General features: G+C 45.9%; 13 protein-coding genes across 22 annotated transcripts; 8 read left to right on the top strand and 5 right to left on the bottom strand.

Annotated features, from left to right (window-relative positions):
• The first annotated feature begins 24121 nt into the window (after positions 1–24121).
• LOC133352604 (thyroxine 5-deiodinase-like) lies at positions 24122–25195 on the top strand. The gene has a single exon (XM_061568351.1). It carries the CDS (start codon positions 24122–24124, stop codon positions 24986–24988), a length of 867 nt encoding a protein of 288 aa, XP_061424335.1. The 3' UTR covers positions 24989–25195.
• A 38021-nt stretch (positions 25196–63216) lies between these two features.
• LOC133352652 (serine/threonine-protein phosphatase 2A 56 kDa regulatory subunit gamma isoform-like) lies at positions 63217–98036 on the top strand. 5 transcript variants are annotated; one of them, XM_061568420.1, is made up of 16 exons: positions 63217–63368; positions 67879–67944; positions 73405–73609; positions 83320–83519; positions 84413–84523; positions 86206–86298; positions 87146–87276; positions 88028–88087; positions 88204–88312; positions 88427–88480; positions 89428–89598; positions 90114–90241; positions 92072–92173; positions 92742–92814; positions 94686–94781; positions 95231–98036. In XM_061568420.1, the coding sequence occupies exons 1-16, from the start codon at positions 63342–63344 to the stop codon at positions 95363–95365; spliced, it is 1761 nt and encodes a 586-aa protein (XP_061424404.1). In that variant the 5' UTR covers positions 63217–63341; the 3' UTR covers positions 95366–98036. The 5 variants fall into 5 exon arrangements, with proteins under 5 accessions (XP_061424404.1, XP_061424403.1, XP_061424406.1 ...); XM_061568419.1 differs by having other exon boundaries at positions 94686–94787; XM_061568422.1 differs by lacking the exon at positions 63217–63368 and adding an exon at positions 65162–65301 and having other exon boundaries at positions 94686–94787.
• Positions 98037–98200: 164 nt separating this feature from the next.
• On the bottom strand, positions 98201–102299 carry LOC133352542 (uncharacterized). The gene is made up of 2 exons (XM_061568252.1): positions 101307–102299; positions 98201–99355 (listed from the first exon to the last, which is right to left on the bottom strand). The coding sequence occupies exons 1-2, from the start codon at positions 102297–102299 to the stop codon at positions 99239–99241; spliced, it is 1110 nt and encodes a 369-aa protein (XP_061424236.1). The 3' UTR covers positions 98201–99238.
• Positions 102300–106947: 4648 nt separating this feature from the next.
• Positions 106948–113240, top strand: LOC133352704 (ubiquitin carboxyl-terminal hydrolase 36-like). The gene is made up of 9 exons (XM_061568527.1): positions 106948–107052; positions 107487–107589; positions 108912–108979; positions 110444–110514; positions 111059–111132; positions 111251–111359; positions 111755–111898; positions 112389–112489; positions 112748–113240. Exons 1-9 carry the CDS (start codon positions 106962–106964, stop codon positions 112971–112973), a joined length of 987 nt encoding a protein of 328 aa, XP_061424511.1. The 5' UTR covers positions 106948–106961; the 3' UTR covers positions 112974–113240.
• Positions 113241–120115: 6875 nt separating this feature from the next.
• On the top strand, positions 120116–132598 carry LOC133352648 (Fanconi anemia group M protein-like). Its single transcript, XM_061568415.1, has 7 exons — positions 120116–120181; positions 121097–121269; positions 121798–121875; positions 122937–123095; positions 129643–129717; positions 131051–131118; positions 132583–132598. Exons 1-6 carry the CDS (start codon positions 120124–120126, stop codon positions 131060–131062), a joined length of 555 nt encoding a protein of 184 aa, XP_061424399.1. The 5' UTR covers positions 120116–120123; the 3' UTR covers positions 131063–131118; positions 132583–132598.
• Positions 131064–135486, top strand: LOC133352541 (ubiquitin carboxyl-terminal hydrolase 17-like protein 6). Its single transcript, XM_061568251.1, has 7 exons — positions 131064–131118; positions 132583–132653; positions 133205–133278; positions 133397–133505; positions 133901–134044; positions 134535–134635; positions 134894–135486. Exons 1-7 carry the CDS (start codon positions 131064–131066, stop codon positions 135117–135119), a joined length of 780 nt encoding a protein of 259 aa, XP_061424235.1. The 3' UTR covers positions 135120–135486.
• Positions 135487–142234: 6748 nt separating this feature from the next.
• Positions 142235–152735, top strand: LOC133352642 (Fanconi anemia group M protein-like). Its single transcript, XM_061568411.1, has 6 exons — positions 142235–142323; positions 143236–143408; positions 143938–144015; positions 144864–145022; positions 151614–151688; positions 152668–152735. Exons 1-6 carry the CDS (start codon positions 142266–142268, stop codon positions 152677–152679), a joined length of 555 nt encoding a protein of 184 aa, XP_061424395.1. The 5' UTR covers positions 142235–142265; the 3' UTR covers positions 152680–152735.
• Positions 152736–154193: 1458 nt separating this feature from the next.
• On the top strand, positions 154194–157111 carry LOC133352641 (ubiquitin carboxyl-terminal hydrolase 17-like protein 6). Its single transcript, XM_061568410.1, has 6 exons — positions 154194–154260; positions 154812–154885; positions 155004–155112; positions 155508–155651; positions 156142–156242; positions 156501–157111. The coding sequence occupies exons 1-6, from the start codon at positions 154198–154200 to the stop codon at positions 156706–156708; spliced, it is 699 nt and encodes a 232-aa protein (XP_061424394.1). The 5' UTR covers positions 154194–154197; the 3' UTR covers positions 156709–157111.
• A 15156-nt stretch (positions 157112–172267) lies between these two features.
• Positions 172268–227728, top strand: FANCM (FA complementation group M). Of its 2 annotated transcripts, none has more exons than XM_061568735.1 (24): positions 172268–172376; positions 172705–173579; positions 174238–174410; positions 174940–175017; positions 175867–176025; positions 203572–203703; positions 207419–207551; positions 208635–208772; positions 208931–209065; positions 209952–210154; positions 210905–211111; positions 212174–212390; positions 213176–213333; positions 214566–214733; positions 215647–217660; positions 217978–218126; positions 218681–218785; positions 220376–220528; positions 220830–220989; positions 221497–221600; positions 222106–223044; positions 223368–223623; positions 224333–224645; positions 226076–227728. In XM_061568735.1, exons 1-24 carry the CDS (start codon positions 172306–172308, stop codon positions 226191–226193), a joined length of 7158 nt encoding a protein of 2385 aa, XP_061424719.1. In that variant the 5' UTR covers positions 172268–172305; the 3' UTR covers positions 226194–227728. The 2 variants fall into 2 exon arrangements, with proteins under 2 accessions (XP_061424719.1, XP_061424718.1); XM_061568734.1 differs by having other exon boundaries at positions 172274–172376; positions 172702–173579.
• Positions 179054–193827, bottom strand: LOC133352636 (heme-binding protein 1-like). 3 transcript variants are annotated; one of them, XM_061568398.1, is made up of 7 exons: positions 193539–193827; positions 187371–187498; positions 186092–186378; positions 182850–182941; positions 180799–180943; positions 179645–179828; positions 179054–179353 (listed from the first exon to the last, which is right to left on the bottom strand). In XM_061568398.1, exons 3-7 carry the CDS (start codon positions 186369–186371, stop codon positions 179182–179184), a joined length of 873 nt encoding a protein of 290 aa, XP_061424382.1. In that variant the 5' UTR covers positions 186372–186378; positions 187371–187498; positions 193539–193827; the 3' UTR covers positions 179054–179181. The 3 variants fall into 3 exon arrangements, with proteins under 3 accessions (XP_061424382.1, XP_061424383.1, XP_061424384.1); XM_061568399.1 differs by having other exon boundaries at positions 187371–187494; XM_061568400.1 differs by lacking the exon at positions 187371–187498.
• A 29-nt stretch (positions 227729–227757) lies between the features above and the next one.
• On the bottom strand, positions 227758–234075 carry LRR1 (leucine rich repeat protein 1). Of its 3 annotated transcripts, none has more exons than XM_061568738.1 (7): positions 234010–234075; positions 233558–233610; positions 232685–232917; positions 231758–231856; positions 230801–231001; positions 229017–229558; positions 227758–228693 (listed from the first exon to the last, which is right to left on the bottom strand). In XM_061568738.1, exons 3-7 carry the CDS (start codon positions 232889–232891, stop codon positions 228450–228452), a joined length of 1293 nt encoding a protein of 430 aa, XP_061424722.1. In that variant the 5' UTR covers positions 232892–232917; positions 233558–233610; positions 234010–234075; the 3' UTR covers positions 227758–228449. The 3 variants fall into 3 exon arrangements, with proteins under 3 accessions (XP_061424722.1, XP_061424720.1, XP_061424721.1); XM_061568736.1 differs by lacking the exon at positions 234010–234075 and adding an exon at positions 233756–234000; XM_061568737.1 differs by lacking the exon at positions 234010–234075 and adding an exon at positions 233756–234000 and having other exon boundaries at positions 232741–232917.
• A 5950-nt stretch (positions 234076–240025) lies between these two features.
• LOC133352617 (histamine H2 receptor-like) lies at positions 240026–249926 on the bottom strand. The gene is made up of 3 exons (XM_061568371.1): positions 249155–249926; positions 244040–244193; positions 240026–243175 (listed from the first exon to the last, which is right to left on the bottom strand). The coding sequence occupies exons 1-3, from the start codon at positions 249924–249926 to the stop codon at positions 242971–242973; spliced, it is 1131 nt and encodes a 376-aa protein (XP_061424355.1). The 3' UTR covers positions 240026–242970.
• Positions 249927–252562: 2636 nt separating this feature from the next.
• TRMT112 (tRNA methyltransferase activator subunit 11-2) lies at positions 252563–259272 on the bottom strand. Its single transcript, XM_061568528.1, has 4 exons — positions 259071–259272; positions 256398–256499; positions 254713–254805; positions 252563–253932 (listed from the first exon to the last, which is right to left on the bottom strand). Exons 1-4 carry the CDS (start codon positions 259143–259145, stop codon positions 253831–253833), a joined length of 372 nt encoding a protein of 123 aa, XP_061424512.1. The 5' UTR covers positions 259146–259272; the 3' UTR covers positions 252563–253830.
• Between the last annotated feature and the right edge of the window lie 14858 nt (positions 259273–274130).

Below are 274130 nucleotides of genomic sequence, written 5' to 3'. Positions count from 1 at the left end.
AATCACGACATTTCGGAGGCAACACAAGCTTCCGTCTTCAGGTGGAACCGTCACAGCACCTGAAGACGGAAGCTTGTGTTGCCTCCGAAACGTCGTGATTTTTTATTTATTTTACTTTTATTAATTTAAATTTTTTACCTACGTGACTTTACCGAAAAAAACTAAGAAAATGGATTTCTGCTCAGCTGCCCTCTGCTGTTGCTGCTGTTGGTCTGTGGTTGCTTCGTCCCCGGGCTGTGGCACAGGAGCACTGCTCTCTCATTTCTCTCCCCGCTCTCTCCTCTCTGCCCCCTCTCTCTCTCTCCAGTGTTTCCCTGCCATGACTGACCTCCCTTCCCCTCCACGTCCCTTTGTACCCTAGTGTCGGTGTTTTTTGTTTGTTTAAAGCATCTGGAGATGACATTGGATTTCATTGAGACGCGTCAGAAATTAGAATTATTCTTGTTGGTGGTGTGTGGAGCTTGACATCTTGCATCGGCGTGGGGCTAACACGTCACCATCATCCCCATCATCATCAAAAGTGCGTAGATCACGAAGGTGCACGTTGCTTCAACCCAAGCGGCCGAGATCCAACTCCTTTGCCTGGATGGATGCCGCCGAGTATGGCAACGCAGCGCAGCCAGAGCCGGCCCTAGACCTTTGGGGGCCCTAAGCAAAATTTGGTTGGAGGCCCCTTTGATGTATGATTTTTTTTAAATCTTTTATATTAAGTTCGCTTGCTTGCTTACAACCGTGCAAATCTTTCGGTCGTTTTTTTTAACCCACTTCCCGTGATCCAATCGAGCTGACATTTTCCACACAGACTCGTTGTGCGTGACAATTAATGTTCGTGAAATTTTTTTCCCAAAATTTTACACTTTATAGGACAAAAATATTATATTTAATTACCAATTGCTTAATGGTGCAATGCAATCATCTGACCCATAGGTGGCAGCCATCTCAAGCCAGAGGACGAGAAGACTCTAGCCGCCACGCATATAAAGGATTTAGAGTGAAAAACTTTTTTTTACGGGTTATACTTGTCACCCACTAGCTAGCAGTGACTCTAGGGGGCCCTCTGCTGGCCACGGGGCCCTTTGCAATTGCAAGGGTCGCTTAGTGGCTGGGCCGGCTCTGAGCGCAGCAAAACGCTTCCGGATGCGATTCAGCCCAGGTTCCCCGTGCCTTGAGTGCGAGGCATCAACGTTGGGTTGACTTGATCTTCTCCCGGCGCCAGTGGCCCCTTGAGTGGGGATGTCAAGCGTGGAGCGAGATGGAAGCATTTGGGTTACACTGATAAATTGAAGACCCTTAAATCAAGTTGTCATCATCATCATCATGAGTTAGCCATCACTCATTAAATCTGGATGAAGGCCTCTCTCAATTCATCGTGTACCTGCACACGAGCTTATTTTCATCGCTCCATCTCATGCTTTCTCTGATACTCCGTCGCTCGTCTCGAGCATCGATCACCATCCCATCCAAGCCCCCCCCCTACCCCCCCACGTACTGTTCGTTACACGTGTATGCCTCCTAATCCATGGAACTTGCTGATATTATCAAGCAGCATAAACCATTATGCGACCTCCGGTCATCCTTTTGGCTGGCCATCGGAAAAAAGCCGTCACCCAATCGCGCGCTTTCAGACGCGCTTCCGATTTTATGAAGCCACTGGAGCTATGTACTTCTAAATCTAGATTGAAAACTAGTTTCTTTAGAACTGGTTTTTGTGTTTATTTTGTTGTTTTTCCCCCGCACTTCCAATAAGCACGGTTGGCTACGTAGGGTGCGAAAGAAGTTTAACATACATATAAATGCAAATCACTACTGACCCATGACCACGTAAAATTGGCATATGCAGAGTTACATTTTCTCTGAATATTTTCCATATCGCTGGTAGACTGGAGTCTGACTTGTAGATTCATACTGAATGTGGTGTACCGGGTACGAATATTTTCCGGGTCGCCAACCCGTAAAGTTGTTAAGCATTAAGCCCCTGGCTTTATGCATAGACATAATAATAAGTGTTTGACGCAGGGACTTTAATTTATTGAAGTTACATGTAATCCACGAACTACACACAGTTTGCACACAATCCAACGTCTGAATGTTGTCATTCATTCGTCCGGCTGTCTGAGCAAGCACTGCCATTGGCTAAGCAATTGGCCCGCCACAGCCAATCAGAACGCGCAGTGGCTCCACAATAGAAAGATGGCGGCTCTAAACATGTGAAGCACGTGGCTCGCCCTTCGAAGACAAAGGTAATGATCCCCCGTCCGTACAGGCGTCACTGCGCACGACGGGTTGATGTGGGCCAACGCACATGCCTGGCCGTCTTTCTCTCCCCAGTGCTTAGTGTGTGAACCCCGGACCAGGCCCAGTACTTCAGGCCGAGTCAATGTAGGAGAGGCCCAAGGCCGTGATGGTTGAGACTGTGTAGTCTGCACGTGGTATACAGTACGTGTGTATTTCTCCGCCACGGATAGATGGGCTAGAATGTTAGAGCTGCTTAATAGATTGTTGAGGGAGGGGGAGTGTGTGTGAGAATTCTCAACGTTGAAATGCATTGGACAGTTTGCTACTCACAACACTTTACTTGATCCACTGCTGGATGATGGCCTCCCCCCATACCATGTCGTGCAAGGTCGGTTTATTTGTCCGCAACTGAAGTTGTAGGGTTGAGGAACGCTTCAGATGTCACTCGCCACTGATGTTCGCCGTGCGTGGCCTAGAATCAACCCTCGGGCCCGCCCAGGGTTTGCAGTGCGGTGAGCCTAACCACTGCGCCACCACTCCTCTTCCCACTTCCACTCTTTGGCTTCCCCCTTGCGGCTCTTTGGTTGCTCTCCCCCCCCTCTCCTTCCCTTGCGGGCAGCAGTTTAAAAACAAATCTTGAACGTAATTAAACGGAGAGATAATTGATTAATTATGGCAGTGAATGGGTCACTATGGAATGTACTCTTGCCAACAAAAAAACATAGGCGGAGTTTGCCGGGGGGTGGGGGGGCAATGCCCCTCCCAAACTGGACACCTTTTATTTATTTTCATTAGTTTACTATTAAGATTAAATTCATACATTAAATGCAACACGCGATTCCTCATGTGATGGACAAAGCGAAACCCTTGCCCCCCCCCCCCCATACTCCGTCTCTGAACAAAATGTAAAAATAACGTATTAATCTTGATTTTAAGCTTTCGTGACTGCAGGAATCCGGTAAAGTCACGTAGGTATAAAATCAAATAAAACACGACGTTTCGGGCGCAACACAAGCGTCCGTCATCAGGTGGGAAAGCATGGTCTGCTGCTGAGAACGTATTATTGAAGAATAACAAAGGGGGGCTAATAAACCAAAGAGACGCCGTTTATTCCATCACCTATTTTATTTCACTCAGAATGTGTGGTGTCATCTGTATATCTGCTGCTGTGTCTGTGTACAAGTAGCTCTGCGTGTGATGTCGCTCTCGAACTATTATGGTCAAGGACAAACAAAAACCGGCCCTTCTTCTTTGCCAAGGTTGCCCAACACCAGAGGTCGCAACCGGGTACCCGATACCCGTACCCTACCCGATACCCGGCTACCCGTTTGCGACCCTGGTGCGGCCGGGTACAGGTACGGGTAGACCGTGAGTCACTGGTGAGTAACTGTTTGTCACTCATTTCCCAACGTCTTGTCTCTTCTCACAATTCAAGTTCCTAGAATCAACCCACCCGCGCCTGCAACATGGCTTCATCCCAGAGGTCACAATCAGGTACCCGATACCTGTACCCTACCCGTACCCGGCCGGGTAGGGTACGGGTACGGCCGGGTACGGGTACCCGTTTGTGACCCTGGTGCGGCCGGGTACGGGTAAGGAATCAAAACCCGTTTGTGACCTCTGCCCAACACTAATCACCCCGCTACGATTCGGACGCATTCCGCTGTGACCCCCCCGTGTCGTGCGTGGTGATTCCAATCGGCGCATCCTCTCGACTTCACACACACACAAACAGAAACGTCGGGTTGTGAACGCGTGGTATTGTTCTCTGTCTCTCTCAAATGTCTCCAGCCACTCGCACTTAATTAACTCGCGTGGCCTTTACACAGGAATCAATGAGCAGCCCAGGGAGAATGTGACGCGTACTTAATGAACACAGTCGGGGTATATACAGTTTATTTTTTTTTATAAACTGAAGATATTTTTAATCGAGGCAAAAGAGTCCACTGTGCGACCGGGACTCAAACACGGGTCATTTGATTCATAATGATCATAATGTTGTATATATAGCGTCATTCATGCAGATGCATGCTGTCATAGAACAGCGTGCTAACCACTATGCCACCACACCACTATAGAAATGAAATCATTATCAGTGACACATATTTTGTTATTATCACTACTGCCAGGGATGTTTTGTTATCATTGACAGTAATGGTGTACGGATTCACTGAACAAATTCCTGCGGAGGGAGCTGGTATGAACGTTGGGATGCTCGGTCAATGGCCAGTGTCAACGGCGGCGTGGTGTATTCCGCAAATATGCCCGACTGTGAGGGCGGGCACAAGCCGGCGTGAGTAGGTTAAACGTTGAGTTTTATAAGGGCACCACGGGGTGACCAGCCCCTCCCCACCCAGCCCCTCCCCACCCAGCCCCGACCCAGCCCACTCTCCCCACCCAGCCCCTCCCCACCCTCCCCTCCCCATCCAACCCCACCCTCCCCACTCAGCCCCTCCCCACCCTCCGCTCCACACCCAGCCCCTCCCTCCCCACCCAGCCCCTTCCTGCAGGATGGACGGACGGACACAATAATCCCCTGTGGGCTGGTGTAACCAGGAGGTTCCAACCAGTATCAATGTACATTCGTAATATCACAACAGTGCATACAAATGTATTTGTAAAACACAATCTAAAGCCAATTTCATATATGTTGTATGTAATGGGTTCACGTCGTCCCTGGCACCACTGTTGGCCGATACAACCACCACGATTGACTTTTCGAATCAAATCGTGACGACGAATTCCCGACGAATTGGGGGGCCTGTTAGGAGAGCGAGAGGAGGGGGTAGGGGGCAGTGTGCCCCAGGCCTCAGATCTGTGTTGGGGGGAGGTCCCACAAAAGGGGCAGAATGCACAATAGACATGGCAGTGGGGGGGGGGCTCAGAGGGGGTTCGATCTTGAATTTTGCCCCGGGCCTCCCAAAATCCTTCTGGACGACCCATGGCCAATTCCTGGAATCGCTTGAGTGGGAAGGGGAGGTTGTAACAGTGGCTAAACTCTCTCACCCCTACTTCTCTCCCCCCCCCCCCCCCGCATTTTGCCTTGCTCGTCTCCAATCCCTCTAGCAACGCTCCACTCCCCCTACCCCACACCCCCCTCTCTATCTCTCTTCCCTGGCTCCTCCCCCCCTCTCTTACCTATATAGCCTCTTGTCACGGCAGCCCTTTTGCCCACTTCAGTAATTGTTTCTTGCTGTGGTTGTCCCACCTGATGACGGAAGCTTGTGTAGCGCCCGAGACGTCGTGGTTTAAATTATTTTATTTTCTACCGACGTGACTTTACCGAAATAACCAAAGAGTATGGATCCCTGCAGTCACGAAAATTTCAAATCTAGATTATTCTTTCACCCCTGTTCAATATGCAAGTGTACCTACAGGATGGTCCAGATGTCGTGTGACCCCAAATATATTGACCCCTAACACATTTTTGTTTCTCCCGTACATATTCATTTCTGTTTTAAATAAACCTGACTTAATAAGTTTTAGAGAATTATATAGAGGTCACAAGACATCTGGATCACCCAGTAGACATGGAACGTGTCCACCTTTATGAGTGCAGTCTTATTCAGGGACAAATACACAGCTGTTAAGGCAGCTGTTGATTGCCACTTCACGTCTTTCAAATGAAACCACCACAAGCACATGACAATGCGAGCTAAATTCTGTATTTTCTTCCCACACGTGTCAGCAATTTCTCTATGAACGAGGGCCTCCCTACGCCGTGCCGGTTATTGGCCTTACTTGACCACGCCGGTCAGTGCAGGTTTGCGAAATGGGGACGGCCCAACGATTGATTCGAATATCACTCCCCGCCGATGTTATCCGTGGCTGGGTAACCAAACTCAAGTCGACAGCTTTGCAGCGCAGCAGCGCGTTAACCACTGCGCCTCCGCACCTCCTATTCTGCTGTCGTTCAACGGGGAATGATGATTGTTTTATAACAACCCTGTTTTATCACGAACCAAAGCGGTTGTCCACAATTTTGACGCCTTTTTTTTTCTCCTCCTCCTCGGGGTTTTATATTTTTTCTCTGTTCTGCTCGCCTGGCCAACGCTCAATAACAATCGCGAGTTATTTTCTGTGTTGAGAGCAACGATGTTTACTCCGGATTCTGTCAGCCCCCCCCCCCCCGGTCAGACGAGTGGGCGGGCATGGGAAACAGCTCGTTACGTCAACGGCTTTTGTTCCCGTCACCAGGAGAGGGACGCGTTGAGAAGAGAGAGGGCATTGGGAGTTTAAAACCACGCTGACAAGAGATGGCCACTTCAGAATCGAAAAAGAACTGGAGTTTTTATATTTAGGCCGGGCGCCGGATGGTGGACGGGAGTCAAATTATCAATTTATTTTGGAGGCCGATGGAGAGGGGGGGAGAAAGGCAAACATAAAATGAGACAGCGGGATACGAATAGAATATCTGGAGGAGCCCAAAGGATGGAAGTGGCTTTATTTGTGCGCATGATGGCAGCAGAAATACATTCAGGAGCCAAATGCCAATGTCGAGGCCTGCTGCTGGTCACGACGAGAGGGCTTAAGGAGATAATTTGTGGAGTTTTGCTGTTCCTCCTCCACTGTTGAAGGAGCACAGACTACATTGGGTTTCGATTTAAAGCTTTCGTGACTGCTGGGATTCATCTTCTTGGCCGAAACGTCGTGAGAATAATTTTATTATGTTGAATTTTTTATTATTTTATTATTTCCCTTCTACGTGACTTTACCGAAAGAACCAAGAAGATACATTGGGTTTATTGTGCGGTCCGTAGCTGTTGGTGGTAAGAGATCACGAAGGCTGGGAGACATTGCCCAGCAGTGGGATGTGAATGGTGAAGAGAGAAGAGAATGTCTGGACCCATTGGGGCCTGTGACGGTGCGACCGGCTGGAGCAAAGCATGCACACTGTTAGGTTTTTTCGGTAAATAATAATAAATCACGACGTTTCGGAGGTAACACAAGTCTCCGTCATCAGGTGGGACCGTCACAGCTAAAATTATTGCAGTAATTTTAGCTGTGATTTATTATTTTATTTTATTTCCATTATTACTTTTATTAACTTTTAATTTTATTTTTTACCTACGTGACTTTACCGACAAAACCTAAGAGTATGAATTCTTGCAGTCACGAAAGCTTCAAATCTAGAATCAAAGCATGCACAGCATAATTTTCATGTCAAGAGGACATATCAATTATCCGCGGTTTTAAACATCGCAGTGGATATGGCGGCCTCTAGTGGTTGCAGGGATCGCGGGAACCCATTTCCTGCATGCAATTTGACGTTTGCGTCGCGATCTTTTAAAACAAATCCATATATGCCCGTGAAGCGGTGTATCGTCATCAATAATGCCCCCCCTCCCGCCTAGGGACCTGCCCCACAGCTAGAGATGAGGCGGCTAACAGCTCAGGAAGTGGGCGCTCACTGGGAGCTGTTGCTCGCTGCCTGGGGTTGTCAAGCTCAAATGCGCAGCCTGACCTTGTGGAGCCAGGGCAAGTTTTAGTTTTTGCGTGACAGTGAGTGGTTGAGACTCAACGACGTTACTTTAATTGGTTAACAAACCAATTAATAGCAAGCACGGACAAGTCACCATCATCTCGGTTATCGTGGAAACGAATGACGAAACGTGCAGTCGACACCTACGGGCTACCTGCCCACGGATTGTGACGATAGTGATGATGACAGTCATCGTCAGCCACGATCAATCAACCGCTGAACGAGGGCTCTCCCCCAAAAAGCCATCACCATCCAGCACAGTCCTGCCACGGGCTCGTTCTACGCGAGTCCTTGCCGAAGGCTGACTGGCTGAGCCAAGAGTGGAGGGACTTGCCTTTCGCATCTTTCTTATTATTTATTTTCGCGGTGCTGCGACGTGTAATCTGCCCCGGGCCCGCCTTCAATAATTTCTCAGTTCGCTGCCAGCTCCTGGGCGTGATCGCTCTCTGAACTATGGTCTGGCACGTGGAATGATATTCCGTTACTCTTTTTGCTTTCATCAGCTCGCCGGGGAAGAGCACTCGCCAAGAGCGTGGCGGGAAATGCGGGGAAGGAGGCAGGTGCATCATCCTCTTGATTGCATCGCCGCTCTGCCCGCGTTCTGGCATTCTTTTGCTGTTGCTGATGTCATTTGTTAATGCGAGCGGGGAGCGGTGGCGCATCGATTGGTGCGCTGTGCTGCACACCCGACTCAGCCTCAAATGAGTACCCGGTGCAATATGTGCAAACTTCGCCACATGGGAGACAAAGGCGGCCGGGCGTGGTGCTGGTTTCCCAAACCTGCTCGCTAACAGCACTTTCTCCAGCGATCCGTTAAGGCTACACGGGGGATCTTTGTCTTTGATCCTGTTGAATGCTTTAAAGGATGCAAGATTTACTGAAACGCCCCCACCCCCCCCCAACTTCCCTCCCCGCTTCATGCGACTGATTGGCCGTCACGGCGTTCTCTCTTAAATTGCTCTCAATCGTTCACGTCGTCCGCTCACCGGTGCACGCTCCGGCATCGTAAGCGAATTCACCGATCACGTCGCCGCACCTGTTGCCGCCGGAGCGACGACGCCGCGCGGGCGAAGGAACCTCGGCCTCCTTTGAAATTCCTCCGGTCGGCTGAATTTCGCTGCCAGTCGGCGTGTACGTGTCATCTTTCTGTGCATTTTTGGCTTTGGTAACCTGGGTGGGGGGGGCCGGGGGGCAGAGTGGGGGTGGGGGGGGGTCCCCGCTGGGGAGGTGGGGAGGCACGGGAGCCCAGTAGTCTTAAATGAGTTTGGGTCTGCCATTACCAAACAGGTTGAGAAGCCGCTGCCTTTAGCGCCTTGCGCAGGGAGATGTCCCCGCGGGTGCCGTGAGCGGCGCTATCAAGAGGCACGGTGTCGCTCCGTGTTGGTGAAGCATTGCGCCGGGTCCCTCGAGCGGAGAACGGTGGCTGGGAGAGAGGACGTTTATTTATTCGGCTCATCGAGGCAGCTGTCTGACGATGGGAGCACGGTCACTTCCCACCAGCTCCATCCCTCCTCCCGACCGTCTGTGCACGACCCTTGGGACCACAGACACCTGTGCAGGCGGTGAAAGCTCTCCGGAGATGAGAGCCAATGGAACGCACCGTGCATGTGTGAGTGCCTGTGTGAGTGTTTGCGTGTATGTATGGCGACACGATTTCGTTTCCCGCTCACGGCCAACACCAGTGACGATTATCTGAACCGGTCCCGGGCCTCCCCTAGGTCGACTCAGCCTCAAATGAGTACCTGGTGCGGTGTGTAAACGTTGCCACTAGGGAGACAAAGGCGGACGGGCGTGGTGTCGGCCACTCACCCCCTCGTGTGCCGTGCCGGCCTTCATAGGTGCTCGCTAACAGCACTTGCCTCTTACAGTCTGTTAAGGCTATACCGGGGATCTTTGTCTTTGTATGTATGTTCATCGGTGCTCACTAACAGCACTTGCCCCTACAGTCTGTTAAGGCTGTACAGGGGATCTTTGTGTTTGTATGTATGTTGAACTTTTTTCGCACCGCGCAGAGCCAAACGTGGTTATCGAGTTCGATTCCCGCTCATGGCCACCACCGGTGACAATTATCTGAACCGGTCCTGGGCCTCCCCTAGGTCGACTCAAGCTCAAATGAGTACCTGGTGTAAACATCGCCACCAGGGAGACAAAGGCGGTCGGGCGTGGTGCTGGCCACCCCACCCCCTCGTGTACCGTTCCGGCCTTCACAGGTGCTCGCTAACAGTACTTGCCCCTACAGTCTGTTAAGGCTATACGGGGGATCTTTGTCTTTGTATGTATGTTCACAGTACCCCCTCGTGTGCAGTGCCGGCCTTCATAGGTGCTCGCTGGCAGAACTTTCCCCACCACTTTGTCAAAGCTATACAGTCAGAGATACCTCCGGAGCCGTTGTGAGAGCGTAGGAACACAATGAACCAAGTTGTTCCCCAGAAACTTTTTTATGTAATTTCAAGTCCTCGTGGGGCATTAGTAATTTCACAAAGACGCATATCCTCCAAATAGCCTTCACAGACTGTTGGGGCCAGTGCTGTGAGCGAGCACCTATGAAGGCCAGTACAGGACACGAGGCGGTGGGTGGCCAGCACCACGCCCAACCGCCTTTGTTTCGCCCAGTGGCGATGTTTACACACCACACCAGGTACTCACTTTCGGCTGAGTTGAACTAGGGGAGGCCCAACACCGATTCAGATAATCGTCACTGGTGGTAGCCTTGAGTATGAATCGAATTCGGTTCGCTGGGTTTTGTAGCACAGCGCGTTAACCTCTGCACGTACACATATGTAGACACGTGTGTACGCATTCATACACGTGTGTATGTGTACACAAAATGTCAATACGGGGCCACAAGCGATGGAAGGAACACGAGTCGTGGACGTGCCCATGGACAGAGAACTCGAGGCACCAAGATGAGTGTGTGCTAAGGATGTGATTCCTGTATTTTATTATGATGCCTGTTTATCTTATTTTCATGTATATTGTGCCTTAACTACGGCGCTGGACAAAGAATTAACTATTTGTCTATCGCGATAGCGTGACGGGATGAGATGGGTTGACGAATATGACGATGCGTGAAATTAACGATGATGAAAGTGACAGCGAGTGGTTGATGAGGAGTGAATGTGATGGATGGGTCGGGAAATTGGGAAGAGCGATGGAGTTAGGGATGGGGAAGGGGAGTTTCGGTAAGCGAGGGAATATCCGTGAATTTTAAGGAAAGAACGAAAAATGAAGAGGGTAGTGGATTTTTTAATTTCACGTATTTACTAAGGAAGGCCTTACTGCTGACACTTTTCCAGGTGGGCCCTGCTAAGTTTTTACAGTAGGGGGCGATAATTGCTCTGCTTTTTTCCCCAATTAAGTAATTTCCAAGCCATTTTTCATATTTCAAAATAAAAATGATTGACCTGTCCCGAAATCGATTCCCACTCACCGAAACGTCGTGAGAATTATTTTATTTTATTATGTTTTATTTTTATTATTTTATTACTTCCCTTCTACGTGACTTTACCGAAAGAACCAAGAAGATGAATCACTGCAGTCACGAAAGCTTTAAATCGAAATATCCCAAAAAAATTAAAGATACGTCAAATAATAAAAAATGTAATACAGCAAAGAAAATCCGAAAATCCTTCAAATGATAAAACAAAAAATCCCGAGCGCGTACAGACACACGACAGGTTCCGGCTCGTGATTTCCACACCAAGACCCTCCGCTGCCTCGCTCGCTGCCCGTCAATTTAACATCGCTTGCGAGCGATTTATATACGTGAAGCACGGGCAGTGGCATTTTGTTAGGAGAGGCCTCAACCTTTCGGGGAGAGCCGTTTTTCCCCTGGGAGAGGTTGCACGGGAGGTTCAACGTCTGCGAATATCTCATTTGGGGGGGGAGGGGGGCCTTAGCCAGGGGGGGGGGAGGGGGGCCTTAGCCAAAGCCCATTAAGACACCATCGGTATTGCAGCGAGCATCCCGCCGCGGCTTTAGCGCAAAGCGGGGATTTGCACGCGGAAGGGTGCATCGTTAATTATTGTTTTTTAGCGGCAACACCAATATCCAATATCTAGATCTGACGGCCGCGTGGTGTGGAATGTCTCGATTTGCAGCGGGAAGTTACGTGAGATCTATTGGCAGTAAAACGAGTAACACTTTGTGTTAAGTGAGTGCGCAAGGGTCATCGGATCAATCGTAGGAATTGGGGATGTGTTCCAGATTTTTTAAAAGTCACAGTGATATTTTGCTCAAGTGAGCATTGAGGTGATGCTTACTTATATTTAGAGCCCTGAATCAGTGGAGGAAACTCCACATTCCCATGGCAGGGGTGAGACAACCACTGTTGACTTCCCCACAAAGTGGTACTCATTGTATCAACCCCAGTGGGATTATGAGCCGAGTGAACTCCCAACCAGGATATGAACTTGCAACCTTTCAACTGCGAGCCACTCGTTTTTGCCTGGCAGGATGACTTCGGATTAATCCCCCCCCAAAAAAAATCTGAAAATATTCAGCGGGAAATCACGCCTTGGCTCTGCTCATTTATATTCTTAGTTTTTTCGGTAAAGTCACGTAGGTAAAAAATGAAATTAAAATTAATAAAAATAAATAATAAAAATCACGACGTTTATTTGAGTCACTGCCCCTTGATTGTGATCAGGAGGGCAGAGGTGGAGAGGGAGCAGCTGGGGTGAGTAAGACAGGGTGAGCAAGGGAGTGCCTGATTCTTACTGCTTGCACTGGTAGAAGAATAATCGAGCCCTCTGTGTCTGCACTTGGCTCGCCACGACCACGCAGCTCACACGAGTCAAGAGTTTCAAAAACATTTCGAAACTGCGGCACTGACTGCTTTTGGGATTCTTTCGAAAACGTTAACTTTTCTTCAATTGCATATCTTTTCGTGTAACGAGAGGGCCCTTTTGCGACCGTGGCTGCATCAGCAGTTGTAGCTGCGATGGGATGTTGGCCTTGCCAGTGTGCCATTGTTCCCTAGATCATACGAACATTTTTTCGCAATCCCTCAAACTGTGGCCCCGGTCACATGGGATGAATAGCGCCGGCACGAGCAGCGACCGCCCGCTAAAATCGATTGTTTTGACAACCTCCCCCCACCACCCACCAGCAGGCTCCCCGCCACCCCCGAACCACGGTCAACCCCACCTCCCCAATCCCGTGACCTTTGCCTCGCTCATGAGCACACACACACACACGCGCGTGCCCATGCGCATCCGCCGATAAAGATCCCAAACACCAGGACGCAACCTCTGCTCCCCCACGTTTGCGTGGAATAAAAAAAAAGAAATGTGTTGTCCGACAACCTTGAATTACCCATCAAAGAGAGTCCTGCAAGGATGGCTTTTTTCGTTGTTGTTATTTTCCTCACGTGTAGTGTTTGTGTTTCTGTCCCGCGTGGCCGGTGCGCTTGGTTGGCCCCTGGCAAGGCTCGCCGCGCTTAGTTAGGAGCCGCATCCGTTGGGGGAGGGTTTTGCGGAGTCAAATCTGTGCACATTCGCCGCCCCGTTGCACGTACGCGCGTGCGTGTGCGTGCGTTGGACCTCTACCGTGCCGTACGTAGTCAAACCGTGCTTAATCGGAGGTGCGCGCGTTATTTTGACAAGACGCGTCGGCCGCTGCGAACGGGATTTCGAAACACGACCGTGGCTTTGTCTTTTTTTGTTACGTGAAATCGACCAATTTTGTGACGACGTCTTGGCCAAAGTTTGCCCTGCTTGAAAATAAATAGATACATAAATAAACTATGACGCTTAAATACATTCTAGGAATCGCAGGGCTAGACATGTCCACTTTTAAGGCCATAATTATGTACGTTTGACATGCAAGACGAAAACGGAGGCTGGAATAATTATGCATAGGTGGAGATTGGACTGGAGTGGCGGCACAAGTAGTTAGTGCACTTCGTTGTGAACCTGGCAATATAAGTTTGACTTGCGGCCGTGGCTGACAGCAGTGGTGAGCGATCTCTGAAGCAGTTCTTGGCTGCCCGCCCCTCATCAACCCGCACCGGACCAGCGTAGGCGGACAACAGTCAAACAGCCGTCGAAAACTCACTCGATGTGGTGAAGCCTTCATCCAGTGGCCGATTCACAAACAGATGCGCATCATTATTATACAGATGGCGTCTAAGTACCTCGAACGTCTGAAGGATACATTGCAGCACGAGTGTGAGATGTTAACTACCTCGCCTGGTATACAGGAGGTCGTGGGTTCGATCCCAACCCTGATGCCTGTACAGTATATTTGGAGTTTGCATGTTTTCTCTCCATCTCCGTGGTTACGTGGATGTTTCTCTGCGTTCTGTTTTTCCCCTCTACATTTAGAATCAACATGCTTTGAGAGTATTGGCTGCTTTCAATTTCCACGTGATAAGCCACTTTGTTGAGCTATCATTTGTGGCCAGGTCGCTTCAGTGGGCCTTACCTGGTAAAATAGAAACAAAGTTAATAGTAACAGGGACATTCAGGTAAAAATCGATTAAATTTTAACAAAACGTTGGTGGAGCCGCTCGTGCATTGACAGGGGAAACACAAGCCTCTGTCAACCACCGTGAATCGGTGGCGATCGTGTACTGTGATGGGTATTGAGTGAGGCTGCGACATCTCTTATGTGGGCAGTATGCGTGTATGCTTAACTTCTTTCGCACCGTACGTAGCCAACCGTGCTAATCAGATGGAGAGTGTGATTGAGGTGTTGCTACTCAACAGTGGAGGAGAGAAAGGCGGGGGGGGTCTTACATCTGACACTTGAGGATGGCGAGCAAAATCCATACGTGTAGATCGGCAACCCACTTGCTGTACTGCTGTATGAAAGTCACGCTGTAGCCAATGCAGCTTATGCACAATCCACCAACCCCCCACCCCTTCTGCTGTGCCAGAGGCATCTGGTGAGAATCAATGTTTGTGTGGAGGCTGAAAGATGCCTTTAATATTTAAAATAATCATAAGTGAAACGTGTATTTTTAAACGTTCCACACCTCTGATGAGCACGGTTTGGCTACGTACGGTGCGAAAGGAGTTCAACGTTCACACATATTTTTAGGCGATGAAACGTACGAGAATGAGACAAGAGAGACGAGAGAGCATGAAAAGGTCTCTCCGCTGCCGGAGCCGCGTGGTGGAACTTGCGGGGCCAAGGGCCGCCGACCTCTCCTCCGACAGCGACGGTCGGCCACGCGCCGCTCTGCCAGCGTCGCGATCTTTGCAGCTGCAGCAACAGCAGCTCACTCGGTTTGGACGTCAACAAATCAAGCAAACCCGACTCCGCCGGTGAGACTCTTCGAGTGTCAAAACCGGTCCACAGTTTGGCTCGCGCTGGACCAAAGCTGCTGAAATTACGCGCTCCCGGACGGCCCTTGATGCTGGCCGACAAGGCACGTGCAATGCAATGCAGGGACAGATGTAGGAAAGGGAGGCGTATTGCTCGCCCGTTTGTTTACGTCACACGGACGGGCTCACCGATTGCGTCGGTTTACCGCATGCTCGACCTTGCAACTCTTCCGCTCGGTCCGGCGTCGCGAGCTGTCGCGTTTGAACGAACGCCGGCGCTCTTGGCAAAGGTGTGCGAGGGCGGCTAAAGCATCGTCGTCTTCACGGCCAGCGCTAAATTATCGATTTGCGACGCCTCCACCGCTACGTACGGGGCAGGGGGAGAGCGGTGGGGGGGGGGGGGGCATGAGGAATGGTGCCACATGAAGATGGAGGGGAATTGAAAATTGGATTCTAGCGGCTTGCAGGCGGAGGTTTAATTTGGAAAAGTTCAGTCTCAGTCGACATTTCCAGCCCGATTGCCATGCATAATACATGAATTACGGCCAGCTACATTTTGAATTGGGTTAGCGATTTTCTTTTCTTAGCCTTTTGTACGTGTAAATGTCGTTTGTTAATAGTCGGGCCACAATGGGTTTGGTGATCACAACTTCTGGACACTTTAATTGAACGTGTAATTCTGCGAGAAATAGGAAGGCCATCTCGAAAAATGTCAGAATTTGTTTTACATTCCGGCCGTTTCAAGTTGGGAGTCGAGGCTAAATGGTCTACTTATTCATAATTTTTCCAGATTTTAGCCCCTTAGTATTAGTTATACTTTGTAACGTTAGTAGAGTGTATACCTTTTATATAAGTTTTTAAGATTCCTATATGTAAATGTATGCACCGTCCTGCCATAGTGAGTTCCTTGTCTGTGCAAACTTACATGGCGATTAAAACCGTTTCTGATTCTGATGTGGGAGTGGTCGCACAGCGGTGAGCGTGACACGCTACGAACCACCCGATGATCCGAGTTTGATTCCTTTCCGCAGCAAACACGAGCGGCGAGTCATTTCCGAACCATTTATAGCACTCTTTACCAACCCGCACTGACCTGACCGGCGTGGTGAAGTATGGTCAAACAGCCCTACCGAACTGGTAGCGCCGCCAGACACGCCTTCATCCAGCAATGGATTCACGAGGCCCAAAATTGTTATCATTCTACTTTAAAATATTATCCACGCCTTGAGTTTCCTGGCTGGCTGCTGACTGGGCTCCTCTTCAACCCAACAATATTTCTACCGTTAGTGGCTGCTGTGGGCCTTTGCTATCGACATCGCGAAAGAACTCTTTGGTTTTTTCGGTAAAGTCACGTATAAAGATAAAATAAAAAATTAAATAATAGCATACGACGTTTCGATTGCAACATAAGCAATCATCATCAGGTATAAATGAAATAGCAACACAAATCTAAACAGAAAACTATAGACAGACATATAAGCAGACATATATCACCAAGATGCATAGAGAGAGAGAGTAACACATAGGCACAGCTATTATTTAATGTATTATTTTATCTTTATACGTGACTTTACCGAAAGAACCAAAGAGTAATTCCTGCAGTCACGAAAGCTCCAAATTAAGATCGCGAAAGAAGTTCGGAAGACTCTTAATAATATAAATAATAGACAGCGACGTCGAAGAGGTGGGAGTAACGGATACTTTAGATAAACTAGAAACTATTTTTATTTTACCAGGTAAAGCTCACTGAAAGTTATAGCTATTTTTTTGAAGTGACCTGGCCGTTACAAATGATAGCCAAAAGAAGTGGCTTATCATGTGGAAATTAATAGCAGCCAAATACTTAAAACGCACGTGGATTCTTAATGTGGCGGGAAAAACAGGAGGACCTCGGAGTAAAATCCACTCGACCCCGGGGAGAGAGACATGCAAACTCCAAATATATAGCAGCAGGCGTCAGGAATCGAACCCACGACCTCCTGCATACCAGGCGAGGTAGTTAGCATCTCGCTACGATTAGTTTAAAATCGCTCTAACTTTTAAATATTGTACTTCTATAGATGTCATCTTTTGCCAGAATATCCTTTACATCTTGCAGAATATAGCAACAACAAGAAAACAACTCACAATACATATTATTGTTGCATATTATGACAGATAATAGCAGATCACTTGGAGTGTTTCGAGTACAGGAGGATTATGAGAAGAGCAGGAAAATGACAGCTCACTTATTTTTAATTGCAGAACAATGAGTCATCTACGCGCGATGATGATACTTATTATTATTGAACACAATATGTTGAACTTCTTTCGCACCGCACGTAGCCAGCCGTGCTAATTGGATGTACGGGGGGGGGGGGGAGACAACAAATTGAACACAAAGAGTTTCATTTTTTTTTACAGTGGCTACCGATTATTACCGGTAAAGGTCTGCTCACGATGGGGCTCCTCTGCCAAACTCGGTAGGATTTGAACACGTGGGGGGAAACGGGAGGGAGGGGGGAGAGACGGAGTGCGCGAGTTCATCTTTGGACAAAAGCACTTGACGAGGACTCGTGGACAATTAAGAGAGGCATTGAAACTCGGTGATAAAGGGCATTTTAAAGAAATCATATTACAATTATGGAAAGCCGAGTGGCCTACATAAAGCTAATGTACACTGCAATGCAATCACGTCAAATTCACTCGTGCATGTTTCTCACGTGTAAATAATAGCGGTAAGCTGTTGGACGACGCAGGATGGCAATGGTGATTTACGAACGCAAACTTTTGTACACGAACAGCATGCACAGACAGCATACACACACAGCATGCACACACAGCATACACACACATCATGCACAAACTGCATGCACAGGCAGCATGCACACAGCATACACACAGCATGCACAGGCAGCGTGCACCCACAGCATACACACACACATAATGTGCAAACACACTCACATTGCACACACGGGCAGCGTACACGCACGTGCAGCAGACACGTCGTCGCGTCACCACCGGCCTGCGCGCTCGGAGAAGCAGTTTGAGGGGTCCGCGGGCGGCGCTGGCGTGACGCCAGAGGTCGCAATCGGGTACCCGATACCCGTACCCTACCCGATACCCGGCTACCCGTACCCGGCCAGGTACGGGTACCCGTTTCCCACCCTGGTGCGGCCGGGTACGGGTAGGCCGTGAGTCACTGGTGAGTAACCGTTTGCCACTCATTTCCCAACGTCTTGTCTCTTCTCACAATTCAAGTTCCTAGAATCAACCTACCCGCGCCTGCAACATGGCTTCATCCCAGAGGTCGAAATCGGGTACCCGATACCGTACCCTACCCATACCCGGCTGGGTACGGGTAGGGTACGGGTACGGCCGGGTACGGGTACCCGTTTGCGACCCTGGTGCAGCCGGGTACAGGTAAGGAATCAAAACCCGTTTGCAACCTCTGCGTGACGCAGACGCGACTAAGAGGGGGTGAAGTCTTTCTCGTCGGGAATAATGACGCGCCGCTGTGTCGCGTTAACGAGTCCGCACGATCGAGCCGAGCGATGCGACGGTGCACGGGTTGCGCAACCGCCGCCATTCCCCGAGAGTGGAGAGCACAGAGAGCCCAGTTGAGATTCTGTCTCTCCCGCCGCCCGGCAGCGTTAGGGCAACGTCTAGACGGGGCAGGTGGCCCGGTTGTTCGGGGGTCAGAGCGGTGGCGTGGCCGTTGAGTGAGCAGGCGGTGCAACTGCATCGGGGCCCCGTAGGTCTGAGGGGGGGGTGGAATTGGACAGGAGTGGGCCCAATTTCACTGCTTGCACCAGGGCCCATGCCAAGCATGCTGTTTGCTGGTTCGAGCACTAAGCTTTTACCACTGAGAGAGAGCATAGGTGCAGCTCCCGGTCAAGTGAGGTTCTCAAATCGAAGAAATAAAGTGTCTCTGCCTGAATGCCAGTGACCGCACGGACAATCCCAATTCCTAAAAATTTGTTTTTTCATTTCATTTGGCTAAATTCCAGCTCCAATTTTTAATTAAAAAAAATAAAAACTCGTATTGTACACCCTTTGAAGGAGAAGTGCATCGCTCTTGGGGTGGACTAAAGGTTCCAGGAAGAATTATCAGATGTGGTTCTGTGACATCACCTTCCACAGTTCATTCCGTGGAACGCAGGGCGACGTACGGCTCTATGAGAATTTGCGATCAGCATTTTGCCGGAGGAACAAGGTGGGAGAAACATAAATAAATAAATAACGACATCAAGTGAGCACGCAGCGCCGAGCGGCAGTGACTAATGAAGCTTGGACGTGAACGACAGTGGCGCTTTGCCCTGGATTCAATTAACTGGCAGGATGTATTAATAAATAAATCCCGGAAAGTACATCTTGTTCTTTCGCACAGTTGTTCTCTCATCGTATGGGGAACATTCACGCTGAGAGTGACAGCTGACGCCTGCCATCATTCAACCGTTCCCTGGTTTAACAATTACTAGCTCTGGCCCACTTGCCACCACGTCCGTTCGTTATCTCTCTTGGCTGGGCGATTTTTTTTATCGGCCGAATGTTTTTCTTCTTCTTTTCTCTGCACGCTATCCAGTTTTATTGTGGCCGATGGTTGAGACTAATGATGGAATCGCAACCAAAGGAGGGAACCTGCCTAAGTGTCTGACCACCGCCTAGATGGAGCAGGGAAATCAGCTCACGTGCCGTGGCACGAGATGGATTTTTACTACATGGCAGGACCGTGAGAGATGGTATATATGTATCTATGTTGAACTTATTTCGCACTGTCCGTAGCCAACCGTGCTAAGTGGAGGTGCGGGGGAAGGACAACAAACTAAACACAACAACAGGCAGTCCTTAAGAAATACATTTTCAATGGGAGCAGTGGCTTGTGAAGGCCTTCATCCAGCAGTGGATCGATCAAGGCTGATGATGACAGTGATGATGAATTAGTCATGCGTAATATTAATTACTTGGTTAACCTAGAGTAGCCTCATTGAGTATGACTTCTCAACGTCAGTTCCTGCTCAACTGAGCATTGAGGGGGGTGCTCATAACCTCTTTACAACCCTAAGTCAAGCAGTGCAAATTCCACATTATTATGGTGGGGCCGAATCTATCCATTAGACAACCACTATTGACCTCCCCACATAGCGGTAATCATTTTTATCGAACTCCGGAGGAATGATCGGCTTCTTCAACCCACGAACCAGGAATTGAACTCGCAACCTAATGGTTGCAAGCCGCTTTTCTCTGCCGCTGAGCCACCATTGTCACAGGAGAGCCCTTGCTCTAGCGATAATTTTCCATCTCCTTCGGTGGAGTAATCGTGGGAAGGGGAATCGCCAATAGAAATCCACGTGGATGCGTTCTAATGATCTGCGTTGTGCTTCGCTGCCTTGGATCCGTGAGCCTTAGGCCTGTTCACTGAGCAAATCCTCGCCTTTTTCTTTGCTTGCAATCATTGCTACTGCGTCGTCGTCAATTAATTGTGCTCTCGGGGCGATCGTGAGAAGGCGATGAAATTCACATTCAAAACTTTTCCGCAAAGCGGAGCGGATAACCGCGTGTCGAAGACGATATTACTGGGACATGTCTGAGTTCTCGAATTGCTTCTGATCCCCCATCCAATGCCCTGCTGTAAAAGTGTTGATTCATTTATTTATCCAGGAGAGCTACACTGAGTCCAAGGACTCTTTTCAAGAGGATCCTGCTGCATTGGCTTTTTTTTATTTCAACCGGTTAAAGATGAGTTGTGTTTATTATTATACGTGTGGGAGGAAACCGGAGTACCTGGAGAAAACCGACGCCTTTCGCAAGGGACGCAACACTCAATCCCCATACGAATGGAAACAGATGGCAATGAGTCCACTTGCTCTACGGCCTACTACTGGCGAGCCAGCGGTATGGCACCTCTGCACTCGCGGGAAAGGAGTTTCACAACCCTCGCTGCGTCCACAGCGCAGAATCACAGGCCACGTGCATAGTCTCGACTGGCAGTCGAAGCAAATTCGTTTTTATTTCTCAGAGCAGACACATGTCAGGTTGACTGAAAATCTAGTTTCATATGATGGTGACCGAGCTGAGACCATCAGCTCACTACGCTTGAGAACCCGGTTTAATCATGAGTGACCAAAAAACCTGGATTCAAACCCAGGTCCTCGGTGGTGCCGGCTCAACGCCCCGACACAGCATCGTGCACCCGAGTAACCTCATCACGGCTGCGCTGAATCAACGATGGGGCATTGCGCTGGCGAGATGTTAACTCCCTCGCCTGGTATGAAGGAGGTTGTGGGTTCGACACCGACCCCGGCGTCTGTATATGTGGATTTTGCATGTTCTCCCCATAGTCGCGTGGATTTTTCTCCACATTAAGAAACATACGTTTAGAGGATTTGGATGCTATAAATTTGCGCGTAATAAGCTACTTCGTTGACTATAATTTGGGGCCAGGTCGCTTCTGAAAAAGAGCTGTATAGTTCAGTGGGCCTTATCTGGTCAAATAAAAATAGACGGGAACAATCGCCCCGTTGTTGTACACGTGAATGTGGGCTGGTGCTCTCTCGTTTCTGGGGGTGGATTGTCCAAACTTTGTTCCCTCAATATTCACCAGACTTGTGCAATGGCACCACCTGGTGGCCTGCGCTTTCAAGCCGTCCCCCTCCGCCACCCCGTGGCGGTATGCGAGCCTCTCCTTAAAACAAAACTTTATTTTTACAGGTAAGGCTCACTGAGCTATGTAGCTCTTTTTCACGAGCGACTTGGCGAAAATTGATAGCTCAACGAAAGCGGCTTGTCGTGTAGAAATTTATAGCAGCCAAATACTCTGAACGCACATTGATTCCAAACATGGAGTGAAAAATCTGCATTGACTTTATCTGTGTGAATAGAGCCAATTCAAATTAAGATGGAGATCTCGGTGTCTGTTTGTGTGTACACATGTGACGTGTGTGTACGTGTGTTCCACATGACACGGCGTTAATTGCTTAGTGCGTCATGTGGGACACGTTTAACAATCATTGGGCATGTGCAGGGTGGAAAGAGTCAATTTTATTAGAATGGGGAGGAGTAAATTGGTAAGCGCGGAGAGAATTAGCTTGGTGGTGGCGGGTCGCAAGGAGTGGAGTTTGGCAAACCCTGCCGTAGTTTCCACCGCAGTGGTTTCGGTGACCCCCTCCCTCCCGCTGAGCGAATATGAACCTCCTCCTCTGCTGAGATTTACGAGCGCCGCTCTCTCGCGTTAAAACCGCGACACACTCTCTGTCGGCGACGCGGGGTCACTGCAGCGATTTGAGCCGAGCTGACCTCACGGTGGGCGGTTCGTCTCGTGCGCGAAAATGAACGTCCTGAGATTTACGGCCACTCGCCGCCGGCACTGGATGGAACATCCCCACCCCTGAGACACCGCCCGCTCAGGGATTCATTTCAGGCGGGTCTGTCTGTGCCTGGTGACCCGGGAAATATTTACACAGTCGGTACACCACGTCGGGTAATTTCTCTCACTACGGCCGTGGCCGCCTCTCGTCTTGTGCCGCTTAGGCTAGCCTACCAGCGACACGGGAAATATTGTCGGTGATAAATCGCGCCCTGGGGTGCGCTCGTTCGTAAATTGCTGCCGTCTCCGATTGTGATCAGGAGGGCGGAGATGGAGAGGGAGTGGCTGCGTTGAGTGAGACGGAGCTCGCGATGATGGAGTGCCCGGGCCCTCTGTGACTTCACTCAGCTCAGCACAACCACGTAGCTCACGTAAGTCAGGGTTTTCAAACCATAATGAACTGGTGGCCACCTGTCAGAGGCATTAACTGGTATGGTAAGCCACCTAAAATATGATTTTCCTTTTATTGCAATGCTTTAGTGTAGATGCCCTTGTGTGATGCCACCGAGTGTCCCAGGAGCATCACGACTCATTCATTGAAAGTACGCGCGTCTTACAAGGCACCGCTGAATTGCACATTTCTCAAGTTAATTGCACTGTATTCATTTCCTGGCTCAAGGAAACACAAGGTGGGTTAAGTATTGTGCCCACAGAATTAGCAAGGCAGTTTTACTTTCAAAAAGCCACGCCACAAACATATGTAGAAATATTTTTTGTTCAAACATTTACATCTACACGATGATCTAAACCCAAACAAACTAATTAAGAGTCATAATATTAGTCGTGAAAGCCGACAAATATATTTGTATATGTCATATTCTTAGGTTTTTTCGGTAAAATCACGTAGGTAAAATATTAAAATTAATAAAAATAAAATAAAAGTTAAATTATTTTATTTTATTTTTTACCTACGTGGCTTTACCGAAAAAACCTAGGCATATGAATCCTTGCAGTCACGAAAGCTTCAAATCTTGAATTGTATATGTCAGTTGCTAATGCAGTGGCAGATAAAGGTCTCTGACACCATGTCAGTTGTGGCGGTTGTATGACCATACTGGTCTCAGAGTGGGTTTATGAGTTGGGGGCCTGGACCGGTTTAGATATCACTCGCCACTGATTTTAGCCGTGGCTGGGAATCTTAACACGGATTCCTGGGTTCATGAAGCAGTGCACGAACCTCCATGCCACCGCTCCCCCCACCAAAGTGACCACGAAATAAAAATTATCTCCAATCCTGATCGCAACTGCATGGTATCCTCTCCAACCCCCTCAGTGATTGCAACTGCATGGATCGCAACTGCATGGTATCTCATCACAAACACAAGGCATTGGGAATTTGCACCGTGTGGAATTTGGGGAGAGTGTCAGTTGCCCCTAATCACAGGGTAAATTAAAATTGGACCATACTCAAATAATTCTGTCTCCCTTTGCAGTAAATCCTCTCCACCCCCCTCAGTAAAAAATAAAAAAATATTTTCTATTTCTCATGCTCACAGTTCAGGAATTCGCGGGCAAAATCACGCCACCGCAGCGGCACGTTATGTAACGATCGTGCATCGGCATGCGCACCCCGCCAAAAATGAAATCAAAGAAACGACTCCCGATCAAAACAAGGATGAGAATTTTTTTTTGCAACCGTAGAGCGGGGGGCGGGGGGGGGGGAGCGATTTCAGATGGGGATGCAGGAGTGGCTGGCCGGGTGCCAGAGCCGACTGCCACTGCCGTATAAAACCTGGCGCGCGATGGTGGGTGCGAGAAAGCGCGGCACACGCGTGTGGCACTGGCGCGATGGAACCTCCGCTGCTCAAGCGGCTGGCGCGCTGGCTGTTGGTGGTGCCGCGCTTCCTCGCGTCGGCCCTGGCGCTCTGCCTGCTCGACCTGCCGTGCGTGCGGCGGCGAGCGATGCGCTCGCTGGCCGAGGAGGCGCGCCGCTCCGGCACGGCCGACACCGACCCGCCGTGGCGTATCTCCGACTCGGAGCGCACGTTCACGCGGGCCTCGCTCGCCGCCGTGTGGCGCGGCCACGTCCTCGACGCGTTCAAGGAGGCGTGGGCAGGCGGGCTCGCGCCCAACACGCCCGTCGAGCGATTGGACGGCGGCGGCCCGAGCGACGGCGCAAGTGGCGGCGGCGGGGATGGCGGCGGCGACGCCGGCAGCACCAGCGCGCGCGTTCTGGACTTTGCGCACGGCTCACGGCCGCTCGTGCTGAGCTTTGGCAGCGGCAGCTGACCGCCGTTCATGGCGCGGCTGGGCGCGTTCGGGCGGCTGGCGCGGGAGTTCAGGCCCGCCGCCGACTTCCTGCTGGTGTACGTGGAGGAGGCCCACCCGCTCGACGGGTGGAGCACCGGCGACGCCCCGTTCCAGCTGCCGCGCCACCGCAGCCTGCCCGAGCGTCTGGAGGCCGCGCACCGCCTGGCGGGCCTGCTGGGCCCCGCGTGCCCCGTGGTGGCCGACACGATGCGTAACGAGACGATGGCGGCGTACGGCACCGCCTTCCTGCGCCTCTACATCCTGCAGGCCGGCGTCGTCGTTTACAAGGGCCCCAGCGGGCCCGAGGGGTACCGGCTGAGCGAGGTGCAAGCTTGGCTCAGAGACTTTACCGCGCGGCAGCAGCAGCAGCGGCAGCAGCAGCTGTGCTCGTTACTCAGCGTTTAAAAGCGCCGTCAGAGTGCAGGCACCTGCCTTGGGGGTCGGTGTCGAGGTCACAGTTTTGTAAATCTTGCTCAGCGGTGAATATTTTTTCTTCTTTTTTACTAAGAGAATAAGTGCAGTAAATACTGTTGTTGCCTTAAGGGGATCTGTAACAGTTTACATCGACGTCCACTGCTCTTGGAAAGAGGAAAAACGAAATTTGCAATTGGAATATCGGAGGGCGATAACACATAGGCAATTGTACCAAGAGATGATGTAGAAAATCTGTATAGTGTTGAAGTTATTTCTTTTTACAATTAACACTGCCTAAGAACAGAATTTAAAAAATGTATGCAGCCTCACGCTATACATTGTTTCTGTTATAAGACATTGTTAATGATAAGCTGGTCCGCACCTCCGATTAGCACGGTTGGCTACGTATGGTGCAAAAGAAGTTCAACATACACAATATTATTGTTTGCGCACAAATTAACGTTCACAGTTAGTGGAACACGAGACAAATTATATCTCACGTTTCCTCAATTTCACCGTGATAAATTAGTGTAAATGATGGACTGTGAGATTTGCCGAGCATACTTATATTTACACAGTCGCATAACCTAACGAACACATAGCATAGGCCCCGTTCATTTATCTATTTTGTATCTCTGCACATTAACGGTGCCTTACTACAGAAATTAACATCAAATGACTTAAACGCCTTCACTGTGATGGTTTTTTTGAAGACGCAAAGCCCCAGTTTACGTGCGATTAAAGTAAACACGATGTTATCTCTCAACCGTGTTCATAAAAACAGTTGGGTAAAAAAAAAAGATTTGTCTCCCAATGCATTCAGTTTATTTCTCAGAAACGGATTATTTATTGGCAACAATTTATTTGCAGTGCAAATACGATAGTTGTTTGTGCCAAACTTCGGGATTTTTTTTTTTACTTTTTGTTTTGCGCACATTCAACGCTGCCTTATAAATGGAACATGACGACGAACGCTCTCATTTGTATTTAGTCCTTGCTGTTTGTTAGTCTGCACACATTTTTTTAGATGACGCGCAATTACGATGGAGAGTCGACGCAAAAACCTTAGCTGCGCGTAAAACAAAAACTGAAGACAATCGTCAGTAACATTGCCCTAAAGAGGGGGAAAAATGTAACGTGACATTTCGGACAATGGGCCTACTTTCGCATCCATCGCTACATTTGGTCTCCGCGTCCTTCTTAGCGGGCAAGGTTGTCGTGAGGGCGCCGTGTTTCACAGGCGATTGTAATGGAAGACAGGCCATTGCCTGAAACGTCAACCTGTTAATCACGATTCAAATTTATACGGCGCCCTTGAACAATCGGATCTCGGAGTGCTGCAGGTGTAAAGGATGAAAATCGGTAACCAGGGAGAGAAATACTGAAGAGACTAGATAGAGTACGAGAGAGAGGAGGCCTGGAACTTTAAACATCATTAGCGACTGCGAGTTCCGATCCTCCCGAGGGTGGGGGCATTCCAGAGGCTGGGCGCTGTACAGACAAAAAGCCCGGCGGTCATCCCAGGTTCCAATCCCGGAGAGCGCGGTCATCACGCCGAGTCGGGGCACGATGTTATTATCCTTAGAGGGGCAGTGTTGTTCACGTGTTTAGTTTTTACGTTTTTTGTGCTCGTGCACTACTGACCACGTAGTATGTATGTACGTTGAACTTCTTTTCGCGCCGTACGTTTGCTGACCGCGCTAATTGCGTCTCGTGACAAAATAATTATTTTTTATTGTGAGCTGCCACCCACGTTCTGCGGCCACGGGGCTTTGCGCGTGTTGGGTATTTTTTCATGAGGAAGCGTCTGTAAAGGGACCCCGCTCCACAGAGACGCGTTCTGAACGCTGCGCACAAATACAGGCACAACCCTTTCCCTCAGCGCCGGCAGAACGTGTGTGCCCCAGTAGAGCGAGCGAGCGACTCTCGCTCCCAACGCTTCTTGTACAAGTAATTTTTTTCGTGACGTGTATGTCGGTGTGTGTGTGTAGGGGTAGCGGTAGTGTAGCAGGTAGCGCACTGTGCTCCAAACCCAACGACCCAAGTTCGATTCACGCTCACGGCCAACACCAGTGACGGTTATCTGAACCGGTCTTGGGCCTGCCCTAGCTCGACTCAGCCTCAAATGAGTACCTGTTGCTGTGTGTAAAAACATCGCCACTGGAGAGACAAAGGCGGTTGGGCGTGGTGCTGGCCACCCACCCCCTCGTGTGTCATGCCGGCCTTTATAGGTGCTCGCTAACAGCACTTGCCCCATCAGTCTGTTCAGGCTATACATGATATTTTTGTCTTGTGTGCAATGTTAATATCGGTTATTAAAGTCTAAAGCCTCCAGTGCAGAGCTTTACTCGTTAGAAATTGAACAATACATTGATAGCGTTTTAACTACAGGTTTCCCTCGCTCTGTGTGGGTTCGGCTTGTGTGATTTCACGCATATTCGGCTAACTTATTTCGACCCAAAATTCACAACGTGAAGCGGTTTGAATTCACTCCACATGCAGCTTTGCGGTCGGACGCGGGACAACTTTGTGTGTGTACTATGCTCGCTACTCGACAGGCTGCTGTCACGTGCGGTGCATTGTGAGTTCGGGTGACTGTGGGCTCCATTCTGCGCGAATTTGTTTCGTGCTCCCTATTTTTGGAACGCACCTACTCACGCATTAAGGGAGGGAAACCTGTAATATGTCTGTAAACTTGACGTTGTTGGATGGTGCATGAGATAATGGCAAGAATTTTGGAATAAGCCTAGCACATGGCCTAACCCAACAACAAATATGTGTGTGTATATGTGTATATATGTTTGTGTGTATGTGCGCACTGTAGAGGTGATGTAGTGGTTAGCGCACAGTGCTTCAAACCAGGCGACACCAGTTCGAATTCCAGCCACGGATGAAATCCGTGTTGAGTGATATCTGAAACATCCTGGACCTCCTCTAGGTTGACTCAGCCTTAAATGAGTACTGTACCTGCTGCTCTGTGTAAACATCAACACTGGGAAGACAACGGCAGCTGAGCATGGTGCTGGCCACACCACCCCCTCGTGCACTATACTGGCATTGATCGGTGCTTGCTAACAGCACTTGCCCCAACAGTCCATTAACGCCTGATGGGGGATCTTTGTCTTTGTATTACAGTTTGCTGGGATTCCTTTAGTTTAAGTGTAATCTATAATTATGCACGCAAACTTGTGTTCACGCGATGTTTCCAAAATAATGTTTTGTAACTTTGAACAAAAGAAATGAATTCCAAAAATAGTTTTCCTGCTTGAACGAAAAAGCCAAGAAATGGACGTTGTAGGAGGATGGCCAATTTCAGGAAGGTCGCGTTTTATGGCGCGTCACTCATCTAACAACGTCGGCTCCTTCCTTTTCCGTCCAGACGAAGACAAAAACAGGGTCTTAGAAGTATTGATCGTCGTTATTGTTCTCATTGTAGGCACTGAAAATGCAACACTTTCAGTTTCCAATAAAATATTGTAAATTACCATGACTTAAATGTTCACTCAATTGCACAGTGGCAGTCGGCGAGTGGTGCCACATGCACGAGCAAGACGGACGGACGCACGCACGACCCGGGTCACTCTCGTGAACGAGACTCTGTCCTGGTATCTCGAGTTCTCACCTGGTCAAACACTTGGTTAACGACCTGGTCAAACACTTGGTTAAAGACCTGATCAAACACTTGGTTAAAGATCTGGCCAAACACTTGATTAAAGACCTGATCAAACACTTGGTTTAAGACCTGGTCAAACACCTGGTTAAACACCTGGTCTCAATTACACCCAGGCACGTTTGCAGCAATTTAAACAGTTATACCGAAGCACAATTATATGAATTATACCTAAGCACAGTTACACCAATTATACCAAAGCACAATTATACCAATTGTAACAAAGCACAGTTATACCAGTTATACCGAAACCATGGTTGGAATGGTTGGCAGGCTGGACTAGAATGAAGAGGTTCACCGGTTCAATCTCCCAGCGCAGAAGGCGATAGGATGGACAAGTATCTTAAATCCTCCCCACTGTCCACCCAGCACAGTGACTGGGTACAACCACAGTTATTCAATCTGGAGTTCCGTTTGCAGTGGGGTAAAGTGTGAACACTCTCCCCTCTCCTAAGACATTTGGCCAGCGTGGAAGAGTAAGATGAATACCCTCCATTGGGGTCCTCTAGAGCTGCTTCTAACGTAGACCATTCCACCTGCAGCGCGTCACTGGCGCAAGGGCACCACGGTGTTGAGATGTTATCTCCCTCGCCTGGTTTGCAGGAGGTTGTGGGTTCGATCCCGACCCTGACGCCTGGGTCTCTCCCCGTGGTCGCATGCATTTTTCTCCGGGTCCTCCGGTTTTTCCCTCCACATTTAGAAACATACGTTTCGAGTATCTTGCTGCTATTAATTTCCACGTGATAAGCCACTTTGTTTAGCTTTAATTTCTGGCCAGGTCGCATGTGGAAAAGAGCTATATAACTGAGTGGGCCTTACTTGGTAAAATAAAAATAGTTTAGTTTCAGTTTAGTGAGACGAGCAAGCGACTGCAGGGCTGCACCTTTACATTTGTATATATTTGCGGTTACACCTACGCAGAACGATGCCTGCGCATGAATGGATGTGACGGCTTTTTGTACGGCGCGGATGCCGACCAGACACCAGGACGAGTGGTTCTGCTTGTGAGGTGTCAACGCGGCAGAGAAGAACTCCTGTGGAACGGCCGCACGGGGAGCTTTGCGCCCAGTCATAAAAAACGGGCGAGCGGGGCCGCTGACGGGAGTCGGCTTCCGTCGACCGCTCCTGTGCAATAGGCATGTCTCTCCACATGTCCTGCGCCGTGAATTCGGCACTATTTTTCCTTTTTTAAATCCTTTATATTAAGTTCACTTGCTTGCTTGCTTGCGCGCTTACGACCGTGCAAATCTTTCGGTCGTTCTTTAACCCACTTCCCGTGATCCAATCGAGCTGACATTTTGCACACAGACTCGTTGTGCGTGACAATTCATTTTCGTGAAATTTTTTTTCAAAAAGTTTACACTTTTTAGGAAAAAAATTTTTATATTTAATTACCAATTGCTTAATGGTGGCAGGCAATCATCTGACCCATACGTGACAGCCATCTCAAGCCAGAGGACGAGAGAACTCTAGCCGCCACGCATATAAAGGATTTATAGTGAAAAACTTTGTTTTTACGGGTTAATTTTTCTACTTTACCGTACGGCAGCAGCGGCAGCAGCCAGTGGCACCAGCAGCAGTGGCAGCTATGTTGGTGGTGAGGTTTTGTGAAAATCCATTCATGTATTCACGATGTTTATTTTGATGCTTTGGCGACTGTTTAATGGCAATTAATTTTTTTTCTCGCTTGATCTGTCTCAGCTCTGCACATGGGGGGCTGTGATCCCCTCTTGGGTTGCCGTCGCCCTTGCAACAGACACTTGCGTTCTTAGCTGGTAAAATGAAGGGTATTGTTCTAAATGTATTCAAAGATGGTTTGTTACGTTGTAATCGAATTGAATGACAATCGGGCGAGAGAGCCCCTTGACGCTACGAGCCTCTTTGGTCAACGGAGAATTCAGGCCACGAACAAATCTCAAATGTCATCGGGTCACAGAGGCTACATTTCAACACCAAGCTGCATCCCTAATAAAAAAATGTTTTGATAACTGCGTTGGCAGTGGTTCACAAGCATGAATAATAAAAACTCTACACGTTCGTCAATGGCACCACCCTAAAGAGGGATAACTATATGTACTCCAAGGACGGGTGTATTGCAGTAAATCTGAAACTTGCAAGCTAAAAGCAGACCGCGACGTGATATTCATTGCATCAATGCGTGTGCGATTTGTAAGGGCGCGGTGACGCAGACCTATTTTATTTTAAGGTTATAATCTCTTGTTCATCATGACGTCATTTTTACTTTGATGTCTCAACAGCGCTACGGAGATCACGTGACGTGAGGGTTCTGCCTTTGTAGCGAGGGTTGTGAGTTGACGCTGAGGAGGGGGGAGGAGGCGCCTCAGCCCCCCATGTGGAGTGACGTCAGCCGCTAATTATTATGAATGGGGAGGGGGTGTCCATTTGGGGACGTCACCTGTTAATGATTATTAATGAGGGGGGCTGTACGATGTGGAGTGACGTCACTTGCTCATGATTTTTAGTGAGGGGGTGGGAGTACTTCCCTATTGAGTGACGTCACCCGCTCATGATTATTAATGAGGAGGGGTGGGGGATGTCCATTTGGAGGACGTCACCTGCTCATGAATATTAATTAGGGGGGCTGGTCGATGTGGAGTGACGTCACGAGCGTTAATGACAGACATTCCTGGGTGATTATAGTAGGTATAATGGGGGACGATTCAGGACAATGGCCCATTGTCTCTCATGAGCGCCTGTGATAGCCTTGCGCTACAAGATTAGCACGGATGGCGAATGTGGCCAAAGATTTGCCTTCCAGATTTGATCCGAAGAAACCCCACAAAAACGTCGTCCTATTACATTTGCGCTTCGATGCAGCGTTATTAACAAACGTCATGAGTGTTAAATTTCGATTTAAAGCTTTCGTGACTGCAGGGATTCATCTTCTTGATTCTTTCGGTAAAGTCACGTAGAAGGGAAATAATAAAATAATACAAATAAACCTATCAAATAATTCTCACGACGTTTCGGCCACAACGCAAGCAGCTGTCCTCGGGTGAAGAACAGGTCTGTCAGACGCTGTCTTCTCGACAGACCTGTCCTTCACCTGAGGACGGCTGCTTGCGTTGTGGCGAAACGTCGTGATAATTATTTTTTTTATGTTTTATTTTTATTATTTTATTATTTCCCTTTTACGTGACTTTACCGAAAGAACCAAGAAGAGTCATGAGTGTTTTGTTGCATCTCTGTGCGATGACTTGGGAAAAGATGAGCACAGGAAAAAAGAGGGTGATTGGGCCGGGGGTGGGGGGATGGGGAGTGGGGGGTAGGAGAGTGGGGGGTGGGGGGCCGTGGTCAGGAGGGAGTGGGTGGCGAACTGCAGAGAACGACCAGAATTGGAGAAATCACGGCCGCGAGAAAGAGAGCATTGCTAGGCCACAGCTCAGACACTGGCAGACGAGCCTGGAAGTTCCTTCTGCTTTTCCCTTCGGTAAGTGCACGAGCGATGATAGGGCTGAACTAACTCCCGCCAAGTTGAATTTATAATTGTTCGTAAGCAAATTACTCCAAACAGACTCTGCGTTCCACAGCGCTTGAAAATTTTTAATCAAACGTCAGCTTAGGACCCCAAGCAAATCATGGGGTTCCGAAATAATGAAAAAAAAAACAGGCGTTGCACCAAATATCAGCCCAAATGGAAATCCTAGTTCAGTAAACAAAAATAGAATAATTATCCTGTCCCAAACTCTTATTTTGTCTGAATCTGTCTACTTTCAAGACTTGTCTATTTTCATCCACATTTCTCTCACCTCACTACATCTCTGCTTCAGTCGATATTTGCCTCACCTCACGACAGCTCTACCTCTTTCCTCTGTCTCGTCGTCGGCCATCAGGAAGTTTATAAACATTTTGGGGTCAGCCCCCAAAATGTTTTTATGATTAGCACCCCCACCCCACGCACCCCCCCACCCCATCCCCATGGACCACCAGCATAGCCGCTGGAACAACGCTTGCCCGTACCCCCGCTCGCGGTCTCCCGGAGCGCGCGTGGAAGGCATCGGGCCCCTGTTTACCTGGTGCCGATGGCGCCGTGATGAATGTGCCGCGCCGGACCGCGGAGTTTCGTGGAATCGGCCGCGTTTACTTTGGCTGCGGTCCGCTAGAGTACGTCCCTTTCCGTACGCTTAGGGCATTCCGCGTGCCCCCGTCGTGCCGTCGCAAATCCATGCCGCCAAAGTTTGAGCGGGCGGGCGGGTATGCGGGGGGTGGGGGTATTGGTGTTGCGACGCATCTGCCGTGGACTTGAAATCGCTTGATGTTTTTGTTTGGCGAGGAAGCGTTTCAAATAACGTTTCTTTAAATCTGCTGGAAGTGGTCACGCACGATTTCATGGTGCGTGCTTTCATTTGTCGGTGGGAGCGAGCTCGTATGCGTTGCCTTTTGCTGCGTCTACTCGTGGCGACGTGCGGCACGACGTTGTCAGCACTCTCCACCTTGCGCTTATTTTTCGTGTCGATTTTAGTTTTTGCTTCCGTGCCAATTTGCCGTGATTTGATTTCATTGTGATGGCTTATTCCTGGTATCTGAATCTTAAATTGTCTTGATGTGCAATTACGTTTTATGCTTGCGCTTGCTCTCATGTCCCAGGTCTCTCTGTGTACAAGAGAGATGTGTAGTCTTAATGGGCTCCCACCTGGTTGTCAGGAAATAGTTAGCAGTCAACCAACCAAAGCATGTGTGTAATTAAACATTAATGCTATCCTTATGTGAAGTGTTAAGGCTTTTTAAATCTATAAAAATTGTCTCACTTTAAGGTTGAACTCGCCACTCCCAATGTAGCAGGACCCCCCCTCCCCCCGAGCCCAATACAACTCGCCAAAAGGTTCCAATGGGAGGGGGTTAACCAAACATCCGCAACAAGCTGTGCCGGCGCAAGGGGACCACACGGAAGGGGGGGGGGAGAAGGGGAATGGGGCCTGCTGCCTCCAACCAAGTGGGGACCTAGCGTTATGGAGGGGGAAGATGAAGATTTCAACTACTACAGTTGTTGTTGTAGTATCATTTATTTAGCCGGGCGATTAAATTAAACCCACGCAATGACCCGGAATTGCCTCCATCGGCAGGAGGGGAAACCTGCAGTCACATATTCACTTTAAGATGTTTTTTTGTTCACAGGGCTCTACCTAATAAATGAACTTGAAATGAACTTGAACTTGGAGTGCTGGTTACTTGGCGTGGTGCTCCTCACCCACGGGCGGCGCGGAAACTCCCTCCTTCCATCATCGCCTCTCGTGGAACGGCTGTCACGTCCAATGACAGAAATACTCAAGGCAAAGAAATAAGTAAAGAATAAAAGACCGGAGTTCATTCATTAAACGATTGTGCTGGCCAAAAAATACGAAAAGAGCTGACGGTGTCACCTCGAGTTCTCCGACCGCCGCGTGGCGATTCTCGTGAGGTCACAGTGACACGGAACGTATGCGCGGCGCTCGGAGATCACTACCGGGGCCTGGCAGCCGCTGGCGCGACGGCGGTTAGCTACATATGGTGCAAAATAAGTTCAACAGACGTACATATGCCAAAACACCGAGGGCTCCTCTCTCTGGTGTCCCAACTCCCGACGGTGAAGTTGGTGATGCCGGTGGACGATCGCCGTTGTCGCTCGATGTCGTCATCATCAGGGGGATGATTTCCTCGCAGAATATTTTTCTTTTCCGCTGGTCGGCTGAAATCGGGGGCTATGATGGATGTGGTGTGATGGATGTGGAAATATTGTCAGGGTTAGCGGCCCAGACAGATCCAGCTGAAATTAAGCCCAGTTCTTCATCATCTTTGTCATTTCATTAAGTTATTGATTCGTGACGGATCCGTCCAGATCATTTTGACACTCTGCCTTCCTGCCGTGTAGGATAAGTGTTCCTATGAAGGAATTGGCGAAACATAGCCAATGTAGCAGCGCCCACCTGAAAGAGGATTCTTAAGACTTGTTGAGGCAGTCCTGGGTAAACAAGCGTAACAATGATAACAATAACATTGCCATCGGTCGTTTTCAGGTTCATCCGCGTTAGGGTAAGATTCACGGTGTTGCAGACTTTCAATGGATCGACTGCAATATGTATGTTGCACTTCTTTTGCACCATACGTAGCCAACCGTGATAATCGCAGGTGGGGGTGAAGTAGATAGGTGCGGGGGGGGAAGTGTCTTTCAGTGGCGTAACGTGGCACGGCTGGGAGTCCCAATTCAGATTCCCCCCTCTTTCTATTTAAAAAAAAAAATGTTCCAGCTAAGGCCCACTGAGCTTTGTAAGCTCTTTTTCAGAAGCGACCTGGCCATCACAAATGATTGCCCAATGAAGTGGCTTATTACTTGGAAATAAATAGCAGCCAAATACTTTCAGCGCATGTTTCTAAATGTGGTGGGAAAAACTGGAGGACCCAGAGAAAAATCCACGCAACCACGGGGAGAGAGACATGCAAAATCCAAATATACTGCAGGCGTCAGAGTCAGGATCGAACCCACGACCTCCTGTATACCGGGCGAGGTAGTTAACATCTAGCCACTGTGATGATAATGAGAGAGAGACACGCAAAATCCAAAAATACAGCAGGCGTCAGGGTCGGGATCGAACCCACGACCTCCTGTATACCGGGCGAGGTAGTTAACATCTCGCCACTGTGGCACTTTTTGTAGCACGGCCTGTGGACCTCGGCGTAGTTTAACCACCTGCACACCCTGGAGCTACGCCGCTGGTGACTTTCCAATGTCACGCTGATAACTTTTGGCACAGCTTGGAAGAGCAATGTGGCAGGGGCGGCTGCCAGACTTGCCAGACGTTTGTCCTCACCGGCTGGGTGAAGGTGCGAAAGATTTCAGCGCTGCGTTCTGGTCAGCAGCCAACGCCGAGTTATCGCCCCGTGTTCATGTCAGAGTTGTGGTCGTTGTAGATACACAGAAATATGTGTCATAAGCCAGGTTTTTCTTTTTTCTTTCTGGCAACGGTCCTTCTTCATTCTGGGGAGAAAATAACTGTTTAACCTGGGCAGGTGTCCTTCGTTTTGTCTTGGTTGTGTCTGTGCGTTCTTTGTCTTTGTGTACGCGTGCCAATTGTATGAGCCGTAAGTGTAAATACACTTCGTTTACATTTTTTTCGATAGACAGACACCAGGATATTAGCACGGCTGATATCCTGGTGTCTGTCAGGACACCAATGGTGGCGCAGTGGTTAATGCATTGCGTTATGATCCCAGCGACCTGAGTTCAATTCTCGGCCATAGCTATCATCTGGAGGAAGTGGTGTCGTGAACCTGTCCTGCGCCACCCCTGGTGTGTAAACATCAGCACTGGGAGACGAAAGTGGTCAGGCTTAGTACGTCTAAAGGCCACAACGAATGCTTGTACGACGTGCCAGCCATAATAGGTGCTCGCTAACAGCAGTCACTTCACCAACTGAATAGGGATGAGCAGGGTATCTTCATGCTTTGCTTATTGAGTGTGAACGGCTGTGGATATTTTTACAGAGGTATTCACCTCGACAGTCGAAGGGTGTTCATTTACTAATGATTTAAAAATTTACCCGTAAAAACAAAGTTTTTCACTATAAATCCTTTATATGCGTGGCATCGGTTTTATTTTATTATTCATTTCTGTTTTTCTTGAGTAAGAGTTTCATTTTATCACATTGGTATTTTAAATTAAATATAAGGAAAGTCGTATATAAGGATTATAAGGTTTTCAGTTTTTGTATGATTGTTTATATTGTACATTTTTGTTGTTTTCTTGAATAATTATCTGTGTTTAGGAAAAATATATGATTGTGTTAGTGAAACATTTTTTTCCCTAAAAAGTGGAAAATGTTGGAAAAAAAATTTCACGAAAATAAATTGTCACGCACAACGAGCCTGTGTGCAAAATGTCAGCTCGATTGGATCACGGGAAGTGGGTTAAAAAACGACCCAAAGATGTGCACGGTCGTAAGCGCGCAAGCAAGCAAGCAAGTGAACTTAATATAAAGGATTTAAAAAGTGGATACAAATGTTCAAATCTGAATTGGGACAGTGGCGTATAGTTGCAAATGATGCCACATGCTCTGTAATGTTTCCCCTTAGATCGTGAATGAAGCAACAGTGATACCCAAGCCCTTAATGCCTCGCAAGTTGGCTCAGTAGCACGTGTGTCCAAAACTGTGCCAATTGGCATCAACACAGCACAGGTCGACATTAACAGCATGTCATCAATGGTCAGTTCATTTACTTAGATTCCAAGAACACAGGATGAGATGTTACTATCTTTTGTGCAAGCACTTCCAAGAGTTCATGAACAGTGAGCCTGGTGAAATTTGGGGAGCGCATCGTCAGTAGTGTACCATTGGTTCCTAGGGTGTTTCGGCCTTTCACACTATACACCCTCCCCAAAGGCGGCCAGCGACAGGGTGATCAATCCTACGCTTGCGTCCCATTCCCAATTAGTCATAGGAGTTGCCTTGTTGTTGATAGCCAACATCCCATTAGCCTGGACCAGCCGAGTATTGGAACCACAGCCAGGAGGGGCTGGGTCCGATTCCTCCATTTGGATTTTTTTTATTTGTTTCTATCAGAACGTTCTCCTCTGTTCTGCATGGGTTTCCTCTGAGTGCTCTGATTTCTTGCCATAGCTAATACAAAATACAACGTAACCGGTATTGGCCAAACATCCCAATGCTGACAAATGACCTGCAAATTACTTAGTTGGGATCAAAGACAAAGATCCTCCGTACAGCCTTAACAGACTGTTAGAGCAAGTTCTGTTAGCGAGCACCTATCAAGGCCGGCATGGCACACGAAGGGTTGGGTGGCCAGCACAACGCCCCTTCGCCTTTGTCTCCCTAGCCGCGATATTTACACACTGCACCAGGTACTCATTTGATGCTGAGTCGGCCTAGGGGAGGCCCAGGACCGGTTTAGATAATCGTCACTGGTGTTGGCCGTGAGCGGGAATCTAACTCGGGTCGTCGGGTTCATAGTGCAACACACTACCTGTGTAATGCGGGCGTAAATGGGCGGGGCGGATATGACGATCCGAGAGGGAGGAGTCAGGGTGACGTGGGGGAGAAGTTATAGCGGGGAGACAGGAAGCTATCTGGGTCAGTTGGGGGAGTCGGGGGAGTGAAGGGTGGTGAACACGTTGGGTGGTCGCCGTGCCTCAGCCTGGTGGCTGAGGGGCTCATGACGGCGCCAGCCAGCGGGGTGGAAGAGAGAGTGGAGGATTGAGGTAGGAAGTGGCGAGATAGCCACAGAGGCCACGAAGGGCTGAGGTAGGAAATGGCGAGATAGCCACAGAGGCCACGAAGGGCTGAGGTAGGAAATGGCGAGATAGCCATAGAGGCCACGAAGGGCTGACATGGGGAGGTGGCGAGATCGCCACGCACGGAGGAACAGGGAGCAGCGATGGAGCTGCTGGGGGAGCAGCCAGAGGGCTGTACCAAGAGCCTGCAGCGGAGCTGCAGGAGCGTGGAAGGCTACGGGAGCGAAGGCAGATGTGGGGCTGCCAGGGAGAGAGTCTCAGGAGGAGTGCCGTGTGGGAAGGAGAACGCGAACCCCAAATTAAGGACACGGAGTCAGCGAGAAGTGTCTGAGTCCTTTTATTACACTGGAGTCAGAAGTGAAACGGCATCTCAAAACAACTGAGAGAAAGAAGAAAAAAAAGAATATTCCTGCTACATCATCCGACGACGACGACCTTCCTCAGACGGTGGACCTGCCTGCGATGGAAGAGGAGATCCGTTCTGGAACGAGTACGGGTCCGGGTGAGCAAGGTGTCGCCGCGTCGGTGGACCTGTCTGTGCCGGAGGACGCCAACTTACGATGGAGACAGATGGCGATGCAGATGGGGACCTTGAAAATCGTGCTGGCGCAACTGTGTGAGTTCACCACGCCGAGGACGACGTCGGGGAGGCCCGGTGGTGATCCGCAGGCCTCTGCCTTTCCTGCGCTGCCAGCGCCATTGCCACGTGGCACGAAGACGCCATCTTGGGCGTGGCAGGGGAGAAACGGCGGGAAGCCGCCATCTTGTCTTCACCGCGGCGGGAGGACGCCGCCATCTTCAACATCGCGGCGGAGAGGCAGCCTTGCGCTGCCATCTGGAGGTGCCGCGGGGTGAGCAGCCTGCTGTGAGCTGCTGTTTTTCGAGGGGGTGCTGCGAGGAGAAGACGCCGATGCTGCAGCTGCTGGGGCGGGAGCTTCCCGTCCTGGCTCGGGTGCGTGACAACGGAGCCGTCAAGTCGCCGAACGAGTTCTGCGAGGCGTCTCAAGTTGCCACCCTGCCGTCCTCTTCTTGCTGCAGCCCCGGGCGAGTCATAACGATACGCACCCGGCCTTAACACACACCTCACTCATCTTTCGAGGGCCGGGGGGCTATTTTGGTTTTCTCTTATGACTCGATTGTGCGGAGCGCGGTTCGGACTGTGTGTATGTGTGTGTAATAACGATGAACGCGCTATCTGCTTGTTGCTTGGTGTCAATATAAGTGTGTGCGTGTGTTGAGAATGGACGGAGAGTCTGCTGTATTTGCTGAGTGTCAAATTGTGTGTGTGCGCTGCTGCGTGGAGTTGTTATCTTGATGGTGAAGTTAATTATTAACTTGGGAGCGTCGGGTATCTTGCGCTGTATTATTTGTGGGCTACCTTGTGCGATGGGCTTAATTGGAAAAAAATATATATATATTTTTTGGTGTATTGTGCTGCGAGGTGCTGTGTGCGATGCGATTGTTGCAAGAGAGAGAATAATTGTGTTGTTGCTGCAAAGTTACGACAGGATTAATGGTGTGTTGGTTGCCTGCAGATCTGCTTGCTATTGTGCTTAAATGTACGCGTGTGATCGCGATATGCTGATTGCATGTGCTGTTATACCGTTCTGTATGGTTATGGGGTGCGATGCAGTGGTTGACTATTGGAATTGAGATTGTTATTATATTGTGCGTACCTGTTGGAAATTGGTAATAAATTCGAGGGGGACCCAAAAATTTGGTTGTATGGGTGTTGTGCACACGAGATTGCGTGTATATTATAGGGGTAATTGAGCTTTTTGAAAATGAGGGTGCGCGATGACGCCGTTGTGGGTGGCTTAGATGTTAATGCTAATGGGATCGTAAATTGGCGCCAAGTGGCGTCGCGTATTCGGTTGATCGCATGCAACCACGAGTTGCTTGGCGAGTTGGGTTGTGTAACCAATGTGGTTGGTAAAATATTGGTTAAAAATTCCACGATATGACAGCTGTGCACAGCAAGCTGGGGCTGTGCGTCTATCGTTGGTGGGGTTGTTATAACGTGACGGGGGATGCGTCTTGTGACCCCCAGCATAGGGAAGCTGGGGTGCACGAATGGAGAAAACTGGCCACGTGTTCGCACGTTGGGCCGCCATTTTGCGCGCACGCGGGGTATGGCGACGATGCGCTTTGCGGAAAGGGCCGCCATTTTGAGTGCGCGCGAGAGATTGCGCGAACGCGCTGGGCGAAGGGGGACGCCATTTTGAGCGCGCGGGATAAACCGAGGTGGGGCAAATATTCCATCTGTTATGCCTGCCGTTGTTGATTGGGTGATGCACGAGTTGTGGTCACATCGGCCTATGGCTGATGGCTGACGTGACAGCCCGGAGGCGAAACCTCCGTGGTATGTCTTAACCTAATGGGCCATGTGCTCATATGGCTCGGGGAGTCATGGTTCAGTTGTGCGGTGGCAGACTGAACCTGGTGTGCCGGGGGCTCACGGGATCTGGGTTAGGGTGTTATTGTCTCTATAAGAGAACATTGCCCCGTGGGGGGAGTACAGGGGGTCTGGCATTGCTGGGGGATGAACCTTCCCTGGGCTATAAAGCATCGGACTATACGAGGCTGGTGTGTGTCCATCTCTGATGGGATAGTAAGGGAGGAGCATGGCCGAGTTGCTGCTCATCCCCGAAATTGCACTAGCTGAGAGTATGGTCAGTGGATGTTGCTGTGGGTTGACGACCACGGTGGGGGTTAGGGCGAGTTAAACGTTACCGCTGGGGAGCGTGGCTCTCTCCACGCGAGGGTGTGTGATTAGGTGTTTTGTTGGGTTGCTGAGAGTGACCGTGGGTACATGCTGTGTACGTGCGATGTCTGTGCTGGTCCTCAAGGGAGGACTGCTGGTGGGTAAGAGCAGGACATTTTGTTGTTGTTGTTGTCACGTGTAAATAATATTGTTGTTAAAATGTAAATACTGGGGCATCCATTGCGTTATTTTGGGTATTTATGGGGAGTTTTTTTTTAAGCGGGCTGGATTTACATCATCTCCACTACCCTGAGGCCGGGTGGCTGTCGTGTACGACATGCGGATGTGCGTTGTTGTGCTGTGCCTCAGGGGATTGGATTCTCCTTCTCGTCACAGATTCTTCAGCTCCCGTCGCACTGGGTGTTACCTGGTGTGCTAGCTGGATGAGGACTTGAAGGAGCAATTGAGCGCCGTTCGTCGTTCTGCTCTACCACTTGCTCTTTGACGTTGGACTTGAGCCGAGCGGATGGAACTGCAACATGGACACGCACTAAAACATCACATTTCTGGGTTGTGCGCGTTGGCCGTTCTTGCGTGTCAGTTGCCGTTTTTGTTCATTGTGCCATTCTTATTCTTGTTGATGTTGCGCGGAGGACAGGCCGGTGTTCTGTTCCAGTTCCTGATACCTCCCCTTTCGTTGCTTGTGTTGTTGTTGTTATAATCTCCGTTGTGTCTGGGGGACTCCTGATTGTGATGCCTTCGCCCGCATTATTTTGTTCTGTTTCAGCCGAGGACGGCTGGAATTTTCTCTACGGGGGAGGGTAGTGTAATGCGGGCGTAAATGGGCGGGGCGGATATGACGATCCGAGAGGGAGGAGTCAGGGTGACGTGGGGGAGAAGTTATAGCGGGGAGACAGGAAGCTATCTGGGTCAGTTGGGGGAGTCGGGGGAGTGAAGGGTGGTGAACACGTTGGGTGGTCGCCGTGCCTCAGCCTGGTGGCTGAGGGGCTCATGACGGCGCCAGCCAGCGGGGTGGAAGAGAGAGTGGAGGATTGAGGTAGGAAGTGGCGAGATAGCCACAGAGGCCACGAAGGGCTGAGGTAGGAAATGGCGAGATAGCCACAGAGGCCACGAAGGGCTGAGGTAGGAAATGGCGAGATAGCCATAGAGGCCACGAAGGGCTGACATGGGGAGGTGGCGAGATCGCCACGCACGGAGGAACAGGGAGCAGCGATGGAGCTGCTGGGGGAGCAGCCAGAGGGCTGTACCAAGAGCCTGCAGCGGAGCTGCAGGAGCGTGGAAGGCTACGGGAGCGAAGGCAGATGTGGGGCTGCCAGGGAGAGAGTCTCAGGAGGAGTGCCGTGTGGGAAGGAGAACGCGAACCCCAAATAAAGGACACGGAGTCAGCGAGAAGTGTCTGAGTCCTTTTATTACACCTGCTACACCACGGCTCCCCATAGTTGTGATCACACAGCAACATCGCTGCCTCTACTGCAAAACACTTTGTCGGACTATCCTAAAAAAAAACGAGTCTTGAGACTCGAGGAGGCTCTCCTAGGTATCCAGACGTAGTAAGAAATATAATGTAGTGCGCTGACAGAATATACATTTGCGTGGGGCTCTGTGGTCTGTGTTACTGCAAATGCACCTCTTGTCACCATTTCCTGCAACGGCCCCCCTCCCGTTCCCCCAGAGCGACCGCAGCCGAAACGCTCGGACCTCTGTAAGCGGAGACGCGTTGCCGTTGCGCCACCCTCCGCGAGGAGTGACTCTTAGCGGAGGTCACCTCGGGTCAGGACTCTGGCTCGCTCGCGCGCTTGGGTGCGTGGACGCGTTTTTTTTTCAAAAACGATTTTTCGCTTATACTCAAAACATCCGCTCGATCGGTGCTGTGGGGACACGGGGAGAAAGAAAGAAAAAAATATATTTTCCGCTGGGGGCTCACACCCGCCGCTTTCATTGAATAGTGTCGCGGTTTCCAGAGAAAGGGGGACATTTTTCGGAATTGGTAATGCCAGGACACGCGGCGTTTCCGTCACGTGACGTCTGGCGTAGTAGTAATAATAGTCATATTATTGTGCGGCCCCTTTGGCAGTCCACTGCTGGATGGATGAAGACTACCCCACGTGTATCATGCGTGGGCGTTGTTTGGCCATACTTCACCACGATGGCGGGGGTTTGGGTTGGTGAAGGAAAAGAGCGCAGGACCGGTTCACATATCGATCGCCACCGATGTTTTCTGTGGGCGAGAATCAAACTCGGGTAGCCGTGTGAATAGCGCGGTGTGCTAACCGTTGTGTCACCGCTGCACCCCCAGGTGGACTAAAGTGTTTACGTTCGGTGGTGATAAATGTATTTACAGTATTGTGCAAATAATTGCTTCAATGCACGTATTTGCACATATCTATATAATACAGCCACTTCGATGTGCACAGAATGACTCGATGAATAAAAATTTGAATTATTTCCCCGTGCTGGCAAATAATAATCAATGGCTCATTATGTTGGTTGGTTGATCTTGAATGCCAAAGAAGGGCATTCTAACTAAAACGCCACGGTCAAGCCTCTCAAGAAAAGTCGATCCTGATTTACATTCTATTTAATCGGATTGTGTAGAGCTGCTGAATCATCAGGCATTCATATATATGTGCGTACGTGCGTACGTGTGTGTGCAAGTATTGGGAGCGCTGTGGCACAGTGATGAGTGCACTGCGCTGGGAACCCGGCCACCTGAGTTCGATTACCGGCCATGGCTACGGACATCGGTTGCTAAGAGTGATGTCTGAAGCGGTGCTGGGATTCTTCCCCCTTCACTGATCCGCACTGGCCAAAGTGGTGAAGTATGGTAAAACCCCCAATTTCGATAAGCATTGGATTGCCAAAGGGGATAGCACTCAAAAATCCACACGGATGGATTTAGAGCTTATTTTGGTACCGAATATTGTCCGGGTCACTTGTAGATTGGAGTTGTGAGCACGTGACTAGTAGGCACAGCCAAGAAGAGACATATACTGGATGTCGTTTATCAAAAAATATTTTTTGGTCACCGACCCAGAAATGAGGCTCCGAACATAACCGTTGTCGTTGTCATCATCGTCATCATCATAATTCCACGACGCGCTTGCTGGAGCATGCAGCCATCTGAATGCTTCTGTGGGGACCCTTGCTCTCCGTTTTCCTCCCACGTGGATACGAGTCCTTCACGAAGGAACTCGCCAAACATCGCAATGCTGCGGGCATCCTCGCCAATGCTTTCCTCACAGATTCTCCATCGGTGCTGGGTGCGGAAATATTTTTTTGGGTCGCTGACCCGGACAAACCCCCGGCTGATAAACTGCCCCTACACAGGCCATCTAACCCCCTCCCCCATCCCCCCCAACCACTCCAACCCCACCCCAAAAATGGGTGGAATTCCAAATAAAGCAAAGCGCGTGTGAGAAATGCGATGAAGTCACCGCCATGAACGGCGTGATCCCCAAGCACCCAGCGTTGCCGACCCCAGCGATTTTGTCGCTCAAATTTTAGCGACGTTTTGGGTCTCGCTCGTGCAAAAAATGAAGGCACGTTGGTACGTTTTTTTGTTTGCAATTGACTGCAAGTATTGTGGTTAATGTAAGAATGATTCCTTGCAAAGGGTGTCAGTTTTGTTGCCAGAAAAAAGGGGAAACCCCCTATTAGTACGTTGGTACGTTGTCAAGTAAAAATTTGAATGAAAAAAACTAGTAAAATGTGCAGGCCTTTGTCCGGCCACTGATCAGATCACAGTGTGCTTACTACTGCTCCACCCCGACATTTGAAATTCAATGAGAAATATATATTTTTTTACTTGTTAGGTACGTTAGAAGATAAAACTGTACAAATAAGACAAAAACAACTATAGAAGACGGTTGAGGATGCAGCAATATCTACTTCACTCAGATTCATTTATCCACAGTCTCTTATTTAGCCACAGAAAAAGCATTTCACATTGCTAGTTTTTGACAAGAGGAGTGATGGATCTTCATTATGCTGTAGTTTTCTTTACATATCAGTTGAGAGTCATTGGTTCATATGAACTTCTAACTGAGGCACAAATATGATTGTTGTCACTAGATCCCAAACATACGAATTAATAGGTGGCTGTGTGGCCCAGGGATCAGAGTACTGAGCTGGCATAGCTGGAACCCAGACTCCATCCGGCTGCGATTCAACCGGTTCATTAAGAGTAGCGGTTTATTGGTCTCGGCCTAGTTCTGAAGGATTGCGCAAAAGAAATGATTGGTGTAACAATTTAGTTATTCACTTAATTTAGCCAAATTGGTTGATATGCGGCGAACAGTCTTTTGCAGGGCATGTAAAAAGGGTGCCTCAAATGTGGACAACTTGCCGGGACGGTGAGTTTCAAGGCAGCTGCTACTTTTTTCTATTCCCAGAAATATGTCTGCGTGTCCATCTGTTTGTATCAGATTAAATTTCACATGTTTTCACAAGAAAACTGCAATGCCCCTTAACCGATCGCTACAAAGGTTACCGCAGAGCTCACCAATGGCAATGCCCAGTTTTTGGATAGTTTTTGGACATTGATACGATAACAAAAACACTTTCATAACAGCATTTTTATTTTAAACATCACATTATATGGTGTGCCGGTGCGATTAGGGTGTGAGCATTAACACACGGATGGGAGCGCACGCACGCACGTCTAATGTATGTATTTAGAACTTCTTTCACACCGTACATAGCCAACCTCGCTAATCGGAAGTGTGGGGGAAGGACAACAAAGTAAACACTAAAATATATGTACATGCGGGTCTTCGTGTCTCTACGCGCACCATCGCCATCTGTGCAGTCAAATCCCTAAACACGATGAAGGCTCCCTTATTAATAGACTAGCTTGCCAGCTTGTGATTACGATACATATTTTGAAGTGAGCGCAAAGGCACACGTGTGTATGCTGTCTCGATTGCTCGTTTACTCACGACGCCGCTGCTACCTTGAATTAAATGTATGGGCGTGCGGTGGGTGACGATGAGAAACGTGAGAAACGCGTGACAACGTTTCCCAATTAGCACGGTGGTTCTACGTACGGTATGAAATAAATTCCGCATACATACGTACGTACAACCGAAGTTTCACTCGCAAAATGTTTGCGGAGCAGATAAATTAAGCGGAATTCTGACAGGCCAATTCGGCTCACCCAAGTTAACCCTGGCCAGCAGAACACACAGCCTTACCGCTCAATCTGAGCTCCAAGTTAAAAACACGCAACAATGCCGCTTCTTGTGCAACGTGGCCCCCCCATAAAGCTGCCCCGTGTCGACAGAAGATCGTAAAACCCCATTTCATATTTGATTGCATCGTGACAGAACTTGTGGTTCGGAGGAGATGGTCGTGGTCAATTATTAGCCATATTTTGCAATCAAATTCCTGTTTGGAAGCACTCCAAGAATGTTTTGTTACATTTTATGGCATCGATTCCTAGATTTACCGTGCCTTGATGATTCCAAGAACATTTGACACAAACTGCGGGGTGTTTATTCAAGGTAACGTGTAATAACTGACGAAATATGACTGATCAATACGTGCATGGGGCAATAATCATAAAAGTTACCTATTTTGAAATCCAATATCACAAGTCCATTGGCTAACACGTTCTGGGCCCTTTGCTGGTAGCCCATGTGAACATGCACAACTGATACGGTGAGTTAGCATGTCTGAAATACAATGCAGGTGTGTAATTGGCGCGTATGTAACACTCATGCAATGATTATTGAGATCGCGATCTAAACCCCAAAACGTTGATTATGAATTATTGAGTTTGTTAAAATGACAAAAACTGGGTGCTTTTTAACTATCGCTGTGTGATCATGTTGCTATCCACACTGACCAGGCCAGCAAACCTCTCAACAACAACCGCTGTTCATCACTAAGTTGCGGTGACGTCACCACAGCACCTGTGCCATGCTCGGTGCACTTTGAGGCCAAGTGAAATGTTGAAGGCTTGCTTGCAAGAGGTCACGAAACAGACCCAGGTCTGTTCAGTCCATCTCTTCTGTATCCCATGCCGCACCCGTTAAGCCCCATCTATCCAGCCGAACAAGAGCTGCTTGGGCATGCGGTGGCTGGGGCTGGGCATGCAGGGACTCTATGACCCAGCCAGCACAGGAGTTGCCAGAGGAGCCTCCCATCCACATTGAGACACACATACAAATTTCAACACGCTAACTGTTCTCCCAAACCCACCGCGCATTTGCAAAGCCTGGTGTGTATGGTGCTGCGTTTTAGGTGTTTTGTATTGATCCGCTTGGGTCACGTTTTGAAATTTTGCGGTACGTCGTGATGAGATCGCAGCGACGGTTTCTTTTTGATGACTTGTCCACTTTGCTTAAAAGAGCAAAGATTCAATACTTGCCATTACTCAAGCCAACACAACGGTGGAGAAAGATCCAAAAGAAGAGGAAGAAAAATAAGTCGTAAAAACGTAAACGGGGTCCTCCCCCACTCGTGTCTGTGACAAAGGCCAGGGGCAATGCTCTCCGGGTCGTGTGTTTGGATATGATGAGTTGCTTTGTGTAATGGGTTCGTTTGAGGCGCACACTCAACTTGGGAGGCAAACAATATTTATTGACAATGTAACAAACAACTTGAACACTATTTAAGGTGGTGACCACCGTTACTAATTTAACTAACGCTAGGGGGAATACTATATAACGTGACCAGGGCAGGTTGACAGGGGAGGAAGACATGAAGACGGTCAACGCATCCCCCGAAGATGCCCTGGACCGAGCCAAATGAAGAAGACAATGCCCAAAAGCGGACCCTGTGCCACAGCGGGAACAACGCTAGGAAGAAGAAGAAGAAGGGCAGGTTAACAGGCTGCCTGGTCACGGACGAAGATCGGAGACTCGAGGACCCGCTGATGGCATCTTCATGCCAGGGTCGAACAGCCACTCTCTCTGTTCACACCCCGCTTATAACCGCTGCCGCGTGGCCGGCCCAGCCCTTGGCCACGCCCCCCTTCCCGATCCTTCGGGAAGGTCCCAGGCCCCTTACCACGTGACCACCAAGCTCCCCCCTGGAGCCCCTAGCCCCCCCCTTCGTCCAGTCACGTGTCCTATCGGGTTCACGTAGAGTGTCATGGCCTGACGCGACCTCAGTGACATCCCGCCTACAGTACTCGTGCAGACCCAACACAGTAGTGACGTCATATGTCACTACGCTCGTAAAGTCCAGACACAGTGACGTCATATGTCACTACACTCGTGCAGACCCAACACAGTAGTGACGTCATATGTCACTACACTCGTACAGACCCAACACAGTAGTGACGTCATATGTCACTACACTCGTGCAGACCCAACACAGTAGTGACGTCATATGTCACTACACTCGTACAGACCCAACACAGTAGTGACGTCATATGTCACTAACAGTAGTGACGTCATATGTCACTACACTCGTGCAGACCCAACACAGTAGTGACGTCATATGTCACTACACTCGTACAGACCCAACACAGTAGTGACGTCATATGTCACTACATTTGTAAAACGCTTCTTCGTCTTTTGGCCTATCGTTAGTGCAGGATTTAGGAATTTTTCCCCCCATCACTAGGACACCAGAACACAGAGGAGCCCCACTTACCACCCCACTGCCCCTGCCCCCCGCCCCCTCCTTCCACTTCCTCCCCCATCCTTTTCTTACATGTACATACAGACACACAAAGACAGACACACAAAAAATCCTCAACCCTCACTGCCAGGATGCACTCCAGTCAAGGTAGTATTTGTTAATGTTGTTTGGATTAAAATAACAATATTAATAACCCTTTATTCAATAAATGTTGGTGATTTTCGTGGGCCCCTCTGAAATGTATTGCCCAACACTCAAATTTTGGCCTGAGTGGGTAAAGGCGCATCCCTACAAGTGCTTGCTCAGACCACTTGTGGCAGATGGGCCTCTGCTAAAGCGAGCTCTAGAGAGCCCCTCTAGAAGGTATTCGGCCTATTCTTACATCTTGAAAGAAGTGAGAGTACCTACACTTTACCCCACCACACATAGCCTACCAATCAACTGTTATGGGCCCTGGACAAATGTTTGATTTGCCTCCCCTTAACCTAGCCGTGCCGACCGTCTGTGGACTCCACAGACATTCGATCAGCTGATCGATGGGGATCACAGAGTGCGGTCCACCTTCGTAATGGTAAAATTAGCCGTGGTTTGTGGCCCGAGTTGGATTCCTGGTCACAGTTCCCGACAATCGTGAGCGATACCTACATCTGTTCCGCCAACCCCCCCCCCCCCCCACAAAATCACCACCATTTCACCAATTAACCCACGCAGAGCAACGTCGGTGAAATATGGCCAAACAACCCCCACCAAAATACGCTCGGCGTGAGGGTCGAGGTCCTCATCCAACAGTGGATCGACAAAAGGGGACTGGCTGCACTTGTATATAACAGGGAGCGCGGATGGTCTTATTGGCGATTTATTTATATCAATGCGCTGAGGTCATTTTTCAAGTGTGCACAGAGGAGCAATCAGTTGTGGGAACAGTTGGTGGTTGGCAGTCGCTTATGGGGATGGTGGGGGGGGGGCAGTACTTTTTTTCACTGCTAGAATAAAAGATGTTCATCACAAGTTCGCTCTTTATTTAATTCTCTTTTTTTTACTTTATGAGATCTGACTTTGCCGCTTTGTCCTTATCCAACTTCGAAATGCAGCCGCAGCACTTTGCGCTTTTTACCATAGCGGTAAAGATTAAGATAGCAGCGGCCGCGCACTGCCACATTTCATAACCGCGCACGACAGCCGCACGTGGTAACCTCCCAATCTCTTCACCCATTTAACGACCCTCATTCCGCGAAATTTGAGTGTGCTTAAAAACACACACTTTATGACCGATAAAATGCACCTAGCGTGGCACATTCAGCATCTCTCTGATGTTTTTGTTGTCTTTTTTGTAACGATTCACTCTGCCTTTGCGACGGATTTTTTCTCATCGTTTACAGAAATGAATGATTTCACAATGCCTTATGCAAAGAGAAGGCAGGAAAGTAACTATCCTCTTGGCGCTTGGAAAACTTTCCCAACTCCTGATCGTCTATTTCTTCTTTCGTACGGCTGATGTGGATGCAGGGCAACAACTACATTTTCACATTTGAGGCGGTCAAGCCAGACAACTGCGTCAGGAGCAGCGGAGTGTACCGCTGTAATGTCTCATTCATATTTGTAACAAAAATGAACTGGTAAGTCGTACAATCACTCAACTTGCGTGTTTAGGTTCCAAGATTGAAAACTCAATTCTTTAAAACTGATTTTTGTGTTTAGTTTGTTGTCCTTCCCCCACACCTCCGATTAGAACGCGGTTGGCTACGGTGCGAAAGAAGTTCAACATACATCTGTTTGGCTTCTGGGATTTGTGAAGTGACACGGTCGGTGGATGAAAACAAAGGCACTTCCAACGCACACCACCATCCGCATCCCTGACGGATGCACAGACGGGTCGAGTCCCAGGTAAGAAACTACTCACGTTGTGTAGAAATACAAGTGTGACCTTTGTGAATGTCACAGTTGCTGAGCACATTACGCCCAAAGTCCCAAAACGCCAAGCGGCCAGCATAGAACCACAACGTTAAACCTTCTTGGTTCTTTCGGTAAAGTCACGTAGAAGGGAAATAATAAAATAATAGCAAACCATAATAAAAATTTCATTTTATTATGTTTTATTATTATAGGGAAATAATAAAATAATAAAAAGACACCATAATAAAATACTTCTTTTATTATGTTTCCTTTTTATTATTTTATTATTTCCCTTCTACGTGACTTTACCGAAAGAACCAAGAAGATGAATCCCTGCAGTCACGAAAGCTTTAAATCGAAACACAACGTTAAAGTTACGGTAAATAAGAGTTGCGTACATTTTCTTGAACTGAGGAAATGTATAAGAACTTGGGGAAAAGAGATGATGCTGATGGCAGAGGGAATTCCAAGTGGAGCAGTGCGAGTGATGAAGCAGGGAGAGAAATGTTGTGACCTGCAGTGTGTTGAGTTTGAGGGTCAGCGAATGAGTGAGTTGGTTAGTGAGTGAGTGGGTAAGATCTTGAGTACGTGTGTTGTGACCTGCTGTGTGGTAGTGGTTCAACAGTGTGGAATAGTAGATTCAGTCCTCAACATGGGAATAGGAATTGGTGAAGTTCAATGAAACGGTAACCATGATAGTAGTGATGAAAGAGTGATAGGGAGACGACTGATCACCATTGAGTGAATGGAGTGAAAAATTGAGTGATGGGTTATTGTTCAATCCAACGTGACTTTATCTTTGCATGAGACAGCAAAACAGAGAGAGAGACGCACGGACAAGATCCAACATCCAACCATTTGCCTCCTGCACAGACTTAAATCGTGCGGTGTTTACTTTAAGGCCAACACAAATTCATAACAGTGGATATGGCACACCAGACACACTGGGGATTGCGCACTTGATAAATATAGCAAAATGAGGGGATGGGCTGAAACGATTAATAATATGGGCCTGTCTATGAGCAGAGCTGTCGAGCGCTGTAGCCCAAATTGACCCTGGCTAGCTGCGTAGCGTGGGTAGCAGCTCTTTATGAATGGGCAAGCAGCCAAAATATTGGAACGATTGTCTAAATCCACACAGTGTTGAGCTGGGCTCAAAACACCACAAGGCATGAGGCCAGCACAATTATCCCCTCCCTAACACACACACAAGGCAAGGACAAGGACCCCCCCCCCCCCATAGCCTTAATATTCTTTTGGGACAAGTGTTGTGAGTAATCACCTCTGAAGGTCGGCGCGGCACCCCACAACAGGTACTCGGTTGAGGCTGAGTTGACCGAAGGGGAGGCCCAGGACCACTTCAGATAATCGTCACTGGGTCGTAGCACAGCCCATCAACCGCTGTACTACCATTCCCCCCCACCACACGCACAAAGGCAAAGCACCTATGAAGGCCGACATGGCACACGAGGGGATGGATGGCCAGCACAACGCCCGACCGCCCTTGTCTCCCCAGTGGCGATGTTTACACACCACCCAAGGTACTCATTTGGGGCTGAGTCGACCTAGGGGAGGCCCAGGACCGGTTCAGATAAGCGTCACTGGTGTTGGCCGTGAGCGGGAATGGAACTTGGGTTACCGGGTTCGTAGTGCAGTGAGCTCACAGCGATACTATCGAGGGGGAGGTGTCACAAGCACCATGCTTTTGTCCCTCCAGTGGTTCGAGCTGATGAGCCCACAGCTACCTCTGGAGTGGGAGCTGTGTCAGTATTTTTGGTGTTAAATTAAAGTCGTTCACTGTGGGTGTTGGACTCCAACAAGGGTGCTTATTGTCTCCAATCCTGTTTGTGATTTTCATGGACAAGATATCAAGGCGCAGCCGAGGTATGGAGAGTATCCAATATGGGGCATGGAGGTGGCGTCACTGCTTTATTGGAGATGACTTTGTCCCCTTCGCCTCGTCAGTCGGTGATCTCCAGCATGCACTTGAACGGTGTGAAGCATCTGGGATGAAGATCAGCATCTCCAAATCTGAGGTCATGGTTCACTCCCACAAGACGGTGGATTGTGCTCTCCAGGTGAGGGGGGAACAGCTGCCCTTAGTGGAGGAATTAAAGTACCTCGGGGTCTCTTTCGCAAGTGATGCTAAGTGGGAGCGGGAGATTGGCCAGCGGATCAGTGCTGTGTCCACAGTATTGCAGACGCTTTACCGTTCCATGGTAGTGAATCGGGAGCTGAGTTCTCGAACAAAGCTCTCGGTTTACAGGTCGATCTACGTTCCCACCCTCACCTCTGGTCTTGAGCTTTGGGTAATGACCGAGAGGATGAGATCGTGGGTACAACGGGCCGAAATGAGGTTTCTCCGCAGGGTTGCCAAGCTCACTCTCCGTGATCGGGAGAGTAAGCCTAAGAGTCGATCCGCTGATCTTCCAGATCGAGAGGAGCCAGTTAAGGTGGTTCGGGCACCTGGTAAGGATGCCCCCCAGTAGACTGCCCCTGGAACTCTACCGGGCACGTCCCACTGGGCACACACCCCGGGGTCAGCCCAGGACATGCTGGTGGGATGATGTCGCTCAGCTGGCCCGGGAACGCCTGGGAATTCCCCAGGAAGAGCTAGAGTCTGTCGTCAGGGAAAGGGATGCCTGGACTACCCTACTCAACATGCTGCTGCCGCGACCCTCACCATGACAAGCAGATTGAGAAGCGAACGAACCACTGGTGTTGGCCACGGCTGGGGATTTAACTCGGGTAGCCTGATTCTTATTGCAGTGTTCTAACCACTACACTGCCTCTCCCTCTCTGGAAGCACAAACGGGGCACATGCAAGGACACATGGCCACACACACACAGAATTCAACTGCAATTCCCCAGTGCTTCCGTTTTGTAAATGTGTACCAGCAGCAGGCTCGTGGTGTCCTCGGCTCGAGTGAATGTGGCTATTTATTTATAATTGTAACTTTTTTCAGTCCCAAGTTACTTATCAAATCGTATAAACATTCATGCCACCCCAGAATAAACCGCAAGACAAAAAAAACACTAGGCCTCGGAGTAAGGTATATCCATACGGAACAACTCGTGCATTTTGAAAACACCGCATACACTGTGTGTGTTAATTATTTTTTTATTCACCCAGGAGAGGGCTCTGGTTGTTGCCCTATCTCCTGATCGGGCGGGATATTACTCCGCGAAAGCAGCAGCCGGAGCGAAGAGTAATGTGCGCACACGTGTAAACATACGCGTGGACACACGCGCATGCACGCAACGACAATGGGCAGAATTCCTGAAGCTGCGGCTCTGTTAGTTATTGGGGGAGCCACGTCTGGAAGGTCGCCAACTGTGAAACTTAAACGTGCGGTTTTCTAGGAAAAAGCCCGAGGCGTGTGTGTGTTTTTTTCCAGAGAAAGGGCTCATCAGCTGGGCTAAGCTGACCCAGTGGAGCTGTCCCCAATCCAACCCACGAACGGGCCGACCGCGATTGCGGGAGGGTAATTCCCGCGAGGACAACCCGGTAAACAACAAGACTGTTGGACGGACAGACAAATGAACCGACAGACAGATGTATTGGTGGATGGACAATCGGACAAAACGGATGGACGAACGAATGGATGTCTAGATGGACAGACGAAATGATGGATGGACGAACGGACTGACGGACGGACGAATAGGCTGACCGATGGAAAGAGAGGGAAGCCCCCTCAAATGTCCAGAGGAGTGTGGATCAGACGGTGGCCCATGTACGCTGTGGATTTCCCTCGGGTGAGGCAGCCTCTGAGGGGGGTCTTGAGGAGGCCCCCAGCTGGAACCACTGATGCTCAGGCCGTTCTCTTTACATCAGCAAATCCTACATCAGCCACACGGGACCCGTGGCTATGGGATGATTCCAAGTCTTGTGGAGGAGGCATGGGATAGCTTAGGGGCAATTTATTTACTAATATTTAATTTATGGGAGATGCTGAAGCAGCGAAATGTATGGCTATATACACAAACACAATGTGTGTATATATATATTTATAAGCTGTGGTCAAAATGTTATGGAGAATAGGATATTTATGTTGGAAAAAACTGAAATTTATGGCAAAACATTTTTTTATAACCATCCCGACAGAAAAAGACTTGGCGGTCTAAATTAAGCACGTAGCATATAGTGTTTATTGTCGTGTTGTCCAGATACAAAACGACTCGCCAACATTCATCGTAAACACTGTGGCAGAACAAAGACATATGTAATGGGCAAACATTTCAGGCAATGGCCTATTTTTGGAGTTGCATACCATTTCAGACAATGTTGAGTCAGATTTCACCAATAATTGAAACAGTCACCTTTCTACAGAGTTCGCTAAAGTTCCATCCGATGACCCTTGTTCAGAATTAACAAAATACTCGACACACTCTTCGACACCAATGTAGGCTCAAACGAAATGTGTCGGGTAATTGGCAACATTTTGGGCTACGACTCTTCTTAATAGCACATAAACATCGTGACTGGAGAGATGAGAGTTCATAACGCATGGTAACTGCACTTAACACCATGAGAAAGGATGGCAATTAAATTATGGTATTGTTTTCAGATGAACAGTTTTTAAATGGGAATATGAATACTTACCTAATACTTTTGGTTCTTTCGGTAAAGGCACGTAGGTAGAAAAATAAAAAATATATATCACGACGTTTCGATCGCAACACAAGCGGTCGTCCTCAGGCGGAAAAAACTAATCCAGCAGTGGAACTGCTGAACCTGGAAGAACACAGCGAGAGGTTATATATGTATAGGTATATGTACAAAAAAAACTCTTGTTGTAACAGCTATCTTGCTGTGTTCTTCCTGGTTCAGCAGTTCCACTGCTGGATTATTTTTTCCGCCTGAGGACGACTGCTTGTGTTGCGATCGAAACGTCGTGATATATTATTATTTTATTTTTCTACCTACGTGACTTTACCGAAAGAACCAAAAAGTGTGGATTCCTGCAGTCACGAAAGCTTCAAATCATTTACCTAATAGTTGATTTGGTTTTGGCATTCAATGCCCTGTTGATTTGTGCATCATTGTAACCGTTCATTTTCAGCGCTTCTTTAACATGTTGAATTTCACTTCTCAGACTGTCACCTTTCTAAGCTCGATGAATGAGCGTTTTGATAAGATCAGATTTCTGTGCGGGGTGATGATGTGACTGCATTCAGATAGGCGTCAATATGCGTTTTCTTTCGGTAAACACTGTGTTATTTTACCATTTCGACCCCGTCCGAGCAGAATATCCATAAATGGTAGAGTTCTGTCAGCTTCCACTTCCATGGTGAACTGGATGGATACGTTTTGCGAGTTGAGATGATTTAGAAAGTGGTTCAGTGTATCTTTGCCATGTGGCCACATATCTAAACCAAGCAGATGGTTTTAGTGTGCTTGAAGCTATTGCTTTTGTTTCAAAATCTTCCATGTACAAATTCGCTATCACAGGAGACAAATGAGAGCCCATTGCTGCACCTTCCTTTTGTTTATAGAAGTCACCTTGCCACAAGAAGTAAGTGTTCTTTAGACAGTGTTCGGCTCTTCTTGGGATATCTTTGGCTAAACCTTTGTTCGTTACCAGAGTGTCGAGTAATTTAATTGACTCGTTGACCGGAACCCTCGTGAACAGAGAAGTCACATAAAAACTTACTAGAATATAATTCGGGTTAAGCTTAATATCTTTAATTATATTTACGAGATGTTCAGAGTTTTTGATGAACGGAGGTCCTACCAATGTAGGGCTGTATTTGGTTCGTTACGTATTGTGCTCATTTGTACGTGGCAGAGCCTATTGTACTAACTATGGGTCTTAATGGGACATCAGGTTTGTGAATTATTGTTAGCCCATAAAGTATTGGTTGTTTTGATGCTATTGCTTTGATCAGATATTGCTCTTCCTTGGGAATTGATGACTTGGCAATGGTTGCCGTTGTTTTACGTTCCAAGTTGCTGGTTGGGTCTCGTTTAATTTTAAGGTAGGTACCTTCTTCGAGTAAATCTTTAATTTTATTATCACAGTCCTCACGGGGCATCACAACAGTTTATTTGCCCTTATCAGCAGCAAGAATTTGGATATCTTTATTTGCTCTCAATTATCTTAAGGCTTTTGCTTCGCTGAAGTTAATATTTGTTTTTGGAAATTTGCTGTTCTGAATAATTTTGGCAACCTCATGCTGAGTCATCTCAGCTTGATTATGGGGGTGATGTCGAACTGCTGATTCCACTTCAGCAATTATCTCATCGACAGGGATTGTACGTGGGGCAACAGCAAAGTTAAGACCTTTAGACAGGACTGAAACCATATCGCCGGATAATTCAACATTAGTCATGTTTAACACGTAGGCTTTCGCGACCAATGTTATTCATAATCAATGTTTTTGGGTTTAGATTGCGTTATTTATAAATGTGTCGTAACCCTCCACCACCCGACACGGCCAATCAGTAAAAATGTGTCACGTTGACAAAGACAAATAGTTCACTGCTTTAGCCCACCGGTGTGTTGAAGCCACAACATTTACAATTTGAGTACGACGTTTCGCTGGTAATTGCAACCAGCATCATCGGGCAATTCGCCAGAATGGTGCGAATTGCCCGATGATGCTGGTTGCAATTACCAGCGAAACGTCGTACTCAAATTGTAAATGTTGTGGTTTCACGCTTCAACACACCGGTGGGCTAAAGCAGTGAACTATTTGTCTTTGTCAACGTGACACATTTTTACTGATTGGCCGTGTCGGGTGGTGGAGGGTTACGACACATTTATAAATAACGCGATCTAAACCCAAAAACATTGATTATGAATTAGTCATGTTGATTACCGTTTTGTTTCTAAAATGTTCATTTTTAGTTGATAGTTGTTAGTTGTTAGTCTAGCAAATTTGTTAATTTGGGTAGTGTTAGTGTTGTTAAATACATTATCAGCTTATTGCTGTGTAATTATGTCGATTATATTCCAGTGATCTGTAGAGACACTGTTACTCATTTTTACGTGTTTTAACGACACATTTATATATTTACGCGATCTAACCCAAAAAAACCCTATATTATGGATATTGGTCGCGAAAGCCTTCGTGTTAAACTGAGTTCACATTGCAGTATTTGCTAATACGGCAATGTACCGTGGCCTGTGTCTTTCTAAAGCGCTAAAAAATAGACTGTACAGGCACAATAATTCTCCTTTATTACAATATTACCGTATTGCTCCGACTAAGAAGACGCTCCGGAAAGTAAGACGCACCCAAAACGTGTGCCCGGTGTTAATCCAGCAGACACACACACCTGCCGGATTATACCACGCACTCCCAGCTTTTTGATAGAAATTAGCTCGCTGCTGCCCTCTGGTAGACGCGTGCTGCAATGCCGTTTGTTTGTGTGGAGTCCTTTCCACGCGTTTGTTAGCCCCCGTTGGTCGTTGAGCTTGGTTTGACCATACTGGTTAGTGACGTGGTTATGGCCTGGACCGGTTCGAATATCACTCGCCGCTGATGTAACCCGTGGAATTAAAAGACCCGCCAGTTGCACGGTCGAGCCTGCTTCTGTTTGGTTACTACGGCTCGTGGTCGCCCTCTCGTGGTAACAACATGGATTTCTTAAAAAGACAATCTCATCTTGGTTCTTTCGGTAAAGTCACGTAGAAGGGAAGTAATAAAATAATAAAAATAAAACATAATAAAATAATTCTCACGACGTTTCGGCCACAACGCAAGCAGCCGTCTTCAGGTGGAGAACAGGTCCGTCACGTAGACAAAGTCTGAATGGCACGCTCCAGGCTTGGAGCGACTATTTATGCTGGGATGGAGGGGCGTAGAGCGTCTTGACAAAATAATTAGCATATCAAGAGGAATTTAGCACATTTATGGGAAATGCAGATATGCGATTAATACTACTTGTGAAATGCGTAGGAGGTTTGGCGAGGGGTTTAAAGTCATTATGCCCATAATGCATGGGCATAATGCTAAATTCCTCTTGATATGCAAATTATTTTGTCAAGACGCTCTTCCCCCCTCCATCCCAGCATAAATAGTCGCTCCAAGCCTGGAGCGTGCCATTCAAACTCTGTCTACTTGACAGAACTGTTCTCCACCTGGAGACGGCTGCTTGCGTTGTGGCCGACACGTCGTGAGAATTATTTTATTATGTTTAAATTTTTATTATTTTATTACTTCCCTTCTACGTGACTTTACCGAAAGAACCAAGAAGATGAATCCCTGCAGTCACGAAAGCTTTAAATCGAAAGACAATCTCGTCTCCTTCCCAATATTGGTCTCCACGTAAAAAATTTTAATAACTTAGTTTCACATCCCATCGACCACACGGCCTTCTTTGAAGTCAAATTCCTAAGCAGCATTAGTTTAACGCGAATACTTTTTTTGTCTGCTTATTTATAGCGTTACTATTATTTGAATCGTCATTGCAAATTTGTAACGCACCGCCGTACAGTGTGCGGCGAGAAACACTCAGAGGCGCCAGGAACCACAGCCACGTGATGATTGCCCCATGCTCTGTGGTCCTCTATATAACACATTGTCCTGCGGAGGGAGCTGGTAGGAACGTTGGGTTGCTCGGTCAATACGCCCGACTGTGAGGGCGGGCACAAGCCGGCGTGAGTAGGTTAAACGTTGAGTTTTATAAGGGCACCACGGGGTGACCAGCCCCTCCCCACACAGCCCCACCCCTCCCACCCCCCACCCAGCCCCACCCTCCCCACCCAGCCCCTCCCCACCCAGCCCCTCCCCACCCTCCTCACCCAGCCCCTCCCCACCCTCCCCTCCCCACCCAGCCCCTCCCTGCACGACGGACGCAATAATCCCCCGTGGGCTGGTGTAACCAGGAGGTTCCTAGCAGTATTAAGGCCAATTAATGAGTGAATAAATGTTAAGGCCAATTAATAAGTGAATAAATGTGGGAGGAAACCGGAGCACCCGGAGAAAATCCCCGCGTGCGAGGGGGAAACACTCTATCCCGTACAGACTGAACAGACGGAGTGCATATTTGCTGTTGCGTCTTCTGGTGGGTTAGGATACGGCACCTCCTCGACGCCTACGGGAAGGTAGTTCTGTAACGTTCATCCAATCCACCAACCCTCGCTGCCTCCACAGTGCTGGATTACAGGCTCTGTGCATATCCACCACTGAAGAAGTAGACTGCCCAGTTAATCGCCACAATGGCACTCGTAATTATGTTGCATTATGTGCATGTCTTTGCATCGATGTACAAGGGTGGCGAGATGTTAACTTCCTCGCCTGGTACGCAGGAGGTCGTGAGTTTGATCCTGACCTTGACGCCTGTATCGCTAGAGTTTTCATGTTCTCCCCGTGGATGCGTGGCTTTTTGTCCGGGTCCTCCGGTTTTTCCTTACACATTTAGAAACATGCGTTTAAGAGTATTTGGCTGCTATAAATTTCCACGTGATAAGCCACTTTATTGAGCTATCATTTGTGACCAGGTCGCTTTTGATTTTTTTTAGCTCAGTGGACCCTACCTGGAAAAATTTAATTAACTAAATAAAGTTGTGTGACCTCCATTTTATTCTCTAAAACTTTTTATTTTTTAAGTAAGCTTTATTTAAAAACAAATGAATATGCAAAGGAACAAATGTTAGGGGTCAATTAATTTCAGGTCACATGCCATCTGGACCACCCTGTACATTACAGAACAGACAGGGTAATTGTCTGTAAATAGTGGAATCCAGAGGTCGCTGATTCGATATGCAGGCGAGGGAGCTGAAACCTCGGTATAAATGGGTACACCGTGCCAGCCTTAGAATTAAACTCAGGTGGCCAGGTTCATAGCACAGTGCACGAGCCAGAACCCCATTTCTCAACCCTAACTACAGTTACGTAATCTGTATTAAACGACTCCAGCGATTGTGTTGGTCATCCTCCGTGCATCACTTATAACTTCAGGGGGTTAGTTTTAAGTACGCCCTCAATAAGGCGTAAGCCGAATGGAGCGGAGGTGCAGTGGTTAGCACACTTCATCACCTCCGATTATCACGGTTGGCTACGTACGTTGCGAAAGAAGTTCAACACACGTACATGACCGCTATGACCGGACTTCTGTTCTCAACCACGGATAACGTCAGCGGCAAGTGATATCTGAACCTCGTCACCAAGACCAGTGTGGTGAAGTATGGTCAAACAACCCCTATAATTACATTAACAAAGATCTGTACATTATTCTTATTCTTCTTGGTTCTTTCGGTAAAGTCACGTAGAAGGGAAGTAATAAAATAATAAAAATAAAACATAAACAGGACCTTGCGGGGTGGGCTGGTAGGAATAATACTTAGTACCGGTACAGAGATATCGACCGGGTATAGAGGAGTTAAAGAAAAAAGTACTGTATTCTAGTGTAACGTTAATTAAAAGTGTTTGTTTTGACAAGAAACGCTGTGAGATTTAAAGACTCGTAGTCTTTCATTTCCAACACCACCCTCAACACCACCCCTCCCAAGGACGGACCGACGGACGGACGGACGGACGGACACATTAATCTATTGGTGGTCTGGTCCACTTCGTTCCTACCAGTATAAAATAATTCTCACGACGTTTCGGCCACAACGCAAGCAGCCGTCCTCAGGTGAAGACCAGGTCTGTCGGGGAGACAGCGTCTGAATGAAAATATCGAAAATTATTATTATTTTAAGGTGTAAGAGTGCATACCAACAGTCACAGACCTTCGACAACCACGACAGCATGGATGGGAATTACAGACTATAAAAAACATTGCATAAGAATTAGTAAGCGCTTAGAGGCTTTGGATTTAGAACAGTTGTATTTGTTTATTTAGGCACGTGGTATGCACCAATTCAAGCCATGCCTTTCGTTTGCACAACTGTTCTTAATTTTGAATGATTTCACGGTCTCCAGAGGTATTCTTCAGTGCAGCATAGTCTTACTAATACATGTATAATGGGTTACTTTAACAACCTGCACTGACCAGCGTGACGTATGGTCAAATAACCCCCAAGACCAGCAGATTGAGATGTTATTCACCTAACGCCAGCTGACTGCTGCAGATGCAAAGCAGCGTGGAGGAGTGATGCTCACAACAATGAGCAGAGCACCGGGCAGCAAAACTACAGCGAGGTGGCACAGGTGGTGCATCTCACAGTCGTCTGAGTCAACCCATAACACCTTGGTCTGTCCCATGAACCTGCCAGCTAGCCTTCCACACTTCATGTTATGGGCTCAAGGTGCACCAAGCCTGGCACACCCGCCATGGTGATGTCACTGCTAATTAGTTACACCACTCCAGGGGTGTGTCTGGTCGTTACAGACGTAAATAACAGCATTACTAAGGAGACATGTTCCCTTCATAGATCCGTTTCTCCACACAAATAAAAAAACATTTTGCACAGGATTTGCTTGTCCTTAATCGATGCTGCTGAAATGATGCACTCCGTGAAGGCCGTTGGGGACGATGGGCTGTGTGGGCAATGCCTTTGTTTTTGTGTGGAGAGACAGATATATGAAGGAGACATTATCTGCTTATCTATTTGGTCCTGGATCGTGACCTGGATTATGTGATAAGAAGAACCATTGCCCACGCTTCGCCTGTTATATTTATTCCCTTTTAAGGCCACACTGTATTCGACGAATGTGTTCAGTTTATTTGTGCTTGTGCACCACTGCCAAGGCAGCATCTCCCACAACATTTTGAAATTCTGAAGGTGGACATATTATTAGGTGATGCTGAGTTGGCAGTGGTGCAAAAGCACAAATAACAAAACATCGTTAATAACACTGTGTGGCCTCAAAAGGCTACAAAAAAATACAGCAGGCGACATGGCGAGATGTTAGCTACCTCGCCTGGTATACAGGAAGTCTTGGATTCGATCCCGACCCTGACGCCCGTATATTTGGATTTTACGGTGGCTCTCTCGCCGCGGTCGCGTGGATTTTTTCCTTCGGGTTCTCCGGTTGTTGCCTTCCACATTTGGAGTATTTGGCTGCTATAAATTTCCACATGACGATCATCCAAATTCGTTGAGTTATCATTTGTGATATCTAAGTCGCTTCTGGAAAAAAACCCAGCTACATAGCTCGGTGGGCCATACCTGGTAAAAATGTATATATAGGGCATAAATAGTACTCGTTGGTTATTATTTGGTTCTTTCGGTTAAGTCACGTCTAAAGATAAAATAATAAATTAAATTAAATAATAGCATACGACGTTTCGATTGCAACACAAGCAATCATCATCAGGTATAATGAAATAGCGACATAAAATCTAACCAGAAAACTATAGACAGACATATTAGCAGACAGATATCACCAAGATACATAGAGGGAGCAACACAGGTAACAGAGAGGGGTGATCATCTCTGTGGGGTGGCCTTAAATATGTATCTATGTATCTTGGTGATATCTGTCTGCTAATATGTCTGTCTATAGTTTTCTGGTTAAATTTTATGTCGCTATTTCATTATACCTGATGATGATTGCTTGTGTTGCAATCGAAACGTCGTATGCTATTATTTAATTTAATTTATTATTTTATCTTTAGACGTGACTTAACCGAAAGAACCAAATAATAATTCCTGCAGTCACGAAAGTTCTAAAATTAAGATTGAACTACTCGTTGGTTCTTTCGGTAAAGTCACGTAGTTAGAAATAAAATAAAACAAATCACGACGTTTCGATCGCAACACAAGCGGTCGTCATCAGTCGACGTAAATAGTCGTTTCACTCAGCACTTGAGTTTTACAAGCCAAGGTGGGCGAGGTCTGTATTGCAGGAGGTGGGGCGAGGGGTGGGGGTGGAGAGGGTTGGATGGTGAGGGGTGGGGGGTGTGGAGAGGGGTGGAGAGTGGGTGGGGGTGGAGAGGGGTGGGGGGGTGTGGAGAGGGGTGGGCGTGGAGAGGGTTGGATGGTGAGGGGTGGGGGGGGAGAGGGGTGGTGGGGGGTGAGGGGTGGGGGGTGTGGACGAGGGGTGGGGGTGGAGAGGGTTGGATGGTGAGGGGTGGGGGGTGGAGAGTGGGTGGGGGGTGTAGAGTGGGTGGGGGGTGTAGAGGAGTCGGGGTGGGGGGGATGTGGGGGGAGGAAAGAAGCGGACTCAGTCTCAGTTTCGCCCGCGCTACTTTCGTCTCCCGCGGCATCGTCATCGTCGTCGGCGGCAGCAGCGTGCCACCCCCCCCGCCCCCTCCCCAGTCACACTCCGCCGTCATTAGCCATCGTCTTTCTCGTCGTCGTCGCACGTCGGAATCGAAGCGGCGGAGATGCCAAACAAGAACAAGAAAGACAAGGTGAGCCGTCGTCGCCTGCTGGCGCCTGGCACCGTCATGGCCGACTCCTCGCCCCTTTCCTTTGGCGCCTAAAACGCGCCGAGGCCTCGCCTGGGAGGCCTCAACCCCGTCGCTAATTAAGCGGTAATTGCCCTAATTGCTGCCCCCCCCCCCACACCGTAATTGAGTCGGTCGTGTGTGCGTCAAGGTGGCTCGCTGGACACCTGAGGGCCGACGTTTCGGGTTCGAGCCTCCATCCCAGGCAGCAGTCGCCGCGGTTGTTGTTACAAGGAGAGGTTCATAATGGACGTGTCGGAGGTGCTTAAGTTGTCTCGTGTTGCACGCAACTTTCGTTTTGCCGCATATTTGTCGCTGCGTTCCATTGACCCCGTTGTTTTAATTGGTTACGTCACTTCAGCTGGTGTGTGTGTAGCGGGAGCGGTGGCGCAGTGGTTAGCGCGCTGCGCTATTAATCCGGTGACCCTAGTTCGATTCTCAACCACGGACAACAACGATGTCAGTGGCGAGTTAATATCTAAACTGGTGTCTGGACCTCCCCATCATCAGTCCGAACTGACCAGAGTGGTGAAGTATGGTCAAACAACCCCCTGTTGGGATGGCTTCCAGCAGCTGGTTAACAAAGGGCTGTAAATGCAAACATGTTAAGTGGGCTATAAGAGTTACACCGATGTCAATTTTTACATTCATAATGGGTCGTGTCCAGGACACAGACTTCTATCATGTTGAGTACAACTTCTTAAGCTCTTCTGTTGTACGTACGCTTTGCACTTAAATTGACAAGTGTGCCCTTACTGCTGTGTGTGGCCTCTGGTTTTCGAACCTTTGGCACTGGGCGTTAGGCGGGGTTCTCAATGGCTTTGTTGGGGACTCTTTGAGCCGTGTCCAGTGCAAGGTAAATTATTAGTCTCCGTAGACCCTAAAGCCGCTATAGATTACAAAGTGGTTAAAGTAATTTACGGGTATGTGTTGTGATTCGCCACCGGTTTCCAGGTCTGGAGTTGAACCTTTGTGTTGTATATCCGGGTGGTTATAATGGCCGTGGTTAACAAATTGCAGTTCTATGTTGTTCCTGTTACATGCTTTAATCTGCCATCTTTCTTGGTTAGCACTGGACTAGATTACAAAACTCTGTTAGATTGGAAGTTGTGCATTTCATTGGCGATAGGGTGAGAGTCCTGTGGCCGGTTACGTAAAATTACTTAAAAGTGCTCTTGATTCACTCTGATTTCATTGCAAAACTTAAGCGAAAACGTCACTCAATGTAACCGACCACTGAAGCTGGTTGTTTAGGTGGGTTCAGTATGGCCATGTCGGAGACTGACCAGTTCCTGCCGAAATTCTTTGTGTTGTTGTATCAATTACATCGTTGGTGGTTATTCTTAATAGCCAGTAACCATTTTATATGGCGGTATAACAGGACCCTGCGGGGTGGGCTGGTAGGAATAATACTAATACCGGTACAGGGATATCGACCGCACACACGCGCGCACACACGCACACACACCGCACGCAACACACACACGTACACGCACACATGCACGCACACGCACGCACACACACGCACGCACACACGTAATGAAGTTGTGTTGCTACGCTTCCAGTTCGCCGTGTATAACGATCCGAAGCCCAATAGCGCCCATTCATCACGCCGCTCGAGTGGGCCGGACACGCACACGCACACAGTCACACATATACACACACGCACGCACACACACGCGCATACACACACGCACGCAAACACACACGCACGCACACACAGACACGCACACACACGCGCATACACACACGCACACACACGCGCATACACACACACACGCACGCAAACACACACGCACATACTCACACATACGCACACACAAACGCACCTCTCACCTGCAAGGCAGCAGTCGCCGCTTCTCCTCCCACATCTCTCGTCGCGGCAGCTGTAGCGATGGTGAAAGTTTGTTGCTACACCAAATCGGACGATACGAAGGGAGAGATTGAGGCCTAGTTCTAGGCTTTAGGCCTAGCTGTAGGCCTTAGGGCGCTGTGAGTTAATTTTTAATTTAAATGTTTTAATGATTTATGTAAAAGCTTTAAATTTATATGTTTCTATTTAAAAACATGAGGGAATGTAACATTGTTAAACATAACTCCCTTTCACACACGCGGGGGTACGATACGAAGGGAGAGTTTCAGGCCTAGTTCTAGGCTTTAGGCCTAGCTGTAGGCTTAAGGGCACTGTGAGTTTTTTTTATTTAATTTCAACGTTTTAATTAAAAGCTATCTCAGGGAATAAGGGAATGTTACACGTGTCATGCCAAGTGTTTGCAGTAGGGGGCGATGTTGCTACCAGGATAGCGTCACTGAGTCTAAAGGTTTTTGTAGGGTCATGCCAAGTGTTTGCAGTAGGGGGCGATGTTGATACACGGACGGACGGACACATTAATCTATTGGTGGTCTGGTCCACTTCGTTCCTACCAGTATAACTTTATTTTAGAGTATTTGCACGCAATTAGCCGCTGGAGTCGAGCCGTGGTGCTATGTCGCTGCTGTGTATTCTACAGCTCTTTGTCAATCCACTGCTGACTGAAAGCCTCCCCCATCCTGTGCTGGTCATGGAGGTTGTTTGCGCATACGTTACCACTCTGGTCAGTGCGGATTGGTGAAGGGTGATCCATTTAGTTTTTCCCAAAAGTAAAATAATGAGGAATTATACAATTACAGATAGTTATTGAGGAACGTTAAGCATGGTATCCTGTGCGATGTAACACATTCTCCCTTATTATTTCAGTGTTTTCTCCGTTAACATTTTAATTGTATCTGTGTAACAGAATTTATAATACGATTTGTAAACCAATTTCCTTTGCATGCCTGCATTTCTCCCGGAATAGACATTGTGTGAACACAGATCCGTCAGTCTCAATTCGTGCTCCAACCTTGCTTTGTGTCTGTGTAAGATACGCAGCCATCGCTTTCACAATGTTCAGTCGTCTGCTGGTAAGAAAGTAAATCAGTGATGTATTTATGTATGTACTTTACATTGCATTCGAAGTGACATTTATCATTGGATTCATGCACTTGGCCACTGTGTTTATGTCTCGTTGCCGGCTTCATAAAATACTCAAGTTATTTTGTTTCCTTTAATTTGCACTGCTTTCACTGAAACTTAAGACACTTCATTTAACGTGTTCTATTCAACTGGCCACTGATTGCTTTTACTCAGAAGGCCAAAATGGCCATGACATTATGCATTTGATTGGTGCAAACAGGAAGTGTGAAGCAATATCACATTCATATATTAGTGTAAGGGAGGAGAGAGGGTGTAGCGGTTTGCACATTGAACTTGAGGACCTGTGTTTGATTCCCAAATATGGCTAACGTTAATGGTGAAAGATAATCGGAATGGTCCTGGACAACCCTCTCCCTGCACCATCTGCACTGACAAGTGTGAATATGAATGGTCAAACAATATTCATGACCGACAAGCAATATGCGATTTGATAAAGGACTGTACATTGTAATATTTTCAAGATGTATAATGCTGTCATCCAGTTATTTACTTTTAAAGCTTAACTGTTGTAATTTTGGACATTTTACAGACAATATGCATTTTGGATTGCAAACACTCGAAACGTCGATTTAAAGCTTTCGTGACTGCAGGGATTCATCTTCTTGGTTCTTTCGGTAAAGTCACGTAGAAGGGAAGTAATAAAATAATAAAAATCAAACATAATAAAATAATTCTCACGATGTTTCGGCCACAACGCAAGTAGCCATCCTCAGGTGAAAACCAGGTCTGTCGAGGCGACAGCGTCTGAATTCCCTTCTACGTGACTTTACCAAAAGAACCAAGAAGACTCGAAACGTCCTTTGAAATGGGAATCTTAAGGGAGAAAAAACAGCTGTGAATAGCCTGGCATGATGGCACTTGCCTGTAATTCAGCACTTGGGAGTCAAGGATTTTGGATCATGTAGTTTTGTGCAACTCACAAACCTGTTTGGCTTTGAGGTGTACAGGGGATGGCAAAAAGGCAAGTTTATTTGTGAACATCTTTCTGTGACTTATGAGTGTTGCCCTCTCATACCACGTGGGCTTTCTTCAGACACTCTGATTGCATCCTACATGTAAAATGCTCATTAAAAGGATTTTGGTCAAAAATCACAATATTTTAACCCTCCTGAAAAAATCAAGAGACTCAGTGAGGCTTGATAGATAAATTACATGATTAACAATGTATGTTTTTGATTACGCCCTTCTTATGTCATGTTTTCATGTGGGTTATTTCACTATATTGTACAACTTGGGGCAATGCAGGTTGGTGAAGGAGGTCGCGAGAGATCCCTTGAGATATCACTCGGCACTGATGCAGGCCATGTTTGGGAATCAAATTCAAGTTGCCGGGTTCATAGTGTGGTGCAGCAACCATTGCGCCACCACTTAACCTCAAATGAATTGCATTATAATGCTGTAACCCAGTTTTTGAAAAACATTGCTTTTTGTATTTCCATGTTGAAATGCCTGTTGCAGGAACCTGCCAAAGCCGCGAAGAGCGCAAAAAACTCACCTAAGGATGCCGCCGACACGGACGAAAGTGTGAGTGCAAGGGGTGGAAACAAGTCAGTCACTCAAAGTAGAACTCAACCCATCAAACCACTCTAATCATGTAGGTACACACCTAGTCGTTACATCCCAGGCTGGCTTGACAGAAGTTTGAAGCGTCATTCACGAGAAAAAGGACTTAAAATCATTGCGCAGAAGTTCATTGTATTGCTCTGGTGATGCCACTGCATTGGCATATTAAAATTAACGTTGCTGGTATCAAAGTGATTATGTCAGAAAAGTGCTGTAATGGATCACATAACCACAATTTGAAAGTCATTTAAAAAAAAAGTCTTATTTACAAAGGGTAAAACTCATGTCAGAACAAGGACATGTTGACAGGTTGGCAGTAACTTTCACCTTGGGTTTTCTGGCTGAGAAATAATTTCAACCTCCCGGGCAGAACAGGTCTGGCACAGCCCGGCAGCATCAACTGGAGCATTAAGCATTAGCGTCATTTTCCATATTTTTTTTTTATGAATTAGCTGCCTAATTCAAATGAAATTACAAATACCCAAGGTGGTGCTTGCTGTGTCCCTGAACTACAGCCACCACTATAATCTGTGTAGGACAGCCTGGGACATAAGCCAGGTTATGTATCTATTGGTTGTGTCTATAATTAATCACAACTGATTGTTTTGGAGACTAATTATAAGAAAGATGTTAGTGTATATTTTAAAATCGCATAGTTAAGTAACAAATTTAGAGGCGCAGGATCCTCATCAATAGCCGATGTCCATCAATCTACTGCTGTATGAATGGCCTGCCCCCATTTTTGCCATCCCTCATGGTCTCACGATGCCTTAATCCATCTAGCTGCTGCACATGAACTAATCTCTTCGTGTCATCTCTCGAGTGGTATCCTTTCAAACATATAACATATTTTGGCTGCCATTCCTACACCAACCTCATTTATAACCCATCATCTCTTTCAAGTGATTGGTTCTGCCCAAGTTCACTTTTCTTAACAGTAAATATGACATCTCTCACTTGTGCTCTCTAATCAATGCGTAATTCCTCCCATGTGCCTTTTCATGCTTTTTTGTTCCTTTTTCAGTTATTTCATTTTCTTTATCAGTGTTATTGTTTCCAAAAGGATGTTGAAAAGGGTTTGAGTGAATCCTTACTAGGATTCAAACTTACAATACTTCGATTGCAAAGACCTTCAGCTTGATCATTTCAGCCGTATACTTTACATAATTTGGCAGAGGTTGTTACACAATACACAACATCATAACCTTGAATTCCACATGCCATTGCATGTACCATTACATTATTTTAGACTTGTTTAGTCGAAAAACAAAGTTAATATGTGAATATGCACATTCTCATGCTGGTGATAAATATCTGTATTTAGTGTCACTTGAGTTTTTCATTATATGTTTCCGGCAAAATAGGTCAAAGCGGTTTTTAAATCGTACTTGCTTCAGATGGGTGCCAAATGAAGGCTCTGGAGTAGGGGTGGCCTGCGAATTGTGTCATTGCTGTTGGAAGTGTCTAGGGTTGCCTTTGGACCCTTGTTTACATAGAGATACAAATTCAATCTCCCCCTTAATCGACAGCCATGGTCGTAAGAAACCAGCTGGAGCTGCTTGCTTCGTTGCTGTCAAGCACACGGCCAATGCCCAATGTAAACGCTGGCACAGCAGAGCAGTGTGTCTATCTGCTGGGGGATGTGTGAACCTCCAGCCGCTGTGGACAACTTGTGTTACATTTAAGCACAAGCGTGCTAGCGTGTTTGTCACGCATTGCTCTCAGGGAATTGCATAAACCGCGCTCCTGAAGAGTTGGTCTGTGCACAACAAATTGTAACAGATGTCGTCACGTGAGGCTCCAATCGGCTTTTTATTCGATGAGAAGAGAGTTCAAGACGTAAACCCAAAAGACAAATACCTGTTTTGTAGATACAGTGAGGGAAAAAAGTATTTGATCCCCTGTTGATTTTGTACGTTTGCCCACTGACAAAGAAATGATCAGTCTATAATTTTAATGGTAGGTGTATTTGAACAGTGAGAGACAGAATAACAACAAAATCCAGAAAAACGCATGTCAAAAATGTTATAAATTGATTTGCATTTTAATGAGGGAAATAAGTATTTAACCCCCTCTCAATCAGAAAGATTTATGGCTCCCAGGTGTCTTTTATACAGGTAACGAGCTGAGATTAGCACACTCTTAAAGGGAGTGCTCCTAATCTCAGCTTGTTACCTGTATAAAAGACACCTGTTCACAGAAGCAATAAATCGGATTCCAAACTCCACCATGGCCAAGACCAAAGAGCTCTCCAAGGATGTCAGGGACAAGATTGTAGACCTACACAAGGCTGGAATGGGCTACAAGACCATCGCCAAGCAGCTTGGTGAGAAGGTGACAACAGTTGGTGCGATTATTCGCAAATGGAAGAAACACAAAAAAACTGTCAGTCTCCCTCGGCCTGAGGCTCCATGCAAGATCTCACCTCGTGGAGTTGCAATGATCATGAGAACGGTGAGGAATCAGCCCAGAACTACACGGGGGGATCTTGTCAATGATCTCAAGGCAGCTGGGAACATAGTCACCAAGAAAACCGTTGGTAACACACTACGCCGTGAAGGACTGAAATCCTGCAGCGCCCGCAAGGTCCCCCTGCTCAAGAAAGCACATATACATGCCCGTCTGAAGTTTTGCCAGTGAACATCTGAATGATTCAGAGGACAACTGCGTGAAAGTGTTGTGGTCAGATGAGACCAAAATGGAGCTCTTTGGCATCAACTCAACTCGCCGTGTTTGGAGGAGGAGGAATGCTGCCTATGACCCCAAGAACACCATCCCCACCGTCAAACATGGAGGTGGAAACATTATGCTTTGGGGGTGTTTTTCTGCTAAAGGGATAGGACAACTTCACCGCATCAAAGGGACGATGGACGGGGCCATGTACCGTCAAATCTTGGGTGAGAACCTCCTTCCCTCAGCCAGGGCATTGAAAATGGGTCGTGGATGGGTATTCCAGCATGACAATGACCCAAAACACGGCCAAGGCAACAAAGGAGTGGCTCAAGAAGAAGCACATTAAGGTCCTGGAGTGGCCTAGCCAGTTTCCAGACCTTAATCCCATAGAAAAGCTGTGGAGGGAGCTGAAGGTTCAAGTTGTCAAACGTCAGCCTCGAAACCTTAATGACTTGGAGAAGATCTGCAAAGAGGAGTGGGACAAAATCCTTCCTGAGATGTGTGCAAACCTGGTGGCCAACTACAAGAAACGTCTGACCTCTGTGATTGCCAACAAGGGTTTTGCCACCAAGTACTAAGTCATGTTTTGCAGAGGGGTCAAATACTTATTTCCCTCATTAAAATGCAAATCAATTTATAACATTTTTGACATGCGTTTTTCTGGATTTTTTAGTTATTCTGTCTCTCACTGTTCAAATAAACCTACCATTAAAATTATAGACTGATCATTTCTTTGTCAGTGGGCAAACTTACAAAATCAGCAGGGGATCAAATACTTTTTTCCCTCATTGTACGTTACGTAGGTTATGTGTTATAGGTTTGACATGAGTCGTAATGATGGTTACTGAGACACAATACAATTTAAATTCATGTAGTGTCTAAATGCAACTGCATCTCCAGACGTTGTACAGAACTGTGGGTACATTTTATTACATAGAGAATAGGCAGTCAGTCATAGGCAGCAGAATAAAGGAAGGTCTTGTGACTGTGGCATTAGGTAGTTAAATTCCCATTAAAGAACATGCTTTAGTAATTCCATTGCTATGACGTACTTATAAAAAAACACAAAGAAAATCACTAAAAAAACTTTAAAATATATTTTCTCTATAACACAGCTTCAAATTTGTCGCTGGACTGCACAGGAGAGAGGAGGTAACTTATTATTTAGGTTTTGTGGTAAATTATGAATTGTAAAAGTTATTTTTTTTGGTCACTTGTGAATCACTATGTAGGCACATTCCATTAAAATAAGAGATTTGTCTGTGGTTCCCTTATTGCTTTAAGCTGCTTAATTTTGCCAGTAAAGTTGTATATTCAAAATGGTTGTATACGTGCAAAGTTGACACCTTGCAAATGACATGTTGTAGGTGATATCTTTTCATAAATAAGTCAAATCAGGTGATGGTTACACCTGTAATACACCTTTGTGTTCGCTCTGACCTAACGACATCCCAGTGCAACCACAGTGAATTTCGCAGTTTGGTATTTGCACCTAGGAATCTGGGGGTGAATACCAAGCCCCCTACCCCTTGAGGTAATTGTGTATATTTATTCTAAACCAATTAAATTAACTATTTCTCTCACCTTAGAAACTTCGCTTTGGAAGGCTTTTCTTTGAACGACTGATTTGTCTGTTCCAGTGTATAGTTTAGTTTATCCTAGAATTGCAGACGCATCCGAACAATGTTTACATGCAATTTAACACGTATGCTTTCGCGACCAATATCCATGAGAGTTTTTTTGGGTTACATCGCGTAAATGTAAATGTCGTTAAACCCGCCACTACCCGACACAGCTAATTAGTAAGGTTTGTCACATAAGCAGAACACAGCACACTGTGTTTTGGAGAGCAAATCCACCACGTTTCACCAGGAATTAGCATCATCAGTCTCGTGATAATACATTGCCTGAGGCCAGGGGTCAGCAACCTCTGGTTCAGGAGCCGCATGCGGCTCTTTAAAGACTGCTTTATGACGTTATTTATTAAGGGCTGTCCCGTATTCACATGCAATTATGGCTCTTCAAATGTTGAGTTTTTTTCCCGAATTCGAAAAAAATTGCTCTTATTTTGGTTGTCGACCCCTGCCTTTAGACCCTCAAGGTGCATGCCATTTGACTGGAACTCAATGTGGAAAGAGGTCGAACCTATTTATAGACACATCAAAATACACGTCACCCTGCAGTCCTTAACAGCTGTTAGAAATTAATGCTGGCTTGCTGGCAGATGCACTGTTAACTAGAACCCGTTTGACATCATTGGAAAAATAATGCTCAAACTGAGAAAATGACTTTCTTTTCAATTTGGTTAGATATTTTTAAAAAGTTTAATACAATTAAATACAATTGGGATTTATATCGTGTCTAAATGTGACCGCATCTCAACACACTGTACGGAAACAGTGGGCATATTTATTTTCTATAGAGAGGCGGTCAGTAGTAATCGGCAGAGGTAATAAAGAAAGGTATTACATTTGAACTTGGAACAGGGGCAGAGTCGACAGCACTCATGGCTCGGCATAGAGCAGTTCCTGACTACAGGGACAGCAGAGGAGAATGAACGACCTCACACTGAGGGAAGGTTGAATGGGAGTTTTGGTTGTTGGGAGTGGAGAGTGCATGGAGGGGAGTAGAGTGAGGTGAGAGGTAAGGTAGGCAGGGCAAGTCCATGGAGGCTGCTTGTCGTTAATGACGTTACGAAGCTAAAGGCGTCGCTCACAGATGTCGTGATTCTCCTCTGTGTGACCGCAGGCTGCCGCCACCATGACCGCGGCCACCGGAGCCAAGAAGCAAAACAGCGCCGTGACGCCACCGCCTCCACCACCGCCACAGACACAGCTCAACAAGGTGAAATATGGATCTCCTGCCAACATCATGAAGAAGGAGAAGAGGCAGAGCTCGTCACGCTTCAACGTTACCAAGAACCGCGAGCTCCAGAAACTACCCGCGCTGAAAGGTACTCAGTCTTGATCTATGTATGTACGTTGAACTTTTTTCGCTCCGTACATAGCCAACCATGCTAATCAGAGGTGTGGGATGCTAGGTCTTGAGGCACATTGTCTGTGTTCTCGCTTGCAACTGTTGAAGTTGCAATCCGAATAGCAAATAGCTATGGTTGATGAGAGATAATACACACAACAGGTGTTATCTACATACAGCAAAATGTGCAATTATGATAATTGGATTGCATGTCACGTGATATCATCATATTGCATGTAAATTGTCACATTACCAAGGCTCTTCAATTCAGAGCTGTTCATATGAGCTTGAAGCTTCTTTCATGAGAATTTTCCAGAGCACTCTAGGAACGTCACTGGTGTCGCTCCCGTACTTTCTAATTATATCAGTGATGTCATGAGAAATCCTAACTTTCAATTATAATTTTTTTCACTTTAACTTTCAAAGCTATGATGGGCAGTACGTATCACGTGACCTATGTACGTATCAACAACTTCATTGGGGTTGAATTTGCCTTTATGATGTTTTATAAAATAATGGAAGTTGAATCTATATTGTTATAATTAATATATTTTCTTTCGCACCGAATATGGCTTATGTGAGGTGAGCAGCTGTTGCAATTTTGAAGACAATAATACTTCCACACACTGAAGGTTTTTTTTTACAATTTGTTTAAATAAAAAAAGTATGAACCAAGAGTGTATTTTAGCAAATCAAGATCAGGCACATTTCCTTAACCACCCCAGCCCCCTAACAACCATACTCCGGTTCACGCTGCTTATCACTGCAATCGGACTCTGCATTTCCTCATGAAACATTTTGGGAAGGAAAAACAACCCCCGCCCCGGGATGCAACATTTTTTGATGGTGAATAAGCATAGTACGTGGCACGTCACCAGCTCTTCATGCTGATCTGTGCACGATGCCAACTTCGTTGGTTGTAGTAGGCGTGGGTGTGAAAGCGGGTTAAAAAAAAAAAATTCAAGGTGGCAGCAAACATGCTCGTTAATCAGAAAATTATCATCACTTTTGTTTATTCGCCCAGTTTTGACATTTAAAATTTGACTCATCTTAACGCTTCGGGCTTAATTTATCTTATTTTACCTGTCATACTCCCGGCAGTCATGCTGCCGCCTACCAACCCAGTCTCGTCACGAGCTTGAGGTTTTTTTGTAGACACCCTGCTCGCTCGGCCTCCCCACCCCTCCCCGCACACCCCCCCCCCCCGATCGCTGTTTCGTGCGCAAGCACCACTTCCTCATGTGTTTGTCGCCAGTGAGCAATTCCGGCCAAATTCATGAGACGGAGAAACGGCCATTCCACTTTGCAACTCGCATATTTAGAACTGGCGGTGCATTGCCTTGTGAAGCCACAAGCAATATGATACCACCAGCAACCCCCTCATTGCCTCCTAACTCAGTGCGCCATGCTGGCGAGATGTTATCTCCTTCGCCTGGTATGCAAGAGGTCGTGGGTTTGATCCAAATAGTGACACCTGGAGTTGGCATGATCTCTGGCCGTGGTGGTGTGGATTCTTCTCCAGGTACTCCGAGTTTGCCCTCCAAAATTAGAAAAATGTTTTGAGCTTATTTGGCTGCTTATATTCCCACATATGATAAGCTACTTTGATCTATCATGTGTGGCCAGGTCGTCTCTGAAAAATAATAGTTCAGCAGGCTTACTTGGTAAATAAAACAGTTTCAACTGCTTTTATAAAGTACTAGCTTTACTACCCGGGTTTGCCCGGGACTTGGATTCACCACGCCCGGCCGCCTTTGTCTCCCCTAGTGGCGATGTTCACACACCACAGCAGTTACTCGTTTGAGGCTGAGTCGACCTAGGGGAGGCCCAGGACCGGTTCAAATAATCGTCACCGGTGTTGGCCGTGAGCGGGAATCGAACTCGGGTCGCCGGGTTCGTAGCGCAGCGCGCTAACCACGACACTACGGCTCCCCCAACACACAGACGCGCGCGCGTCCATAGGTGCACATACACACGCTTGCTGCAGGCACACACAACTTCCAGGGTGCGTACGGCAGTAAACGACTCGAATAATAAACCAATGCGCGAAGAACGCCTTAGACCTGCAACACATTTGTATTTCACTTTACCCGTGATCAGCAGGCACACTCCGTTACGCTCCGCACACGGGTCACATGACAGATGTGACGTCACAGCTCACTTGCCGTGCAAAATATATGCATTATTGCGCCCCCCCACCCCCCAAAATACAAAAGTCTATTTTTATCATTTTTGCATGGTGTACAGTCTGGAAAGTACCCACATGGCAAATTCCAAGTTTGTTGCATGTCGGGAAGTATGCTAAACATTTTCAACAGACACACATTCACAAATTTCCCTTTTATAGAGATATATATACCAACCTATTGACTATCCATTTTAAAAAAACTTTACACCTTACATTTGTAGTATGTGCTTTATGCATTTAGTGATGATCATGTAATGACCATATTTTTTTTTATTGCTGGCTGTACTTGACCTGGTTGGTCTGTTTTCCTCCATTGTTAATAATGATGGTCTTTATGTCTAAGCACCTTGCTGAATGTCATCATCATTGATTGTCTATCCACTCCTGGATGAAGGCCCTCCCTCACTTTGGTCAGGAGTAAAATGGACTGAGGCATCGTAAAACAATGAGAAATGGCAATGGCATGTGCAAACCTTCATCTTGCCTTCTAGATTTGAAGCTTTCGTGACTGCAAGGATTCATACTCTTAGTTCTTTCGGTAAAGTCACGTAAGGTAAAAAATTTAATTCAAATTAATAAAAAAATAAAATCACGACGTTTCGGAGGCAACACAAGTCTCCGTCATCAGGTGGGACCGTCATAGCCAGATTTGCTGCATCAGCAATTAATTTTAATTTCATTTTTTACCTACGTGACTTTACCGAACGAACTAAGAGTACTTCATCTTGAAGTTGATATATAATGGCTGATGGTCCTAATGTAATTTTCTTCTGCACATTGTTTTTTTTACGTAGCGCAACATACGAGAGAAAATGTACTGGTTTTATTCCTGATCGAGTAAGCTTGTAAATATTTGAGTTTGCAAGCCCTGTTCAGTGTTTGTTTTTTTTCTTCAGTTTCAGCGATTGTTGTCAAACAAATTTATGCAAAATTAATTCCATGGATTTGTTCCACCTATAATTGACAGCGTATGTAATTATTGCGAACCCCTCAAGTTAATTTAGCCTCGTGAATCGTTCCTTTAGTAATTGGCTTGCAGCAAGTGTGTATGTGCTTGACAATGGTGATTTCTTGGTAGATGCTGGTCATGTTTAAAGATATACAGTGCTGGTACACTGACGCGAGACCTTAGAAGTGAACGCATGACGTGCTTTCCATAATGCTGCGAATGTTCCCTGGATGTTGCAGCACCACAGGCCATCTGGCGCGCACCACAGCCAGGCTGCTGAGTGCCTCCCGGTGTCAGGTTTAATGTGAGTAGGTTGTTATTGTGTGCTTAATGATGAGTGCACTTAAAAAAAACATGTTGCCTTTTGTAATGAATGCCTGCCCTCGTACACGTACACAGTAGGGTCAAATGGAGCATTGGTTACGTAGGTGTTCCACAGCGATGGGAAAGTTAATTTATATGTACCCATCGTATCTTAAATGCCCGTTGTTTCGCCCAGGCCTCTGGGTTCAAGCAGCTGCATTAGATACAAATGTCTTAAAGGAAAGTGCTGTATTGGTTACTTTAGCATTTAGAATATTCTTAATCAATGTGCGGGGTCATCTTGTAGCCAAGTTTCAGCAACGTGATCCGGTGCGGGGAGCACAAGGCTTCGGCTTAGATTTTGTGACGCTTGTAATCATAATTAATTTTTTCACTGACATTTCTGCAAGCGTGAAGTATTGCCGAGTCCATCCTGTGGTGTTAAACAAAGTGCTTTCTTGTCACTTTTCAATCCATATGCCGTGCATGTATGCCTGGAACAGTGTGTTTCATTCAAATTGTGCTGTCATGATAAAAGTCGCTTTAATGGGTTTAATCTTTTTTGTTTAGCATGGGTTCTTGAAGCTTTGCACGCTACTTGTCCTGGATTTGACCGGCACAGCATGTCTAGTAGGATATACATGTATAGCCCTTTTGTTAATCCGCAGCTGGATGAGGGCCTCCTTGCCGCACGGATTGCAGAGGTTGTTTGACCATATAATCAATGCGCTGGTCAGTTTGGATTCATGAAGGTGGGAAGCATAGATGTAAGGGCATAGAAATATATTACAACAATAGATGTTGCTGCATTGCCTTCTGCTGTCTTTGGACAATAGACATAAAAAATAAATAAACAAAGAACTCAACAAAACCAAATATCTCTTCTCCAGTAGCTACAACACCGAGATTGTGCATCCCGGGCTGTCCAACACAAGTTTGAATCTCCGTTAACGATGAAACATGTTAATGATGAAATATGTTAATGAAGGCACATGTATCTCTGGTGGTTAGAACATGGCTGGAACTCCATTCTTCCACCTTAGAAATATTGCCCGGTTGCGTTGATTCCTGTCACCTAATAACTTGGAGAGACTGGTCCATGCTTTTGAGTTCTCCCGACTTTATTACTGCAACGCATTATGCTTCGGGATTCTGAGCAAGATGCTAGTTAGACTCCAGCTTGGTCAGAATGCAGCTGCTACGTGCGCACATTTTCGCGAGCACATCACACCTGTTCTCATGTCTCTGCATTGGCTTTCAGTCAAGTATTGAGTGGATAATAAGATCCTGCTGCTGACCTACAAGGCTCTCAATGGCTTAGCTCCACAATATTTGCAGGAACTGATCCATTTTTATGTCCCTGAGATTTTCGGATCACCGTAAAGTACTCTGTGATCAAGGCTCTGTTCCTTGGGTGAGACGGGGCTTTTTGCCAGTGCAGCTCCCAGACGACGGAACACTTTGCCATTGGTAATAAGGCAATCAGAGTCGTTCGAGTTATGTACACATACTCTTAGTTTTTTCGGTAAAGTCACGTAGGTAAAAAATTAAATTAAAATTGATAAAAATAAAATAATATAAACCACAGCGTTTCAATGATACAGCAAATCTGGCTGTGACGGTCCCACCTGATGACGGAGACTTGTGTTGCCTCCGAAACGTCGTGATTTTTCATTTTATTATTTTATTTTTATTAATTAAAATTTCATTTTTTACCTACGTGACTTTACCTAAAAAACTAAGAGTATGAATCCTTGCAGTCACGAAAGCTTCAAATCTCGAGTTATTTAAGTTTATTCTGAAAACTCTCCTCTTTAAACTGGCCTTTACCCCTCTGGTTCTTGCCATTTACCCTGGTTTTTATTTCCTGCTTGCCATACACGGCGCATTGGGATCATCGGATGAAATGCATCTCGCACATGTTTATAATTATGAAAGTACTATTCAAGCTGTCATGCATTATAATACGTCACGACACTACTTCACTTTTATCTTAAAGTCTTGTTTTTAGTTTTAAAAAGTTGCAGACTAGTGTTGGACAACCCAGAGCACATCTTAGTTGTGTGTCTCCAAGATAAGGAGCTGTTTTGGTTTTTTAGTGTACGTTTTTAAGGTCATTAACATTCCCGCATCTAGTATGTATGCGTAACTTAGAAACTGAATATATAAGGCACTAATTGTCATCTTTCACTTCAGATGGTCTTTAGTATTTTGGCAAAGTCTGCATGTCAGTTCCTCGTCAAGATAGTCTTTTTTGAGCCAGGTCACCTCTCGGTAGGTGTCAGCTCTTGTTTTTTCAATTGCCCTTGCAGTATTGTGTTGGCTAGACCTGTTGTTCTAGCCACACCGACGAACCATGTTGACTTCCGTCTCGTTTCCACTGCTAAAAAAGGCTCATGGAATCCAATTTAAGCTGTGCGAGAGAGTCTTGTTCGCTAAATTCAAAGGCTTTAATTTTTCATCCTGATGCTTCTCTTAAAACCTAGGTTTCACATACAGATGGTGAGGTAGTTTCTACACTCTTGAAGTTCCTTGAGGGGTACTGGGATTACAATAGACTGAGTTCATAACATTGGCTGGCTTCCTGACTTCAAAATAATGTACACTTCTTGTGAAGGGGGTTTTTGATGCCGACGTTTCCTAATTTTGTTCAGCAGTTGGGCATGTACAATGTAGATGAATGCCCATTTGTCAATTAAGACTCTTGACTGCTTCTGTTTCTCTCTCACGTACACTTGCTCCTCTGCTAATATCTTGTGAATCAATGGCTTTCGCAATATGTTTTTGAACCACAGGAGAATTTTATTGCATTTCAGCGATTCAAAATTATGCATTTTTCTTGCATAAACTGCTCACAGGTAAGCAAGATTTTATCTTGCAAAAATTTGGTGTTTGTGAGATCATCTGCTTTTATGTTTGTAATATTGCAAGAGGCCCACAATTAACTACGTTGTCAAGTGTCAGACAAAACCAAAAACATAGAAATGTTTTAACATGAAAGCTGCAGGACGTGTGGATGTTGTCATTGGTATTGGCAGAGCAAGTCCCGCACGGTTATCAATACTAATTAGGAAATTGTCGAAACGATTGTCATGTGATCAAGGAGCTTTTTCACACAATGGGGACATGTATTGACATCCCTGCACCGTGTGTCACCCCGGCTGATGGATGGCTATGTGGATGACTGTCGCCTTGGCAGGCAGGAGATCATAAGTCCTAATCCCGCCACAAGTCCTAGGTGTCTCGGACAAGGGTGATGTAGTTTCCCAATTGGCCCAGGCCCCCATTGTCAACAATTACTTTTTCAATACAGCAATAAATGTTTTTTTTCCCCAGTGACATGGGTTGTACGTATATATTCATTTCAACATGGCATGTAGTAGTTATCGAAGTAACCTTTTAAGTGACGACAGATATTTTACTTGCGATGTTTTTGCAATCGGCCATGGCTGAGTGCGCAAAGAGGTCGTCACACTCTGCGGTCTCCATTTTGCTTTTAAAGCCTGTCGTCACAGTTTGGGTTTGTGTGCTTTGCCTGTAGACTGGATATTCTCCTCAGTATACCTTGCACCACAGGTTTTCTGAATACTTTTGTAAAAAGGAATTTGTATGTTGATGCCTTGAACACTCATGTGTGGCCCAGGTTCTCAGTTGTTGGGACATGTGCAAGTCCAGCGAAACTTGCTGTTGGAGTTCGGCAGTAACGTGGGATCGAGAAGAAGTTTGGTAAACCGACAGATTTCCCATGAAAGAGTTGCACAACGTAGCCAGAGGCTGGAAACACCTTGTTAATTAATCATGACCATTTATAGGTAAGTGTCTTTTCAGTTTTTAAAATACACAAATTAATAGGAACCCATTGGTGGCATTACTTGTTTAGACCTGTAAAGAACACATTGCCCCTGACAGTGGTAGTCCTAGCATGGTAGTCCTACTAGAGACTTGTTATTAATATACATAGCCGTTGGCTTATGGGCCACATGTAATACACTTTGTACCTTTTGTGATTTGTAGGACAGAACAAAAATTTGAGTTAATTGATGCAAGAAGTCTGCTAATTTAAAAAAAAAATGTATTATGCATCGTGCTCCATTTCTTACCAGTCGCGCCTCCCTGCGAAGCGGGCAAGTTCTTCAGGGTTGGTCTATTTTCCCACCGAGAGCGAATAGGCTCGCTCGCTTGGCATGTGGGAACCGCACTGCCGTCATGAAATATCCCATTGACACTGCGTTGGGGATCATGCGGCGGCTTCTGAATGAGCGACTGAAGGACACGAACGAGCCCTTTGTAAATTCGCCCCTCGGCCTGTGTGTTAAACTGCACGCCTTTGTTTGCCCAGGGCCCTGTTTCCACAGAGAAGGGGGGGTGGAGAGATGAAAAAGGACAGACAGTGCAACACAACTATAGCAGAGCATTTGTTTTTTTCTTCATCCATCCCATATTTCTGCAGCCGAATTGATTTTGCAAGGAGGCTAAATTTGGAGCGTGACGTCAGCAGCCGCTGCTGCGTAGCAACCAGAGCAGTTCAACGGCACATCACTGTTGCCACGGTGACCGGCCCGATGATTACCATCTCTCACGGAAGGGGAGGGGGGCGGCTGGGGAAAAAACGCGAGGAAGCAGGAAAGATGCGGAAAATATCCGGCTAAGCGACTGTGACTTGGGATTTAAGCTGTGGAGGTGGCTTGTCTATTGATTGCAAACAAAAGGCATTTCTTACGGAAACCGCGGCCTACCTCCGAATTCATTATTGTTATGCCTTTTCTTATTTATTTTATTAGTCGTGGCAGCAGCAGCGTTATTCCGTCACGTTCGCCGCAAACTGCTCGTTTCCTCAGCGGCCGCTGGGGCGAGGGGCGGCGCGCTCTTGCGCTGGTTCCGCCTCCGCTTCCTCCCCCCCATACCACCCGCGTCAGAAAGGTCGATGTTCTCGGGTGACGTCATGATGTTTCTGCTTCGATCCCGCGGCGTGATAGCCTGTGTACAGTGCACGCTGGCGCTGCTCTAACGGCCTCTGCCCCGTGGAACCGTCCGTGGTGTTATTTCGCTGCAGGAGCGCGAGGCCTCCTCTTTTTTTTTTGTGATTATTCGTAAACGGCCGCTGACGGCCACCGGCATTTCAGGATGGTGTTCGAATTGAGCAACAGTGGCGGCGATCCGTATCAACATTACGTTTGCCTGCAAATAAGAGGTAGGATGGTGACGGCACTTGGTTTGTTTCTGCGTGGACTCGTCGAGTGGTGGGGGGAGAGCATGGACGCGTTACGTGCTGCTGCTGTAGTTTGGTGCTGTGTTGCCTATGTTTTTTTCACAAGTGTTTTATATAAAGGCAGCTTTTTGTTTGTGCACGGGAAATTGCGGGAGATGTGTCCTGCGTAATGGAATACTGTGCGGCGGATGTTAACCGACAGTAAAATGTGCCGCTTTTTTCTTCAATGGAATTCGGTGTTGAAAAACATCTGTGACGTATGTTACACAGGGCAGTGAATGGAAAATACAGTGTTTGAATACCTGCAAAAATAGACTTCACGTGGATTATTGTAACCCGGGTTATGTGTATACATTTATAGGTATGTGTGTGCGTGTATACAGCCAGCAATGGATGGACAAGTGCTGATGAAAGTCATGCATTTACAGTCCACTCTACTCTTACACATGCACACGTGTAGTGTTCTCAAGTGACAAAACCATATATTTACGTGTTTAATGTATTGACATTGTTGAGTGCCAGTACAAGAGTAAGTACATTTTTCCATGAACCTGGCAACCTATGGAGTTTGATTCCCAGCTACAGCCATCGTCGGTGATGAGTGTTATCTGAACCAGTTCAGGGCCACTACAGTTATCACCCCTTAATGGTCGGCATAGTGAAGTGTGGTCAAACAAGTCACTTGACAGACAAGACGTTGGAAGGCTTTCAGTCAACAGTGAATTGACAAATGGACGTATACTTCACGATTAAGTATAAAAATGTACTCCGTTATGACAATTGCGTGTTGCTCATAAAAAGTAAACATCAGAGGCACATTTAAGATACCGTAGTTCTAAAACATAACCTGCGTTCTGCCTTATCAGCGCCGCTTGGCGTAGGCATCGCTACAACATGGAGCCAAAGTTAAAAGGGTGCTCATGTGGGTGCGTGTTGACCAACTCGAGAAAGACGCGACTGCGGCTCGTGGTGGAGGGCCGTGCGGCGTAACCGATCACGCGCTGCCCCCCCACCTCCTCCCACCGTCTCGTGTTTCAGATGCGCCACCCGGCGAACGAGAGGAGCTGTTTGTGCAGAAGCTGCGGCAGTGCTGCGTGCTGTTCGACTTTGTGTCGGACCCGCTCAGTGACCTCAAGTGGAAGGAGGTGAAGAGGGCGGCGCTGAACGAGATGGTGGAGTACATCACGCACAGTCGTGGCGTCATCACCGAGCCCATCTACCCGGAGGTGGTGCACGTGGTACGTGTGCCGTGGCATTGGCGGTGCCGGTTCGCGACGCCACCGGTTATCGGTCGGCGACAGAATGACGACGTTTGCAAATTAATCGGCAGGTGCTATTATTTGCGAACGCTTTGCGTCATTGTGAAGCACTCACCTGGGATTGTCTTGCGCCGTTTGTGGTGATTTGAATAGTCAGGTGGTCACTCAGTCTAACTAACATGCATAGAAACGTAAACTTGATTTACAACCGAGTGAGAGCCCATTGTCATTAACCAAATCACCCACAATGTGCTTGATTTCGTCCATTCTTTGAGCCTGGATTGTGTTTGAATAGGTGACAACCATGCACAAACTGGTTGTCATAACATCTGAACATTTTTTTTTATTATAGTTGTGAAACATTTATAATCTGCTTTTGCCAGCTTTGTTATCAATTAAATGTCTCCTTTGTTATGTAACTAATTTGTCATTTCCTCAACTGGAAATATCTCGTGCTTTTGTGTTTTTGAATGAATGGGTTTTCAAAATTTCTCCTTATGTATTAGTGTAGGTGGTGCGCTATAAACTCGGTGACCTGAATTTAAAAAACCCGGCCATGGCTCACACCATTGGCAAGTAATATCTAAACCAGTCCTAGGCGCACCCCCTCACCAATCTGCACTGACCAGTTTGCGGTGAAGTATGTCCAAACAATTCCCACGATTGAAATGCATAGGCAGGCCTTCATCCAGCAGTAGACTTTGCTGTACACAAAGGTATATATTTATTTGTACATCGTGTGAAGTCATCTATATGTAAACAAAAAGACTCCAATCGGACGCACAGGAAGACATGGTAGATTTGTTCATTGTCTCAAATTATTGTGCGATAGTTTAAGGAAAAGACTTGTTTAATTTGTCATCTTTTTTCAGTTTGCGGTCAACATGTTTCGGACATTGCCTCCGTCTTCAAATCCGACGGGAGCGGAGTTTGACCCCGAGGAGGATGAACCCACTCTGGAGGCAGCCTGGCCACATTTGCAGGTACACAACTCACCGTCTTTATTTTTTAACATCGCTCTGCCATTAACACTACACTTTCATTCACATCCCACTGTCGGTAACATCCCTGCCATTAACATCTCACTGCAGGACAAAGGCCTCCCTACAAACTCGTACACTCTTCACGATCTCTTGCAGCATTTGTCCTTTGTTCTCCAAATATTTTGTTCTCAACCCACCATTATGTTTTCTGCATACCTCTCTTTCTCCTTCTCTCCATTGGCATTCATTCAATTTTTAAATGTGCTCGTCTGTCACCTGATGTCCTGCCCAACTCCTTTTCAGTTTTGTTCACTTTGTAAATTACACATCTGTTATCGCAGTTTCTAATTTTCATCCAGTTTTTTTACATGTAAAATTCTCCTTTGGAAAACTGTAAACTTATAGCTTTCTATGTAAATTATGTAATCTACTTGTTCCTTAGTTATGGACCGGCTTTGTACCCTGTGTATTGTGACTGCTAAATACAACAATCGCTGTCATGGCTGTTTAAATGGAACACCGTTTTAATTGTTGGTCCCCCTCTTGCAACAGTCTTTAGATTCACTGATGTTTTCGTGGATAAAATGAGTTACAACATATCTTCTGTAAATGCTCTGATAGTGCATTGTCTTTGTACTGTTCGCCTTTAGGCGTTCTCTGTTCTGACACTGGTGAGACTAGGCCATCAAGAAGGCTGTTTCCGGTGTAGGCCAATCAGTTTGAAAGAAAATACATATATTATCAGAGCATGTTTGTTTGCATTTTCACCACAAGTACGTGTGGTTAATGCAGACTTGATATCTTGCAAAAAAGTACCTATTTGGTGTTTGAACATCTTAACAACTGTTTTATTTTCAGAAAAGGTAAAACCTATTCTTCAGGGGACCTCCTTTGGCGGTACCAAAATATGAGAATAGGTTTTCTCCTTTTTTCTGGCAACAAAACAGATGTCTGAATTAACCACAACACTTATGGTCAGAATGCAAACAAAAAAGATCCTCTGATAATATATGCATTGTCTTTGAAACTGATTGGTCCACACCAGAGACCTCTTTCTTTTGAGCCTAGTCTCAAAACGGTGTTAGACCAGAGGACGTCAAAAGGCATACAGCACAAAGACAAGCATTATTTTTATTAGAGTAATGAAAGTTCGGGGTGAGCAGCTATATCATGGGACTTCCTTTGCCAGTACCAAAATATGAGAATAGGTTGCCAGAAAAAAATGGAAAACCTATTCTTATTTGTCATACTTTGATACTGGCAAAAAGGTTCCATGAAACATCATCTTCATTCACTTACATTTAGTGCCAGTTTTCAAGTGATGTTCCAGTATATGAGTTTTCCAGTTGTTGGTACTTCGTTGTTTTCTGTTTTCACTGTTTCACATTTTTCAGTTTCCATTACTGGTTTCGGTCGTTTTATTATTAATTTCAGCTTGAGTTACAGGATGCTGTTGATATCCGCAGGGTCACAGTTAAATGTGTGCTGCCCCCCACCCATTGCACAACGATCCTTGCGATCCTTGCTCTACAAGCGCGGTACAGATAATACAACCCATACTTATGAAATATGCCATACAACGCTCGTGCCTATTTTAACTCTTTGCGTGGAAAGCGTGACCAGCAAGCAGATATTGCAGTTAATATATACCAACTCTGTTTGGGCTTCTTTCTTGTTTACAGCTGGTGTATGAATTCTTCTTACGGTTTCTGGAGTCCCCCGACTTCCAGCCAAACGTCGCAAAAAAGTACATCGATCAGAAGTTTGTGTTGCAGGTGAGATCGCGAGGCTTTCTCTGCTTTGTTAAACATTACGGTTTCCTGTAGGCCAGGTGAATCGAAGCCACAATAATAATAACTTGCGAAGATGATAGAATCGTGTACATACATTTTGTACGTATATATACGCAGTGCTTATATCTCATCTTTTAGAAAATATCAAGTAATTCGTCAATGATTTTGCTTTACAATGGAACATATATAAAATGGGCGATATTTTGGGCAATTGGCTTGCTTTATTGCATGTAAAGTCGTGGCAGCCAAATCTTCTGGAATGCATCCGATCTTGTGAAATCTCAGAAGCTAGCCTGGGTTGAGCTTGGATAGTGCTTGGATGGGGAATTGCCAGGTGTGGGAGGCTGCTGCAGAGCTGCGCTGTCAGCAGAGGGCAGTTCAGAAAAATGTATCGTACTGAAATTAGAATCGCAACATTTCGTGCTGCTCGCCATCACAAACCCGCAGTTTAATGACTGCCATGGTGAAGTATGGTTAAATAAGCTCCATTACCTGGACAGCAGGGAGAGGCTCTCATCTGGCAGTGGATTGACAAAGGGGCTGTACATGTACAATATCTCATCTGCTGTTGGCAAAATAATTTCAAGTGACTAATAGTAAAAAATAACATGATGGTTTTCCATTGGGCATTGTAAGAGTCGGGGCTAGGGAATGGATCCTTAAATTTCACATACACTGTGCGCGATTTTTTCCATTTGCGCTGCATGGTCTGTGGACACTTTTGATCGCCTGAGCCTGTACGACATTTGCCGGCCACTCACAATGGCGTAGGTTCACAGCAGGGCCCTTTGTGCTTCACACCCGTTCTTCCGCATTTCCTTGCGTGCAGCTGCTGGAGTTGTTTGACAGTGAAGACCCACGTGAGAGAGATTTTCTGAAGACCACACTGCACCGCATCTACGGGAAGTTCCTGGGACTTCGAGCGTACATCCGAAAACAGATCAACAACATATTCTACAGGTCGGCAGTGAAAACGATTTATATGGGATTCATTTTAAGGTTTACTTTCACGCTTTGTTTTGGATGCAGATGACATTTATGTTAACCCGGTCAGGGCCGATTGGAAGCCTATCACCAAATCACCCGGCAATGCACCCAAGTCATGTCAGATCTTGGAAGCTAAGCAGGTTTGAGGCTGGAGAGTGCTTGGATGCATGATCGTCGTGCATTAAACAGGTGTCGTAGGTGCTTTCGGGGCTACATTGTAATGTCAGCAGAGGAAGGCGCACACAAAATCTCTTGTTTTACTTTGCTCCAATGTGTGTGCTCGCTGCTTTCACCAACCTGCGTTCACCAGCATGGTGAAGCATGGTCAAACAACCCTCGTGATGACCCACATGGCATGGGGGGAGGCCCTCATTCAGAAATTATTAGACAAAGTCTGTACATGTACATAAAATATCCCATAGAAAGCAGTACTCTGGTTTAAATAAGTGCACCGTAACGACATAAAAAACACAATATGAAAAGAATTACAACACAAATTAAGAATGGTAAATAGCAAATCATTTATATTGAAACTATTCAATATTAAGGAATATAATGTTCTGCATGCCTACATTGTTTTCTAAATAATTGCGAAAATAGTTGCTGTGTTTTATAAACCATTTATAAATAATTGTTAATTTATGTTATATGTATTTATTTTTTACACAGATGAGTGGTTTGACGTTTGTGCTGTATTGGTATTGTCTGCTTTTTGCCCTTACAGGTTTATTTATGAAACCGAGCACCACAACGGCATTGCAGAACTCCTCGAAATATTAGGAAGGTAAGGTCCCTCGATTCACTCTAGGCCGTTTGAAGCGTTCTCTTTGTGAAAGCTTGAAAGATACTTCAGCCTTCCTGTAAAATCCCTAACGGAGGGCTATCATTGTGTCTTTGCAGTATAATCAATGGCTTTGCACTGCCGCTTAAAGAGGAGCACAAGGTGTTTCTGCTGAAAGTGCTGCTGCCTCTGCATAAAGTCAAGTCCCTGAGTGTCTACCACCCACAGGTATGGACAGCGATAATTGTCTTGCACCACGACTTGACACTGAGTCTTTTGCAGAAAATACGAAAAGTTGAACAATTTTACCTGACGTTTGAAATGTGTTGTTGTTGTTCCCAGCTTGCTTACTGTGTCGTCCAGTTTTTAGAGAAGGACAGCACGCTCACAGAACCGGTAAGGGTGCTCAGCAAAGTCAACAACAATACTGGTGGTCTGAAAAATAAGTACCCAAACACAAGGAGCGGTCTTGTTTTTGTAACATTTAAAAGGGTAGATAAAAACTTTCATACTGGCCGTTGCCGCTTTTATTTTATGCATACCCATGCATGAACGGTGACTCAGTTGAATCTCATTGGGGGGTTGTTTATACAGAGGCCAAGTTTACACCTCTAGAGTGGGGAATTTTACAGCAAATAATTCCTGAAAATGTACCCACTACACCCAACATACGCTGGACTCGCTGACTCGTCAGTGCTGGACGGGCAACTGTGTATACATTGGAGCCTCCATAGATTAACTGCGATATGAAAAGACACCGTTGCTCTAAACCAGGGGTGGCCAACTTGTAACAGACCAAGAGGCAAAAAGTACCCGTAAGTTCTGCAAAGACCCAAGTGTATGTATCATATATCATACAGTATGTTCTCCTATAACGCGGTAGTTGCGTTCCTGAAGAACACCACGTTGTGGAAAAATTGCGTTATAATCAATAATTTAGGGTAAAGCACAGTCGCGATAGCACGTGAAATGCGTATGCAGGCTAGGTAGCATCTGCAAGCATCCAGCAGCGACCCGCCTTGTGTGATGCTACGCCGAGGCAGCCTTACTCGCGCTACGTAGTTATGTTCACTCAAACACGTTATATCCAGTTCGCATCCACGTTATAAAAAATGTGTTCCCCAATACTTTCATCGCATTATATCCAATTTGCTTTATGAAACACGTGGCGTTATAGGAGAACAGACTGTACACAACTTTCATTCATTATTCTTTGCTACTGTGATAGTATGTTCTATGTTATGCACCTTTGATAGTCGCATGTGGTGGTTTTAAGAGCTGCGTCTTTGCTCAGGAGAGATGCCAATTGGCCAACGCTGCTCTCAACCCTGTTCTCCTGGTAGGTCGTAATGGGCCTGCTGAAGTACTGGCCCAAGACCCACAGTCCCAAGGAGGTGATGTTTCTCAATGAGCTGGAAGAGATTTTGGATGTCATTGAGCCGTCAGAGTTTGTAAAGGTCATGGAGCCTCTGTTCCGCCAGCTGGCCAAGTGCGTGTCCAGCCCACACTTCCAGGTGAGCCAGTGGATATTGGATGCAATGGGCATGAGGAGCACGTTCAAAGGTTAACATTTCTTTTCTCTATTGCGAAACGGAACATTTAATGCAATTTAGCCATTTATATATTTGCACCACGTTTACTTTGCGTTGTTTAATTTGTGTCGTTGTCGAGTCTCGTGAACGTCATTTGTTGAGCCGAGCTTCTTTTGCAATAAAAAAAAACGTAAGGGGTTCAACACGCTCCTGAGTGCATTCAAACATGATGCGATGCTCAAATGAAGCATTGTTTGCATGCACATTTAAATTATAGCTCGGATATGCATTTTCAAAAACTGGTGTCAGGCTAAAAGAAATGTTCTCTTTTGATGGACCGATACCTTTCGCGCTTGTTAGACAGCTGATGTCTTGCGTTAATAACAGAGCGGCGAACGGGTTTCAACAAAAAAGAAGCGATTTGTGGAAGTGTCATGCCTGTTCCCTCGAAAGAGACGCGCCAACTCTTCCGCACCACTTGTGCGTTTGATGTTGAGGTGGCGGAACGGGCCCTCTACTACTGGAACAACGAGTACATCATGAGCCTCGTGAGCGACAACGCCGCCAAAATCCTGCCCATCATGTTCCCCGCCCTCTACCGCAACTCAAAGTCCCATTGGAACAAGTAAGATCTGCCTTCACGGCTCTGTGTCTTCGCAGCCGGAGACAGACTGCTCGCGTTATCGTTGCACCAGTGTCATTTGGACTTTTGACCCAGAGGTGGCCGTTTCGATCTCCTCGCGTGGCATTTGAAATAATGGACCAACTTTCTTAAAATACCCCCAACTCCCCCCGCCTCTTTATAAATTGGTACTTGAGAATCGATGAGCAGATCATGTGTGGTGGGGTATAAAGTCTGGGTGCTCCAACCCTCTTTAGGGGTGCTATCTGCAGCAGAGGCCCTTCTGCCAGCAGTGCAATGAGCAATGCATTGCAGAGCTGCACCTTTGCCCTATTACTTTAACCAGTGTCACATTTATGACCGATGAAGATTGTCTCGGTATAATTTCTGACCGCAAACTAAAAAAAGATCATATCAGAACGGTGTGTCCCTGAAAGAAGGTGGTCCCATATACAACAATGGGGTGTTCTTGTGCGACCCATAAAATTTATTTTAAATCACACTCTCAAAAGTCAAAAATGTAACCTCGTGCAAAGCAATGCTAACTTGTTGTTAGGCTTCGTCTCCATGCTGCACAGGAATGTCACGTGCCAGGCATTTCCAGTTTCGTACCCGACAGTCCAGTAACTACTGTAGCCATTGGGTTGTGTTTTGAAATGGGCTTGCGATTTTTCCTGGTTTAACTGGTGTTTTTCTATCCTTTTTTACATATCATATAAAAAGGCAACATACAGAACATTATAAGCTCTAAATGATGTAAATTTGGTCTTCATACAAATAAATCGTTTTTTCAAAGAAATGTCATATACTGGAGTCAATAAATTGGCCATCATTTGTATGACTAACTAATTTTAAGAGACCGGCAAACCCCCAGAATTCATAAATTGCGGTCTCTATTTTATAGTTTGGGAAAACATACACACTTCTTGTGCTTGGAAGTGGCTCTTGAAACACGTTATACGCCTTAAAAGGGTTCGCTGTTGTGCATACAACCAACCGTTCAAATAGTTATAATAATTTTTTGAACCTTTTCTTTAACAACCTGTTTCGTAGCCATTGGCTTACATTTGTATATTCACGTAATAAGTGCACAAGGTGAGCTCGTGAGGCTAAAGCAGTAAAGAGCCGTGCACTCTCCGATGAACTTTTTTTTACAGCCTTTTGGTTGCAAAGTTCGGAAAAATGAATTAAAGCCAATGAGCCATTGGCTATGCCTTTGGGTGCCATGAAACCCCAAAATAGGGTAAGTTGAGAATATGGTCAATGTCCATGGGGGTCAGTGTTTAGTGCAGGGTGCACAGCGATGAGGTAGTGAAGGTATTTCAGTAAAATCCCCACTGGGTGTGGCCAGGGCCGTTAATTCAATCGCTGCCGATTGTTTGTGAAGTGGACATTGTCTCATAACCAGTTCATCTGGTTGGTATGATAGGTTCCCACTGATGCCTGTTTAGGGAAGCGCCTTTATTTTGTTGTCTTTTCTTCGCCTGTAAAATTTTTATTTTTGTTATATTTTTTAGTAGGGTGCTTTGAGGGAATGTGGCATTTTAGGCACATTATACGTCCTTATTCATAAATTAAACCCTTGCATTTTAGGCTTGGATCTCTTTCTTGCAGTTCGGCAAAGCAGACGACTCAATATTTTCATTTTTATTAGGGCATTGTAAACTTGTTTTCATTCATTCCTAGTCATGCGGTTTCTATTATACAAGATGCACATTATGTTTTACCTTCTAGCAGTTGAACAAACAACACTGAAATGTCAGGTTTCGTCAGTGGTGTACTAGTTTTGTTTGTTTTGACGAAGTGCCGTGTGCAATACACTGTGATTTTCAGGACCATCCACGGGTTGATTTATAATGCGCTGAAGCTTTTCATGGAGATGAACCAAAAGCTGTTTGATGACTGCACTCAGCAGTACAAAGCGGAAAGGCAAAAGTAAGTGTGCCGTGAGTGATTACTCGGGAGTTTATTTACACTGCTATATGACACTACCCGCCTCGGTTGGCACACACCACTATTGGCTTTTGAGAACAACTGATAATGCATCCAGTAAATATAACAACAGGTCACGATGATATGTAGTCATGTTTTTTTGAATCTCTGATGGGGTGATTTTAAAATATTATTACGGTATTATGTTTGATTGTTAGTATTGGCTCTTTTCAGGCTGCATTGTGGGCAGCAGAGGGCAGTGAAGCAATATCAATTGTACTTTTCTCTGCACTCATCTATGCAACGCCACCTTAAGTAGCGTGGTGAAGTATGGTCAATAACCTCATGGCCCGCAGTGTGGAGAGACCCTCATCCAGCAGTGGATTGACACGTGACTTTAAATGCAGTACTACCTTATATATTCGTAATAACCATTGTCTGAAACTATAAACTCGACAGGCCAAGCAGGACCATGTGTCTCTTGTAAAACATAAAAAATGTAAAGGCTTAGTAGCAAGGACTGTGCATTTTCCTGTTACTGTTAACATTTAACACATTTGTGGCTTTGCAGAGAGAAAATGAAGTTTAAAGAGAGGGAAGAAGCCTGGTACAAGATAGAAATTCTCGCCAAATCGAATCCTCAGGTATAATTTGTTGCAAGAGTTAAAATGTTTATTTATACATTGAGTTAAATTTGGCTTTTTTTTTTTAGGCCTGATTACCGAAGGAAACCTCATGGAGTCTCATGACTTGTTTTCAGGAGGGTCCAGCCAACTTTTCCCCGCTAGGAAATGATGATTGCTACGTATAATCCCAGTGAGAAATCTGTTGAGAAATTTTCTAATTTGACCCCTTTGAATGCCAGCACTCATCCTTGCGAATAATGTCAAGGATTTTTTTAACGTCCACTCTGAAGTCGATGGCACTTATTTTTATGGTTAATGCACACCACAGTAATAACGAAGGCGGCCAACGGATTCGAACCGTGAAACTCTTAACGAGTGGCGAATGTGCTACCCGCTGGGTCATGTGTTACGATTTCCTGGTTTTATGATCGTCAGCGAAGCATTATGTTGCTATCTTTTTCACTCATCCACAGCCACGATCTATCCACTGCTGAATTAAGGCCTTTCCAAGCCATGGCTATCTCTCATGGTCTTGCAAAGCAGCAAACCATGGTATAACTATAGACACCATAAAAGAAGCGGGACCAGATATTGGAACTAAATTATTAAACCTATTTATGTTAGATTTTAAATTAAAAACTAATGAATATCATTTACCATTGTGCTTGGCCTTTGTAGACTGAAAGAAGTACTTGATGCAATGAAAATGTATAGTCATTTAAGTTATCTCGAATCAAGGCCTACATTAAATATATGAAATGTTTGGAAAGAAAAACAATTTACAAAAAATTAACAATCTCCACTGATATTTTCATGAAGGAAGTAACACAATTCATACTGGAAGGTGAGTCAAACAAGGCTATTCACAAATCCACTCGCATATATTTTCTGAAAATTCGAATGATTGAAGAAATACCAAAGAAGGCTGCAAAGTGGGGCTAAAGATACATGAGCAAAACAAAAGCCATGAAAAAAGTTCACCGAACAAGAGGAAATAATCATTGAATCAAAGTCGCCGTTTAAACTGGAGAAATATTAGAGGGAGACATCTGGGAAATCTAAGTGTGTATCCAGGGCAATTATTGAAGGTGAAAAAAGGGATCAAAATAATGAACTAGAGATGAGTGTCTATACAAAATTATAATCTGTGCATATTGCCTGGCATAACACTTGTATCACAAAGAACATGGAAAAGTGCAAAATCCATGCATTTTTCTGAGAGATTGGTTCGTGTAGGATGACAGTGAAACAGATTTTTTATTCTCAAAGCTGGAATTTAGCCAAGTGTTACATTAAATGTTATTTGGGTGCATTCAATGGGTGACTGAGCTGAGACCACCAACTCATTCCACTCCAAAACCCAGTTTAACTCTGGGTGGTTGCTTGGATTCAAATCCAGGATTTCGGCAGTTCTGGTTCCATGCTCTCACTTCTCAGCCACCTCGCTCCCCTGAATTTAAATGTGTTGGTGTTGGGTGTTTTTCCTGCAGTACACATTAATTTAGGAAGGTGTTAACCTGCATGAACGTTTCATAAAAATGCACAAGGTGACGTGTAGGTGGCGTAAACTAGACTTTCATATTGTATATGTGTGGCACAGTAAAGGCATAATCATCCTCTTGCACTGATTACAGCCAACCCGAGCCCATTAAAATCGAGCTGTGAGTGTATTTGCTGTTGAGCCCATGAACAAATTCCCCAAAATACGCCTTTATGTTGCCCAACTCCCATGTCCGTAAGTGCCGACTGGTGTTTCTACGGCGTGGGCGAGTGAGTTAATAATTCATTTTGCACTTGGGGCAAGCACGAGGACAGGTGCAGTGGGGGGGGGGGGGGGGGGCTGCCGCCGTATACAGATGTCAACCTTGGCCCCTTGTGATCCGGCGCAGGACCTGAACGGTGCAGTTGTGTCCATGGAGACTGGCACCCCGTCCTCGGAAGACATCATGCTGCTCAAGAAAAGCATGGAGACCGAGGCGGTGCAGGTGCAGGTGTGCAGCATTCTGGCAAAAAGCCCCCTTATGGGCGCACTGTCTGGCACAGTCGGTCCGAAAGGGCCATGCACGACCAGCCCCCTTCCGCACCCTTTGTAATCGCGTTAGGTGCTTCCGCAAGCAGTGCAGTGGTTAATGCGTCATTTTCGTACATCTGTGCCTTTGACTCATGCAGAGAAATGAAAGCCAGCCCCCTCCCCCCCTACCTCCCATGTGTATAAATGTTTAATTTAACAAATGCTTGTATGTGTGTATAAAATGTGAACCAAAGTTGTATGCCTAATAAAATATTTTATCTTGCGAAGTTACATTTATGCCCAGTTGTCCTTCTCTAATCCATTTCACGCGTTAAGATATGACATCCTGATTAAAAGTTAAAAGGATTCCCCTTTAATGACCTATCTCCCTGTACTCACGTTGTGTGTGCTGGCGATGTGCAGAACTCGAAAGGCGACGGGAAGAAGGTGCTTCTGCGGAGGAAGTCTGAACTTCCCCAGGACATGTCAACCATGCGGGCATTGGAGGTGCACAGGCGTGCCGAGGAATACCTGTCCACCTCACCCGAGGCCATGTGATCTGCTCCCTTTCTCCCACTCCCAGCGCCTCTGGCTGCCAGCACTCCTCTTCCTCGCAGCCCTGAGGGGCCAAATTCTGACCAGCGATCGTTGGGGTTTCGTCTCCACGCTCAATGAAGAACACGCCGAAAGTGTAATTTTATTTCCCACCCCCCCCCCCACCACCTACCGTCCCACCCACACTCGTCTGCCCACGGCCGGCTGCCTTGGAGAAAGGTTGTCACCCTGCGGTCCTAAGGGCGGTAACAGCACTTCGGTGTTCCAAATGGGGGACTTTTGCGGTGACATCTTTCTCCACACTGGAAGGCGTCATCCTGTTTATACCGAAACAGATTGCACTCGAATTTTGAAAACTGAAGCTCTTTTGGACGTGTGCTGAGGGGACCCGGGCGGTGCTAGAGGGAACGACAAAGAAGGGCCTACAAGAAAGACTTTTAAAAGCCCCCCCACCCACGATCCTTGTAAGTGGCAGTGACACACTTTTGCCGAAAGAGGATAACGTTATCCGGCAAGCCCAAATTTAACACGACGGCATTGTAATGCGGTCATGCTGCTCCACAGCTGTATGAATTGCTTTTACTGTGAACTCCCCTCACTTTGCTGGTGGAGTTTTCCCCATATGTACAGTTTGTAGGTGATAATTCCTTTGCTCCCCCCCCCCCCATTTCAACCCCACCATCCCTCCCCCCACCACCCACCTTGAAAGCCGAGCTCTTGCAAGCTTCAATAATTCACCACTCGCAAACTTGAACCCTGGCGTTTTGTCGCTACCACTGGCTGTGCGCGCCTTTGGCCACAGCTCTTAGACCTCGTCTCGGTCATGAATTCTTTAATCAAAACCCCTTTTTAATTAAAAAAATAACCCGTTGAAGACTGGCTCCATTTTTAGTATTGATTATTGTAAAGCAGTACATGCGTGCAAAGGAAACTGTTATTTTATCTTAACAGTAATATCAAAGGTTCCTTGCCAACCTAAACGGTTATTGCGAGGCAAGCGAGTTAGTTCAGGCGAGCGGTGACGTACATTTGCAAGAGGAGTTTAAGCGTGGCGACTCATTCGTGCCCTAATTTCAGTTGCAAAATCCTTGTGTAAATGTTAAGTTTTTAATTTCTTGTTTTACACTTAATTAACTTGCATTCTATTGTTTACTGCGGCTGTAGGGTGAAATCACTTGTTAATATCCTATTTTCCTTACTACTATTTACCTTAACCCAACAGTAAACTTTTTTGTAGCTATGATTTTATGCATGGGGGGGGGGCGGGGGGCTGGAGTATTTCTAATCAGGGTCCTTTGGCAGCACAAACTCAAGTATGTACAGTCAGTCGTTTTCATACGCGAAGCTAGGTGACAGGAATACAGTGTCCACGATGCCTGAATACACAATTTGCGGTGCTCAAACAAAAAAAAGTGCATCGTTGCTGTGCACAGTTTCTGTTTTACATGGCACGCTCGCCTGTCCACAGTCCACGCTTTGTCCAGGTGATATGGCCGACGTATCTTGAGGCGACAATGGATCGTGGGCCAACACGCCCACCCTCCACCCACCAGTGTCAATCATCATTCGGTGCCAAGGATATGGTCTCTCTGTTATGGAGAGCAGTGTCCATAACCAGTGTTGATTGCTCAGATTTGTGTCTCGGCTTCAGTGCTTAAGGACCTTTGCATGCCTCCGATGTCCAGCATACTTCGTGACACGTGCTTGCCAGTCAGCAGGTGTCGGTGGTTGTCGCATAGTATCCGACCTAAGAAAAAAAATTCTGCTGCAGCATTGTGGGAAAACCCACAACTGCTCTACATATCAACTGGAGTCCCCGCAGTAGTGCGATCCGTTTTTTGCCCCGAAAGGTTGGAAATGTGGCCACCGTTATAATTCGTGGCAGAATAGCAGCATGACAACTGCTTGCCACTTTCACCCTTGTTATGGCTCGTAGGCAGACGCACAACAATATGGACACGTTGCTTGACTGCCATGAAGTGGGTCAAGTGATAGGAACCGAGAGCCATCTTCACCAACTGTGGTCTCTCTTGAGGTGGAAGTAGCACGACAAAGGATTGAAATACAAGCAGGGCTTCATTTCTAGCTCATTTAAGATCGCTGGTACACCGAATTGGTATGCGACTTTCCAGCCACAGCCATAGAGATCTACTGGATGTGATGTGCTGGTTGGACAAATATTTAACGGGTCGCTGACCAGAGGACATCTGGCTGAAATTAAGCCCTGCATGAATGCCAATGGAGTCGACTGTCATTGCCTGCAAAAGACGTGGGCTTTGTATTAAGAGGCCAGCCATCCATTGAGTTATTGAATCTGATGTCCACAGCACAGTTTGCAGACTGATCCTATGGTGAGAGTTGGTCATAGATGTCTGGAGTCCCATTTTACAAGCAGTTGGCCTGATATGGGCACGCTCCAAACTGCCGGGCTTTGCTTAACTTTCTTTTGTTCCGAGCATAAAACACCACCGCCACCAATAGAGTTTAGGGGGGTTAAAAGGCAAGCGTTTATAGGTCCTCGAAGATTCCACTCGCGCTAGCCTAGCAACTTCACAGTGCACCGGCAGATCCCTTTGCAGCATCGTGTTTGCCGCAGCGCGCTAGTTTGTCTTCTTGCTGCAGTTACCGCGAATCATCCGTGATGTGCCACGCAAATAAACGCTCTTGAAATAGTTATGCAAAGTGTTTATTCCTTTAACAGAATAACGAAAAGTAGGTTTGTTTGTTTTTTTCTTCTACTTCGTTGTACCTTGAGTAATGTGTGTAAAGTGTCTAATGGGGTGGAGGATAATTCAGAGCATACACAACTTTATTCGCTCGCTCGCTTGTCTGCTTCCACACATTTGCTTGGCCTGAGAAAAAGCAATTCGCTGTGATATACGTATAAACAGTATATATATTTTTTTGCACATGCTATCGCGATGTTGTGTTGTAATATACCGCTCACTTTACAAGGTCACATTTCTGGTGGCAGTCATTCGGGCTTGTGTGTTCATGTTATAAACTAACCAAGGATAAGAGTGGCCACTCGTGTGTGAAATTGTCGTCAGCGCTGCCGTACTTAAACCAGATGCTGCAGATGCCGTTCACGAAAATAAAAAAAAATACTAGTTTGAAACTTCATTCGATTGCAGGCCCCAAATCTGCAGTCCTACGTTGTACTGTACATATATTGTACCCAGGTGTGCTTTTAATTGAGCACATGAACGTACATGACAAGACGCTTTCCGATTTTGTACAGATCGTCATTACATTTACAGAATAAACTTACATAAAAAAACTCACGTATTATTGTATACCTACTATGGCCGTCTGCTCGTGGCATTTATAAGGTCTACCTTGCAGTAATGTAATTAAATTTCTACCATGTATATCAATGCCACCTGTGACAATCACCCAGAATGTACCCGATCTCGGAAGCCAAGCAGACTTGAGCAGGATGGTGATAAATAGGTGGTCATGCCAGCTTGTTAAAGACTTTGGGGCTACATGCAGCAAGATCCACTGTTCTGCACTGATTCCCCCGTTTGGTCCCTGCCTTCAAACCACACTCATCAGAATGGTGAAGTATGGTCAGATAATCATACCAGTATGCAGAGGCCCTCGTACTAATCGATTATTGAATGCAACCGGTGAGGGTGCCGATGATTTCCTAGAGCGGTGTTTTCATTGCAATTCCCGTGGGCTACTGGTGGCCCATTATGGCCTTTAGATGTGGCCCGAACGTGCAGCCTCCGACAGTACACAAATTTGAAAACATTTCATCGTGCTGTCAAATCCCAATGGTTTCAAATACGTGGGGACCATCACACTGATGATGTGTTATCAGTGAAAATAGCCCCCCCCCCCCTCTGGAAATTAGAGAAAAACACTGGCCTAGAGCATGAAGATTGGGTCTGGGACGTGACCACCTTCCTCCACCAACTCGTGTTCCACGGCGGCCTCGATCTGCATGCACACCCACTGGGTCCACCGATCATCCACGGGCGCTCCCTGCGGGAAGGTCATTCCACTTTGTAATATTATACAGTAATTACCGGTGGTCGATATTCATTAAGGAGTTACAGCCAAAGAAGAGGAACATGCCAAAAGAGAACTTGCATCGCGCAGATGGAGCGATTTACATCGGCTCGTGCGCACGTGGCGAGATGCGTTGTGACATTGAACATCGCGGTCCTGTAACGGCTTGGGGAGGAGGCCCTTCATCCAGTCGTAAATTGATCATGGCTGCTGATGGAGACTCGTCTTGCCAATTATTTGTCCAGGAAAGCATCACCGAGTTTATTCAGGAGGCTGCTGCATCGAGTTGTTCGACCTATACCATTCAAACGTGTTTTGGCTTCATGTGGACGAAAACCCAGATATCTGGGAGAAAGCTCACCACACAAAACCAGGTGGTGGCACTCAAAATCTTGGCACAGATGGGATCTTAATCCGAATGTTGTACTGCCATCACTGAGCGAAGTCAACCCTTGCAGCCGCAACACCCCTCATTAAGATTTTCAGCAGTGTGTATGAAGCCACAGCCTGCTGATGTGACAGACGGCCCGAAACCCCATCCACAGCTTGCCCGCATAAACCAATGCTTCTGCGTGGATAGCATTCGTCCAAAAAGGCAGATAGGCTGATGGACTCACGTGTTTTCATTTGTATGGTCGAGAGACGCAAGTTTGAATTTTATCAGTAAGGTTCGCCTCCATTTGGCCGTGGCTCTCGATCACATTTGTGTCACAAGGACCATGAGAAACCCCACCCAAGCGGGAGGATAAATAGGGGACTCAAAAAGCTCCGCGATTCAAATGCATTTGATGCACGCTGCCCTCTCCTGGTAGCTCCCTTGAAGTGGCACAACTTGTGTTTTTCAAACGTAAAAGTACACCACATTTAATGGCCACGTGACGAATCATGCTAATTACACATGAAAGTCACATTCAGTCTCGAGATTATTTGTCAGAAGAGTTCTGGTGCGTTGGGACGTTTTTCAAATCGCATTAAGTTTGGCTTCACGTGAAAGGAATACTGGGAGAAAACGCGTAACACGAGGATAACGTGTGGGGTTTGTATCTGCACAGGCATCTCTCCCTTGCATCCTCGGGAGTCGAGCCGATTTGGGACTGGACAAATCTGCGTGATCCACAAACCCCTTTTCCCTCAATAAAAAAATCAAACCGTATGATCACGCGTGTGTGTGTGCCATGATGATAATCGGCGGCGATTCCGCGTCCGCTCCACGTTGCAAAGGATTTACGTTTCGATTAGAGCGGACGCCCCGATAATGATACCTCTGGAGTATCAACTACAATAGGTTAAAATGCATTTTTCAATACGCAGTCTGCTTCACAGTCCGCATCCAAGATCCCCCGTGGCGTCATTCGCAAGCGTGAATCCATTGTGCGTGCCGACGTTATTCTTCAAATGTGTTACTTTAAAAAATACCCGCGATTGAAATCATATGGCAATCATCACCCCCACAAACTGCAAAAACGTGGTAGGACCCGCCTGAAAAAGAATTGATTATTGGGTAAACAAGCGTTATGGAAAAACATAATTTCGAGGATGAGTATGATTAACTGTTAGGGATGACCAATTGATGGCAAGGTTCAATCGTCAATGCAGCTAATGAAGAATACGAGTCCGATCTCATCAGATCAGGTAGCGAAGCAGGTTTCAATCAGGATAGGGCTTGTACGTGCGACCACTACTACGCACAAACAGGTGTGATATGCTGCTGCGCAGCTGCGTTAACAATCGTTATGTACTTCAATGCATCCACGTACATGCTGCCCGCCTTTTACCCCGCACTGACCCAGTATGGTGAAGTATGATCAAACAACCCCCACGCCCCGCGCGGCGCGGAGAAGCGCTCATCCAACAGTTTATTGATGACCGATTGACGTTAGTCGTGTGTGGCGTGTCGATCAAAATATTTGATTTATTTTCTCACCGCTCCCACCGATTTCTTGCGCCGTCTCCTCGCGGCGCCTCGGCTTCTCCGCGGAGAAGAGCTCCAATAAACTTCTGCTCCCTCCCGGTTCCTCGCTGCCTGCCGGCCCGACCGACTCGGCGGCGAGAGCTCTTGGGTCACGGGCCCGCGGGCACGGCCTTTGAAATCCCCACGGGATTCCCACGTCACGTGCCCGAGATCCGCCGTCGCCTTCGTCTCCTCCTCCATCCCCGATGGTCGCGTTGCGCTGCTGCGCGAAGCGATGGTGGAGCCGTGCCCGGAGGTGAACTCGGCCGCGGGTGCTTTGGAGAAGGCTCGAGGTGGCGCGTCGGCGGGTGGCGAGTTGCGCGTTTCGACGGAAGAGACGCTGAAGTCGTCGTTGAAAAAAACGTCAGGGTCATTGTTGCCGTTGCCGCACTCGCCGGAATGAACGCTATTGTCGCGGAGCTCGTCATCACCAACACCACCATGATTTCCACCACCACCATCGTCACCACCTTCACCATTGCGATTTCTTTCAAACTCTGCAACATTTCTGTTTTTGTCGGCAAAATCAATGTCGTCACCATCACCACCGTCAACATCATTGCCACGAACATTGACGCCGTCTTCTTCATCACCACTTCTGCCATCATCATCATCATCATCACCGTCACCATCAACAACATCGCATATTCCTTGGAACTTGAACGGCCGAACGACACGTCTCCCGAATCCGTCTTCTTCCAATGGGGCCTCCTTGGCTCGTTCCAAAGGCGGAGGAGACTGCAGCGAGCCTCCACGAGCCAAACGGACACCTCCCTTCACCACGGGAGCCCCTTTCAAGGCGCCTGTTGTGTGCACGTGCGCTCGAGTCGCAACGCTGTGGTCCGCCGCTAAATCCTCTTGCTCCAGGATCTCAACCACGGGCGACAGAGTCTTTGGAGAGCCCACCCAGAATCGATCCGCCCTGGGAGACGCGTCGGAGCGAGAGTTCTCCAAACACCTGGCCATGGCGTCGTCGTTGTTGTTGTTGTTGTTGCTCGCGGAAAGTAATTTAAAAGTTCGTGAATTAAATCACTAAACGACAAGCCTCTTTTTCACGGACTTAAGTCAATGCTTGTGAATCCAAATGTAATGGGATACGCATGAACGGTCGTCATTAAGCTGTACTACTGAAGTATGGGGCATATAACAGTCTGTGCTAATAAGTAAGAAAAATAAATAATCTGTATCTTGTTTATGAATCCCGAAACATTTTTGATCGGAGATTGAATTGGGTTAGCTACGTTTCAACAGGGTCAGCCTGAAGCACTGCATTAATTTAAACATCGCGCTAAATACTTGAAAAAAATACATTGAGCCGCGACATTCTCTTCCCTCAATGTGTGACACTGAAGCCGACGTGAAGCAGGCAAAGCCCTCAACCTCTGTAGATTTTATGAACATTCAAGATTTTACCGTCTCAGATTCTCAAACCCCGCCCATTGATCCTCTCCAGTCAAAATGGGACGTAATTGGTAACATCGCACTTTAATTCACATTGATATCACTGCACATGAAGCAAGTGTTGTGACTCGTATCTGCAAGAATTGGCCACAAATCGAGGCAGGTGAGCTCATTAAACCTCAACGAGTAATTAAATACGTTCTGTGAAGATTAGAAAATACACTAATTAGAGCAAAGTGGACAAGCACTGATGCCATCACGTGCCTGTTATCCCAGAGCTTGAGCAGGTGTGTTGCCAATCAGACAGCGTTGATTGATGATCGTGTCACAAGTGCAGAACAATTTAAATTGTCTTTAAACGGGGAGTATATTAATAAAAGTGGAATTTTGGAAAACCTGTAATAGAAAGTAAGGTGTACTCCCTGCCAGGATGGAATTCTTGCTCGAGTTGATTCTGGTGTTTAATGGCAAGTGAAGCCTAACGCATACAGTGGGCTGTGTGATGTTACACGTGTAATGCAGGCATGCAATAGCTCTGTTAATTAACACCAAGGAAAGCTATTTGAGCAACAAATGCAGTTAGTTGTGTGTCGTCGGCGTAGTCGGGAGTCTGTGACGTCACGTGACACTCGTAGTAAGGTGTCATTGTAACGTCACTGCAGTCTGGTTGTGACGTCACATCCTGTCGGTGATGCGTGGAGTGATTTCTCACAGTTGCTCTACGGATACCTTGGAAAGCAGACGTGTCTTCACTTGCTCTCTGGCGTTCGCAAGATAACATTTTAGGAAAAGTTTAGGTGCTCTGGCACATTGGAGGCATGGCCATCATGAAGAGAGGTGTAAGGAAATTTTTCGGAAAGTTTTTCAAAAGAATATGCTGCTGCTGTTGCCGAAGCAGTTCTGATGATGAGGATAGCTCTGCTAGGACCTCACCGGACACTCCTCTTCCGAGTCTGGTGGGCGGCCGTTGCAGCTCCAGAGAGAGCGTTTTTCAGAGCTGCAATTCCAATTTAACGTCAACGAGTGAGGAGGCATCAATCGATGGACACAAGGAAAATGATCTGACTAAGGTAAGGGCAGTAAGAGCTGCAGAGAGTGAGATAAATCATAGCGGGTGACTGGGCACATCTAACAGAGTCTGTGCTAATAACTTTTTTTTTTGGAGAGCGAAACATATCAGTTCAGAGGTTGATTTGGTTTACCTATATATGGACAGGGTAAGCCTGAAGCACTACATTAATTTAAAACTCGTACTAACTACCTAAAACACGACGTTGAGCCAAGTGATAATCTTCTCAGAGTGTGACCCGAAAGCCGACATAAAGCAGGCTCACGTTGTTGAAAGTGATAATGTTCCCACAGAGTGTGACCCGAAAGCCGACATAAAGCAGGCTCACGTTGTTGAAAGTGATAATGTTCCCACAGAGTGTGACCCGAAAGCCGACATAAAGCAGGCTCACGTTGTTGAAAGTGATAATGTTCCCACAGAGTGTGACCCGAAAGCCGACATAAAGCAGGCTCACGTTGTTGAAAGTGATAATGTTCCCACAGAGTGTGACCCTAAAGCCGACATAAAGCAGGCTCGCGTTGCAGTCGAAACGTCGTGAAAATTTTGTTTGTTTGATATTTGTATAATTTTATTATTTCTCTTCTACGTGACTTTACCGAAAGAACCAAGAATATGAATCCCTGCAGTCACGAAAGCTTTAAATCAAAATTCAGGCTCACGTTGTTGAAAGTTTCAACAACAGTTTGAGTCAAGAAGTGAGGATAAAAAAGGCAGCCCTCTTTCGAGTCTTTGGAAAGCTGCAACACCAGTTTAAAGTCATGATGTATGTTGAACTTCTTTCGCACCGTGCCTAGGCAAACGTGCTGCTCGGAGGTGCGTGGAAGATTGGTGAGGAGACATCATCTGATGAAAGCATTGCAGATGATAGGACTCAGGTAAGAGAGGCTGTAGGAGCAGCAAAGAGGGAGGATAGATCACAGCAGGTGATTTGGCAAAATGTAATTATCATTAATGCTTTCGCGACCATAATCATCCATGATACCGTTTTTTCCCTTATTTTTTCCTCTTTTTTATTTTGAGTTAAATGGCATAAATATATAAATGTGTCGTTAAACCCGCCACCACCCGACACAGCCAATTAGTAAGGGTTGTTACATAAACAGAACATGCCAATTAGTCACTAGTACAGCACACCGGTGCGTTGGAGAGCCAAGCCACAACATTTACAATCTGAGTATCACGTTTGTGGTGACAACACGAGAGCACACAAGTGTTGTCACCACATCTACGCCTCTATTTAACGAACAAAACAGGTGGATTTCTCCACAGATCTGACTGTCGCCCTCGTTGTAATTACTGGCGAAACGTCGTATTCAGATTGTAAATGTTGTGGCCTTGCTCTCCAACACACCGGTGTGCTGTACTAGTGACGAATTGGCCACGTTCTGTTTACATGACAAACCTTACTCGTTGGCAGTGTTGGGTGGTGGCTGGTTTAACGACACATTAATATATTTACGCGAACTAACAAGAAAAAAAACCTGTATTATAGATCAGTATTGATAAAATGTAGGTATAAATTTATTTAAGTTTACGTTGCAACACTTGCAAAGAAGACCAGTCGACACGTAAAGGTGCAGCCTTGAACTAGTCTGCTCATACGATTGCTCGCGGTTGGGTTTGCACGAGAGGAAACTCTCACCTATCTACGCCCACCAAACACCTTGGAAAATGTGGGAGCACCCACACCTGATCCCACAACACACATGGCTTGTCCATCGACTAACTGTGGTCTCCCCATTTTTACTGCTTGGTGAATAAAGGTGGGAAGGATGTATTTCTACTGACATGCCAGGAAATTGAAGCACCAAATTCCGTATGACAACACCAGATTGCTAACCGTTACATGAATAGAGTAAAAAAAAATTATTTCCAATTTCACGCACTGCAAGGATGGGGAGGGTGTATGAAGGGATGTATTCCCGTGTGGGTATGTGTGTTCATATGGGTCTGTATTTGCGCTCGAGTGATATCACGTGCATCTTTTTAACGTAACATCTTCAGAATATCACAATGTGAATTTAGACATGGAGTATGTTTTTGTCCAACTTCTTTGGACACAAGGATAGACCCTAGGAATCTGAAAACAAAGCAGAGTCTCCATTATTAGATTGGCTTGCCATGTTGTTTAATATTTAGCAACATTGTTCGAAATACGAATCTGCACTTAGCAATTTGAGTAATGCTGCAGTGTAGTGGCGATGCGTATGCATGACTTAAGGCTGCTTTTACCGTTACCGTAGGAGAAGAAGACCAAAAGTGTTCAATGGACAGAAAGGGACACCATCTCCATTATCGTCGTCAAGGATGAGGCATCCACATCGACCCCCATGGTGTCAACAGCAAATGACAAGGGGCTGAGGATCCAATACATCACCGTTCCATCCGCCGTGTCTTACGTCAGCAAGGCTGGGCTGAACAAACCTAACGCGAGAGGTAAGTGTGTGCCAGCGTGACCCTGTTCCTCTGATTAGTATGGTTGGCTACGCACGGTGTGAAAGAAGTTCAACGTGCACACATACGTACACTTTGATATCTCGTCAGTGGCTGTCTCGCCATTGCTGTCAATGTAAAACTTACAGGCTGAAGATGCTCTTCAGGCAATTCTGATTACTAGTGCTGAACACTTCAAAGACATTAATACATTTGCATCTCGCCAGCTGGTGAAGATGATTGTCTACCTAACAGCACCACAAAAAAATATGCCCGCACGCGTACAGGCTAAGACACGCAATTTTCAAACCATTCCCCTCAGATGTTCTGTGAGTGTCAAGTATGTGTTTCCATCTTGTAATGTGTGCAGACGAGGACAGCATTCCATCTTCAGAATTCATCACATCTGCGACAGACACCTCGGTTCTCAAGTGGCAGGAGGATCTACATGAGGGTGCTGGGCTTAAGAACCTCGGAAATACGTGTTTCGTGAATGCCAGCCTGCAGGGCCTCACATACACGGCGCCGCTGGCAAACTTTTTGCTTTACGGCGATCACTCATGGAACTGTGAGTTCTCCCAGATATTTTACATTCGAGACGAGCTACAATCGCGTTTTGTGTAGATTACCTGACTGTGCGCAGCTGGGCTATGTGTGCGATTGGTTTGCATTGTCACTGTGTGCCACCCCTGCCCCACTTCACAGGCAAACAGACTGAGTTTTGCATGATGTGTCTGTTGGAGAAACACGTCTTCAACGCCTTCATGAATCGGGGCACGGCCATCAATCCCATCGAGATAGTTCGCAATTTCAAACGTAAGTTCCAGCACAATTCCCAAGTGTCTTTGACGTTGAAACTTCTGTCATCTCAAGATCCCCTGAAAGGGCAGTTTGAATCAGTTTTTGTATACAATATCGAATAGAAAATTACTAGTTTTGGTCAGCACTGAGATTACAACTCCAATGCATCGGATGTTCTTCCGGTCTAGCATTCCTCTGTTGATGCTCGTTCTAAACATTGCCAGCCACACCCAGTTCTGTGATTAACCCACAAATCTGTCAATATGCTCTTCCTTTTCTTGAAAAGGTTTACGTGAAAATATCTGTTAAAGTCCTATGCACCAGATTCCACAATATTTCTCAAGAATCTGGAGCCGGTTTAGTTGCTGAGGGACTTCATAAGCTATATCCTAACTGTGCCAGTAACTGTGTGACCACATCATGTGTGACCTCTGTCCATTTTCACACAGACATCGGCGAGGACCTGTGTTTTGGCAGGCAGGAGGATGCACATGTGTTTCTGGGTTACGTGATAGATGCTCTGCACCAATCCTGCCTCTTCAACCAAAGGCAGTAAGTAATGCATGCCCCAGCAAACTCCATAAATATTTGCACAATACCAGCACATGGATGCCTGGGTTGTTCAGAAAAAATATTTGTCCGTAGGACAACCAGGCTAGAGTCTACATTTTAGACTGCCAGTACACTCACCAAGGTTAAGAACCAGGCTACAGTCTACACTATAGACTGCCAGTACACTCACTCTGATTAAGAACCAGGCTGCTGTCTACATTAGTGTGTTTTTGTATTTTTATTATTATTTTAATTTTTATTTGATATTTTATTATTCATATTTGTATTCACTTTATTTTAATGAAAAATGTTTCTATCTACGTTACTTTACAGAAAGAACCAAAAAATATGATTTCCTGCAGTCACGAAAGTTTTAAGTCAAAATTTAGGACAACCACTATTGACTGCCCCACAACGGGGTACCCAGTACATTGACCTCAGACGGATGATGAGTAAACCCCCAATCATCATGATTTGAACTGGTAACTTTCCGTTTGTGAGATGCTCACATTATCGCTCAGCCAACTGGATGAATTCTTTATGTTATTTGGAGACTGTGACTTACACTTTTATCATTAAATTATTTTGATTTTACCAGGTGAGGCCCACTGAGCTAGATAGCTCTTTTACAGGAGCGACTTGGCCATATATGATAGCTCAACGAAGTGACTTATCACGTGAAATTTTTATAAACCAAATACTCTGAGCGCATGTTTTTTTTAAATGTGGAGGGGAAAATCGGTGGGCTCGTATACAAAAAAATCCACGCGACCACAGGGAGTGAATGCAAACTGCAAATTTACAGGCGTCAGGATTGGGATCAAACCCATGACCTGTATACCAGGTGAGGTAGTTACGATATTGCCACTGCAGCGAGTTAATACTAGGAGCGAACAAGTATAACCCGTAAAAACAAAGTTTTTCACTATAAATCCTTTATATGCGTGGCGGCTAGAGTCCTCTCGTCCTCTGGCTTGAGATGGCTGCCACCTATGGGTCAGATGATTGTCTGCCAGTATTAAGCAATTGGTAATTAAATATTTAATTTGTTTTCCCTAAACAGTGTAAAATTTTGGAAAAAAATTTCACGAACATTAATTGTCTCGCACAACGAGTCTGTGTGCAAAATGTCAGCTCGATTGGATCACGGGAAGTGGGTTAAAAAACTACCGAAAGATTTGCACGGTCGTAAGCAAGCACGCAAGCAAGCAAGCGAACTTAATATAAAGGATTAAAAAATATGTAACTCTTCCGAGTGTTCATCTGGTAAAGACATTGCCTCTGTAGTTTCTGTGTGGTGTCATTGCGTGTTGTGTTTTCAGGCTCGGTATTAACATGGAGACCCCTACATTGATCCACCAGATCTTCAGGGGGTACCTGAAATCGAGAGGTAGGTACTGTGCTCCTTTCTAAACATCCACCCTTTAAGGAGTGATTTCAACCAATGTCACAATCCATACTGGGCTATGCAAACTCTCGCATGCAACCTTATATTCTCTTTTAAACAACGAGCACATATGTAGATGTAAAAACACGTACACAAGGACATAAGCATACATGCACAAAATATGCATTCCCTTTCCAGTTTCTCTTTCATTGTTTACAAGTTATATAATTGATATTCTAAGGTTTTTTCGGTAAAGTCACGTAGGTAAAAAAATGTAATTAAAATTAATAAAAGTAACTTGATTCAGCAATCGTGCTGTGACGGTTCCACCTGAAGACGGAAGCTTGTGTTGCCTCCGAAACGTCGTGATTTTTATTTCATTTGACTTTTATTAATTTAAATTTTTTACCTACGTGACTTTACCGAAAAAGCCTAAGAATATGAATCCTTGCAGTCACGAAAGCTTCAAATCTAGAATTATATAATTGACTCTACTCCCTTTCCCGTGTAGTTATCTTGGTTAAAGGGTGTTATATCAACGATACGAACAACTGGATTGTGCTAATAGTGATTTCTTCGACCACGCTTTAACGAGGCTACCCAACGTGCAATCTGCCAACATTTTAAACTTTAACATTGAACACAAATTAGTTGATGTCATCATACACGTGTTGACAATATAGATCCTCAGGTCCTCAAGGTAAAAGGGGCGGAGCCAATTTCTTTCCGCCATTTTGGACAGTGAGGGCGGAGCCATCGTGCCGGTGGCAGTGAGCGGTGTTTTGTAGTTTCCGTTAATTAATCGTCATGGAAACGTTGTATTATTACCAGACAATCCTGAGTGTGATCATCGTTGACTACACAAGTTAGTAAGATGCCGAATATGGAACTAGATTGCACGTGTTTATTATGGGTGCCACTTTAAAAAGTGTTTATCAGGAAAAAAATTGAAATGTAATTGCTCATCAGGCCCCATGGTGTACAGTGCAGTCTCCAACTCGTATCAACCCTATCTTTCTGTTTCTGTGCTATGAATAAGGATCACTTCTGAAAACGTCACCAATTGCATGTGTTTCCTTGTAAGGCAGTGCTATTGACAAATGTGTTGATTACCTGTGATTTGTGCTAGGGCACCACTGCCAACACAGTATCAACAATAAGTTCATATTTCGATGTAAAGCTTTCGTGACTGCAGGGATTCATCTTCTTGGTTCTTTCGGTAAAGTTACGTGACTTTACCGAAAGAACAAAGAAGATGAATAAGTTAATAAAGTTTTTGGTGTTTAATAACCGTTACAGTTTTCATCAAATATATTTTTATTTAACAAATATAGTTGCATCTGGGTTGGTGGTATCTGAAGATGTGCATGATATTAGCCAGTTAACATGTGAATACTTTTGATGAGGATTATGCAATATGCAGTAGTAATATTAATCTCCAATATGTGTGCACTTGTGTTTTCACAGTTGAGTGCATGCAGTGCTTCAGCATCTCAGACACGTTGGACGCCTGCCTGGACATCTCTCTTAATATCAACGTAAGAATTGGGAAGGCTACAGCCTGATGTCGATTGTTTTTGTCATTCATTATATTTATGTACCACAACCAGTTGACAGCAGAGCCACTTATGCCATTTATTGTGAAAATTCCGTCAGTTCCTGTGATCACTGTTTCATTGGTTTCATGGCTTTATTTTGGTGATTTAGAAAAGTGTATTGGTTTAGCCATGTTTGTTTGTTGTAGTACAGAGTTAGACTGAGGGCCTTAATCTAAGTTGTCTTGTGGTTGTTGTTGGTTGTTTGACTTGCATCCCACTGGGATTTTTGCACACAGCGTTGGTGTACGGTGTTTTTTTCCTGCAATATTTTGCTGTCTTTTCTTGGATTGTCTGTTTGCACTTAGTACATATTCATTTTAAGATGTTTTTTTTGTTCATGTTTTTGTTTGTTGCGGTTGCACCCGATTCAAGAGCCGAATTGCTCACAGGGCTATACCTAATAAATGAACTTGAACTTAACTTAGCTCATGGTTTATTAATTTCTATTCAAAGTAATAATTTGCCATTTTTGTGTCATTGACAGAAATCCCTAGATCTGGTGATGGCTTTTCATGAATTCACAAAGACCGAGACTCTTGCAGAATACAGATGTGGAATGTGAGTATGCAATCTTCCATCGTGCACCTTGAAACGTTCGTGTATATCCCCATTTATACAGTGTGTGATCAAACACGCATCTCGGTCGTAAACTAACGTGCTATTGTCTGGCGAACAGGTGCTCGTGCGTGGGGAAATCTACAAAGAGAGTGAGCCTAAACGTGGTGCCCAATGTGCTTATCATCACCATTAAGCGATACGATGAGTTTGGCGACAAAATCGACAAGGTGAATTTTACTTTCTGCGCAGAATGCATCTGATATTCAAATATATTTGTATTCAACGTTTTGTCATTTGGACGTATTGGCAGTACACCGGTAAAGCATGACACACCGGTCCTCATTAAACAGTATAAAATCTAAATGTGAACTGACACTCATCTTCCGACTGCTTTGAGATCACGAGAAATTATTTTGACGCACCCCACAATATTTTCTGAAATGGGTTGCGAATCGCAGGAAAATATATAATTATTGTGAAAAATGTGCTTTTTTTATCCGGTGCACCAGTGTACCGCCAATACGTTCATTTGCTCCCCTCTTCTGCCCCTGCTTAGCTAGCACCATATTTTCCTCTCTTTTAATGCTTGGCCCACCACTGTCTCCTCCCTCATCCCTTGTAGGATTTCCTCTTCACTGAAGAACTCGACATACGGCCGTTCATGTCCAATCAGGTTGTGCACGAGCCAGAACTGTATTCGCTCTACTCAGTGATTGTGCACCACGGGACCACCACCAATAGCGGCCACTACTACTCCTACAACAAGGTGATGTTGTGCATGATAAACAAAAAAACAAATATCCCCCAAAGAGCCTTACTCCACTGTTGGTGCAAGTGCTGTTCATGAGCACCTGTCAAAGCCAGAACAACACAGGAAGGGGGTGGGTGGCCAGCACCACGCCCGGCCGCCTTTGTCCCCTGAGTGGTAATGTTTACATATTGCACCATATACTCATTTGAGGCTGAGTGGACCGAGGGAACGAGGCTCAGGACCGGTTGAGATAATCGTCACTGCTGTTAGTCTTAAGCGGGAATCGACCTCTGGTTGCCGGGTTCGTAGTGCAATGTGCTAACCGCTACGCTACTGTTCCCCACTATGATCATACATACACACACACAAAGCATATGAGTACACGTGTTAACTTCCATATAACATTCCGCTTTCATGATCTGTCACTATGGCTGACTTTTAAATTAGTCTGGTACAATTGGGTATTGATCGTAATTTAACAAGTGTGGATGTATTTTTTCTTCAGGTCAGCAATGGCAGCTGGTTCAGAATGGACGATACTGACGTGATGCCAGTCACCAATGCAGAAGTTTTTGAAGACCAGGCCTACATCCTCTTCTATACGAAGTAAGTTGTACTCATGATGTATTTTCAGAAACCATAAAACCTCGATCTATTTACCCTAAGTCAAACAGTGTTATCTGACAGTGTTGTGTACACTCTTACTCGGGCCACAATTATATTTTGAAGGTGGTTACCACGTGAGTTAGCAGCCATTTTCGGTGCAATTTATTTTTCTAGGTAGTTTCAATGACAGGCAGTTTTCTGTGGTGCCCTGTTGGCCAGTGGAATAAATTTGATGGTGATGATGTGTGCTATGTGTAGGTCACCAGAGCAGAATGCCATCCCAGTGGACATCGAGGACCCACAGTCTTCAAACTGGGTGGCATCAGGGACACAAGGAGAGCTCACAAGTGCTCAGACTACACAAGGAAGGACACTCAAGGAAGAAAGGACACTCAAGGAAGAAAGGACACAACCCGGAGACACACTGCACACAGACACACGCCCACCTAAGAAGACACGTTGGAGACTTAGAAATTTAGCCTGATATCAGATGCTCCCTCCTTACAGGCAATCCCCGGATTATGGAAGCGTTAGGTTCTCAACAATTTCCCCCCAAAATCCAGATAAAATCCCATAGCCAGATATAGTTGTGCCTCCCGTACTGTTTTCTCTCATTACTGTATCGCGTTGTGATACGTTGTGTATCACTGCCTGTAGCATATGTCTGTATATACGCTCTGCACTTCCTACGATTACACTGGTCAACACACTTTTTCTGGCATAAGGTATTCCAACGGTTTTAAGTTCTTGTCTATCACATCAGGTTTTTGAGATATTAAATATTGCATTTTCAATAAAAACTGCATAAGAAAAATATTAAATAAATGTGGATATCTACATAAAATTATATTATAAACACACTATCCTAAAAATACAGCACCATATTTTAACACTAAAGCAGTCCCTGACTCGCAACAACTTGCAATCATAAGTGACAAGAGTTAATTTTGGGTAAAATCAATGAAAATGGGGTATGCTTTGCTCTATCACATCTCATGTGATCATCTCATGTGATAGAGCAAATCTGAGATCAGATTTGGAATCAGCACCCTGAAATTAGTCCAGGCCACAATTTTTTTTTGTTGACCAGTGTTATTTTATTTAATCGAATATCTACCCTAACACTACCCATAATTAAACTAATGGAACATATACTGTATCCAAATGTGTATTAATACCATTAAACATTTTACCATTAATTGTTAACAGAAAGCATTCACTTACAAATGTTCATTCACAGTGTATTTAGTTTTCATCCCTATAATCCGGGGACTGCCTGTACTTAGTTTTCATCCCTAACCCACCTAGTGAGCCATAATGGTCTAGGTTTCTCAGAAGGAAGGAAATATATAAACATCTGATATGATGGGATAACTTTTACAAACATTTGTTTAGATTATTTAGATTATTTTGCTGTAAAAATTTCTGTAAGATAAACCAGTTTATTAAGCTATCATTTGTTGCCAAGTTGCTCCTGAATGAGAAGCTCATAGCTCAGTGGCTTTACCTGATAAGATAAAAAATAGTTTCGTTTTATTTGTAAATATTTGCTATACTTTTCACTGTCAAGTTTTTGTATTATTTGTTGTTGTATCATTCTGACCTGACCCGACTCATCGGATTCCTGCTGTATAAATAAATATTCTTATAAGAGTTAACAGAAAGATTTTGTTTGTCCCAACATTGTCTATCATGTGACTGTCATATAAGTAACCGTCTGTTTTTTGTTGGACCGAAATTATCTGAAGCTACATGTTGTGTACCGAAAAAAAACCTAAGAATATGGGAAGGGAGCTGTTCAGCGGAAAGAAGCACTCTTAAAGCGAGTCCTCGACGCTGGTCCCCCACCACGAGCAGGAATTCATCTTCTTGGTTCTTTCGGTAAAGTCACGTAGAAGGGAAATAATAAAATAAAACATAATAAAATAATTCTCACAACGTTTCGGCCACAACGCAAGCAGCTGTCCTCAGGTGAAGAACAGGTCTGTCGTTGTGGCCAAAACGTCGTGAGAATTATTTGATTGTTTTATTTTTATTATTTTATTATTTCCCTTCTACGTGACTTGACCGAAAGAACCAAGAAGATGAATCCCTGCAGTCACGAAAGCTTTAAATCGAAATTTCACGAGCAGGAACTTGCGCGCTGGGGACCACCGGAATGTCACATTAACGGCCTAAAGGGCGCGGCCCCTCCCTTGGAGAATAAGATGGCGGCCGGGCTTCCGCACGCGGTCCTTCACACGGAGGCGCTGCCGGAGGATCCCCAGACTACAGGTGCTGGGATCCTGCGGGCGGCACAATGCAATCCTGCTGAAGCGCAGCCTCCGGGCTCAGTCGTCCCGGCTCGTCGGACACATCAGACACCCGCCACTCTGGAGATGAAATATCTACATAAGGTGGAATATAGGGTTTTAACCGTGACGGGTGCACAAACCAGTGACAGCGACCGACCTGTATACGCACACACTGCGACCTTTTGACCTCGATCACCTCAATAGGGCCTTGTCACGGCCAGTGTAATTTAGAGGATGTACCCAGGGGCATCTAGGGACAATGCATATTATTATCATTATCAGAGTTGCTTCTTTTTGTTTGCATTTTTGACTACTTGTGTTGTGGTTATTGCAAACATGATGCCTTGTATAAAAGTGTCAATTTTGTACCAGTTTAAAAGGGTAAAAACCTACTACTATGACAGCATTCCATCTCCAGAATACATGACGCATGCGTTAGAAAACTTAGTTCTCAAGTGACAAGAGGATCTACATGAGAGTGCTGGGCTCAAGAACCTTGAGAATAGCCGTTTCATGAATGCCAGCCTGCAGGGCCTCGTGTACACGACGCCGCTGGCAGACTTTCTGCTTTACAGCAATCACTCATTGACCTTTGAGTTATCCCAGATACTTTACATTCAAGACGAGCTACAATCCAGTTTTGTGTCCATTCCCTGGCATTGCGCAGCTGTGTGCGATTTGTTTGTATTTACCCTGTGCGCCACCCCTGCTGCACTGTACAGGCCAACAGACTGAGTTTCGCATGATTTGTCTGTTGGAGAAACATGTCATCAACACTTTCAATCAGAGCACGGCCATTAATGTACAGCGGTAATACCATCTCTGAGTGCGTGTGCACTCGTGTTTTCACAGTTGAGCACCTGCAGTGCTTCAGCATCTCAGACACATTGGACACTTGCCTGGACATCTCTCTTAACATCAATGTAAAAAATGGGAAGGCCAAAGCCTGATGTAGATTTTTCCCCCTTATTAATTATATATCATAAGTTGACTGCAGAGCCACTTAAGTCATGGTTTGTGAACTATTCAAAGTAATAATTTGCCATTGTTGTGTTTTTTGACTCGACAGAAATCCCTGTATATGGTGGAAGCTTTTGACGAATTCACGAAGATCGAGAAACTTACAGAATATAGATGTGGAAAGTGAATGCCATCTTCCTTCGCGTACCTTGAAGCGTTATTTTATATTCCCATTTCCAGTGTGTGATTGAACACGCATCTCTGTCGTAAATTAACATGTGTGATGCCGCAGCCACGAAGCCGTTCTGCGGGCGCCCCACCTACGACTTCACCACCGCCAAGCGATGGGGACGACGCGGCTTCCCCCTCACCAACCCCTCGCACAAACACACACACACCGACCCCCATGTAGAGCCTCGCGGGGAAGCCACCTGGTCCACAGGTTTTCACCCAGGAGCCCCCTCGTAGGGGGAACATCCTCCATGGTTTTCCCTGGGACCAGAGAATTGACTAAGGTTTTCCCCAGGCTGAATTGCCCTGCGGCGCCGTGAATTAACGTGGAAATGCACGATCACGACGAGGCTACGCAGCCACCGCGGATACAAACATACCCCGCACATACGGATCGGTGGGCAGGTAGTGAGGGGGGGGGGGCGGAGCCACGAACGACGGGGAAAACGGGGTCGTTCCTCTAATTGGTCGGGCGCTTAGCGGCGGGCTTAGATGCGGATGTCGCTGAGGTCAGCGGTCCGAGTGGGGCTGGGGTGCAGGTGAGCGCTCTGATTGCCGGGCGGATCGGGCTCTTTGATGTAGGTAAGGATAAAGGGACGATGGAAAGGGGCAGGAGGGTCTCTTGCTTCTCAAGTCAGCTATCGGGGCAGTTGTCTCTTCAGTCCAGCTATTCGAACGTCCGTGTGACGAGTCGAAGTGCTGTGAGGATGGGCACACCGGAGCGTCGAACCGTGAGTAAGAGAGAGAGTTGGTATTTAGCTTAATCGCCAAAGGGGTTGAAGTCCTAACAGACTAAGGTTCAGACCATCGGGAGATAGTTTAATCCTGCCTTGCCGATTCCGACTGATTCCGTGAGAGTGGCTCACAGTCATGCCGATAATAAATCGTTAGTAACTGATCACAGTCTCGGGTGAGCGTGTGGGAAGAGCGTGGTGCTGTGTGTGTGCGCTCGTATGTGTACAGTCGGCGCTTTCACGGGTGCACGCTAGTAATTGATCACAGCCTCGGGTGAACTCTGCGAGTGTGTGTGGAAAACGCGTGGTGCTGTGTGTGTGTGCGCTCGTAACGTGGGTGGTCGGTGCTTCCACGGGTGTACGCTTCGTCTTGCTGCTGCGAACCCCCGCACTGCGTGCGGACTAACACCCCTCGCGAACACCCGACCCACAGCCCTTTAAACCACCCGTAACAAAAACCCCCAATCGGCGACGCGGGCGCGAGCAACGTCATTTGCCCTCCAACCCCTGACCCCCCCGTTCAGCGCGTGTGATTGGTGCGCGGGTTTGTGTGAGGGGAGGCGTCGCGTTTGATTGGCGGAGAGGCAACAGGGTGCTTTCAGGCGGCCGTGAGCCAGCGCTGAGCCATGCCCCACAAGCAGGACTCGCGGACTCGCGGGGGTTTGACCCAGGGAGGAGAGCCGGCAGGCGGCAGCCCTTCTCCCGCGAGCGAGGAGCGCAGCAGCAGCTGCTCTCACACGAGTGAGGGATCGGGAGACGGCGGACCCCCTACGGCCGGTGCCCAGCAGGGAGAGGCCTCGGGGGCCAGCGGCCTCAACACAAGCTATTGTCTGGCGAACAGGTGCTCACACGTGGGGAAATCGACAAAGAGAGTGAGCCTGCACGTGGTGCCCAATGTGCTTATCATTACCATTGAGCTAATCGATTAGTGGTGAGAAAAATCGACAAGGTGAATTTTACTTGCTACACAGAATGCTTCTATTCAAATTTGATTGCATTCACCATATTTGTCATTTGGACATTGGCTGTACACCGGTGCAATATAACACATCGGTCCTCATAAAACAGTCTAACATCTAAAACTTGAGCTGCCATCCATGTTCCAACTGCTTCTATATTGAGAAATTATTTTGACGCACCCCACAAGATTTTCCGACTGGGTTTGCGAATCGCGGGAAAATAAATGATTGTAACAAATTTTATTTTATTTTTTGTTCTAAGCACTGGTGTCCCACCAATACGTTCATTTGCTCCCCCCTTCTGCCCCAGCTTAGCCAGCACCATATTTTCCTATCTTTTAACGCTTGGCTCACCACTGTCTCCTCCCTCATCCCTCGTAAGAGTTCCTCTTCCCAGAACAACTCAACATGCGGCTGGTCATGTCCAATCAGGTTGTGCACGAGCCGGAACATTATTCGCTCTACTCGGTCATTGTGCACCACAGGACCACCACCAATAGCGATCACTACTTCTCGTACAACAAGGTGACATGCTGCATGACTGCGTGGAAACGCCAACTCACGGTTGCCCCTACCAATGCAAACAAGTATTCTGAGCGGCGATGGGAGAGAGGTTCTCCCTCGAGTTAAAAATGCCAAAAAGAATAAAAAAGCACACTGCTGCACAACCACAGGCTGATGTAAATCCTGAACAATGTGTCCTCTTCTCCCCCCCTACCCCAATATGTGCAGTTACTACTACAGTCAGTAGATACTACTACAGTCAGTAGATACTACTCCAGTCAGTAGATACTACTACAGTCAGTATATACTGCTGTAGAGTCAGTATATACGACTATAGTCAGTGGATACTACTATAGTCAGTAGATACTACTGTAGTGCCAGATACTACTATAGTCACTAGATACTATAGTCCGTAGATACTACTAGTCAGTAGGTACGACTATAGTCAGATACAACTACAGTCAGCAGATACTACTATAGAGTCAGCAGATACTACTATAGTCAACAGATACTACTATAGTCAGTGGATACTACTATAGTCAGTGGATACGACTGTAGAGCCAGATACTAGTATAGTCAGTTTCTACTATAGTCAGTAGATACTACTATAGTCAGTAGATATTACTATAGTTAGTAGATACTATAGTCAGTAGATACTACTAGAGTCGGTAGATAATACTTTAGTCAGTAGATACTATAGAGTCATTAGATAGTATAGAATCACTAGATGCTACTTTAGAGTCCGTGGGTAATCCTATAAAGTTACTAGATACTACTGACTATTGTATGTAGGGTGTGTAGGATTAAATGCCTTCAAAATAACAATTGGGTGGGGGGGGGGTAAAAAGATTTTTGGAGGGGGGGGGGGTCAACAATTTTTGAAAACCTTTTAGATCAACTATTTACCCCCACTTTCGATAACTTTTTGATTCAGGACTTCTGAAAGGCTCTTATAATTTTAACGGACAAATGGATAAACGGAACGCCGGCCTTTCACAATAGCTTAGTATTTGTGTATGTATATGTTGTGTTTTTTAACAGAAGACAAATATATAAATTATACACCTGAAGCAAATATTTGAAAGAGTATATCTTGGGCAACTGGACAAAAACATCCGTGTAGAAATGTGAATTGCAGCCAGGTGAGCTGAATACGCTTCAAGAATTAATTTAACACTTTACTGAGGATTACAAAATACACCAATTAGTGCCAGTGGGCATTCATTGAGGCCTTCACATGTTTGTTATGCTGGTCCCCCAGACGGCGCATTGCCAATCAGACAGGGATCATTGCAATTTTTCCAGTTAATATAAATTAGCAAAGCTACCAACACTTCTTTATTTGGTCAGGACAATCAGTTGTTTTACAAAGTCTGTCTCAATGTCTCCACATATGTGATGATTGGCATAATGGCCCTGGTGTTAACGTTCTGGCCACATACTCAACGTATTATATCATCAAAAGAAAGAGCTGCCGCAGTAGTTGTTGGAGCTACCCGAGTAGTATGGCTCCCCGAGTATTGGGCGGGGTTACCAGAGTATTGGCCGTGGCAACCTGTGTATTGTTCGGAGCTACTGGAGTAGTGGATAGAGCTACCATAGTTGGCTGGGTTGGAAGAGTAGGTGATGCTTATGAGAAAACTGTTAACGAACAACCGCACGTGTAAACCAGTCACATGGTTAATGGCGACTCAGGAGAAATGCTGTTTGTAACACACGTGCTGTTGCATTTTACAGAGTGACGGTGCTGTTCTTCACAAGATTGCTATTAACCACAATAAATGTGTCTGCCCTCGATTTGGAGCACCTGCCCACGCCCTTCATTTCGAGTGTCCAACATATTTCAAAGCAAATTCTTAAATGTTGTTTGTATTATTAATGTACATATAAAGTGGTACCCGTCCGGCAAGATCCTCTTCATGGCTCCCACCAAACCGCTGGTGGCACAGCAGATGGAGGCATGTCACAACGTGATGGGCATCTCACAGGAGCACATGGCGGAGATGACGGGTGATTATTATTATTTTGTGTGTGTGTGGATTGCTTCGATGGTGGTGGCGGTGGTTGGTTGGGATGATAATTACCCAGCTTAAAAAGACACTCCAAGCCTGGGGTTGTCATTCAGACTCTGTCTTCTCGACAGACCTGTTCTTCACCTGAGGACGGCTGCTTGCGTTGTGGCCGAAACGTCGTGAGAATTATTTAATTATGTTTTATTTTTATTATTTTATTACTTCCCTTCTACTTCCCTTCTACGTGACTTTACCGAAAGAACCAAGAAGATGAATCCCTGCACTCACGAAAGCTTTAAATCGAAAATTATTGAGTGGTTCAGAATCGGAAATTTTTTGTCTAGACTGGAGGAATCCGATGAGCTATGAAACTCTTTTCACAGATGTCCAGTAGGGGGGGTCGGCAAGCTGCAACAACATAAAATAAAATATTTTATACATACGTGACTTTACCTAAAGAACCAAAGAGTATGGATTCACGCAGTCACGAAAGCTTCAAATCAAGATTGCAACAACAAACTTGGGGAGCGGGGTTTTTTGTGGTGGAGGTACCAGTAATGATGGTAATTTTGATGAAGGTTTTCGGAGTGGTGGTCTTTGTGGTAATTGGGGTGTTGGTAATAATGGTGGGTATAGTTGTGCTGGATATAGATCGTGGCTGCTGATACAGGATGTGTATGTAAAATCTACAACTGATGTCATTTTATTATCAGTTTGCATGTTCACCACATGTACGCGTGGTTAATGTCGACTTGATTCCTTGCAAAAGGTTTCTACAGTATTTGGTGTTTCAACATGTTAACACCTGTTTTATTGCCAGAACGGGTAAAACCTATTGTTATTTTGAATACATTGATACTGCCAAAAAAGGTCCCCCAATGTGTCATTTTCCTTGCACGCTTTTCCTTGGCAGGCAGTACCATGGCTTCAAACCGCCAGGCCATCTGGGCGAAGAAGCGGCTCTTCTTCTTGACTCCGCACGTGATGAAGAACGACCTCTGCAGTGAAGCTTGCCCTGCGGCGGCCGTCAAGTGCTTGGTCGTCGATGAAGCCCACAAAGCGATGGGAAACTACTCTTATTGCCAGGTTAGGTCCCATTATCGGAGCTCATCCTTCATTTTGGTTTATACGGCATCGTGAGTAGCTTTTAACTTTTTGATCCCGTGCCTGTGAAAAAAATCTCCTGGAATTTGCTCAGTCTCGTTAGATTTTCGACACTAAGCGGGGATGAGCCTGGATGGTGCTTGGATCGGTGACCATCATGCATTAACGTGGTATTGTAGGTTGCTGTGGGGCTATGTTTTCAGCAGACCAAAATCCGATGTAATTTACAATGCCCCTAACATGCTGTTTGCCTTCAGAAACTCATATTGATCATCATGGTGAAGTAAGGTCGTTTCACCTGCATGACGCGTATACAGCGTAGGGAGGTCCTCATTCAGCAGTAGATTGACAAAAAGACTGTACCTTCTGCATGCTAGTTGCTACATGAATCCAAATTGTACTGTTGTAAAACTGCCTTTTGCTCGCTTAAAAAAACGTTATGATTACCTTATATTTCCCGACTCTGCTGGTTCGTTAACACATGTGCGCTGTACTCGGTGTCCATGGCAGGTGGTGAATCAGCTCGTCGGCTATTCACGCCAGTTCCGCGTCCTTGCTCTGAGCGCGACGCCTGGCAGTGATCGGCAGGTGAGCCTCCCCACCCCACTGGGACACATGCTTTTGTCGACTGTTGGTTCTGCTCTCACTTGAACACCAGAGGGAATTTTTAACACCATCCTGCAGGTCCCGGTTGAAGGGTACCAGGACAGAGAGGTCGGCCGAGGAGCAGCTGGATGATGAACGCCGTGTCTTGGACAGGGAAATTGATGATGGATGTTGTGCAGATCGCAAATGACTGCAATAGGTGGAAGGTCAGTTTAACACGTAGGCTTTCGCGACCAATGTTATTCATAATCAACGTTTTTGGGTTTAGATCGCGTTTATTTATAAATGTGTCGTAACCCTCCACCACCCGACACGGCCAATCAGTAAAAAAGTGTCACGTTGACAAAGACAAATAGTTCACTGCTTTAGCCCACCGGTGTGTTGAAGCCACAACATTTACAATTTGAGGTGGAAGGTGTTGATTACTCAAGCATCATTACATACTTGCCAGCTCTACTGATTCGATAAAACCATTTTACCACATACTACTTTGGCAAAGTTTATTCTACTTCTTCATAACATCAATACAATAACTGTAGTATTTTTTGCTTTTAAAATATATTTGCAGTAAAACGGTTTAACAATTGGCAGCCTACTGCTTAAATTGGTAGGGTTGCTAGTGCGTCGCTGGCGCCCCCACGACCCTGGTTAAAGGGACTGATTATGATGGTGATGATGAATGCTGTGAATTGACTGTCTGCTGGTAATGGTCAGTTCTTGCCGATAACCCAGGATACCCCAGCAGTGTTGTTGGTTAACAAGCGGTGCACTGCTGAGACTTACAAAGTAAAAAACCGGCTTATTGCATGATGAGGTTCGTTTATACCTTCCTGTGTCCGGATTAACAACTAGTAGCAGGATTAGTTAAGTAAATTTCCTTTGTTTTTTTATTAACACAGCGTGTTAATTTAGTTTTATTTGTGATGATGATGATGACTGATGGAATATTTAATGCATTTATCGGGTGAATAGTGGCTTGCAAATAATTGCCACTCGTAATTCCAACCATCCAATTCCGCCGTTATCTCTTTGCGGTGCCGCAGTCTGTTCAGCAGGTTCTAAACAACCTCTTGATCTCGCGTGTGGAGCTGCGCTCTGAGGACTCCCCCGACATCCTGCCCTACTCGCACGAACGCGTCGTCGAGAAGATCGTGGTGGAGCCGGACGAGGAGCTGTCGGCCATCAGGGTGCAGTATCTCAAGGTACAGCCCCCACGATCGTGCCTCTAATGCAGTATTCTTCAATGTAAGGCCCCCTTGAATTTTCTGTAGGGGAGAATACGTCGATGGGAGTAGAGTGAGTTGAGTAGGGAGAGATGGGCCGGGGGCTCCTGAAGATGGTGAGTGCGATCTTGAAATGGATTCAGGATTGGAGTTGGGACCCAGTGGAAGGATCAGTGCACTGAAGGGATGTGGTTTCGTTTATGGGTGTAGGTGAAGTTTCTGGCAACCACATTTTGCAAACAAATCCAGACAGATCCTCGTATTTCACACACATCCTAACTCTTCTTTTCCCCCTTTCGGGCACAATGATGTCCTCCAGAAAAACGTACTCATGAGACATAGAATTAAGACGCTGCATTTCGTTCACGTTTACGTACATTTATTTCTCTCGCAGTCGGAGGATCACATTTAAATACATCAAACGTACGCATACTGGCCAAGCAAAACAATCGAGAGCCAGGGAACTACAAGATGCCCAGTGTGATGGCGACGCTAGGTAGATGCATCTGATGTGGAGACGCGTCTGGTGATGTCGACATGCCTAAAACCGGATCTCGTGTATGTGTCATGTGAGTCGTACACATAGTGTGAAAACCCAAGCTACTGTCAGTTTTATTGTCTCAATATCGTGATAGATGGGGCACCCATATGTGCTGCACATTAAACTCGCAGAGATACAAAACCGGGTGCCCCGTTGACGGATTCAAGGCACTGATTCTGTGCCTGTGGTGCTGTTTTATTCACTGCCATAGTGGACGACATTTGCGCTAGTTCCCGACTTGAGCGGTAAAATCTGACACGCTCTTCTTGTTTTACATACATTCAAAAAGACGACATTGTTGCCGTTGTCGCACTCGCCGGAATGAACGCTATTGTCGCGGAGCTCGTCATCACCAACACCACCATGATTTCCACCACCACCATCGTCACCACCTTCACCATTGCGATTTCTTTCAAACTCTGCAACATTTCTGTTTTTGTCGGCAAAATCAATGTCGTCACCATCACCACCGTCAACATCATTGCCACGAACATTGACGCCGTCTTCTTCATCACCACCGCGACTTCTGCCATCATCATCATCATCACCGTCACCATCAACAACATCGCATATTCCTTGGAACTTGAACGGCCGAACGACACGTCTCCCGAATCCGTCTTCTTCCAATGGGGCCTCCTTGGCTCGTTCCAAAGGCGGAGGAGACTGCAGCGAGCCTCCACGAGCCAAACGGACACCTCCCTTCACCACGGGAGCCCCTTTCAAGGCGCCTGTTGTGTGCATGTGCGCTCGAGTCGCAACGCTGTGGTCCGCCGCTAAATCCTCTTGCTCCAGGATCTCAACCACGGGCGACAGAGTCTTTGGAGAGCCCACCCAGAATCGATCCGCCCTGGGAGACGCGTCGGAGCGAGAGTTCTCCAAACACCTGGCCATGGCGTCGTCGTTGTTGTTGTTGTTGCTCGCGGAAAGTAATTTAAAAGTTCGTGAATTAAATCACTAAACGACAAGCCTCTTTTTCACGGACTTAAGTCAATGCTTGTGAATCCAAATGTAATGGGATACGCATGAACGGTCGTCATTAAGCTGTACTACTGAAGTATGGGGCATATAACAGTCTGTGCTAATAAGTAAGAAAAATAAATAATCTGTATCTTGTTTATGAATCCCGAAACATTTTTGATCGGAGATTGAATTGGGTTAGCTACGTTTCAACAGGGTCAGCCTGAAGCACTGCATTAATTTAAACATCGCGCTAAATACTTGAAAAAAATACATTGAGCCGCGACATTCTCTTCCCTCAATGTGTGACACTGAAGCCGACGTGAAGCAGGCAAAGCCCTCAACCTCTGTAGATTTTATGAACATTCAAGATTTTACCGTCTCAGATTCTCAAACCCCGCCCATTGATCCTCTCCAGTCAAAATGGGACGTAATTGGTAACATCGCACTTTAATTCACATTGATATCACTGCACATGAAGCAAGTGTTGTGACTCGTATCTGCAAGAATTGGCCACAAATCGAGGCAGGTGAGCTCATTAAACCTCAACGAGTAATTAAATACGTTCTGTGAAGATTAGAAAATACACTAATTAGAGCAAAGTGGACAAGCACTGATGCCATCACGTGCCTGTTATCCCAGAGCTTGAGCAGGTGTGTTGCCAATCAGACAGCGTTGATTGATGATCGTGTCACAAGTGCAGAACAATTTAAATTGTCTTTAAACGGGGAGTATATTAATAAAAGTGGAATTTTGGAAAACCTGTAATAGAAAGTAAGGTGTACTCCCTGCCAGGATGGAATTCTTGCTCGAGTTGATTCTGGTGTTTAATGGCAAGTGAAGCCTAACGCATACAGTGGGCTGTGTGATGTTACACGTGTAATGCAGGCATGCAATAGCTCTGTTAATTAACACCAAGGAAAGCTATTTGAGCAACAAATGCAGTTAGTTGTGTGTCGTCGGCGTAGTCGGGAGTCTGTGACGTCACGTGACACTCGTAGTAAGGTGTCATTGTAACGTCACTGCAGTCTGGTTGTGACGTCACATCCTGTCGGTGATGCGTGGAGTGATTTCTCACAGTTGCTCTACGGATACCTTGGAAAGCAGACGTGTCTTCACTTGCTCTCTGGCGTTCGCAAGATAACATTTTAGGAAAAGTTTAGGTGCTCTGGCACATTGGAGGCATGGCCATCATGAAGAGAGGTGTAAGGAAATTTTTCGGAAAGTTTTTCAAAAGAATATGCTGCTGCTGTTGCCGAAGCAGTTCTGATGATGAGGATAGCTCTGCTAGGACCTCACCGGACACTCCTCTTCCGAGTCTGGTGGGCGGCCGTTGCAGCTCCAGAGAGAGCGTTTTTCAGAGCTGCAATTCCAATTTAACGTCAACGAGTGAGGAGGCATCAATCGATGGACACAAGGAAAATGATCTGACTAAGGTAAGGGCAGTAAGAGCTGCAGAGAGTGAGATAAATCATAGCGGGTGACTGGGCACATCTAACAGAGTCTGTGCTAATAACTTTTTTTTTTGGAGAGCGAAACATATCAGTTCAGAGGTTGATTTGGTTTACCTATATATGGACAGGGTAAGCCTGAAGCACTACATTAATTTAAAACTCGTACTAACTACCTAAAACACGACGTTGAGCCAAGTGATAATCTTCTCAGAGTGTGACCCGAAAGCCGACATAAAGCAGGCTCACGTTGTTGAAAGTGATAATGTTCCCACAGAGTGTGACCCGAAAGCCGACATAAAGCAGGCTCACGTTGTTGAAAGTGATAATGTTCCCACAGAGTGTGACCCGAAAGCCGACATAAAGCAGGCTCGCGTTGCAGTCGAAACGTCGTGAAAATTTTGTTTGTTTGATATTTGTATAATTTTATTATTTCTCTTCTACGTTACTTTACCGAAAGAACCAAGAATATGAATCCCTGCAGTCACGAAAGCTTTAAATCAAAATTCAGGCTCACGTTGTTGAAAGTTTCAACAACAGTTTGAGTCAAGAAGTGAGGATAAAAAAGGCAGCCCTCTTTCGAGTCTTTGGAAAGCTGCAACACCAGTTTAAAGTCATGATGTATGTTGAACTTCTTTCGCACCGTGCCTAGGCAAACGTGCTGCTCGGAGGTGCGTGGAAGATTGGTGAGGAGACATCATCTGATGAAAGCATTGCAGATGATAGGACTCAGGTAAGAGAGGCTGTAGGAGCAGCAAAGAGGGAGGATAGATCACAGCAGGTGATTTGGCAAAATGTAATTATCATTAATGCTTTCGCGACCATAATCATCCATGATACCGTTTTTTCCCTTATTTTTTCCTCTTTTTTATTTTGAGTTAAATGGCATAAATATATAAATGTGTCGTTAAACCCGCCACCACCCGACACAGCCAATTAGTAAGGGTTGTTACATAAACAGAACATGCCAATTAGTCACTAGTACAGCACACCGGTGCGTTGGAGAGCCAAGCCACAACATTTACAATCTGAGTATCACGTTTGTGGTGACAACACGAGAGCACACAAGTGTTGTCACCACATCTACGCCTCTATTTAACGAACAAAACAGGTGGATTTCTCCACAGATCTGACTGTCGCCTTATGAAGCTCGTTGTAATTACTGGCGAAACGTCGTATTCAGATTGTAAATGTTGTGGCCTTGCTCTCCAACACACCGGTGTGCTGTACTAGTGACGAATTGGCCACGTTCTGTTTACATGACAAACCTTACTCGTTGGCAGTGTTGGGTGGTGGCTGGTTTAACGACACATTAATATATTTACGCGAACTAACAAGAAAAAAAACCTGTATTATAGATCAGTATTGATAAAATGTAGGTATAAATTTATTTAAGTTTACGTTGCAACACTTGCAAAGAAGACCAGTCGACACGTAAAGGTGCAGCCTTGAACTAGTCTGCTCATACGATTGCTCGCGGTTGGGTTTGCACGAGAGGAAACTCTCACCTATCTACGCCCACCAAACACCTTGGAAAATGTGGGAGCACCCACACCTGATCCCACAACACACATGGCTTGTCCATCGACTAACTGTGGTCTCCCCATTTTTACTGCTTGGTGAATAAAGGTGGGAAGGATGTATTTCTACTGACATGCCAGGAAATTGAAGCACCAAATTCCGTATGACAACACCAGATTGCTAACCGTTACATGAATAGAGTAAAAAAAAATTATTTCCAATTTCACGCACTGCAAGGATGGGGAGGGTGTATGAAGGGATGTATTCCCGTGTGGGTATGTGTGTTCATATGGGTCTGTATTTGCGCTCGAGTGATATCACGTGCATCTTTTTAACGTAACATCTTCAGAATATCACAATGTGAATTTAGACATGGAGTATGTTTTTGTCCAACTTCTTTGGACACAAGGATAGACCCTAGGAATCTGAAAACAAAGCAGAGTCTCCATTATTAGATTGGCTTGCCATGTTGTTTAATATTTAGCAACATTGTTCGAAATACGAATCTGCACTTAGCAATTTGAGTAATGCTGCAGTGTAGTGGCGATGCGTATGCATGACTTAAGGCTGCTTTTACCGTTACCGTAGGAGAAGAAGACCAAAAGTGTTCAATGGGCAGAAAGGGACACCATCTCCATTATCGTCGTCAAGGATGAGGCATCCACATCGACCCCCATGGTGTCAACAGCAAATGACAAGGGGCTGAGGATCCAATACATCACCGTTCCATCCGCCGTGTCTTACGTCAGCAAGGCTGGGCTGAACAAACCTAACGCGAGAGGTAAGTGTGTGCCAGCGTGACCCTGTTCCTCTGATTAGTATGGTTGGCTACGCACGGTGTGAAAGAAGTTCAACGTGCACACATACGTACACTTTGATATCTCGTCAGTGGCTGTCTCGCCATTGCTGTCAATGTAAAACTTACAGGCTGAAGATGCTCTTCAGGCAATTCTGATTACTAGTGCTGAACACTTCAAAGACATTAATACATTTGCATCTCGCCAGCTGGTGAAGAGGATTGTCTACCTAACAGCACCACAAAAAAATATGCCCGCACGCGTACAGGCTAAGACACGCAATTTTCAAACCATTCCCCTCAGATGTTCTGTGAGTGTCAAGTATGTGTTTCCATCTTGTAATGTGTGCAGACGAGGACAGCATTCCATCTTCAGAATTCATCACATCTGCGACAGACACCTCGGTTCTCAAGTGGCAGGAGGATCTACATGAGGGTGCTGGGCTTAAGAACCTCGGAAATACGTGTTTCGTGAATGCCAGCCTGCAGGGCCTCACATACACGGCGCCGCTGGCAAACTTTTTGCTTTACGGCGATCACTCATGGAACTGTGAGTTCTCCCAGATATTTTACATTCGAGACGAGCTACAATCGCGTTTTGTGTAGATTACCTGACTGTGCGCAGCTGGGCTATGTGTGCGATTGGTTTGCATTGTCACTGTGTGCCACCCCTGCCCCACTTCACAGGCAAACAGACTGAGTTTTGCATGATGTGTCTGTTGGAGAAACACGTCTTCAACGCCTTCATGAATCGGGGCACGGCCATCAATCCCATCGAGATAGTTCGCAATTTCAAACGTAAGTTCCAGCACAATTCCCAAGTGTCTTTGACGTTGAAACTTCTGTCATCTCAAGATCCCCTGAAAGGGCAGTTTGAATCAGTTTTTGTATACAATATCGAATAGAAAATTACTAGTTTTGGTCAGCACTGAGATTACAACTCCAATGCATCGGATGTTCTTCCGGTCTAGCATTCCTCTGTTGATGCTCGTTCTAAACATTGCCAGCCACACCCAGTTCTGTGATTAACCCACAAATCTGTCAATATGCTCTTCCTTTTCTTGAAAAGGTTTACGTGAAAATATCTGTTAAAGTCCTATGCACCAGATTCCACAATATTTCTCAAGAATCTGGAGCCGGTTTAGTTGCTGAGGGACTTCATAAGCTATATCCTAACTGTGCCAGTAACTGTGTGACCACATCATGTGTGACCTCTGTCCATTTTCACACAGACATCGGCGAGGACCTGTGTTTTGGCAGGCAGGAGGATGCACATGTGTTTCTGGGTTACGTGATAGATGCTCTGCACCAATCCTGCCTCTTCAACCAAAGGCAGTAAGTAATGCATGCCCCAGCAAACTCCATAAATATTTGCACAATACCAGCACATGGATGCCTGGGTTGTTCAGAAAAAATATTTGTCCGTAGGACAACCAGGCTAGAGTCTACATTTTAGACTGCCAGTACACTCACCAAGGTTAAGAACCAGGCTACAGTCTACACTATAGACTGCCAGTACACTCTGATTAAGAACCAGGCTGCTGTCTACATTAGTGTGTTTTTGTATTTTTATTATTATTTTAATTTTTATTTGATATTTTATTATTCATATTTGTATTCACTTTATTTTAATGAAAAATGTTTCTATCTACGTTACTTTACCGAAAGAACCAAAAAATATGATTTCCTGCAGTCACGAAAGTTTTAAGTCAAAATTTAGGACAACCACTATTGACTGCCCCACAACGGGGTACCCAGTACATTGACCTCAGACGGATGATGAGTAAACCCCCAATCATCATGATTTGAACTGGTAACTTTCCGTTTGTGAGATGCTCACATTATCGCTCAGCCAACTGGATGAATTCTTTATGTTATTTGGAGACTGTGACTTACACTTTTACCGTTAAATAATTTTATTTTATCAGGCGAGGCCCACTGAGCTAGATAGCTCTTTTTCAGGCGCGACTTGGCCATACATGATAGCTCAACGAAGTGACTTATCACGTGAAATTTTTATAAACCAAATACTCTAAGCGCATGTTTTTTTTAAATGTGGAGGGGAAAATCGGTGGGCTCGTATACAAAAAAATCCACGCGACCACAGGGAGTGAATGCAAACTGCAAATTTACCGGCGTCAGGATTGGGATCAAACCCATGACCTGTATACCAGCTGAGGTAGTTACGATATTGCCACTGCAGCGAGTTAATACTAGGAGCGAACAAGTATAACCCGTAAAAACAAAGTTTTTCACTATAAATCCTTTATATGCGTGGCGGCTAGAGTCCTCTCGTCCTCTGGCTTGAGATGGCTGCCACCTATGGGTCAGATGATTGTCTGCCAGTATTAAGCAATTGGTAATTAAATATTTAATTTGTTTTCCCTAAACAGTGTAAAATTTTGGAAAAAATTTTCACGAACATTAATTGTCTCGCACAACGAGTCTGTGTGCAAAATGTCAGCTCGATTGGATCACGGGAAGTGGGTTAAAAGACTACCGAAAGATTTGCACGGTCGTAAGCAAGCACGCAAGCACGCAAGCACGCAAGCAAGCAAGCGAACTTAATATAAAGGATTAAAAAATATGTAACTCTTCCGAGTGTTCATCTGGTAAAGACATTGCCTCTGTAGTTACCGTGTGGTGTCATTGCGTGTTGTGTTTTCAGGCTCGGTATTAACATGGAGACCCCTACATTGATCCACCAGATCTTCAGGGGGTACCTGAAATCGAGAGGTAGGTACTGTGCTCCTTTCTAAACATCCACCCTTTAAGGAGTGATTTCAACCAATGTCACAATCCATACTGGGCTATGCAAACTCTCGCATGCAACCTTATATTCTCTTTTAAACAACGAGCACATATGTAGATGTAAAAACACGTACACAAGGACATAAGCATACATGCACAAAATATGCATTCCCTTTCCAGTTTCTCTTTCATTGTTTACAAGTTATATAATTGATATTCTTAGGTTTTTTCGGTAAAGTCACGTAGGTAAAAAAATGTAATTAAAATTAATAAAAGTAACTTGATACAGCAATCGTGCTGTGACGGTTCCACCTGAAGACGGAAGCTTGTGTTGCCTCCGAAACGTCGTGATTTTTATTTCATTTGACTTTTATTAATTTAAATTTTTTACCTACGTGACTTTACCGAAAAAACCTAAGAATATGAATCCTTGCGGTCACGAAAGCTTCAAATCTAGAATTATATAATTGACTCTACTCCCTTTCCCGTGTAGTTATCTTGGTTAAAGGGTGTTATATCAACGATACGAACAACTGGATTGTGCTAATAGTGATTTCTTCGACCCCGCTTTAACGAGGCTACCCAACGTGCAATCTTCCAACATTTTAAACTTTAACATTGAACACAAATTAGTTGATGTCATCATACACATGTTGACAATATAGATCCTCAGGTCCTCAGGGTAAAAGGGGCGGAGCCAATTTCTTTCCGCCATTTTGGACAGTGAGGGCGGAGCCATCGTGCCGGTGGCAGTGAGCGGTGTTTTGTAGTTTCCGTTAATTAATCGTCATGGAAACGTTGTATTATTACCAGACAATCCTGAGTGTGATCATCGTTGACTACACAAGTTAGTAAGACGCCGAATATGGAACTAGATTGCACGTGTTTATTATGTGTGCCACTTTAAAAAGTGTTCATCAGGAAAAAAATTGAAATGTAATTGCTCATCAGGCCCCATGGTGTACAGTGCAGTCTCCAACTCGTATCAACCCTATCTTTCTGTTTCTGTGCTATGAATAAGGATCACTTCTGAAAACGTCACCAATTGCATGTGTTTCCTTGTAAGGCAGTGCTATTGACAAATGTGTTGATTACCTGTGATTTGTGCTAGGGCACCACTGCCAACACAGTATCAACAATAAGTTCATATTTCGATGTAAAGCTTTCGTGACTGCAGGGATTCATCTTCTTGGTTCTTTCGGTAAAGTTACGTGACTTTACCGAAAGAACAAAGAAGATGAATAAGTTCATAACGTTTTTGGTGTTTAATAACCGTTACAGTTTTCATCAAATATATTTTTATTTAACAAATATAGTTGCATCTGGGTTGGTGGTATCTGAAGATGTTCATGATATTAGCCAGTTAACATGTGAATACTTTTGATGAGGATTATGCAATATGCAGTAGTAATATTAATCTCCAATATGTGTGCACTTGTGTTTTCACAGTTGAGTGCATGCAGTGCTTAAGCATCTCAGACACGTTGGACGCCTGCCTGGACATCTCTCTTAATATCAACGTAAGAATTGGGAAGGCTACAGCCTGATGTCGATTGTTTTTGTCATTCATTATATTTATGTACCACAACCAGTTGACAGCAGAGCCACTTATGCCATTTATTGTGAAAATTCCGTCAGTTCCTGTGATCACTGTTTCATTGGTTTCATGGCTTTATTTTGGTGATTTCGAAAAGTGTATTGGTTTAGCCATGTTTGTTTGTTGTAGTACAGAGTTAGACTGAGGGCCTTAATCTAAGTTGTCTTGTGGTTGTTGTTGGTTGTTTGACTTGCATCCCACTGGGATTTTTGCACACAGCGTTGGTGTACGGTGTTTTTTTCCTGCAATATTTTGCTGTCTTTTCTTGGATTGTCTGTTTGCACTTAGTACATATTCATTTTAAGATGTTTTTTTTGTTCATGTTTTTGTTTTTTGTTTGTTGCGGTTGCACCCGATTCAAGAGCCGAATTGCTCACAGGGCTATACCTAATAAATGAACTTGAACTTAACTTAGCTCATGGTTTATTAATTTCTATTCAAAGTAATAATTTGCCATTTTTGTGTCATTGACAGAAATCCCTAGATCTGGTGATGGCTTTTCATGAATTCACAAAGACCGAGACTCTTGCAGAATACAGATGTGGAATGTGAGTATGCAATCTTCCATCGTGCACCTTGAAACGTTCGTGTATATCCCCATTTATACAGTGTGTGATCAAACACGCATCTCGGTCGTAAACTAACGTGCTATTGTCTGGCGAACAGGTGCTCGTGCGTGGGGAAATCTACAAAGAGAGTGAGCCTAAACGTGGTGCCCAATGTGCTTATCATCACCATTAAGCGATACGATGAGTTTGGCGACAAAATCGACAAGGTGAATTTTACTTTCTGCGCAGAATGCATCTGATATTCAAATATATTTGTATTCAACGTTTTGTCATTTGGACGTATTGGCAGTACACCGGTAAAGCATGACACACCGGTCCTCATTAAACAGTATAAAATCTAAATGTGAACTGACACTCATCTTCCGACTGCTTTGAGATCACGAGAAATTATTTTGACGCACCCCACAATATTTTCTGAAATGGGTTGCGAATCGCAGGAAAATATATAATTATTGTGAAAAATGTGCTTTTTTTATCCGGTGCACCAGTGTACCGCCAATACGTTCATTTGCTCCCCTCTTCTGCCCCTGCTTAGCTAGCACCATATTTTCCTCTCTTTTAATGCTTGGCCCACCACTGTCTCCTCCCTCATCCCTTGTAGGATTTCCTCTTCACTGAAGAACTCGACATACGGCCGTTCATGTCCAATCAGGTTGTGCACGAGCCAGAACTGTATTCGCTCTACTCAGTGATTGTGCACCACGGGACCACCACCAATAGCGGCCACTACTACTCCTACAACAAGGTGATGTTGTGCATGATAAACAAAAAAACAAATATCCCCCAAAGAGCCTTACTCGACTGTTGGTGCAAGTGCTGTTCATGAGCACCTGTCAAAGCCAGAACAACACAGGAAGGGGGTGGGTGGCCAGCACCACGCCCGGCCGCCTTTGTCCCCTGAGTGGTAATGTTTACATATTGCACCATATACTCATTTGAGGCTGAGTGGACCGAGGGAACGAGGCTCAGGACCGGTTGAGATAATCGTCACTGCTGTTAGTCTTAAGCGGGAATCGACCTCTGGTTGCCGGGTTCGTAGTGCAATGTGCTAACCGCTACGCTACTGTTCCCCACTATGATCATACATACACACACACAAAGCATATGAGTACACGTGTTAACTTCCATATAACATTCCGCTTTCATGATCTGTCACTATGGCTGACTTTTAAATTAGTCTGGTACAATTGGGTATTGATCGTAATTTAACAAGTGTGGATGTATTTTTTCTTCAGGTCAGCAATGGCAGCTGGTTCAGAATGGACGATACTGACGTGATGCCAGTCACCAATGCAGAAGTTTTTGAAGACCAGGCCTACATCCTCTTCTATACGAAGTAAGTTGTACTCATGATGTATTTTCAGAAACCATAAAACCTCGATCTATTTACCCTAAGTCAAACAGTGTTATCTGACAGTGTTGTGTACACTCTTACTCGGGCCACAATTATATTTTGAAGGTGGTTACCACGTGAGTTAGCAGCCATTTTCGGTGCAATTTATTTTTCTAGGTAGTTTCAATGACAGGCAGTTTTCTGTGGTGCCCTGTTGGCCAGTGGAATAAATTTGATGGTGATGATGTGTGCTATGTGTAGGTCACCAGAGCAGAATGCCATCCCAGTGGACATCGAGGACCCACAGTCTTCAAACTGGGTGGCATCAGGGACACAAGGAGAGCTCACAAGTGCTCAGACTACACAAGGAAGGACACTCAAGGAAGAAAGGACACTCAAGGAAGAAAGGACACAACCCGGAGACACACTGCACACAGACACACGCCCACCTAAGAAGACACGTTGGAGACTTAGAAATTTAGCCTGATATCAGATGCTCCCTCCTTACAGGCAATCCCCGGATTATGGAAGCGTTAGGTTCTCAACAATTTCCCCCCAAAATCCAGATAAAATCCCATAGCCAGATATAGTTGTGCCTCCCGTACTGTTTTCTCTCATTACTGTATCGCGTTGTAATACGTTGTGTATCACTGCCTGTAGCATATGTCTGTATATACGCTCTGCACTTCCTACGATTACACTGGTCAACACACTTTTTCTGGCATAAGGTATTCCAACGGTTTTAAGTTCTTGTCTATCACATCAGGTTTTTGAGATATTAAATATTGCATTTTCAATAAAAACTGCATAAGAAAAATATTAAATAAATGTGGATATCTACATAAAATTATATTATAAACACACTATCCTAAAAATACAGCACCATATTTTAACACTAAAGCAGTCCCTGACTCGCAACAACTTGCAATCATAAGTGACAAGAGTTAATTTTGGGTAAAATCAATGAAAATGGGGTATGCTTTGCTCTATCACATCTCATATGATCATCTCATGTGATAGAGCAAATCTGAGATCAGATTTGGAATCAGCACCCTGAAATTAGTCCAGGCCACAATTTTTTTTTTGTTGACCAGTGTTATTTTATTTAATCGAATATCTACCCTAACACTACCCATAATTAAACTAATGGAACATATACTGTATCCAAATGTGTATTAATACCATTAAACATTTTACCATTAATTGTTAACAGAAAGCATTCACTTACAAATGTTCATTCACAGTGTATTTAGTTTTCATCCCTATAATCCGGGGACTGCCTGTACTTAGTTTTCATCCCTAACCCACCTAGTGAGCCATAATGGTCTAGGTTTCTCAGAAGGAAGGAAATATATAAACATCTGATATGATGGGATAACTTTTACAAACATTTGTTTAGATTATTTAGATTATTTTGCTGTAAAAATTTCTGTAAGATAAACCAGTTTATTAAGCTATCATTTGTTGCCAAGTTGCTCCTGAATGAGAAGCTCATAGCTCAGTGGCTTTACCTGATAAGATAAAAAATAGTTTCGTTTTATTTGTAAATATTTGCTATACTTTTCACTGTCAAGTTTTTGTATTATTTGTTGTTGTATCATTCTGACCTGACCCGACTCATCGGATTCCTGCTGTATAAATAAATATTCTTATAAGAGTTAACAGAAAGATTTTGTTTGTCCCAACATTGTCTATCATGTGACTGTCATATAAGTAATCGTCTGTTTTTTGTTGGACCGAAATTATCTGAAGCTACATGTTGTGTACCGAAAAAAAACCTAAGAATATGGGAAGGGAGCTGTTCAGCGGAAAGAAGCACTCTTAAAGCGAGTCCTCGACGCTGGTCCCCCACCACGAGCAGGAATTCATCTTCTTGGTTCTTTCGGTAAAGTCACGTAGAAGGGAAATAATAAAATAAAACATAATAAAATAATTCTCACGACGTTTCGGCCACAACGCAAGCAGCTGTCCTCAGGTGAAGAACAGGTCTGTCGTTGTGGCCAAAACGTCGTGAGAATTATTTTATTGTTTTATTTTTATTATTTTATTATTTCCCTTCTACGTGACTTTACCGAAAGAACCAAGAAGATGAATCCCTGCAGTCACGAAAGCTTTAAATCGAAATTTCACGAGCAGGAACTTGCGCGCTGGGGACCACCGGAATGTCACATTAACGGCCTAAAGGGCGCGGCCCCTCCCTTGGAGAATAAGATGGCGGCCGGGCTTCCGCACGCGGTCCTTCACACGGAGGCGCTGCCGGAGGATCCCCAGACTACAGGTGCTGGGATCCTGCGGGCGGCACAATGCAATCCTGCTGAAGCGCAGCCTCCGGGCTCAGTCGTCCCGGCTCGTCGGACACATCAGACACCCGCCACTCTGGAGATTAAATATCTACATAAGGTGGAATATAGGGTTTTAACCGTGACGGGTGCACAAACCAGTGACAGCGACCGACCTGTATACGCACACACTGCGACCTTTTGACCTCGATCACCTCAATAGAGCCTTGTCACGGCCAGTGTAATTTAGAGGATGTACCCAGGGGCATCTAGGGACAATGCATATTATTATCATTATCAGAGTTGCTTCTTTTTGTTTGCATTTTTGACAACTTGTGTTGTGGTTATTGCAAACATGATGCCTTGTATAAAAGTGTCAATTTTGTACCAGTTTAAAAGGGTAAAAACCTACTACTATGACAGCATTCCATCTCCAGAATACATGACGCATGCGTTAGAAAACTTAGTTCTCAAGTGACAAGAGGATCTACATGAGGGTGCTGGGCTCAAGAACCTTGAGAATAGCCGTTTCATGAATGCCAGCCTGCAGGGCCTCGTGTACACGACGCCGCTGGCAGACTTTCTGCTTTACAGCAATCACTCATTGACCTTTGAGTTATCCCAGATACTTTACATTCAAGACGAGCTACAATCCAGTTTTGTGTCCATTCCCTGGCATTGCGCAGCTGTGTGCGATTTGTTTGTATTTACCCTGTGCGCCACCCCTGCTGCACTGTACAGGCCAACAGACTGAGTTTCGCATGATTTGTCTGTTGGAGAAACATGTCATCAACACTTTCAATCAGAGCACGGCCATTAATGTACAGCGGTAATACCATCTCTGAGTGCGTATGCACTCGTGTTTTCACAGTTGAGCACCTGCAGTGCTTCAGCATCTCAGACACATTGGACACTTGCCTGGACATCTCTCTTAACATCAATGTGAAAAATGGGAAGGCCAAAGCCGGATGTAGATTTTTCCCCCTTATTAATTATATATCATAAGTTGACTGCAGAGCCACTTAAGTCATGGTTTGTGAACTATTCAAAGTAATAATTTGCCATTGTTGTGTTTTTTGACTCGACAGAAATCCCTGTATATGGTGGAAGCTTTTGACGAATTCACGAAGATCGAGAAACTTACAGAATATAGATGTGGAAAGTGAATGCCATCTTCCTTCGCGTACCTTGAAGCGTTATTTTATATTCCCATTTCCAGTGTGTGATTGAACACGCATCTCTGTCGTAAATTAACATGTGTGATGCCGCAGCCACGAAGCCGTTCTGCGGGCGCCCCACCTACGACTTCACCACCGCCAAGCGATGGGGACGACGCGGCTTCCCCCTCACCAACCCCTCGCACAAACACACACACACCGACCCCCATGTAGAGCCTCGCGGGGAAGCCACCTGGTCCACAGGTTTTCACCCAGGAGCCCCCTCGTAGGGGGAACATCCTCCATGGTTTTCCCTGGGACCAGAGAATTGACTAAGGTTTTCCCCAGGCTGAATTGCCCTGCGGCGCCGTGAATTAACGTGGAAATGCACGATCACGACGAGGCTACGCAGCCACCGCGGATACAAACATACCCCGCACATACGGATCGGTGGGCAGGTAGTGAGGGGGGGGGGCGGAGCCACGAACGACGGGGAAAACGGGGTCGTTCCTCTAATTGGTCGGGCGCTTAGTGGCGGGCTCAGATGCGGATGTCGCTGAGGTCAGCGGTCCGAGTGGGGCTGGGGTGCAGGTGAGCGCTCTGATTGCCGGGCGGATCGGGCTCTTTGATGTAGGTAAGGATAAAGGGACGATGGAAAGGGGCAGGAGGGTCTCTTGCTTCTCAAGTCAGCTATCGGGGCAGTTGTCTCTTCAGTCCAGCTATTCGAACGTCCGTGTGACGAATCGAAGTGCTGTGAGGATGGGCACACCGGAGCGTCGAACCGTGAGTAAGAGAGAGAGTTGGTATTTAGCTTAATCGCCAAAGGGGTTGAAGTCCTAACAGACTAAGGTTCAGACCATCGGGAGATAGTTTAATCCTGCCTTGCCGATTCCGACTGATTCCGTGAGAGTGGCTCACAGTCATGCCGATAATAAATCGTTAGTAACTGATCACAGTCTCGGGTGAGCGTGTGGGAAGAGCGTGGTGCTGTGTGTGTGCGCTCGTATGTGTACAGTCGGCGCTTTCACGGGTGCACGCTAGTAATTGATCACAGCCTCGGGTGAACTCTGCGAGTGTGTGTGGAAAACGCGTGGTGCTGTGTGTGTGTGCGCTCGTAACGTGGGTGGTCGGTGCTTCCACGGGTGTACGCTTCGTCTTGCTGCTGCGAACCCCCGCACTGCGTGCGGACTAACACCCCTCGCGAACACCCGACCCACAGCCCTTTAAACCACCCGTAACAAAAACCCCCAATCGGCGACGCGGGCACGAGCAACGTCATTTGCCCTCCAACCCCTGACCCCCCCGTTCAGCGCGTGTGATTGGTGCGCGGGTTTGTGTGAGGGGAGGCGTCGCGTTTGATTGGCGGAGAGGCAACAGGGTGCTTTCAGGCGGCCGTGAGCCAGCGCTGAGCCATGCCCCACAAGCAGGACTCGCGGACTCGCGGGGGTTTGACCCAGGGAGGAGAGCCGGCAGGCGGCAGCCCTTCTCCCGCGAGCGAGGAGCGCAGCAGCAGCTGCTCTCACACGAGTGAGGGATCGGGAGACGGCGGACCCCCTACGGCCGGTGCCCAGCAGGGAGAGGCCTCGGGGGCCAGCGGCCTCAACACATGCTATTGTCGGGCGAACAGGTGCTCACACGTGGGGAAATCCACAAAGAGAGTGAGCCTACACGTGGTGCCCAATGTGCTTATCATTACCATTGAGCGAATCGATTAGTGGTGTGAAAAATCGACAAGGTGAATTTTACTTGCTACACAGAATGCTTATATTCAAATTTGATTGCATTCACCATATTTGTCATTTGGACATTGGCTGTACACCGGTGCAATATAACACATCGGTCCTCATAAAACAGTCTAACATCTAAAACTTGAGCTGCCATCCATGTTCCAACTGCTTCTATATTGAGAAATTATTTTGACGCACCCCACAAGATTTTCCGACTGGGTTTGCGAATCGCGGGAAAATAAATGATTGTAACAAATTTTATTTTATTTTTTGTTCTAAGCACTGGTGTCCCACCAATACGTTCATTTGCTCCCCCCTTCTGCCCCAGCTTAGCCAGCACCCTATTTTCCTCTCTTTTAACGCTTGGCTCACCACTGTCTCCTCCCTCATCCCTCGTAAGAGTTCCTCTTCCCAGAACAACTCAACATGCGGCTGGTCATGTCCAATCAGGTTGTGCACGAGCCGGAACATTATTCGCTCTACTCGGTCATTGTGCACCACAGGACCACCACCAATAGCGATCACTACTTCTCGTACAACAAGGTGACATGCTGCATGACTGCGTGGAAACGCCAACTCACGGTTGCCCCTACCAATGCAAACAAGTATTCTGAGCGGCGATGGGAGAGAGGTTCTCCCTCGAGTTAAAAATGCCAAAAAGAATAAAAAAGCACACTGCTGCACAACCACAGGCTGATGTAAATCCTGAACAATGTGTCCTCTTCTCCCCCCCTACCCCAATATGTGCAGTTACTACTACAGTCAGTAGATACTACTACAGTCAGTAGATACTACTCCAGTCAGTAGATACTACTACAGTCAGTATATACTGCTGTAGAGTCAGTATATACTACTATAGTCAGTGGATACTACTATAGTCAGTAGATACTAGTGTAGTGCCAGATACTACTATAGTCACTAGATACTATAGTCCGTAGATACTACTAGTCAGTAGGTACGACTATAGTCAGATACAACTACAGTCAGCAGATACTACTATAGAGTCAGCAGATACTACTATAGTCAACAGATACTACTATAGTCAGTGGATACTACTATAGTCAGTAGATACGACTGTAGAGCCAGATACTAGTATAGTCAGTTTCTACTATAGTCAGTAGATACTACTATAGTCAGTAGATATTACTATAGTTAGTAGATACTATAGTCAGTAGATACTACTAGAGTCGGTAGATAATACTTTAGTCAGTAGATACTATAGAGTCATTAGATAGTATAGAATCACTAGATGCTACTTTAGAGTCCGTGGGTAATCCTATAAAGTTACTAGATACTACTGACTATTGTATGTAGGGTGTGTAGGATTAAATGCCTTCAAAATAACAATTGGGTGGGGGGGGGTAAAAAGATTTTTGGAGGGGGGGGTCAACAATTTTTGAAAACCTTTTAGATCAACTATTTACCCCCACTTTCGATAACTTTTTGATTCAGGACTTCTGAAAGGCTCTTATAATTTTAACGGACAAATGGATAAACGGAACGCCGGCCTTTCACAATAGCTTAGTATTTGTGTATGTATATGTTGTGTTTTTTAACAGAAGACAAATATATAAATTATACACCTGAAGCAAATATTTGAACGAGTATATCTTGGGCAACTGGACAAAAACATCCGTGTAGAAATGTGAATTGCAGTCAGGTGAGCTGGATACGCTTCAAGAATTAATTTAACACTTTACTGAGGATTACAAAATACACCAATTAGTGCCAGTGGGCATTCATTGAGGCCTTCACATGTTTGTTATGCTGGTCCCCCAGACGGCGCATTGCCAATCAGACAGGGATCATTGCAATTTTTCCAGTTAATATAAATTAGCAAAGCTACCAACACTTCTTTATTTGGTCAGGACAATCAGTTGTTTTACAAAGTCTGTCTCAATGTCTCCACATATGTGATGATTGGCATAATGGCCCTGGTGTTAACGTTCTGGCCACATACTCAACGTATTATATCATCAAAAGAAAGAGCTGCCGCAGTAGTTGTTGGAGCTACCCGAGTAGTATGGCTCCCCGAGTATTGGGCGGGGTTACCAGAGTATTGGCCGTGGCAACCTGTGTATTGTTCGGAGCTACTGGAGTAGTGGATAGAGCTACCATAGTTGGCTGGGTTGGAAGAGTAGGTGATGCTTATGAGAAAACTGTTAATGAACAACCGCACGTGTAAACCAGTCACATGGTTAATGGCGACTCAGGAGAAATGCTGTTTGTAACACACGTGCTGTTGCATTTTACAGAGTGACGGTGCTGTTCTTCACAAGATTGCTATTAACCACAATAAATGTGTCTGCCCTCGATTTGGAGCACCTGCCCACGCCCTTCATTTCGAGTGTGCAACATATTTCAAAGCAAATTCTTAAATGTTGTTTGTATTATTAATGTACATATAAAGTGGTACCCGTCCGGCAAGATCCTCTTCATGGCTCCCACCAAACCGCTGGTGGCACAGCAGATGGAGGCATGTCACAACGTGATGGGCATCTCACAGGAGCACATGGCGGAGATGACGGGTGATTATTATGTTGTGTGTGTGTGGATTGCTTCGATGGTGGTGGCGGTGGTTGGTTGGGATGATAATTACCCAGCTTAAAAAGACACTCCAAGCCTGGGGTTGTCATTCAGACTCTGTCTTCTCGACAGACCTGTTCTTCACCTGAGGACGGCTGCTTGCGTTGTGGCCGAAACGTCGTGAGAATTATTTAATTATGTTTTATTTTTATTATTTTATTACTTCCCTTCTACTTCCCTTCTACGTGACTTTACCGAAAGAACCAAGAAGATGAATCCCTGCACTCACGAAAGCTTTAAATCGAAAATTATTGAGTGGTTCAGAATCGGAAATTTTTTGTCTAGACTGGAGGAATCCGATGAGCTATGAAACTCTTTTCACAGATGTCCAGTAGGGGGGGTCGGCAAGCTGCAACAACATAAAATAAAATATTTTATACATACGTGACTTTACCTAAAGAACCAAAGAGTATGGATTCCTGCAGTCACGAAAGCTTCAAATCAAGATTGCAACAACAAACTTGGGGAGCGGGGTTTTTTGTGGTGGAGGTACCAGTAATGATGGTAATTTTGATGAAGGTTTTCGGAGTGGTGGTCTTTGTGGTAATTGGGGTGTTGGTAATAATGGTGGGTATAGTTGTGCTGGATATAGATCGTGGCTGCTGATACAGGATGTGTATGTAAAATCTACAACTGATGTCATTTGATTATCAGTTTGCATGTTCACCACATGTACGCGTGGTTAATGTCGACTTGATTCCTTGCAAAAGGTTTCTACAGTATTTGGTGTTTCAACATGTTAACACCTGTTCTATTGCCAGAACGGGTAAAACCTATTGTTATTTTGAATACATTGATACTGCCAAAAAAGGTCCCCCAATGTGTCATTTTCCTTGCACGCTTTTCCTTGGCAGGCAGTACCATGGCTTCAAACCGCCAGGCCATCTGGGCGAAGAAGCGGCTCTTCTTCTTGACTCCGCACGTGATGAAGAACGACCTCTGCAGTGAAGCTTGCCCTGCGGCGGCCGTCAAGTGCTTGGTCGTCGATGAAGCCCACAAAGCGATGGGAAACTACTCTTATTGCCAGGTTAGGTCCCATTATCGGAGCTCATCCTTAATGTTGGTTTATACGGCATCGTGAGTAGCTTTTAACTTTTTGATCCCGTGCCTGTGAAAAAAATCTCCTGGAATTTGCTCAGTCTCGTTAGATTTTCGACACTAAGCGGGGATGAGCCTGGATGGTGCTTGGATCGGTGACCATCATGCATTAACGTGGTATTGTAGGTTGCTGTGGGGCTATGTTTTCAGCAGACCAAAATCCGATGTAATTTACAATGCCCCTAACATGCTGTTCGCCTTCAGAAACTCATATTGATCATCATGGTGAAGTACGGTCGTTTCACCTGCATGACGCGTATACAGCGTAGGGAGGTCCTCATTCAGCAGTAGATTGACAAAAAGACTGTACCCTCTGCATGCTAGTTACTACATGAATCCAAATTGTACTGTTGTAAAACTGCCTTTCGCTCGCTTAAAAAAAACGTTATGATTACCTTAGATTTCCCGACTCTGCTGGTTCGTTAACACATGTGCGCTGTACTCGGTGTCCATGGCAGGTGGTGAATCAGCTCGTCGGCTATTCACGCCAGTTCCGCGTCCTTGCTCTGAGCGCGACGCCTGGAAGTGATCGGCAGGTGAGCCTCCCCCACCCCACTGGGACACATGCTTTTGTCGACTGTTGGTTCTGCTCTCACTTGAACACCAGAGGGACTTTCTAACACAATCCTGCAGGTCCCGGTTGAAGGGTACCAGGACAGAGAGGTCGGCCGAGGAGCAGCTGGATGATGAACGCCGTGTCTTGGACAGGGAAATTGATGATGGATGTTGTGCAGATCGCAAATGACTGCAATAGGTGGAAGGTGTTGATTACTAAAGCATCATTACATACGTGCCAGCTCTACTGATTCGATAAGACCATTTTACCACATACTACTTTGGCAAAGTTTATTCTACTTCTTCATAACATAAATACAATTACTGTAGTATTTTTTGCTTTTAAAATATATTTGCAGTAAAACGGTTTAACAATTGGCAGCCTACTGCTTAAATCGGTAGGGTTGCGTCACTGGCGCCCCCACGACCCTGACTAAAGGGACTGATTATGATGGTGATGATGATAGCTGTGAATTGATTGTCTGTTGGTAATGGTCAGTTCTTGCCGATAACCCAGGACACCCCAGCAGTGTTGTTGGTTAACAAGCGGCGCACTGCTGAGACTTACAAAGTCAAAAACCGGCTTATTGCATGATGAGGCTCGTTTATACCTTCCTGTGTTCGGATTAACAACTAGTAGCAGGATTAGTTAAGTAAATTTTCCTTTGTTTTTTTATTAACACAGCGTGTTAATTTAGTTTTATTTGTGATGATGATGATGACTGATGGAATATTTAATGCATTTTTCGGGTGAATAGTGGCTTGCAAATAATTGCCACTCGTAATTCCAACCATCCAATTCCGCCGTTATCTCTTTGCGGTGCCGCAGTCTGTTCAGCAGGTTCTAAACAACCTCTTGATCTCGCGTGTGGAGCTGCGCTCTGAGGACTCCCCCGACATCCTGCCCTACTCGCACGAACGCGTCGTCGAGAAGATCGTGGTGGAGCCGGACGAGGAGCTGTCGGCCATCAGGGTGCAGTATCTCAAGGTACAGCCCCCACGATCGTGCCTCTAATGCAGTATTCTTCAATGTAAGGCCCCCTTGAATTTTCTGTAGGGGAGAATACGTCGATGGGAGTAGAGTGAGTTGAGTAGGGAGAGATGGGCCGGGGGCTCCTGAAGATGGTGAGTGCGATCTTGAAATGGATTCAGGATTGGAGTTGGGACCCAGTGGAAGGATCAGTGCACTGAAGGGATGTGGTTTCGTTTATGGGTGTAGGTGAAGTTTCTGGCAACCACATTTTGCAAACAAATCCAGACAGATCCTCGTATTTCACACACATCCTAACTCTTCTTTTCCCCCTTTCGGGCACAATGATGTCCTCCAGAAAAACGTACTCATGAGACATAGAATTAAGACGCTGCATTTCGTTCACGTTTACGTACATTTATTTCTCTCGCAGTCGGAGGATCACATTTAAATACATCAAACGTACGCATACTGGCCAAGCAAAACAATCGAGAGCCAGGGAACTACAAGATGCCCAGTGTGATGGCGACGCTAGGTAGATGCATCTGATGTGGAGACGCGTCTGGTGATGTCGACATGCCTAAAACCGGATCTCGTGTATGTGTCATGTGAGTCGTACACATAGTGTGAAAACCCAAGCTACTGTCAGTTTTATTGTCTCAATATCGTGATAGATGGGGCACCCATATGTGCTGCACATTAAACTCGCAGAGATACAAAACCGGGTGCCCCGTTGACGGATTCAAGGCACTGATTCTGTGCCTGTGGTGCTGTTTTATTCACTGCCATAGTGGACGACATTTGCGCTAGTTCCCGACTTGAGCGGTAAAATCTGACACGCTCTTCTTGTTTTACATACATTCAAAAAGACGACATTGTTGCCGTTGTCGCACTCGCCGGAATGAACGCTATTGTCGCGGAGCTCGTCATCACCAACACCACCATGATTTCCACCACCACCATCGTCACCACCTTCACCATTGCGATTTCTTTCAAACTCTGCAACATTTCTGTTTTTGTCGGCAAAATCAATGTCGTCACCATCACCACCGTCAACATCATTGCCACGAACATTGACGCCGTCTTCTTCATCACCACTTCTGCCATCATCATCATCATCACCGTCACCATCAACAACATCGCATATTCCTTGGAACTTGAACGGCCGAACGACACGTCTCCCGAATCCGTCTTCTTCCAATGGGGCCTCCTTGGCTCGTTCCAAAGGCGGAGGAGACTGCAGCGAGCCTCCACGAGCCAAACGGACACCTCCCTTCACCACGGGAGCCCCTTTCAAGGCGCCTGTTGTGTGCACGTGCGCTCGAGTCGCAACGCTGTGGTCCGCCGCTAAATCCTCTTGCTCCAGGATCTCAACCACGGGCGACAGAGGCTTTGGAGAGCCCACCCAGAATCGGACCGCCCTGGGAGACGCGTCGGAGCGAGAGTTCTCCAAACACCTGGCCATGGCGTCGTTGTTGTTGTTGTTGTTGCTCGCGGAAAGTAATTTAAAAGTTCGTGAATTAAATCACTAAACGACAAGCCTCTTTTTCACGGACTTAAGTCAATGCTTGTGAATCCAAATGTAATGGGATACGCATGAACGGTCGTTATTAAGCTGTACTACTGAAGTATGGGACATATAACAGTCTGTGCTAATAAGTAAGAAAAATAAATAATCTGTATCTTGTTTTTGAATCCCGAAACATTTTTGATCGGAGATTGAATTGGGTTAGCTACATTTCAACAGGGCCAGCCTGAAGCACTGCATTAATTTAAACACCGCGATAAATACTTGAAAAAAAGACATTGAGCCGCGACATTCTCTTCCCTCGATGTGTGGCACTGAAGCAGGCAAAGCCCTCACCTCTGTAGATGTTATGAACATTCGAGATTTTACCGTCTCAGATTCTCAAACCCCGCCCATTGATCCTCTCCAGTCAAAATGGGACGTAATTGGTAACATCGCACTTTAATTCACATTGATATCACTGCACATGAAGCAAGTGTTGTGACTCGTATCTGCAAGAATTGGCCACAAATCGAGGCAGGTGAGCTCATTAAACCTCAACGAGTAATTAAATACGTTCTGTGAAGATTAGAAAATACACTAATTAGAGCAAAGTGGACAAGCACTGATGCCATCACGTGCCTGTTATCCCAGAGCTTGAGCAGGTGTGTTGCCATCAGACATCGTTGATTGATGATCGTGTCACAAGTGCAGAACAATTTAAATTGTCTTTAAACGGGGAGTATATTAATAAAAGTGGAATTTTGGAAAACCTGTAATAGAAAGTAAGGTGTACTCCCTGCCAGGATGGAATTCTTGCTCGAGTTGATTCTGGTGTTTAATGGCAAGTGAAGCCTAACGCATACAGTGGGCTGTGTGATGTTACACGTGTAATGCAGGCATGCAATAGCTCTGTTAATTAACACCAAGGAAAGCTATTTGAGCAACAAATGCAGTTAGTTGTGTGTCGTCGGCGTAGTCGGGAGTCTGTGACGTCACGTGACACTCGTAGTAAGGTGTCATTGTAACGTCACTGCAGTCTGGTTGTGACGTCACATCCTGTCGGTGATGCGTGGAGTGATTTCTCACAGTTGCTCTACGGATACCTTGGAAAGCAGACGTGTCTTCACTTGCTCTCTGGCGTTCGCAAGATAACATTTTAGGAAAAGTTTAGGTGCTCTGGCACATTGGAGGCATGGCCATCATGAAGAGAGGTGTAAGGAAATTTTTCGGAAAGTTTTTCAAAAGAATATGCTGCTGCTGTTGCCGAAGCAGTTCTGATGATGAGGATAGCTCTGCTAGGACCTCACCGGACACTCCTCTTCCGAGTCTGGTGGGCGGCCGTTGCAGCTCCAGAGAGAGCGTTTTTCAGAGCTGCAATTCCAATTTAACGTCAACGAGTGAGGAGGCATCAATCGATGGACACAAGGAAAATGATCTGACTAAGGTAAGGGCAGTAAGAGCTGCAGAGAGTGAGATAAATCATAGCGGGTGACTGGGCACATCTAACAGAGTCTGTGCTAATAACTTTTTTTTTTGGAGAGCGAAACATATCAGTTCAGAGGTTGATTTGGTTTACCTATATATGGACAGGGTAAGCCTGAAGCACTACATTAATTTAAAACTCGTACTAACTACCTAAAACACGACGTTGAGCCAAGTGATAATCTTCTCAGAGTGTGACCCGAAAGCCGACATAAAGCAGGCTCACGTTGTTGAAAGTGATAATGTTCCCACAGAGTGTGACCCGAAAGCCGACATAAAGCAGGCTCACGTTGTTGAAAGTGATAATGTTCCCACAGAGTGTGACCCGAAAGCCGACATAAAGCAGGCTCACGTTGTTGAAAGTGATAATGTTCCCACAGAGTGTGACCCTAAAGCCGACATAAAGCAGGCTCGCGTTGCAGTCGAAACGTCGTGAAAATTTTGTTTGTTTGATATTTGTATAATTTTATTATTTCTCTTCTACGTGACTTTACCGAAAGAACCAAGAATATGAATCCCTGCAGTCACGAAAGCTTTAAATCAAAATTCAGGCTCACGTTGTTGAAAGTTTCAACAACAGTTTGAGTCAAGAAGTGAGGATAAAAAAGGCAGCCCTCTTTCGAGTCTTTGGAAAGCTGCAACACCAGTTTAAAGTCATGATGTATGTTGAACTTCTTTCGCACCGTGCCTAGGCAAACGTGCTGCTCGGAGGTGCGTGGAAGATTGGTGAGGAGACATCATCTGATGAAAGCATTGCAGATGATAGGACTCAGGTAAGAGAGGCTGTAGGAGCAGCAAAGAGGGAGGATAAATCACAGCAGGTGATTTGGCAAAATGTAATTATCATTAATGCTTTCGCGACCATAATCATCCATGATACCGTTTTTTCCCTTATTTTTTCCTCTTTTTTATTTTGAGTTAAATGGCATAAATATATAAATGTGTCGTTAAACCCGCCACCACCCGACACAGCCAATTAGTAAGGGTTGTTACATAAACAGAACATGCCAATTAGTAACTAGTACAGCACACCGGTGCGTTGGAGAGCCAAGCCACAACATTTACAATCTGAGTATCACGTTTGTGGTGACAACACGAGAGCACACAAGTGTTGTCACCACATCTACGCCTCTATTTAACGAACAAAACAGGTGGATTTCTCCACAGATCTGACTGTCGCCTTATGAAGCTCGTTGTAATTACTGGCGAAACGTCGTATTCAGATTGTAAATGTTGTGGCCTTGCTCTCCAACACACCGGTGTGCTGTACTAGTGACGAATTGGCCACGTTCTGTTTACATGACAAACCTTACTCGTTGGCAGTGTTGGGTGGTGGCTGGTTTAACGACACATTAATATATTTACGCGAACTAACAAGAAAAAAAACCTGTATTATAGATCAGTATTGATAAAATGTAGGTATAAATTTATTTAAGTTTACGTTGCAACACTTGCAAAGAAGACCAGTCGACACGTAAAGGTGCAGCCTTGAACTAGTCTGCTCATACGATTGCTCGCGGTTGGGTTTGCACGAGAGGAAACTCTCACCTATCTACGCCCACCAAACACCTTGGAAAATGTGGGAGCACCCACACCTGATCCCACAACACACATGGCTTGTCCATCGACTAACTGTGGTCTCCCCATTTTTACTGCTTGGTGAATAAAGGTGGGAAGGATGTATTTCTACTGACATGCCAGGAAATTGAAGCACCAAATTCCGTATGACAACACCAGATTGCTAACCGTTACATGAATAGAGTAAAAAAAAATTATTTCCAATTTCACGCACTGCAAGGATGGGGAGGGTGTATGAAGGGATGTATTCCCGTGTGGGTATGTGTGTTCATATGGGTCTGTATTTGCGCTCGAGTGATATCACGTGCATCTTTTTAACGTAACATCTTCAGAATATCACAATGTGAATTTAGACATGGAGTATGTTTTTGTCCAACTTCTTTGGACACAAGGATAGACCCTAGGAATCTGAAAACAAAGCAGAGTCTCCATTATTAGATTGGCTTGCCATGTTGTTTAATATTTAGCAACATTGTTCGAAATACGAATCTGCACTTAGCAATTTGAGTAATGCTGCAGTGTAGTGGCGATGCGTATGCATGACTTAAGGCTGCTTTTACCGTTACCGTAGGAGAAGAAGACCAAAAGTGTTCAATGGGCAGAAAGGGACACCATCTCCATTATCGTCGTCAAGGATGAGGCATCCACATCGACCCCCATGGTGTCAACAGCAAATGACAAGGGGCTGAGGATCCAATACATCACCGTTCCATCCGCCGTGTCTTACGTCAGCAAGGCTGGGCTGAACAAACCTAACGCGAGAGGTAAGTGTGTGCCAGCGTGACCCTGTTCCTCTGATTAGTATGGTTGGCTACGCACGGTGTGAAAGAAGTTCAACGTGCACACATACGTACACTTTGATATCTCGTCAGTGGCTGTCTCGCCATTGCTGTCAATGTAAAACTTACAGGCTGAAGATGCTCTTCAGGCAATTCTGATTACTAGTGCTGAACACTTCAAAGACATTAATACATTTGCATCTCGCCAGCTGGTGAAGAGGATTGTCTACCTAACAGCACCACAAAAAAATATGCCCGCACGCGTACAGGCTAAGACACGCAATTTTCAAACCATTCCCCTCAGATGTTCTGTGAGTGTCAAGTATGTGTTTCCATCTTGTAATGTGTGCAGACGAGGACAGCATTCCATCTTCAGAATTCATCACATCTGCGACAGACACCTCGGTTCTCAAGTGGCAGGAGGATCTACATGAGGGTGCTGGGCTTAAGAACCTCGGAAATACGTGTTTCGTGAATGCCAGCCTGCAGGGCCTCACATACACGGCGCCGCTGGCAAACTTTTTGCTTTACGGCGATCACTCATGGAACTGTGAGTTCTCCCAGATATTTTACATTCGAGACGAGCTACAATCGCGTTTTGTGTAGATTACCTGACTGTGCGCAGCTGGGCTATGTGTGCGATTGGTTTGCATTGTCACTGTGTGCCACCCCTGCCCCACTTCACAGGCAAACAGACTGAGTTTTGCATGATGTGTCTGTTGGAGAAACACGTCTTCAACGCCTTCATGAATCGGGGCACGGCCATCAATCCCATCGAGATAGTTCGCAATTTCAAACGTAAGTTCCAGCACAATTCCCAAGTGTCTTTGACGTTGAAACTTCTGTCATCTCAAGATCCCCTGAAAGGGCAGTTTGAATCAGTTTTTGTATACAATATCGAATAGAAAATTACTAGTTTTGGTCAGCACTGAGATTACAACTCCAATGCATCGGATGTTCTTCCGGTCTAGCATTCCTCTGTTGATGCTCGTTCTAAACATTGCCAGCCACACCCAGTTCTGTGATTAACCCACAAATCTGTCAATATGCTCTTCCTTTTCTTGAAAAGGTTTACGTGAAAATATCTGTTAAAGTCATATGCACCAGATTCCACAATATTTCTCAAGAATCTGGAGCCGGTTTAGTTGCTGAGGGACTTCATAAGCTATATCCTAACTGTGCCAGCAACTGTGTGACCACATCATGTGTGACCTCTGTCCATTTTCACACAGACATCGGCGAGGACCTGTGTTTTGGCAGGCAGGAGGATGCACATGTGTTTCTGGGTTACGTGATAGATGCTCTGCACCAATCCTGCCTCTTCAACCAAAGGCAGTAAGTAATGCATGCCCCAGCAAACTCCATAAATATTTGCACAATACCAGCACATGGATGCCTGGGTTGTTCAGAAAAAATATTTGTCCGTAGGACAACCAGGCTAGAGTCTACATTTTAGACTGCCAGTACACTCACCAAGGTTAAGAACCAGGCTACAGTCTACACTATAGACTGCCAGTACACTCACTCTGATTAAGAACCAGGCTGCTGTCTACATTAGTGTGTTTTTGTAGTTTTATTATTATTTTAATTTTATTTGATATTTTATTATTCATATTTGTATTCACTTTATTTTAATGAAAAATGTTTCTATCTACGTTACTTTACAGAAAGAACCAAAAAATATGATTTCCTGCAGTCACGAAAGTTTTAAGTCAAAATTTAGGACAACCACTATTGACTGCCCCACAACGGGGTACCCAGTACATTGACCTCAGACGGATGATGAGTAAACCCCCAATCATCATGATTTGAACTGGTAACTTTCCGTTTGTGAGATGCTCACATTATCGCTCAGCCAACTGGATGAATTCTTTATGTTATTTGGAGACTGTGACTTACACTTTTATCATTAAATTATTTTGATTTTACCAGGTGAGGCCCACTGAGCTAGATAGCTCTTTTACAGGAGCGACTTGGCCATATATGATAGCTCAACGAAGTGACTTATCACGTGAAATTTTTATAAACCAAATACTCTAAGCGCATGTTTTTTTTAAATGTGGAGGGGAAAATCGGTGGGCTCGTATACAAAAAAATCCACGCGACCACAGGGAGTAAATGCAAACTGCAAATTTACAGGCGTCAGGATTGGGATCAAACCCATGACCTGTATACCAGGTGAGGTAGTTACGATATTGCCACTGCAGCGAGTTAATACTAGGAGCGAAAAATACGTAACTCTTCCGAGTGTTCATCTGGTAAAGACATTGCCTCTGTAGTTACCGTGTGGTGTCATTGCGCGTTGTGTTTTCAGGCTCGGTATTAACATGGAGACCCCTACATTGATCCACCAGATCTTCAGGGGGTACCTGAAATCGAGAGGCAAGTACTGTGCTCCTTTCTAAACATCAACCCTTTAAGGAGTGATTTCAACCAATGTCACAATCCATACTGGGCTATGCAAACTCTCGCAATCAACCTTATATTCTCTGTTAAACAACGAGCACATATGTAGATGTAAAAACACGTACACAAGGACATAAGCATACATGCACAAAATATGCATTCCCTTTCCAGTTTCTCTTTCATTGTTTACAAGTTATATAATTGATATTCTTAGGTTTTTTCGGTAAAGTCACGTAGGTAAAAAAATTAAAATTAATGAAAGTAACTTGATACAGCAATCATTCTGTGACGGTTCCACCTGAAGACGGAAGCTTGTGTTGCCTCCGAAACGTCGTGATTTTTATTTTACTTTTATTAATTACATTTTTTTACCTACGTGACTTTACCGAAAAAACCTAAGAATATGAATCCTTGCAGTCACGAAAGCTTCAAATCTAGAATTATATAATTGACTCTACTCCCTTTCCCGTGTAGTTATCTTGGTTAAAGGGTGTTATATCAACTATACGAACAACTGGATTGTGCTAATAGTGATTTCTTCGACCACGCTTTAACGAGGCTACCCAACGTGCAATCTGCCAACATTTTAAACTTTAACATTGGACACAAATTAGTTGATGTCATCATACACATGTTGACAATATAGATCCTCAGGTCCTCAAGGTAAAAGGGGCGGAGCCAATTTCTTTCCGCCATTTTGGACAGTGAGGGCGGAGCCATCGTGCCGGTGGCAGTGAGCGGTGTTTTGTAGTTTCCGTTAATTAATCGTCATGGAAACGTTGTATTATTACCAGACAATCCTGAGTGTGATCATCGTTGACTACACAAGTTAGTAAGACGCCGAATATGGAACTAGATTGCACGTGTTTATTATGTGTGCCACTTTAAAAAGTGTTCATCAGGAAAAAAATTGAAATGTAATTGCTCATCAGGCCCCATGGTGTACAGTGCAGTCTCCAACTCGTATCAACCCTATCTTTCTGTTTCTGTGCTATGAATAAGGATCACTTCTGAAAACGTCACCAATTGCATGTGTTTCCTTGTAAGGCAGTGCTATTGACAAATGTGTTGATTACCTGTGATTTGTGCTAGGGCACCACTGCCAACACAGTATCAACAATAAGTTCATATTTCGATGTAAAGCTTTCGTGACTGCAGGGATTCATCTTCTTGGTTCTTTCGGTAAAGTTACGTGACTTTACCGAAAGAACAAAGAAGATGAATAAGTTCATAACGTTTTTGGTGTTTAATAACCGTTACAGTTTTCATCAAATATATTTTTATTTAACAAATATAGTTGCATCTGGGTTGGTGGTATCTGAAGATGTTCATGATATTAGCCAGTTAACATGTGAATACTTTTGATGAGGATTATGCAATATGCAGTAGTAATATTAATCTCCAATATGTGTGCACTTGTGTTTTCACAGTTGAGTGCATGCAGTGCTTCAGCATCTCAGACACGTTGGACGCCTGCCTGGACATCTCTCTTAATATCAACGTAAGAATTGGGAAGGCTACAGCCTGATGTCGATTGTTTTTGTCATTCATTATATTTATGTACCACAACCAGTTGACAGCAGAGCCACTTATGCCATTTATTGTGAAAATTCCGTCAGTTCCTGTGATCACTGTTTCATTGGTTTCATGGCTTTATTTTGGTGATTTCGAAAAGTGTATTGGTTTAGCCATGTTTGTTTGTTGTAGTACAGAGTTAGACTGAGGGCCTTAATCTAAGTTGTCTTGTGGTTGTTGTTGGTTGTTTGACTTGCATCCCACTGGGATTTTTGCACACAGCGTTGGTGTACGGTGTTTTTTTCCTGCAATATTTTGCTGTCTTTTCTTGGATTGTCTGTTTGCACTTAGTACATATTCATTTTAAGATGTTTTTTTTGTTCATGTTTTTGTTTTTTGTTTGTTGCGGTTGCACCCGATTCAAGAGCCGAATTGCTCACAGGGCTATACCTAATAAATGAACTTGAACTTAACTTAGCTCATGGTTTATTAATTTCTATTCAAAGTAATAATTTGCCATTTTTGTGTCATTGACAGAAATCCCTAGATCTGGTGATGGCTTTTCATGAATTCACAAAGACCGAGACTCTTGCAGAATACAGATGTGGAATGTGAGTATGCAATCTTCCATCGTGCACCTTGAAACGTTCGTGTATATCCCCATTTATACAGTGTGTGATCAAACACGCATCTCGGTCGTAAACTAACGTGCTATTGTCTGGCGAACAGGTGCTCGTGCGTGGGGAAATCTACAAAGAGAGTGAGCCTAAACGTGGTGCCCAATGTGCTTATCATCACCATTAAGCGATACGATGAGTTTGGCGACAAAATCGACAAGGTGAATTTTACTTTCTGCGCAGAATGCATCTGATATTCAAATATATTTGTATTCAACGTTTTGTCATTTGGACGTATTGGCAGTACACCGGTAAAGCATGACACACCGGTCCTCATTAAACAGTATAAAATCTAAATGTGAACTGACACTCATCTTCCGACTGCTTTGAGATCACGAGAAATTATTTTGACGCACCCCACAATATTTTCTGAAATGGGTTGCGAATCGCAGGAAAATATATAATTATTGTGAAAAATGTGCTTTTTTTATCCGGTGCACCAGTGTACCGCCAATACGTTCATTTGCTCCCCTCTTCTGCCCCTGCTTAGCTAGCACCATATTTTCCTCTCTTTTAATGCTTGGCCCACCACTGTCTCCTCCCTCATCCCTTGTAGGATTTCCTCTTCACTGAAGAACTCGACATACGGCCGTTCATGTCCAATCAGGTTGTGCACGAGCCAGAACTGTATTCGCTCTACTCAGTGATTGTGCACCACGGGACCACCACCAATAGCGGCCACTACTACTCCTACAACAAGGTGATGTTGTGCATGATAAACAAAAAAACAAATATCCCCCAAAGAGCCTTACTCGACTGTTGGTGCAAGTGCTGTTCATGAGCACCTGTCAAAGCCAGAACAACACAGGAAGGGGGTGGGTGGCCAGCACCACGCCCGGCCGCCTTTGTCCCCTGAGTGGTAATGTTTACATATTGCACCATATACTCATTTGAGGCTGAGTGGACCGAGGGAACGAGGCTCAGGACCGGTTGAGATAATCGTCACTGCTGTTAGTCTTAAGCGGGAATCGACCTCTGGTTGCCGGGTTCGTAGTGCAATGTGCTAACCGCTACGCTACTGTTCCCCACTATGATCATACATACACACACACAAAGCATATGAGTACACGTGTTAACTTCCATATAACATTCCGCTTTCATGATCTGTCACTATGGCTGACTTTTAAATTAGTCTGGTACAATTGGGTATTGATCGTAATTTAACAAGTGTGGATGTATTTTTTCTTCAGGTCAGCAATGGCAGCTGGTTCAGAATGGACGATACTGACGTGATGCCAGTCACCAATGCAGAAGTTTTTGAAGACCAGGCCTACATCCTCTTCTATACGAAGTAAGTTGTACTCATGATGTATTTTCAGAAACCATAAAACCTCGATCTATTTACCCTAAGTCAAACAGTGTTATCTGACAGTGTTGTGTACACTCTTACTCGGGCCACAATTATATTTTGAAGGTGGTTACCACGTGAGTTAGCAGCCATTTTCGGTGCAATTTATTTTTCTAGGTAGTTTCAATGACAGGCAGTTTTCTGTGGTGCCCTGTTGGCCAGTGGAATAAATTTGATGGTGATGATGTGTGCTATGTGTAGGTCACCAGAGCAGAATGCCATCCCAGTGGACATCGAGGACCCACAGTCTTCAAACTGGGTGGCATCAGGGACACAAGGAGAGCTCACAAGTGCTCAGACTACACAAGGAAGGACACTCAAGGAAGAAAGGACACAACCCGGAGACACACTGCACACAGACACACGCCCACCTAAGAAGACACGTTGGAGACTTAGAAATTTAGCCTGATATCAGATGCTCCCTCCTTACAGGCAATCCCCGGATTATGGAAGCGTTAGGTTCTCAACAATTTCCCCCCAAAATCCAGATAAAATCCCATAGCCAGATATAGTTGTGCCTCCCGTACTGTTTTCTCTCATTACTGTATCGCGTTGTGATACGTTGTGTATCACTGCCTGTAGCATATGTCTGTATATACGCTCTGCACTTCCTACGATTACACTGGTCAACACACTTTTTCTGGCATAAGGTATTCCAACGGTTTTAAGTTCTTGTCTATCACATCAGGTTTTTGAGATATTAAATATTGCATTTTCAATAAAAACTGCATAAGAAAAATATTAAATAAATGTGGATATCTACATAAAATTATATTATAAAACACACTATCCTAAAAATACAGCACCATATTTTAACACTAAAGCAGTCCCTGACTCGCAACAACTTGAAATCATAAGTGACAAGAGTTAATTTTGGGTAAAATCAATGAAAATGGGGTATGCTTTGCTCTATCACATCTCATGTGATAGAGCAAATCTGAGATCAGATTTGGAATCAGCACCCTGAAATTAGTCCAGGCCACAATTTTTTTTTTTGTTGACCAGTGTTATTTTATTTAATCGAATATCTACCCTAACACTACCCATAATTAAACTAATGGAACATATACTGTATCCAAATGTTTATTAATACCATTAAACATTTTAACATTAATTGTTAACAGAAAGCATTCACTTACAAATGTTCATTCACAGTGTATTTAGTTTTCATCCCTATAATCCGGGGACTGCCTGTACTTAGTTTTCATCCCTAACCCACCTAGTGAGCCATAATGGTCTAGGTTTCTCAGAAGGAAGGAAATATATAAACATCTGATATGATGGGATAACTTTTACAAACATTTGTTTAGATTATTTAGATTATTTTGCTGTAAAAATTTCTGTAAGATAAACCAGTTTATTAAGCTATCATTTGTTGCCAAGTTGCTCCTGAATGAGAAGCTCATAGCTCAGTGGCTTTACCTGATAAGATAAAAAATAGTTTCGTTTTATTTGTAAATATTTGCTATACTTTTCACTGTCAAGTTTTTGTATTATTTGTTGTTGTATCATTCTGACCTGACCCGACTCATCGGATTCCTGCTGTATAAATAAATATTCTTATAAGAGTTAACAGAAAGATTTTGTTTGTCCCAACATTGTCTATCATGTGACTGTCATATAAGTAACCGTCTGTTTTTTGTTGGACCGAAATTATCTGAAGCTACATGTTGCGTACCGAAAAAAAACCTAAGAATATGGGAAGGGAGCTGTTCAGCGGAAAGAAGCACTCTTAAAGCGAGTCCTCGACGCTGGTCCCCCACCACGAGCAGGAATTCATCTTCTTGGTTCTTTCGGTAAAGTCACGTAGAAGGGAAATAATAAAATAAAACATAAATAATAATTCTCACGACGTTTCGGCCACAACGCAAGCAGCTGTCCTCAGGTGAAGAACAGGTCTGTCGTTGTGGCCAAAACGTCGTGAGAATTATTTTATTGTTTTATTTTTATTATTTTATTATTTCCCTTCTACGTGACTTTACCGAAAGAACCAAGAAGATGAATCCCTGCAGTCACGAAAGCTTTAAATCGAAATTTCACGAGCAGGAACTTGCGCGCTGGGGACCACCGGAATGTCACATTAACGGCCTAAAGGGCGCGGCCCCTCCCTTGGAGAATAAGATGGCGGCCGGGCTTCCGCACGCGGTCCTTCACACGGAGGCGCTGCCGGAGGATCCCCAGACTACAGGTGCTGGGATCCTGCGGGCGGCACAATGCAATCCTGCTGAAGCGCAGCCTCCGGGCTCAGTCGTCCCGGCTCGTCGGACACATCAGACACCCGCCACTCTGGAGATGAAATATCTACATAAGGTGGAATATAGGGTTTTAACCGTGACGGGTGCACAAACCAGTGACAGCGACCGACCTGTATACGCACACACTGCGACCTTTTGACCTCGATCACCTCAATAGGGCCTTGTCACGGCCAGTGTAATTTAGAGGATGTACCCAGGGGCATCTAGGGACAATGCATATTATTATCATTATCAGAGTTGCTTCTTTTTGTTTGCATTTTTGACTACTTGTGTTGTGGTTATTGCAAACATGATGCCTTGTATAAAAGTGTCAATTTTGTACCAGTTTAAAAGGGTAAAAACCTACTACTATGACAGCATTCCATCTCCAGAATACATGACGCATGCGTTAGAAAACTTAGTTCTCAAGTGACAAGAGGATCTACATGAGGGTGCTGGGCTCAAGAACCTTGAGAATAGCCGTTTCATGAATGCCAGCCTGCAGGGCTGGCATTCTGTAAAGCAGAAAGTCTGCCGCTGGCAGACTTTCTGCTTTACAGCAATCACTCATTGACCTTTGAGTTATCCCAGATACTTTACATTCAAGACGAGCTACAATCCAGTTTTGTGTCCATTCCCTGGCATTGCGCAGCTGTGTGCGATTTGTTTGTATTTACCCTGTGCGCCACCCCTGCTGCACTGTACAGGCCAACAGACTGAGTTTCGCATGATTTGTCTGTTGGAGAAACATGTCATCAACACTTTCAATCAGAGCACGGCCATTAATGTACAGCGGTAATACCATCTCTGAGTGCGTGTGCACTCGTGTTTTCACAGTTGAGCACCTGCAGTGCTTCAGCATCTCAGACACATTGGACACTTGCCTGGACATCTCTCTAAACATCAATGTAAAAAATGGGAAGGCCAAAGCCTGATGTAGATTTTTCCCCCTTATTAATTATATATCATAAGTTGACTGCAGAGCCACTTAAGTCATGGTTTGTGAACTATTCAAAGTAATAATTTGCCATTGTTGTGTTTTTTGACTCGACAGAAATCCCTGTATATGGTGGAAGCTTTTGACGAATTCACGAAGATCGAGAAACTTACAGAATATAGCTGTGGAAAGTGAATGCCATCTTCCTTCGCGTACCTTGAAGCGTTATTTGATATTCCCATTTCCAGTGTGTGATTGAACACGCATCTCTGTCGTAAATTAACATGTGTGATGCCGCAGCCACGAAGCCGTTCTGCGGGCGCCCCACCTACGACTTCACCACCGCCAAGCGATGGGGACGACGCGGCTTCCCCCTCACCAACCCCTCGCACAAACACACACACACCGACCCCCATGTAGAGCCTCGCGGGGAAGCCACCTGGTCCACAGGTTTTCACCCAGGAGCCCCCTCGTAGGGGGAACATCCTCCATGGTTTTCCCTGGGACCAGAGAATTGACTAAGGTTTTCCCCAGGCTGAATTGCCCTGCGGCGCCGTGAATTAACGTGGAAATGCACGATCACGACGAGGCTACGCAGCCACCGCGGATACAAACATACCCCGCACATACGGATCGGTGGGCAGGTAGTGAGGGGGGGGGGGGGGGGGGCGGAGCCACGAACGACGGGGAAAACGGGGTCGTTCCTCTAATTGGTCGGGCGCTTAGTGGCGGGCTCAGATGCGGATGTCGCTGAGGTCAGCGGTCCGAGTGGGGCTGGGGTGCAGGTGAGCGCTCTGATTGCCGGGCGGATCGGGCTCTTTGATGTAGGTAAGGATAAAGGGACGATGGAAAGGGGCAGGAGGGTCTCTTGCTTCTCAAGTCAGCTATCGGGGCAGTTGTCTCTTCAGTCCAGCTATTCGAACGTCCGTGTGACGAATCGAAGTGCTGTGAGGATGGGCACACCGGAGCGTCGAACCTTGAGTAAGAGAGAGAGTTGGTATTTAGCTTAATCGCCAAAGGGGTTGAAGTCCTAACAGACTAAGGTTCAGACCATCGGGAGATAGTTTAATCCTGCCTTGCCGATTCCGACTGATTCCGTGAGAGTGGCTCACAGTCATGCCGATAATAAATCGTTAGTAACTGATCACAGTCTCGGGTGAGCGTGTGGGAAGAGCGTGGTGCTGTGTGTGTGCGCTCGTATGTGTACAGTCGGCGCTTTCACGGGTGCACGCTAGTAATTGATCACAGCCTCGGGTGAACTCTGCGAGTGTGTGTGGAAAACGCGTGGTGCTGTGTGTGTGTGCGCTCGTAACGTGGGTGGTCGGTGCTTCCATGGGTGTACGCTTCGTCTTGCTGCTGCGAACCCCCGCACTGCGTGCGGACTAACACCCCTCGCGAACACCCGACCCACAGCCCTTTAAACCACCCGTAACAAAAACCCCCAATCGGCGACGCGGGCGCGAGCAACGTCATTTGCCCTCCAACCCCTGACCCCCTCGTTCAGCGCGTGTGATTGGTGCGCGGGTTTGTGTGAGGGGAGGCGTCGCGTTTGATTGGCGGAGAGGCAACAGGGTGCTTTCAGGCGGCCGTGAGCCAGCGCTGAGCCATGCCCCACAAGCAGGACTCGCGGACTCGCGGGGGTTTGACCCAGGGAGGAGAGCCGGCAGGCGGCAGCCCTTCTCCCGCGAGCGAGGAGCGCAGCAGCAGCTGCTCTCACACGAGTCAGGGATCGGGAGACGGCGGACCCCCTACGGCCGGTGCCCAGCAGGGAGAGGCCTCGGGGGCCAGCGGCCTCAACACATGCTATTGTCGGGCGAACAGGTGCTCACACGTGGGGAAATCCACAAAGAGAGTGAGCCTACACGTGGTGCCCAATGTGCTTATCATTACCATTGAGCGAATCGATTAGTGGTGTGAAAAATCGACAAGGTGAATTTTACTTGCTACACAGAATGCTTCTATTCAAATTTGATTGCATTCACCATATTTGTCATTTGGACATTGGCTGTACACCGGTGCAATATAACACATCGGTCCTCAAAAAACAGTCTAACATCTAAAACTTGAGCTGCCATCCAGGTTCCAACTGCTTCTATATTGAGAAATTATTTTGACGCACCCCACAAGATTTTCCGACTGGGTTTGCGAATCGCGGGAAAATAAATGATTGTAACAAATTTTATTTTATTTTTTGTTCTAAGCACTGGTGTCCCACCAATACGTTCATTTGCTCCCCCCTTCTGCCCCAGCTTAGCCAGCACCCTATTTTCCTCTCTTTTAACGCTTGGCTCACCACTGTCTCCTCCCTCATCCCTCGTAAGAGTTCCTCTTCCCAGAACAACTCAACATGCGGCTGGTCATGTCCAATCAGGTTGTGCACGAGCCGGAACATTATTCGCTCTACTCGGTCATTGTGCACCACAGGACCACCACCAATAGCGATCACTACTTCTCGTACAACAAGGTGACATGCTGCATGACTGCGTGGAAACGCCAACTCACGGTTGCCCCTACCAATGCAAACAAGTATTCTGAGCGGCGATGGGAGAGAGGTTCTCCCTCGAGTTAAAAATGCCAAAAAGAATAAAAAAGCACACTGCTGCACAACCACAGGCTGATGTAAATCCTGAACAATGTGTCCTCTTCTCCCCCCCTACCCCAATATGTGCAGTTACTACTACAGTCAGTAGATACTACTACAGTCAGTAGATACTACTCCAGTCAGTAGATACTACTACAGTCAGTATATACTGCTGTAGAGTCAGTATATACGACTATAGTCAGTGGATACTACTATAGTCAGTAGATACTACTGTAGTGCCAGATACTACTATAGTCACTAGATACTATAGTCCGTAGATACTACTAGTCAGTAGGTACGACTATAGTCAGATACAACTACAGTCAGCAGATACTACTATAGAGTCAGCAGATACTACTATAGTCAACAGATACTACTATAGTCAGTGGATACTACTATAGTCAGTGGATACGACTGTAGAGCCAGATACTAGTATAGTCAGTTTCTACTATAGTCAGTAGATACTACTATAGTCAGTAGATATTACTATAGTTAGTAGATACTATAGTCAGTAGATACTACTAGAGTCGGTAGATAATACTTTAGTCAGTAGATACTATAGAGTCATTAGATAGTATAGAATCACTAGATGCTACTTTATAGTCCGTTGGTAATCCTATAAAGTTACTAGATACTACTGACTATTGTATGTAGGGTGTGTAGGATTAAATGCCTTCAAAATAACAATTGGGTGGGGGGGGGGGGTAAAAAGATTTTTGGAGGGGGGGGGTCAACAATTTTTGAAAACCTTTTAGATCAACTATTTACCCCCACTTTCGATAACTTTTTCATTCAGGACTTCTGAAAGGCTCTTATAATTTTAACGGACAAATGGATAAACGGAACGCCGGCCTTTCACAATAGCTTAGTATTTGTGTATGTATATGTTGTGTTTTTTAACAGAAGACAAATATATAAATTATACACCTGAAGCAAATATTTGAACGAGTATATCTTGGGCAACTGGACAAAAACATCCGTGTAGAAATGTGAATTGCAGCCAGGTGAGCTGAATACGCTTCAAGAATTAATTTAACACTTTACTGAGGATTACAAAATACACCAATTAGTGCCAGTGGGCATTCATTGAGGCCTTCACATGTTTGTTATGCTGGTCCCCCAGACGGCGCATTGCCAATCAGACAGGGATCATTGCAATTTTTCCAGTTAATATAAATTAGCAAAGCTACCAACACTTCTTTATTTGGTCAGGACAATCAGTTGTTTTACAAAGTCTGTCTCAATGTCTCCACATATGTGATGATTGGCATAATGGCCCTGGTGTTAACGTTCTGGCCACATACTCAACGTATTATATCATCAAAAGAAAGAGCTGCCGCAGTAGTTGTTGGAGCTACCCGAGTAGTATGGCTCCCCGAGTATTGGGCGGGGTTACCAGAGTATTGGCCGTGGCAACCTGTGTATTGTTCGGAGCTACTGGAGTAGTGGATAGAGCTACCATAGTTGGCTGGGTTGGAAGAGTAGGTCATGCTTATGAGAAAACTGTTAATGAACAACCGCACGTGTAAACGAGTCACATGGTTAATGGCGACTCAGGAGAAATGCTGTTTGTAACACACGTGCTGTTGCATTTTACAGAGTGACGGTGCTGTTCTTCACAAGATTGCTATTAACCACAATAAATGTGTCTGCCCTCGATTTGGAGCACCTGCCCACGCCCTTCATTTCGAGTGTGCAACATATTTCAAAGCAAATTCTTAAATGTTGTTTGTATTATTAATGTACATATAAAGTCACAATTCAATGGCAATATCATATTATCAGAGTATGTGTTTTGTTTGCATTCTGACCACAAGCATTGTGGTTAATGCAAACATGATTCCTTGTAAAAGGTTTTAGTTTGGTGTACTAGCATCTTAACACCTGTTTTGTTGCCAGAAAAAAGGGGAAAACCCTATTATCATATTTTGGTACTGGTAAAGGAGGTCCCATTATGTAGATGCTCACCCCAGCTCTCATTACTCTGATAGTGCATTGTCTTTGGGCTGTACACCTTTTGGCGTCCTCTGGTCTAACACCGTTTGAGACGAGACTCAAAAGAAGCTGTCGCTGGTGTGGACCAATCAGTTTGAAGGACAATGCATATATTATCAGAGTATGTGTTTTGTTTGCATTCTGACCACAAGCATTGTGGTTAATGCAGACATGATTCCTTGTAAAAGGTTTAAGTTTGGTGTTTTAACATCTTAACACCTGTTTTGTTGCCAGAAAAAAGGGGAAAAACCTATTATCTTATCAATGACAATACATACGTGTTCATTATTGAAATGTGATAATCCACGTGATACAATCCATTGCATGGCATAAAACTACAATTTATTTATTGTAATATGCTTGTGACTTTGCTTATAACTTAAGAACCAAACATAACAAAAGGATGAGTAATGCACAAAAAAATGTCCCTTTTAGAAATGCAACATTTTACGAGGGTGTGATTTGTCCTGGAGAATGGGTAAAAATAAAATTGCCTCAGTGGTTGCGATGTCTTGCTAGATATTAGCCCATTTCCTTCTCTGATTGCGCATATCCAGGCTGTTCTCTTGATATTACCATCTCTCCCATGTGACACCACCCAGGGGGAGATCACCATTGCTCTATCTCTCCCATGTGCACGTGTTGCCCCCCCCCACACTTGTTGCACTCCAGTACACGGTGTTGTTGCCCACTCCAATATGACGCATAGAAATACGAGTGTATTTAGCTGCCTCATAGATAAAACATATTCAAAATGTTATGAAAAAGGCTGCATGGCTGAGTCAACAATTTAACGATCGCCAAGAATTGCATTTTTGGTCAAAATTAGCAAAAAATGTTGATCCTTCAAGGTATCCAACAAGGAGTTCATTCTAAAGATGTCCACCAAACAGGTGTTTACCTAGTCACACTTCAGTCCTACATCGCATCCACCCGAGCAGCAAATATCTGAACGTGGAGCAGAACGGCCTGGTCGATGGCAGTTTTCGTGGCTCCTGGGTTGTCCCGGATGAAATTTACGATGCCCTGCAGGCACTCAGCCTAGGGAGAGGAATACAAATGGGGTTACAGGGATGGGATGAAGGGATGAGTACAAATGAGAGACAAGAGCAAGCGGGATGGACAAGATCAATCTGGTGTTAAGTTGCTGGGCTGCGATCATCCCATCAGGTAAGATAATAAGGCCATCAATCAGGAAGTATTTCAGGAATTACAATCAAAATCATCTTAACTATTATGCACGCTTAAATTACAGGCATGGAAAGTGGACCACGAAGAAGTGTGCTCCGTATAGGTGACTGTCCCGGTATGCATGGACAAGCACCTTGTATTTGTCGATGTCAGCCTTGCCTGTCACGCGGTTGTACAGCTCGTACGCGACCCTGCCGGCTGTGATTGCTTGGTATGCTTCACTTGTGCTCTCCTTGCCGGACAACCAGCTCAGCAGCCCCATCTGCTCTCAAGTGTTGGATAGTGGTGGTGGATTTGAAGGAGAGTCAAAAGTTATTGGAGATGTTGGGCAGCTCAGAGGACAAAGCACAGAGTTGGTATCGCCGAGATTCTGGGTTAGATTTCACATAGCTTTGATTAAACTGGATTCTCAAGTGAAGAGGGTTTATGGTTTCCACCCTGCTACCAATGATTGCACAAACAAGCATCACATTACATTTGGTTCTGCATTTAATTTGGTTGAATTCCAACTTCATCAAAGGGAATACAAATATTGGTTTGACCATCATAGGATAGGTTACTCTCAGGAGTGGGAAAATGCTGCCCCTGAATGTGTGGCCTAAAGGTCACTTGAACAAATTTCAGAGGTTGCTCTGTTATATTTCTGCTTCTGTGAGCCATTCTCTAAAACAAATGGTTGCAATGCTTTGAGATAACAATGTATTAATCTTATAACGTGACATCATTAGCACAATTGGGATAAAAATGGGGGAAAAGACCAATAATATGAATAAAAGTAATGTTAATGAAGCACAAAGTCAGCAAATAATTAGCATGTAATAATGATTTATTCATTAATTTTAATAAATTAATGAGTGTGAGAATCGATTAAATCTACGATTCATGAAAATAATATGCCGTTACATTAGGCTAAGGGAGTGAACAAATTGTACATAAGTAGATTGAGGGCTGTAAATATATATTTTTGATGAAATATGTACTCGACTATTGTGTTCCTGAAAGCCATCTTGTGTAATGTTATTGTAAATGTGTGTATATACCAGGAGTGGGGAACCTATAGCCCGTGGGCCAAATCACAACCACGACTTCACAGCACACAATCCATGAACCCATGAGGCCTATCATGTCAAAGCGGCCCACAAATGTTATTTATCCATTACTTCAAGTATCTGAGCTGCACTATTCTATTCTTGCGTATGGCAATGTTGAGGAGCTAAATGCCAACAGAGGTCTGCTACCCACGGGAGCACTTCAGAAGAGAACTCGTTGTAGTTTTGCTATCCCTCCTCCATTGAAGCTGCGAAAATAGCAGTGGATTACTGTATGGCCCATAGTTTGTGTATCATGGCCATGACCGCACGCACTCCTGTGACTTTAATTTTCATTCATGAAAGAGATCTGCTCATTGGCCAGTTGATACAGTATTCTGATGTGGTTGATGGTTACCCGAGTATCTTCGTGGCAAAGCTAGGTGTGCAAATGTATGTGTCTATTCTGATCGTCTGCGATGTTCCACACTGTTTACCGGCGTTCTTGGCATGCAAGGTTCTCTTGAAGTAACATGTGACTGTTAACGTGCAGGTTGCTCGTGAAAAGACTTCAAATTCCTATTCTGCCCTCATTAAGGCAAAGATTCCACACTGATGGTGTACAGAACCAACCCAATGGCAGTGCATCAGTACCTGCTGGAGGAGCTCAGCATTGGACAGACCCCAGGAGGCATCGAAAACCTTGTCCATTCTTCCACAGTTCTACCAGGCCCACACAGTACGTACTTTGGTTGAGTACAGATGCATCGTTTCATCGACTAATATCACACAAATGCTCACAATACATGCAGCGAATCGAGTAAACATGAAAATGTTCAATGTATGTGAAATCTAAATAGGGAAACCATATCCAACATTACTTCGGCTAATGGAGTAAGCAAGGGTACAAATGGAGACATAACAAAAGCAAGCAACAATAAAAACGAGATGGTAAAAACGAGACAAAGACTATTATGAATGAATTTATCGGATCACCGTGGTGGTTAGGTAAATCATTACGCTCTCAGTACATAGTGCTGGTGACGACATTCGACTAAGTCAACTCCAAATGTTTTGCACAGTTTAGTCCGCAGCCCAAGGTGTCATGCCACAGGTTAAGTTTGCACTCTACAGTAAAATGTTAAATTGTACACGGCCGAGTTCACAGCTGTACAGTAGCCATACACAAGCAATTCTACAATGTATGATTTCTCAGTTTCTCAGTTGCATTCATTTGGTATAGCCCTGTGAATCGGGTGCAACCGCAACAAACAAAAACACATCATAAAGTGACTAAGTGCAAACAGAAAATCCAAGAAAAGACAGCAAAATATTGCAGACAAAGCACCGTACACCAACACTGTGTGCAAAAATCCCAGTGGGTGAGGTGGGTTTCTTATATTTTCCATCCAATATAAATATTCCGATTGTGATCACGAAGCCAATCGCCGACGCAGGACCTCGCTGGCACGACGGCCATTCACCGATACGGCCTCTGCCCTCATCCAGCACAGGTACCTCGCTGAATACGACAACAGCGAGATAAATAGCCTCTGATAGCCCCCGATAACTGCACCTCCTAAACCTCCTCGTTGACAGCAAAGCACAGATGCACACCTACGTCAATGGTGCAGCGATAATGGTCAATCGTCTTCCCTTTCGCGGCAGGCAGCTGAGGCCACAGCAGAGCGGACGAGGCGCAGTCGAGGTCTGGTTGGAGGGTGGATCGATCCAAAGAGAATCGATGAGTGAAGAATCGATTCCCGATGGCGCCCACGTCAAGGCGTTCGTAATCGATTCCAGTTAAATTACCAAATGGAGTCGATTTCAAATATGGAAAAATACTGTACGCGATTATTGTTGTTGTATTGATTACTGATTAATTTAATTGGCAGTCGTTATACATTCCCCTTGTTCGTTATCGATTGAGGTATTAAATGTCACTTGTTACGAATCATAGGCCCCGTCGAATGCATATAACTGCGCGTTGAACTTACTACACACCTTATCAGTGCCTATATTATTACAGACCAATTAAGATATTATTGGTCCTTTGTGTAGGATGAACGTTGAGATCTATAAGGGCACGGGATGACCAATGAGATCTGAATTGGTTGGCACAGATAAGATTTGATAGTTATGTGAACTTGACCCTCTTGCTGTACTGCAATGTCGTCTGAAGAGACATTGATGTGAAGGGGCTATGGAAATAGTTCACGTGAATTGTGATAATTGACTGAGTAGGTGTAGAAATACAATTGTTACAGTTGTTAATTGCTATTATTCGTTGGTTAATTTTTTTCATTTTTTTTTTAGTTCACGTTTGAATGATTTTATATTTCAGTTATATATGAAGGCACTGTATCCTAAATTAAAGTATTTCATTAACATTTACGCACCACAGTATTGAAAGACCTGTTGATATTTATTTTGGATATAATTCGTTTTTTATCACTTAGCTCTTGAAATTATAATGCTGTATTCAGAACTCTTTGTTGTTTTCGGTCAATGGCCAGGGTCAACGGCGGCGTGGTGTATTCCGCAAATATGCCCGACTGTGAGGGCGGGCACAAGCCGGCGTGAGTAGGTTAAACGTTGAGTTTTATAAGGACACCACGGGGTGACCAGCCCCTCCCCACCCAGCCCCACCCAGCCCCTCCCTCCCCACCCAGCCCCTCCCTGCACGACGGACACAATAATCCCCTGTGGGCTGGTGTAACCAGGAGGTTCCTACCAGTAAAAGTAGCTACATGTGCTACCCGCACTTTCAAGGGCCCCGCGCTAAATGCGTTCAAGCTATCAATTCCGGTTCAGTGATTCTGCACTTGCTCTATTACTATAGTACTATACTGCCTTCAACTTTTATGAATGGCTGGGTGTTTGTTAGCGATTTGTCGTATTATCTGGCTGTATAGCTAATGAATACATAGAATTACTTTACTATGCAAGTACATTTTTTTTTTAATATTTGCGTTTTTCTTTTATTTAGGACCCCTTTATAATGCTACAGGCCCCGCACTAGCTTAATCCGGCACTGCACCTGCCCCCTATTATAAAGCCCCGCAACTTCTTAATACATAAGGATCGTGCCTCACTACATTTCTACTCAGCGTATTTAGGTTCCGACCCAAAACCCATTAATTCGTTGACCTACAAAGTCAAATTCACTTATAAAGTCAAATACATTTTCTTTAGATGCTGTTGGGAATTTGATGTACGTAGTGTAAACTCATTTCATATAATGCCGATGTTAATGTACTTCTTTTGACTTCTGCAATTAGTACAAACTCCGTTAATGAATCATTGAAATGCATCGCCAATTCCCGTATCGCTTATAGAGCTGCTATTTTAAATCTTTGGCTAAATCTTTCCCAGTACTATAGTTTGACATCAGTCACATATGTGGAGGTACCCGAGATGGCCTTGTGAGCTGGTGTCGACGAGTAGGAATTACTTCTTCTTGGTTCTTTCGGTAAAGTCACGTAGAAGGGAAGTAATAAAATAATAAAAATAAAACACATTATTATTTTATTATATTACTTTATTATATTATACTAGTTTATTATATTATTATAATATTATTTTATTGTGTTTTATTATTATTTTAATTATTTTATTACTTCCCTTCTACGTGACTTTACCGAAAGAACCAAGAAGATGAATCCCTGCAGTCACGAAAGCTTCAAATCGAAATTTAGGAATTATTTCTTCGTCATTTGATCGTCTTCGTTCCTCTTCCATGTCGCCTCTTGTTCTTGCCATTTCTTGCAGGTGCATAAAAAAATCGCTGCCACCAAATGTAACGTAGCCTAAATCTTGCTATATTTAGTCATAGAAGACGCTGACGATCGTGTATATTTTGTACCCAGAATGGGTAACACAATTTAATAATATGACTTCACGATTGTAACAATCGGTAACTTGTTTACAGTCCCATACTTATTTATCCTTTAACTTCCTATGGAGCTCTCACAACCTAGCCACTTGGTCCTCTCCAGGTTTAACTGCCCCCAACTACTATTCATATCGACCCTCCTACTCCCTAAATTACCCCAACTGACAGCTTAGTTATTATGTGGTTAGATCACGTAAATATAAATGTGTCGTTTATATTTAACTAATCTAAACCAAAACAAATATTGTATTATGGATGATTCTAGATTTGAAGTTTTCGTGACTCTTTGGTTTTTTCGGTAAAACAAATCACATTTGTTTTAATTTAGTTGTTTTCATTTTTATTAATTGTATTTTTACTTACGTGACTTTACCGAATAAAATAAAGATTATGGATGATCTTCTTGGTTCTTTCGGTAAAGTCACGTAGAAGGGAAGTAATAAAATAATAAAAATAAAACATAATAAAATAAAATAATTCTGATTGCTAAGCCAGAATCATTGGAAGGACGTAATAAACCATTTCGACACACATTAGGGTGGGCAGAATAATACATAGTGTTATATTAAATGTATAAGATATAGGTTGGTTTACAGCAATACAGTATATAATTTAATGTTGGCAGTATATAGTACGGTATATGCTCGTGTGATGCAATAGAATAAAGTTTAGATGGAAGCATATTATATAATTTTTACGACGTAGAATTGTAATGTATTACTTGCTGTTAGTAACTCAGCTTAGTGTAGAGTATAGTAAGTATACTGATGGTGCTATGCTATTTATACTTTAGTTTTTTATGTAGTTTATACTTTAGTTTTCTACGTGGTTGTTGAGTAACTGCAGCTACATATCATTAACATTCCTTTCCTTTGTTACTGCTAATCCCTGCACCCCCCCTTGGTGCTGTTGATCCTGCATAATGCATGGGCATAATATGACTTTGAAACCCCCCCGCCCACCTCCTACGCATTTCCCATGAATATGCTAAATTCCTCTTCATATGCACATTCTTTTGTTAAGGCGCTCTTTCTTCCACCTCCAACGCAGCTTATATATAAGCTCCTAGCTTGGCATTGTCTCATTCTTCACCTGAAGACGGCTGCTTGCGTTGTAGCCGAAACGTCGTGAGAATTATTTTATTTTATTATGTTTTATTTTTATTATTTTATTACTTCCCTTCTACGTGACTTTACCGAAAGAACCAAGAAGATGAATCCCTGCAGTCACGAAAGCTTTAAATCGAAATTATGGATGATATCGGTCGCGAAAGCCTTCGTGTTAAACTGACAGCCCCACGTGGCTGCCCACTAACTGCCCCTGCACTCTCAGCCACGAGTTGCAGGGATTTATCTTCTTGGTTCTTTCGGTAAAGTCACGTAGAAGGTAAATAATAAAATAATAATTGTTGCCGAAAGCACGCGTTTTACCTATCCATGCTAACAATTCGAGCGCCATGCTATTTTAAAATGTACACCGGATAAGCGCTGCACCGCGCGGGGACACTTGTCGGCCATATTGGGTAAGGCAGCCGCACGAAACCAAGACGGACAAGTAAAACTTAAAAGTTTGTCAATACCACTGCTGGCGCCTAAATAAAACACACACATATAGAACACGTTTCGGTTAATGACCACTCCACAAATAGACGAACTATACAGTGTGAATCTCCAAATAACTTGTTTAACAAAGAGACGGGCGGGGGTGGGTGGTGGTAGGTTTCCAACAGCAATTTTACCGAAAAAAACCTAAAAATATGAATCCTTGCAGTCACGAAAGCTTCAAATCTAGAATTAATTTTAAAATCGTTACTGCACAGAAGTCTCCCTTCATAAGATGGCGCCCGCCCCTCCCCCTCTCCCCCCAGCCCCTCCCCCCTCTCCCCCCGCCCCTCCCCCCTCTCCCCCCCGCCCCTCCCCCTCTCTCCCCCCCGCCCCTCCCCCTCTCCCCACCGCCCCTCCCCCCTCTCCCTCCCGCCCCTCCCCCCTCTCCCCCCCGCCCCTCCCCCCTCTCCCCCCGCCCCTCCCACCTCCCCCCCGCCCCTCCCCCCTCTCCCCCCCGCCCCTCCCCCCCGCCCCTCCCCCCCTCCTCCCCCGTGTCTGCCTGAGGTCGCATGGCCGAGTCGGCGGCGGGGCTCCGCTGGTGATGAGAGAGGAGGAGGAGGAGGCGAGCCGTGGTAACCCTGGAAGCTCCGCAACAAGTCGAGAAAGAACTTGGCAAGTTGGCCGCAGGCTTTGGATGCGTTGCGACGATCTGGAGGAGTTGAGGAGGTTCGGTGAGGGAAAGTGTTAAGAGGTCCCATAATAGTGAGTGCGAGATCGATGTCTTGAACACTATTCGAGAAGTATTGGGGCGTTGGAGACCTGGATAACTTTAAAGACTCTGCAGGGTTTTTGTTGTTGTTGTGGAGGTTCCATCCGAACTGCGTCAAGTCCCCGAGGATGTGTCTGAGATGTTGGTAGAAGCTGGTGGATCTAACGATGCTGGCAAAGTATGGAGACGTTGATGTTGATGGGTGACATGGACGCGTTTCAATACCAGCAGGCAACCCGCGTTTGGAGGACCTCATGCTTCCGAAAAGCCTGAACGTTCCGGAGGCGAGGGCTCTTCGCCGGCGCCTCGTGTCGCCTTTACCGCCTTCATCGTCACGACGACGACGACAGCCGACGACGATGCACAGGCCGCCTCGGCCATCGCAATTATGAGCGGCCGCAATTCCAAGCAGAAGACTCTCTTCCAGAGCTGGGGGGGCAAGCTGGGCAGCGACATTGCAGTGGGACCGACGTCGTCTCAAGGAAGGTCATCTCAAGGAAGGCCATCATCATCACAAGGAAGGCCATCGTCAACAAAACCATGGACTTCCAAGCGAGGAGCTGGGGTCAGGCGTGGAGCCACGGGGTCCGGGACGCATGCGGGAGACTGGGCTGGGGCAAGCTCTGGTCGGGGGCCGTCGTTATGGACCGGCCCTGAAACCAAAACGGGTCACACCTCGTTGGGGCAGCAGGTCGAGTTGGGTGGCTACGTTGACGACGATGACGATGACGACGATGTGTTGATGGTGGCCGCGGCTGAGGTCGAGGCGGCGTCTGGGAGAGACGTGGTGGGACACCAGGAGGTGGAACACCTGCCCGGATTTGACGTGACCTCTGGTGACATCTGGATCTACCCGACAAATTTCCCGGTGCGCGAATACCAATACAGCATCGTTCAGACGGCGCTCTTCAACAACACGATGGTGTGCTTGCCCACCGGCCTGGGCAAGACGTTCATCGCCGCCGTGGTGATGTACAACTTCTACCGGTGGTACCCGTCCGGCAAGATCCTCTTCATGGCTCCCACCAAACCGCTGGTGGCACAGCAGATGGAGGCATGTCACAACGTGATGGGCATCTCGCAGGAGCACATGGCGGAGATGACGGGTGATTATTATTTTGTGTGTGTGTGGATTGCTTCGATGGTGGTGGCGGTGGTTGGTTGGGATAATAATTATTGAGTGGTTCAGAATCGGAATATTTTTTTTGTTTAGACTGGAGGAATCCGATGAGCTATGAAACTCTTTTCACAGATGTCCAGTAGGGGGGGTCGGCAAGCTGCAACAACATAAAAGAAAATTTTATTTTATCTAATATAAAATATTTTATTTTATAGCTACGTGACTTTACCGAAAGAACCAAAGAGTATGGATTCCTGCAGTCACGAAAGCTTCAAATCAAGATTGCAAGAACAAACTTGGGGAGCGGGGTTTTTTGTGGTGGAGGTACCGGTAATGATGGTAATTTTGATGAAGTTTTCGGAGTGGTGGTCTTTGTGGTAATTGTGGTGTTGGAAATACAGGATGTGTATGTAAAATCTACAACTGATGTCATTTTATTATCAGTTTGCATGTTCACCACATGTACGCGTGGTTAATGTCGACTTGATTCCTTGCAAAAGGTTTCTACAGTATTTGGTGTTTCAACATGTTAACACCTGTTTTATTGCCAGAACGGGTAAAACCTATTGTTATTTTGAATACATTGATACTGCCAAAAAAGGTCCCCCAATGTGTCATTTTCCTTGCACGCTTTTCCTTGGCAGGCAGTACCATGGCTTCAAACCGCCAGGCCATCTGGGCGAAGAAGCGGCTCTTCTTCTTGACTCCGCACGTGATGAAGAACGACCTCTGCAGTGAAGCTTGCCCTGCGGCGGCCGTCAAGTGCTTGGTCGTCGATGAAGCCCACAAAGCGATGGGAAACTACTCTTATTGCCAGGTTAGGTCCCATTATCGGAGCTCATCCTTAATTTTGGTTTATACGGCATCGTGAGTAGCTTATAACTTTTTGATCCCGTGCCTGTGAAAAAAATCTCCTGGAATTTGCTCAGTCTCGTTAGATTTTCGATACTAAGCGGGGATGAGCCTGGATGGTGCTTGTATCGATGACCACTATGCATTAACGTGGTATTGTAGGTTGCTGTGGGGCTATGTTTTCAGCAGACCAAAATCCGATGTAATTTACAATGCCCCTAACATGCTGTTCGCCTTCAGAAACTCATATTGATCATCATGGTGAAGTACGGTCGTTTCACCTGCATGACGCGTATACAGCGTAGGGAGGTCCTCATTCAGCAGTAGATTGACAAAAAGACTGTACCCTCTGCATGCTAGTTACTACATGAATCCAAATTGTACTGTTGTAAAACTGCCTTTCGCTCGCTTAAAAAAAACGTTATGATTACCTTAGATTTCCCGACTCTGCTGGTTCGTTAACACATGTGCGCTGTACTCGGTGTCCATGGCAGGTGGTGAATCAGCTCGTCGGCTATTCACGCCAGTTCCGCGTCCTTGCTCTGAGCGCGACGCCTGGAAGTGATCGGCAGGTGAGCCTCCCCCACCCCACTGGGACACATGCTTTTGTCGACTGTTGGTTCTGCTCTCACTTGAACACCAGAGGGAATTTCTAACACAATCCTGCAGGTCCCGGTTGAAGGGTACCAGGACAGAGAGTTCGGCCGAGGAGCAGCTGGATGATGAACGCCGTGTCTTGGACAGGGAAATTGATGATGGATGTTGTGCAGATCGCAAATGACTGCAATAGGTGGAAGGTGTTGATTACTAAAGCATCATTACATACTTGCCAGCTCTACTGATTCGATAAAACCATTTTACCACATACTACTTTGGCAAAGTTTATTCTACTTCTTCATAACATAAATACAATAACTGTAGTATTTTTTGCTTTTAAAATATATTTGCAGTAAAACGGTTTAACAATTGGCAGCCTACTGCTTAAATCGGTAGGGTTGCGTCACTGGCGCCCCCACGACCCTGACTAAAGGGACTGATTATGATGGTGATGATGATAGCTGTGAATTGATTGTCTGCTGGTAATGGTCAGTTCTTGCCGATAACCCAGGACACCCCAGCAGTAGTTGTTGGTTAACAAGCGGCGCACTGCTGAGACTTACAAAGTCAAAAACCGGCTTATTGCATGATGAGGTTCGTTTATACCTTCCTGTGTCCGGATTAACAACTAGTAGCAGGATTAGTTAAGTAAATTTTCCTTTGTTTTTTTATTAACACAGCGTGTTAATTTAGTTTTATTTGTGATGATGATGATGACTGATGGAATATTTAATGCATTTTTCGGGTGAATAGTGGCTTGCAAATAATTGCCACTCATAATTCCAACCATCCAATTCCGCCGTTATCTCTTTGCGGTGCCGCAGTCTGTTCAGCAGGTTCTAAACAACCTCTTGATCTCGCGTGTGGAGCTGCGCTCTGAGGACTCCCCCGACATCCTGCCCTACTCGCACGAACGCGTCGTCGAGAAGATCGTGGTGGAGCCGGACGAGGAGCTGTCGGCCATCAGGGTGCAGTATCTCAAGGTACAGCCCCCACGATCATCCCTCTAATGCAGTGTTCTTCATTGCAAGGCCCGCGGGCCACTGGCAACCCCTGGTGGCCTTTGGTGCGGCCTCTGACGTGCGGCCCCCGATAATACACAAATGTGAAAACATCCCATCATGCTGTCAAACTCAGTGGTTGCAAATGTGTGGCAGCCCTCACGCTGATGTCTTATTGCTGAAAGTGGCCCCCCTCTGTAAATTAGTGAAGAACACTGCTCTAGCATTTGCCCGGTGAGGTACGGTCTGTAATGGTCCTCACTAAAGCCAGGCTTTGCGATTATATAACTAATTGTTTACTCTACCAATTAATTATTCATTTAGTTTGTATGTATTCCCACCTCTTCCATGACCTGTGGCCAACGTAAAAGATAGGCCAAATTTTCTTGATATAGCTCACTAGTGGAAGTCTTCCCCCTTGAATTTTCTGTAGGGGAGAGTACGTCGATGGGAGTAGAGTGAGTTGAGTAGGGAGAGATGGGCCCGGGCTCCTGAAGATGGTGAGTGTGATCTTGAAATGGATTCAGGATTGGAGTTGGGAGCCAGTGGAAGGATCAGTGCACTGAAGGGATGTGGTTTTGTTTATGGGTGCAGGTGAAGTTTCTGGCAACCACATTTTGCAAACAAATCCAGACAGATCCTCGTATTTCACACACATCCTAACTCTTCTTTTCCCCTTTTCGGGCACAATGATGTCCTCCAGAAAAACGTACTCATGAGACATAGAATTAAGACGCTGCATTTCGTTCATGTTTACGTACATTTATTTCTCTCGCAGTCGGAGGATCACATTTAAATACATCAAACGTACGCATACTGGCCAAGCAAAACAATCGAAAGCCAGGGAACTACAAGATGCCCAGTGTGATGGCGACGCTAGGTAGATGCATCTGATGTGGAGACGCGTCTGGTGATGTCGACATGCCTAAAACCGGATCTCGTGTATGTGTCATGTGAGTCGTACACCTAGTGTGAAAACCCAAGCTACTGTCAGTTTTATTGTCTCAATATCGTGATAGATGGGGCACCCATATGTGCTGCACATTAAACTCGCAGAGATACAAAACCGGGTGCCCCGTTGACGGATTCAAGGCACTGATTCTGTGCCTGTGGTGCTGTTTTTATTCACTGCCATAGTGGACGACATTTGCGCTAGTTCCCGACTTGAGCGGTAAAATCTGACACGCTCTTCTTGTTTTACATACATTCAAAAAGACGACACAAAGCACTTCCATCTCAACAGCAGACTGCTGTGCTTGAGACAAGAGTGTTTTGACTGCAAGACCCATTTTAAAGCCACATACTAATGTTGTCTCCGAGCTCTCAGAAACGAAATGCTCACTTGCTTCTTCTCAAAGCACTTGTTTTTCTCGACAATGCATTAAATGATAGACACAGCTTCAGACTTGTTTCCGCTACAGAATGTACCCATGAAAAATGCCCTTTGCCTTGTGTGTACAATTTTTGTTTTCCTGTAGTGGTTGTTGGTTTGTTAAAACTATGTTTACTCCGCCAGGTGATGCTAGGTGTATAAAGCTTTTTATACGTCATTTTTTTCTTACATTCGCTGTCAAAGCTGAACATTTAAACAGCCAAACAAACAACCCACCCTGCAACCTACATTCATCATGCCTTAGAACAGGCCTCACAGATCAAAAACTGTTAAATAAAAGTAGAAAAAAAGCAAAGGATTAAGAGGTTGTGCCCTCCTTATGGTTACAAATGCCATGTTACGCTTTAAAACTTTAAACTAAGTAGGTCTCTTACATAGTGCACAGCTTATGAACTAATTTTATGCAGAATCACTACACTAGTATGTATTAAAATAGACTGTTAAACATAGCATAGCTCATGTTTTTCCCATTCAAACACTATGTGTTTGAGATGGAGTATTTTGGTAGAGGACTGGCTAAGAGCTACAAATGTATGAAATGAACACTGCTTCTGAAATTGAAGTTTACAATCTGAGGGGCCCACAAGACTTCTCACCTTATGCCCTGCAAACTTTAACCTGCGATCCAGTGACATGGTTTTAGACCAATTGGTCCACATGGCTTAGATCCGGAATGTGTTGCGTTCCGGAGAGCACTGCAGTGACTTAACAATTCGTTGTTGCGTCGCTTTAACATTTTCTTGGACGTTAGTAGAGTGGCTGGAGTAGATGGCATGTGGCTAGTAGCCACAGCCATAGCGAGGTATGATAGATGTGGTGTGCCAGTTGCAGATATGTTTTCCGGATCACCGACTCGAACAGTTCTGAATGACAATAATCCCTGCGAAAACAATTTGTTGGCAACTGTTATCAATAATGCCATCTAATGTCAGAAACACTCTTAAACTATCGTAATTGAAATAGGCGACTGTAAATACGAGGGTCTCATTGAATCGAAACTAATGCCCTTCCGTCATCTTGTGCATAAGAGATTGCTGCAGCTGCAACCACCTCGGAAACATCATTGCCTCATATTCACAGGTCTTATTTGGGTTTCGTTTGTCACTTATGAAACCACTAAAACCACTGACCTAAAATATATGGAACTAAAAAAACCTGTAGTCTTGAGACCGAGAAATTAGTGGCTGGTTTCCATAAAATCTACAGACGTGTGCAACATGGATATAGAGGGCTCAGTGGTTTTGGTTGTTGTCTTTAGAGCGGGTGCACACCTGAGCGATGAATCAATTATATGTGGACATTTCTGTAACAGTTGCACAACCGATTGCTTAAAGTAGAACAAACTGAATTAAAGTGATTCGCTCAGCGAAATTTTATAGTGACATCCTTCATCAGATGCGCATTTGCGAACAATGCTTGGTTGTGACAATCCTGACATAGGTGTTGGTGCAGTGGGGGGGGCTTAACATAAACTAGGTGAGGCTGTACGCAAGTTGGCTAGGTCAGACCTTTAGCAACGGCAAATAAGTCCTTTTTGCGCAATTCTTGCTCAAATATGGAAAAAACAGTTGCAGGTGAATACGTTCTCTATTTAGAGTGATTTGTTGGCACAAAACTGATAGCTCAACTGTGGACCTGCCTTTTAAAGAAGACTAATTCACATGGTAAAGTTTACTGTGGGTCGTGCCCCCCCTCATCCTCGGATTGCGCCACCACTCTGCGGCATGTTATAGCGGCCGTGCCAGCTAGATTCTCCGGATGAACCAGATTTCGTTGCGGCGGTTGGCTGCGGCCGGGTTGTTGTAGCCAGCGATGAAGTGGGTCTCAGTGTTGTAGAGCTCGGAGTGGCACAGGATCTGTGCCAGCTCATTCACTTGACGCATGATCGTAGTCTCGTTGGTGGCACCGCTGAACTCACTGCGGCGGGCAGGATAGGAGGGGTGGGGGGAAAACGAATGCTGCTTGAGTAAATAAAAAAACTTTAACTGCTGTTCATCTGTTGGTGGATAAAGGGCTTTCCATGATGTGTCAGTCATGGGGGCTGTTTCATCATACTTTACCTATATAACTATTTATAGAAGATAGCCAATTAGAAATATACATTTTCAGAGGCCAGCCAATTGGTACCACTTATCCCCTGCGGACTGGCCCATGAGGTTGGCCACAGTGGTGATGAGTGTGGTGGCGGTGATGGTAGCGGGATGTTACCGGGTGTAGACTCGTATGGCCGGGCGCTCCTCGATGGTGACAGTAGGGTCCAAGGGCGTGGGTGGCTGTCCCTGAAGGTGCAAGGGCAGGCGGTACCCTACCACCACATGGTGGAACAGAGTGCCTGTTGCCTCGTCCACTTGCACCGTAGTAACGATCGGGATTGTCATGCCCAGGTATGAGCCTGGCACGCGCAACGGGCACACATAGATAAATACTTGATGTCTAGGAAGTGTGGTCTTGAAAATGAACACATCCCCAGCACTCCAGGTAATCTGTGCTTTGGGCATATTAAATATGTGTGACGGTTTAAATTTAGCGGGTAATTAAACACGTAGAGATGTTGTGGCACAGCTGGAGTCTGCACGATGGAAAAAAGCTGCCATGTGTGCCTGGTGACAAGTGGTCACATGATCCTCGGGGGCTTATGAGAAGGCATTTGGTAACATCTTCCCATTGCCCGCCTCAGATAGCATTAGCCACTTAATTTTATTGCAGTCAGTTCCGTGCATGCATTGTGAACACACAAGATCAAGAGATTTGAGGACTTGTCTCAAAGTTCAAATGTATTAGTTTTAACCAGGTGAGGTCTGAGGTTACAGGATACGTGGATCATTTGCAAGAATTATGTGGGTCATCAAAATGCTAAAAGTAATAACATTAAATAAAGTACAGCTGCTAAGCAAATAGAAATGTAATAATAAAAAAATGCACAAACATGAATCTACTTAAAAGAAAGTACATTTCTTAAAATGAAGATATGTTTAGAAAAATCACTAATTCCTTGTTTAACTCGTTTTGCGAAAATACTTCACACATTTTCGCAAAGGAATTGCTGTATATACATTACAGGTAATAAATAAATATAAACAATACACATTTTAATCAGATTTGCACTATAAAATAATCCTGCAGTCATCCCATAGCGGGAAAAAGAACTGAGATGAGGGTAGGCCGTGCACTATATCATACTGCTCATTTGTGTAGCTCAAGAAAGTATTTCGTCGTCAACTGCTCACAAACCGTGTAATAACGCGCGCGTTCCGCATTGTACGAAAAGTGTTTCCAAATAGAAGAACCACGTTTTCGTAAACATGCGCTGCGTGAACACGCGTTAAGTGAGGACTTACCGTACTTTTAAACTAACTGCTTACCAGTGGAATTCTCCCTGCAGATGTATCTCATGATCTTCATGAACGCGTAGCAGATACTCTGCTCGTAGGTGTCCTCTTTGGTTGTCACGCATGCCCACCAGCCGGCCGGGTACTCGCGTTCCTCCACCGGCATGTGACCGTCCCCCTGCATGCCCCCCCACCCCGCACACCCCGCCAACACAACAGGATTATGGCTGTGCTCTGAAATCCTGGGTAAGATTAACAACGGTGTAGCTGAGGTGGCTGGGTGATTCTGGCGGTCAGAACATTGTGAGTCTGTAGCACTGAGATCCTGGGTTCAGATCTGGGTTTCAGCCACCTGTGTTTGGAAGCTACTTAATTGTAGCTACAGGCACGTAACATTCCTTTTGAACTTAAAATCCGTTCTTTCAAAATCCCCAAAGTGTGCCTGTTAATTTTTCTGTTGGGTATATGTGTATTTCTCAAAATACATACCATTGTTTTCAACACTTTATTGCGTTCATTTTTTGTTGGATCTTAGTCCGTGCGCGGTGATTTTTTTTATTAAGCTCTGCGTCTGATTAAATCGGTTTCTCAAGTGGCTGGTTGTCTCAAGTGCCAGAGCACTTAGATGGCACCTCTAAGAATTGTGCATTTAAAATTGGCTTCCAGAGGCCATGATTAAACCTGGTTCTCAAGTGTAGTGAGTTGATGCTCTCAGCATAGTCCCCAATGACCGAATATAAAAAACTAAAACTACTATCATTAATTTGTGGGTTTTCATTTAATTTGGCTAATGCCACCTCTCTTAAAAATATCAGTTTGCCTATAACATGATGAACATGTTTCTCCGTAACATTTCAGTTTTCAGTTTCATTTAATAGGTATAGCCCTGTGAGCCATGAGGCTCTTGACTCGGGTGCTACCGCAACAAACAAAACATGAACAAAGAACATCTTAAAGTGACGACGCGCAACAGAAACATCCAGGAAAAAACTGTAAAATCTTCCAGAAAAATATAAATGGCATGTATCTATGTTGAATTTTTTTCACACCGTACATATCCAATCATGCTAATTGGAGGTGTGGGAAGTAAATCCCCTACCACTCAGAAGCAGTTCTGAGGTCTTTTTCTGCAGGTCATTCTCTAACAAATGGGAATGATGCTCTGTCTGGGTTCTGAATAAATATATCCTCTTGTGACATGATGTATAGAGCACAGTTGTAATAACGTTATGGGAAAGACATCAGCCAACAAAACAAAAGTCTTGTTGGTGGACGTGCATCGGGACCCACAGATGAAAGATCACTCTCAAATGGGTAACTCACATTTAGTAAAGGGGGCCCCCTTTCTGTAATCACGGTGTAAAATATTAAATGGTGATGCTGTATTGGTGGTGGTATACAACCACAAATAACAACAACAAAAACTGTGATTAACGAATGTGGTGAGCTTTTTGTAGACAACGTTTGGCTCCTAATCTAATAAATATTGTAGCGTTGTGGTTAAGAGTCCAATGAGTGCCCATTTGCTCTTGCAACAAGCTAGCATTTGGGCAGTCACCCTCCTACATGGCTTTCGCATTTACAAGTTCATACATGGGTCAAATAACAGTCTAACTTGCCAAAACATTCTTAATTCCTGGCGATGTAATTTTTTGTGCTATCCACTTCGCCTGCTGTGCATTCAACTAGCAGAGATATCATAAACTATTGCTCTGTCCTTCAAGGACCCTTTTTAGACGATTTCCAGACCTCAATGTTCTTAGCGTTATCAGTTGAATGGTTGGCGCACCTAAGGCAAATTTACTGGCAAACCTCGCAAGTGATGCAATTGTTTTAATTACGTGAAAAAACCCATATTTAAAGGAATGGTTTTGTTGCCCACAACCTTTGGTGACTGGGCTGAGACCATCAAACACTCTGGCTGACAACCTGCTTGTGTTTTGGAAGGAAGCCCAGATTTTTGAACCCATGATTTTAGTGTTGTTGGCTTAGCACTACAATGTGGGTATTCGTATCGGCTGCCTCCTCCCGAGTGCCCCTTGGCTTGCGTTATTTTTCTGCATCGCAACAACACGATTGCTTACCGTCTCGTTCCTCTGGATGACTGTGTAAGGGTTCAGTTCCCGGGTTTCTGGGTCATTGTTCATCGTCATCTGCTGAATAGGCTGTGCCATTTCTGAAACGGTACAAGAAGGGAATTTGCGGGCAATTTGTGAAGGCGGTGTTTTTAGGGTGGCACAGAATCTTGTATTTTTAATTTGTAAGTGCCCAAAACATATGAAGGTCCCCCTGGGTAGCCTCTAACAGACTGGTAGGGCAAATTCTGTTCGCAAGCACCTTTTAAGACCAGCATGCCACACAATGGTTTGGTGTGGCTAACACAATGCCCACCTGCCTTTGACTCTCCGGTGCGGATGTTGACACACTGCACCTTGCTGAGTCAACCTTGTTGAAGCCCAAGACCGGTTCATATATCACTGACCAATGATGTTATCCGTGATCGGGAATCAGACGTTAAATATACAGTATATATACCAAAACAAAACAATGACAATCACCCCCGTGAAGTCTTTCACAAACTGTTTGCGAGTATCTATGATAGCGGCATGGCACACAAGGCAGTGGTGTGTAGCCAGCACCACGCCTGCACATACATAGTCGAGACACACACTCGTGCAATTGTCATCTTCGTCAAGGTCTTATAACCTTGAAAAATTTAAGAAAAGTGTTAACATTTATTTTCATTTGGGTCTTTCGGTAAAGCCCCGTAGATAGAAAAAATTATCAAAATGATAACACCTGAAGACGATTTCTTGTGTTGCGATCGAAACGTCGTGATATTGTTATTACTTTTATTATTTTTAAATCCTTTATATTAAGTTTGCTTGCTTGCTTAGGACCGTGCAAATCTTTCGGTCGTTTTTTAACCCACTTCCCGTGATCCAATCGAGCTGACATTTAGCACACAGACTCGTTGTGCGTGACAATGAATTTTCGTGAAAAAATGTTTTACACTGTTTAGGGAATTTTTTAAAAATATTTATTTACCAATTGGTTAATGCTGGCACACAATCATCTGACCCATAGGTGGCAGCCATCTCAAGCCAGAGGACGAGAGGACTCTAGCCGCCCCGATGCCACGCATATAAAGGATTTATATTGAAAAACGTAGTTTTTACGGGTTAATTTTTTCTATCTACGTGGCTTTACCGAAAGACCCAAGGAATATGAATTCCTGCAGTCACGAAAGCTTTAAGTTAAGATTTAGCATTTATCTGTTGCAACTTTGATGGTGGCTGTTTGTTGCTGACTGCTTGTAATTGTGGGTCTTTGGGCCTATGCTCAGCAAATGTGTTAAATTTGTTTTATATTACTCAACAATCGCATGCTCAAGCTTTCCGTAAAAGAAACGCAAAGTGACAGAAAATACTCTTGAGCGTTTTTTGTTGTTGCCAACTTTGTTTGCGCGCTGCTCTCTATTAGCACAAAACAATGGTGTCTTGCAAAGCGCTCTGCTTTGTTGTGGCGCTGCAGCTGCCAGCAGTATATTTAATCGGGACCACTCTCAGCGTGGATTGCTCGTGAAGCGTGACTTGGAATGCCGTGCCACCGGCTCTTGGGGCACCATTGTAATGTCTAAAAGCTGCCAGCCATGTGTGTGTATGTGGAGGGCAGTTATGTAAGTCCTAGCATAGCACACTCAGATGTGTCTGCGCACTCCCTAATGAGCAGTTAGCTGAGAACAAATGGGTGAAAGGTAAAGGTGTAGCCCTGCAATTGCTTGCTCACACCACCGCTGGCCAAAGAGCCTCCACTAATAGGAAGCTCAAGTGACTCAATCGGTTCCCACCGTTCCATCATATCAGCATCGTGAGCAAAAATAAGAAGGAATGAGGCTCTTTGCGTGTAGGCCTGTGTGGGCAAATGGTTGACATGAATTTGGCGGGTGCGCTGGGAAACATATCCCAATTGTATTTTATAAATCACAATTAATGAGCACAGGCCAAAACTCATGTATGTATGTATGTTGAACTTCTTTCGCACCATACGTAGCCAACCGTCATAATCGGAGGTGCGAATGGCATATGACACGGATTGAACTGGCAGTGAGATAATTACAGTCCAACAGATAACACGTTTCTTGAATTGAGCAAGGTGTTAAGAACTTGGGAGAGTTGGTGATAGGAGGGAGTCTCAAAGCCAGAAACAGCATGTATTTGTGATATAACAAAAATAATTAACATATTTGATTAGTTTAGCAAGGTTATGGGAATCTGGGATAATAGGTTATGGAAAGGAGTTCTAAAGTAAGGCAGTTTGGGAAAAAAAATTATGAACCACACACTACCACTTCTGCCACCACCATCATCATCATCTAGTGGCATCCAAACAGCGCCCATCTGATGGAGGTCTGCCAGTCGTTATTTTAAAGCTGCGAAAATGCACATTTGAATAAAGGCTTCCGTTTAGGTAGAGAGCATGTGTTCATTTTACGTGAAATTAGTTTGTCAATCCACTGCTGGTTCAGAAGTAGGGGTTGTTCGACTGTACTTTGCTTTGCCACACTGGTCCAGTGCAGGATTGTTAAGAGGGGGGGACCCAGAACCTGTTGAGATATCACTTCTCTGTTGCCCTTAGCCACTGCCAAGAATCAATGTCTTCAGTACATGCAATTACAATGCAGTTGTGTGTTTACTTAAAGACTTAAAGGAGGCAAAGTTAGTTGCATTGCTTAAAAAAAATCAACGTCCATGATGGTGGTGCTACAGTCGATAAGAAACAAATTTTTCCACCACTATCGCATAGCCTCTAGTTTTCTATTTTTAAATTGTACGATAGCCCACATGCTCAAAGCCAACAACCACCACACCACGACATGATTTCTGCGAACATTTTAATGGTGGACCTTGAAAAATTAATAGGTCCCACAGCTTTGGTGATCTAAGAAACGAAGAAATGGTGATGAGGTGTGAAAAGAAAAGGCTCTTGGAGTGTCCTACTGAGAGATATAGGGCCTGTTGAGAGATATGGCCTGCTTAGAAGTATAGAGATATAGATAAGTCACATGAAAGTGAGAAATGTGATAGAGATAAGAGAGCTGTAGACAAGAGATAAGATTAGCGAAACCAAAGTGAGATGGACAAGAAAGATATGAGAAACCTGGAGAAAATAGTCAAGTAACGTCTTAACGTTCATACATATGCCATCATGTGGTCCGCCGGCATACGCTAGTTGTATTATGTGGCTCGTTGGAAAACATAGGTGAAGAACCTTGTCCTGAGTGCATCATCGCCGTCATTGTTTTGTCCTGGGTGAGCACTCCTACCTCTGGGCAGCACCACCTGATGGGTACGAGCAATGTCTTCCCAGTAGTTGAAAAGCCGGTCCTCCATGCCTTCATTGCTGCCGTTGTCCATCGGTCCGCCCGCGTTGTCCACACCGTCGCCGCTCGTGCAGTTCGAGCCTTCCATGGTCTCCTCTGACATGGTGTCCAGGTCATCCATCGTGATGAGTAGTTGCCCTGCGTGGGGCTGGCCTGGCATGGCCCGGGCCTGGCCTCCCACCATACCGCTGCCACCACCGAACCGACAGCTCTCCTGCTCCATGTCAGTCCTGTGAAGGGGAGTGGCGTCGTTTGCCATTGCCAGCTACACACGCGTGTTTCTTTGTTGCGGGTTTTTTCTAAAAGTCATGTCACCACGGGTAATATATTTGTAAATTTTGCATAGCTATTTATGGACTTTGAAGAAGGGTCATTACCCAAAATGTCAACTATTATATATTATTCCTTTCAAGGCTGCAGTGTCATATTGACAAACGTGATCAGTATGTTGTTGAGTATGGTGTGTCAGTGAATACCCCGCAGAATTGATTTTTTTCACACGGCTTCTAAACAAATCCTTGAAGTAGGTGTCACACTTTCCCACAAGCTCAGCTTTCGGATTGTTTATTTAATGTTTACTCAAAAATGGCATCATGTATATAAAACAAATGTGTGGTTGTTATGATCAACAAAAAATGTGGGGTGCTTTCAGACATCCGCCACACCCACAGTGGCTTGATTTCGATTGTTGATTATGGGGTCGTAAAAACCTCAGATGTATGGATTCTTGCAATGCACTGCACTGACTGGCAGCAGATAACATGTTTTCTGTGCTGCACAGCAGTGAGAAAAACACATCCCTTTGTTGGCCACAAGTGGCAGCAAGTTGCCCCTTGAATTATAAAGCTCATTATTACAAATCCAATCAACAGGAGTGGTTTGTTCATGGCTGCAAATTGTGGCTTATATATCAGAAAAACAGAAGATTGTACAAATGCACAGCAATCCTATTACACCCTGATTGGAGAACAACACTTTTGAAGTGACTTTTAACGGGGCTGCACAATGAATTGGCCTGGTAACTCACCGCTAATATTCTCGGTTTGAAAGCGGGCAGTCGCCCATGATTCTACTGAGTTTTCAAGTCGTGAGTTGATGGTCTTAAACCAGTCACTGATAACTGTGTTAACAAAGGATCAGGTAATTTGGCAAAATTCCTGGTAACTCACCGCTAATAACATTACTCTCTGTCGCAGGGCAGATGAGAAAGTACTGCACTCACCTGTGTTGAACAGAGGTCACTTGAATGGAGCTCAGAAGTAGATCTGTTTTATCCACTTCTGTGGGCCATTGGATTCATCTGGACTTGCAATCCAGAGGTCGCCAGTTCGACTCAATCTTCCGGTCTGGCTGTTGAAACAATGGGGGGGCAAGTTTCTTAAATAATCCCTCCCTCTGACCTCTGTCCACCCAGCAGCATACGTGGGTTCACCAAAGTCGATCGGCAGGCCGCGTGTGGCGGGGTAAAGTGAGGGTATTCCGACCTCTTCCAAGACGGTCTGGCCAGTGTCGTCGGGTAAGCCAAAACACCATCTAAAGAGGAACTTTAGAGTTCCCTCTTGTGAAGCCCCTTCTGCCAGCAGTGGTGTGAGCAAGCAGTTGCAGGATTTCACTTTTACCCCTGTAATAGAATGCTGGTTGTGGTAAAGCGCTCATGTTTTGGGGGTGAGGGGCTTAGCTCGGCATTTTCAATCTTCTATCATGCCAGCGAAAACAAGCCTCTGCACTTTTTAGTGTATCTTCATGCAACTGGTGGTTGTGCGGTTTGTCTTTCAACGGATAGTCTGCTACTGCTACGTGGGTTTTCATGGTTGTGCTGTTTAGCACTCCGGGGTGTGTGCCGTTCAGCATTCAGAAGCTCCCATCGTGTGGCGCAAAAGGTCCGGATACCCTGCTGAACGACATAACCTCAAAAACACATTGGTGAGAGTATTTTGTCCATTGCTTTTAGAATGTTTACTCGAATTAATTACTAGTCCTAAATCTACCGTGCCACTCGGTGCAGAGATATTCATAGTTAGTAGGTCGGGTTAGACTTTGCGAGTGTAATGCGCTTTGGCAGCGATGTAATTGAACAGTCCTCTTTCTTATTCATACCATGTGACCTTAATTCCTGTGGCTTCTTAGCCTGAATCACATTGTCTTAGATATGAAAACAACAGCAACATTCCCACCATGGTCAAACAATAACAACAAAAATCTAAATGTCAATTAAGCACTCAACAAAATTATATGATGCACAGATTAATCATGCAACCTGTCAACATCAGTCATTGTCCATCTACTGCTGGATAAAGGTTTCCCCAGGCTACATCTGTCATGGGGGGATGTTTGAAAAGACTTCACTCCGCCACCGCTCCCCCCCCCCCGAAAAGAATGAAACAACAAAAAATCTTGCTCCCATTTTACTTTTGTGCAAAATGAAATTGAATAACACGATAAGATTTACTCATGAGTAAGCTATCGCACAATTCACCACAAGTGGAACCGACACATTATCTGGCCCGTGGAGTAAGGGTTGCAGGTGGATTTAAGTTACATTACATGTGGTGGCATCTTCACAGGCTTTGGCACCTACCTCCTAGAGCAGACAATGGAGCCCGTTCTGTATGTGGTCATGTCGAGCCCTTTTTTAATCCACTGCTAGATGAGGGACTCTCCATAACATGCAGCTCTTGGAGGATATTTGAAAGCATTTCACCACTCTGGCTTAGACACCTGAAGACAGAGCATAGCTGTTTGTACTCTACATGGTGGTTACTCATCCAAGGACTATCCAGGCTCAAACCTGCTCAGCTGCTTGGATCCGACAAGATCGGGCACATTACGTGTGATTTGGCTGCAGCCAGTGTTGCGGTCGCTGATTAAATCTCTTGAGACACCGCTGCAGCGAGAGAGGCCATACAACTATTGCTTCTGCCACCGCCGCGCATACAAGTGCAGTTTGCAAAAAAACACGCTCTCCCGCAGATGATGGGTGGCAGATGGAAACTCCACGATTAATTCCCACCCACGCTCAAAATTAGCCCGTGAGGAACTCCGGCATTTGATTAATATTAGAGAGATGCACTAAGGCTATAATGGCCGCATTGTAGTCATTGGTACACTGAGAATGGTTCTGGGTCTGGACCGAGCCAGAGGCATCGTTTTATTTCATCCAATATGGGGCATCGGCCATGGTCTATACACTGCTAGATGGACTGGATGAAGATCACCCCAAGCTGTTGCCATGTTTTTTTTTTTTTAAACCACGCATCAAAGACCGCCAATCTCCGATCACTGTCGCCATCATTATCAACGTTATCGACATTATTGGCATGATGACACTTTTCTCTCGATCATCATAATCATCATTATTATGAATATGAGCGGGTCACAAGATGGTTCTCGGTGTGCAAGCTCCAAAACACATGTGGAAATAATAGTAGGTTTTTACCCTTTTAACTGGTACAAAACTGACACCTTTATATGTGGAAATGTATGTGCCCTGGGTAGGATTGAGCCTGGATAGTGCTTGAATGGACAATTTCCATGCATGGCTACAGATGGTTGGGCTGCGAAGTCGAAAAGCAGAGGGCAGTTACTACAAATCCATTGTTGTACTGTTCTACACTGACACGTCTACGCTCCATGCCCTTGAACTCGCACTTCTGACGAGCATGGTGAAGTATGGTCAAATAATCCCTAAGACCCGCACAGCATGGAAGGACCTCATCTAGCAGTGGATTGACAGAGGGCTGTACATGTACATTTGCCTTGCATACCACACGCGCACGCACACTGTCGCCTCTCATCTTGGAGTTGTCCCTCGCGTAAGGGCGGCTGTTAGTGGCAGCTGGCTGCAGCTGCCAGCCGATATCACAGGAAGGGGGGTCCTCATCATGAGCTATTATCATTTCATGCATTCATCTCTCTCTGCACTTTTCACCCTTTGTTCCATTTTGGTTTTTACAGCCTCTAAATCTGAGCGAGAGTTTACTAGACAGGACACAGGCTCCTGTAGAGGTGGTGTGAAAACTGTATTGTTGCATCATCCCATACAGGTGTACTCCTCTGTGCGATAATATTATATCATTCATATCTTCTTTCTCAACCCACTGCTTGCTGAGGGCCTCCTAATGCCGTGTCGGTCATGGGGCTTGTTTAATCGACCATACTTAACAACGCTGGTTCATGTGGCTTGGTAAAGGGGTGGCGGGGGGGGGACAGAGTGGGTGGGTGACCAGCACAAGCTGATCTATCACTCGCCATTGATGTTAGCCGTGGCCAGGAATCAAACAGGTGCATTGTGCATTGTGCATTGGTCCAACTCCTGTGCCACTGCTCTGCCGTGGAGTATAAATGTGACCAATAGTACGATTCATGCACTGTTCATCATCATCATTACCATAATTAATGCCAATTAATATTTAAATGGTTTTCATCATTACTATTATTATGGACAATTAACTACATTGTGATCCACCAAGCGGCTGCTGTGATATTTGATGAGTCTCAAAGTCTTGTTCTTGGTGGATTCAAATGTTTGTACGTGTCGAACGATGCCATGGGGACACCCCTGCAAGCAAGATGTGCAGTCTGAAGGGATGTTTGCAGGTGATATTTCAATAGTTAATAGAACAAAACATCAATCATTGAATTTAGAAATGCAGGTTGGAGGATGAAAGTGGGGGGAAAATGACAATGCAACGTTAAGCTAAAGCAGGGGTTCTTTGATCTTTGCAACCACAAAACAACCTTTTGCATATTTTAAAATTAATATTCATTCGTAGACAATAGGACACTTCAAATAACGTATGTAAGAAGTGACGCTTTTCCAGTTGTGTTTGTTATAATGGTTTTATGGGACTGGAAACTACTAGATGCTTCTGTATTCACTCCAATGTTTTTGAACCTAATCGTGACCCTGAATTGTGACCCTGAATCGTGACGATCCATGAAATTGCTGATCAGAGTGGGGGAGGGTCAGGCAGTGGGGTGAATAATTTCGGCTCTACGATTCATGCGATCAAAACATTTTGAGACGGGCAGGGAGAAGGGGCTTTCAATTTGAGCGGTCTGAGCTGGAGTAATTTTGACAGCTGTTGAACCTAAATGTTATTTTAGGTAATTTAATTAATCGTCGGGTGGTGACATGGTAGCGCATTTGCCCCTTGTTGCAGAGGTTCATAGTTCGAATATAGTGGCCGCCCTGATTATTACTCAGATATAATAGCCAGGATAATACTCTGCACCATCTGTTTCACATAGTAGACGATGAAGATCCCCCCGTGATGTTAGTTGCAAGAGTTTGCCATTGTGTTTTTCCCAGCATCAGGATTTATTAGAAAATTACACCGCAAATGATTCATTGCAGCAATTGTATGTGTCATGCACCCTCCTTCACCCGACAGATTTTTCAACAAAGTTGTCACGTGAACAAACACGGCAATTTAATCATTGCTTCAGCACGCCGGTATGCTGGAGAGCGATCCACACCATTTAACAATTGGGTACGTCATTTCGCTGGTAGTTGCAAATGCCATTATTTGGCAATAACCAAAATTGAAAAAAATCTATTCCCATCTTAGACCTTAAATAGGTGGCATGATGTCGTCAACTTGCCCCTCCACCACAGGTGCGCAGAAAGTGATGCCTAGAGGTTCATATCTTTGCATTAAATATACGATGTATTATGTAATTTATGAGATGCAACATATGCATTTAATTGGACACAGTAGCCATGCACTACAGGATACTCTCAAATGACTATTTATGTGCTGTAGATAATGCAGAACTGAAAACTACACAGCAGCATGCTAACGTGGACATTTAATCTCTTGAGACTTTGTCAACGCAATGTGGGTACTTGAAATGTAGATGTTTACATTTTAAATACTGTGAACAGTGCATAGGCCCGACTGAATGAAAATCAGGAACAAGAGCAGGATCTAAAGCATACTTATTACACTGCCTGAAATGTGTGCCAATGCTTGAGATGTAGTAAACGCAATGCTGTGGTACCTTGCTTTTTCTGGCGCCATTTCAAATTATTAGACGTTTTTTTTACTCACAAGAGTATTTATTTTACGACCGTCAAATACCTCGTTTGCTAGTTTAATATCTATCAAGGTACCCTATACTTGGTACTGCTGTGCTAACACACCACGGATCTCCCTCTCCGTCGTAAAATACCCAGGCCACTGGCTAAACGGGACCATCCCTGTAACAAATCAAATAAATTTCGATTTAAAGCTTTCGTGACTGCAGGGATTCATCTTCTTGGTTCTTTCGGTAAATTCACGTGACTTTACCGAAAGAACCATGAAAATCAAATAAACTATAAAATTACGCCAACAGAGCAGTGAGCGTGTAGACACTGTAGAGTAATGTTTCTCAAATCCTGAGTCCTTCCGACTACCCCATGGTACAGCTTTTCTCCTAATTACCCCGTGACGACTGGGGAAAAATTGCTGATCGCAAAAATCTTCACTGTGGTGGGGGGGGGGTAGGGGGGTGGCGGTGTGTGGCTCGCGGCTCGTGAGGACCGGAATTTCTAAGAACGGCGCTGTCGAGTGTGCAGCGGAGTACAGAGTGTACTAACGCAGCTATTCAATTGCTGGCGAACACGTCTTGCGATATATATTACCTTGATTGAATGCCCTGTGGGGATTTAAATGCCTTCGGCGTTCTGGGCATGGCATGAAGCTGTATCTGGTGTTGGCGTTGTCTATGAAAACCACTGTTTCTGCAAGTCATCGGGGAAACGACCACAACTCGCCTTCCCTATTATGGCTCAAGAACCACAGTTTGGCGATGTGATGTTACAAGGGAGGGGGAGGAACGGTGTCGGATGGAATGCAGGGCGCTTGAGCCAAAGACCTGCTTTTGGGAGCATGCTTCAGGTCAGAAAGTAGATAGCATGGAGGTACTGCAGAGTCTACACTGGAGTACACGTACAGAGTTTGCTATCACGGGTTTTCAAATGCCGGCATTACTAGACCACGTGGACTCATTGTACATAACGCGTAAAGCATGCACGCACGTAGGACAGAATAGAGGATACCACCGAGTACAATAAAGTGCGTTGACACCCACTGTAGCGGCGCTTATAGTGAATGTGGCGTGGGTGTTTAGACACTGTTAACAAAGTGGAGAGAATACGCACTTTGGACGCTTTTCAGAGAAAAGAGAGAGGGTGCCAACTCGGGCACTCACACACTCGACAATGCAGTGCGCCCGGCATGCCAACTCGGCAGTTCTCAATGCAGGGCACCCTGTGGAGACGGTACAGAGCGATGCCAGAACAGGTGCACAAATGAAACGCTCTTATACGGTCAATCGGTCCTTGCAGTGAGTGATGTGTCCGGGTCTGAGTAACACTCGTGTGAGTACCATGTGAATACCGTACTGGCTGCGTCGTCGTGGATACTTGGGCAGGCGCAGGGGAAGGATTGGCGGTGGTGGCGGCAGCGACTGGCAGATGATGGGCAGACAGGTGGGGATGACAGCTCAGGTGCACAAGGGAGCACGCGCAAATCTCTGTCTGTATTATATATATAAAACAAAAGTATTTAATAGTTATATATTTATCTATTACAATGGCACGTTCGAAACGTGTTTAGTAGTTGCGCGAGCGAGCGTGTTCGTTCGTGCGGTCTGCCCTCCCGGTGTCGCTCTCTCTCTCTCTGGGCTGGCTGGCGACTGTTCCTGTTGATATGCGAGCTCGCGCAAGCGCGCAGAGGAGACCCCGCGGTGGAGGCGGAGTTCTGAGAAACGGGGAGGCGGAGTGATGTGGGGCTGGGCCGGGGCTGTGTTAGGATGGGCCAAGTTCGAGTGTGTTGGGCTGGGCTCCTCTCTCTGTTGGGTTCTGTTGGGTTTGGTTGTCGCACTGGGCTGTGTGTGTTGTGCTGTGTTAGATTGCGTTCATCCTGGATGTTTTTAATCGTGCTTGGTTTGGCTATATAGTAGGCTGTGTTGAGATCTATTGGACTGTTAGACTGGACCCAAGTGCATTATTGAGCCATGTTGGGATGGGATGCGCTGAGGCTTGTGTTATGCTCTGCAGAGTATGGGCTGTGTTGGGTTGGAGAATGTTGGCCTCGTAGTAAATTACGTTAATCGTGACCAGGTCAGAGCCCATTGAGATCACAAGTCTTTTTCATAGGGGAGAGCTGATACAGCAAAACAGAAAAATTCGAAATGTTCTTCACAACAAAAACATACACGGGGAAAATAAAAATTTAAGCAATGTCGTGTAATGTTGGCCAGTGCCACGTCTGTTCATCGTAGGGCATAACGCAGTGAACCAATGTGATTGCATTACAGAGACCCACACGTACAAACGTTTCACAGCCCGAGAAGGCTACAGCAGGAGAGTGGCCGATGTCATGAAACAAAATACATAAAACGTAGGTTTTCATAGCCAATGCCCTGATAAGGCGTTGGCAACACATGTTTCCCTTCCAAGACGTCTGGGACCAGCAAAGAAGAGTAGACCATAGACCAATTCCCTCTAGGGGGGGGACGGGGGGGGGCTCTCTATAAAGCCATCCCTGGTGGAGGCCCTCCCGCCAGCAGCGGCCATGCATGCGTGGCATTTGAATCGTCCAATTCCGTTTCCCGGCCATATTCCCACCGCAGGGGCGTGGTGGGGTGGGGGAGCAATGGATGTGCCAACTTGGCCAGGGCTTACAGTTGCCCTCGCCATGGAAAGCAAATAAACACCAGGGTGCTTTTTCATATAGTCAATGTGATTTCTGTCTGAAATTAAAATTAACTGGATGCTCATTTCCTGTTTACAACCCTGAACCATTCGTGGAAATTCCATGTTCAAGTGGCAGGGGTGGTGAGGCTATCCATAGGACAACCATTGTTGACTTCCCCACAAAGTAGTAATTCGTTTATCGACCCCCAGAGAGATGATAGGCTGAGTCAATCCTTAACATGGATTTGAGCTCCTAGTATTCCAGTTGTGAGCCGCCAACTCTGCCGTTGAGCCACCTTCACGTACACAATACCCCCTTGTTGTTTTTGTTGTGTCTTCATTCAAGACTTGGTTCACGTTGGGCTTGATGGGAAGAGAATGAACACAATGTGCTTTGTGGGAGTTGGATGGGAGCAGTGCTCTAGTGATTTGATTTGAAGTCGTGCAAATGGGATCTATGTGATTTGACACCGTGACGTTTGTTTCAAGCTAAGCAAATGCTCTTCGCTTGAAATGGGCAATATGTTAAATGCTAGAGTTTACAATGTATGCAGTTCCTGACTTTGTTTTTCATACAGGAAATTCAAAATGTACATTTCTTTTTTTAAACACGCACGTTATTTTTTGCCCCTTTATAGATTGTGTTGATTTATTGAGATTTCTTCAAACGTGTGACCATGGCAGAGGAAAATTGAATACCCTTTCTGGCATTTACATTTTTGGTTTTCCTGTGAGTGTGAGATTGTGTATTTTGGATGCATGCTATTAAATTCTTTTTTTATGCCACAATTGTTACCTTTGCGTGCAAGAATCCTGCCGTGCTGTGCTGGTTTTCACACTGGACTTACAATCAAGAGGCCGCCGGTTCGATTCCATCTTCTGGTGTGGCAGAAACAATGGTGCAAGTTTCTTAAATCCCCCTACCTCTATCCACCCAGCAGTATAATTGGTTACACCACATTTAGTCGATTGACATGTCGCGTGGAAGAGTAGGCCAAACCTATCCTCTCTCAAGCTCCTCTCTAGTGGAAGCCCTTCTGCCAACAGTCAGTGTCGCTCTGCTCTAACGAACATTGACATTTGACCCATCTTCACCAGCGGCCCTGAGCCAGTGGCGAACACTCTGCATGATCACAGTGGTACTCGTTTTAGCGACCTCAGAAGGGGTGATAGGCTAGGTCGAACGCTTTTAACTGGGGAAGTGAACTTGCAATCGAGATATCGCGAGTCCTGCTAACGAGTGATGAGCGCCAAATATGGCAGAAGAAAATTGCGCGTGCGGAAGCACGTACACATGTGCTCTCTCTTGGACACTCGAGCACACTCATGCGCATATAAAGACGCACGCACGCACACACAAAGGCAGACGCAACAAGCAACGTCCACTCACGCATGCACACACTTTTAAGGACAAAGTAATGACTGTCAGACGAGCGTAGGCCATTAGACCGAAACGGTGTAGTGAAATGAGCGTATTATGTTCGTGTGTGCGTGTGTTGGATGTTTAACAGGGATGTAATGATTTCGCTCGTAAATTTGTTTCATATTCTAATGATATATGCATCGAATTGCGCACGTAAGAATCAATTATTTATTATTTGCGTGTGTGATCTGGATACCAATGTCCCCATCGTTTTTAATCAATGTGTAATACCGGCTTTGGCGTGGAATAGAACCATGGGTCATTCGTGGGGAAAAATGGGACAAAATATGAGGAGAGCGTGGTTGAATGACTTATTTAAAACTGCGAAGAAAAGCGAGTGGGCTTGGGTAGGACACGTCACCAGTTTGGACGATGGCCGACGGTCAAGAATAACAAGGGTGTCAGCCGAGGGAGCGAAAAACGTCTGAGATGATATCCGCCGACGTGGTGGAGAGACTAAATCAGCTCCTGTGCAGGTGCTCGGTGGATTGTTACATCACAGCAACCTGGGAAATGACGGCAGCGTGAGGAAGCAGTGGATTGAGCATGGCTGATGATGATGATGTTGCTTTAAATGTACAAAACAGAATATTAAAATGACCAGAGTTGTTTGTTCCATAGTGTTTGAAAAGTACATGTTATTTTTGGCAGTGAAACGACAAAGCGCATTGTTAGTAGCACGGATGTGGCGCGTTCTTCATATACGCCTGCGAGCACGCAAATGCAGTTCAGCAACATGATACAGACAGCCTCCAGCTCTTGTGGGTAATCTTCTGCACACAAAATAACATTTTAACACTTGAGGATTTAATCTTGATTTGAAGTATTCGTGACTGCAGGAATCCATACTCTTTGGTTCTTTCGGTCAAGTTACGTAGGTAGAAAAAACAATACATCACAACCTTTCGATCGCCACACAAGCAATCGTCCTCACCTGAGGACGATCACTTGAGGATTTGCCTGTATTTTGGATTTTGGGTTAAAGCCATTCATGCGTTGCCATGCGTTTGCGGTAGTGCAACAGTTAGTGCACTGTGTTAACGTGTCTGCGTTGTATGTGTATATATACGTGTGTGTATGTATGTATTGTCATTGTGGGGAACGGTAGCGTAGCGGTTAAGAGCGCTGCGCTACGAACCTGGCGACCCGAGTTTAATTCCTGTTCACGACCAACACCAGTGACGATTATCTGAATTGGCCGTGGGCCTCCCCTTGGCACTAGTATGTCTGTTGAGCTTTTTTCACACCATATGTAGCCAACCATGTTAATCGGAGGTGACAAAGGCAGCAGTGGGGCATGGTCGTTGGCCACCCACCCCCTTGTGCTATGCCATCCTTCATAGGTGCTTGCGAACAGCACTTGCCACAAAAGTTTGTTAAGGCTATACGGGGGTATTTAACTTTGTCTTGTCATTCAAATATACGCATGTGTTGAACATGACTCTTGGTGTGTGCACAGCTCAAACCCAGGATGTTTACGCCAATGAGCGCCAACTGTTAGCGTTTCCGCGTGAGTGAACTCCGCTCCATGGCTGAACGCCATGCTTCTGGTGCACGGCACACGTTATCTCGCACCAGCTCTGTCGTCACGATCGGCGTGGCCATTTCATGCCGCTATGCCTGCATTATGCCGAGATCCCCAGCTCACGTTTTGTTGTTGTTGTCGAGGTTGCTGAACACAGTCCCAAAGGTGAAAAATGCCGAACGGCCAGTAACAAACCACACGCAACACTGCTGCTGGTGTAATACATGTGTTTGTTGTATTGAGCAAGGTTATAAGAACTGGAGAAAAAAGATGGGATGGATTTTCTTTTTTAAATCACGGTTACTGAGCACAAGCCCAAAATACTGAGTGGCCAGAAACAAAACGGCACTCACTTTAGGCTTGGCTCATAATTCTTGATTCATATCGATTCACAAACATTTTGCAATCCGCTGTTGGATGCAGGCCAGAGGTCGCAACCGGGTACCCGATACCCGTACCCTACCCGATACCCAGCTACCCGGACCCGGCCGGGTACGGGTACCCGTTTGCGACCCTGGTGCGGCCGGGTACGGGTAGGCCGTGAGTCACTGGTGAGTAACCGTTTGTCACTCATTTCCCAACGTCTTGTCTCTTCTCACAATTCAAGTTCCTAGAATCAACCCACCCGCGCCTGCAACATGGCTTCGTCCCAGAGGTCGCAATCAGGTACCCGATACCCGTACCCTACCCGTACCCGGCCGGGTATGGCTAGGGTACGGGTACGGCCAGGTACGGCTACCCGTTTGCGACCCTGGTGCGGCCGGGTACGGGTAAGGGTACGGGTAAGGAATCAAAACCCGTTTGCGACCTCTGATGCAGGCCTACGTATACCATACCATTTATGGGAATTTTTTGACAATACTGCACCACGCGCATCGTCAGTGCTGGTTGGTGAAGCTAATGCCTAGGACCGGTTCAGATATCACTTTCCATTCATGTTAGCCGTTGCCAGGAGTCTCACTCATGTTGCCGGGTCTATAGTACGATGCGCTAATCACCGCGGCGCTAATTTAAATTGATATTAAAGCAATACAATTGCATGATGTAATTACTTATGGCTGGGCACTTTCTAATGGGTGACCAGTAGTCCATGGTCCCGCTTAAGGTAGCAAGACTTTAGTCGTGCCGATGAATTAGTATGACGAATAAGAGTGAATTATTTGATAACGCACTCATTTCAAATGGTTATCACATAATGCATTGTTATTGACCACATAAAGATATCGGAACCACCAAAGTTATGTCACAGGAGGTGGGGGAGAGTGTGCAGGGGAACAGTGAGTTGAGAAAGGAGAGGTAGGAGAGTGCGTGGAGGCTAGTAGAGTGAGATGAGACTGGAGAGGTAGGAGGGATTTCCACAGGGTCTTTAACTAATGGTTGTGCTACACGGATCTGATGGTATTATTTTATTTGTAGAGATTATTCTTTTGAGAGATTATTCTTTCATTTTTATCCCCATTTTTCAGTGTGCATGCTATTCTGTGAATCATTTTACTTGAATGATGACAGCGTTAAGGACAATGGGAAAAAAAGTTTGAGATTGGGTGCCTTCAATGGATTACACCCATTCCGTAAAACACATTGTCCTGCCCTTGACATTTTAGTGCAGTATAAGAGGGAGTGATGATGATGAAGTGAGGAGACATTGTATCACGTTCCGAACCAAATGACTTGAGCTTGGCTCCTGGTCACGGCTAACATCATTAATGACTGATGTCTGAACGGATCCCTTGGCCTATCCCACTTTCACCAACCCACACTGACCAGGATCGGTCAAATAACTCCCGTGACTCACACGGCGTTGGAAGACCTTCGCCCGGCAGTGGATTGACGAAGGTCTGTGTTTGGTAAAATTTACGCAGATACCGCTGTTAAATTTATGCAATGTACAAGGGATTAAATAGAATTGCATGCAGTAAAGTAAACATGATCTTTGGACATTTCAGCTGAATGGCTTTGTGTGTGCATATGTGTACAGTATAATAGAGGTGGAACGATTCACCGATTCACTTAATATATAAAATGAAGGTCATGACATGAGTTTTCTGAGTTTAAGAATATTGTGTTTTTGTACATAATATGTCACGTATTACATACATACATACTTAATTTCAACTATATATGACGTGTATATAAAATAATATCAAGTTTATGTTGTGCATTTTGTAACAAGGTTTCCCAAGGTTCTCTGCAATCTCATGAAAAGAAAGTTGAAAAGCTGGAAGTCTAAAAATTGACACATTTTTAAAAAGGGATATTAAGCATTTAAAACTGCTCTGATTGAGTAAAAAAAATTAACTCTATCAATCAAGGAATGGAACGTGTCCGAGAGGGCGACCACCCAGGAGATGGAGCGATGTAAAGCAGCTTTTGTGGGAAGGTGCCAGGTGGATTTTTGCAACGCTGGATCGTGGGAGGTGACGTGGCTTGGGCAGGCCTTCATCTTGCAGAGGAATTCACCATGGTTATTGATGTTGATGTCAACTACTGTATATCAATTAAGAAAAAGTTAAACTAAAATCAGGCATTGGTATGACATTTGTTGGAGCTTGTCGTATTATTTGAGGTTAACCGCATTTGTTTGTATCTGCATGGGTTGAATGTTTTCGGTTCAGTAATAGCTCCGTGAGTTGGGGTCATTTTTACATTCTTTGTTGCTGCCTGTCGGTGGGTGGGGGTGGCTTTGATTGTGGTTGGTCATGAAACTGCTGCAGTGTTTGTATCTCTCAGAGCTCGCCTATTCCGTCGCGATAAATTGCTCAAACAAATCAACGACTCTGACACGCATTTAAAGTTTTGCTCAACTGTTGTGCTTAAGTAAGTAGCAGGCAGACGTAAAAAAAACCCTGTCTCCCAATGGTGGGGAAAAACATAGTAAATTTTTTTTTCACATTCAATCAGGAGTGCTTGTTTTTGTACCGAGTTCTTTGTGAAGACTAATCAACCTATTTACTCGAACACATATTAGTGAATAAGCAAATCACTCAACATGTGAAGAAGAAAAACATTAATTACCCTTTTCTTTCTTGTGCCCTCTTTTGATCCTCACCATGAGACGTGAAAGGTTCTGAGCATGTCAATTTTCAGCCCTGGCCTATCCACTGCTGGACGAAGGTCTCCCCACATTGTTGCCGTCCTGCAAGCCTTGCTCTGTCTTGTTCCCGTGCACGAGCTTATTTCATTCCTGCACCTCTGTGCTTATCTACCATTCCATCACCATTCTCATCATTCAAGCAAAATCCGTTATATTGATGTGCATGCCCCAAGCCCACCGACTTCCCTGAACAGTCGAAATGATACCTCTCATTTGCCTTCTCAAATTCTTGTGTACTTGCTTCTGTCTATCGGTGTAATTGCAAGCATGTACCACCTCCTTTCTTGATGCACTTTGAAGTTTTTGTTGAATTGTAATTGTCACTGTCCATGTTCAGATTCACGTGTTCTCATGCGTAATAGACCCTAATTGAAAGCATCCTTCGTGTAGCACATGTTATTTAGCTTCTCTCTCATGATCAAGTTCGGTTTTCAAATCGCATTCCTTTCAGTGCCCATTTGCCTCTTCGTGACCGTTTTTAAATCTGAGCCCCCTTAAATAAATTCCCTAGTAATGCATTCACTAGTGTATTTTTCAAGTGTGTCTGGACAATACTCATCTTCTATTGATTAGCTTTACCGGACTCCCCCCCCCCCCCTCCCCAAAAAACTCCATAAATGTAAGTAATCGGGTTTGCTGCACTGATGGCCTTTACGCGACAGAATGAAGCTCTGATAAAGAGACCTGTTAGATAGCGACAATGGGAGAAGACTGAACTGTCCCAGTATGTGACCTACTTTCTAGGCTGCAAGGCCTTGGGCAGAGTAATTGATGTCAGCATATATGGCAAGCACTATCACATCGTGCATCTTGCATTCCTACCTTGCGTGTCTCTCATGTCTCTGGCCGGTCTATGTTTTGTGTCTCGTTATTTTTATTGTAATTAAGATTGAATTGTCGCTGTTACATTTGTATTTTTATACGCGGCGGAAGGAATGACGCTCGCAATTCTGCGGTGCGTGCCGCCGCCGATAACCATAAGGCAATTTTTATTCCAAGGCGCTATTATTATTTGTGCGGTCAATGTACGCCTGCTGGGATGAGGAAATTGATGTTTGCCAAATGTATTGTATTCATTGTCAGAAAAATGAGGACAAACAGGAGTCCTCATTATTTCTGAAGGTCCGTATCACAAAAAGCTTACAATGAGTTATTTCTGAGGCCTGTATACAAACAACATACGGGTGTTATGACTTCACTTTTAGTCAGCTTATTTTGTATTATTTTATTCGATGGTGGGGTGTTGCCATGGTGCAATGGTTAGTACATTGGAATTGCAATCCGTAGGTCATCCGTTAAAATCTCTTGACTAGACATTTGAAAAAAAGAGTGAAAGTTTCTTAAATCTCCCCGCCTCCCCCACCTTTGTCCACCCAGCAGTACAAATGGGTACACCACTGAGTCGGCAGGTCACGTGTGCTGGGGTAAAGAGTGGGTACTTCCACCAAGACGTCTGGGCAGTGGGGGAGGGTCTGCTAAAATACCCTCTAAAGGGGAACTTTAGGGCTCAGTCTCGTGATGACCCTTCCGCCAGCAGTGATGTGAGCAAGCAATTTCAGGGCTGCACCTTTATCTTCATAGCGATTTTATTTTACAGACACGATTGCAGCACTGGCCATTCAGGCTAAGCTGTCCTAGGGAAAGCTCTAGCCGGACAATTACAATCCCACCCAAATCCAAAGTGTTCACATGATGTGCCCCATTGCTGCTGATACTGTTGCTGCCACTGTTTGTCCACATCACTGCCTTGCATGTGTTCCATAAATTAATTCCCTCTTCGTGGTAGAGCGAAACACTACCAAGTCGAGAACATCTGCCACAGGTGTGCAGGACTGCAATCCACGAAATACCTGGCATGTCATGAGTTGCACCCCGCTTGAGCAATTCACGATATGAGGTCATGCTTAAATTAAGAAAAACATTTATTGGGTCTAATTTTATCTGTCCTGTTTGTACTGTTTCTCAATGTTTTGCTTGTAATTTGCATAAAATGTAAATAATGCCGAAGAATCGGTTTTAATTCTTCAGCTCCTAAAAAAATAAGCCTAATTTTCATGAAAATAAGTAAGAAGTAATAAGGTTTTCAGTTTAAAAAAATATGATCTCCCTCCAGGCGAGCAACACTGTTTTGTTGAGCTCAGTCATCATTTTTTCCTTTGCAAAATTAAAACTATTAACTTTTTATTTTACCAGGTAAGGCCCACTGAGCGATATAGCTCTTTTTCAGAAGCAACCTGGCCATAAATGATAGCCCAACGAAATTTATAGCAGCCAGACTAAGCACATGTGCCTAAATGTGGAGGGGAAAACCGGAGGACCCGGATAAAAAAAAATCCACGTGACCACAGGGAGAACATGCAAAGTACAAATACACAGGCATCGGGGTTTGCATTGAACCCACACCCTCCTGCATACCAGACGAGGGAGTTAACATCTCGCCAAAGCGGCACCCCGTGGTATCGAGCAATGTGTGAGAAGAAGTAGAAAAGTGAAGCATTTTATCCTGCAGTCTAGTGGATGAACACAGCATGAGTGAGATGAAACCATATGGTAGACCAAGTCCTCAACATGGCTGCGAGAAATCAATAAGGAACAGTCATCACGGTAGTAGCGACAGGACATGAGGTTGCGCAAAGCACAAACTTGGCTAACACTGGTCGTATGTGGCTCCTATCCGCATCATCTCCTATTGCAGGTGCTGGAGGTCTTCATGGGCAGGCTATCTCGGATCGGAGCTATGCCACGTGGGGACATGGCTTCCATATCCAAGTACCAGGTGCTGCTAGCGCGCGACCACTTCCGTAAGAACCCGCCGGCGCATTTCCCGGTGAGTCCACGTACTTGGACAGCTACCACTTTTGCTTGAAAGCACTTCCAAACAATGTTTTCTAATGATTTGTGAAGAAACATTTATCTGGAAACTTGTTTTTGTGTGTGTGTGCTGGACTTAAAGTTCGCTGTACATGCTTAAACTATTGTGTGTGTTAGAATTGTATTGTGTTTTTATCCAGATATGTTGTTAACTATCGGTTAATTTAAATGAAGGATGAGGAACCTTTTCTAGATTGACTTGCAAATAGCTTTGGCCGGCCTCGCATTCGTTGATATTAAACTTTGATCACGCTATGATTGTTTTGCTTCGCTGTTTGCTCAAATCTACGTGAAAGACAACTGCTGAGTGCACTGAAATGAGAACCACAGTATTCATCTTCTTGGTTCTTTCGGTAAAGTCACGTAGAATGGAAATAATAAAATAATAAAAATAAACATAATAAAATAATTCTCACGACGTTTCGGCCACAACGCAAGCAGCCGTCCTCAGGTGATGAACAGGTCTGTCGAGAAGACAGAGTCTGACTCTGTCTTCTCGACAGACCTGTTCTTCACCAAAGAACCAAGAAGATGAATCCCTGCAGTCACGAAAGCTTTAAATCGAAATTTAACCACAGTATTGTTGCCGGGTAGAACATGTTGCCCTCTAGTTCTTGATTTGTGCGGCTAAAATGCTTGCCAGTGATGGATACGTTTCGTTTGCAGGCTAGGGCTCATGTGTGATCACGGGCTGTATGACATTAAATCGTGGGCTGTATGAACTGAAGTAGTGGGCCGTAGGAAATGAAGTCGGCGGCCGATTAACTATTGCTCAACGAATCGCAATGGAGGTGATTGTTAAAATGCCTAAAAGCAACATCTGTCATGAGGGCATGTTGCAGTCCCCAGAGTTGTCCACATATGTTCCCGTTAAAACAGTAAAGATTTGTGCGTTTACCTAGCTTAGGTTATGTCAGATTTCGGTGTTTAGTCCTGGCCGATCATTTCATGGAGCTCTATGATATTTCATTAATTGCTTGGATGTTACTATTGGCAACATGCTCACAATACTGACCTCGTTTCAGCCAATCAGAGAGGTGAGTGGGGGAAAGGCATGCAGTCAGGAGAGATGAGACCGCTTCTATTCAACATAGTGGCACTCGTGTTGTTCAGCGTTGATATCGATGTCCCCAAGTCTTTATAACAAAGCTTGTCGAGTTTTGTTTAATGAATCATTTTCCCGTTAGTCGATGGCACAAGTTCGCTCATGGCGAAATTAAATATGTTCCTGGGTTAGTCGTTGAAACGCACACGTGCAGGTCTCATCCCTCTAAACCTGCACGTGTTTGCTGTGGCATTGGCAGCACACATGACGGGGAGATTTGACAGAGTCCCTGGTGTTCACCAACATTGCAGCTGCGATTGTTTCTAATGCTTCTTAGGTTTTTTTCAGTAAAGTCACGTAGGTAAAAATAAAAATAAAGAATACAAATTATAGAAATAATAATAGAAATAAAATATTTTATTTCTATTATTATTTCTATTATTTTTATTATTTCTATGTGTTTTTTATTATTTTAAATATTGTATTTCTATTATTATTTCTATTATTTTATTATTTATTTTTACCTACGTGACTTTACCGAAAAAACCTAAGAGTATGAATCCTTGCAGTCACAAAAGCTTAAAATCTAGAATCTAATGCTTCTGCTATTGTGCTGTTGAAGATGGTGCCAGCTTTTAGGATAAAAAACAAGTGTATAAGAGGAAACGTGTTTACCCGCGTTGCAATCAGCGATTTCAAAACGCTCTGATTGTGATTCCTTCACAGTGGCGAGATGTTAACTACCTCGTCTGGTATACAGGAGGTCGTCAGTTCAAACCTCACCCTGACGCCTATATATTTAGACTTTGCATGTTCTCCCTGTGGTCTTGTGGATTTTTCTCTGGGTCCTCCAGTTCTTCCCTCCACATTTAGAAACATGCGTTTAGAGTATTTGGCTGCTATAAATTTCCACATGATGAGCCACTTCATTGAGCTAGCTATCATTTGTGGCCAGGCCACTTCTGAAAAAGAGCTGCATAGCTCAGGTTGCCTTTCTTAGTAAAATATAAATAGGTTATAGTGTAGTTTAGTTTCATAATAAATAACGCCTTTGTGGACACCCTGACGTGCATGCAAACTGTTATTATCTTCAAATTTCTCAATCTCGTGACCTTGCTACGGTCATTTTACCAATAATAATTAATTGTTATATAGCGCCTTTCATCGAAAGATCGCAAAGCACTCTTCACATGAAAATTTGAACACTCCATTCGAAACAATATAAAGTGCCTGAAAGACAATAATATTCTAGCAAACAGATTGCACCAAGTCATTGGTCGAGTGCTTCCTTTCATCGATGCCATGAAAGGAACATTCGTTCACTTTGTGAGTATGTGCCGAATTTAGCGTGGCCCAAAAATACCCTGGCGATTACACAAAAACACCTGAAATGTCATGTTCTTGGATCTTTCGGTAAAGTCACGTAGATAGGTTCAAAGAAAATAACCAAAAAATAACAACAAAAAACTACGACGTTTCGATCGCAACACAACCAAATCGTCCTGCGCAAGAGGCCACTGATGGCGTAGAAGCTGGCTTCTTGTCGCCTGAAGCACTGCGTTGTCAGCCCTCGTCCATAACCAGCACACCATAAGCTGCAGTGCGCTCGCTGCTTATGCCATTGCTCTCTCCCCCCCCCCCCACTATTGGTTTTGAGTGGAAGAGGAGGTTGGAGTGCTCTCCTAATGCAGTGTGGTGAATTGTTTCCGTTATAGCTGGGAAAATCACTGCAGGAATTGTGATGCTTCTACGAACGAGTCCAATGTTAAAACGTGTGTTTACATATCCATGAGTGAGAATCTGCGAGCGTTTGTGTGTAGATATATGTATACGAGAGAGTAAGCATCCGAAAATATGACTTAACACATAGGTTTTTGTAATTAACATCACGATTCATAATTGATTTTTGGGTGAGGACGCATTATGAGCTGGCCAAATGATATTCTGACTTCCTAGATTTTCACACATGCTTTCGGAAGGAGGAAGACATGGATCAGAAAATAAACACAAATCAGAGACATCATACCGACTGTTAATAAAAGTTAAGTGTGCTTGGGCAAGATGCATCACTAGGAGAGATGATGGCCAATGGACAAGCCTAGTGATGGGAGTGGCAGCCATGGGAGAGAAAACTCCCAATGGGACGACCAACCACGCAGATGGAGCAGTGAGCTTGGCTGCTACTGGAGTGAGATGGGTTGTAGCATTGCCAGACTATGTGTAGTGGTGACGACTTTCGGAGGCCTTCATCCAATACTGGTACGCCCGCCTTGGCAATTTCACCACTACCACCACCGCTCAGGTGTTGTTTGTGTATGTGTGTGTGTGTAGCGGTTAGCGCACTGCGCTATGAACCCGGCGACCCGAGTTCGATTCCCGCTCACGGCCAACACCAGTGACGATTATCTGAACCGGTCCCGGGCCTCCCCTAGGTCGACTCAGCCTAAAATGAGTACCTAGTGCGATGTGTAAACATCGCTGCTAGGGAGACAAAGGCGGCCGGGCGTGGTGTTGGCCACCCACCCCCTCGTGTGCCGTGCCGGCCTTCATAGGTGCTCGCTAACAGCACTTGCCCCTACAGTCTGTTAAGGCTATACGGGGGGGTCTTTGTCTTTGTCTTTGACAGGGGTCGAGGATGGGTGCGGTGGAAGGTGACTTTGCGCTGTGCGTGAGCCTCTACCACGGCTTCGAGCTCCTGTTGCATATGGGCTCGCGTTCCCTGCTGCTCTTCCTCAAGAGCATTTTGGACGGGGGCAAAGGTCAGCTGTCGCCCCTCCCCCCCCCACTCCTACAAATCTCCAGTCACCTCTCTTCAATGCAAGTGCCTTAGCTGGAGGATTGAGGCTTGTAACAATTTATCGTAGACACATGTTCACAAGATACACGCATCAAATTATGTGTAAGAGTCCGTTATTTCCATTGAATGCAAAATGTATATAAATTATGCATATAACCAAATCATCCGGTATATGCATGATTCTATCAGACCTTAGAGGCCAAGCTGGGTTTATCCTGGATAGTTATTAGGTCTGTGACCACTGAATGGCTATAAAGAGGATCTTCGTTAATGTGTTTCATGCATCTGCAGTTCAGTAAATGAATGGTCATACCCTACTTGTAAGTTAATGTGCTAGAATTCAGCAGCCGGGGGTGTGTCATCCTGACATTGACCTTCAGACTGGTTCAATGCACTGCTGTCTGTGTGAATTATGTAATCAAATCACACATGCCATGCTAGGTAAACCCATTTCAGTTTAAAACTGGTTTGGAAGAAAACACGGGTTATGTAACGCTTTAAAACGGAAACCAATAGGTAGCAGTGAGGGCAAAAAACATTGGCATATCTGCATGTGTTTTTTGCTCTGGTTTGAGTCGCCAAGTTTTGGACAACATTTTCATATTTTTTCCCCAGATTGTTAATCGGGGAAGTTTCTAATGGCAACACTCATTAATGGTATTGGCCACATATCCCAATGCAAGACTGACTGAAACAGTGGCTGGAGATTCAGTGAAGCTTTCCTGGCTGAATCATTGATGGTCTTATCATTGTCAATATTAACATGGCTGGCTCTTTGTGTACTGTAGTGTCATTTGTTCAAGGCAAGGACAAGGGATATCACTCATCACTGGTGTTAGCCGTGGTTGTGAATCAAACTCGAGTCACTGGGTTCACTCCACCGTTGCATGGTTTCCATAACCCAATTCGATGCCGCAACATATACAAACGTATATCGTGAGCATAAGACTTTTTTTTAACCCCCAAATGTATCCATTGTGCGTACTAACATTGCTATGCCCGTTAGCTAAGTTATGGAGGGGGGGGGACATCTGATCGCATGCAGAGAAGACGCGCGCTCGCAACGAGCTGAGCCGGAACCCCGACTTCATGCAGCTCTACCAGCGTCTGGACGAGGTGTTTCGTCAAGCTGGCTCCACTCCGTTAAACACGAGCAGCATCCTGCAGCCCACCCAGGCCTCAGGTCTGACACGTGCTCCCCTGCCACTCGGAAATTAGTAAAACGAACTAACGAGTGAACCGATCGCCGCGACGGTGCACACCCGCTCTCGTGGAGCTGACTGGCCCACGGCACCGCAACCACTACTCAAGTGCTGCCGCGTTCTCATTCTTGCTCCTTAGTGTTCGCCGAGCGAGTTGTGGAGCCGAGGCCCTTTGTCTACAGCCACCCCAAGCTGCGGAAGCTCGAGGAGGTTGTGCTGCAGCACTTCCAGCAGTGGCAGCAGCAGCAGCAGCAGCAGCAGCAGAAGACGGCGGGTGAGTGGTTGGCTTGTGGCTTGGTTGTCGCCCTTCTCGCCAGCTTGGTTGATATGTCGTCATCTTGGTGGTTAGAAACTGGGTGCGGTCAGCTGATGGTCGCGCCAAGATTAGACGGCTTGCGACAGCTTGCTCATTCATCGGTCGCAATTATCGCGACGGTCATTCATGCCGGTGGGCCGCGGTGCAAAGTGAAGTTGGTTAATGGCTGCGTGCAGCCTCAGCAGGAAACAGCAGGAAATGGCAGGAAAGGACTCCTCTGCCAAGAAGGAGTGAGTAGCGCAGCTGTGGGTGAACCCTGAACAGTCCTCACACATGCGCCCCTTGTGTAAGAGCCCTGCCGCATTCTTTTCCTGATGCCAATACGCTCTGCCGAGTTTAGGCAAGTGCATGTGAATGTGGTGGTTTTATTTTTGTATTAATTTTATTTCGAGGCTATTCACTGCTGTGGTATTTTATGAATAACATTTACAATAACTGAGTAGTGTGCAAAGAAGCATGGAAAGGTGCGTGTTTGCAATTACGCTGAGAGACGTAAGTTGAAATACTGTACATGGATTAAAGGGTATATGCAGCTTAATGACATCACTCAACAAAAGTCAGTGTGCTTAGGCAGGATGTATCCCAAGAAGGAAGGAATGATGGCTGATGGTCAAGACCAATGATGGAGTGGCAGCTAAAGAATGGAAGGCATCCGAGAGGACATCCACCAAAGAGATGGAGCGATGAAATTAGTTCATGTGCAGATGCAGGATTGTGAGAGATGGCGGTAGATTGAGAAGACTGCCATCCAGTAGTAGATTGGCGATGGCTAATGATGATGATGGGGTTCTATTGCAGCCACTATTGCTTGACTTTGTTGTCGTTTTTGTTTGTTTACATTCAGCAGCGAGCGATGGAGGAACGGAGGGCAGCACTGCTGTGACGGACACTCGCGTCATGATCTTCTCGTCGTTCCGCGACAGCGTGCAGGAGATCGCCGAGATGCTGAGCCGCCACCACCCGCTGGTGCGCGCCATGATGTTCGTGGGGCAGTCGTCATCCAGCGGCAAGGCAACGCGCGGCTTCACGCAGAAGGAGCAGGTCCAGGTGTGACCTCTGCGACGCGCGACGTACTTTTCGATTTAAAGCTTTCGTGACTGCAGGGATTCATCTTCTTGGTTCTTTCGGTAAAGTCACGTAGAAGGGAAAAAAAATGAATATTTATTTATTTATTAAATTTTCTTTTCTTATTTTGTTATTTTTCTTCTACGTGATTATACCGAAAGAACCAAGAAGATGCGACATACTTGGCGTGCGTTCTTGTGCCACTTGGTCTTTGTCTCGCCACGCGATCTTGAAATTGGACGCTTAAAAGCTCAGCTCCACCTCGAATAACCGCAGAGCTGTTACCTGGCAGATATACGCCCTGGCTGCGGGTATCACGCTTTCTGACACTAGTTTGCAGCGTCACATTAGTGTGAGGATACGCCAAAAGAATAAATATCCCCCCCCTACTGCCTTAACAGACTGTTGGGGCAAGTGCTATTCGTGAGCATCTATGAAAGCGAGTAGAGCACACAAGGGGGTAGGGGGTGGGTTTCCAGCATCACACCTGGCCACCTTTGTCTCCTTAGTGGCAATGTTTGCATCAGGTACTCATTTAAGGCTGAGTTGACCTAGGGGAGACTCTGGACTGGTTCAGATAATCGTCACTGCCGTTGGCCATGAGCTTGCAATGAACTCGGGTCGTCGGGTTCGTAGCGCAGCGCGCTAACTGCGAACACTACCGCTCTCCACACACACACGCACACGGGGCCACACACGCCGCTAACCGCACTTGCCCCGTGCTCCCACCAGGTCGTGAAGCGCTTCCGCCACGGCGGCTACAACACACTGGTGGCGACGTGCGTGGGCGAGGAGGGGCTGGACATCGGCGAGGTGGACCTCATCGTCTGCTTCGACGCGCAGAAGAGCCCCGTGCGCCTCGTGCAGCGCATGGGCCGCACGGGGCGGCGCCGACACGGGCGCATCGTCGTCATCTTGGCGCACGGACGCGAGGAGAGGGTCGGTCCCGGGTCTTAACCTCCACTTTGCTACCGCGACGCTCGCTTGAGTCGTAGCTTTCGTCAAGATTGTTGCCGTCATTGAGCATCATCGAATCTCGTTGGGGCTTGGCTGCAGAAAAGCCTGAGGCTCAACGATTCAGACGAAGGCAGCACTCCTTACAAATTTTCGTTTTCTCCATGATTGCCGAGCACAGGTTCCTTAATATTTTGTGTTTAGTTTGTTCTTCCCCCGCACCTCCGATGAGCACAGTTGGCTACGTATGGTGTGAACGAAGTTCAGCATACACCCATGCATTAACTAAAGGCCAAAATTGATCGTGATGTGTAGATTAATTAATTTAATGCCTATGATCAAATCGACCGGAACGAGCCATCTCTTGTCAGATCTCAGAAGCTAAGCAGGCTTTGGAGCCTGATTATTACTTTCCTGAGAGCTTGCCTGAAAAAAACAGGTATTGTAAGCCTTAGCTAAAATGTTACCAACATATGGCAGTGTAGCCGTGGATTCGTGCATCTATCTGTGCTGAGCTTTGAGTGTTTCTGCCCTCATGTGTGTCGTGAGTATACTCTGGGTTCTCCAGTTCCCTCCCACACGAAGCTAAGTGCTCATTAATGGCTTGGCCAAACATCCCACTGCAGAACCCTCCTGAAAACCTACCAATAGTTTACTGCCTTGAGTCTGCTTTTTTAATCAATCTCACTTGGCTTCCCATGCCCTATGGCTACTCCTTGTTCATCATGATCATCATCGGCTTCCTTATCCGTGGGGGTCTGGGGGATGCCAGTGATCAGAATATTTATTTATATTGGAGGAATCTGATTAGCTATAACGCTTTTTTTCACAGATATTCAGTAGTTTTCACAGATGTCCACAGCAACATCCGGGGTCCATCTTTCTGTCCAGGTCGCTTTGTTTACCGTCCAGATTTCTCTTCGATAATTATCTCCCACAATGTATGAATGCTGAACTTCTTTTACACCATATGTAGCCAACTCCATGCTAATCAGAGGTGCGATTAGCACAGTTAATCGGAGGTGCGATCCCCCCCCCACTGGTCAGATGTACAACCAGAGCCAGTCGAGCAGGAAGAGCATCTACAAGGCGATCGAGGGAGCGAGCACCTCCTTCCAGCTCTACCCCTACAACCCACGCATGGTGCCTGCCGGCCTTTCCCCAGTGCCGCACCGCATGCACCTGCACGTACCAAAGTTCGATGGTCAGACGAGGGGCAAGGGTCGCCTATGCCAGACGGTCGCAGAGGCATCGACCACACTCGGTGAGTGAGTGGGTGAGCGGGTGGGCGAGCGGGTGGGCGAGCGGGCGGGTGGGCGGGCGAGCGGGCGGGTGGGCGAGCGGGCGGGTGGGCGAGCGGGCGAGCGGGCGGGCGGGCGAGCGGGTGGGCGGGCGAGCGAGCGGGTGGGTGGGCGGGCGAGCGGGTGGGCGAGCGGGCGAGTGGGTGAGCGAGCGCGCGGCGTGGTGGTGGTGGTAGAGAAGACCGCCCCCTCGGTACAAACCGGTCATTTGGACATATCGTGACCGGCAGCGCCATGTGAAGGTCCTGGGCCTAACTGGGGTGTAGTCAAAAATGTTTTTCGATTTATCCATTATTGAAAATATACTGACGTTATTTTCACCGACACAGTTTATAATCAGTGCGTGCTGCCTGGTCCGATATGGTTTAGAAACACATAGACACCAAGAAAGAAAGTGCTCAAAGAAGCGTGGAGAGGTGCATACTTGGAATTACACTGAGAGAATGAGGAACATACAGATCAGAGAACACATTGATTGTGAGAAAAGTAAGTGGGCTTGGGAGGGACATGACACGGCGAGAAGGGACGATGGCCAGTGGTCGAGTGGCAGCCCATGAGGATGTCCACCCCGGAGATCGAGCGATGGAATCGGCTCGCAGGTGCAAGTTGCGCATCGCTTGACCACGAGGAACGGAAGCGGTTTGGGAAAGCCCTTCATCCAGTAGAGAATAAATAATTGCTGCCGCTGATGCTGTTGTTGCTGACGATGATGATAACGACGACAATGAAGCCGTTGTTTTTTATCCAGGGTCGCTGGGCAGGAAGCAGCCATGCAGAAGTGAGGGGCTGCTCACGCGGGATGAGGAGGATGACTGGGAGCGGCGCGTGCGCCCGCACCACGGGGAGAAGACGCCCGTCCTCGCGCTGGCGCCCTTCGCGTGTCTCCCTGACCCCGAGCGGACCGCGGTGGGTTCTGCTCTTCTTCCTGCAGGGCGCACTGTTACATTTCCTGAGCAACTCAAAGGCACCTTACATCATCACATCTCATCTCAAACCGTTCCAATAGCATGCTGCACTCCAACCAAGGGGACCCCCCCCCCCCCGCCAACAGCACAAGGTGATCGCAGAACCGGTTTGCAAATAGGAATTATTCTTGCCAGTAGGGGGCCTGCCCTGTTCTAGCATTGCCCTTCCCTGCCTTGCTCTATCCTTTCTTGGACGATAGGTTGAGCTGTTTAACAGTTTGGTTTCCTCGGCCTGAATTCCTTTAAATTCCAGATCGCACTTGCTATCCCCCCTCATCTCACTCTACTTCCCTCCATATACTCTCTGCGCCAGCAACCAAGGCTATCTGTAGAATCCCCCAGTCAACTTTTTCTTGGTGGGAGGTCGCCCTTTCTCCTCTGCCGCCCTAGGGTATGGATCTCCCTTCTCCCGGCCATCCATGCTATCAACTCCCTTGCCCCTGTTCAAGTCCAGACTCAAGACTTTCCTTTTTTACTTCTGCCTATGACTGAGTACCTTTGTCTAGAAAATAAGTATGTCCACTGTTTCTGTACAATGCAGTCGCATTAGGTTACGATATAATTCTACATGTATTGTATTAAACCTTGAACTCAGTGAGCCCACACAGTCAAAAGTTTACCAGGTCTGGAATGACGTTTCTCACACTCTCTGCACTTTGATAATCTCGTTTAACCCTGGGCAGCTGCCAGGATTCGAAGATGCGCAGCGTAGCATTAGCCCCGTCAGCCACCCACACATCACGGCGAAAACTTGTCTCGGAATGGGAAAGGTTAAAATGAGCATTGTTCGTGGGTCATGTAACGTCATAAGTCATATGTGACCATTATTCTGTACCTCTAGTCTCCAGATCTCTCATCTCTATTGTTCATCTCACTTTCATCTCACTAATCTGCATTTCTTCATATCTCGTATATGTATGGCCGAGGGGCCGCTAGTTGAAGAACCCTGCAATAAAACATCACGGCAGGGGCATCACCATGGCGGCACTGCCAAAATTAATTTTGAAGTGTTTGTTGTCATTAACGAAGCATCAAACCTGCATCATACAGCCCTGGGACGCATGGCCTAGGCGCACGGAGCTGTTAGATAACCGATCGATTCCCAGGTCGCATTTTCCCTTTAAGCGGCATCGACTGAGCACCAAGTCTGATGTGACAACGGTTTGCGTGCAGGCGGCGGAGCGGCGCGCGGGGGACGACCACGTGCGGGAGTTGTCCCTGTGCAACTACGTGCCCTGGCAGACCAAGGTGCAGGACACGTATGCGCTGGAGCACTCGGAGGCGGCGTGCCTGCCCTTCATCAGGCTCATGACGCTGGTCGACAAACTCAAGTACTGCGAGGTTTGGATGCTAGTCGGAAAGCCACGCTCCTCGGAAAGCTGGGATAGTCAGAAAGCAACACTTGTCAGAAAGACACGCTTGTTAGAAAGCCACACTACTCAGAAAGCAACGCTTGTCAGAAGGCCATGCAAGTCAAAAAGCCACGCTACTCGGAAAGCCAGACTAGTCAGAAAGCCACACTAGTCATAAATCCACGCTAGTTAGGGATTCACGCTACTCATAAATCCACGCTAGTCAGAAAGCCACGCTTTGTCAGAAGACCAGCCTTTGGTAATGGGGTCAGTGTAGCTGCTTTACACTAAGCTGTCATGTCGGTTGAATTAAAGATCGTCGATCGATAGAATTGGGGGTTTGATGGCACCACTTGGGCCAGGATGTCAGGGGTGCCCCCGTGTGAGACTTGGCAGGTATTAATTTGCTTGTGGTGCCAGCTGCCATTCTGGCCCACAAGCAAGTGGGGTGCACCAATTTATGTTTGTTGTTTTAGCAAAAAACAGCACCAAGTGGCGCTGGGCAGTTTTCTTGCCATGTGTTAATTATCACAATTATTTGCCTTGTGTTACTTGCCGGATGTCCTGGTGGGCGACTCAAAGCCGATGCATAATGAAGCGTTTATTAAGATTGCAGAATAACCGCATTCTTGTTAGCTGTTCTGTATTTCACAGGTGGCCCAATTGTTTCTTGCTCGCGTGCACACAGACGTCGTGCAAACGGGTCGGGCTTATCTAATGGCACGAGAATCACCGTTGACGCTGTTAACAAAGCAGCCTTGGCTGAAATTGGTGTCTTTACAATCAGGTTTTTGCCGGGAAAAAAAATAAACTCTGAACATTCATCATCAGCCATGGTCACTCTTCCTACCTTTTCTGTCAGGGTCATGATAATGATGATGTCACTGTCTCTTGTAACTCAGGATGAGGAGTATGGCTTCGAGGCGGTGTCTCACTTGGACCGGCAGGACGTGCTGAGCGATGGGGCAGAGGAGGACGGTGGCACAGCGCCGAGCACGCACCGTGCGGAGCGGACGAACGCTCGCCATAGAGACCCATGGTCAACCCTTGCGGAGAACCAGAAACGACGCAAAAAACCCGCGTCAACATCGGTACCGGTGAAGGGCACAGCGACATCTGCTTCCGCCATCACCGCTACCATCTCCTTGCACAAATCTGTTGATAAGGCTGTTACTCGTAAGAGTGCGAGGCCGCTGCCACCGCTTTTCACCGGAGAAACCGATCCGGATTTTTCCTCCAAAAAGAAACCGGCGTGGTGGAAAGGGAGGTCGGCTGAGCCGGTTGCAAAGCCCATTGACTCGGATGACGATCCGGATGTTTTCATTGTGGAGGACACGGCGGAGGGCGATAACGTCAGGGAAAACCGCTCAAGTTTGGAGAACTCCCGGCCGGACGAAGAAGAGCAGAGCCCAGGAGGGAGCGGTCTTCATCGGGAACGGATGGGCACCGAAGGAGATGTTGGCAGCGCTACCCATCCGTGTGGCACGCCGTGGCTCGCAATGAATTTGGGGTTGAACAGCGGGGCCATAGAGTGCGGGTGCAAGAGTGATGTGGATGATTCTGCCTTATCTGATCTGTTTTACTGGTACTCGAGAGACCCTAAGGAAAATGTGTTTCCCAACAGCCAGAGGATTGATGTGGAGGCTTCGATGGAAGTGGACGGCGAATGCACTCCTGACAACGTGGTAGCCATGGCAAGGATGGTCAAGGAATTTCTGTCTCATCCTGTGCCGCCCAGTGACTTCTCTTTTCTCGATGACATCCAGCAGATCCCCTTTCCTGGGATGCTTTTCCAGATGCATTGGCAACAAATACGTAATCAGAGTTCAGACAGAGTGCCTTCGTTTACTGCCCCATGTCTCTCCGGCCCGACGAGTATGTGTACAAATGAGAAGGAAAAAGCTAGGCCCCCGGGTATATCATCCACAATTGATCAGCTCGAGCCACCATCATGCGACAATCACGATCATCGCAGAACAGTTAACAACAACAACGACAGAGCGGACAAATTGTGCTTGCACAATGATGAGCGACGACGTACGTTCTCACCAGGGCAGCAAAATCGCTCCGTTGCCCAAACCCACCACCGTAGAGCCACAGAATTCTCATCCAAAACTTCCACAACCCCGAGCGCCTTTCTCGATAGCAATAGTGACATGAGCGTCGCCCTGTTTGATGAGGAGGACGATCTGCTGCTGCAAGTGGACCTCTCCATGCTGGAACGGGAGGAGCAGGGCAGGCAGCAGCAGCAGTGCCTAACACCACCCAGGCCTGAGCCAGAGGTGGTGTCGAGCGACGCACCATCAGCGCGGGTGCCGCGGGAACTAACGCCTTCTCGCCACGCGAAAAACGTGGCCTCCATCATCACTGCGACACCGTCGCTGTCGCCACGCGCACCTCTCACACACGCAAGTGCCCCGCTCACGGGCGAGGTCTCAGCGCTGGGAGACTCTATGGCCGACTACTCGGCCGAGCTGTTCTCGGTCAACTTTGACCTCGAGTTTGACCTTAATCAGTTGGACGATGACGACGACGCTGAAGAAGTTCTCAGTGGCGGTCACCAAAATTCCCCCATAGCCCAGCCCCGACCGCAGGAAACGAACGAGGCCGTCGCTCCCATTACCTTCAATCTGAGCTTCAAGGATTTGGATTTTGATGAGGACTTCGCTCTCCCACCGGCGCCAGTGAAGCACGACACTTCCCCAGTGATTATCGACGATTTTACGCTGCCAGCTGATGATGAATTTGACGATCTGGAAGAGCCGATCGTCACTCACGTGGCCGGTAACGTCGTGCTACCTCGTACTCCGGTGGGGCCTTCGAGTATCTCATTAGTCAACCTGACGGTGCCTACTGAGTCTTCAACGCCTCTGTTGGCGACGTCACATGACCTCCGAAGACCTGCACAGGACCCAGGTGAGGAAGGAGCAAGCGTGCGTGTGTAGGTGTCTTTCAATCAGTTCCTAGTGTATGCTTATATCTACACACGTCTGTAGCTCCGTACTTGTGTCATTACGTGTCGTTGTTAGTGCTCTCTGATACGAACTCGGCGGCCAGAATTTTATTCTTGGCCGCTGGGCCTCCTCTCGGTCAACTTAGCCTTAAATGAGTTCCTGGTGTGGTGTTGGCCACGCCACCCCCTCGTGCGCCTTGCCATCCTTCATAGGTGTTCGCTAACACTCTGTGTTAATAGCTACACGGGGCATCTTTGTCTTTGTTATGTCTGCTTGCAGGGAACAGAGCGGTTGCCGTGTGTTTGGACGACAGTGAGGGCGAGTTGATGAACCACCATCTGAGGAGGCGTCCAAATGTGCAGCTCCTGCTGGACACCCCGGACGCCCCTGTCCCAGCAAGGACCCCTCCTAGAGAAGCAGCTGCCATTGTACTAAGAGTCACGCCATGTGCCCACAGACCGTTTGTTTAACAGTCATTGATTCATTCTTAAACATCTTCCTCAACATCATTGCCGATTACGCAATTGTGTATGCTAAAGATGTTGTCTCTATCGTATTTAAACATTGAAGCTCAGAAAGACTTTAAACGCTGATACTGGTTCTACAGGTATGACTTGTCACAAGGTGTGTTTGCTTCTCTGTGACAGAACAATGTGTATTAATTTAAATAATTATATGCAATAGTTATTGGTAAATATAATACAGTACAAACCAAACTGTGGTATGAAGTTGTGTGGCTATTTCGGACTTACCCTCTTGAGAACCGGCCAGATAGATGAAAGGTCTACCCAAAACGTTGACACACAAACAGATCATAAGTTTGCAAATATGCGAATGCATGTTCCCTTGCATGTCGCCTTGACAGCTACCTGTTAGTTTGCCTATTGCACATTTGTGATGTTTAGTGCATTGTGTCCATCCTTAATATACCCATCTTTTGTTTTTCTATCATCCTCCCCTTGCTGCTTCTTCCCCGTTCCAGGCGGGAGATGGGAGCGACTTGGATTCGCCGATGATCCGCCCGAAGAGGAGAGTGAACAAGCCTCTCTTGTTCCTTGAGGAGAGCTCGCAGCAGAATTCACCGAAGGCAGGCGAACCCCCCCCCCCCACCACCACCACTACCACCATCATCGTCTTCACCCCCGTCCTGCCACTGTCATGCCTACAGCGCCTTAGAGCGTTTAATTGGAGGACCAGAAAAATAGAGAGCGTTTATGCATTATTGGGTCACGCCATTGAATTAGACGCACTTAAAACTCGGCATGCCACCACTTTGCCACAGCGTGCTGCCGCGACCGACGCCGCCACGGCGATGACATGCGTGGCTGTGCCGCCGGCGTATTTATGTAGCTCACTGGACCGCACTTAACCACGTAAGAACGTGTGGGAGGGGGGCGACCCCCTCCGCGAATGGGGAATTTAACAGTCGCCGATTGGTGATTGCGGTGAAGGGCGATCCATTACTCAACGTAGCATTGTGTGGAATAGTATGGGTCTCTATCTTAAGTCGATGTACATCTATCGAAGTCTATGGGTTGCTATGTGAGTTTATGGATCTCTGAGTCTGTGCGAGTTTCCATGAGTGTGACTGCAGCACAGGTGCAGTCCATCCCTCACATCACGTAGCTGCATATGAGTGAATTAAAACCGCAAATAACGAATTTTGGGTAAAAATAGGTTAGCCACACGTACACGAAATTGCATAAACCGAACTCGCCTAAAGCGAGGGAACCCTATATTCCCTGGGTCTTTCGGTAAAGCCACGTAGATCAAATTATAAAAAATAATTAAAATAACAATATCACGACCTTTCGATCGCAACACAAGCAATCGTCAGCAGCTCTCCCACGATATTTCTCACCTGATGACGATTGCTTGTGTTGCGATCAAAACGTTGCGAAATTATTATTTTTTATGACTTTTTATGATTTGATATATCTATGTGGCTTTACCGAAAGACCCAGGGAATATGAATTCCTGCAGTCACGAAAGCTTTAAGTCGTAAACTCAGTATTTTATTGTGATTCAAGTTCCATACAAAGGAAGACGTGCACAACTTTGTGTTAATTTATGTTCGTGTGTGACTGAGGATGACGAATGTTCAAGACAACTTGAGTGTCTCGCTCGTGAAGGGGGCTTAGTGCTGTTCCTATAACCCATATCCCAACTTTAATAAGTCCAATGCTGGATGCGCCTTGTGATTTGTCGCAATTCAGGGTCATTGTCATGCCCTACCTGTCCAGGGATGGGAGACTGGGTAAAGTCGATAGAACAAAAAAAATAAAGTAAAAGCATCTTTTTGCCAGTGTTGTAAATGTAGTGGCTGCATGGTTTTAGCGCAATGACGTTTTTTTCTCCTTTGTTGATCCACTGCTGGATGAAGGCCTTCCCCACACCATGTCAGTCACGGAAGATTGTTTGACCACACTTCACCATTGCCGATTGTTATGTGTTGATGAAGGGGAAACCCCGGACCCGTTCAGATGTTTTAAGATGTTTTCTTGTTCATGTTTTTTGTTTGTTGCGGTTGCACCCGATTCAAGAGCCGAATGGTTCACAGGGCTATACCAAATAAATTAAACTGAAGATACCACTCACCGCTGACGTCGATGTAAGCCCCCCGTGGTGCTCTCGTTGTGCGGGCGGTAACAGAGGCATCTTGACGCGCCTCCCGCAGGTGACGACGTTCGGCGCGGCTCCGAGGGACCGTCGTGGGGACGACGACGATAATGACGACGATTTCCAGATCCAAGGAAAGGTCCTGAGGATCACCCGCGGGAAGTTGAAGGCCCAGAAGTCCTCGTCGTTATCCAGTAGGAAACCCAAGAAGGTAAAGTCGTCTCTCTGTTACGTATGTCTATGCCGTAGTCTCACCGTACAGAGCGTGAATCCCCAGTTTTAAAAACCCAGTGGGTTTGAGTTTGATTCCTGGCCACAGGAAACATCAGTGGCTCGTGATGTCTGACTTGGATCTGGGCCTCTCCAAGGTTAAATCTCAACCTTTTGGGGAGGCAAAGGCAGCGCCGGACATGGTGCTGGCCACGCCATGCCCTCGCGAACCGTGCCGGTCTTAGTAGGCGCTTGCTAACGTCACTCAACCCAGTATTGTGTCCTTTCTCTCATCACGTCAGGGCTCCGGTCGACAATTCCTGGACGAGGAGGCGGAGTTGTCGGAAGAGGGAGCCGGCTCTGTATCGTCGGACGAGCGGAGCGATGCGGAGGGGAGCGAATCCTCCATGCGCGAATTCATCAACGACGCGTCCACTTTCACACAGGGCATGGCGCTCAATGGTGCGCAAACCAACCATCGCCCTCTCCCTTTGTGTGCGTGAAAATGTTTACTGTCATAGGTGAGTGCTGGATTTTGTGCTTGGTGAGAGGCTGCACTGGTTGTGTGTGTATGTGCTGCCTGTGCCGTGTTTGAGTGTGCTGTGACGACCGCATGTGCATGCTGTTTGTGTGTTTCTTTGTTGTGTGTATTGTATGTGTGTGCGGTCCTGAAAATATGTTTGTCATGTCTGTGTGTGACGAGCAGTGGCATAGTGGCTCGCACACTGTGCTCTAAACCCAGAGATCGAAGTTTCCAGTGATATCAGAACTGGTTCTGGCCTTTCCTTAGGTCAGCTCGGGATTAAAATAATGACCTGGTGCCATATGGAAACGCGTGCACTGGCGCTACAAAGGCGGTCGGACACCATTTCAGCCACACCACTATCTCGTGCTTCGCCCCAACAGTCTATAATGCTACACGGTGGAGTTGGGGAAACTTGTGTGTGTTTGTGTGCGTGCGTGCTGCAGAGTCGGCGATGCACGGCGTGTATCTCAAGTCGGTGCAGAGCCCCACAGTACAGGCTGCACGGTACAAGTTGTCCTCCAAGCCGTTCCACGACATCTTCTCTCAGGTGACTGTCACCACGGATTGGTGCGACTAAGCGAAAAAGTAATTCTCGCGACAATTTTACAGATTTGAACCCAAATTTTGCGGTTTGATTCCAGCAGTTCGGTGTTGGTCATTTTCGCTGCTTTAACTTAGAATTGAACATTTTAGATGTCACCAGTTGCAGCGGTGTAGCAGTGGTTATAGCAGTGCACTGCTAACCCAGTGACTAGAGTTTTATTTCAGGCCATGGCTAACATTAGTGGTGAGTGATATCTCAGACGGTTTTGGATTTCCCCCCTCCTCTCCACCAACCAGTTCTAACCAGCATGGTGAAGTATGGTCAACAACATCCATGACCATCACAGCGGAGGAGGCCATAAATACATCAGTGGCTTCATAGATGTATTGTGAAATGTTTCAGAATTAACTATTACCATCTCTCACCCCAGCAGTCAGCCCATTCAATTGGAGACGCGTCCATCTCTTGCATGTGTCCGTGCATGCGTGCGTGTGGCACTTGCCATCAGGTGCCCGAGGAAGACGAGTCGTACTTGGAGGACAGCTTCTGCGTGAGCAATGACGTCGACGAGGAGGAGGAGGCCCCCTGCCTAAGTGACAACGACAACACCCAGGACCTTGGATTGACGATCGCCGGTCCCGGTGCCCGTCCCAACGAGGAGGAGGAGGAAGAGGAGGAGGGCGAAAGCAGCTTTGTGGACGGCAAGCGGCGGCTTTACCGGACACGGCGCCAGAAGCAGCTGGACCTGCTGGCACCGCGCCGGAAATGCGGGGATCGATCTAACGATGCTGTCGCTCCAAAGCGGCGCCGGATCCTCGCACAAGAAAATTCCTCAAGCGACGACGACGACAACGACGACAAAACGGACCACGTCACCGAGCGGCTGCTCGGAGCGGTGCAGGGACCGAATGAATGGAACGACAACACCAGGGACACACGGCAAGGAGAGGACAGTGAAACTTGTCTCAAGAGGCCACCAGCCCAGGTAGGCACGAGTTGCCGGCGACGGGAAGGCGCTGCGTCACGCGCCGAGTTGTCGTTGGCGGAGCGCTGCAGGATCAGGCTGCAGGCCCGAGCGGAGGTATCGGATGCAATCGACTTTCAGACGGCACCACACAACAGCAGGGACAGCACAAACACTCGCAATTGCAGCACATTCGACGTTTCATTTCAGCGCCCGAGCTGCCATGCACGACTTGGCACGTTGACAGAGAGTTTGGAAATGACAGACGTGACGAACGTTCAAACGTCAGTACGACGGGACCCCCAGGATCGTGGCATGTTGAAGTTTGACTCCCGACTCAGCTCGGTGACGAATGACGCGCAGCATCGTCAAGCGGGCTCCTCTGTCAAGACTGGTGCACCAGGGAAGACTGCACCAAAGCCGGCTATGACAGCTTCATCGGTGGCGACGCCCGTGGATCAGCAAGATGAGCTACTGATTCTGGTGAGTGTGGTGCTGGGTTTGTCTGGACGAGGAATCTGTTGTGTATAAGTGTCAACAAACTGAAGCCTGTCGTACTTAGCAAATAACGCGTAATTTAATAACAGTTTTATCACGTGTGCTACCGGCGTAACGTCAGTTCGGATTTAGTGGTGGCATGAGTACAGTACGACTGATTTTGCCGCACTGCCCTCTGCTGTCTACCGCGTAACCGTGCCGGTCACCCATGCAAGCACTGTCCAATTTAATAACTTCAGACTTCACATTTCACTCCCCTTCATCCGCAAACTCTGCTGCCCACCCCCCATCTTCCCCTCCGCGCGCAGGTGGGAAGCCACGAGGTGGCGTCGACAGGTCAGGAGGTGGTGACGTTCCTGCGACAGCGTCTGGGCGTGCACGCCGCGGTGCTGCAGGGCGTCGGCGGGGACTACGTGGTGAGCCGCCGCATGGCCGTGAAGCGCGCCGCCACGGGGGAGCTGGCGGGGCCGGCCGGGAGGTCGCGTGTGGCGGCGCGCGTCCGGGCCCTGCAGGAGCGCTTTGAGCGCGTGTGCGTCATCGTTGAGAGGGAGCGCCTCAAGCCCGGTGGGTGTGTGGGACGGACGGACGGACTGACTGACTCGCTTAACACGGAGGTTGTCACGGCTTCGATTTAAAGCTTTCGTGACTGCAGGGATTCATCTTCTTGGTTCTTTCAGTAAAGTCACGTAGAATGGAAATAATAAAACATAATAAAATAATTCTCATGACGTTTCACGACGTTTCGGCCACAATGCAAGCAACCGTCCTCGACAGACCTGTTCTCCACCTGAGGACGGCTGCTTGCGTTGTGGCCGAAATGTCGTGAGAATTATTTTATTATGTTTTATTTTTATTATTTTATTATTTCCATTCTACGTGACTTTACCGAAAGAACCAAGAAGAGGGTTGTCACGGCTGTTATTCCCTTTCATAAAAGTTGAGTTGTCAAGACCCACCACTCCAAACAAATCGTTAATTAATAACAATTTGGTTGGCTCTATCTGGTGGTGCTGCATCTTAATGACTTAGGATTAATTGATGGACTATCTGACTAGATTCTAAACTTGTGATTTGGCAAAATTAATCAGATACCTGGAAAGGGGTTGGTGAATAAGTATGTGCTTACCATAGCATATCAGCCTAGTTGGGCTTGTAGCAATGTCCTCTCCCCCACGAACAGTTTGTTGAATGCCACAATTCGCACATGTTGAGTCGGGGTGAACTCCCAACACCTACGACGTCGTGACTCTGTTCTCCCGATGCGGTGCTGCAGGCGAGATAGGAGCGGTCGCGTCGTCGGCATCGCGCCCGCAGGTGCGCACGCGCTGCCTGGACGCGGCCCTGGCTGGACTGGCCGCGGCAGACGTGCGGGTTCTGTTCAGCTCGGGCCCCGTCGCCACGGCGACGCTGCTGCAGCGGCTGGCGCTCACCGAGCAGCACAAGGGCGTCGGCGTGGTTGGGCCTGCGGAGCCGCACCCGCACGAGCGAGCAGCCTTCGCCTTCTACTGCCGCCTCCCCGGCGTGTCGTACGTGACGGCGCTGGGCCTGTGCAGGGGCTTCCGCAGCGTGCAGCACGCACTCGCGAGGTGGGGCGAGAGTGTGTGGGTTTGAGAGAGTGGGAGTGTTGTGGGTGTGTGCGCGATGGGGAGCGGTGGACAAGCGCACTGCGCTACGAACCCGGCGACCAGAGTTAAATTCCTGCTCGTGGATAACAATCGGTGACGAATATCTGAACCGGTCCTGGGCCTCCCTTAGGTTGACTCAGCCTTAATTAACTACCTGTTACCGTGTGTAATCATCACAATTGGGTAGACAAAGGCGGCGTGGTCCTGTTCACAGCGCACCCTCGTGTGCTGTGCTGGCCTTTAGAGGCTCGCTAATAGCACTTGCCCAAACAGTCAAAGGCTACATAGGGGTGGTCTTTGTGAATGTATGCGAGTATGGGCGAGTGTAATTAGCACTGGGAAGATAAAAGATGGCTGGGTGTGGTGCTGCCGTTTCAACCTTAAGTGCTCCCTAAAAGCACTTGCCCCAGCAGCCTACAAAGGCTATATGGGGTGTATCTTTGTCTGTGTGCTGCCGAGTGGGTATGAGAAAGTAAATAACGTGATCTAACCCAAAAACCTTTATTACGAATAATACTGGTCGGGAAAGCCGAAGTGATAAACTGGGTATGAGAAAGTCGGAGTGCACCCAAGCTGTGGTTTATGGTCTGCAGTATCAAGGACAAGGTCGACTGGAAATACAAGGCAGTGCCCTGGACACGTGAACAAGCAACGCATAAATTGTTTTGGCCATACATCCCAATGCCAAGATCCTCTTTAAAAAGAGAGCCTTGAGACTCGGCGAGCTTTACTTGGGTAATTAAATTACTTTGAATTAAATTTCGATTTAAAGCTTTCGTGACTGCAGGGATTCATATTCTTGGTTCTTTCGGTAAAGTCACGTAGAAGGGAAATAATATAAATATCAAACAATACAAATTCTCACGTTTCGACTGCAACACAAGCAATCGTCATCAGGTGTGAAATCCCCCTGATGATTGCTTGTGTTGCATGATGATTGCTTGTGTTGCAGTCGAAACGTCGTGAGAATTTTTATTGTTTTATATTTATATTATTTTATTATTTCCCTTCTACGTTACTTTACCGAAAGAAACAAGAATATTACTTGGAATTAGTTTGTATTTTCTCAATTGTATCCATTCTAACTTTGTATTAGAGAATGGCCTCTAGTCCATACAGTAAAGGGCAAAACTTTAGCACCCACTCTGCATACGAGTAATGTTCACCAAAGATCAAATTTAACCACGTTAAGTGCAGAACCAAATTTAACCTCGTAGATTTGTTTGTATACAGCCATTGGTAACAGGGGTGAGACTGTCAACTCACTACACGTCTTGGGAACCCAGTTTGATTACAAGCAGCTGCCCAGATTGGAACCCAGGATCTCTGCGTTCTGACTTTTTGGCGTGTGTGTGAGTGAGACTCTGCTGACCTGTGGCCTTTTCCCACAGCTCGGCAAGTGAGCTCCGCGCCAGGGCGGGGATGAGCGACGCACGCGCCGAACGCCTCCACCAGTTCCTGCGCTATCCGTTTGACCCCATCATGCTGCCCGTCCCGCCGCCACCTTAGCATGACCCCCACTCCGCATGGACGATCTCCGACCCCGCAAGCCGCTCTTTCCACAAACGTGAAAAGGCCGGTGTAACCCCCTGTGGATGTAACAATTGACGAGCGCGTAGTTGAAGATGATTATGCTTACAATGCACGCAGAGAGTGGAGTGGCAGCAGTGGTTAGCGCCACCACGCTTTGAATCCAGTGACCGGAGTTTTATCCGCTGTCATGGTTAAGATCGGTGGCATTCTGAGTCCCTCTCGCATCAGCAACCCGCACTGACCAGTGTGGTGAAGTGTTGTCAAACAAATCCCATGACCAACACCGCATGGGGAGGACTTGACATAAGGTGTGTGCGAGTTATTGTACATGCGTTGAATTGCGTGTAGGATGTTGGGTGGTTATTTGCAATTCATTTATTTCACAATAGATAAGGGGTCTGCAACCAAAATACCAAGTAACTTTTTTCTAATTTGGTAAAAAAAATATTTCCAGAGCTGCAGGTTGCCGACCCCTGCAATAGATCCATTCCACGGTCTTGTTTTTGCACCCCAAGATCAAAAAGAATAACCGATTCAAAACATGAATCATGAACTTTAGTTCGAACGTTTCAATAAATTGTGAATGGTACAACTGTTACATTCCAAATATCCATTTCAATCCAAAAAAATATATACTTTTGCTTATTTGCCTGAGAATCTACAAAAGAATGTCTCACAGTTGTAAACAGAAAATATATACTTTGAGAAATAAATATGGGCCGTGTGTGTGTGTGTGCAGTCGGTTGTGGAGATGAAGGGTTTGGGCAGGTCCCAGAACCCACAAGGGTGACCACCACATCCACACTGGGTGATTGAATTAACGATATCAAGCTTACTCCTAGCGAGTACAGCGATGTTCACAGCATGTTATCCCTGGCTGTTTGACATTCTCAACAAAGAATAAAAGACTACCACTTGCCTTAAGTAAATTGAATGTTCAGCGTCTTCATATGCAATACAAATCGAAATTGTATAAATAACGTGTAGCATAGTTAATTGTCAGTTCAGAGCTCCCGAGTTTCTAACACAACCTGCTCTGCCCGACTGTAGCCACAGCCTCGTGCGGCCACTTGGAAACACAATCGTTGCGTTTTGGGTGACGTGTTTCCAGAGACCCACAGGTAACCTATGATTTGGCCACTAGGATCCTATTTGCTGTTGTTTTTCTTGTAAGTTCCAATGCACTATGAATGAATGGGCCCCATCGTCGTTTTTTACGCCAGCAGCTTGAAAGCCACAATGTTGTGTAACAAAGTGCCTGAAAACGATGTTGCTCAATTTTGCTCCTTCCGAAAGGAGTTTTTTTTTTACACCACTGGTTTTCACATTGTGAAAGTCTGATTAATTTTGATGTCGTCATTGCGAAATTAATATTTTTTTTATCTGAGAATCAGTGTACCTTGGCAAGGGTGATGCCTAAAGCTTTAAATGAAATTGAACAGTTCTCATGCAGACCTAATATCAATCTAACTTATTTGAAATAAAAAGTGATTTCTTGTGTTCAGTGTGATGTATGTTACAGAAAGCATCTGCCACAAGATAATGCTGTGCTTTTTATTTAATTTGTAATGTGTCATGGTAATGATAAATAAAAAACGCTTCAAATATAATAAGTGTGTAATTGCCTGAAATTACTCTCTCCAGAAAACAGCAGGAATTAATCTTGCCCCACTGTTTTTAGGCTTATACATCCAAAGCTACAGTAGGTATGGAGATCTCTTTAAAAATATAAAGTGACCAGGTACAGTTGCAGCAGGAGGGCAGTTGAAACTTAGAGCTGTCAATGCCCTGTATTTACACAGCAGAACTTCAAGTCCCAAGATCGAATCAGGAGGGTCCGGCATTGGAATGGTTGGTCATCCACGTCATGTGACGTGGGGGGCAGGTTATTTAACCATACTTCACTATGATGGTCAGCTGTGGGTTTGTGGAAGGCTGGGAACAGAAATTGGAGCATAGAAGTGCATTATAACAATGGATTTTTCCACACTGCCCACCACATAGACCCACAGCAACCTATTGTTGTGCATGGTGGTCACCCATTCAAGCACCAGCCAGGAACAATCATAGATGAGATCGGGCACATTCTCCGAGTTGGTCCATAAGCAACAATTTCAGAACTTTCATACCCGAGCAAAACATACGCGAGTAAGCTTTTCTCATTGAAGTTCAACGAGGGGAACTTTGATTACTCTGGTGCTTTTTTTCTTTTGGTATATAAAGTTTACGCAGTCAGAGCTTCAGAAGTAAGCGCTGGTGACAGGCACGGGAGCAGAAGAACACAAGCCGAGGGGCCTCCTGGCCTCTGCCACCATGGTCCAGTAGCACCACCTGAGTGGCGATGCACCGCAGGTCCAGCGGCAGAGACGTGGCCACGAAGCTGTCGAGCATAAAAGTACCGCAGCCTTCGCACGGCTCGGCCGCGTCGAGCCATCGGCAAAGTTCAGCCGGCACCGAAGCTGGACAGTAGGGCAGCCTTAGGAGGAGAAACACAGGATAGCACGTTTATTATGAGTGGGCACTGAGACATTCATATAGTTGCAATACGTACATCCCTCCACTAACCACCTATCCAATCATGGATTGACCAAGGATAATGTTTTCCAGTGGGCCACAAAATTAGAATGTGCTTGTAGCAACCATATAACTCTGTCCAACGAAATTCTCAATTGAAACCTCAACTTCACTTGATTTAAGATGCAGCAAGCATGCAGTGTAGCGATCCAACTCCAGAATCTGCTAGTCATCCTGCGGTCCGGCCAGTCCCAGCCCAGAAATGTCGCGAGTCTCCGGGGTTACCTGCACGCTTTCGCCACTCGTGCCGCCAGCTCGGCCAGTGTCGGAGGCAGCAGTAGCCGCACAGCGACGAGGTCGTGGGGTCGCGGCTGCTCCAGCGGGTTCCCGTGCAGGTCCAGCACGTCGAGGCGCAGGCGCGCGAACCCGCCAGGCAGCCGTGCAATGGTGTTCCGCGCTGCCGACAGGGACCTCAGCCGGCCGGTGTTAGGCCGGCCCAGCCCGCGCCACAGCGCCGTCAGCCGGTTGTCGTCCAGGCGGAGGTACGCGAGCTCACTAAGGCGGCCGAAGTTGTGCGGCAGCGAGCGCAGGCAGTTGCGCGAGAGGTCAAGCAGGCGCAGCGACCGGCGAAGCGCCGAGTCGTCGGAGCAGAGTGCAGAGGGGAACGCCTCCAGGCGGTTGTCGGCGAGGATGAGCTCGGCCAGGCAGCCGAGCGAGGAGAGCGCTGCCGTCAGCTCTCGCACGTGGTTGTGGCTCAGGTCGAGGCGGCACAGGTGGCGCAGGCTCAGCATGCGGCTGTCCACGCGCGACAGGCGGCAGTTGGAAACCTGGTGGTGAGAAGCGGGCAGGGAGAGGGGTGGATGGGGGGGGGGGCGTGCAGCTGCTTTGTCAATAGAACTGAAAATCACGAAGGTTTTGCATCGGCAGTGGTGCGCAAGCATGAGTAACAAACTAAACTTTTTATTTCATCAGGTAAGGCCCGATGAGCTTATATAGCTCTTTTTCAGAAGCAACCTGCCCTCAAATGATAGCTCAACAAAGTGGCTTATGTGGAAATTTATAGCAGCCAAACACTCTAAACGCATGTTTCTCAATGTGGAGGGAAAAACCGGTGGACCTGGAGAAAAATCCACGCGACCACGGGGAGAACATTCAAACTCCAAATATACAGGCATCAGGGTTGGGATCGAACCCACGACCTGTATCGCAGGTGAGGTAGTTAACACCTCACCGATTCGATATTGGCCATGCGAGTTGTTGCCTGGCAACCAAGCCCCTCCGGGCTGTGGGCCCTGTTGCAGTTGCACTGCCTGCACACTGGACAACAATGTCACCAAGCTTGGCCTTTTCACAGATACGTGGCCAGTATACGACAGATATCTCCATCTATAAATCGGTCAATCTCCCCAACCTCTGAGGCTTTCACTCAGAAATGGATAATCATGGCTGATGAGGATAATTATGGGGAGTGGTGTAATATATACACATATAGATATAACATGTCCACACAGAGCTTTACAATTTTAATAATTATGCTGGCAGTAGTATTACAAGGAAAGGCTCAAAAGTACAAATTCCCTACTGTAGTTTACGATTGTAAAACAAAATGTATATATTTGAGAACCCAGTTTAACACGCAACTTGGTCTGTGAGTGTTGGTTTATATACGAATATATAGGTCGAAGTGTATGGTGTCAATGTAAGTCACTGGTGTCCAGACTCAACTATAAATATTGGAGAATCACGTTAATAAAAACTTAATCTATATTGGTCTATGGGTCTCTTTGTGAAGCTATAGGTTTATGTATAATCCTATGGGTATCTAAGCGAGTTCCTACGTAAGTTATAGATGACTGGGCTGAGACCATCAACTCACTGCACCCGGCAACCTGGTTTATCCGTTGTCGGGGCAGCTGAAACTCCGATTCAAATCCCGGAATCTTAGCGGTGCCAGGCTCAACACCATGACAAAACCCTCACCGACCAAGCGACCTAGCCCACTGCAGCAGAAAACCGACAAGGGAACATTTGCAAGCAATGTGGGGGGGGGGCTGGGGCTGGGGTGGCACCTGCAGCCTCTGGAGGGAGCTGGGGAAGCCGGCGACGAGTGGGTAATTGGCACGGGAAAGTACAGTCATGTGCTCGCGCGGCTTCTCAACGTCCGAGGAGCGGGCAGGAGCCAGCGAAGAGATATGCATCGAGGAGACGTTGTGGTCCTGGTGCGCCAGCCGCAGTGCCGACAGGAAACCCTTGAGCCCCACTGTGCTTGCCTGCGTGTGCGCACACCACCCACCAATCGTTTTGTTGTTAACGCAAACGGGGGGCCAGTTATGTGTTTGAAAGCTCGCAAACAGTTCCCTTAACACAAAGCTCCGTTAATGTTAGCTAGTTTTTTTTGTTCACTCCGGCTAATATGACAAAGGGAGTACGTAGTTTAATAAGAGGTATACACGAGGCACTAGGGTGGAGTGCTGGCCCAGTGGTTAGCGCACTGCACTGAGCCGAGAGACCCGAGTTGGATTCCAAAAAATTATTACGAATGTCCCCATTTGGCTACCCTAAATTACCCTAATTCAGATTAAAGTCCCAACAAGCACTCCATCGTCAAGCATTCACATTTACATCCCTTTCGTGTGGATCATGGGGGTAAGTTTACCATACTGATCAGTGTGGTTTAATAGAGACAAGAAGCAAACACGAGAGCTTAGAAATACTGTACAACAATGGAGGTTGCTGCACTGTCCTCTGCTATCCACCCAATAGCCCCACAGCAGCCTACAACAAATTGGTGGTCACTTATCTGATCACTATCCATATTCAATTGGGTTTATACATAGCAATCATCCCCCCAGGTTACTCTTGCAAATGAGACTGTTATGGTCTCTTGAGGTGTCACCAGCAAAATAAACTGGAAAACTCAAAATGTACATCGCTTCCGTAACTGGAGGAGATTGGGCAGACTCCGGGTGATTTGGTTAGAGGCTTATCATTAACGCAGCGCCTATTTTTCAATCGATGATAGGTACCTTGCTGAGGCACAAGTCAACCGGGGGCTCCTTAAGCCGCACGGTGGCTTTTCCTTCATCGACAAACTTCGTGAAGAGCTGCTCGATATTCCCTTTGAGCTGCAGCGGAAGAGGGAGCAAAAAAAATATCAACAAGGCAAACGCGACACCGTAGCACCACTGTCCAGTAGTGTAGAATATACACAACTAAAAATGAGTGTCTGACTGGCTGTCGTAAATCTTGCAACCCCTAGGGTCATAACCACCAGGCGCATGTCTGTAGGCTATGACGCACTATCGTTAATTTTCGGACAATCGTTACCGGAAACTAACTTGCAGGGAGTACCCTAAATATCTCAACTTGTTGTGTTAACGATTAATGGTTTGTGCTTGTACACTCATGAAAATGCAGTCGCCCTATATTTTAAGTGACCGTTTAAAGAACTTGATACTGTAATCACAATATGGACCAATAATTAGGGTTTTTGGAATTTCTAAACACTCAGGATGGTGTGATATCCATTTACACTGCCGTGTTAAATACACTTGCATTACCGTTTAAATTTTTTTTTACCATGCAATTATCCAATTGCATTTCTGCAATGAAACTGTGTGGCAATTAACATATGGCCAGGGTTAGTTAGTTGTTTTACCGGTAGTTGTGCTTGTAAATATCGTGCCCTTAAATTACCCAAAAAGCCTTCCCAGTAGCAACTCTTTTGGGAGTATCATAAACTGTAAAATTCATCCTATTCCGTTCAAGTGTTTGGTAAGTGGGCAGAAACCAGAGTAACCCAGAGAAAATACATGCATTCGAGGGGCATACACACCACCACACCGACTCAATCCACAGATCGTTCCAAGCTATTGGGGCCCCATGACTGCATTATTATCTCCAGCCCCGGGGCATGCAACACATGTTTAGCGTATCAATGGGCCAGCCCGTGCCTTGTATCTGGAGCCGGCTTTGTCCTTGCTGCTGCAGACCATGAGCCATAGCTGACCGTGCGCGTTCTTGCCGTCCTTATCTCCACCATCGCCGCCGCCGCCACGGGCTCCGATGGTCAGGACCGACCAGATCCCGCGTCCGCGACCTCTCAGTCCACACGATGGCAGCAGACGGCTCGAGGTCTCCACGTCGCATTGCAGCCGCATCCCGACCGCCTGTGTCTTCCCAGCCGCTACAGAGGCACAAAGAGGCAGACAAATATCATGCATTCACTCGCATGGATCCTGTAACAACTTCCCAGCGTGCGTTTGTTCCATTTAATTCGTGGTACGGAAGCCGACAGGTATAGGCGTTGGGGCTAAACACGTTTATAAATTGGCCTTTTTGGTACAGATGTGTCTCCAGCATGTGGGCATCACTGTGATCAATATAGCCAGTTTCTATAGAGCAAGTCCGTAATAGCAGGGTATAAAGTTGTGCTTATACTGTACTGTTATTAGGGACTTGCCCTTACACTACGAGTAGAAGCACAACCTAATAATATAAAGTCGTGTTTAGACTTGTACTATGTTTTGCCACAAGTATGTGTGATTAATGCACAATTGATGTCTTGTAATCGGCATCTATTTGGTGTTTTAACATCTTATTTCCAGAAAGGGTAAAGCTTATTGTTACATCAATTCTCATTATTTTTGTACTGCCAAAAATGTTACATAGACACCCAAGTGGCACGATTGCGTCACGGCGGCAGCTTTCAAAGTGGCGCTGAGCTAGAAGCTACGCGCGCCTCTCGAGTTACTGTTGTACGTGTCCGTGTTGTTATTATTACGATTAAAGACACTTCACTTTGGTAGACGCGTGGCTTTCATTACCGTGTGCGCGGCTATGCAGTAGAATCTCGGCACCAGGTCCTCCGGCAGTGTCCCTGAAAGAAAGAAAAAAGCCCCCGCAAGCCGTATTTGTACTTTACAATACGTTTACGAAACATATCCGGCAGTACTTTGACAACAAACCCGCGCTGACCACGGTTAAGTATGATCAGAGCACTCCATGCCCACTCCCCCGTTTACCGAAACGGCGTGTGGAGGACCTTCACCCAGAACTGGTTTCATATCAGGGGCTGAATATTACAAATATCGGGTCGCATTAGAACGCGTAGTCTGGACGTGAACGCGCCTGACAAACGATCTCAACAAGTATACTCGCTCATCGTCTTAGTTTCCAACAGTGAATCGCACACCGCGGCGGTTAAGACATCGAGGCAATAAGCCGCTTTTATTAATCTCCTTCGTTTATAGAACGAAACGGCAATGAAGACACATACCAGACGCGCACAAAAAAGTGCTTTCCCGCCAAATTTCGGACGCAGACTGTAACGCCGCGCGGTTTAGACCAATCGCGAAGCGCGTTGTATCGCGTCGACGGAGCAGTAACGAGCTTTCTCATTGGTCGAACTACGCTTACTACGTCACGCGTCTAAGTTGCTGGGGTTGGGGGAGGGGCGTTAGTTGTCGCTCTCGACCAATGGGGAGCGCCTAACTGGCGCGTGATCGCACGCAACCGACCAATGAGAGGGTGACATAAGGGGGCGTGATCAGAGCGTGCGAGCCAATCAACGAGCGCCTCTTCGCAGCTGTTGAAAGCGCGTGAACTTTGAACAGCTGGGGACTTGGGCCCCCTTTGTTGATGATGCTGATCGCAAAAGTTGCTGTTCGCTCCGTGTTGCTACAAATTACAAACGTGCGCATACCTTTATATTAAGTTCGCTTGCTTGCTTAGGACCGTGCAAATCTTTCGGTCGTTTTTTTAACCCACTTCCCGTGATCCAATCGAGCTGACATTTTGCACACAGACTCGTTGTGCGTGACAATTAATGTTCGTGCAAATTTTTTTCCAAATTTTACACTTTTTAGGACAAAAATATTATATTTATTTACCAATTGCTTAATGGTGCAATGCAATCATCTGACCCATAGGTGGCAGCCATCTCAAGCCAGAGGACGAGAGGACTCTAGCCGCCACGCATATAAAGGATTTATAGTGAAAAACTTTGTTTTTACCGGTTATACTTATTACCCTTTAAACTGGTATAAAACTGACACATTTATACAAGGCATCATAAATTTCGATTTAAAGCTTTCGTGACTGCAGGGATTCATCTTCTTGGTTCTTTGGGTAAAGTCACGTAGAAGGGAAGTAATAAAATAATAAAAATAAAACATAATAAAATAATTCTCGGACGGCTGCTTGCGTTGTGGCCGAAACGTCGTGAGAATTATTTTATTATGTTTTATTTATTATTATTATTTTATTACTTCCCATCTACGTGACTTTACCGAAAGAACCAAGAAGACAAGGCATCATGTTTGCAATAACCACAACACAAGCAATCAAAATGCAAACAAAAAGAAACAACTCTGATGATGATAATGATATGCACTGTTCTTGAAGTTGATTGGTCCACACCCGAGACAGCTTTTCTTAGAGCCTAGTCTCACATGGTGTTGGACCAAATGACGCCAAAAGACGTACAACTCAAAAACAGCGCACTATCAGAGTATTGAGAGCTCGGGGTAAGCATTTACACAAATCGTCTGGTGATACTGCGTTGCCTTGTATAAAGGTGTCAGTTTTGTACCAGTTTAAAGGGTAAAAACCGACTACTATATTTTGCCACTGGTAAAGGAGGTCTCATAGTGCGCATACCTGTCAACCCATACACGGGTTTGCCGTATGTTGTACGGGGAAATTGAAGATTTAGATTCAAACGGCGTACGGGCAACACATTTTTGTCAATTTGTGTTTATCCCCTTGCGATGGGAATTTGTAGGATGAACGTTGAGATTTATAAAGGGCACGGGGTGATCAATAAAGTCTGAATTGAACTGTAATAAGGTAGGCACTGATACGGGGTAGGGAGTTATGTGTGTGCATTGCATAATGATTTACAACAACAGCCGCAATTATCCGTTCAAGTGGCGGCCACGTCACCGCGACGCTTGTGCCAGGCTAGGTGCACTTTGAGGCCAACGTGAAGTGTTGTCGAAGACTCGCTGGCAGGAAGGTCACGGGACAGACCCAGGTGCTATGGGTTCGCTGACTGAGATCGACTGGACATATGTGAAAAATAACTTTATAGCTCATCGGATTTCTCCACTATAAATACATATTCTGGTTCTGAGATGCCATGCAGATGCATCGTTCCTTTGTTCTAAGAAAAAAATCGTCTGGTGATACTGCGTTGGCCAGTGGTACACAAACAACAACAAAACTCATTCGTCAACAACATTCCCTCGAAATGAAAAGAAAACACCGTGCCGTCATGGGCGAAGTCCGTTCTAAGTCATTTGCAATTATAGTTCAGCTCTTGATATATTGAGGGGTTTTTTGTATTCCAAATTCGGAAAAAATGTATCAAATTATTTTGGTTTTCCGACCCCTGTTCAGAGTAGAAGAAGTCACATCGCCCATCACGTCCTTGTAGTAGTAACACCGTGCTCCCAGCAGAGGGAGAAACTGATCCAATTTCAATTTCTGACACTTGCGACAAACTAAACCACAAACTTTTTATTTATTTGACCAGGTAAGGCCCACTGGGCTTGTATACCTCTATTTCAGAAGCGACCTGGTTATCACAAATGATAACTCAACGAGGCGGCTTATCAAGTGGACATTTCTAGCAGCCAAATACTCTAAACGCGTGTTTCGAAATGTGAATGTCGACGGAAAAACCGGGAGGACCCGGAGAACAATCCACGGGGAGAATATGCAAACTCCAAATATACAGGCGTCAGAGGTGGGGATTGAACCCACGACCTGCTGTATACCAGGCGAGGTAGTTAACATCAGATGTTATATCTGCCATTCCCTGTGTAAGTCGTGGTGATGAAGCATACTGTAATTCCCCCTCCTAGATTTTAGAAGCAGAGAATTTTGCTCCCCCAATTACCTGGAAAAAGTTTGCCTCTTGTAAAAGAAGGGCTCTCAGATAATATTTAGTTTTCAGCCCTTTGATGAAAGATTCCACCCAGGACCTTTATCTGAATGAGAATATGTAGGGAGGAATCCGATGAGCTACGAAGCTCATTTTTACAGATTTCCAGTAGGGGTGGGTCAGAAAGTTATTATAGCAAACAAAAAAACCGATAGAAGTGCAAAATAAAAAAAATGGTAAGCAAGTCACCAAAATTAAATAATGCATAACTAATTATATAAGTAAAATTAGCTTGGGCAAGTCAGCAAACACAACAACAACAACAGTCCCAGACCACACCAAGACAACGCCACACAGCAGTAGTCCCTCAATAAAATGGCTCGCCACTGATTGTTGGCCGTGTCCGATGATTTTTCGTTTGCATTTCTCTACAATTATAGCATTGAAAAGAAAAATGCAAACGTGCTTGAGCAGGACACGTCTCCAGGAGGGACGATAGCCGCTGGTCGAGACGAACGACGGATTGGAAGCCAAAGAACACGCGCACTCGAGATGACGACCGTCGCAGAGATGGAGCCCATGCCATCATCGGATTATGTCCACGTGCTAGGTCAACCAAAATCACAAGAGGAGTCCAATTTTTGTTCCAATTCGGTAAAAAAAACATCACTCAATATTTCAAGAGCCGCAATGTACTGTGGTGGTGAATACGAGACGGTGTGGTACTTAATAAAACACATTCCTGCGGAGGGAGCTGGTAGGAACGTTGGGTTGCTCGGTCAATGGCCAGGGTCAACGGCGGCGTGGTGTATTCCGCAAATATGTCCGACTGTGAGGGCGGGCACAAGCCGGCGTGAGTAGGTTAAACGTTGAGTTTTATAAGGGCACTACGGGGTGAACAGCCCCTCCCCACCCAGCTCCACCCCTCCCACCCTCCACCCAGCCCCACCCCTCCCACCCCCCACCCAGCCCCACCCTCCCCACCAAGCCCCTCCCCACCCTCCCCACCCAGCCCCTCCCCACCAGCCCCTCCCCACCCGCCCCACCCAGCCCCTCCCTGCATGACGAACGGACGGACACAATAATCCCCTGTGGGCTGGTGGAACCATGTGGTTGCTACCAGTATCATGGTCACGAAGCAGTCGCTTAAAGAGCCGGGCTTTGGAGCCGCAAGTTGGTTGACCCCTGTGCTAGATGGATTGTTGGAGCACACGGCTACCAGAAATGACGACGCCACGGAGAGGCCTTCACCCAGCAGTGGATAGATCATGGCTCATTTATCAAGTGTGATTTGTAACTTTTATCCCTGTGTATCGACAGTTCGATGTTAATGTGCCATTTTATTGACGGGACTACGGCTGTGTGGTGTTATTTTACTGTGGTCTGGGATTGTTTTGTTGTTTTTGCTGCCTTGTCCAAGCATTCATATAATTAATGTATTAACGTAGATATTATTTATTTATATTTGGTGACTTGCTTACCATTCTCTCAAATTGGCACTCATATCGGGTATTGTTTGCTGTTGTAACTTGCTAACCCGCCCATACTGGATATTTGTAAAAAAACACAACAAAGAGCTTCACAACTCATCGGATTCCTCCCGCAGTCTAAATATTCTGATTCTCATGGCTGCTGCTGATGTTGTTCTTGTGAAGATGCTCTTCCTGAGCTATATTGTGCCTGTGAGCAAGGCACATTGCCATCTGGCCTCTTAAGCCATGACGTAGATCTCTGCACACCTGGGTGTTTTAAATGGCATTGGCAAAACGAGGTTCTCATTAAGGAACATCCCATTAAGAGTATGGGTCCCATTAAGAGTTGGCCTATCTAAATATCATTGAACGTTTTGCTAATTGGGCTAAAAAGGGAATGTGTAATGACACAACGATCTTCGTTTTTCTCTCCGCTGCAAGGCAGGGTTGGCGATTCCTCCAGGGATTACGTGTGAAATGCTCGCTAACACGATGATGGCGCGGAGAAAGTACAGCAAGTAGCAGGGCCATCTGTAGTCGGGGTGCGGGGCCAGGGGAAAATTCCACTGTGTGTCCCCCACCCCCCGATGCATTCAAACTAAACCAGAAGTATGACATCTGACTTTAAACAGCGCAGTGTGTGTTGCAGCGGGCATTACGCACCTGCAAAATAATCATTTCCGAGTTTGTCCAATAGACGTGCTCCATGCCACTGTCAGTGCAATACGAACTTCGATATGATCAACAGCAGAGCACGAGCTCGTGTCACACACAACCAGCAGTGGATTCCTCCATCCATCCATCGGTGTCATCTCAGGGTGCCGAGGTCGCCTGGCTAACGTGTGCCAGCACTTCCTCTCCGCACGAGTGGTCAGGATGTTCCCCGTGTTGAGCTGCTTCCACTTCTTAATGCCATATTACCACATCCGCCTTTGTCTTCCTGTCGCTATTCTGCCTTCGATGTTCCCAATTTGGAGGCGTGGTGGCAGGAAAGCTTCCATCACAACACGGCAATGGAGCACGCGTAACCTAGCAAATGTGACCGGCCCAGAGTGCGCCTGTGTGAACCACGGGCTGACAATTAAAGGGAACTCAGAAGTAGTTCTATGGTATCCGCTTTCAGGCTTACTTCGAACGTGAAAGTTGCACTGCTCTGGGAGAGTTCCGAACGGATACTTTGTCTCAAGGGAAGAAACCAATAGTATACAATCAGGATAAAGTTGAGTGGAAAGACAAAGAAAACAAAAGTGATCAGAACCCTCAACCAGCCACGCCAAGTTTGTCCATATCTTGGAAAAGGGAACATGTTTCCACCATCTCGACCACCTTTGTCCAAACGCAGCAAACCTGACGGAGAAGCTCAATTCATTAATTCTACTAGACAGAGAAACAGACCGTCTGTTAAGCATTGACAATGCATTTCATCATCGTTATTATTGTTTGGATGGGTGGACGGTGGATGGGTAAGAGAGAGAGATGCAGGATATTGAGGTTTGACGCACACTGTGCTTTTAGCGGTTTCCATGACAAGTCCTGACATTACGATGTCAAAACTACAGGTCCACCTGCCCGCAGTAAATTAGCTTGCACAGCACATGCATGACTGCAATTTAAATCGGTTGACCTTATTAGTGCTCTGCACATTGGAGTTGGACATTGGGACAGTGACAGGCCACTGCCCTTCTTGCGTAACCATGAGCCCGTATTGCGTATTATGTAAAATGTCAAGTCATATGGCACACACCGTAGGTTAATGCCTCATTTAGGTGATTACGTATGTCTGTGTGTTTTTGGGCTATAAGATTTCTCAACAAACTGTTGACATATGAAAGCCACTTTATTGACAGTAAACAAAACATTGAGAAATTGCGTCATCATCAATGGTACACAAGCAAAAACACAAATGCATTACATGTATTAATAACGCGCTCGTTTTAGCAAAAACTTACATAACAGGCTTACATTTCAGGTAACGGCCCTTATTTGGAGCAGATAGCTGTGAGAGAAATATGTTTAACAAGTAATAAATGAACACGTAATTTTGTCATGGCCCATGCGTAACATTCAATCTCCAACCCCAAAGTCAGTCAATATCTGTCTTCGTCTCTGAAGAGACATAGCCATGAAACCTTAGCCTATTACTCACGCAATCTTTTTTGTCTGTTGTAACACGGGACTAATGAGGATCGTTGTGAGTGCTTTTTTTTTTATCAATTGAATTGTGTGTCTGGTCTCATTCAAAGTTTGTGGGGCTAATATTCCTCCATGTGTGAACAACCAGTGCATGAATTGCGTTGTGCTTTATGCATGTGTGTGTGTATAATTGTAAGTACCTGATAGGCGGTGTGTAAACAACATCAGTACTGGGGAGACAAAGGCGGCCGGGAGTGGTTACTGGTTACCCACCCCTTCATGTGCCGTGCCGGCCTTCATAGGTGCCACTCCCTATCAGCCCTTGCCCCAACAGTCTGTTAAAGGTGATGGGAGGGGAGATATTTTTCAAATTTAAAAACGTTCTTGTTCAGGACCAATGGTGTTGGTGATTTAAATTGTGAAGTGAAGTTTTCCCAAAAAACTCCTAGCTACTCTCATTCGCCTCTTTATTGGTTTCTTCCAGGGTTCAATTCTTGCCCATGGATAACAGGACCAAGTGATATCTGAAAAGGTACCTTGTTGTGGAGTGTACAAACATCAGCACTGGGGTCACAACGGTGGCCAGACCCACCCTCTTGTATGATGCCATGTTACCATTAATTGGCACTCGATAACAGTACATACGGTCATATCACGAACAATATATAGTGTAATATACGCTCATATATTTATGTATGTATATGATTACATGATGTATGCACATGTAAACTCAAAGGGGAATATACTGTTATTTTACTGCTCAAACGATAAGCATGTTACACGAATAAGTAACATGAATACAATAATAACTAAACTAAACTCGATGTTATGGAATTGGTCAAACATTCCAATGCAGGGCACTCATAAAACATAACCTTAACACTCAGTGAAACCACTGTGCATATGCTTTTCGTGATAACCCGCATCGGATTATCACGGTTGGCTACGTACGGTGCAAAAGAAGTTCAACGTGCACGCGTACGTACGGCAAAGTAATCTTCTCCACCTCTGGAGTGGAGGAAACTTAGGGGCCATAGTCTCAGTTAGAGCCCAGCTCAGACTTGACCCACTAAGTAGCTTCCAAAGACGCGTGAGCAAGCAGCAACAGCCGCAGCAGCTTGGCTCGGGATCAGCTCGTGGAAAATCCTGAGAGTGGCTGGGACCGTGCTCAGAGCCGGCTTAAGCTGAGTACGACTGTGAGCCGGCTCACTCGAGCCAGAGCCAAGCCTCAGCTGAGCCGTGACTCAGAGCACGAGCATTAGTGTGACTCCAAATGTTGATTCTACGTTATCACGCGGTAGTTAAAGAGGTGGTTGTATCCACAAACTGGCACTGGAAGCAGTAGCAGCAGCAGTCAACTGTTGACAATCATCATCATATTCCACCTGCGGCTGATGTATCCGTGTCATTCCTTTCCCTCTCACTCTATCAGTCAATATTTGTCTTGGTCGCCCTGTGCCTCTGTTCTATTCCACACGTGGCACCATTGCTTTTGCCGGATTCCCCGTTTGGTTGCATCATATCCCGACGTGACCGTATCCTAGCAGTCTGCGTTCCTCAATTTATTTCTATCCTCGTTCATTCCATCTGGGCCGTGACGTTTCCCAGCGGTAGTGCATCCGCTGTTTGTTGTGCAGGTTCACAGTTCGATCCCGGCGATCGCTCCGATTATTGCAGCGGCTCTCAATCTAAAATAGCGCGCACCGTCTGCTACACACTGAACGGTAAAGATTTCCTGACGTCATTTGCAGGAGTAAGCCATTGTGCGCTGGCGTTAGGGTCAAATAAAAAAATACATGACACTGCATATGACTCATTTGGGACGATAGATAGAAATCATCGCCCCCTGCTGGCAGACAAATGCCCCAGGGTCACTCTTGCAAATGACACGATCCGTATCTCTTGAGTTGTCAACTGGTTAAACGAAATACACTTCAAACGTCATAAACTTTCTTTATGTTATTTATAATGTACTCAAATGACTTAGATTAACCGAAATTACATTAATTGCATGGAATTGAAAGTTTTAATAATGTGTATCCAGCACCCTGAGTTTTAAGGACGGTGCCTTGAAAGACAAAGTTTGAATGATCTTCATTTCCTATACTATGTCTTTTCCACAAATAGCAGAATATATATTCTTCTTGTTTCCTTAGTATCCAAGTTTGTGATCCGTATACACCGTTAAAACACACAAGTGAGATTTACTTATAATAACGCAGACATTTCATTTGTTTTAACCCAAAAATGTATAACAATGTTGAGGAATGTGTTCCCGATTTTCTAATACATTAAGATACGAAATTTTGTACGGTTAAAAAAGATAGTTTCGAATATCCACTCCGCTAAAAGCCTTGGAAATGCAACTCATTACAGGAAGTGAGGCCACTCGTGTCAATATCATCACTACCACGCTTTTTCGCACCCAGAAATTTAAGCAACTGTGCGTATAAGTGAAAAGTCAGCGTTCTTGGCATTGGCTTCGCTATCGAGTGTACAGGCGGTGCAACTGCACCTGTGCCCACGTGTCAAGAGTGGCCCAGCCGCCAGGCTACGCAGACGGGGGAAGGGCAGACAGGAGGGGGTCCTATTTCATTCTGTGTGCCAGGGGCAGTGCCAATCACGGTACCTCACCGGCCCTTAGCCAGTTATGGAAATTCCGCATTGCTGTGGAAGGGAGCAATCACCTCCATCGAACATCTACCATATAAGACGAAAGCATTCATAGTCGCCGGGTTGGATGTCGTCACGCGGGTAAGGAGGAGAGGTCGTGCGAGGTCGCAGTGCTGACTGCCTCTTCCCCATCGCCGGGGACCCTGAGCTGAGGGTCTTTCCCGGAGGAGGCCCGGTCCCTGTCCCCTGTGCCCCCCGGTCCGGGTCCCGGTCCGGGGCCGCCCGTCAGGAACCGCCTTGCTCGCTCCCATCCCGAGCGCAGGGCGTTTTGGAATTTCCTGTGCGGTGAGGACACCAGACAAAAGTGATGTTGCACGTTTGTTGATTTTACTGTCACGGTGGTTTTGATAGTTTTGTCGCAACTTAATCTTAAGGGTTTTATGTAGTTGGTTGTGTCAATAGATATTCTGCTTAAGTTTATTTGATTGTATTAATACAGAGCAGCGGTTCTCGAAGTGTGGTCCCAAGGTTCCACCAGTGGTCCAAGACGGTCCTCCAGGTGGGCCACAGGCTGTGATACAAATGCAGGTTGATCCCGAGATAATGACGATGTTAACACCTTTTGTTATGGACATTAATTAATATTTTAGTTATCATATTTAATTGAAAAAGGGAGTTACGTAAACTACCCTTATTAAACTCCCCTAAAATTAAAAACGAAATGCCACCTCTAAAAAAATCCTTATGAATCAATTTGCATTACTAGTATTTAGAGATCATTGAATGCGTTTTGTTACTAGGGGTGTGGGGGCTCGGTGGTCCACGGGCCAACATTTTTTGAGAAACACCGATATAGAATATCGACGTAGCGTTCAATTCTCAACGCAATTTTTTTTTTTACTTAGTTTAGTTTTAAGCAAAGCTTTGTGAAGCGCATTGAGTTACGGCAGCCTTCAGAGGCTACGCACGTTGCAATTGTATTGCATTGTTTGCGACTGGAATTCACCCCTTTTCGGAGAAATTAGTACGGTTTGCCACCGTATGGTTTTCATTACACTAAGCCGAGATGGACGCAGAATGTCTAATCATTCCCGAAACAGCTTGGGGGGGGAGGGCAAACTCTTGAACCTATTTATTTTTTTCCTTTTTCCCCATGACTAGCAATCCCACGTACAGTGGCCGTGACCGTTATTGACTCTTACTTTTGTCGGAGAGAGTTGGTCCAGGGATTGAGCACAGACGTGAAGACGAGCAACCAGGTGGCCATGGCCTGTGCGATGGGCGGCACGGGGAGGCCTCCCAGCGCCGAGTAGAAACCCACGGCGACGTAGGGACTCCAGCAGACCAGCATCGTCACTACCGCCAATGGAAGCATGGTTGCTACAAGTTAAAACTCAACCATGAACTATTTTTTATTTTACCAGGGTAAGGCCCGCTGACCCAAACTGCCATAGCTCTTTGTCAGAAGTGACCCGGCTACAAATGATAGGTCAATGAAGTGGCTTACCACGTGGAAATTTATAGCAGCCAAATACTCTAAACACATGTTGATTCTAAATGTGGAGGGAAAAACCGGAAGACTCGGAGCAAAATACACACGACCACGGGGAGAGACACGGCAAACTCTAAATATACAGGTGTCAGGATTGGGATCGAACCCACAACCTCCTGCTTGCCAGGCGACGCAGTTAACATCTCGCCACCGCAGCGCCAGGTTCTCGTACCTAATACCACGATCATATTTATTTTCTCAAAAAAAACCTTCAACACATTCATCAATAACTCTGTGGCCTTAAAAGAAAACAAATATATAACAGGCGACATTTTGGGCAATGGCTTGTCTGGCTGCATAGTAAATACATGTATAAACGCGCAACTCTTATAATCTAAGTTATCACAAGTGCGCAGTAGCACTTCGTAGCACATTTATTATATTATTATAAAATAGTATACCAGTGTTATGGATGATTATGTTGAGTCTTTTTGTTTGTTAATTGTGCTTGTGCACCACTGTCAACATAGCATCACCAAAAAAATGTGATTTTTCTTTTTGGGGTCAGGCCACGTGGTGGTTATATTGCCGAGTTCATTACTTGATGAAACTCAAAGCAGTTTGATGTTGAACCCAGTCACTATTGAGGAGCATTATTGGCCAGAATGCAATGAATACATTGGCACGTTATAAATAATATATTGATATACGTGACAATCTTGAAACTTTCAACTTGATATTGTGAGCATTATTGGTCAGGATTTGAGCAATTCAGTGGCACATATAAGTAATATATTTGCAAATGTGAAAATATCATCTGGTGGTGGAGGGTGAATGATAACAATTTTGCCATAAAACTATGAATGTATGGGCCCTGGACCAAAACACCGATTTTGGATCGTGGTTTAAAGTGGTTAAAGTGGTGTGAAAAGTGTGCAGGTGAGCACAGAAAATAAACATACTACCGTACATAACTTAATACTAGCATACATTATATACTACACTAGCTTAACTACCCGGCTTCACCCGGGACTTGGATTCTTGTCTTGGAGTAATAGACGGCCTATGCGGAGGGTGGGGGGGGGGGTGCGTGACGTCATCAGGCACACTGCGTGACGCTGCCGCATGCGGGTGACATCACAGATGTGACATCACAGATGTGACGTCACCGCTCACTTGCCGTGCAAAATATATCCATTATTGCGCCCCCCCCCCCGCCCAAATACAAAAGTCTATTTTTATACTTTTTGCTTTGTGTACAGTCTGGAAGCTACCCACATGCCAATTTTCAAGTTTGTTGAATGTTGGGAAGTATGCTAAACATTTCGAACAGACACACATTCACAAATTTCCCTTTCATATATATTTTTATACTTTTTGCTTTGTGTACAGTCTGGAAGCTACCCACATGCCAATTTTCAAGTTTGTTGAATGTTGGGAAGTATGCTAAACATTTCGAACAGACACACATTCACAAATTTCCCTTTCATATATATAGATAAAGGAATTCTGGTGCATTTAATGTATAACACATGAAGGAATCCAAGTGCATTTATTAAATATTATGTATTACATAATGGAATTCTCGTGCATTTCATGTTTAATACATAAAGGCATTCGAGTGCATTTAAAATACTTGATATGCTCCGGCGATTCCACAATCCATCTGGACCAAATGTGGAACGCATGGACCAAAACACAGCAACCAAGTTGTAAAACAAGGAGGCCAAACATCGGCAAGCATAATCTGACACGTGGGAAAATGTGCCATTTCTCGCGGTTGTGTTTTCGTGTTGCGCCTCGTCTCACTCGGCACAATAAACCAACTGAATTGGGAACTGAAGATTTCTCCCAGAACTGATTTCTTCCTAAGCTCCCACGGCAAGTGGTGCGAATCGGCGGCCATCATGCCAAACGACGCGCGATACGGCGCGTAAAAGCGCGCATGCCGGAGATGGAACCCTGAAGCTGTTGCGGGTCCCTAGATGAGAGGGTGAGAAAGCTGCGGTAAGTGCCGATGTGAAAGATGCAGGCACTGAAAAGGCGACGTCATGAGAGCCGCAGTAAACAAGAAACATGGATGAGACTGAGAGGCAACAACAATAACGATGACAAAAGGACCACAGACATTGCCGTAGCTAAAGCCAGCGGTGACGGTCGCCGGTAACCCACACAGCTCATCAGCCACACCGTGGCAGCTATTGAAATGCGAATGAATGAGCCGAATCGAATCTTCATGCGCACGTATAGAGTGGCAGGGCCCAAAATGGTATATCTTCCGTAAAACGTATGATGTAAGCATGCATGTTGAACTTCTTTCGCACCATACGTAGCGAACAGTGCTAATCGGAGGTGTTGAATTAGGGTGGCAGGGAAAGAGGGAGCGAGAGCTACCATTGGGAACGCAGTGTGCGGGGATGCGCAGCGCGGTGTGTGTGCAGGCATGGGTCGCGCGATGTGGAGTCACGTGACGGAGGAACCGCAGGGATGTAATGTTCTTGTGATGGTCAGCACTGACGCAGCAGGAGAAAAAACATTTGCCACTTTTCATACTCGCTGTGAGTATCTCTCGATGTTCCAGTTATTCCATGAAATTAATATCGGTCCACCTTCAGTTGCTGTCCCAGCGACACATATCTGATCTGTTTCTGCTAAATGACCTGTCTTTGTGTATCATTATCCAGGTCTCCCTTTCAAACAATAACGACAAATAATGGGGTCTCACCTGGTTTAAAGACATTGGACTATGTGTGTGTGTATATTCGTAAAATAGTGTATATGGTTCAAATAATTATAAGGATGCCACGGTTGTGAGATGTTAACTACCTCACATGGTATACAGGAGGTCGTGGGTTCAATCCCAACCCTGATGCCTGCTGTATATTTGGGAGTTTGCATGTTCTCTCTGTGCTTGCATGGATTTTTCCCCGGGTCCTCCGGTTTGTCCTTCCACATTTAGAATCAACATGCGTTTAGAACATTTGGCTGCTATGAATTTACATAAGATAAGCCTTTTGGCGTCATCTGGTCCAACACCATGTGAGACTAGGCTCTAAGAAAAGCTGTCTCGGGTGTGGACCAATCAATTTCAAGGACAGTGCATACATTATTAGAGTTGTGTTTTTTGTTTGCATTCTGACCGCAGGTATTGTGGTCAATGCAAACATGACTCCTTGTAAAAAAGGTGTCAGTTTTGTTGCCAGATAAAAGGGTAAAAAAAACAATGATCATATTTTGCTACTGGCAAAGGAGGTTTCAATGGTGTAAGCCTCCTCGCTTCTGAAAAAGAGCATTTAATCTCTCTAGGTCTTACCTGGTAAAATAAGTTTAAAAAATAGTTATCAATTTAGATTTTTTTTTTTCAAATTTTCTTTCTGTGGATTTCACACCTGATGATGATCGCTTGTGTTGCAGTCGAAACGTCGTGAGAATTTGAATTGTGTTATATTAATATTATTTTATTATTTCCCTTCTACGTGACTTTACCGAAAGAACAAAGAATAAAAATAGTTATAGTCAAAATAATTGGTGACAGTAGATTGTTAATTCACTGCTGGATGAAGGACTCCCCATGCTGCAATGGTCACGGAGGGTTATTGGCCATACTTTACTACACTGGTCAGTGCGGGTTGGTGAAGAAGGGACCCACAACCGGTTCTGATAGCACTGGTGACCTAGTCATGGCCGGGAATCAAACTCAGGTCAGCGAGCTCAGAGGGCAGTGAGCTAACCTATGTGGCGCCACTTCTCCTATATGGCTCTATGGAGACACATTGTGTAAAAAATAAACTGAATATTTGTGTGCGTTCATCTAATACGTAAGCAAATACTAATCGTGTACATATATGCGATTGCACGCTTGGCTTTATACGCGAATGTATGCAGCGTGACACAATGTAGCAGGTGCAGACACGTATAAATATTGTGGGGCGGGGAGGGGGGACTGGTTTGGCGATTTTGTAGAGACGTCGGCGAGTTGGTTACAGGTGCTGCAGCTGCTTTTGTTGTTGTTGTTTCACGCGCTCCAGTGCCCGGCAATGCGAGATCGCAGGACCCCCCCCCCACATCCGAAACGCATCGCTAATTCACACGGTGGCGCAGGGTCCCGCAAAAACGACGCGGCGCAATCGACGCAGAGAACACACGGGCGGACAGAATGCACGGTGTGTCCCTTTTAATAAAGAGCACAAGCACGGCGGCACCGGAACCCTTTGTGCTGCATCGCCGCGCGCTTTTGAAATCGACAAAGCGGCCGGGTCAAGGCTGAACAAAGGTGGCCGAGGCAGGGTTTGGCAACTGTTTAATCAGCACGACTGAGCAAATTTTAATTTCAATGAACTGGATTATTTTGGCAGCTTTTAATTAGAGAAGCATAAACACGTATGAAAAGGACACCCACCGCCTTACCACGGCGCCTCTGCAGCTAAACAAATCAAAACACAAGCACGTGGGTTTTCGCGGCTCTCCGAGGGGTTGGTCAGGTTTACGAACGTACGTAGTTTGTAGTGCACTGTGCCACAAACTCGGTGACCCGAGTTCGATTCCTGTTCATGGCCAATGCCAGTGACAATTATCTGAAATGGCCCCGGGCCTCCCCTTGGTTGATTTGGCCTCAAATGAGTACCTGGTGCGATATGTAAACATTGCCACTATGTATGTTGAATTTGTTTAGCATCGAACGTAGCCAACCGTGCAAATCGGAGGTGCAGTGCAACCGAAAACACATCAGAGCGCTCAATAAAAACGCCGCCTCGCATTTTCCTCGACTCTATATATTTTTTTTTCCCCCAAAGCCTAGCGGCCGAACAAACCCGCGAGCACTCACCGACGGCGGTGATAAGTGGGATGGTGCACTTGATGTAGCGGTTGGCCGGCACGTAGTAGCAGTGCTCGTCGTTGCAGATGAAGGTGCCCTTCTTGGCCTGCCGGCGTGCCGCGTGCACGATGTAGGTGTACATGCCGCACAGCGCCAGAATGGGCAGCACAGCGCCGGCGCCCAACACCAGCGCGCACTGCAGCGCCGGGCGCACCACGCCAAACACGGGCCCGCACGAGCCCTGCGCGCCGCCCGCCACCAGGCCGTAGCTACCCACGCCGGCGAAGGGCAGGCACGCCGTGAGCAGCGCGTACGCCCACACGCCGGCCACCACGCGGGCGCCGCGAGCGCCCGACAGCCCTCGCCCGGCCGACTGCAGCGAGAAGCGGATCTCGACGAAGCGCGCCGCGCTGATCAGCGTCAGCGAGAGCACGCACGCCACCTGCAGCAGCTGGAAGGTGAACGCCTGGGCTTGGCACAGGGTGCCGTTCCACTCCGACGTCGCTGCGGCGGCGGCGGCGCTCGCGTTGATGGAGGGCTGCTGCCAGTCGGACGCCGCCTGCAGGCTGCCGACGGCCGCGACCGGTGCCCAGAGTAGCCCCATGAGTAGATCGCACGTGGCGAGGTTGACGGAGAACGCGGAGCTCTGGGCGCGCAGCGGCTTGAAGGCGGCGACGAGCACCAGGTAGGCGGCGTTGGAGGCCACGGCGGAGACGCTGGTGAGCAGCAGCAGCGTGCCGTAAGTGTACAGGCCCACCGAATTCCACTGTAGGCCAGACATGCTTCCCCCTCCACCCCCCCCCCACCCCGACAGATTTGTGAAATTAACGGACGGTAGGAAGAATTTAATCTGGGGAAATATTATTCCCGTTTTTTTTACAACGGTTGAATTTCATGAGCTACAAACAGCAATGACTGATGGATTTAGAACGCCTTTTCCACATTGGTAATCCTCCTACCTTCTCATGTGAAGCACTGTGCCAGTGTCCGTAGTGCCCAGGGTTGCTACTGCTATGCAACTGCTGCTCCCTTCCTACCTGTGCTGCTCCCAACCCCAAACCAGCGCTGATTACACGCAGCACTCCTCCCCCACCTCCCCCCCTCTTCTCCGCAACCTCCCCTTTTTTATTATTCTTGTGGGTTGCACTCGTTTACCTGGTCAGCCCCACGTCATAGATGGAAAAAAACTAATAAATATATGCTTAATCGACCTCACGTGAAATTAGGTCTTCACTAAAGTCTGTGCAGTGCAGCGATTCAATTAAAATGCGCTGGCATGCTGGATCATTTACTCACAGCCTTAAGCCAAGTGATTGGGAGTAGGCTCTCTTCAGACTCTGTCGCCTCGACGGACCTGGTTTTCACCTGAGGACGGCTGCTTGCGTTGTGGCCGAAACGTCGTGAGAATAATTTTATTATGTTTTATTTTTATTATTTTATTACTTCCCTTCTACGTGACTTTACCGAAAGAACCAAGAAGAAGTAGGCTCTCGCTTAATAAACCTTCAGTGCTCCCGGTCGCCCCTCTCATCTGTCACCCTGCGTTGTGAAGCACCTTAAAAGTCAATCCTGCTTTGCCCTAATCATTCCGCTCCTTTGGCCAACCGGCACCGGCTTGCTGCCGCCGCGGGCCAAGCGAAGCGATACCACACGTGTGGAAGTGGCAAGAGGGGGAACACCAGCGCGACTTCTATTTGCCGAAAGGGGTTTTTTTTGTGTGTGTGCACGTGTAACGTGTGCGTAAGTGCTTGTGTAGCGGTTAAGCGCACTGCACTATAAGCACAGCAACCAGTTCCATTCCCAGCCACCGCTAACATCACTGGTGATTATCTAAGCCAGTCCTGGGTTTCTCCGAGATTGATTCAGCGATGTTTAAACATCAGCAGCGGGGGGGGACAAAAGCAGTTGGGCATGGTGTTGACCACACACCGCATGTGCCAGTTCGCCCTTCATAGGTGTTCGCTAACAGCAATTGCCCCAACAGTGTATGCAGGCTACACAAGCGATCTTTGACTTGTTTGTTATTTATCCTCCTCTTTGAATTCTCGCCAGGCATGCTGTACACAGTGGGAGTACCCACACTTTGCCCCACCGCAAGTTATCTGCCATCGCTCTGCGATACGAGACCACTCTTTAGTTTTTGGAAGAAAGCATTTTGCATGTATATGTGCACAGTCATTTGTCAATCCACTGATGGATAAAGGCCTCCGAAAAACTCTAAAAAAGATGCAGCATTGTCTTTAAAAAATATCTTAAAATCCAACTCATCCAATAAGCTGCAGATTGCAGGTTGCAAAACTGCAACACATTCCTGCGGAGGGAGCTGGTCGGAACGTTGGGTTGCTCGATCAATGGCCAGGGTCAACGGCGGCGTGGTGTATTCCGCAAATATGGCCGACTGTGAGGGCGGGCACAAGCCGGCGTGAGTAGGTTAAACGTTGAGTTTTATAAGGGCACCATGGGGTGACCAGCCCCTCCCCACCCAGCCCCACCCCTCCCACCCCCCACCCAGCCCCACCCTCCCCACCCAGCCCCTCCCTGCACGACGGACGGACACAATAATCCCCTGTGGGCCGGTGTAACCAGGAGGTTCCTACCAGTATAAAATCCTGTTAAATCCAGCGAGCAACACTGTGCGCTGCCGTACTTGCATGTACGGATGTTGAACTTCTTTCGCACCTTACGTAGCTAAACTTGCTAATCGGAGGTGTTGGGAGGGTGAAGGCCAACAAACTAAACACAAAAAATCAGTTCTCATGAAATGTTTTCAATCTGGATTAGTAATTTTTTTGGCAATTTCACGTGAAAGCGGACAAAAATAGGCTTTTCTTCTGCAACAGATGCACTGCGAGAGCAAAGTGTCTGCTCCAAGTGCGACGTCCACATCAACACACAGCCCCCGCTCTACCCACGACCATGATCCAGGAGGCGCGTGCCAGAATTACGCTTACGTGCCATTCGTTTGCGTTACAGTGCCATCTGTCGACGCTGTAGGACAGTGCCTGCAAAGTGGACAAGTACTGGCTCTGACAATCCACTGCTGGATGAATCTCCCTTCACCGTGCGTACTGTGGGTGGGGGGCGAATATGACTACAGGTCACCATGCTGGTCGGTGCAGGTTGGTAGCATAGATGCGAGAGTGCACAGTAGAGTACAACAGTGGAGTATACTACACTGCCCTGAGCTGCATACCATGTAGCCCAGCAGCTGCCGATAACCCACTCTCTATGGTAGTCACCCATCCAAACACGACCCAGTCTCAACCCTGCTTAGCTTCTGGGAACTGATGGGATCAGGTGCATTTTTTCGCAATTTTAGTCAATGGCCACAGTAACATTTCCCACTAAATGACTTGAAGTTACTGCAGTGTAGTTGGTGTAGCTTTGAATTCAAACAAGTAACGTAACCCACAATACTCCAATACCATACATGGTTATTTTATTACAAATCTTTAACAGTACATAAACGTTAAATTATAATTACAGAGGATCGATCTGTTGGAGTCCAAAACAATGTTTGTAAAAGTTTTCATGACACAAGAGTACATTAACCAACCGTGCAAGCACAATAGAAGCACTTGGAAAATCCAGCCGGTTTCACAATACTCTCACTTTAGCGTAGAGTGAATGTAGCACAACTTTACCAAGTGAATAACAAAAACGAAATTGGTCACACACTTTAGGACGTTGGTTACTGTCATTGGCCACCTCGGCCTCTGCCATGCATGCAGCATGAGAGCCATGTTTACAGCTGCTTATAAAAGTCCTGCAATTCAAGTGTTGGGTCTCATGTGTAAGTAGCAAGCTACTTTTCATTCACAATATTTACCAGCATTTGTAGTCTGCCTGTAAATAGAACATGGAGAATGCCACTTTGTTTTTCCAGTGGGTACCCATAACACTTTAGACTTGGCAAGGTAACTCAAATTGGACGTACCCACAACCACAAGTCGTGCTGCTGGGCCTCTTGGTAAGGCCCAGCACACTTCTCGTGTCTCGTCCTAACGCTTTAAGAGTTGCGTGACTCTGTGGGCTCAACACACCCTGCTCCATAATCCCCAGACCCCTCCCGCTCCCTCCACGGCATCTCCGATTAACCGCACCTCCGATTAGTACGGCTGGCTACGTACGGTGCGAAACAAGTTCAACATACATACACAAGTGATTGTAGTTTTCTTGAACGCCGCTTAACGTATGGTTGGGTTGGTTATGCTTTCCTGTTATTGTATTTTTAAACAAATGCAAGGCCCTCAAAGTGACCAAAGCAAGAGCCTGCTGTTGGCCACACATCTCTCTTCCGCCCTGACCCTGCGTCATCACGACCGTTTCCGAGGGAGGCCCAAGTGAAACATGCATCTCTCCCTTCGCAAAGCGAGCCCCACGGACCACTACAAGTGGACGACACAACCCAGTTGAAGCTGGCTTGTCCTGGAAAGGCTGCCTTACTCGGAACTAAATGGTCACGGGAACGTAACAAGTGTAGATCTTAATCAAGTGGCAGTGACTTTTATTCCTCAGCATTTTATTACAAAAAACTATACACGTGGTCGATGAGTTAACAACACCCGGCATGTATACAAGGGGCCCTGTTTTCACAATGTGATGACGCATTAGAGGCAAACGTAAGGGAGCTGTGGGTACTTGGGGGCGGGGGAGGGATGTGCAGGTTTTGACGAAAGCGGAGATCAAACTTCTTCCTCGTTGAGCAGCATGTTGGGGATGCCCTTGGTGATCGGAAACTGGCGCCCCGACTCCGGGCACTGCAGGCTGCCCTCCACCACCTCCACCTGTGGACACAGCCGAGAGTCAAACCTACACAACCAGCTATCCGCAGTCACTCATGCCCTTTTTAAATCCTTTATATTAAGTTCACTTGCTTGCTTGCGCGCTTACGACCGTGCAAATCTTTAGTCGTTTTTTAACCCACTTCCCGTGATCCAATCGAGCTGACATTTTGCACACAGACTCGTTGTGCGTGACAATTTATTTTCGTGAAAATTTTTTCCCTAAATTTTCCACTTTTTAGGGAAATTTTTTTTTTCATATTTAATTTAAAATACCAATGTGATAAAAATGAAACTCTTACTCAAGAAAAACAGAAATGAATAATAAAATAAAACCGATGCCAGGCATATAAAGGATTTATAGTGAAAAACTTTGTTTTTATGGGTTAATTTTTCACTGGCACATCCGATCCGTTTCAACATCAGCCCTCTCGGGTACAGGTTGACTTAGGCTTAAATGAGTGCACGGTGCATTGTGCAAACATCAATACTGCGAATATGAAGGAGACGTCACAGCGATACTCTGCTGCTCCTGACGCGGTTAACTGGCTTGACCACCCGAATGCGAAATTGGAGTTGTTGCTCTGCATTTACATCTGCAATACGAAAGTAGAATACTGGGAAGAGATAAAGGTAGCCAGGGTGCATGGTTCTAGCCATACAACCCCATCGCTGCGCACCGTACCAGCCAAAATAGGGGCTTGCTAACAGCACTAGCGCCAACAGTCTGCTGAGGCTACAAGGGGGATTCTTTGTCAGTGGCAGCTGGATCGAGGGCCCCACCTCCATCAGCACGTGATGAACTTTCTTCAGGAAGTCCTCATTGCCCTGGTAGTTGGGATCCAGCTCCAGGGGCAGGTTATTCAGGTGGCCGATCTGCATAAGAAACACACACACACACAAGTTCGTTATACTGGTAGGAACCTCCTGGTTACACCAGCCCACAGGGGATTATTGTGTCCGTCCGTCGTGCAGGGAGGGGCTGGGTGGGGAGGGGCTAAGTGGGGAGGGGAGGGTGGTGAGGGGCTGGGTGGAGAGGGTGGGGCTGGGTGGGGAGGGGCTGGTTGGAAAGGGTGGGGAGGGGCTGGGTGGGGAGTGGTGGGGAGTGGGAGGGGTGGGGTTGGTCACCCCGTGGTGCCCTTATAAAAGTCAACGTTTAACCTACTCACGTCGGCTTGTGCCCGCCCTCACAGTCGGCATATTTCCGGAATACACCACGCCGCCGTTGACCCTGGCCATTGACCGAGCAACCCAACGTTCCTACCAGCTCCCTCCGCAGGAATGTGTTTGATGTGCATGTCCACATACAGTGCTATCATTCCACTGCTGCATGAGGGCCTCAGCATACCACGAGGAGCGTGGGGGTTTGGCCATACTTCACCAAGCTAGTCAGTGTGGGTTGATGAAGGCAGGGAATAAAAACGTGGAACCAATGAAGCACAGTACAATGCAATGTCGTTTACAGCATGGTCCTCAGCTGGCCACCACATAACACAAACCGGGAGGCTGATTTATTTGGGATGCAAAAATGTATCTACTCCAGAATTTGTTCCAGACGATGCGTGTAGAATCCAGACAAAATATTAGCATTTAGATGTGAAAGATTTAGTTTTTGCTACACTTCAACAACCCCAATTATAGTTCAACTGCACTATCACCATCGTGAAACGAGACAAAGATATACATTTTAAACCAACGGCTAACAGTGGATAAGATAACGGCACTAAAAGAAATCAATTAACTACTTCTGATGTCATTACTATCAACCTCTTTATCCACCCTAAAGGCACACTCTTTCGCCCAGGAAAGAGTGTTCATTGAAATAAATGAAAAATATTTAACGCGATGCTTTCTCTTGCAGTTATGTGTCATACGACAGTTGCAAGCCTTGTTTAATAAATGATGGACCCAGGTTGAAACCCAGGATCTCAGCAGAGCCAATTCAGTGCCCCTTGGTATGAATTCTTACAAGGACGGTCAAACGCATACATCATCTTGAGCGTAAGAATTCAATTTAACCCATAATTAATTCAACGTCTATTTGTTGTCAAGACATTATGCTAAGCGACACGCGGCGCAACCTGAAAAAACATATCACACAGCTACACACGGAGCGGCTACATTCCACATAATAGCACGAGAAAGCGCTTTGAATGAATGATGCGAGCATCAAAAGCGTGTGATGTGTTTTGCTGAAATGACCACATCAGAAGAGCCACAGCAAATAAGAAACATGATAAAAAGCCGAGAGAAAAGAGGGATAAAACCAACAACGAAAGAGCAACAACGTAAGCAAGCGGAGGCACGACTGCAAACAACACACACAGTAATGACAATTGTTATTGGCACGATTGCACGACCATGAACTGTGGTCGCAATGACATTTACAGATATAAACCTGCAAAATGAAACATAGCAAAAAAATACGAAAGCGAAAGAAAATCTGAAAGTATTGAACATCCACGCACACTGTCAGCAGCTTTGCAGAGCGCCGGCCACTCCAACTTGGGGATCATGCGCGCCACAAACTCCGGGTTGAAGTCGACATTCATGACCTTCACTTCCGTGGCCTAGGAAGAGCAGAAGAGGGGCAGGGATGAGAAGGGACACAGCACAGAGTTTACCACAGCAAATTAATAAGGTCTGTCACGTAAACGGAACATGCCAATTCGTTACAAGTATAACACACCGGTGTGTTAGGAGAGTAAATCGACAACGACACATTTATATTTACGTGATCTAACCTGAAAACCTCTATTTTGGATAATATTGGTCACAAAAGCCAACGTGTTTAACGGAGTTTACCACAGTTTGCCTCTTTCCAAAACGTAGGCGAACGGGCGGGTGATCCCGTTTCAATCAGGCGAGAGCCCATGTTACATGGCAGGACCGCGAGAGACACAGGCGGCTTTATCCAGCAGTGGATTGATAATGGCTGATGATGGCCCATCAAGCAAGGTGATATAAAAAGGTGGGGCTTCAACAGTATTTGCAAAGCCTTCAGAATGATGACAAAACAGGAGATTTAATTAGCTGCAACAATAGCAATGCACGGTTAGATTTTAAATCACAACTCATACATGTCCATACATCGTTTAATCCACCGCTGGATGAGGGACCCCCCTCCCCACACCATGTCGGTGATAGGGATTGTTTGACCATACAGTACTTAGCTGGGCAGTGCAGGTTGGTGAAGGCGGGGGCATACACGTGTGGGCACAGGAGTACAGTACAACGGTGTACTCTGCATAACTGCCCCCTGCTGCACTCAGTAGCCCCCTACCTATAAGAACGCGCTGTGCAGATGGTCGCCCATCCAAACACTGTGGAGTCTCAACGCAGTGCATGAGATTAAAACCAGATATAGTATCACTTTCATAATCAACGTTTTTGGGTTTAGATCGCGTTATTTATAAATGTGTCGTAACCCTCCACCACCCGACACGGCCAATCAGTAAAAAAGTGTCACGTTGACAAAAGACAAATTAGTTCACTGCTTTAGCCCACCGGTGTGTTGAAGCGCGAAACCACAACATTTACAATTTGAGTAGTACGACGTTTCGCTGGTAATTGCATCCAGCATCATCGGGCAATTCGCCAGAATGGTGAATGCTCTGCTGTGTCTCCCGTTCTTATATAGAGCAGCAGCAGGGTGACGTCATCATTAACTCATTAACTTGTCAGTACCACCTGAGGTGGCATACATTTAGCTATTCAAATTTCTTTGTGGCCAATAATAGCGAATGATAGGATACACATTCGTACGGAGTGGGTTATCAAGTAATTCACTCGCATGAGCCGTGTAGATAAATTGGTACAAATGTTGACGTAAAGCTTCGTGACAGCAGGAATTCATATTATTTGGGTATTTCGGTAAAGCCTCGTTGATAGAAAAATGATAATATATATTAGTAAAATGATAATAAATATTGTTTTATTATCTATGTGGCTTTACAGAAAGACCCAAAGAATATACATTGGTACAACTAAAAGATGATTCTCTAACTCAGTGGTCGGGAACCTATGGCTCGCGAGCCATATATGGCTCTTTCGGTGACGGCATATGGCTCCCAGACAATTTTGAGTTGAAAAAAATAAAATAAAAATATCAGTTTGGAACTGATTTTAAAATACTTGTAATATTGCTTAATAATACTGTGTCATTTTAAAGTAAACAGAAATTAGTTTTGAAGATAAATTTCACAGGTCACGCCTGCATGAAGCTCAACCTCACCACGTACGAACCAGACTACAAGGCCTTCAGCAAAACCATGCAGCACCAGAAGTCGCATTAAAAGACATATTTAATTTATTATACGTTAAAAATACTATATGGCTCTCAATGCAATATATTTAGAAATATTTGGCTTTTATGGCTCTCCCAGTCAAAAAGGTTCCCGACCCCTGCCCTAACTTATCTGGCACCAATGCCTACCTTGGTCCACGGACTAACGCCGCTTTGCTTTCAAGACTGGATACATTCCGAGTGATCGATATCCGTAAACATTTTCAATAGTTTACAATTAAGATTAAAAAGTATATACACCCGCGGTTCCTAATTTGAGGGACAAAGCGGACCCCTGCCCCCCCAAATATAGAAGTCAAACTCCGCCCATGCCGGTATAGAGCACTATAAGACGGCACAAGTATACATACATACGGTTATCAATGCGTTACAATACAGTACATACAGCAATGACTTCAGCCTTCAACCCGCACCGACCGGATAGGTGAAGTATGGTTAAAACATCATGGGACTTTAACCTTTTATAGGACAATAAAAACAGGTGTTAAGACAATGAATATACTACCAGAGAATGTTTTTGCATGTTCACCACAAGTTTGTGTGGCTAATGCAGACATGATTGCTTGCAAAAGATTTCAGTTTGGCGTTTTAACATCTTAAGACAAGTTTTATTGGCAGAAAGGGTAAAACCTATTCTGAAATGGTTCAAGCAAGCGCCCCGCGCCCCCATCACCGAGTCAACGCCAGCTCAACAGAGATATCTCACCATGTTATCCGTACATTGAGCTACATTTAGTTAGTCGTCAAAATGATCGTGAGTTTTAGCGACTCACAAATACCGATAGAGTCACGGGCAAGTTGGCAAGGCCCAAGATTACGGGACCAGACGCCTCACCGTAATCTTGAGAGGAAATCCCTTGGTGACGCCCTTGACGTGCGAGGTGAGCATGTTGTGCGTCAACAGCTTCATGTTTTGTGCGGAGTCGTTGCTGCGATATTTGTAAGAGCTATGAACGAGCTGCGGGTGATGATTCTTCTCTCGCAGCGAAACGTGCAACGCCGCGACAACACGTGTCGTCAAGATCGCCACGCTCTGTCCCCCCTCCCTCCCCGTGGAAACGACAGAGCGATGTGGTAGGAAAAGTACCGGCTCTCGAATATTGGTTCCGGCTCTGCGCTTCAAGTTCAAGTTGATTTATTAGTTCTAGATTTGAAGCTTTCGTGACTGCAAGGATTCATATTCTTAGGTTTTTTCGGTAAAGTCACGTAGGTAAAACATTAAAAAAGTCAAATAAATAATAATAATAATAATCATGTATTAGGTATAGAGCCCTGTGAGCCATTCGGCTCTTGAATCGGGTGCAACCGCAACAAATAAAAAAACAAAAACATGAACAAAAAACATCTTAAAGTGACTATGTGACTAAGTGCAAACAGAAAATCCAAGAAAAGACAGCAAAATATTGCAGAGAAAGCACCGTTACACACCAACGCTGTGTGCAAAAATCCCAGTGGGATGCAAGTCAAACAACAACAACAACAACCACAAGACAACTTAGATTAAGGCCATCAGTCTAACTCTGTACTACAATAAACAAGCATGGCTTGATGGCAGTGAATTCATGAGGGTCAAGGGGCCGTCCTTAAATGACGTCACGCACCTGGGGGGGGGGGTCAGACATTTGTGACGATGTGTGACGAGGGGGGGGGGGGTGAGAAATGTGACGTCACATCAAAATGCGCAACTTTAAATAAATATAGACAACACGTTCTACTTAAATTTCGATTTAAAGCCTTCGTGACTGCAGGGATTCATCTTTTTGGTTATTTCGTTCTACTTAATTAAATAGACTTTTTTTAAATAAATGTTTTCTCCTACAACATCAGAGTCATTAAATACGCACTACAATGACAATAGATTAAAGCAATTTGAAGCATGTTTTATTTTTGGAGGGGGGGGGGGGCAGAGCTTTGTGACGTCATATTTGAGGGGGGGGTCTGACTTTTTGTGACGCCGTGTGACGAGGGGGGGGGGGGGTCAAAAATCGTCCAAAATCGCGTGACGTCATTTATGGACGGCCCCTAATATAAAAACAATAACAACAACATGTTTATCAATAACAAGGCAGCGTGATTGCACATCGATCATTTAGGTTCTATAAAGAAGGGCCTTTGTCCGAAACATATCCTATTATATATTGTTAAGGCTATAATAGTATTGACAAACGTGTTAAGCGACTGGACGTCTCCTAAAAATAGCTTTACAGATCTTCTTGGCTCTTTCGGTAAAGTCACGTAGAAGGGAAATAATAAAATAATAAAAATAAAACATAATAAAATAATCTTAATTGTGGAGCTTTCGTGACTGCAGGAATTATTCTTTGGTTCTTTCGGTAAAGTCACGTATAAAGATAAAATAATAAATAAAATAATAGCATACGACGTTTCGATTGCAACACAAGCAATCATCATCAGGTATGATGAAATAGCGACATAAAATCTAACCAGAAAAAATTATAGACAGACATATAAGCAGACAGATACCACCAAGATACACACAGCGGGCAACACAGGTACAGAGACGGGTGATCGTCTCTGTGGGGTGGCCTTAAATAGACAGAGGGGGGCGGAGGCAGAGAGAGGGAGGGGGTAGAGACAAAATTTACATGTCAATGAGTACGAGGAGACGCGTAGAGAAGTACGCAGGCTTAGAGGGAGAAAGAGACACACTAAAATTAAATAACCTAGCAAAGTATCGAAATGTTATGTAAAACGACACAGAGAGTCGGTCAACACACAATTAACGCATAGCCTGGTCGATTATGTACTACGGGGAAGTTCCAAGTTTACCTTATTTCTCTCTCTCTCTGGGTTTTTTGTTCTCTCTCTCTGCCTGTTTATTTAGTGTAATTTTTTCTGTGTTGCAATCGAAACGTCGTATGCTATTATTTTATTTATTATTTCATAATAAAATAATTCTCACGACGTTTTGGCCACAACGCAAGCAGCCGTCCTCAGGTGAAGAACAGGGCTGTCGGAATGACAGCGTCTGAATGAAACACCACCAGGCTTGGCAGCGTATATTTAAGCTGGGTTGGAGAGGGAAGAGATAAATGTATCTCTTGATTCTGAGTTTTATTGTCATCTGGGCTTTGCGCACCACTGCCAACGCAGCAGAAGATAATGTGAACAATGAGAATTCCCTCATCAAAACGCTACACCATAGAGCTCAATGTATCTCCGACCATGAACACCTGACCAGTGAACTCAAACACGTACACCAAGCTCTCAGGGCGAATGGATATTCTGACTACACAATCCGCAAAGCCATCACCCCAACCGTGAGGAAGGCGCCATCTGAAGATCCAATCAAAATCATCACATTGCCTTGCATATCAGGGATAACCAAAACGATTTCCTAAATCTTGAACAAACACAAGATCTAGGTCCGATTTAACACAGTGCATAGAATTCGTGACCTGATCCCATCTGTGAAGGACAAGATTCCTGACATGCAATATCCCGGCGTCTACAAACTAAGCTGTGTCTGCGGCAGTAGTTACATTGGGGAAACTAAGCGACATGTCTCGGACCGTGTTCGTGAACACAAGGCAGATCTGAAACACGCCAGGACCAATACTTCTGCCGTGGCTGATTATTACTTTAATGCGGCTGGCTCACATGAAATCGATTTCTATAAGACGATGGTACTTTGCAAGCCGACTGGCTATCAACAAAGATTCGTTCACGAAGCCATCCATATATACAGACACAATTTCAACCGAGACGACGGTTTTAAACTCAGCAATCATTGGAAAGATGTCATCAACCACTTTGGGTCATGACTTGATTTGTGTTGTCAACCTCTGCCGTCAGCAGTGTCGATGTGTGTAGCGAGGTGCAATGCCCCCCCATCTCTCCCCCTACCCCCCCTCTCTCTCCCCCTATCTCTACCCTCTTCCTCCCCCCATTGTCTAACACACTTGGACTGCGCCCTCGCCTGCAGCTCCACCTCTATCTCTACCCCCCTTCCCCTATCTCTACCCCCCCTCTCCCCCTATCTTTACCCCCTTCCTCCCCCCCATTGTCTCCCTGCCCATGCTGGGCACGCACAGTCCTCCTCCCAACTCCCCCATTGTCTCCTCTACCCCCCCTCTCTCTCCCCCTATCTCTACCCCCCTCTCTCTCCCCCTATATCTCCCCCTATCTCTACCCCCCCCCTCTCTCCCCCTATCTCTACCCCCCTCTCTCTCCCCCTATCTCTACCCCCCTCTCTCTCCCCCTATCTCTACCCCCCTCTCTCTCCCCCTCTCTCTCCCCCTCTCTCTACCACCCCCCTCTCTCTCCCCCTAATCTCTACCCCCCTCTCTCTCCCCCTCTCTCTCCCCCTATCTCTACCCCTATCTCTACCCCCCTCTCTCTCCCCCTATCTCTACCCCCCTCTCTCTCCCCCTATCTCTACCCCCCTCTCTCTCCCCCTCTCTCTCCCCCTATCTCTACCCCCCCTCTCTCTCCCCCTATCTCTACCCCCCTCTTCTCTCCCCCTCTCTCTCCCCCTATCTCTACCCCCCCCTCTCTCCCCCTATCTCTTCCCCCCCCTCTCTCCCCCTATCTCTACCCCCCCCTCTCTCCCCCTATCTCTACCCCCCCTCTCTCCCCCTATCTCTACCCCCCTCTCTCTCCCCCTCTCTCTCCCCCTATCTCTACCCCCTATCTCTACCCCCCTCTCTCTCCCCCTATCTCTACCCCCCTCTCTCTCCCCCTATCTCTCCCCCCCTCTCTCCCCCCCTATCTCTACCCCCCTCTCTCTCCCCCTCTCTCTCCCCCTATCTCTTCCCCCCCTCTCTCTCCCCCTATCTCTACCCCCCTCTCTCTCCCCCTATCTCTTCCCCCCTCTCTCTCCCCTATCTCTACCCCCCTCTCTCTCCCCCTATCTCTACCCCCCTCTCTCTCCCCCTATCTCTACCCCCCTCTCTCTCCCCCTATCTCTACCCCCCTCTCTCTCCCCCTATCTCTACCCCCTCTCTCTCCCCTATCTCTACCCCCCTCTCTCTCCCCCCTATCTCTAACCCCCCTCTCTCTCCCCCTATCTCTACCCCCCTCTCTCTCCCCCTATCTCTACCCCCCTCTCTCTCCCCCTGTCTCTACCCCCCTCTCTCTCCCCCCTATCTCTACCCCCCTCTCTCTCCCCCTATCTCTACCCCCCCTCTCTCTCCCCCTATCTCTACCCCCCTCTCTCTCCCCCCTATCTCTACCCCCCTCTCTCTCCTCCTATCTCTACCCCCCATTGTCTGACTAGCTGCCCCCGCCCATGCTGTTTACGCTGCAGAAGCTCTCCTCCCCCTAACTCTCGTCCCCCACCCACTCACTTTGGAAACCCTCGTAAGCAGTTGCATTTGGAGGCTTGCCTTCTTTTCTCTCCGCCTGATGGCGACCGCTTGCATTGCGATCGAAACGTCGTGAGTTTTTTGCTCTTATTTTTATTCTATTTTTAATTTTATTTTATTATTTTATATTTTATTTTATATCTATGTGACTTTACCGAAAGAACTAAGAATATTTGAAAAATGATAATTAATTCGTAATTCTACATTTTTTTTATCGATGCTGATGAAAATTTTTACGACCATCATGATAATTCTGAATGACACGAAAACTTAATGGAGGTAAAACGTGATACATTTGTCAAGGACTATTTATTATGTATGATGATAAGTTGTTATTGATCACCGTTATGATGTTTGACACAGCAATTTAAATACAGCATATGAAACACAACAGAGCGCTGAATTTCCACCCCCACTGCTCAGGGTGGTTGATAAAAGAGGTGCCAATTTATGGAGGAAGTCAACCTTGCTTCCCCCTATGACACGTGGACTCGCCCTTGCTAAAGGCACGTGGAATCTCCACCACTGCCTTCATGCTGTGAACAGGAGATTTTCGCTGGTATTACACTCATTTGAATGGGAAGCCACTGACACACGTATATATAAAACTTTGCATGAGCAGCATTCTAAATATATAAACGTAAAGGCCTGTTTAATACATTAAAAACAGTCACATTACCTTACAGTGCGGAAAGTAAAACAGAGTTCACCTAAAATATATAAATGCAATACAATGTGTATTGATGTAGCGTCTAAATGCAACCACACCATGGAAACGGTATGAAATAACATTTACACACAAAAAATCACACCTTCCTCAGCATTTTTGCGAATTGAATTTGCCTCCCAGTATAAACATGCAACGTTGCGTTACGTTTGAAACCATTGAACCAACGTTCGGCCCCACGTTGGCTCAGCGGTTCAATGTTTTCCTGAACTGTTATGTGTTTTTCCGCTCACAAAAAAACATGAAATTTGGCGCTTTGAGATATTTGTGAAAGGCGCCTTGCAAGTAAAAAAACCCACCAAAAAATAATTAATTCACCACCAATTTGAATGTGGTATTATTCCTCGTGTCTTTCATCCTAAATATACACGAGATACGCGACCCTTCCTGTCCACGTGATGGTGCTCATAATGGGATTTTGCGCCTCATCTCGGCTTGTCCTGAAGAAAATACATTCATCATTTCGTACGTAAAATGTCCGATAGACAAATGGCTTTCCGTTTCCCCAGACCGTGAGTTAATTTATTCTTCTTCGTGATCGCCTGTCATGCCATTAACATCCCCACTCGGTCCATTCACAGTTTTTTGTTTTGTTCCATTCCGCGTGCGGTCAGGGCGGATTATAAAAGAGCGAGATGGCGGTGCGCATTCTCCCACTTACATTGAGCTATCATCTGTAAAGCATGAAATGGAGGTTTCTTAGCATGTGTGCCAGGTGGCTCAAGGCTTAGAGATAATGAGCCAGAAGCATTGCCATCTTGGGTATCAATCATGGGTTTTAGTCACTCGCAATTAGACCGGGATTTCAAGTGTTGTGAGTTGATGGTGTTAGCCATTGGTAACTGCAAAAAAACCCACAATCTAGCATATGACAAATTATATATTATCTTTGTTCGAATAATACAAAATATTTGGTGGTACGGCATTGGTATTGGTGCACAAGCACAGATAACAATAACGCAACACATTTGTCAATAATATTGCCTTACAGGACAATAATATGTAATAGGCAATTGCCTGCCAAAATGTTTTTTAAAATCATTTTAAGGTAGTGTCATTGACCAATGTGTTGGGTTTTTTCCAATAATAAATTCGGTTTATCACTTACTTTGCATATATTCAATCTCTGAAAATTAAACAATATTTCAGCTGGACAGCCATGCAACAAACACTTGTCTGCAGCAAGACGTGTATGAAAGTACACCTCGGATAAAATAAAATACATACTTGGTGATGCTGCGTTGGCAGTGGTGCACAAGCACAATTAACAACACAACTTAAATTCATATTCTTATTCTTAGGTTTTTTCGGTAAAGTCACACAACTCAACACAATCATGAATATTACTGTGGCCTAAACAGAAAATATCTAACATGCGATGTTTCAGCAATGACCCTTTTCATAGCAGAGGATTAAAAAATAGTCACTTGAAGGGAGCTCGGGATAAGTTTCCTGCACCTCCAAATAGCACGATTGGCTATGTACGGTGCGAAAGAAGTTCAACACACAAGTTCTGCGACATCTGTGTCCGCAGGCCATTCAGAGGGAGATGTTCTGCAAGCGTTCCGAACGGTCTCTCCATCTGATGGCTCGGTGCCAAGAGCACAATTGGAGATGAATATTCAACCTTACTACGCGACCCAACCAAGCCGTTTAAATATAATAATAATGCAGTTCAACTTTGTATATCTGACAGTCGCATATCCACCAAGTCCACTGCCAGCACGCAGTGCAGTTTTGTGTGCGCCGTGTCAAACCGTCAATTTCTCTTGACGTTTACAAATTCGACCTTTTCACAACATAGAAACGCATTCTTAATCTCGCGCACATTCGCTTACGTATAAAGTTCAAAAAATGTTTTATTTTCCCCACGCTTAAAGCAATGCACGCTATACAGTATTGTCATCCTGTAACATTTTCTAAAGATGTTCATATATCCGACCTTTTGACATATCCACCGACACATGAGTTCCCACCCAGTCAGATGTGTGACGTTACATTACAAAATAGCATTTATTTATTTGTTTTAAGAGTGACTCAATTCCGTTCGATTCGCTGTGTATTTTGTCCGCATTCCTATTATCTGAACTACATGGGCTTTTTAGTAAGATGGCTCAATTGGGCCCCAGATTGGTCATTGCTCTCTCCGCTCGGCTAAATTGGCCATGGCGAATCATTTACAGGCATGGTCGTGCTATCGCTACGCACACAACTACTTGGATCTCAAGTGTCCCACAATTATTCACATCTGATCAACAAGCAGGAGAAACATCCAACTAATTTAATTTATGCAGTAGATTTAATTTGCATAATTTAAAGGGCCGTTCCAGTAATTTATTTCAATTACCTTTCACAAAATATTGTTGACGTGAGGACATTGTGGTGGATTCACCTGATGATTATTTTGCTTCCAATTAACATGCGGTTTTCATTTTCATTTCAAGGAAATTAAATTTGTGGTGGAGCGGCTGTGTAGGAGTTAGCACACCATACAATTAACCCAGTATCCTGAGGTTGATATCTGGCCACTGGCTAATATCAGCGGCAAGTGACATTTTAGCTTGTCCTGGGCCTCCACCTCACCTACTCACACTGAAGTATGGTAAACAAAAAAAAACTCTATAACTGAAAGGAATGGTGAGGCCTTCATCCAGCAGTGGATTGGACAAGAGTTGTAAAAGTTGTATTCATTTTAGTCTATACTAATGATGCCATGGTATAAATAGACTTGCAAGCTAGAGAGCGCCGGTTCAATCTCCTGGAGTGACAGTATGAAACAAAGAACAGGTTTTTTAAAAAATCCCCTCATTTGTCCACCCAGCAGTATAGTGTAAATGGGTGCACCACAGTCAGTCGATTGACAGGCCACGTCTAGTGGGGATAAAGTGTTGATATACCCACCTCTCCCGACAGTCGGACCAGCGTGAAAGAGTAGGCCAAAAAAACGTTCTAGAGGAGCTGTCTGGAATGCCTTGTTTGGGAGGATGTCCTCCAGTAATACAAGTGGTGTGGGCAAGGCAATGCAGGGCTGTACTTTCACCCTAAACTTTCCTACAGAAAGGACACGGATTTTTCTCTAAACACTGAAGGATTTATTGAATCCAGCAGTAAGATCGCCAACTGCATTGGATTGCCTGCGCTCCCGTATTTAAAGGAAAGGTCGCCAATGGAAACGTGTTATTCACGTGTTTTCTCTCCACTCAAGCGCATTCACCATTTCATTGCGTGGCTTGTCCATGAACTCATTATTTCCCTTGGTTCCTTTGCGTTTCCCATTCACACCGACACTCGCTCTATCTGTCTGTCTGACAGGCTCAATTTCTATGCTTGTTTGTGCTTTCCCTGGTTATTCGCCGACATCAATAATAATTTCCACTTGTAACGAGGCCGCGCAGTATTCGCTCACTCTCAACGAAAGAGAACGACTCGGAGGTGCGGGGAACCGCAGACAATCGGGAAGGCAGCAGCCAAGCAGTGAGCTGGCGCCTACAATTGTCCAGTTTCTGCGGTCCTCTATATATTAAGATGTTATCGGCTCATTAACGAGTGTTTAGACGTAGGAAGAAACCGGCGCACCCGGATAAAACTCACGCGTGTCAGAGGGCAACACTTGATCCCATACATATGGAACATGTGAAGTCTACATTTGCTGTATTTACCTTCTTCTTGGCAAGCAAGGGTATGGCAGCTCCTCCACGCCCATGGGAAGAGAGTTTCACAACATGAATGTGCGATCCATTAACTCTCGCTGCTTCCACAGTGCTAGATTGCAGGCCACGTTCAACGCCAACACCGCCCGAATCTTTCTTTACCCAGGTTGATGGGTTTTCACCAGGCGCAAGCGGAATAATATTTTTGACGACTGTAATATATTTCGATTTAAAGCTTTCGTGACTGCAGGGATTCATCTTCTTGGTTCTTTCGGTAAAGTCACGTAGAAGGGAAATAATAAAATAAAAAAATTAAACACAATCAAAATAATAATATTTTTATTATGTTGTATTTTTATTATTTTATTATTTCCCTTCTAAGTGACTTTACCGAAAGAACCAAGAAGACTGTAATATATGTTTTCTCAAAAAACTAAATAAAATGTCCATATAACCAAACATTATTATGCAAGTGTTTGTGAAAAGTTACCACGTACTGTATTTAGAATAATTGCTCAAATTAAGACGACAAATTGCAGGTTCTTTTCCGATATTGGCCTGCAGTGTTAAGTACACTTGAATTGTGCACAAAGTCAAGTGCTGGGCAGATGCAGTGGCGACGTCTCTGGTGCACGCACACACACACACATTTCTCTGAAAGCACTATCTGTAATGGTAGTGTTAAAAGGCGTAATGACAGGCGATCACTGTAATTGCCCGCCGATGAAAATGCGCAACAGTTTATTCCCTTTTTGTTTGGAAGCGAAACAGCATTCCCCTTAATGTAGTTCTACTTCTCTGGTTGAGTGTTTCAGGTTTCAGCTCGAAGTCTTGTCCCAGGTTGAAATTATCGGTTGAAGGTTCCTTGTTGGGGTGAGGACTAGTCGCAATTATTTGCCACGTTTCTGAACCATGTGTCATTATAACAAGAACGATTTAAACTTGCAATGCACTCTCAAGGTGGCGCAAGGGGGAGCCACAAACAGACGACGGGAAGGCATCAGCCAGGCGGTGAGCGGGTGCTACCAACGATTTCCCAAGCTCTGTGATCCTCTATTTATTAAGGTGTATCAGCCGAGTAAGGAGTGCTTACATCTGGGAGGAATCCGGAACACCCGGAGAAAACAGACACTTGAGAGGGCACACTATTCTCTCGGTCTATGCAAGGCCGTAGCCATGGAGTCAACATTGGGGGGGACCAAATCTTCCAGGGGGTCTGGGGGTCCCAACTCATAAAAAAACAATCTAAATTTGAAAACTAATTTCCTGCCTAAAATATTAACACATGGGATGGTCTTTTATTTATTTCTTACAATAATGTCTACTAGTGTATTGTATTACATTGCTCTGTTTTTACTTTTTTACCATTTCTTGTTTCATTGTATGTAATGGCAGAGATTAGGGATTAATAAAGTACAACCATAACTACAATCATATTAACATAAATCTATGCATTGATTAATATGAAGACAAGTCCAGATATTGTGGCCAAGGTTTGGCAAATTGTTGTTTTTATTTACATAGCATAGCAATTTATTAATTTTTATAGCAATATATTGGGGGGGACATTTTGAGCATATTTGAATATGGGGGTGAGGGGGGATGTGTGTCCCCCCAATACATATTATAATTACGGCCTTGGGTCTATGCCCTACAGATGGAACAGGTTGAGTCCACCCTTTGCTGTACCGCCCTCTCCTGGCAAGCCAGGGTTATGGCACCTCCTCGACGCCCACGGGAAAGGGGAGCTTGCACAACATTCGTTTATCCACCAAAAACCACCGCTGCCTCCACCACATTGCTGGATTACAAGCCGCGGGCCCAACAATTGAAAGCCATCTTCTGTTGGGCGAGGTGGTACGTTACCTCTTCGTGACCATGCCCAGCTTTACCAAAATCACTTCTGCTACTCTCGTCTGCCTATTTATTTAATCATTTTGATTTCTGTCCGTCTTCTATAAGCGCCCGCAATATCCAGTATCCTGCTGTGTTTTCGAGTCGCGTCCCTCTGATAATAAAGGCAGGTGTTTTTTTTTTACTATATACATTATTGCGAATAGGAGCTTTAATTCTCAAATTGCATCGGTAACATAATACAGATTTTTTTTTGGGTTAGATCGCATTAATGTTTCGTTAAACCCGCCAACACCCGACACAGCCAACTAGTAAGGTTTGTCACGTAAACAGAACGTGCCAATTCGTCACTAGTACAGCACACCGGTGTGTTGGAGACCACTTCGCACGTGAAGGGCTCACAAATGACGTCATCACATCTACGCCTCTATTTAAGGAACGAAACAGGAGGATTTCTCCACAAATCTGGCTGTCGCCTGATGATGCCAGTTGTAATTACTGGCGAAACGTCGTACTCATATTGTAAATGTTGTGGATTTGCTCTCCAACACACGAGTGTGCTGTACTAGTGTTGCGTGGAAGAATCGACACGGAGACGTCTCTTCTGGTAAGGGCTCTTTCCCCTACCCTGGGTCCCCACGTCTAACCTCTCTGTTCCCACGACGACCCCCTTCACGTCACCCGGCTCAGCTTATATATCCCCGGGTGACAAGCCGTCATCCATTCTACCCCCCAGGGTGACATGACATCATCCACTACTCTACAACACTAGTCACGAATTGGCACGTTCTGTTTACGTGACAAACCTTACGAATTGGCTGCGTCAGGTGGTGGTGGGTTTAACGACATATTTGTATTTATGCGATCTAACCCCAAAAAACCTGTATTATGGATGATATTGGTTGCGAAAGCCTACGTGTTAAACTACATCGGTAACACTGGGCTAATGAATGGTCAGCCAGCTTCATTTGTGATGTGAAAACTAATTAAATATCCATCCCACTTCAGTGGCAACAAATGCCTTCCCACACATGCATTATGGCAGGTGCTCGAAATTAACGGGAGCGCATAATTGTATTTATTTAAAATATGCCCTTTTTTGCACTTAAAATGTAGCACTCGTCTATAAATCGATGGACATTTCTAATTAACTTAGTCACAATAACAATGCCCGTAATTAAATGTTCACTGTACTATGATGGTGACCTGCAAATAAAATATGTAAATAACGTAAATAACGAACAGCACTCTATTCGAACTATGCACAATATTTGTAAATGCCATTTGAAAGTAAAGTATCAGGCATATTATATTCTTGGTTCTTTCGGTAAAGTCACGTATAAGGGAAATAATAAAATAATATAAACATAAAACAATAAAAATTCTAACGACGTTTCGACTGCAACACAAATCAGGTGTGAAATCCACAGCAAGAAAATTTCACACCTGATGATGATTGCTTGTGTTGCAGTCGAAACGTCGTGAGAATTTTTATTGTTTTATATTTATATTGCTGTAGATTTCACACCTGATGATTATTGCTTGTGTTGCAGTTGAAACGTCGTGATCATTTTTATTGTTTTATATTTATATTATTTATTATTTCCCTTCTACGTTACTTTACCGAAAGAACCAATAATATGAATCCCTGCAGTCACGAAAGCTTTAAAAACATTTTTATCAGGCATATTGCCTGCGGGGTGAGGTGTTTCCGAAAACATGCATTGGAATGTACGTATGTATGTTGAACTTCTGTTGCACCGTACGTAGCCAACCGCGCTAATCGGAGGTGCAGTGGAAGGACAACAAACGAAACACAAACCCATAACTACCGCTTTGCCTTGCTCCCTTTCCCCTTCATCAGCGACACATGACCGACACGGCAGAGGGTGACCTCCATCCAGCAGCGGGTGTTTAAAGGTGCTGCTTATTATTTTATTGTATCATATTATATAATAGTTATTATAACTGTTTGACTTTGCGTCGACTGTTTGCGTAGAATGTTTTCGAACACCCCGCAAGACATTGTTGTTGTTGTTGTTTTCGAATAGTTCTCGGTAGGTGTGTAACAATGCATCAACGAACACAATGTCACTTCACAACGACGCTCATGATAACATGCGTCGGATTTCTTGCGCGTGAAAATTCGCTTACTTCAAATATTCGCAAAGTGCATGCAACTGCCGTGCTCACGTTACATTTGAGGCTTGCGGCGCGAACGAGATTGCACGGACGCGCGGAGATGCACGAACGAAAATGGTCTACGAGAAACGAGACGAAAATAAAGTGGTGGAAAATGAAACAGCCCAAGGGGTTGACTCTTGAATCGAATGACGCCCCGAATTGTGACAATTCATCCGATGGATTTTAAAGGGAAGTCGAGACCCCTCATCCTGGGAACGGAACTGAACTGTTTGCATCGGCATCAGCACGGGCGCGTGTAATTGATCACGGAACTAACCTGAAAAAAACCGTGACGAATATACAATTTTACTGAAATAAAAAATAAAAATTACCGTAACTTTAAACGTAGCCTTTTGAGAATTGTGATTGATGTGGTGCAATTGACAACATATTTTGCACAGACAGAGTAAACACAAGCTAATTTCTCAAACAAGCATTAATGTGTGTCTGTTGCTGGAGATAATAGCTGCTTAATTAATGTGATTGTATGCAATTATTTTACGCGAATACACCAAGGCGCAAGGAGAGGTCAACACAATCTGGTACAATTCAATTAAGCGAATTATGGTTGCACGCGGGAGGCATGGCGGTAACGTTTACTCGTTTGTATCCTCTCAAAATCATACTATCAGATTGTGATTTATTAAAATGTCAGTGGACCTCTACTCAATGGGAGGTTTCTCCTTCCCTGTTGCTGTTCCCCATTGTCTAGAATTCCTTCTCTTGGCTACCAGCACTGCGGATATCCTTCCCTTGTTTCAATAGCAGCCTCAAGACTTCTGTCTCTGACTCACTGTCTTGTTGCCTTCAATTCTTCATTATCCTGTAATATTGTACCTCCTGTCTCATTTCCCATTCAAATAATGATCCTTCTTCTTGGTTCTTTCGGTAAAGTCACGTAGAATGGAAATAATGTCTTTTCGACAGACCTGTTCTCCACCTGAGGACGGCTGCTTGAGTTGTGGCCGAAACGTCGTGAGAATTATTTTATTATGTTTTATTATTTTATTATTTCAATTCTACGTGACTTTACCGAAAGAACCAAGAAGGGATAGGGGCACTTTGCCGATGAGACATCATCGGTGCGAGGGTCCCCACCCACACCGCCTGCCAGGGGTTGGTTTTCACCATTCGTGTATTGTCGGGGGACCCACAACAGGGGCCGCACTAAAGACCACCGGGGGCAACCAGTGACCTGCGGGCCCTGCAATGAAGAGCACTGCAACAGAGGCTTGCTTGCAGTCTCTCACCCGTTTGAACGAGAAATGCATTTGAAATGACTGAAAACACACGGACTGATTGCACTGATTAGAGGACAATGATGATTAGTTCAGGGTGAGGGGACCCTGCCTACGATGGGGTTTTGGGGGGGGGGGGGGTGGAATCACCGTTATGAGTTTTCCCTGAAAGCAATTGTCTGCATTTGACGAGTGCGGCGTAATGCGTGGAATAATTTCGACTCGGGGTGAGAGGGGGGGGGGGGAATAAAAAAAAACATCGAAAACAACACGAGCCGAAAATTCCTCCTTTGTTTGCCTTTCGTCCAAATGCTGTGGATTTTTTTTCCCCTCTACCTCCGTTGTCATTGTCACGGAGGAGAGAGTGTTTACATGCGTCACCGTGAACTTCAACGCCTGCTAATGGCTCTGTAATTCTCTAGGCTTTTGGTGCAACAGTTGGGACCGCTCCAAGCATCGTAGGACGGCGGGTGGTGGATATCGGAGTGCAGTTGTAGTCTGGATTTCCCCCTTTAGCAGCGCACCGAATTTGCAGTCCAGATGGTCGCCGGTTCGATTCGGTCTCTCGGTGCGGCAGATGAAATAATGGTGCAAGATTCTTAGATCTCATCCCCCATCCCCCTCCCCTCCAACCACCACTTGCGCTTCTGTCCACCCAGCAATATAGATGGGTTACCACCACAGATTGTCGATCGGCGGGATACGTGTGGTGGGGTAAAACGTGGGTAACTCACATCGCTTGCGAGATGTCTGGCCAGCGTGGACGAAAAGGCCAAAATACGTTCTGCAGCTTCATCCCAGTATAACACATGAGGGCTGCACTTTTATCTAAAAACATTTTTTATGATGGCTCACGATAATTTGAACCTTGTAATCTCGTTGGCAAACAGTTCGGGAAATCGTCAAAACTATTTG

This window comes from Lethenteron reissneri, chromosome 41, assembly GCF_015708825.2.
Source record: "Lethenteron reissneri isolate LAM-NWPU_2019-01 chromosome 41, ASM1570882v1, whole genome shotgun sequence".
Taxonomy (NCBI): Eukaryota; Metazoa; Chordata; class Hyperoartia; order Petromyzontiformes; family Petromyzontidae; genus Lethenteron; species Lethenteron reissneri.
Note: the sequence above shows the minus strand (reverse complement) of the source record. Positions and strands in the feature narration are given on the sequence as shown.

Coding starts and splice junctions, on each gene's coding strand:
- LOC133352652 (XM_061568419.1), top strand. CDS start 63,342: ATGCCAAACAAGAACAAGAAAGACAAG. Junction 88,313..88,426: donor TGAGTGTCTACCACCCACAG/GTATGGACAGCG, acceptor TGTTGTTCCCAG/CTTGCTTACTGTGTCGTCCA. Junction 92,815..94,685: donor TCGCCAAATCGAATCCTCAG/GTATAATTTGTT, acceptor GATCCGGCGCAG/GACCTGAACGGTGCAGTTGT.
- LOC133352542 (XM_061568252.1), bottom strand. CDS start 102,299: ATGGCCAGGTGTTTGGAGAACTCTCGCTCCGACGCGTCTCCCAGGGCG. Junction 99,356..101,306: donor GCAAGAAATCGGTGGGAGCG/GTGAGAAAATAA, acceptor ACCTTCCCGCAG/GGAGCGCCCGTGGATGATCG.
- LOC133352704 (XM_061568527.1), top strand. CDS start 106,962: ATGATGTGTCTGTTGGAGAAACACGTCTTCAACGCCTTCATGAATCGG. Junction 108,980..110,443: donor GGGGTACCTGAAATCGAGAG/GTAGGTACTGTG, acceptor GTGTTTTCACAG/TTGAGTGCATGCAGTGCTTC. Junction 111,899..112,388: donor ACTACTACTCCTACAACAAG/GTGATGTTGTGC, acceptor TTTTTTCTTCAG/GTCAGCAATGGCAGCTGGTT.
- LOC133352648 (XM_061568415.1), top strand. CDS start 120,124: ATGGAGGCATGTCACAACGTGATGGGCATCTCACAGGAGCACATGGCG. Junction 120,182..121,096: donor GCACATGGCGGAGATGACGG/GTGATTATTATT, acceptor TTTCCTTGGCAG/GCAGTACCATGGCTTCAAAC. Junction 121,876..122,936: donor CGCCTGGCAGTGATCGGCAG/GTGAGCCTCCCC, acceptor GCGGTGCCGCAG/TCTGTTCAGCAGGTTCTAAA.
- LOC133352541 (XM_061568251.1), top strand. CDS start 131,064: ATGGAGACCCCTACATTGATCCACCAGATCTTCAGGGGGTACCTGAAA. Junction 133,279..133,396: donor GCAGAATACAGATGTGGAAT/GTGAGTATGCAA, acceptor TCTGGCGAACAG/GTGCTCGTGCGTGGGGAAAT. Junction 134,045..134,534: donor ACTACTACTCCTACAACAAG/GTGATGTTGTGC, acceptor TTTTTTCTTCAG/GTCAGCAATGGCAGCTGGTT.
- LOC133352642 (XM_061568411.1), top strand. CDS start 142,266: ATGGAGGCATGTCACAACGTGATGGGCATCTCACAGGAGCACATGGCG. Junction 142,324..143,235: donor GCACATGGCGGAGATGACGG/GTGATTATTATG, acceptor TTTCCTTGGCAG/GCAGTACCATGGCTTCAAAC. Junction 143,409..143,937: donor GAAACTACTCTTATTGCCAG/GTTAGGTCCCAT, acceptor TGTCCATGGCAG/GTGGTGAATCAGCTCGTCGG.
- LOC133352641 (XM_061568410.1), top strand. CDS start 154,198: ATGCAGTGCTTCAGCATCTCAGACACGTTGGACGCCTGCCTGGACATC. Junction 154,261..154,811: donor ACATCTCTCTTAATATCAAC/GTAAGAATTGGG, acceptor TGTCATTGACAG/AAATCCCTAGATCTGGTGAT. Junction 156,243..156,500: donor TACATCCTCTTCTATACGAA/GTAAGTTGTACT, acceptor TGCTATGTGTAG/GTCACCAGAGCAGAATGCCA.
- FANCM (XM_061568734.1), top strand. CDS start 172,306: ATGAGAGAGGAGGAGGAGGAGGCGAGCCGTGGTAACCCTGGAAGCTCC. Junction 174,411..174,939: donor GAAACTACTCTTATTGCCAG/GTTAGGTCCCAT, acceptor TGTCCATGGCAG/GTGGTGAATCAGCTCGTCGG. Junction 209,066..209,951: donor GCAGCAGCAGAAGACGGCGG/GTGAGTGGTTGG, acceptor GTTTACATTCAG/CAGCGAGCGATGGAGGAACG.
- LOC133352636 (XM_061568398.1), bottom strand. CDS start 186,371: ATGGAGCAGGAGAGCTGTCGGTTCGGTGGTGGCAGCGGTATGGTGGGA. Junction 182,942..186,091: donor TCAGGTGGTGCTGCCCAGAG/GTAGGAGTGCTC, acceptor GTACCGTTTCAG/AAATGGCACAGCCTATTCAG. Junction 179,354..179,644: donor GCCATACGAGTCTACACCCG/GTAACATCCCGC, acceptor TGCCCGCCGCAG/TGAGTTCAGCGGTGCCACCA.
- LRR1 (XM_061568738.1), bottom strand. CDS start 232,891: ATGCGGCTGCAATGCGACGTGGAGACCTCGAGCCGTCTGCTGCCATCG. Junction 231,857..232,684: donor AAGCCGGCTCCAGATACAAG/GCACGGGCTGGC, acceptor CTTCCGCTGCAG/CTCAAAGGGAATATCGAGCA. Junction 229,559..230,800: donor GCTCCCTCCAGAGGCTGCAG/GTGCCACCCCAG, acceptor TCTCACCACCAG/GTTTCCAACTGCCGCCTGTC.
- LOC133352617 (XM_061568371.1), bottom strand. CDS start 249,926: ATGTCTGGCCTACAGTGGAATTCGGTGGGCCTGTACACTTACGGCACG. Junction 244,194..249,154: donor CCCACTTATCACCGCCGTCG/GTGAGTGCTCGC, acceptor CATTGGCGGTAG/TGACGATGCTGGTCTGCTGG. Junction 243,176..244,039: donor ACCAACTCTCTCCGACAAAA/GTAAGAGTCAAT, acceptor CTCACCGCACAG/GAAATTCCAAAACGCCCTGC.
- TRMT112 (XM_061568528.1), bottom strand. CDS start 259,145: ATGAAGCTGTTGACGCACAACATGCTCACCTCGCACGTCAAGGGCGTC. Junction 256,500..259,070: donor GATTTCCTCTCAAGATTACG/GTGAGGCGTCTG, acceptor TGCTCTTCCTAG/GCCACGGAAGTGAAGGTCAT. Junction 253,933..254,712: donor TTCATCACGTGCTGATGGAG/GTGGGGCCCTCG, acceptor CTGTGTCCACAG/GTGGAGGTGGTGGAGGGCAG.